Below are 235,334 nucleotides of genomic sequence, written 5' to 3' on the forward strand. Positions count from 1 at the left end.
AATATTAAAAACTTTAAAACCTGAATGGAATTTATTTAGAATTATTGACAATTTACTGAAAGTATTTGGAACACTTCTCCTGATTTCAGTTATCCTAAGGAATATTTAAACTTGTTCAAACAATTTTTAAAGTATTATATTAATGTGCATTCAACATTTGTTTGTAAAAAAATGAATATCAAATCTCCCAGCCTGATTATTTTGAAAGGGGATTTTCAAGTGAATTTTAATTAAAAAATATTTATATCATTTGATCTAGTTGAAAATAATTTTATACATTTTTTGACTAAAAACAGCAAGTTCAAAGTTCGTTGATACCCTGAATTCCACCTCCCATTTCTTGACTTCTAATTAAAATCGCCACAGAAAGTGTCAAGCCCTTGCGGCTGCAAAACGAATAAACATTTGGGTCGCCTGTGACTCGATTCTGTTTCTGTTCCGAGGGACATGGACATGGCAGTGGGAAAGGAAAGAGGGTCTGGAGCAGGGACAGTGTCGTTTTGGGGTCTCTAATCTGGCTTGTCATCGCCTGGCAGCTTTCTGTCTGCGTCTGCGACTTCCACGAAAATGTGCGGCCTGACTAATGAGCCGCCAAACCGCGGGAAAAATGACAAATTTTGTGCAGTTGGCCACAGAAGCTTTGGCTTTTGCCAGCGATTTGTAGGGCCCCGTTTAATATTTAAAACAAAAGACTCAGGCAACGAACGCGAATGGCAAACGAAGTGGGGCGGGGGGCTAACAAAAAACACATAAAGCACAGAGCCATGGGCACGAAACAAACGTAAACGTAAACGGAACATTTTGCCAGCTCGGTTTCATGTAACTGCCATTTTTAACACTTAAATGAGCCACAGTTTCTGAGCTGCTCCATCCTCCTTACTCCTGTCTTCTGTCCTCTGCCTTCTGGCCAAACCAAATGCAAATGAAGCCAACGGATCAGGGCCAGGCAAAATGCAAAATCCAAAGAGCTAACAAACCGCGAAATGGCAAATCGCGAAATGCAGTTTGCAGCTTGCAGCTGAGTCTGCAAATGTTCTGCAAACAACTTTGCCTTTAACTCCGACTAATTTAATTGATGATTTCCACTGGCAGACATCTCGATGTGCCTGTGGTCACAAAGAGGTGTCATCGCTTTCCTCGGGTCGGGTTTTATTTTCCTTTTTTTTCCATTTTATGTCGTGGCAGTGAGAGCATGTCAACGCCGTGTTCATTAATGTCAAGCGAACAAATCGAGTTAAATAAATTGAGGCTACGCGACGTTTAATTAGAAGTAACCAAACGACCGCCACTTCCGCATTGGGTATCCTCCAAAAAGCCAAAAAAAAAGAAGAAAAAAGGTAAATAAACGAGCAGCCATCCGAGTTAAATGTATAAATCTTAAGCTGCAAACGCAATTCGATTGGCCGATAAATGCAATAAATCCTCGAACTCGAACTCAGGCTCCTCGAGAACCCGGCTCCTCCGATTCGAGGAGAGCTGCTGCTGAGCCAGCAATCATGCGTTAATTTAGTTGCATGCGAAGATTAATTAATTCCCAACGTTTTTACTACCTTCACTACCTTGGCTGCCACGGAGAAGCAGCAGAAGCAGCGGGTGTTGTCAGGATTGCCGAGTTGGGAATTGCGGAATTACGGTTCGGCCGTAAACGTTGGTAGCTCTCTTCAGCTACTCCGGCAATTGACGTTTTATGGCCCCAGAAACGAACTTATTTCGGTTTGGAGCCCATAAAAAAAGGCCCCATTGGCGGCTGCCCCATAACCGCAATGTCTGGCCGGTAGACAAAGTTGGTTAGTTTCGATCATAGCTAGGCTATATTTACATAGAATCTGCCGCTGTGGCTGCCACAATTTCGAAATTCCATTCCCAAGCACTGGAATTTGATGCTCGGATATCCTACACACAAAGAAATAGCTTTAAAATGTCTGGAAAAGTTGGTTATTTTAAGTTTTTGGATATTTTCTGGGATGAATTAAACAAGGATTTTCTTTTTAAAGTTAGTTGAGGAATTATTTAGTGGATGATTAATATAAGGCTACATTTGTTTAATCTTTTATTAATGATCCTGACTTAATTTGTAACTTTTTAAATATATTAAAAATAAATTTTCAAAAAATATATACACTAATAAAATTATTTATACCGTAATAAAATTTATATTTTTAAATGTAAAATATTTATATTACAATCATGGATTCCTGGTCAGTGTAGCTTTGTTATTTCTCTCCGAGTGTGTCCTAATCCACACTACGAACCACAAGAGGACGACTTTGGCACGCAGAGTCGAGTCGGTTGCTATCTGGAGTCGCATTTGGCCAATTCGAACCTCTTCAAAATCGCATGTTTGCAACTGCAATCGAGCTAAATGGCGAAACGTTACCCATATGTCTATATGTCTACATGCCTATCTGTCCGTCTGTCCGTCCGCCTTTTGGCCAGTCAGCGTTTCTGGTGTTTCTGTTTTTCTTTTCTTTTTCTGGTGGCTGCTCCTTGCTTTTCCCGCCATTGTATTTATGGCTATTCATTTCGTGATCTACTGATTTCGCATGTGTTGGATGGGAATCCAGAACATAGCCACAGATCCCGGGATGAACTTGTAGCCTCTTTGGCCTCGTGGCCACGTACTGTGTTGCTCCGAGCTGCTCGAGCAGAAGAAGATACAGATATAGATGCAGACAGACAGCACAGACAGCAGAGAACCAAATTCCCTGGCTGCAGGAAAACGAAATAAAATAGAAATCATTAGGGCCCCCAAAACACACATAGTAAATCTCATCAAGAATTTGTAGCAATTTCCTGTTCGATGATTTCGAAGTTCGAACCTTGGGAAGCGGCAAGAAGACCTTGGCCAAAAGTCCAAACTGAGACTGAGTCATGTTGCCGCCCAAAGTCCCCGGATTGGTGGCTTCTTCTTCGTCTTCGGGTCGTGTGCACAGTTCATCATCGGAACATAAAAATTCACTGCGTTCATAAAACCAAACGAAAAAAAAGGAATCCAAAAATCTCCATCTCATGCTGATGAGGAGAGCTCCAGTTTCAAAACTCACACTCTGCAGCCGAAAAATCCAAAAATCGAAAAGCCAAAAATCGAAAAATAAACCAATGCAAACAACACGTGAGAAAATCCTCATCGCGGGGTCCAAGAACTCGAACGATTTTTATTTCTTGTTCAGCGTCGCCCTAGACTTCTCATATATTGTATGAGTGTGTATACATATGGCCAGAATCTCAGACCCTGTCCCTCCGCTGGCTTTTTGTTTAGCTCGCTTTTTTTCTGTTTTTATTTATATTCTCATCACAACTGATTGCGCTTCGCTCGATGCGATTAGCGTTAAAAGGTATTAAAGCGGCAAATGCACAGCACACACTCACATTCGAATCGAGAGTGGGATTCGTGGGGACACAGATCCGCCGGAGGAAATGCGGGGCGAGCCGAGGAGAAAGGGGATATGAAAGGCAACAAAACGTTACAGTTGCCACTGTCCCACTGTGGCCCTGTTGTTTTTTTTTTGTCCATCGCGCATTGTCGCTCAATTTGACACTGCGTTCAGCGTCTCAGCCGCAGTCGCAGCCTCAGTCGGCGTCCGCAGTAAATTTGTTGTCATTTGATATGCGAGTCATGAGGATTATTAGGTTCAGCCGGCGAAGAAGAAAATAAGCGGCCATGCGACAAGGCAATATAACGAGGAGGGTTTCAAAAGTATGATTTTTACAAAAATTATTTCAGTTTTTTAAGGTCCTTAAGTTAAAACCCTTTATTTTTTACTCTATGTCATTTTTAGTTTGACTTTCATTATGCAAAAGATTAAATCATGTTAGGTTTCCCTAGGTCAACTCTACTTAAGCTTGAGTTCATATAGTTTAGACATCAACACAAATATTTTGAAGGCAATAAAAGGGTATAGGTTAAGTAACTAACCTATTATTACTTAAATATTAAAGAAATAATTATACAAATAAATGATGCGACAAAAATACTCATTATAGGCAATATTTCATTAGAAAATGCATAGAATCTAATGCACATTCATTTACTTAATTACATTTTATTCGGGTGTTTATTTTAAAATTCTTTACATTTCTTTGTTTAAAAAATAATGGGTTCTCACGCATTTAAATGCCTTTTTTAACAGTTTTTTTTACTTCCGTTTAATTTATTCGTTTTCAAATATAACCAACTCACAAATCCGCCCTCGCCTTCGTTTAAGCCAGCACAAAGAAGACATTTGCCTGTGTCACTCTGGAGACAGCAATCCCCCGAAGTCGGCGGAGTCTCATTCTCGATCGCAGCCCATTCCCCCGCCCCCGGCCCCTCGGCAAAGGCCTCATCATCATCATCATGGTCGTTGTCACCATCAACGGGCTGTCATTATTGTCGTCTTTATGGTTTTATACTTTTTTAATTTGGAGCAAACTGTCGTTGCGAGGCGAGCTGATCTGAATGCTGTTGGCCAGGCTTGAATCGAGTCGGCCCGTTCGTTTTGAATTGGGTATGGGCAGGGGTTCCTTTCTATTTGGGATTTTAAATTGCTTTTAATTTGAGTTATAGAACGTTGGCTCGTTTAAGCCAGCATAAATCGGGATTTGAGCTCTTTTATGTATTTATTTTACCATACAATTTACACACTCCATTTGCCGGCCAGAGAACTCGGGGCTCTTAGCTCTGTTATTTTCTTCTTTTAGCTTTTCTGTGGCAGGTACGCACTTCATTAAGGCTTTGTTTGCCAAAGGTGTCGATTGGTGTCTGCGTTCTGTTTCTCCCCCACTCCCAAGGAAAAGCCATATTTGTCATCATAAATATGCTGGGGCTAAACAAAAGACTGAGGCAACAAACTTGGTCAGAGTTATGCACGCACACATGCCTAACCGATTTGGAGATTGGAATCGGAATTGAAAGAATCAAAACGGCTGACACCTCATTTTGTACTTGGTAATTTCTCAATAAACGGCCGCGTGGGCAGATCTACCCAACCTGACCAAAGCAAACCTAACCGATCCTAAGGCCCACTCATTAGGGAGGAGACCACCGCGGGAGACAGGCGTACATACGGCGACGTGGTTAGATTAGATCAATACAAGTGCCACCGTCCCGTGTCCGCAAGTGGATCTGCATCATCTGGATGCGGCATCTGGACTCGGGAACTGGACTCCCTGCCCAGGGAGACGCGGTTTGTCGATGTGTCTTCGCGATAGGCATTTAAATCTCAGCCGACGACCATTCGTGTTTCTCCTCTGGCTTTATTTTATTTTTGCCTGCACCTTGAGTAATGTTTGGGTTTGTGTGTTGATTTTGCACTCGAATGTGAAACGCAACGCGGCTCAAGTGGAGCATAGCACAAAGTGCTTAAATGTTTTCGATTGTTGCCGCTGGCTGTTGGCTTTTGTCCGTTCTTCGGGTTTTTCATTCTTGTGGCCAAAAGAGCAAACAGTAGGCTCTGTCAGCCAGTCAGCCGGCCAGTCAGACAGTCCGTCAAGCCGGCTTCTTTATCATTTTGATGAAATCGGTAACCTGGGAATGCGTTGCACTTGTAATCTCCTCCTGCTTTGCATGCATCCTCCGTTGGGTGAGTGAATTATGTGGCCGGGACTCTGACGGCAACTCGACTTCTTCTTCGACTTCGACTGACATGTCTGCGGAAAATGGGCCCATAATGAAGTGTATTTGCCTTGCATTTTTAATCATTTCGAATTCTCCAATTCGAAATACAAAAAAAAAAGAAACAACTTGCCACACTCGTTGCCGCCTGCAATTTGCAATTAAAATTCAAATTAATATAATGCACGAAACGAGGCTTTCAAATGTTTCGCTTTTTTGTGTGGCTCACTCGTTAAATGCGCGCTGCTCCAGTTTGTTTTATTCGTCGCGTACATGCCGCGACTCGAAATGTTTTTTTGAAAATGTTTCGAAAAAATAAAAGACGTTGTAAGTGCTTTAGGCCAGAACAAGTTTCGTGGTTCCAGCAGCAGTGAGTAGTGAGTAGTGGGCTTTATTTATTTATAAGCCTTATGGTAATCTTGAACTCGCCTGCGAGGCGTAGTCACTCTGAATTACCCGGTGCACTAAAAGCTGGCCAAAAGACTTGTCCCAGAATGGCAGCTCAAGGTGAGAAGAAACCGAGAGCCGAGTAATGGAAATTTATTACATTCCGCTGAATGTTTGGTAAGGGATGTCAATAAATTCAGCGCGCAGAAGGTCACTTTTGAGGTGAGTTATGTGGCCAAAGAAGGGAAAAAATCAGTAACTTTACAGAAAAATAAAAAATGTAGTCTACAGTACTATTTTAAATGATAGAAAGAACTATTTACTATTTTATTGAAAATGTATTTATAAATACCTATTTTATCTAATTAATGGGGAACCTATTATTTTTTAAAAATCTCCCAAGAGTGCTTCTTAAAAGGCATTTATTAGAAAGCTGAAAAATTCAGATAAATACTCGTATTTGATCGGCGAATGGGCTTTAATCCCGGAATTAGCATAATCAATCACTTGCCGACCCAAAGATTACTTATTACTCCCTCTAGCTCTTCACTTCTTCATTTTCGCATGGCCTAAGCAAATAAATATAATATCTCACGACACGATTCCAGTGTGGAATGTCGCTGCGATCGCCCCCGTATTAGCCCCTCTTCAATCCGCTCCCGAACCGCCCCAAAACGCCCCCGTTTATGTTAAATTTAGCTGTTTCTTTCTGTATTTTTTTTCTGATTTTTTTCCTGCCTTCATTTACAAAATCTGTGCGTGCGCTTTTTTGTCTCTGGCTTGTTTCAGGCCACGCAAAAGGTAAATACATTTTACATTTTATTTACCCCTTCATTTGAGGCTCATTTTTCTTCCATTTGGTGGATAAACGAAAAGAGAAACGCATTTGACACATTTTGCATTTTAAGCGATGACAATTGCCGGTCGCCAAGTGTTTGTTGTGCAAACACAAGCGGTGGAAACCTAGAGCCAAAGTCAGATGCAAACAAAAGCCATTCCAAGGTGAGATTTTAAATCCCTGGCTTATTAGCTTTTGGATGCTGGGCACGTGATGCGTCAGTTCGAGGAGATTCATCATCGCAGACGATGAGTTACAAAAGATTCAACGTTGACAAGTGGAAAGTTTGAAATTCGAATGCAGATTCTGATTTATGCGGCATGTGCGTGTTGGCCATTTGCCTGTCCCACTGTTTAAAGAATTTGTTAATCAATTAGTCATAATTTACGGCTCAGCCATAATCAGTGGACGGAAGGCAATGAACTGGCACTGGTCGCCTGTTGCACTTGTTGCACCGTCTCCTCAGCCTCAGTCTCTCAGTCTCTCGGTCGAAAGATACAAAACGATCTCGGTCTGTCCTCGCGTCTGTGTGGCAAAAACACATTTGCCACAACGCTAATGATGCATTGTGGCTTGCATGTGTTGTTGCCTGCCCCTTCGCCTGGCCCTGCTCATCCTCCTTTTGGCCCTCTTGGGCTGCAAAAACAACTTAAGCGTTTAACACGATCTTCAATTTGCGCTGAGCAAAATATAAGAAATAAGGCAGCGCAGAAAAAATGAAACACCGAAAGAAAGGAGAGGAAGAAAACACAGCGAATCACCGAGAGACCAAATGCAATGGGGACGAGAAGAGCTGCTGGAAAAAGTCGTGCAGGGCAGCGCCAATTGGCATATAGGCACAGTGGATAAATCAACAGGTGAAAAAATAAATTACGTCTTTGGGAGTTCTAAAATATATAAGACTATTTAAACAAAAAAAAAGGACTTGTGTTTGAATTTTTCAAAACTATAATTTAGAAGTTCTACAATTTTGTTAGATGTACAAAATAAATATTATGTATAATAATTCTTTAAAATTAGCTTACAAATTTAAATAAAATATTCTTATGTTACAAAAATAATAATACCTACGTATTGTTTAAAATCTACCAGTAGCCATTTATACTTACGGTATGTAAGTTAGTTAGTTACTGTATAAACTATTTAAATAAATCAGCCAGTATTCACTGTATGTGTACGACTGGCGATGAACCAGCTATATAAGCAATGCCTCATGCTGTGTCGTAATCGCGAGTTCGTTGCCTAAGTCTTTCGTTTTGCCTGCCACTAAATATATCATCGATGCGCCCGCGCCCTGCCACCTGCCTCCTCCCGCGCTTCTCGCCGAGATTGCGGCTTTAAAAATATGTTGAGTTAAGCTAAACGATGCAGCGGGGCAGGAGCGGAGTGAATCGCATGTATACGCCCATCAATGCTGCCACCGCAGTGGCAGGTTGAAATGTTGCGCCAAGTCCGCAAACTGAGCACGAAAGCGAAAAGGAAACACAAGGATTTGTATGCCAGCTCGGCACCCTTTTTTTCAGTTTTCCGCTTCCATGGTCCCCCAGATACTCCTCCTCTGCCTTTAAATCCAACTTGGACTTGCAACTCCGACTGTGGCAATCGGATCGCGTACTTTGTGCTGTTCTACACGCATACAACAACAGCTACAGGTAAGCCGCTGCCGCTGCCACTGCCGCTGCAGCAATGAAATGCAGGTGCTTATGGCCTCCCGTTTGGGCACTTTGTATGCCTCAGAGAGAGTCTTGTACGAAATTAACTACAAACAGCAGTACAAAATATTTTAATTAAAAATTCCTAATCGTGTGCGAAGCATTTTTTATCTGATTTCAGTTGGGGAGAGGGAGTTGCAGAGGGTGAGGGTCCTCCTCCACCACGGGCAAACGGGCTAAAAATGTATTAATAAGAAAAACGCCAAAGGTTTGCGTGTGTGGAGGATAGCCCCTCATCCTCCTGCTGCTCCTGCTCCTCCTCCTCATCCCAGCACCCATCTCATCTGGTGATCTTCCCTGGCTGCTGGCCCAGGTCCCCAGACGTATAATAAATTGCATTTGCCTACCAGCGGAGATGCAGATATGAGCTTGGCATGGAGTCTCAGCTCTTCGCCAGAGTTTCGGTTTCAGTTTCGGTTGCATGCAACAACTGCAGCCGACGACGACGACGACGACTCGGCAGATATTTTTGCATCTAGATACTTTTGGCAGTAATGTGCGAAAATTTCATTGGGTGTCGAAAAGTTAAGTAGTGCTGTCTTGGCCATATGGTTGTGTGGTGTGGTGTCTTTGGGTCTTCTTACTCGTCTTACCTTTTCCTCTGCAAATCTCTGGGCTGCCGTGGCAGATTGTCTCGCCCCAATCTTCGAGCGCTGCCGTTTACATTTAATGTGAGAACTAAACATTTGGCTTTTGAGCCTTCAATTTGTATTAAGTTGTTTGCATCCTTGCCATCCGTTCGAAACGACTCGTCAACTTGGTCTCTCTGGGATGGAGGAAAAACTATTCAGCAAATCGCTGGGTCGAACCGGGGGAAAATTGCTGCGTTTGAGCCGCAACGACTGTTATCAATTTCGCCTGGCTAATTGGTTTCAAATTTATGGACCCGTAATTGATATTTATGTTTGTCCTCGCTACGCGATGCGTTGTCAAACGGTTGGTGGATGGAGAGTTGTAGGAACCAGAGGCATGCCTGCGTAATTGGTCAAGGTACTTTGCTATAAATCCTCCGCTGGCATTTACTGCATCGGCTTAGCGGCGATAGACCTCCATAGATTGCGACCAGAGACCGGAGACCAGGAGGCTGGGCATCCGGGGCCCCAGATACAATTTAACCGTCTCTTCACGTATCTGTGAAGGAACGGTTATTAAAGTGCCGGCAATGAAAGAGATTAGCAAAAGTTCTAAAATATTATTTTTAGTACTTTTTCTTGCATGACTTCTAGAGAAGATTTCAGAAAATGGTGAAATATATATTTGGAGCGAAAGACCGGCTAATTACTCGCGGTTAGCCTCGCTCAAGGTCAATTTTTGCATCACCATCTCGTCACCGATAAACGTACTAAACAGGGGCGTAGCCAGAAATTTTAAGTGAAAGAGGGGGATCTTATTTACAACAATTAATAAATAAGTATCGCAATTCTCGTTTTACCAAATTTATAGAATTTTTCATCACGTTTTAAAAATTTTGCAAAATTAAAATTTCTAGGTTTTGAACGACAATCTCTTGGAAATTTTAACGCGAACTTTGGAAAAAATAATGAGTTTTTTGGTGTAAAATAAAGATTTAGGGTTAATGGAAAAACGACTGTTTTGTCTAGCTTCAACTGTAAATTAACATTCCACTTCACTTTCGGTTACGTTTAAAAACCATCTAATTTATTGCCAAAATATCTTAAAATGAGGTCAGATCTATTACAAGCTCTTGCTTCCCTACTTTTCGATGGTACGTCAGCAGTTTTATAGTTGCATCGTTAATGTTATGAGCCAATGCTGATTTATTTTACAGCTCCCTGTGGAGGTAACGCCTCTGGTCGTCCTAGGAGCCAACCACTTTGGTTAGCACGCCTCCTTGGGGGAGAATTAGCATGCAGGCCCCGAAAATAAAATTCGTTTTGTTCGGGGATCTGTTCTCATTTTGTTCGACGGCCAGCACGAACGAGCTGAAAACTGAAAACGAAACGAATTGAAACGAAACGATACGAAAACAAAGAACGCGCTAATTAAAAATGCTAAAAGTTTTAAGCTCTCTGCGAGCCGGGCCGAAATTCCAGCCTCCTTTTCAGCTGTCCATTTCGACTGAGCTGGAACTGGGACTTGGACTTGGACTGAGTGGATTGGAGCTCCGGCTGATGGCCAGCTTCCATTCCCAATGCGATCAGAAGTGAATTTCGGTTTTTTTCCTGCCCGGTTTTTGTTTTTATTTTGTGTGTTTTCTCTGTTTTATTTTTTTTTGTTTTTTGGGATCTTGTTGGAGTAGTAAACACCGCACGGCTGTCGATTTCTGTTCGCTGTCAGTTGGTTGTGGGATATGTAGGGATCAGGGGGGTTCCCTGCCCAGGTCCAAACCATTCATCTTTGGCCGGTTCGAAGGGCCTCGTTTTAGGTTTTTCGTTTTTCGATTTTCAGTTTCAGTTTTCGGTTTCGGCTGGTCATTTGTTGGGTTGGCGTGTTGTTTATCCCGACGATTCTGTTTGAAAATTTCCAACGAAATGCTGGAAATGCTGCCGCCGAACAGGACTCAACATGCAGAGTTTATAGGTATTTTAATTAGTTGAAATTTCTCGGTGGCTCGTTGGGGCAACATCTTCGGTCTGGGAACGAGGTGAAAGGGGAGACCACAACTACAAAAGGGACCACCTAGGTAACGAATGTCTTTCCTATGTAAACATAACTCTGGGCCCCAAATGAGCAGCTCGTACAATATATCTCTCTCTCGATCGTTCTAACCAAATTGATTAAAACCTAATGAAGCTTAATAAGCCCAAAAATCCCCCGTAAATGAAGCGATTACTCTAAAGCAATCTCATTTGAGGATTACGATCTTCGAATGAATAGGGTATTCAATTTTCCAGAAACTCACCCGGGCAGTGCACTAAAATTAAAACATCGACTTAAGCCGCGAACGAGAAGGGCGACATTTATCCGGACAGTGACAAGTGTCGTTCCACCCCTCGGATGAGCAGATCCTCTTCGGTCGTTTTTTTTTTTGGTTGGTTTTGATTTTGATTTCGGTTTCGGAGAGGTTATTGTTTGTTTAATTGCGGGCAAGTTGGGCTGTAGGGCGGTGTACACTTGAAAATTGTAACAGCAAAAATGATAAATGATTCGCGCAGTTAACCCTCCACTTGCACAGCTGTTGGTTTCCTTTCCACTTCCTCAATGCGAGGCGATGCGATGTTGGTGCGTAACATTTGCCGCAAATCAAAGGCAAACCGCTGATGACACGGCGGTGGTGGTTGGGCCTGGGTTCGGCTGCTTAGGAGGTGGTGGTTTAGGTGGCCGAACGGGCTGCCTTGGGTGCACTTACAGCCACGAAAATGTAATAAAAACGTGCGTCTTCACTTCATGTAAATCATGTCAGGCGGCGGCGAGTAGCGCGAAATATTTACCCTGCACGCAGAAAAAATTTACATAATTTTTAAGATAACCCTAATAAATTAATATGTTGTAAGCTGCTCAACAACATGGGCTTTTAAATGAATTTCAATATTTAATTTATTAAATTAAAAGTTATTACATTAATAATACAAATCTAAAATAGTTGCTAAAAATTTCGTAAGTTAGTGATCGTGTAAAACATTTCCAAGAAATAGTCTAAAATAAATTTACAGTGGTGGTACATTTTGTAGACCCACCAGTTTATTTTCAAATATTAAATTGCTGCATGAAATAATATTTCTCAGTGAAAGACATGGGATATTGCCTCAAAATAATTTCCCTATAAATACATATAAATATTCGCCAGTGTGATGATGCTGCAGTGCAAGTAACATAGCAGCCGCGGCACAAATGAGGAGCACGGCATGGAGATCATCCTGGCCGCAGTGCGATCGCAATCGCCAAATGGAAGGCAAGGTGTCCCATTCGGAGCTTAAGATGGAGATGGAGTTGCAGTCGGTCCAGGGCGTCTCTGCTCTGCTCGGCAGGCTGCATCGCTTGGGATACTTGGGTACTCGGTTTGGGACTGGTCTACTGTCTACTGGCGGTGGCGTGAACGTGCAAACATGTTGCACATGAGAGAGGCTGCCGCTAAAGTACTTGTACTTGTCATATTGTTATGGATTTATGGCAAACACGTATAGCGCTATAAAAATGACATATGCACGTGTATGGGTTAAAGTATGGGCTCGATATGAGGACTCCTTAACTTACCTTACCTTAACCCTTTCCCCATCTCCCCGTGTCATCGCAATCGCAATGGAAATCGCAATATCAGTGGGTAACAGTTGCACATGTTGGCGAAAGACATGAGCACGCGCAGCCATCTCGATTACTCGCTCGCGTCGGCGCAATCGAAATTCAACCCTCCCCGATTTACGATCTCTATATATATCTTTTCGTATCTTTTCATCCCCCTACCCCTACCCCTCCCCCTCCCATCGACGCTAATTAATCGCCTTTGTTCGTGTCATAATGCGATGCGTCCGAAACATGTTTGCCTTACTGATTTTGCAATTGGATTGTGTTTTGCCAGCGCCTAGGGGTGGATTTTTTCGGGTTAAATGGGGCGTACCTCTATTATTTTCCTCCTCGTCGGGTGAACATGTGTGAGGTTCACAAGTGCCTTGATTTTTATTCGAGTAAGGTGGTACAAATTGCCGGGTCGGGTCAGGTGGTCACATTGATGGATGGTGCGCAGTGAGTAATCTGTTTATTACACAACCGAAAAGTGGTAAGTTTTTAAAGCCCGGGGATGACATAAGGTCGTGTTCTCAGCTCCTATCAATCGATCAACAGGGATATCATTTTTTAAAAATTATTATTATATGAAATCTTTTCAATAAATCAAACAATTAAATAATGTAGATTTTTAACCTTACTTTATTAACAACATTTAATTTGATCAAATATTATGAACAAAAACCTAGAGTTTAATCCTCAATTAAAAATGTCTGTACAATTTTTAAAAATTTTACATTTTTATTATACCCGTTACTCGTAGAGTAAAAGGGTATATTAGATTCGTGCAAAAGTATGTAACAGCTAGAAGGAAGCGTTTCCGACCCCATAAAGTATATATATTCTTGATCAGGGTCACTAGCCGAGTCGATCTAGCCATGTCCGTCTGTCCGTCTGTCTGTCTGTCTGTCTGTCTGTCTGTCTGTCTGTCCGTCTGTATGAACGCTGAGATCTCAGAAACTACAAAAGCTAGAAGGTTGAGATTTCCCACACATATTCTTTGGCTTCCTACGCAGCGCAAGTTTATTTTAGCCGAGCGCCACGTTCTCTAACGCCCACAATCGCCCACTAATGATTTTAAAATGGGTCCTGCGCCCACATCTTTAAAGATTTCAAAAAAGTATAAATGCAATTTTGTTGTTTATATTTATACCTATCGAAATGTAGAAGACATTTTTCAAATCGGACCATTCATTAAAAAGTTATACGCAATCAAAAATTATATATCTATCTCCCTCGCACTCCCTTTAGCTGAGTTACGATTATTAGTCGGGACACCAACCCGACACAGCGTTCGCACTCCCTTTAGCTGAGTGACGGGTATTAAATAGTCGGGACAACAACCCGACTATAGCGTTCTCTCTTGTTTTTTGTCTAAGGAATAACAAACGAAACTTAAATTATTTTATTTATTTTTATTCAGCTGTATTCAGTTAGGATAATATAATCTGAAGAAAGTAATTGGTTACCCCAACCCAAAGTACTATTATCCACAACCGTTAAATTTGCTAAAATCCGATTATTTCAGTTCAGCAACCCCTATTTAGTATAGAACTTGTAATATCCTCAGTATTTAGCTTTAATAGTGTGAAGTGCCCTTTGAGCTAACATTCGCAGATCTTTAAAGTAAATACTGCAATCGCTTTTGGGAAAACGGCTGCCACCGCTGAACTCAGTCCTAATTCCCAGTCTTTTGCTTTGAGTGTTCTCTCAAGTATCCGTAACTTCTCGCCAAATATACGGCCCATAAATCTCCTGACCCAGCACAGTGCCAATAAAAGCGTTCATAAACAACTAACCTAAGGCAATGATTCTGCCGGCTAAGGGCGGCCACTATGCAGTAACCACTAACCGAAAAAACCACTAACCGCAAACCGCCACCGCTGCACCACAGTAAAAAATTAAAAAACGAGGAGGCGGAAAAAACACTTGAAAAATCTGTCATAAAATGTTGAGTGGTGTAAAACCAACTGGTTGAAATTGCCAACATATTTGCCTGTTTGTTTAATGAACTCGCCCAACAACTGGTCGACCGCAGCGCGGAGGGTTCGAGGGGGTGAACCTTCTTCAAGGGGGTGGGTTTAGCATTTTGATTACTCAATATGTTTGATTTTATGGATTTGTGCCACCGCTCTGATCCACTTCTGCAGCTGTTCCATGTGGCGGAAAAAACCTAAAAACTAAAAACCCAAAACTGAAAGAAAACGAAAGCTAATCCCGACAAAGAAATGCCATTAAAAGCGAACAAGTGTCCGAGCAAACCGCCAACACAAAATCTCCAGTTGCCCAAAAATTATGAGAGACGCGCACAAAGACACCTGTAAGATGTTGTCTGCTATTAGTTGAAATCAAAACGAAAACAATGTAAGCTACAGTGAGCAGAAAAAAACAAAATAATATCTCTGGGGAGCCCGAAACTCTCTGGAGGTTGAAACCCGGCCACCAACGCAAAGTCGTCGCCGTGGTCGTCGCCTTTTAGCCAATTTTGATATAACTGAAAGCGTCAATTATACGTGAAATTTATGATGCCGTGTGAAGAATAACACCAACTTGCAACATATTTGGACAACGTTGCCGTTGCTGGTTTCCTTTGGCTTGGTTTCTCGGTGGCCCCCGTACAATTGCCGCTCTGGGGGCCTCTTGTCGCAGATATGTAAGCTGATAATGGGCATTGTAGTGCAGTTTTTCTTCTGCTTTTCGCCTTTTTGCTTTTCTTGCGCCGCCAGAAAAGCCAGAAAAGATGACAAAGGAGCTGCTGCTGGGGCAGACCGCTGCCCAGTGTGCCACAGTACGCCCACCAAATGGAGGATGGAGCACGGTGGAGACCCAAATGGCTAGAAGACTAGAGAAGACATTTTGGGCACACACCAAGTCAATTTGTTTTATCTATTGTCGAACAAGAGTCATGTCACAACGGCACAATGAGATTTACTATGTGTTGTTGCAGTGGTTGTTGCTGTTGCTGCTGTTGTTGTTGTTGTTGTTGCTGTGGTGGGCAGACCAGACAATGGAAAATCAGCAACATGATTCGATATTTAGATATGCGCCTCAAGAAATATGAGCCGCTAACAACAACAGCAACAACAAAGATGCTGCCGCTTGTCTTGTTGGCCGCATGTAATTGCCAAGTTTGTTGCTTAAGTCTTTTGTTTTGGCTGCGCTGATAGGCCGAGTTGCATTTAAATTTGATTTATACACTTTCGGCCAGCAGATAATTGGATGGAAGTCGCCGCTCTGTCTGTCTTTTCTGGGCTTTAATAATTGGCTAGGTTTTTTTGGTTTGGTTCCCAGCCAAAAATCAAAAGAAAAACTAGATTGTGGGAGAGTTCCTTACGATTAGGTGTTAATTGCCGTAGTCCCTTGGAGCTAATGCTAGTAAAACTGGAGCATGCTGTCTTATGGCCACATAATTAAGTTGGCATCGTAAAGAAAAGTGAAGGAAAAACGGCAGCTCGAAGCCTCGGGCGCGCATGCGTGCAGCAGCCGAAGCGGCAGCAACTCCATTAACTGCCGACTTCGATTCCGATTCAGATCCAGAGATTCCGGACCCAGAGGCTATATACCCAGGCGTGCGACCAATCAGCGGCTGGCTAAAGAGCACTGTTTAAAGAGCAAACTGGTTTCTGTTCAAAGAGAAATATATATGCAGAGTAGAGAGCGAAGCTCTGGGATCTCGGATCGGGGGCAACTTGTGCCCAGAGGCAATCAGTCGTTAGTCGAAGCCTGAAGCGCACGCAGCACTCAGCGGAAGTTGTCGTCGCCAGTACTTTTTCGAAGCGGTTTCGGTGGTTCAGATCGGCCACAGTAGTCCTCTCTTAAGACCCGAGACCGTTGCTACCACCAATATCTCACCACTCTCGCGTGACTTGCTCCGCCCCGTGGTTCACATGGATGCTGCTCGAGGGCTGGAAATGCCGCAGGATTCGGTTAACGCGTTTAGTCGAGCGCCGTGCTTCGAGCGGTGATGAGCCCCTTTTCTGCCAACGGTAAACCTAAATACATTGGATTATTGTGAACCAAAAAAACCGAACCCAAAACCAAACAATTGTGAAAGTGTTAAATGTGCCGCAATCGAATTAAATTGCTTGCTGATTACAACAAATGATGAGGAGCAATCAGCTGAAATGCTCTCGGTGTAAGAAGAAAAGCAAATCGAAAGATCGACAATCAGCCGACATTTTCCGTGTGTGTGTTTGTGTGTTATTAATTCCTGAGCCCCACATATATGCGATAGATATATAGATGGTGTGAGAGCAAAGAAAACGGAAATACCTTTCAATTAAATACAATACAATACATTAATATATCAAAATACAATGCCGTAAAAAATTGTGTTTAATCAGAGGCGAAAGAAGAAAAAGTAAAAGTGCAAACAATGTGAATATGCGAATATACGGAGTGCCCCATTCCGGGAAATCGGCGGTGGCGGTGGTAGCCACAGTGTGCTCCATTGATAACGCACACAGGGACACAAGCATAACACAAACACACTATGGCTACGAAGTGGAATTGAAACATGCAAAGTGAAAGAGAGAAAGAATGAAAACAGCCAACTAGTTCATAATGCACAGAGATAGTACAAATAATAATAATAATGGGCACACGGAAAGAAATTAAGTTTAATATAGCTGAGTTATTGGAAACAACTGTAAAAGAGTCTTACAAATTATTAAATATTTTAAAAGGGGATTTATTAAATATTATCTTAAAAAAATTATAAACTTTAATGGGAATTTCAAAACATTTTTAATAGAGATAAATACATATTTTTTCTGTGCAGAGATAGTGAAATCAGTAAGGTTCTGAATGGGTGGTACGATCATGGGAAAGCCCGCGATCAAGAGAGAAAAGAAAATGCTCCATGCACTGCCTCACATTAAATGATTTCCCATTTGCTTATGGAATTATGGATTTAGCATGTTCCACAGCCCTTTCAGATCTGCTTACTCAATTAGTTGATAAATCAGAGTATATCAAGAAATGACTTAAACTAGAAAGTACAGAAAATAGATATAGCGTGTGTTATAGTTTTGAGGCCTCCACCAGTTTATTCATCGTTTTGCAAATTGCTCAGTGAAAGTATGGGGAGTTGGGGGAAAGGGGAAGGTAGCTGCATCATCCACTTGCAAAAGCCACTTCCGGTCATGCCCTGCAGCAGCAACATCAGAAGCAGCAGCAGCAGCAACATGAGCAAAAGCGGCAGCATCTGGGTTTCGATTCAAAGTCAACGACTTCCGTTTCATGCCAACGCCGGGAGGAGGCCCCCAAGCAAATTACTTAATTAAATGGACAATTAACACCCGAGCAGGAGGAACCAAAGGCCATGGGTATCGCAAGGGGGGCAGGGGAAAGGGGTTGAGGATGAGGAATGAGTAATGTGGGCAAGAGTGAAAATATCTGTAAATTAATATGCGCACAAGATGCAAATTGTTTGTGGCCAAAGACACGGAGAAGCAGCAGCAGCAGCAGCAGCTGAAACTGCAGCAGTAACAGCGTTAAATTAACATAAATTGAATTGCATTTGCATTTGCTGCACGTTGCCGCTTTTTGCTCTTTGCGGTCGAGGCAAAAGTAAATGTTGCTGCGGTTGCTGGTGGCACTTGTTGCTGCGGTTGCGGTTGCAATGTTGCTACTGCAACTGCAACTGCGTGTCAATTAGCTTAGTTGAAATAGATTTTCCGCAGTCCCCGTTTCAATTCCATTTCGTTCGACAATTGTTACAGCAACATCTACGAAACATCTACATCGCCCATTATAATTATCAACTGGAAGTGTTTTAAGTGTGAACAAAACAAACGAGAGAAAAGTACATACTAGAATTCCATATAAAAAATAAATAATTGTGTGTGATAACAACATTAACAAAACGACAACAAAAAACGAGTGGAGAAAAATGATACAGCAGGCAGAAAACAAATTCCAGTGCCACCCAGAACAAGTGTAGTGTAGAAAACTTAGACAAAGGCACTACAAAAAAAATCTGCATACATGGGCTAATTAAGCCAGTGCCCCAGCGACGAATTTACATTTTTGTGCGGTGCCAATCCAAAGTGAATCCAAAACAAACTCCATCCGAGATCCAGAGATCCCTCGGCATCACGCTCTCAAACGCCCCCAGAATGTACAAAATGTTTAGGAAACATTTTCGGCGAAAACCAACAACGTCGGCAACGGAATCAACAACAATAGAATCAACAACAACAACATTCGAAAGCCTGAGAATGTCCAAAAAGACGGCGACAAAAAGGCAGCGTCCGAGGCACCGGGAACCCAAAATCGCTGCCCTGCCATCGACGATCCGCGATTGTCGATCATTAAAGTCTGCCTGCAACTTAATTGCTTTAATTTTAATACTGTTAGTCCATAAGGTAAGCAAACCAACAGACCATCAAACCAACATGCAAAAAAGATCGAACCCCTAAGCAATAATCGAAAAAAGCCCCAGATCCAAATACATGCGGGTGTAGTGTCTCGCAAAAAACAGAAAAAGCTAAAAATCAAAAACAAAAAAACTAAAGTTGATTCAACCCGTGTGAATTGGCCATAGCTGAGGGCAAAGTTTTGATGGGGGACGTAAATAATGATGATTTGGGTTTATTTTTGAGTGATTTATCAACTCAGCATCCAAAAGATTTGCGTTTAATGAGAGCTTTTTACGCTGAAATTTTCGCAAAGCAGTAAATCAAAATTAAGTCAATATGTGAAGGATTCTTAGAACCTATAAAAAAAATAGTATTCCCAAATACAATACATTTTGTGTAATATTAAATCAGTTTGAAAAGGAATTTTTGTTTTTCTACCATTAAAGTTAGAAACAATTTTCTGCCTTCTCAAAAAAATTAAGTTGTTACCGTGAGTTTACAAAATAAAATATAAATAAATTTGATTGCCATGCACAAGAGCCATCAATTTTCCAGCCATTTGATACCGGCACTTAGTCAAAATATGCCCCAAGTTTCAAACATTAAACTGGTATTTAAAATTTAAATTCAGTCATTCCCTGGGTTTCTATAAAAAGCCACTGACTAAGAATTCCGGGCAAAGGTTTAATAGGATCGCGACGTATCGAGGACCCCGGTCGAAAAGTGATCCCCCAGATTAGTGGGCCGTTCTATCTACGAAAACCATCTCTCCGAAATGGTTCCCACATGGCAACGGTAGTCGAGAGTCGCCTTGGCTTCTCGACTCTCCGACTTTTCGGGGTGTAGCCGTCATAAAGTGTTACACAAAGTGCCTAAACATGTATTGAGATGCCAGCGGAGATGCCCCGAGCGGCAATTAAATAGGCAAAGAGCCAAAGAGTTGGAGAGCCAACGGCAGCCAACGGTTCAGAAATACATAAAAATTAATCGTTGGCTGGGAAGTTATAGGGAGTTTTAGATAGGAGAGGGGGACTCGAGATCTCGAGGGGCCTTAACAACAATTTGATTAATACGCCTGTGATCTCGAGAGCCAGACATTAGAATCCGAGGAGCTTGCGAGTCCCCAGAACAAGAAGACTCTACCGAGATGCCGACCGTGGGGCAATCAAATTGATTACACACATTTATCTACTTGGAAGAGGGGATCGGGATTGGGACTTGGATTCGGAAGGGGATTGCATTGATTTAGGGTAAGCGAGGCGATAAAAGTCGCCGGCAGCAGTGGTCCAGTCCCACTGCAACTATTTAGTTGTTAATGAAGTAAATAAAAGTTAAATATTTTGTAGCGGCGATTTATGGCCGACTTCCAGGGAAAACCAGGCAGGCAACCAGTCAGTTGCGATAATATCGCTGCTCGGTTCACATGGGCTTATAAGCCCATGTCAGATGAAATTAACCCAGTTACTCTGCCAAGTCGGGATCTTCCAAAAAAAAAAAGCCAGAGAAGATCTCTCTCATTTGAGCTGACATTTATTGATCATAAGCTGCGTATTAAACGGACTGCGAAATATGCATAAAAGCCCAAAATCAGAAATGAGTTGGCAAAACGAGCTCCCACGTCGATCTGCAGTTTCGTTTTGTTTCCCCGCCAACTGCAGGCTTAATTAAAATTTAATTTCACATTAAAACTCTGAATGTCGGCTTCATTAAGCGGTTTCATTTTTCTTTCAACCCCCACCATCAATTTTACATGTGGCGCCGCAGCACTAATTCCTTAAGCATTTCTGGTGGTTTATCTAATCGAATTGATTACGTCAAAGTTTGTCCGGAATATTAGCGGATGCACCTGCCCGAAGAAATGTGATAAATAAATAGTAAGCAGATGGAACCGGTTCTCGATCGACGGTTAAGAATCCAATCAGTTTGAGGTCCCAGTAGAAGTCCAAGTCGAAGATCCAAACAAAAGGAAATCACGAGAAAACGCCAAGAGAAACCAAACACAAACTGGTTGAAAAAATCAGGGGGCTTCGGAGGGACTTGCATTTGATTGATCTATGGCATGATCAACAATGCATGTGGCTTCAAGCTGAAGTTTGGTTTTTTGTCGGTCTTTTATATTTCTTTTTTTTTTTGAGGCTCTATCCACAGCTGCAGGTGACTCGAAACTGGCCGAATGCCGTTAGCCAAGATCCAAGTTGGCCCGGGCTAAATTGCAATTTATTTCTAATAAACTTATCAACACTGCCAGCTACCAAAGACCATGACAATAAATTCTCTGAAATATGAAACTATAAAACCATAGAAGCAGGAGTACCCGCGAGATGGCCAGGAGTTTTCATTAGCATATTTTCCGCGCAGCAGAACCCATCCGGCTGCCTGGTAATGAACCCTAAAATACAAAGTTGATGGTCAAGATGCGGCTTCCAGATGCAACTCAGAGCTCCCCGAGCTCCTCTTTGGCTAAATTATGATAAGCGATTTGCCGGTGAATAGTTAAACTTTATGCGCCATTTGTCAGAGTAAAGGAGTAAAAAGTGGTAGAGAAAGATCGCCGATCTAATGTGTTATTAATTTTATGGCAAATGCTCCTATCGATGGACCCCTGATTTGTGGCCACTTTGCGGGGCAACGGCTACGGCACAAAAGGCATTCTAAATTATACAAACTGCTGGATACCTCGTTTTGATTAAGTGAGCCAAACCAAACGAACGAAGGAACGACGAACCGAACAGTTAAGCCGCTTTGTGCGGTGAAAATATTTCTCATTATTTTCGTGTTTCATTTGCTGCCAGATTTATCAGGCTCCTTTCATTTGCCTACCACTCGACGTCTTCTGATTTTCCTCTCTTGTATCGATCTATCTATTTTTGTTTTTAATTAAAACCTCTACCGCAGCCCAATCAGAGCGCCCTAGGTGGCTTATTAGCTTTTACAACCAGCGAACGAGCTGGGATCAGATCCATAAAGTGTTGAGCATATTATTCGATTTGGAATGTGAGCTGTGGGGTTTACAGGGGGGGAGGTTTATAGAAGGAGGGACCAACTATTGGGATTCACTTCGTTATGGGTCATGATTGATTTGAACGATTTGAGATCTGGGCGCTTGTTTCGATCGATGCGATGGAATACAATGAAGCAAGCCGATGTACTGGCATCTTTCGTTAATTTTGTTCATGTTCTCCACTTCCACTACAGATATCCGCAGCTGGTAACTTCGAGCTGGAAATATTAGAAATCTCAAATACCAACAGCCATCTACTCAACGGCTATTGCTGCGGCATGCCGGCGGAACTAAGGGCCACCAAGACGATAGGTAAGTTTATTAAGGCCCCAACTGTGAGATGTATGATTTTTTATAGGATTTTGCATGTCGAAAAAAATGTCGAAGAAAGTTAAGCCTTCGTAAAAAATGCAGTCTTCCTCGAGATGTTGTGACTTAAACATTTATAGTATCTTGTTTTTCTTAATAAGTTTTAAAATTTTAATAGTATTCCAAATTTTGAATCTATAAAAAATATGTTATTACTTTTAATTGAAAGTATTTTATAAATATTTTAATTATACTTCCATAAACTTTAAAGCATAGTGCAAAATTCCTAAGCCAACAGATATTCTCTCTAGAATCCATCCGGATTCTTTGGCGTTCCGATATTTCTTATCTTGCTCACCCGAAATAGACGGTCAAGGCTTCTTGCCTATCAGCAGAATTTGCACTCTGCATATTTTATTCGCTTCCACTAATGAATTCCCTCTTATTTTCAACGTTGGCCGACAATTATGCAATCTTTCTGCATGTCTATAGTATAAAGTGTGATAACCCGTGCTCGAATTCTAATTTCAGGCTGCTCGCCATGCACGACGGCATTCCGGCTGTGTTTGAAGGAGTACCAGACCACGGAGCAGGGTGCCAGCATATCCACGGGCTGTTCATTTGGCAATGCCACCACCAAGATACTCGGTGGCTCCAGCTTTGTGCTCAGCGATCCGGGTGTGGGAGCCATTGTGCTGCCCTTTACGTTTCGCTGGACGGTAAGTGCATGAGATCCCATTAACCATATACCATACACCATTCTATTATACCATGTTCCCATCGTAAGACGCACGCTTTTGGCACGAGCTCTCTTCTTTTCTCCTCGACGTTGTTTCTTAGAGGGAGCTTTCATTATTGTTTTTCGACTTTAGATAGCTCGGTTCCGCCTGGAGAGCAGTCGAGCTGAACTGAACGCTCATGGGCGATAAGGTCGAGCCGGCAACAGAAATGTGAATGAGCTGGGAGCTCGTGCCGGATTGATAAGGGAATGTATTTATTAAAGAAAGAAACAAAATCGAAAGGGGCATAGTCTATGTGGGGTTTCCAAACAGCAGAAAAATGAAGAGATACTCTTCACTTCCTGTGGCCAAAATTTCAGCGTGGGCTGCTGCCCTCAAGATTCCCCAAAATCATGGGGCGTGAAAATTCCAAGGCGAGTTGGCTAGCACCAAAAGCGGCTTACTCATTTCGACCAGCCTTAAACCCTTTTAAAAATCAACCCATCATCATCTCTTCTCCTCCGCGGAGATTCTACCATCGGTAGCCGAAAAAAGCAATTAAAAATTGTGTTTCATGTTTTATACTTCTTTAGCGGGCACCTCCTAAGCGGCTTTCTGTTAATTAAGTGAGCATAATGCGGGCTTATGACTGCCAAACGGGGAAGGAATAAAAAGAATCGTACATATACTGGGGAAACACATGGTCCAAGAAACGTATAAAATAAACGTGGCCTGGTCTCAGCTCTTTTAACTCGGTTAAGGTAAAAATGTAACCTGACTGGGTGTAGTCGCAGAATTGAATTTAAGTTTTGCTTTTGCTCTTTTTTTTGTGATTCGTTGTTATGTACGGGTGTTGTTCTGGCCGTTGTTTGCTTCTGTTTTGGCGGTGTTCAAAGCTAACTTGGTTAACAATTACACGCCTTGGCCAGGTCGGTGTCCAAACTAATACGACTGCGATTGGGGCGATAGACCACTTGGATAAAAATGTTTTATGCATTATAAATTAAATTGAGTAATCAGAAAAGTAAGCTTAAACGTAAGTTTTCTATTTATTTAATAATTTATTTTAGGGATATTTTAATATATTTTACATATTTTTGTTTATTTCAACGTTAGTTTTTGAACACTTGAGTTTTTAAAGCAAATTTTTCTTTGATTTTAAAGTGTCATAAAATTTTACAATTAAATGCAATCCAATTTAAAATTAAATATTTCTACAATAAACCATACTTTTAATTACAGTTGTATACCTACTTTAAAATGCCATTAAATTATTTCATGTAATTATGGGCTAAAAACGTAAGAATGTTTGTAATTGAACCTTAAATTAATTTAATTATTTTTCGAGTGCAGTAGAATTTTGCAGTCGCATTTGCAGTCGCCGTTGACGCCGACGTCGGCATGCGCATGCGCCGCCGTTTACATTAGGCAGGGGCAACTGTTGATGGGATGTGGAGAGTATGCGATGTGGCGGGGGAGCAGGCATGCGTCAGAGCCAGGTCTTGGTCTTGGGTCTTGGTCTTAAGTCTTGGGTTTTGGGCTTGGGTCTTGGGGCTTTCGTCTGGCGGTTGCCTGTTCTGTGTCTCCACCATATCCCTCCCTCTACTCGCCCCCCGAAAGCTGCCAAAGTCGTGGCCTGAAGTGCGGACAACCTGTTTCGTGGGAACATTACCTTGTCGCGCTTGTCGCTCGGCCGATGGCGATGGCGATACGTTACGCTTCGCTTTGGTTTCGCTTTAATCTTGTGCCTTTGCCAGTGCTTTTTTTCCCCAGTTCCTCAGTTCTTCAGCTCCTCACATGTGACTGACTCGAAAAGCCAACAACGAAACCCGGCAAATTCTGCATACTACCAGCGTAATATTCGCCTGCAGAGACAGTCAGTCAGTTTGTCAGTCAGTGAGGCACCCTCTCAAGAAGCCTTTCACAAAACCCATGAAAAATCTTCAAAAAACCGAAAGACAAAAATCAACTAAAAAGAGCTGCCGATATGGTCGCAATTGTCCCACTTTTTATTGAATGACTTCTTATGCGGCTGCGGCTGCTGCTGCTGATTGAGTGAATGGCATGTTAAGACTCATAAACATGACTTAGGAAATACTTGAGACCGGCTTGAAGAGCACACATCATCATAACATTTGTGGGCCTTCGATGTAACTGTCAAACACCGACTTCACCTAGGGGCCCGGGCCCTCTCCTTCCTTTCCACCTGAAACATTCGAACTACTTGGGGACTTCGGAGCTTCGAAGCCCCAAACGAATTTCACTTGACAATATTTTCCAAGTTCCAAAACGGCCTGAAGATCTGGAGTGCGCGTGCGCAGCCATTGAGCGATCTCGAGTGGTATTTGGTATTTGTGGTGCCTGTTCCACTTTTCGCTCAAGATCTATGAATGACTGCCCAAATATAATATGTGTGTGTTTTTTGCTCCGTGGGCTTTTCTGATTCATTTTGCTACCCCCACAAAAAGGCATTTTGTTCGTTTGATGAAACACTTTTTGAAACTTATGGGGCTGCCATTAATGAAAGTGCTTGGTTCTTCAAAACTGTGTAAACATTTCGGTGGCCAATTCATTGACTCGAGAATTGTCTCGCTAAATGCTACTTGATTTGATTGATTTTCGAAAAAGAGAAAATTGTTCTTCTTACATTTTATTAATACAGTTTTTAGCGCCGCTCCCATTGGTTCGTTTATGTCTGGTGTCTCGTATTATTATGTGAAATCCAAAACCAAATGCAACGCCATTTTCAATTGATACACTTCCGCTGACACTGCCACATGCCATATATATCCGCATCAGTCAGACGGATCATGATTTTAGCTCGAGCCCGGAACAGAACATAAAATGATAGCCATATTTCATCAATGGAGATGGAAATTTGAGACATTGTGTGGTCAATTTATAGATGGATGGATTTGCTAAGTGTGTCAAGTTGTTGTCGCTGATGTTGATCCGACTGCAATTAGCCAATGTCTGCTTTGGACTGATTTAGTGTCGCGTCGCCAGGGCAATTACATGGGAATCCCCCTTTCCCCTTCCCCCTCCGTCGGCCCATCGACTTGGCGACCGCCTCCCACTGCTAAATGAGCATTTCCTGGCATCCAGCGGCGGCATCCAGACATCGTCGACGTTTAATTGCTTTCTGCCCAACGAGAAATCTTCTACTGCCGCTCAGTTCGGAAATAACAAAAAGAAACCAGCGAATCTTCAATTTTTTTATAGGCCCTTGCAAAGGCGGAGTTGTAAAAAATCAAAGGAATCTCCAGCTTTTGGAGGTCGAAATGGGGAATGCTCTAGAAAAATTAATAAATTTCCTGAAAGTCATTAAATATGGGATATATTTACCTTCTAGAACCCTTATCATAAATTTAATAACGTCAATAGGAAATAACTAAAGTTCTTTGAGAGCTGAAAATTATATTAGCTTTGAAATACTATTTCTCTTATTATTTTTCTCCAAATCTAAAATTGGTAATCTATTTTACACCAACTAACATATTTTAAGAGGGTGTAAACCTTAATTTTATAATATTGAAAACCATTATTCTAATAGAATATTTGCTTCTAAAATACCTTACTAAATTTGCAATATTTTTGAGCGTGAAATATATTTCAGATTTTTTGTTAAATTAAAAAACCCCTCTTCAAAAAGAGTATGAAAACAAAACAAATCTAAAAATCAAAGAGAATTGTGTCTGTGTTTCTTTTTTCGCATTTTGTTTTGGCCAATTGCAATGCCATGGACAAATGGACAAGCGACATGGACATGGCCAAACTGAAGTCTGTTTAGAAAGTCCGCTTCTCCTGCGTGAAATTAAAGTGTTTAGCTTTGCTTTGCCTCGCTTTGTTTTGTTTTCGTTTGTTTGTTGTCTGATCGCTTTGTTCGTCTGTTAGTTGGTTGGTTGTCTTGGTTTGCAGTTGTTTGTTTGTCGGCCGTTGCGTTGTCTTCATTTGCATGGCGGTCAGCCTGAGATTAAACTGTCCATTAGCGTCAGAGCGCAGAGTCAAACTTGAAAACTCCAAACTAAATGCCACCTCTTCCTCCTCTCTTTTTCCACGTTCAATTACAGAAGTCGTTTACGCTGATACTGCAGGCGTTGGATATGTACAACACATCCTATCCAGGTAAGTGCGGTGGCAATTGCAGACTTGTGCTCGTTACCACAGCCCCTTGTTGCAAGTTGCTAGTTGCTAGTTGCATGCTGCTTGTTGCACGCTGCTCGTTATTGTTTGCAAGCCAAGCATTTGGCTTAATTAGCAAGCAGAGACGCAAAAGGATACAGTCAGAGAAAATCAAAGATCAAATCATTTTACTGTCCAGTATTAAAAACTTTAATCAACTTTGACTTCTGTATTACAAAAAATTCAAATCATTGGATAAAAGTTTTTTAAGTAAATAGATATTCCCTTCCAATTAATTAAAATCTTAAAAGCCACAATTTTAAATTTAATTTTACTATTTCAACTTTTTGAGAATTATAAAAAAACATATATCTGAAAATTATAAAAGTTTGGTTTAGTAAAAAAATAATTTTTTATGCTATCAAAGACAGCAGAAAAATATGGAAGAAATTGATTTAAATCTATTTTCAATCTATTTTCATGCCTAAGCCCTTGATTTTCTCTCAGTGTGCCCTTAAGCGCCCGAAATGGTGCCAACAACTAACTAAATTCTCCTGCCCACATTCAATCTCTCCTCCATGCCCCTGCCCCATTGGAACGCCAACGTTGATGCCACCAACAACGAAACCGAATTCGAATCCGAAAAACCGACGACAACCACAACAATTGTCATGCCTCCCATCGGAATCCCAAATCCCGAATCCCAACTATAACCCAACCCACCGAATGAAATGCAGATGCGGAGAGGTTAATTGAGGAAACATCATACTCGGGCGTGATTCTGCCGTCGCCGGAGTGGAAGACGCTGGACCACATCGGGCGGAACGCGCGGATCACCTACCGTGTCCGGGTGCAATGCGCCGTTACCTACTACAACACGACCTGCACGACCTTCTGCCGTCCGCGGGACGATCAGTTCGGTCACTATGCCTGCGGCTCCGAGGGTCAGAAGCTCTGCCTGAATGGCTGGCAGGGCGTCAACTGCGAGGAGGCCATCTGCAAAACGGGTTGCGACCCCGTCCACGGCAAGTGCGATCGCCCGGGGGAATGCGAGTAAGTAGCTCCTCCATCTAGCTATCTAAACTACCTACCTGTTTTTCCATATATATTTTCATTTTCCCTCTATTTTATTCATACACCTTTTTTGTGTAATTACGACCCCCTGCCACCCCATTTAACGATGTGATTATGACACTTTTTGCATGCGGCCACTAAACTTTGGGGCCGGCTTAATGGCCTCGGCCTCCGAGTCGCCACTCGGCACTCACCATTGACAGCCGGGCCACTCGCACAGTTATAATAATGGCCAAGAGCCGGAGTGGCCAAGAGTGGTTCGCTTTTTGCGCGAGATCGGTGGCAGAGAAATGGGTTCTATACTATAGCTCACATGGGGCGCTTTTTACTGTCCTCGGCTTTTTTCTTTATCGCCTCTTTTTTCGAGGCTAAATGTGTGAAATTGTTGGCAGCGTTTCTCTCAGGAAAATGCCAATCAGTCGATGGCGAATGCAGAGATGGGAAATATCTAGGGGTTTAATTATACATATTGGTAGATTGAGCAAAAGCTTATTTGGTATTTAAGATAATATCAAAAGTCTCTTAATTTCTGGGATTTCTTAACTCAAATTACCACAGATTAAATGGCTGATTTGCATTGCATTTTTTTTTTTATTTATCCGAATAAATTAGTTAGTTTTGTAGCATTTCATTTAAATATAACTTAAATCCAGCATAAAATTGATCCTTTTCTAATAGAATATAGAATTAATCTAATAGAATTGATTAAACAAAATTGATTTTTCCCATCACTGCTAAACTCAAATCGAATGTGAAAGAGCTCAGCTTTCATTGCACTGATCCAATCGCCTCGCTTCCCAATCAATCCGCATTCCTTATTAAATTGTTCGCACTCGGTAACTGCCCATTTGGGAGATAACCCGAGTGCTATAAAGTTGTAACCAGCCATATAATCTGCAATCAAGTGCCAGTACCAATGCGATTCCCGGCCAGAGAGCAGGCTAATCAAACGCCCGCACGATGGCCAAATGCTGATCGGGCCAGGAACTCCTCCTCGTCCTCCCTCTTTACCTCTCCTCCATCGTCTGCTCCGCTTTCTTGGCTGGTACTTTCAGTCCGCCCCTTTGGAGCAGCGGTCATGCCCAGACGATGGCAACATGGAGCGACTGGCACAGCAAGAGATTCAGACTCAAATGTACTGGGAAAAATTTAGATTATTTAGTATCTTGTATTGTATCCATTTATATCCATATAGAATCCATTTTGAAGAGATATTACCAACAAATTTTGTTGTCAAGAAAATAGACATTTTTAAAGATACATTTTTTTATAAAATATTTTTTTTGTAAAGCAACAATACTTTATTACAACATTTTTGAATTTTTTTCAAATTGTAATATCAATTTTATTTGTAACTTATTTCCCAACAAACTCTATATTTTTTTCTGTGCACTTCCAAGAGCCAAGACCGCAGCACGAAAAAACGTTTGTGCTTCGGTTGTTCCTGTTGCAGTTGCAGTTGCTCTTGCGGCAGCCGCAATAGTTGTTGCAGTTGCAGCGGCAACAGTGGTTGTTGCCCGTTGTTAATGTTGCAGCGTAACACAGAATACGTGAGCCGGCGGAGCCATGATTGCATTTCTCGACTGGCATCATGATGCTCTGTCAGGCCAGCAATCCTCCAGCACAGTCCATCCACCGACCATCCTCCTCTCGTCCTGATTCTAAATAGCAATAATTAGTGTGGCCTAGAAAACATCAAAAGTCAGCAGATTTCCGCTCGGCGGCAACAATTATAAGCCAAGAAGAAAAATTACTTTTGCTGTTTGCACGTTGCTGGCCCATTTGTTGGTTGTTGGCCAGCAGAACCAGAGCCGCTGATTCGCAGTCGAGATAACAACAGGCTGCCGTTTTAATGAAATCATAAATTACCAACATCGAACGGCGATGTCGACTATCGCCAAAGCATGACGTGATGCCCGGAGCTTGTAGAGTTAGCACCTCGCCGGGCGATAACTCGATACTCCTCGATACTCGGTTACTCGGATACTTGGATACTCGATGCCCCGGCAGGCTAACTTTGATCCCGCTGCACTTTGGCGTGTTGCGGCGATAAAATCGCAGTTTATTTTTTGTTTTTCGCCCCAAGCTGGAGCAGGAACCTCTGGCAATTGCAGAAGTGGCCAACTGCACTGCCACTTTAGCATTTGAAGCATCAAGGCCAAAGTTCAGAGTGACCCAATTCGGTGGTTGGCTACAGGCAAATGCGTTCCCAGGCCAAATTGAAATGTAAGGAAACACAGAGTTCGACTTTGGGCAAATGAATAATGGGGCAATGTTTTCCCAAGATGCAGATAACCTTCGATGTTCTCTTAGATTTTATAGCCCAAAGAAACTAGACTTGTAATTGCAAAACATTTATTTACAATGTTAAAGTAAAACAGGTGTTCATTTAAATTATTTTATTAAATTTGTATTTAAAGTATTTTCAAATTAATTTGAATTTTTCCTGCTTACATATATAAGTTTCTCATGTAGTCCCCCTTGAAAATGTTTGCCAGCTGCAGATAATATCTGCTATGATATCATATATTTTCTTGCCAATAAGCTCACCTTTCAGCTGGGGTCTTCTACGCCCCATTTTGAATTTGAGCTTACTCTTACTCATCTTCTTTCCCAAGTTGCCAATCTGAATACTCTAATTTATACCCCAACGAATGAAGATCAAGGTCTTCGTTGCTCCATTTTGTAATCAGAGCTAAACTTCTGCATGGTGTTGCGCTTTTCCCAAGCTCCCAGGAATCCTTCAGCTTTGAGCTAACCTTTGAGCTAGGGTCTGCAATGCTTCATTTACTCATCACCATCTCTTCGATTCAATCCACAGATGCAGACCTGGCTGGCGGGGTCCGTTGTGCAACGAGTGCATGGTCTATCCCGGTTGCAAACATGGTTCCTGCAACGGCAGCGCCTGGAAATGCGTCTGCGACACCAACTGGGGTGGCATATTGTGCGACCAAGGTGAGTTACCTTCTACCAGTTACCAATTACCAGTGGAAATGGTATAAAGAATGGGGATTTACATGCGTATCATCGAAAATATCGATGTGCCTGTGCTGTCTTTCGTACATATTTCATAGTTTCGCTTTTTCCCCATAACAGATTTAAATTTCTGCGGCACCCATGAACCCTGCAAGCATGGCGGCACCTGCGAGAATACCGCTCCGGATAAGTACCGCTGCACATGCGCCGAGGGCCTCTCGGGCGAGCAGTGCGAGATCGTGGAGCACCCCTGTGCCACTAGGCCCTGCCGCAACGGCGGCACATGCACCCTCATGGTGAGTCCCACATCCCAGTTCCCAGATTTATGCACTCGTTCGCAGTGCCATAAAATAATTTAATACGCTCCGGTTGGGAGACCCCCCATCCTGAACTCATCTACGCGGCACTGAAAGAAAGTAGTGCAAAAGTATAAGAAAATTATTATTATTTCAAGGAATATTTTTTTAAGACGTTTTACAAATATTATGAAGAGAAACTAAACAAGAGAGATTTTTTTGGCGGTCCAAAAACAAAATATTAAATTCGTAAAAGAGTTACGACGAAAAAACAACCCAAAAATAAATCCTAATCTTGCCATAAATCCTTAATCCTAATTTTCATGCAAAAAAAAATTGTTTTTTGGGCAAAACCAATAAAATTATGATGTAAAATAAAATGTTAAATGTTAAATGTAAAACGTTTTTAATCTACTCAAAACTTATGTGGATAGTTAGCTTAGGTTATTAGCTGTGTAAAACAATCTGCTTCTTAGCTGTGTCATCTATTTTAAGAGAACAACCACTGAAAACGGATAAAAAATCTAAAATTAAAGTGCATAAATAAATTTAAATAAATTATTGAACATATTTTGACGAGTGTACCTGTTATCTTTGCAGCCAACGAGCCGACGATCGGCGACGCTCGGCAGGAGCAGCATGGGCAGGCCGGTGAGTCGGCGCAACTCGATGCGCAGTCTGGATCACCTGCGTCCGGAGGGGCAGCCGCAGAATGGCAGCAGCTCCTCGGGATTGGGACTGGCCATGGGATCCCTGCAGCTGCAGCAGCAACTTGCCCCCGACTTCACTTGCGGCTGTGCAGCCGGATGGACGGGACCGACATGCGAAATAAGTGAGTTTTGATTTAATTTTATTCCACAGCACGCGATTAGCCACAGCTCGGCTGAATGTGGCTCTTTGTTGGCCAAGTGGCTGGTTGGTAGTTGCTAGTTGGTAGTTGCTGCTGATGTTGCTGTTGTGCGGCGATATTGCCGCTCGATCATGCAATTGAGCACACACGCATTTGACTGTAGCGAAATGAAATGAAATGGTATAAAATGAAATGAAATGAAACGTAGCACGCACAGGCTGTTATTGTTGCCGGCTTTGGATTTGGCTTTATTATGATTGTTGTTGTGTTGCCACGGTGGTCCGAATTGGTGAATTTGTTTTGCCTTGCTTCGGTTTTGCATTCCAATTGGAGCACGACCGACACATTCACCAGAAACTATTTGCTGGCCAATGCAATAAGCCGTAAGCTAATTGAGTTGCCATTCCCAAAGCGAATGAGTCGAATGAGCGTTGAAGGATATACATTTGTATGGGGGCAGTTTTTGACTTTATTTATGGAATTTTTAATGGTTTGTTTTGTAGTATTATTGTCACATGAATTGTATTTGTATCTTTGATTTTAAAGTAACTTTTCATAACAAACCTTTTTAACCTTTAACCCAAGATTTCGTGGGAAAATATTTCAACTTCAAAAAAATGTAATTTCATTAAAGCTTAATTAAGTTAAAAGTTTCCCAAACTGCCGCTGATCGGCAATCTGACCCTATTTACAGCTAATGGCCAGCCAAGGGTCAGAATTTTATTTTATTTTCGGGGTGCCCTTCTTATCAGACCCTCCGTTAAAACAAACAAATGAGTTGCGTGCTGCTGTAGGAAGGAAAAAAAATGGGAAGGGGAAGGAAGCTTCGTCTCCTGTAGATTTCAGGCAACCGATAAGAAAGGCACGCAGGCTCAAGCAGTCTTTTTTTTAGCTTAGCAATACTCCAATGCCCATCAGCCAGTCAGTTCAATGACTTGAGCCCGGGCTAAAAGCCACCTGCTCAAGCTTCTGCTGCTCGAGAACTCAACAGCAAAATCAACACATTCACGGAGAGAAAATGAGTTGCTAAGTTAACATTAAATAATAATTAACCAAGTGGATATAAACCTCGAGAAACGGGTCAAAAAATCAACCAGAGTTTTCGAATTTTTTTTATAAATTAAATTCTTATTTATACAAAATGATATTTGAAAAATTCGTTGCTAAAAAACCTTTTTTTACATTTTATAGTTAAAAACCATTTGCTACATGTCGATAATTAATAATTAAAAATAATGATAATTAAAAAATTATAACCTTTCCGTTTCCTAAAATTATTCTTGGTCCTTAAAAATTTGAATATTTTTATTAGGGGTGTAGAGGTCCAATATTTTGATTTCGCTAGCCTTTCTATAATTTTCCCTCAGTGTTCGCACTTTATCTGTGAATGGCACTCAAACAATCTGCTTGGATTTCCCCTCCTTCCCTTCCAGATATCGACGAGTGCGCCGGAGGTCCCTGCGAGCATGGTGGCACATGCGTCGATCTAATCGGCGGCTTTCGCTGCGAGTGTCCGCCGGAGTGGCATGGTGATGTCTGTCAGGTGGACGTGAATGAGTGCGAGGCGCCGCATTCCGCCGGAGTGGCGGCCAATGCCCTGCTGACCACCACGGCCACGGCGATCATTGGCAGCAATCTGAGTAGTAGTGCCCTTTTGGCTGCCTTAACCAGTGCAGTAGCCTCCACTTCGATGGCTATTGGACCCTGCATAAATGCCAGGGAGTGCCGTAATCAGCCGGGATCCTTTGCCTGCGTTTGCAAGGAGGGCTGGGGCGGAGTCACCTGCGCCGAGAACCTGGACGACTGTGTGGGTCAGTGCCGGAATGGAGCCAAGTGTATTGACCTGGTCAACGACTACAAGTGCGCCTGTGCCGCCGGCTACACGGGTCGGGATTGCGAGACAGATATCGATGAGTGTGCCACTTCTCCCTGCCGAAATGGAGGTGAATGCGTGGACATGGTGGGCAAATTCAACTGCATCTGTCCGCTGGGCTACTCGGGTTCCCTTTGCGAGGAGGCCAAGGAGAACTGCACTCCCTCACCGTGCCTGCAGGGCCACTGCCTCAATACGCCCGAAGGATACTACTGCCACTGTCCCCCGGATCGTGCCGGCAAACACTGCGAGCAACTGCGTCCGCTTTGCTCCCAGCCGCCCTGCAACGGTGAGTAAAAATAGCCCAGACCTCCGTGAGGCCATGGGAACCGCCGATCTCTTGCCCCGATGAAGACATCATTAAGCTCATCAATCGCAGATTGCCAGCTTTTTGTCGGCTTTCGAGGGACGAGAGATTACTCGGGCATGCACTTGAAAAATTAAATATAATTAGAAATGCAGCAGTTTGAAATAAATTATTTGCTTTACAAAAATGTTATAATTAAATAAATTTTAAAATTTTGTTAAATTAAATAAATTTTAAGATCAAGGTTTAAAAATGATTTTAAATATATTTTTTTTTATTTTAGAAAGTTATTCTACATTTACAGATCATTATTTTTGTATATTTATAATGCTTTAAATAAAAATCGTGTTCATAATTTTGAAATTCTTGTTATCACAAGAACACTTTCCGGTAATATAAAAGTGACCCTCAATAAAAGAAAAGTTTTTTTCCGATAAAATCGAATTTTTCAAGAACAACTTAATTTGCGTTTTTAAATAAAATATCTACTTTGTCCTTCAATTAATTTTAAAATATTAATATTCAACAATAAAAATTTGCCAGCCTTGAAATATAATTTTGTAGAACCCCAAAATAAATTTCTTTGAGTGTAACCTTGCGTTAATAAGCCTAATCATGTCCCCCCAATCCAACAGAGGGCTGCTTCGCCAATGTCAGCCTGGCGACAACGGCGACAAAGACGACGACAACAACAACAACGACGACGGCGACAACGACGAGGAAGATGACCAACAAGCCAAGCGGATTGCCCTGCAGCGGACACGGCAGCTGCGAGATGAGCGACGTGGGCACCTTCTGCAAATGCCATGTGGGCCACACCGGCACCTTTTGCGAGCACAGTGAGTAATCCACATCCACATCCACCACTGCCAAAGACGGCAAACTCATTAACTTTTGCGCAGATCTCAACGAATGCTCGCCGAATCCTTGTCGAAATGGGGGAATTTGCCTTGACGGCGACGGCGACTTTACATGCGAGTGCATGTCGGGCTGGACAGGTGAGTTGAGTCTCGGGATCGGTATGGGTTGGTATAAAATGGGATATGATGAGATGAGTCGAGTTGAGATGAGCTCAGCTGAACTGAGGCGAACTGAGCCGGGTTGAGTCGGGTGCGCTTTAAGCGGCCAAAGCCGCCAAAGTGAACGTCAAAGCGTTGCAACAAGTGCAGACGGCAAAAGAAGTGGCAAAGCCGCAGGCTAAATACCCTTGAGACCAGCTAGTTAGTTAGTGGGGATAAGCGAAAGTGGTCCTAGAAACATAGCAAGTTGTAAAAGAAAATATGCCCTAAATGTTTGGTTTAAATTAAACTTAATTTGCTCTTTAAGCAATAAATTATTATCTTAGTAGAACTAGATTTTTATTAAATCAAATTTAAACCTTCAAAATCAGACACTTTTTTAACTTTCTGTTTAACCTATTTAAAACTAGTACAATGTTTATATGTCTAAAAGAAAACCCATAAAATTATTTTTTTCTCTGATTATAAAATAATTTCAAGATTAAAATTCCGAATTCGTTACACTTAGTCAAGTATTGTTTTTTTTAACAATTTATCTACTTTCTTTTAAAGCAAGCTTAGTAAACAAGAACTTCGGTGAGCCATCCTAATAAATATTTACCACCTCACTGAGTAGCTTTTACGACTCCTTCCGTGAGGGCATAAAAACCTGCTGTAAGCCGACTGGCTGACTGGCGCATTATCAACGCTTGGGGGCTTTAAATGGGCGCGAGACGAGTAGTGTTGGCCACGTTAAGAGCTACGAGTTAAGAGTGCTACGCTCTCACACAGACGATCGAGTCGGTCGCATTTATTTGAACATTGAAAGTCGGCAGTCATTACGGCCTCAAATTGAAGCGAATGCGGCTGAGCCGCGAAGCTTTTAAGTAAAAATGAAAAAAAATATGTGCGCGTTAGTCGCAGTCTTCGTAGCCGGCGAATGTATTTGCCACATGTGGCAGCCAAAACTCCCAGGGGGGCCGGCCAGCCAACCTCACAGCTAGGCCGAACCTTTGCCATGATTTATGTTTGTTTTTAATTTGCGATTTGCATATTTCACGCGTTTCGCTTTTTTGTCACAGATACAGATACAGCTACAGGCGGAGATACAGAAAATGAAAATAGATTCGGCCACAGTTTAGATACAGACAGAGCCACATCGATCTATGTCGGCACACTTTTACTTTTCAATTAGTTCAAGCCAAGCCAAACGGTCATGGCAATCCTCTTTCTATAGATTGCGACTCCCACACTCCCAATAAGTTTGTTGCCTAAGTCTTTCGTTTCTGGGAAGTCTAGGTTTGCTAAAAATAGGGATTTTGTAAGAGACAAGATTACGATTTTATCTCTTATTTATATTACAATTTAAATTTCCGCACTTTCCTTAAGTTCGTTGCCTAAGTCTTTCGTTTCTAAGATTTTTTCTTGAAAGGAAAATTAGTGTTATAAAAGTTGTATATTGTAAAAGGCAAATTGAATGTTTTGTTATAAATGTTTCTAAATGTAATATTAAAACAAAAATATTTCTTATTTTTTTCTCTGCAGGTAAACGCTGCTCGGAGCGGGCCACCGGTTGTTATGCCGGTCAGTGCCAGAATGGCGGAACCTGCATGCCCGGAGCGGCGGACAAAGGTCTGCAGCCGCACTGCCGCTGTGCGCCCGGTTGGACGGGTCTCTTCTGCGCCGAGGCCATTGACCAGTGCCGCGGACAGCCGTGCCACAATGGCGGCACCTGCGAGTCGGGAGCGGGCTGGTTCCGCTGCGTCTGCGCCCAGGGATTCTCCGGTCCCGACTGCCGCATTAATGTGAATGAGTGCTCGCCGCAACCCTGCCAGGGAGGAGCCACCTGCATCGATGGCATTGGCGGCTACAGCTGCATCTGCCCACCGGGACGCCATGGAGTGCGTTGTGAAATTCGTAAGTCCAATTTTTATAATTCTAAAGATAATTCAATAAAAAGTCACATATATTTTTTAAACATTTTTTCTTTATAATAGCTCTAAAAATATTTATTTTAATCTCTACTTCTAGTACTTTCCGATCCCAAATCCGCCTGTTTGAACGTCAACAACACCATCTCCCCTTATTCTGCCCTGAATCAAAGCCAAAACTGGCTGGATATCGCCTTGACTGGCAGAACTGACGACGATGAGAACTGCAATGCCTGTGTCTGTGAAAATGGCACCTCCCGCTGCACGAATCTTTGGTGTGGATTGCCCAACTGCTACAAGGTGGATCCGCTGTCGAAGTCCTCGAATCTTTCAGGCGTTTGCAAACAGCACGAGGTTTGTGTTCCGGCACTCAGTGAAACCTGCCTCTCGACGCCCTGTAATGTGAGGGGAGATTGTCGGGCATTGGAACCTTCTCGCCGAGTTGCTCCACCTAGTTTGCCAGCCAAATCCAGCTGCTGGCCCAATCAAGCCGTGGTCAACGAGAACTGCGCCCGGCTCACCATCCTTTTGGCTCTGGAACGAGTGGGCAAGGGTGCCTCCGTGGAGGGTCTGTGCTCCCTGGTGAGAGTCCTTTTGGCAGCCCAGTTGGTCAAGAAGCCACCAAGTTCTTCTGCTCAAGATCAGGGCTTGCTTATGGTGCTGTGCGATCTCAAGACATCCACTAATGACACCGTGGAACTGACTGTGGTAAGTTTATTTCAAGGGGTTTTCTTTACTTACTTTCAAAAAAATAATGCAGAAAATATGAACTCAAACGAAAATTTATTGATATTTGTCTTGAAAAAGTCTTTATTTGAAATATAATTTTAAAAATATAATCCCAAAAGAAAATGTATAAATAGTGGCATAGAAATTATTATATATATTCCTAAACCTGTACCTAACCCATACTTCATTATCCCTCTTTCTATTTATAGTCCTCGAGCAAGTTGAATGATCCCCAGTTGCCGGTGGCGGTGGGCCTGCTGGGTGAACTCCTAAGCTCCAGGCAACTGAATGGCATCCAGCGTCGCAAGGAACTGGAGCTGCAGCACGCCAAACTGGCTGCTCTGACCTCCATTGTGGAGGTCAAGTTGGAAACGGCCCGAGTGGCCGATGGATCGGGACACAGTCTGCTGATTGGAGTGCTGTGCGGCGTCTTTATAGTCCTGGTGGGTTTCTCGGTGTTTATCAGTCTGTATTGGAAGCAGCGTCTGGCCTATCGCACCAGTTCGGGCATGAACCTGACGCCCTCGCTGGATGCACTGCGTCACGAGGAGGAGAAATCGAATAATCTGCAGAACGAAGAGAATCTGCGTAGGTATACGAATCCGCTGAAGGGCAGTACTAGTTCCTTGAGGGCGGCCACCGGAATGGAACTTAGTTTGAATCCTGCCCCTGAACTAGCAGCCTCGGCGGCGAGTAGTTCGGCTTTGCATCGATCCCAACCGCTCTTTCCGCCCTGCGATTTCGAGCGGGAACTGGACTCCAGCACGGGTTTAAAGCAGGCCCACAAGCGTGGCTCCCAAATCCTGTTGCACAAAACCCAGAACTCGGATATGCGGAAGAACACGGTGGGCTCGCTGGACAGTCCGCGGAAGGACTTTGGCAAGCGGTCGATCAACTGCAAGTCCCTGCCTCCCTCCTCGGGCGACGAAGGCTCCGATGTCCTCGCCACCACTGTGATGGTTTAGCCGTGATCTCACCAAACCAACCAACGAAGCAACCAATCAAGAAACCAACCAGCCGCCCACAGCCAGCTCAAAGTTCCAATTGCCACCAGCACGGGCGCGATTTCCAAGTGCATTAGTAGCGTAATTTAAACATAGATTAGGTTTATACTTAGGGGCCAAGCCACAACGAAGTGGCTCTGCTTAAGACCTATTGCCAATCGAACTATTCTAACTTTGAGGTAAAATGGGGTACAATAATAAATTAGCCTGCTAATCAACTTTTGGTTAATTTATTTGTATGCCTGGTCCTTATCTCAATTCTAAACCAGTTTAGAGCTTAGAAATAAAAGTATACACTTAATTCTTTAACTTCAAGTTCTCTATAAGCATAACACTTTTTTTGTGGTTCGAGTTAAGAAAGTTTTTGCAGAGCCAAATCGTTGTGGACACCCAAATTAAATTAAAAGTTAGTTAGTTTAATTCCGAACTCTTCTCTTCGCTAAGCAACATCCTACACAGTGTGATATTTAGTGTAACCCAGGCGCGCATTTACATTCAATAAAAAAAAGTATATTAAAAAAAGCAAAAAAGAAATCAACTCCTTGGCTAGCACAAGCTGTACATAGTTCTCATTTAGGATCAGCGCGCTATATATGATGTATAAGCTGTAAATACTGTAAATTAGCAGTTACCGTTATTGTATTTTGTCTATAGATAGAATCCTAGTATTAAATCTAAGCCCCCAGCCGCAACGCGTTAGACTTTAAAAGTTGTTTGCAATTGTACGCAATAATATAGATTTAAGATCTGTAGTTAGGTAGCTGTGTAACCCGGGTAAGATTCAAGCGATTTTGTATTGTATTATACCTATTGTGTGTAGTAATATTTATTTATTATATTAATTTTGATCTAGAAGCAATAAAGCAATATCAATAAAGATAGTAAAAGACACAATAATCAAATGGTTTTTGTTAATAATGGAAGGGGGATAACATAAATAAATATTAAAAAGGCTTAAGAATTCCGTAAGATTTCCAAGTAAATTGGATTCTTACAGGTTCATTATTTATCTTAAACATAAAAAGGTTTTTATGAACCCTGAAAAATTCTTTTGGTATAAGGCAGTTATGCTGGACTCTTTTTGCCATCGACATCATTTCCTGTCATTTGGAATCGTCTGGATCGAAGAGAAATATGTTCGGCTGGGATTGCGGCGATCGCATTTGAAATATGCGCTAATTGAATGTGAAAACCAAATGCAAGTTGGGCACTACAACGGATCCGAATCAGAGGATCGGGACACAAATGGTGGAAAGAGATCAGAAGGCCAGGAGGAAAGAAAGCGAAATCGACCAGCGAGCAATGCATTTTGCGTTGTTCGGTTTCTAATTAAAATACCAAAAAGAGCCGGTCGAAATATACACACAGAAAACTAAGCTCAGCGGATGATCAAGGCCCCGAAAGGAGTGGATACAGATACAGAAACTGGGGATACTAAAGGGGGTGTGAAGGGGTGGCGGGTTTTACCACAACGTGCGTAAATTTCGTCAGCGGTAAACTCGGCTCGAACAAAACGAAATGGCCGGGTTCTGTGGCGTAAGAGTGTGTTGTTAATGAAGCAGAAAATGCCAGGAATTTTCGCTTGATTGTGGCTGCCTCTCGTTCTTTTATATTCGTTAATGCACAGACAAAAAAAGAAAAAATGTTGCTTTAGATTTCGACAGATTGAGGTCGAATTGGATTAGTCAAGGGAAAAAAGTCGGTTTTTAAGATGAACTTTTTAAATCGAGAATATAGGCAATCCATTTTGCACCATAAAGAACATATTTTAAAGGAAAACTAAATTATAGTTTTATTTTTTTCAAAGGTTTTAATTGATAGGTTAGTTTTTTAAAAATCGGTTGCTTTTTGGTGTAAGGAAAAATGGGAAGCTTATGTAATTTTTTGCCTTTTTAAATATAACGAAATATATTTCTATTTTTGCTGGCATATTAAATTTATTCTCTGTGTACGGCGGCTCAAGTGTTTTATTTAGTTATTGAACAGTGCTATCCAAAAGGCCTGGGACTTTGGTAGCCGCCCTTTTCGAACCGCTGCAGCCGAGCGAAAATTTTAGCGGCATTTTTGGCGCTTTTTTCTGTATTATTTTTCCTGCCCCGAGAGCTGCACTGATGTTTCGGTGGTTGTTGCTGTTTTTTAATTAACGCGCGATACGTTTTCAACTTTGAAGGGCCAAGGAGCGCACATGATGGGCATATAACTCATTGGAATTATGGAGGAATGAAGCAGGAGGAGTAGGAGCAGGAACAGCAGCAAAAGAGGCCGGCTAAAGTTGCCTCGGCCAGCAGAACAGAACGTACATAAACTTTATCCGTCTATAATCTAAATATGTTTCTCGGTTGCCTCTTTGCGCCGTTGTCGTGGCTGTTGCAACAATTTGCAGCAAATTGAAAGCCAATTACGTTGTTTGCAGCATGCCAAGGCAGCGACGGTCGCTTCGCCTCGCATCGGATTGGATTGGGTCGAAACATGGCCATATAGCCATATATCCGGGGCCACTTGGCCGGTCGGCAGACAGGCGAAATTGCGAGGCACACACAGCCTCTCGTCGTAGACGACATAAATATCAAATACAGGTCCATAAATTTGAAACCAATTAGCCAACTTAAATTGATAATAGCCAAGGGGTTTCAGGAGCTGGGTACCTAGCATTTGCCTACTGGAAGGCCGAAAGGAAGCTGCTGCGAGGATCTCTTTGGCGATCGCTAATGGCAGTGCCATTTGATGACATACGTCGCTCGTGTTGAGTCGCCAATTTTCGACCGCAAGCAGCAATTGCTGGCCTTATAAGTAAGGCCTTAGCAGCAGCTGAGGCAGCAGCAACTGCCAATGCAGCAAATGCAGCGGGGTCTCATATGTCGCATGTCGTGCCTGTCGTGTCGTTCTAATCACAATTGCTGCCTCGGCCGCTGCGGCTGCGCCTTTTTATGGCGCTTTTATGCAAAACAACTTAATTTCGAGGCCCCCGATCCGTTTGCAACAATGCAGCGCGTAAAATATGCACTCGCAAAGGCAGCAGCAGAAAGAGCAGGAGAAACACAGCAAAACGAAAGACTTAGACAACGAACTCGTACAAATGTTTCGTCCATTTGCCTGTGTGTCGAGCTGTTATAGAAAATTATCTGAAACTGATTTGATATATATTCAAATAGGCGCTGTGCGACACATGTTGCTGCTGTTACATGCAACATTTGCCGTATTTGTTGCACGCAGCAGCAGCAGCAGCAACACTGAGCTCCTGGCGACTCCAACTGGTAGCCAGGTTAGACTTGTCGTTGTTATTTGTATGAATGCGGCGGATAACATCGCCAGCAGTAAACGTTTAGTTTGTGTTTTAATTAAAATATTTTCATTTCCCCCAGCAGCGGCGACAGGCGAAGATTGCCGCTGCTGAGAAACACGCTGCGACTGGATCAAGATTCCACATCCAGGCACATCCGCGTCTTGCCGGACAAGTGGCATTTATAAGCAACATTATAAACTAATTTAGGTGGGGGATTGATTGGCTAATAGACCTGGTAAACGTCCAAGAGAAAGTCCAAGGGAAGGGATCTATTTATGTACAAATAAATATTTCTAGTATTGTGGGAAAAGATATTAATCTTTAAATCACTAAAATATCAATGAAAAGGTATTCAAGCTGTCAAGCAAGTTTAATTCACAATTTAAAATAATTTTGTAGGAACTTTACTTAATCATAAAACAAAACGTCTTTTACCCACCAGTTTATAATCTTTCCTCAACCAAAAAAAAAACCGAAATAGAAAATGAATAATTTGATTTTTAATGTCAAAACATTAGGAGTTAATCCCACTGGCAATTTAACCCCTCTTAGGGGGTCATTAATTGATTTACCAAAACCCCCGAAAAACCACCTTAAAAAAGAAAGAGGAACCAAAATAAAGCGAGTGAAAAATCACCCATCTGCGGCAGAACCACGCTTTATAAATGTCAGAGGCGACATTAATGTAGCGCATTTGTCTAATTAGACAAGCGTTTTGAGCATGATGCTCCGCTCTCGCTCCACGCCAAATAAATTAATCAGCTAATTGATGGGCATAAATTACGGGCATGCAAATGAGATGGCAGCTCTCGGTGGCTTATTGATGGCCAGGCCAAATTAAATTGGGCAAATGAGCGGACCAGGCCAATTTAGTATGTCAATGGCCGACGCTAAAGGGCCACCCACTGGGATAAAAAATAAAAAAAAGCAAGTAAATCGAAGCTTAAAGCCATGTGCAACGTACAACTCAATTAATAACAATTTCTCAGAACAATAAGCCACGTCGGCGTCGTCGGCAACCGAAGTGAGTGCAATCCTTTTTGGCCAACATTTGATTATCTCACGGCCAGAGTGGCTCCTCCTGGAGTTTTTAGTGTTTGGAGGTTGCAGTTTGGAGCTTGTGGCTCTTGCTATCGGGTGCCTGCCATCGGAGCGGCGCGGTGTTGCGGAATTAGCCATCGCCATCGCCTTCCCCATAGCCATATAGCCACTCTGGGCCTGAACTTTGCCGGTGCACGAGGTCGTGGCCAAATTGCCAGGCCATGCTCGGCAACGGAATGTTTGTTGGCTTTTTGCTTTTTGTTTTAATTGAAACCCGTACGAAATGGAAAATGGTAAATGGACTTTCAACTTGCCAGCTTAGTAAATTACCCACACAAGGAGAAATTTTATGTACTCCCTTGATTCTAATAATTAAACTTTTTAACTTGGTTTTGGCAAGCTCAGATTTGGTGTTAAATATATAATATTTTCGAATTTAATTTTACAATTTATTGTGAGAATCAAAACAACTTATTTTTAAAATAATATAAATGCTCAAAATATAACTTTTAATAATAAATATTTTGTATTTTCGAAGATTTTAAGGATCAACTTAATAAATATTAATATTTATAAAACTTACCAAGATTCGATTTCATTGTTCTAGTCTTCCAATATTCTAGGATCTTTAATTTTAAAACGTTTCAGTATTTCAATATACAAGAACCTTTGCCAAAATCTAAAAGATATAAAGGGATACAAGTTATCTAATATTAAAATTTATTTTTGATCGAATCTTAAACTTTTTTCTGTGCACCCATTTCAGCCAGACTATTTCTAATTTTGCGACCTGAGTGCATTGCAGGGCAGTCGGAAATTTATGGCGGGCCAGGCAGTGTCGAAAATAGCGCCAGCAACTCCGCGACAGGCGAGCGATGACAACGAAGACGATGCGAGCCCGATGTTGATAGCTATAGCTTTTCGCCCCGGCTGGAGTTACTTTCTAATGCTGCAGTCACAGTAAGAGCGCAGATGTGGATGTGGATGAGGATGAGGATGAGGATGCATTGCACACGAAAGTCATAAGCGCAGCCGAGGCAATTAAGTTCGAGCGACAAGTTGCGCCGCTGGAAGCCAGGAAACTCGGTTAGGATCGGGTGGGATCGGTGGTAAGTGTGGCGGAGGAGAAGGTGAAGGAGAAGGGGTGTGCAGCTGTTACATGTTTATGGCTCGAAACGGATCGCACGTAATGGGATTTGCGCTGAGCGACAGCGATAGCCTGTGACTGCACCAGCACCAGAAAACTGCAACAGGCACCATCCACCATCCACCAGTCACATCCACCGATTCAGATCCGTGGGGCTGAGCTGTATGGGTAGAGCCAAGGCTTCGACTCCAGCGCCTCAATAAAGCCGATCGCATTACCAATTAGGCGTGCACACTCGGCTAAACAGCCGCCTCCTTCTGGCAAGTGGAAATTGAATTAGTTGTCGCTGCATATGCGTGACTAGCTGCTGCCCGGGGCTCCGTGTTCGCCTCAGGGATGCACTGGAAAAAACTATTTTTCTTACAAAACTGACGTGATATGCAAGTAAAAACAATTCTGTATGTTAAGTAATAACCTTGAAATGAATTCTACAAAATATTTTGAATATACATAATATAACCATGATTTAATAAAAGAATTATTTAAAATTTTAGTTTCGATTACCATTTTTCCACAATAAATAAATTGTATTTAATAAAGATCTTAATTTAATTTAAATCACTAAATAGTTAATCTTAAAATAATTATAAATATACTTGGTTATAAATATAAGATTAAGATGTCCGCTTTTTCCACAAAGTCCTTTACAAACGCAGACAAATTAATATACAAATTTATCTCAAAAATACTAAAATTAAATTTTTAGTATAATAAATTTCTTTGCCTCTTAGATGACTATAATTTCTATCCGTGTATAATCAAAAGCCGGGCTAGAGAGCAGCAGTCTGGTTTGGGTGTCGCCGTTCGTATGTGTAAACACTTTTTACACTTTGCCACATTCCTGCGCCGCGCGCATAAATCAGGCGGTGCTCGCCTGTCAATCTGGAACTGCGCCATCGATAGCATCGGGGTCCTCGTGGAGCGGAGGTGACCGGAGGAGGAGCTTTTAGCAAGTGCCAACAGCCAACAGCTGGCTAGGTGTGCGCTAGTTGTGGGTCCGTTTTGTGTGCCAATGGGAATTATGGCAAGCGCCTGAGGATCCTGTTTTCCAATGCTAATGCGGCTGCTCCTCTTCTTATCAGATTAACATAAAAAAAATTATATTTTATATTATATAAATTGTATATATATTTTATTATATTTTACTAGTGGTGATGTGAATCGTTTGCTCATGTTATTACCTTGTTTTATTTTACCAGCGTTGACAACAAGGTATATATTTTCATATTATTATTTTTCTTAAGCTTTAACATATTTACAAGCCATTTAATTCTAAGCTCTAATAAGAAGTAATTTTAAAGCTAAAACTAAACAGCCTTCAAAGTAATGCTTAAGATCGACCAAAAGTAAAAGTGAATCTGAGTCTTAAGCCAATCGAATGCAGTTTCAATCGCATTCCTTAATTAATCTACTGGTTCTCCACGACTTTCCCAGGTGAAGCTCAGAGCTGCCCGAAAACCAGATGCGCTCGTTGATCAGGTGCGAATGCATCTCCCCCAGGGCGGGCACCACACGGAACTGACTCCTGAAGCAGCGATGCGTGAGCACATTGGTGACGACCCACTGTCGGTGGACGGGATTATGAAAGCAAAAGGAAATGGATCGGATTTTAAAGACTCACGGCCAATTCGTGTTGACGTTGCAGCCTCCTCATGCTTTCGTGCAGTTCCAGGAGCAGTTCGTACCGCTGGGCGCCATCCTCAAGCATTCGCAGGGAAAATGCCAGGGAGTCGATCACAATCAGTTTAATCTGAAAAGACAGTTGTGATTTTAAGTAATAAATTTGAGTAAGATATATTTAACGTTTCGGTTTTTGACGAAGAGGTTTCTTTCAAGGTATTTACAAACCTAGAATTGTAGAATTCTAGTAAAGTCATAATAGGTAGGTAAATATTAAATACAATCAATATTACATCTGGGTGATCGGCGATATGTCTGTGACAACTGAGAACCGTGGCCATCAACTGAACTAAATTGGGGCACCTCACATGGTGGATTTTTTTCAACATTTCGAGGGCCTTGAATTCTGGTACTTTGTGCTTATATTGCTTCGCAAGGTCCAGAGCTAAACCTATAAGTAGAATTCGTTAAAACATGTTAGTAAACTAGTGTATTTTTTCACCTTACCTAGCAATCTGTCCGGATGAAAATCCTGCCGAGAATCTATGAACAAAGCACTTCCTTCCAATCCACCAGCAGTCTTGGGTATTTGTACATTCAGGCACAGTTGTAAACTATTATTAAATATATTATTTAATCATTAATTATTACTTATTAACAAAAGAACTCACCACATTTGAGTTTTCCCAGTGCCCGAATTGCCAATGAGTTCTATGATTTGACCCAAGGCAATTCCGCCTCCGAAATGCTTGTCCAAGGCTCTATTTCCCGTTAGGATTTTATTCGGGGCACGTTGTGAGATGTCCCAGCAGGATTTATTGAACAAATTAGGAGTTTTGCTGAACACAGATGCACCTTTTTCCATGTTTTTGGTTCCTAAAAATTAATAATCAAAACAAACGCGCCATATGACTTAACAGCAATGTTATGAGCTAACAGGCAATGTTATGTCAGTCAGCTGTCAAAGGCTAGCTGCTGTTAAAGTGGAAAAATCAATTGATCTGGTAGCACTGCCCAACATATGTTTTTTGTTTACTATTTGATTTCCTGCGACGCGAATCTTTTTGGACTTTAGTCATCCGTAACTCCAAAATGTTGAACTTAAAGCACTTGGCCAGCCACGCCTACCGCCAGTACGAGCTGGTGACCTGCATCAACATGCTGGAGCCCTGGGAAAGGAAGCTGATCAGTGAGTACCGAAGATTCCAGGCAAAACCAATATCTAATCCGGATTATCTCACCTGACCAGATGGATTCTTTCTGTTTATGCTCGCCCTGGTGATCTTCTCCAGCTTCATGTATCTGCCGGACTATCTGCACACCCTGCTGCAGTTTGTGACGCCAGCCACTTGGCACAGCTCCCCGGAAAATGCAGCCTATGTGGCACAGAAAATGGCACGGAGCTAAGCTCCCCCATATCATTTATGTACATCCGGTACAAAAAACCCTTGCCTTGCCCACTTATACTCCCCATAGAAAGACAACTATAGTTTAACGTTTATGATATTATTGTGATTCACCGCGATTGGTCCAAGATCTGTAAATATTTAACCGTGCCAAGAAAGAAGCGTCTAACCCAATTCACCATGGTTTTTCTATATCGCAGGCAGATAACAACGGCCTCTACGATTCGCAAGGCGGATGTGTTGAAGAACAGGCCAACCAGACCGCCAAGGGAAACTAATAGAGAAGTCTTTTGTTTAGAAATTATATAGTTATTCCCTTATGACTTTGTAGCGTACTCAAGAAATCCAGGATAGTTTTGGTCACGCGACGCACATATCTTTGAGTGGGCAACTCAACCAGAGCCACTCGGATTTGGGAGACATCATCTGAGGCTTCGTCATCCCTGGCAATTGGAAAGGGAACTTAAAATCCATTTTGTATATATACAATTTAAGTTATAAATGTACTTACTCATCCGCCGAGTTGTAGATAATGTTGTACTCCGGCTCCTCGCAGGAGCTCATGCATTCGCAGGATTTTCGCTCCGTCATGATCTTATCCCTGATCCTGGTGAGGCAAATCAGCCCGCGGTAGTCGCAGACGGGCAGGTAGTTCTGGCCGGGAGTGGCCATAAAATGGCTGGTGCAGTTACAGTTATCCAGCTGGAGAAGCACAGTGCTTGGAAATATTAATATAATCAATAAAATTAATATATATGAAATAAGTTTTCCAATGGTTGACTATTACCATTCCACCACACAACCAGAATAGCTGTAGAATTCGTAGATTCCCTGCCTTTCCGGCACATGCTCATTGCCATAGCGACATCGCCGCTGCTCCATACTCAAATCCTGGACACTCTCGTCGTTGTGCACCTCTATCACATTCAGAATCAGCTCCTTGTAGTGACCCAGTAACACAGTTTCCCTGATCATGCCCTCGGAAAACTGGTAAGGCACATCGATGGGAGCATGAACATAAAGCTGGATATCGGCGGCAGCTTGGAAATTTAGATGTCCCGGACCCGTCATCCGGTTATTGGTGAACTGGACATGGGACACTTTGCGAGCCTGATGCGAGTTGAAGGAGTAACACAACCCATATTCCGTTGGCAGCGGCAGAAATTGATCGCAACAGTCAAAAAGTTCGTTTAGATAAGTGCAATTCAGCAGTAACTGATGGCACTTGGAACGGAACTGCAAGGTATTGGGATTATATTTGTTGTAAGATAAAACTAGGTATATATTCCAGCCCACCACATCCACGAGCACCGTAAAGTTGGCAGGACATCGCATCTTGGAGCAATCCTCGCAACTGCTGCAGACCCCTCGATAGAATACAATTTCCGAAATAAAGTCATCCATGTGCATATCGTGCTCTACCCCAAAATTTGAATCACTCAGATCCCAGATCCTTTCGGCATTGTATATTTCACACACAGTAATTGCAGGAAAAGTAGAGTTCCAGTTCAAACTAAACCAAATTAAATTATTAAATCTATTTTTACCGATTTCAAACTTACTATATCGTATCCAAATTGAAGGAGACCGACGAGGAGAGATAGCTGTTGAGCAAAGACATGGAGACACTTGCAAAGAAGGGCAGCGTATGATAAAAGGTCACCAAGTAGAGAATCCTAAATTAAAGTAAGCTTTATAGCGGAAACTACCAAATATATAATAACTCACATCTTTAGTAAAAAACCGTTGAAGCGGCTAAAATGCATTGTGAACTATCCTGCGGAAAAAACCAAACTGTTTGACCAAGTTTTTCTTTCGTGTCCTTTTCGCCGGTGAGCTTTCAATAACAATAGGCGATATGTGATATCCATCTTTCCATTGTTTTCTTCTTGGCCCACATTAAAATAACTACCCTGTTTTATGGGCTTGGATTTAGTTCAATGTTAAAACCGACATGAAACAGACGCGTCTGGTGATTATTTAAATGGACATCCTGGAAATCATTTATCATATCGGTCTTATCAAGGGCGTAGGTCAGTTATTGCAAACAGCTACATACATATTTGTTTTAAAAGTGCTAACACTAAAATTAAGTTAGTAAATAATTTGATTCTTAGTCCAGATCTTATGAAACTCACAAGAATAATAAATGGTATGGTATCTGATTGAAGCTTCTGAAAAGTCTCCTTTTTATTGAGAGATTTTTGATTAAGAAACAATTTCAATTGGCTTGGAAATTAATCGAAATACCCTTTCTGAAGCTTAGCTTTAACAATATGAATTCTAAGAAATTTGTATAATTGTCTTAAAATTTTTAAATTTATTACAACTTTAATTTTAAACCCCTAAATAAATTTAGAACGGTACAATTTACTATGACTTTAGTCCAACATATAGGCCTATTGCAGGTTCTGTGTGATCCAAGGAAGCATGTCGATGACGCTGGCGAAGATTCCCGGTTGATTCTGCTCCTGGCCACAGTAACTTCCTCCAAATGAGATAACGCCGTACTGTATCTCTCGGTACATGTTCTTGAATCGGTGCTCGAAGAACAGTGGTCCGCCGGAATCTCCACGACAAGTCTGCTTGATGCCGGTTCCCGTGGCGCAGATGTGGCTGTCATTCACCTCGTCCTTGTTGTAGTATTGCCGACACTCATCCAGATCAGTCCGCGAGACCAGGACCTCTTGGAGTTGGGGGGCAAAAGTCGCATTCTCAGTTGCACCCCATCCGACGATGAAGAAGCCTTGGTCATAGGCCAGTTCCTGGGATTGCTTATCGATGGGTAGGCAAACGGGATTAATATTCCATATTTGGTCAATCACGCGATCTAACTGGATGATGGCTAAGTCGAAACCGATCTGGCCATGAACGTAGCTGGGATGCACTCGTATCTTCTCCACGCCGTACTCCTCGATCATTGGAAGGCAAATTTGCTTCTTGCCGTTGAAGAAGTAACAGTCCTTCTCCGTCTCCAGATCGTGCTCGCCCAGGCGGACCGCAACTCTATATATTCAAGAAATTTAGTCATCAGATATATTCTATTTAGTAACCTTTTAATACAAATACTAAATCTTATTAAAGTCACTTTAATTATTCTCATCATTATTATTTTATTTTTTTGACATTCATCTAATATATCTCCTTTTTTCATAATCTTAAAAAATTAAAACTTACACTTCAGGCTGCGAGATGATGCAGTGGGCTGCGGTGGGAATGTGTCTCTCGGTAATAAGGCTGCCACCACAGAGGAAGGGACGTAGATCGTTGATCTTGTACTTGAGCAGTGCCACCCAAGGATATTCACCGGGTCTGGCTGTCCTCCCGCCCGCACCTACGGTCAGGGGAGGAGGACGTCTTATCCCACAATTTGTCACCGAGTTCAGCAACCTCAGACCCCGTCGATCGTAACGATTCAGATTTTTGCTCTCCGATCGCACGACCTTACTCTTAGAATCGTCTTCGACAGACTCGTTAGGGCAACAAATATGGATTTCCTATAAATGAAGTAGGTTTTGTAAACAAAAGTGTTTTTTAAAGCATTAGCATAATGTTTGCCATCATTATACCTTCGTATTTACATTAGTTTTGCACTGCATCTGACTGAATTGGTTTTGAATATAAAGTGGTATATTATCGCCGAAGATCCCGATAATCTTCTGCACAAAAGGACACTCCTCGTGTTTTACGCAATGACCCGCTGCTCCGTTTGGAATGACGCAACTGCTCTCTGTATGGTAATTAAATTGTAAACACCTTTCCAAAGTTACAAAATCTAATGATGACTTACGGCTGAGAACAAGCTGCGGACAGACGCACAACATCATTCCGAAGCTTAAAATCATCATAATTACCATCCTGACTAATTGTTGTGATCAGTGATCGGTTATCAATGTGGGAGGTTAACCTGCTATTGTTGCAAACCAGTTTTACCTCCGGATGCTACTGTTTATACTACTGGAGATCCCGAAGATCTCTGACGAGCGCGTTGAACTGATCAACTTGTTATGAACCCCAGATCGTCGTGTGCCAAGCTTTTTAGCTCGGACTCACGTGCTCGGAAAAGCGCCAAGTCAATCCAGACAACTTTAGAAATCTATACAGGTTCTAATACAGGAGTCAGATTATGATTCGAGCTACCTTAAGAGTTAAGCTATCAAATTAGATAAATTATGTATCTACTGCATAATAATTTTTGAGCATTGCACCCTTCTTCAATAAATTTATATACCCGATAAGGACATTAAGATTAGTGAGGTTAAATTCTTAGTAATCCTCTTTAGTCAATTTCTGAAAGGGACTGAACCACGGACCTGTTCTTTCATTATTATTATTGCTGAAGCTTATATTATTCCCTAGATCCGCGATTGTGGTTGTTTAAGGTCCAATTTAGGCCGTTCGATAATATTATTATTGCTTAATCGAATATTATTCCCTAGATCCGCGATTGTGGTTGCTTAGGGTCCATTTTAGCCGGTTAGTTTGAGCCCCACGTATATGGTGTTGCCTCTAATCGATTGGGATTAGTTTGGAATCACTTGTTTATAAACAAAACAAGGTTCATATAATCTTGATGGGTTGCCACAATTAATGCAGCATCTAACCGCAAATTATAGCATACCAAAGAAATTACATCTGGGGCTGACTCACAGCTTTGGTTAATTAATTCGATCAAAAGTTGCAGTTTAAATCGATATTGAAAAGAGTTTAACGTAATAATGACTATGATGGTTGCAATTCCGTAGCTTCTGAGAAATCACGACTCTACGGAGTGATCTTTGTATTCGAAAGATTGGGGCCTACAACTTAAGTGGTAACTAGACGTCATCTATTAACTGATTGCAACAAGGGAAGTGCATTTTTTTAATTTATTCCGGATTTGAATACCTATGAGTCAGTAGTTCATGCACCAGTGCGTCTTTTCGAAAGAGGCATTGTACGATTGAGAAAAAATTTATATCACTTGATTTTTTTTTAGTAGAATGACTAATATCTATGTAATTTTCGAGTAAGAAAAAATATTACATTTTAATTTTTTTTTTTTTCATAAAAAAGTATGAATCATATCTTTGGCATTTGAAAACAATTTTCAAGCATTATCGCTGCTATGGAATTTTTTTAATACATCAATAACAGTAAAAACTATTTAAAAATTTGGTGTACCATCTTATATTTTCAAAATAAATATCAAAATGCGGATTGAAAATGTACCTAAATGTAAAAAATGTTCTTAGTGTTTCTTTGCTGTAACTTGGCCATAAATTGTCAAAAACTAAAAACATGTACAGGTTTTGAACAGCTAACAAACTTTCAAATGATCCACGTGACTTTCCGCCTGATTAGACAAAATTTATTTCCGTGCCAAATCTTTAATTTTTCTAATATTTTGCGAAAAAATTCTAAAATTTCAATTTTTAGGCTTGAGTGGTGGTACTGGTTGATTATATTACGAGCTCAACGAGCTATGACATTCCATATTTGGAGTATAATTTCTAATTCGAGCTCAGCGAGGTATGACATTCCAAATTTAGAACACAGGAAAGTGTGTTGTGCCCGAAATATTTTTCTCTGTTCAAAAGTGATCCAAATCGGTTCAGAATGAAAAAGAAGAAAGGCGACACTAAAGCGATTTAAATTGATTTATCTCGAACACGATACTCTGGAAATAAAGTTTTTTAAACCACTTCTTCTAAGTTATAAAGTATCCCCTTATCATTACCCCTTTTTTTAACCAAACCGAGAAAAGCAAATTCCATTTGATTATTGCTGCTTACATCGTGTATTAAATAAATTTACAAAGCTAGGGAATCCATTAGAGTAACTATGGCAAGGGGTCTTAGGACTAAGGATATAAATAAGGTGGTCTCTTTGAAATCAAGTGTGTATCAGGTGGCGTCTACTGCAGGTTCTGGGTGATCCAGGGAAGCATGTCGATAACGCTGGCGAAGACTCCCGGCTGATTGTTGTTCTGGCCGCAGTGACTGTTGCCGAAGGAGACCACGCCGTACTGAACCACTCGGTATTTGTTCTTGAATCGATGCGTAAAGAACACCGGGCCACCGGAATCTCCGCGGCAGGTGTGCTTGATTCCGGATCCCGTGGCGCAAATGTGGTTCTGACTAACCTCACCCTTGTTGTAGTACTGCCGGCACTCGTCCAGATTCTTCCGGGTGACCAGGGCCTGTTGCAGCTTGGCGGATGCACTGCCATGCTCGGTTCCGCCCCATCCGGCGATGAAGAAGCTCTGGTCATAGGCCAGTTCCTGGGACTTCGGATCGATGGGCAGGCACACGGGCTTAATATGAGTCTTCTCCTTAACCACTCCATTCAGCTGGATGATGGCTATGTCGTATCCGATCTGGCCATGGACGTAGTTGGGATGCACACGAATCTTCTCCACGCCGTACTCCTCGTAGGGAGGCAGACAGACGCGGGTAGTGCCGCCCAAATAGTGGCAATCCTCCTCCGAATCCAGGTCATGCTCACCCAGGCGAACTGCAGTTCTGTAATACAGACAAGTTTTGCATAAATTAGTCATCAGTTATTAGTCATACACACAAAAAAAATCATGTTCCCGTAAAATCGATATGGTCATGTAAATTTCCCATATCGTTTTTACATGAAATACCCTTTTCGACCAGGTCAAGTACGTTTCATATCGCTTTTATTTTGGGTTTACCTACATATACTACCAATATTTAAAAATTAATATATACTAAAGATACAAACATATTGACAATATTAATGCCAGTATCAGAGTGAAATTATTTTATCACCTTAGGAAATGTTTAATCAATATCAATGACTAGTTAAATCAGATCCAAACAAAAATCTTTACTATGATTTTAAATATTATCAAAAAATTTAGACGCTGTAGCCCTATGCATTAATAAAGACAGTTTTATATTAAGAGTATTTTGTACTTACACTTCGGGCTGCGAGATGATGCAGTGGGCGGCGGTGAGGACGTGGCGCTCACTGATAAGGCTTCCACCGCAGAGAAAGGGACGATCGGCGTTGATCTTGTACTTGAGCAGGGCCACCCAGGGAAAATCTCCTGGCTTGGCTGTCCTTCCACCGCTGACCTTGGGATTGCCTTTGTTGCCGCAGTTGGTCACCGAGTTCAGCAGCTGCAGACCCTGTCGATCGTACCGGTTCAGATTACCACTCTCCGATCGCACAACCTTTCGCTGGGACTCCTGGTTGGATGACGACTGCGGGGTGGCTTCATTGGGGCAACAAAGATGGAAGTCCTGTAAATCAAATTGGATTTGTTATTAAATTCTGATTTTTTTAAGTAGTAATAATATAAATATTTTGTTCAATCTAAATAAACATTTTTAAATAGATCTGTTACCAACTTACTTGAGTATTTGTAGTGCTTCTGCACTGCATCTGAGCGATTTGGCTATGAATATTCCGTGGTATATTACGTCCGTATAGATTGATAATATTCTGCACAAACGGACACTCCTGATACCTTATGCAGGTGCCAACTGCTTTGTTCGGAGTGATGCAACTATTCTCTGTAAGTCGGTTATAATATAGTTTTTAACACCTCCCAGAAGATAAATCTCTATAAAAACTTACGACTGAGAACCAGCTGCGGCAAGAGGCACACGACCACTGCGAAGCTTAGAATCGCCGTAAATATCATCCTGCCTGATTGCTGTAATCAGTGATAAATGTGGTGGGTGTTCCTGGTATTGCTTAGAACCTGTCTTAAGTCCGGATGGAGATGCTGTTCCCGATCACGATTAAGTTCTCCAACGTGTGCGCTGAACAGATCAACTTGCAATGAACCGCAGTTCGTCGTGTGCCGAGCTTTTGTAGCTCGGATTCGCGTGCTCGGGGAAGCGCCAAGCCAAGTCAATTCAATCCGAACGGCATTAATGATCAATAGCTGAGCGCAATCCCAGATCGCCGATACAGGTTTTTGCGGCACTTCCACAAGAGATATAGTAGATATAGTAGTTTCAGAAATTAGCTACCATACCAAGTTATAGTGTCGTGGGTCTGAAATACTATACTATATAGTGATAGTCGGAGGGGGCACAGTTTTGTTTACTTTACTACCTGGTGCCAGGTACAATAAACTATTATGAACTACAACTTTTTAAGATGTTTATTTTCATTAATATTCTTACTCATTTTCTCTGAAAAATAAAAAAGTTCCCAAATTAAGAAAATTATATCTTATGATTTTCGGTGAACTCGATTTTTTTAAATATGATTTAAAACCACATTGGATTGGTTCTCTTAGTGTATGTATGTTCTTTTATATTATTCTTGCTTTCTCTTATTTAAATAATTAATTTTTTTAAGAAATCATTATTTTATTCTATAATTAATGATATTAATATTATAATGAAATATTTAAAAATTAAAGCATAATGGTACTGAGCATTGATGAAAAATGAGTTTCATCACTAGTGATATTGAACTGAAAGCGATCGACTAAAAAGCGATCGTAGAGCTTGGAGCGTGGGAAAAGCGTTTAAATTCCAGGAAACCCCCTGGCCAATTGATCTCTCTCCCATTCTCGGCTAGTTTCCATGTCTCTACCCCTCCAAATCCCCATGAATGTCCAACAAGTCGATCTTTGGCCGTGTCTCGGGGACTGGCACGCGTCAATAAAGTTCAACAGGTGGGGCTGAGGCTAAACAACCATTAAAAGCGGTACTTTTTTACTCAATTAGTATGCTCTCCAATTCCCCCATTCACCTGGCTACGCCCATGGTACGGATCGTCGCCGGGCTACCTGGTCGCCGGATCGAAACCCGTTCTTTGGATATGAATATGATGTGTAACATGGAATTTCCAGAACAGAAATTCCCAGCACTGCGCCATGCGTGCTAAAATAAAAACCCCCCGAAATTTGTGGTTTGCAATCAAGATCCTGCTAAATTTAAAGCCCACGTCACTTAGGATAGGTCGGAAAATCAGGGCCCTATAAAGTTCCGATTGTTAATAGCCATAGTACTTGAGTATTTAATAAGTAATCTCATGGGGTAACATAAACAATAATCAAGTCGAAGCTTATCTCGGTTCATTGAATCGATTGAACTCGTATATTAACCACATTATCGCGATTGATTAATGGCACAATGCCTACTTATTTCCCTTAAAGCTATTTAGCCCCCTAGGCAACATACAATGTTACTTCAAGAGTTTGTTAAAGAGCGATATTACTCATACGTCACATTGCACAATAATTCTGATTGTTAATATTCATAGAAAATTTGAAATTATTAGCCGGTCTTAGTTAAGCTTAGTTTATAATCAAACGAAAGCCATTGAATAATAATAAGATTTGTTTATGATTCATAGTTGAGATTTGAAAATAGAGACATTACTACATTACATTGAAATGTAAAAATTTTAAGAAATCCCGACTTGTTCTCAAGACTTCTAATATGTAAAACACACCTATATATTTTAATAAATTTCAGTATCTTTAACATATGTACCTCAACATTCAGGTATTATTTTATTCAAACCGCATTTCCCAATAAAACCGCAGGTGACAAATGAGTTTACAAATATGTGTATATTATATTTTTGGGTTGGACTAATTACTAAGGTACACTCTAAAAAACTGACGACTCTCCTCACAGGCCATTGCTGGCCATGGTGTCCGTGATCCACTGGACGTACTCTCCGACATTGGTATACAGACCGGGAAGGCTAATTTGTCCACAGCTCACGACACCCTGGCTCACAATTCCGAATTCGACCATTTTGGGGGCAAACTCGCCTAAGTACTGGGCGGGCGCCTGGAGTGGACCACCGGAGTCACCTTTGCAGGAATCCTGCAGATCACCACCGCCCACACAAAGCTGCGTGGAGGGCACATCTCTTTTGTAGGCCTGCGAACAGGCGGAGCGCGGCTGGAGAGGCACATTCGCCTGGAGCAGCACATCTGAGGCGGAACCCTTTTCCGTGGTCCCCCAGCCGGTGACGAAGAAGCTGCTGATCTGCTCCGCCTTCTGCTTCAGTTCATCCGTGATGGGCAGGCAAATGGGTTTGATGTGTTCTATAGGGAATATTTAATTAGCAATATCCATGAAGAGGTTTTCAATTAATAATCTTACTTTGAAAAGGAACACTTGTGTTCAGTCGCAGCAAGGCAATGTCGTTCATAATGCGACGGTTATCGTACTTTTCATGGACCAGGTGCTTCTCAATGCCCACATCCACAACCGGCGGAGCACACTTCTTTTTGCGTCCCTGCTGCCGGCAGTCCTCATCCGTGGAGATGCGGTGCTCACCCAGGCGAATCTCGTAGCTAAGGGTTAAGAAAGTGAAGAGATTAATAATATTTAATATTTTAAGAATGGATTCATCTACTTACAGGTCATTCTGAAGTCCATGGACACAGTGAGCAGCAGTTAGGATGTAGCCTATATTGAAGTATACATATTATTATTAATAATTTATCATATTCTGCATATGGAAAACCTACGTTCGGAGATCATGGCGCCGCCGCAGAGGAACTTGGACTCCCCAAACTGATTGTAACGGAGCAGGGCCATCCAGGGTCTGGAGGAGAGCTTCACCTCGTAGCCATTGGCCACTCGTTGACTGAGGAAATTGCCGCAGTCGAAGTTCTCATCCTTGAACAGGGTCATCACCTTGGAATTGTGCTGGATCTGGGCGGAAGCACAGCAGAAATGACGCTGGAAGGGAAAGCATCATCAATACGAGTTTAAACAATACAATAAACATTTTAATTATTAACAGAAATCTTGAACTAAACGTTTCCTGAGAATTTGTTTGTTTATAGTTAGTTACTAGAATGTATTTAATTTGATATACGGACCAATAAAAATTCTGTCTTGTTTTATTCGCTTTAAAAACGAAACTGACACTTTATTTAAATGGCTTTCTATATGTAAATAAGCTAAGTTTTATTAAACCAGCTAGTGGTGTGAACTATAGCTATAGCTATAAAATTCTAATTTATTAAATGTGCACTTAATATAATCAGTATTTAAACTGTGTGAATTTACATACATATATGTATAATGTTCCAAAGGGGGTTTTTCGTTTGATTCAATTGATTTGAACACAAAGTACATATACATAGATTAAAGATAATGTTGACATTGATTTGTTGATTGATCTTTAGACATTTGCTTTCAGAATTAAGTAAAAATTTTTTCAACTCACCACACCATCGAACTCCCCGCAGGAGGCCCTCTGCAGATAGCTGGCATAGTCCGCCGGCACTTTCTGTCCGGATTTCTGGGCCTGTTGGAGCCGCTCCTCGATGTTCCGGCAGGAGGAGAAGGGCATGCACTGGCCCTGGTCGCCGTCAGGTGTTTGGCATCCGTCGGCGTAATCTGACCCATGTAATGTACATCAATATTAGCATTGCACTAGGGGGGATTCGAACTCGGATTCTGATTCTGATTCGGAGAATTCCTCTAACCTGCTCGGGCAGATTGCACGCCCATCGACGACACGAGGGCAATGCCATATATGACGACGAGGCTGCTGCCAATCATCTCGCTGGAATCGCTGATCTGGACTGATCGGAACCGGTAGTGTGATGCGGAATTCTGGGCAAACAGACGTCTCAAGCTCGACTGGGAGATAGCTAGCTGAGAAGTTGCGTTTTATACCTCCAGGCGATGAGAGAACGAAATCGAGTTTAAATCAGAGCTTAAATCTCTCAGTATTTTTGGGCTATCACAATATCTCTCACTGTGATCCGGAATTAACAATCAATCGTTTATGGGAATATCCAAATATTATCAAACATTTGTTTATACTTCCCGAGACGAGACAATGACAAAACGAGTTAATTAAATCTCAGACTCTCTTTCTCAGAAAAAAATACCTGAATCTCTCTGCTCAAAAAGCTCCGAAAACAAAGAGGCTTGAAGTTCTCGAGCAAATACTTGTTCTAAAGGATCCCATTAAGCAGAAGTGTGAGTGATTTAACTTGTGTTTTTATTTTATTGTTTATCGCACATCATCATCATCTAGTCAGTGGTACAATGGCTGAGTCGGTCCGATCGATCATTATAGGGATAGGTTTTCTAGTTATTGATACTTTAGCTCGACCTTGGTAACAATAAATTATAACAAAGCTGCTTAATTGCGTTAATAAATATCAGACATGGCTCAACAACAAAACATAATCGTCACTCGAATATATCTACGATATATTATATATATATGGAAACTAAACGATAGAAATCATAATGCTTTAACTTAGATAGTTGGAGGTTAACGGCAGCGAATTGAGTTGTTTTACATGTGGAATCGGTTGGATGGTTGGTTGGTTTGGTTGTGTTGCTCTCACCAGTTCTCGAAGCAGTTAGCTCTGCTGTCTAGCCAATTTTTCTAGGCGGTCGAAGGTTTGTTGGGGGGGTTCGATAATTTACATAAGTTCCTCGCTCTCTGTTTGTCAAACGAAAGGAACATATAGCAATAGATAAATCAATCAATTGTCGAATTTCGGGTGGGTGATTAAGCGTGAATTTGGTATAATAAAAATATAGCTTTTAGAGCTCGCTTTATGCCGCCGTCAGTAGTTAGTAGTAGGTAGACAGAGCAGATCAGTTTGGGAAGCTGGGGAAAATGCACAGAGAATGCAGGGAGAGAGTTATGGCAAGCGGCGAGGGTATGGAACTGCAAAGCCAATCGGGGTGGTTAAGTTACAGCAAACCATAAACATAGCACAGATTAAATACAGATAGGATAGTGATAGGATAGAATACTGCGTAATTGCTTTTCTTTTTAGAGGCGTAGTCATCGTCACAGTCATTGTCGTCACTTGGTATCGGTATATCGGTACTTTGGTATCACAAAATTAATAACATGATAATTTATACAAATATAAAAACACGGCATACATATATAATACTATGAACAATTTGAAAATACACTTAAGAATTAATCCGACAGCTCCGTCGCTTATGTCACAGTTCGTAAACCTCCCCACATCGCCGACTAATGGTCTAGTGGTATTGTTAACAAATTTTGCAATCATCTTTTTTAGTCAACAATGTGTGGGAGATATTCGAAACGGAGACTGAACGACGGGCGCCAACGGATCGATCAACAAACATTTAAAGTGAGCACTTGAAATTTATCTAGTCTAGAGAGTAGGCTTGTTAGTAGTCGGTTGGTTGGTTTGGTTGGTTGGTTGCTTGGTGCTGATGGTGTACGCTTGGAAGTAGTAGAGTGTGTTAGATGCAAAACAGAACGGTGCCATCAATCAGTTGAACGCGTTTAATGCTTTTTATTTGATGGCGGCAATGAGCGGGCTTTCTTCGCCTAGAATAAATAGAGAGAAATTAATTATCACTTTGTTTTCCATAGAGTTTTGTGGGCACTAATTCACGAGTCTTAATGTAGGGCATCCTCGGCCAGACCCAAGAAGCCGGCATGGAGCTCTCGTAGTTGAAGTTGTACAGCTGGTTCTCCAGCCACTTGCGCTTGTCCTGCGGCTCAGGATAGGTGGATGCCAGGCCTTAAGAAAAATATAAAATTAGTCAAATATTTCTTTATATAAAAGGGGTTTTATTTCACCTCTATCGTAGGCACACTTGGTCACGCCAACGGCAATGTTCATCGACACCTCGCGGATGCTGGAAAGCGGAGGATACAGCGATCCGCGCTCAATGTCGCTGGGCTCCACGAAGTTGGCCAGCTCCTGGGCGGCGATGAGGAACATTTCGTCGGGTATGTGATGGGTGCCCGTGCAGATCACGCCCAAACCGACGCCGGGGAAGATGTAGGCGTTGTTGCCCTGTCCCGGATAGAAGGTCTTGTCGCCGACCTGCACCGGTGGGAAGGGAGAGCCCGACGAGAAGATGACGCGAGCCTGTCGTTAAAAAAGAAATCTCATTAAAGGGAGCTTCTATAATGGGTAGATTTAACAAACTCACATCTGTGTGCTTGTAGGCATCCTCGGCGGTGCACTCAGCCTTGCTGGTGGGATTGGACAGGGCGAACACCACGGGCCTCTCGTTGTTATCCGCCATGGTGCGCAGGATCTCAGGTGTGAAAATGCCGGCAGCAGCAGAAGCACCAATAAGCACCTGTTGATTAGATGGAGATTAGCAAAATTTGTAAAAGAAAAGGCATACAAACTAGAGCCCTGCGTGAATCATTAAATTTTTGTTTTATTATAGTATGCCATGAAATTTCTCATTTGTTTAATTCAATTCTATGTGAAATAAATTTAATTTCGAATTGAATGAATAAATGAATAATTTTTATGAATTTTTTGAATTTGCCAGATTTTTTTGTGCTTTCTTTTGAGAACAAAAAATTTATTTATAACAAAATAATGGACTGTTCTTCTTCGAAAGAAATTGTCGTTTGAATTATTTCGCAATTCATTCCATTCATTCATTTAAGTCTATTAAACTCAAAATTCAAATTCATTCAATTCTATTAAACTCAAAATTCTAATTAATTCATTCATATAAAACATAAAATTCAACATAATTCATTGAATCCATTCACGCAGGGCTCTATATACAAACTTACACTGGGCTTGATGGTCGAGACAATCTCGGCGAGATCGGCCATGGGATTGATGTCCTTGGCGTAGTGAATCTTGTGGCCATCCAGGTTGCCCACCTTGCGGCTCTTGGTTAGCAGACCGTCGATATCCACCATGTAAATTCGGTTGTAGGCCTCCTCGATGGGCACGCCATCCTCCACCATGGCCTTGACCGTGAGATCGGCGATGCCGATGGCCGCCTCACCGGCACCGGCGAACAGGAAGGTGTAGTCCTTGAAGGACTTGCCGGTGATACGCTTGGAGGCATACAATCCAGCGACGGCCACGGAGGCTGTGCCCTGGATGTCGTCGTTGAAGGTGCAGTAGGTGTTGCGGTACTTGTCCAAGAACCTAAATGCATTGTGGTTGCCAAAGTCCTCGAACTGGATGAGGGTGTTCTGGCCATAACGCTGCACCACCGCCTCCATGAACTCGTCGATGAAGTCGTCGTACTCCCGTCCAACCACTCGCTTCTGACGCAGACCCACGTACAGGGGATCCTCCAGCAGATCGATGTTGTTGGTGCCCACGTCCACCAAGATGGGGAGGCACTGGTGGGGTTTGATTCCGGCCAGAGCCGTGTACAAGGCCAGCTTGCCCACGGGAATGCCCATGCCGCAGGCACCCAAATCTCCCAGTCCCAGGATGCGCTCGCCATCCGTCACGCAGATGGCACGGACATTCGGCTCCGGCCAGTTCTTCATCACATCGAAGATGTGTCCGCGATCGTTGTAGGTGATGAACAGACCATGGGGACGCCTGTAGATCAGGCCAAAGCGCTGGCAAGCCAAACCCACTGTGGGCGTGTAGACGATGGGCATCAGATCCTCGATGTTCTCCGAGAGGAAGCGGAAGAAGAGCCGCTCGTTACGATCGTACAGATCGCTCAGATAGAGGTACTTGTTCAAAGGTTCCGTGTACCTGTTCACCGCGATCTTGCAGAGCTGCAGCTGCTCCTCCTGGGTCTTGAACCTCGCCGGCTGCAGTCCATGGATGCCGAGAGTCTGGCGCTCCTCCAGGGTGAAGGCCAAGCCCTAGAAAAATAAAACAGGATGAGTATGATTAAGTTAAAGATTAAAAGTAAAAATAAACCATGGAAAAATCTAAAAATTTTTGTTTCTAACAGCTTAATATTTTTAATTTTAATATGAACGATAAGTATTTGAAATTAGTCATGATATAATATTAAATTCTACTTTTAAGTATATGCCAAACAGAAATAGAATGGTAATTCATCGCAAAATTAGTGTTATCTTTAAGTGATAAACAAACATTTTGCTTATTAAAGCTAAACACGTTTAATATCGCGATAAATAATCAAGTTCTTGTGATAAACAAATTTATTATTGATAAATTACCACAGTATCAAGGCTAGTGAACTCCCCTATGATTCATTTTTACAGAGAAACGTATCAGAAAAAACCATTTAAATTATTTCAGAATTCATAAAGAAAATTGTATAAAATATTATAAAATCTATCTAGTACTTTCTTACCTTGTTGAGTCGTGGATCACGGATGTGGTCTATTCCCCGCACCTGGGAGGGGCAGATGATATCGCCGACCACCTCATGATAATGCCGGGCGGCGGGAACTGTTGCGGCTGCCACTGTAGTTTTTCCTGTTGCTGAAGTGCCGCATCGGCACAATTTGCCCACAGTTCCGCACAAGCTGCAAATTGCAAAAGTGCATTACGTGTGTTATTTATCAGCACAGCAATTGTGGAGCACCCCCTGTGGGAACTCTTGACTTTGAGAGGGGATCGTGGAGCAGCCCCTCTGACATTCTTGACATTGCCCCTGGGGGAGGTGTTTCCCACCCCCCGCCCACACACGGAATAAAAAAAAGCCATGTTCAAGGTCGACGTCAGCTGCTTTTTGTTTATCACCGCGCCCTGGGCACGCCAAAATATAAAATGAAAAGCAAAAAAGAAGGAAACTAAGCCGCATTGTTTACAGCTGTCCCCCGGAATTCAAAGCGCCGGCGATAAGGGGGACTGATGGCCTGGCAACATCACGATAAAATCTACCCACAGCAACGATTATAAAGCTAGCATCAAATGTAAAAATATTTTTAATATATGTAATTATTTTGGGTTTTCTTTTTTCTAAGTATTCTTTCATAAGTAACTACCACAATATATTACGAAAACACAAGAACATTATCTTTTATTCTCAGTACGGACAACTATTCTGATTACGGACAACTGAAGGAACTAATTTTTGCCTTGCTAAGTGTAGAGTGTACCATTGATTGAGTTACAAAACAAATCATTGAACTTGAAAATGTTATTCTGTTCTTGAAATAGAACTCAGCCAGATTAGATTACAGAGTACATTGGCCAACTACTTGTAATGAAGGGCTTACAAAAATAAATTATGGGTCTGATAATATACCATCAATTAATTAAAAACAAGTTCTGATGATACCGTTTGTGTTTGCAGTGCCTTTAAATTATTTTCTACAGGTTTACCCCTATAGTTTTGACCCCTGCTGTTACACGATGTGTATATTTTTGCTAGCTTCCAGTTCCATTAGATGGTGCTAATTACGAGAGAGGCAAATGCGGAGACAGAGGCGTGTGACTAATTTGAGTTAGTGGTTCATTGATGAAATCATGCTCGGGGGGAGTGGGCTGGTATCGGATTTTGGTCAAGTTGGAACCGGTTAATGACGTGCGCCGAACTGGAAACCCCATGACGAGGCCCCAGAGATCCCTTCCGAGCACTCCGGACTGATAATTATCGTTTAGGTAACGCCATCGTTCGTCAATTTCCATTCGGACTGTTTGAACGGCACTCACATGAGCTCGTCAAGTGCTAAACAATTTCGCATATCTGTATCTGAGCCAAATACACGGAATAAGTGCGTGTCGTAAATGCCTTCGAGTGTTATTATTCTATATCTATGAGTGCGAGCGCGCGGCTACCATTAATTATTTTTTAGGGTCCGAAAAATAAGCCCTAAGAATATATTCCCCCCCTAAAACTGGAGTTTCGAAGGCAAAAGCGGGCCGAGTTCATTAAACTCTTACACTTTTTTTATTGGCCGAAATTCTTGCTAACGGTTTGCGTGGGAAAGAGAGGCAGAATATAGCGGGCCAGCTGAAAAACATTTCTTGATGAACTTGGCAACGAAAAACGCTTACAATGGCGAAACAAAACACACATTTTTTCGGTATACACACTAAATTTAGAATTTTGCCAGACCATCTTTCGAATATATGATATGTCCATGTCCATGGACGTGAAGGTGTTGCTTATTCGCTACACAGGGAATTTAATACTTAAGTTGAAATATTAAAATAAATTCTTATTATCAAAAATGTTGGAGAATTTTCAAAGAACAGCTTTTTTGTAGTTCAAAGATATGCTAATTTAAAACAGAATATTATAATATTTTCCAAAACATATTTCTCCCTGTGTATCCCATTGATTTTTTCAGCTGTTTGTTGTTTTGGCAGCCAAAAAACAGAGGTAAATTCAAAAACTCTTATGCAACTGCAAGGGAAAAGTGAAAATTTTGAAAACAGCTGTTTGGCGAATAAGAGGAAGTGCGCGCGAGAGCGGGAGGGAAGATGAAGGGTCAATGCCAGGCCATGTGCCAATCTCAGTCTGTCCCTTTCTCACTTAGGAAATCCCTGTGTGAAATTTTGTTTGTGTTGCCCCCAGTGAAACTGAAAGCTGCGCAAAAGAAAACGAAAAAAAAGCAAAAGAGGGGATGATATATATACCGACGCCTTGGCGGCGATTCGTCTGATCCGAATGACTAGGTCACTGGGCTACCAGCTGGGGCAGTTCCTCGTCCCGAATCGCGAAATGTTGCATAATTCCCGCCCTCAAAACGTAGGAAACCCACACACTCACACATCCTGCTCGCCGAAAGTCCTTGCGAAAAAAGCTTACCTGGGTCGTGAGAACATTTTTAATTCCTTGAATTCCTTTCCGTTGGCTTAATATTTTGTTTAACTCTTATTTTCAGACCCTGCGTTGACAGTTGTCCGGGTTGCTGGGGGTAATACTTTCGGTTGCGTTTGTTAACTCTGCGATGTGCCACGGTCAGCGCCGACGACGATTTTCCAGGAATAAAATTACAGCTTCTACGCGCGGTTTTTAACCCTCCCACAATTTTACAAAAACAAAAATTGTGGGGCCAGGCGGGGAAATACCAGAAAAATAGGGGAAAAATAAGGGGCTAAAAAAGGCAGCAGTTATCGAATTAGGTAACACTGTCAAAACGTAAGTGTAATTTAACGTAAGTGTCAGTTATACGTAAGTGTCAGTTATACGTAACGAATTTACAAAAACAAAAACTGTGGCGGGGAAATACCGCGGAAAATAAGGGGCTAAAAAAAAGCAGCATTTACAGAGTTGGCAGCACTCTCATAACGTAAGATGTCATTTAACGTGTGAATTATACGTATACGAATTTGAAAAACAAATCTGGCGGAAATTCCACCGAAAAATAAGGGACTCAAAATGGCAATTAGCAACGTACTCAAAACGTAAAAGTCATTTAGCTCACCTAGCTCGAATTAATGGGTGCATGGTTCAAAACATTGCTAGGATTTTTGCCATTACTAACACGCCATCTATAATAGTGCTGTACAATGTACTATTTAAGACTTGATATTTAGCAGGGACTGAACTCTGTCATTTTAGATTTTAGTACTCTTTCAAATTTAAATGTCCGTTACAATGACTACTTTATAAAACCTGAAGCAAAGTAGTCGTAAAGATCTGACTATTTGCAAAGTTCAATACATTTTATTGGTAATAACTTGTAATTAAAAATGCATCTTATGATACTTAACTTCTTCCATTATGATCGCCAAAAAAGCTGAATCTGCAATCTCTCATATTTGACAGGAAAATATACACATTTGTAAACATCATACGGCACAAAGCACACTGGGCCAGCCGATCAGATTTTTGGCCAAAAATACGTTTTTCTTTTTTAAGAAAATGACCAAATTGAGTTTGGAATCCTTTTTATAATACATTAAACTAATTTATGCCAAAGTTTCAAAGAATTCGGGCAAGTAGTTTTCTTTTACCATATTTTCAAAGTGAAAAATTCATAAAATATTGATGGAAATGAAAAAAAATTTAGAAGTCAAAGATGCTGATGTTGCTGTTCGACTTCTTTCCGAAACTTGCAGAAGGGATTATTTTCAACAAGTAAAAAATATAATATAGCTCGTATGTCTTACTTGTTTGCTAAAATAAATGTAATTGTTAATTTTTACGCTTTTTTTCAGCAAATGAGTACTTTGCTTTTCGAGTGCCTTCGAGTGCCATCCCCAAATTAGTTCATTCCTTCAAAAAAAAATTCGTTGATCAATTTACTAAAAGCGTAGCCCACCGACTCGATGCGGTTTTGCCTTAGTTTTCGGTAATTTAAGTTTTAATTGAAGGCTTAACTCGAAGTCGAGCTATTTTGAAGAGCTTAGCTAAGAGAGCCCAAGAGTATGCCATACTTTATTTCTTCAGGTTTTGGTGAACATTTTGCGCCTAAAAATTTGATTTTAGTGTGACTAACATCTAAAATCTACTTTTTACGTACACTAATCGATTATGGTATTTTCCAAACCTATATCTATCTATTTAATCATGACTATGCAAATAAAAATTTAGCATACTTTTGTGATGACTTCAGAATATGTCAAATTAACATTAAACAAATCAAAAAACAATATTTTTAAACAATTTTTTTTACATAATTTGATTATATAAAACTTAAAAGGTAACAAGAACAAAAAAATAGAAATTTTTTTAAAATCGATTGTTTGATAAACGTTGATGTGGGAGCCTCCGAAAGTTGCACTTTTTAACGGTTCATAAATCTTAAATGACATAATATTTTTTAGTGATGTTAATTTTTTTTAGTTTGTTTTATCTCATACTTTATTGTTTTCGAAAATGGAAGAAGTGCGTCTTCTAGTTATTTTTTTAAAAATAAAAAACCGAAAAGTACGTCAAATTTTGCGACTTTGGTCTGGATTATCTATATCATATAAAATTCCAAGAAATTTTACTTTTAGTTCGTTGGAAAGTTCAATCTTTTAAGAAAAAAACGCAAAAAACTGCATCCTTCTAACTGTCCTAGGAAAGAAATTACAGATTTTTGGCCAAAAAATTAACTTTCTGGCCCAGTGTGCAAAGTAATTCAGGGGATTTCCCTGAATTCAAGTTTTCATGAATTTGATAATGTACATTTTTAAGATTTCAATATCCATCGAGGAACATATTTTTTGGGAATTTCGGGTGCTGAAGTATTACCGAAACAACATACCTGCTTCATCTTAAAAAAACACTTTTCATTAAAACTTGCAATTTTTATATCACGGGGCTCGTAAAAGTAAATGATATTGAACTACACCGGGACAAATCAATAGAGTGACGCAAGACAGACAACAAGTCTCCCCTTTCATCCCTTTAAGTCTCAGCTCTTGGAGTGGATCTTTCGCAAGCCAGGCTTTTTCGAGGGCTTGAGAACGTAGAACGAGCACATCAGCGTCTCATCCACCGACATCATGGCGCCTGCATTGTCGAATTCGCCGCAGTAGTTCGGCGCGGAGAATATGGTGATTAGTTGGCGCTTAGCAAAGAACTCGTAGCCATCTTCCACAACCTGATGGGCGCGACAGATGAGGTCGAATTTATGCCGGTGCACAAACTTGCCCACTATATCCGCCCCAAAGGTCACGCTGACTCCTCGATCATTATCGCTCCAGCCCATTATCTTGGGATCCGGATCGGACCAAAGTAAATCGCACAGTAAACCTTTATCCGGGACGTCACATGGCCGCGCCAACTGGCCAATCTGATTCATATTTAGCAGATCAGGACTGAGACCTCCGTGACAGCAGAAGATTTTCTCATCAACGATCGCAGATACCGGCATGCAACTGTAGCAGTCCACGAAAGTACGCCAAAGCTTTATCGTGTATCGCCGCTTGCACTCATCGTAGAATCCATATATCCTGTTAATTCCTGCCGACTCGTGATTTCCGCGAAGCAGAAAAAAGTTCTCCGGGTATTTTATTTTATAGGCCAGCAGCAGGCACAAGGTTTCAATCGATTGCTTTCCGCGATCCACATAGTCTCCGAGAAATAGGTAATTCGAGGCCGGCGGGTATCCCCCATAATCGAACAAACGCAAAAGGTCCGTAAACTGACCATGAATATCCCCGCAGATCTTCACAGGAGCAGAGAGTTCGAGCAGCATGGGCTGCGTCATAAAGACTTCGCGTGACCTGGTGCACAACAGCCGGATGTCCGTTTCGGTCAAGTTTAGCTGCTTGAGACGACGAGTGTCGATAATGCGCAGGATGAGCTGGTCTATGTTGTTCAGGTCAGTCATGGTCGTCATTTGCTGTGACATTTCCAACCCCCTAGCGGCTATAGAGCGACACAAACGGAAATTTAGTCTTTTGATCGGCTGTAACAAATAAAAATACACAAGCCTAAAATACAAAAGTGACAATTAACCAAAATAAGCGATGTCGCTGCGCTGCCAATGGAAGAAAAGGTAATGCTCCAGAAGAGGGGACCTAACCCCGACAAATTATCTCCAATGAACCGCGAATTCTTAAGAATTTGCGTGCAAAAAGTACTTGTCGGTCGGCTATGGGTCTCTTGTAATTAAATTTTTAAGCTTCCGGCTTAGCTATAATATCATAAACACTTTTTCTTCTTCTGCCAAAGTTATACAAAATCTGAGATTACAGAAATCGAAGTAATGAAGGAACCAGTCACTAAAACGCCATAAAATGCTTAAGAACTTTTTATTATGATAATCAGAAGACATTGACAGAGCAATTAAAATTGACAGATTTTTATTGACAGATTTTAATATTGATAATATCAAGCTTATATTTCCGAAGGCTCTTTCTTTAAAATAAATGTTCAAATATCATAACAGTAAAAGACCGTTACACTTAAACATTTTATCGATCTTATCATTTTTGATTGAATCATCAGTATTTCCAAAGATTTTATCTCCAAGTTTTTGTATAATTTTTATAAAATTCATTAATTAATTCACTTTAATTTAAAATTAATTGAATTAACAATCTCTCAATGTTTAATGGACATTTTATATTTTAACATTTCTGTTAAAAACGTTGCACTTTAACATCTTAGGGATGGGCAATCCGAAAATGGCGAATCTAAAATATCGCTGGTATTTTGCCGATATATTAGAGCGCCACACCAAAAGCACCCAAAACCCAACATCCACGAAATACCCCACTAATTCGAAAAAAAAAACTTTGAACGCAACGCACGGACGCTGCGCTGCCGACGGAAATCGCGAAGGGCGGATGAGTGCTGCGCGAGTTTAATGGAATAGTTTGCAATTCAGTGTTCGCCCGTTTCCGCCTCCGCTGCCTCCCGAAAGGCCCAAAGGACATTCGACGCAGTTTCCGCGAGGGAAATGCAGCTCCAGTGATGAGACCGCAGAGTCACGCGTGTGGAGAGCACGAAAAGTGAGAAGAAAGAGAAGGCGAGAAGCGTAGCGACAAAAACAACAAAGGCAACGAGAGGCATTTAAACGAAATCCGCAAAAAGTGTTAAAATCAGTAATGTGCATTTAGCAGTTTGCCAAAAACAAATTGCACTGCTTTCGCTTCTTTGTTTTGTTTGGTTTGCCTCGCACGCGCTAGTGTGTGAGCCAGTGTGAGTGTGTTTGTTTGTGTGCGAGCGAGAGCAAGGACAACAAGAAAGAGGAGAAGCAGAGGGAGAGGAGAGGGATCAGGAGGAGAGGAAGCAACAACTGTGGAGCTGCAGCTGGAAAAAAACACTCTCCTGCGATGGACACGTTTCGCAAATGGCTGAACAAACCCAAGGTACAGTTGTTGTTCTCTGTTTTTTTACTTTCGCATAAATTATAAACGATAACCCGATTAGTAGTGCCCCTTATCAGTGAAAAAAAAATAAAAAACATAAGAGTGGGGCGAGCGTAATTAATTAAAGGCGAGAGAGAGGAGAGGGAGAGCAACAAATGGTGTCAAAGCAACGGTGCACGTGTGTGTGTGTGTGTTAACTGTGCCGTTGTGACGTCAGCGTTTGGCCCTGGCTCATTATAAAGCCACATAGCCCCCTCTCTCTCGCACTCTCGCAGCCAGCTGGGTTTTAACCGCATTTCATTTCCGATGATTAATTCGAATTCGCTGACGTTGCAACAACTGCATCTCAACATACTGTGTGTGTGTGTGTGAACTGCACTCTCAATTCAAATTGCAAGCACTCACAACTACACGTACTCGAAAAGTAACAACAAAAACAAATATGGCGCCAGTCCGTTCGTGTTGCAAATTACAAGCAAAAGCAGCTAAAAAGCTAAAGCCAACTAATTTATGTATCTGCGCCTGGTAATTTGGGATCTGTTCTGTTCCGCTCTTGGGGGGAATTCCCCCGTAGAAGTGGAAAATCACTCGAGAACACTGAGAGAACAATGTCAAAGCTCCAGCGATTGGAGGAGCGCCTATTTATAGAACACCACAGTAGAGCAATTCCAATTTACAGTCAAAGTTCTTGAAGATGGATTTGAAAATTCTATTTTTCACACTTGAAAACTTTGTAGATATTTTAGAATGCTTAGTACTAAACATTACCCTAAGAAAAGTGAAAAATTTTTTATTATTTTAAACAAATATTAAATTATTATATTATGAAAGCAAGTTCTTAGATAGATAGATATTTTAGGATGATTACTCCAAGAAAAGTAAGAAATTTGTATAATTTTAAACAATTATTATTATTATTACAAGTTCTTAGGGGTAATAAATATCCCTGCTACCGAAGCTCGCCTGTTTCTATTTCGGGAGCCCCCTTACTTTCGGATGTCTGGAATATACACACGGTAAATGTGAACCGCTAGACCCTAGCCTCCAAAAATAAAACGCCGATGGAGCGACTTTCGTGTCCCCTCTACCAATTTTCCTCCCGATCGGTCGTCAATCAGTCAATCCGTTTGACATTTTGATTGCCGTCGCCAGATTTCTATTTATACCATCGGGGTGTTTGGTTCAAGAGTAGGAAAAATGGAATTAGAAGCAATTTACACGCAAATCCATTAAATCAAAGGCAAACACCCTATATGGCTGTATGGATATATATTGTGTGTTTGTGCGACCTCGGTTACCTGGTGTGTTGGAGGTCAGTGTCGAGACTTTTGTGGGGTATTACGGGGAAATCGAATCAAATGGCAAACAGATGTCTGGTCTGTGGGCAGAAGGGCCTCGGATGTTTATGTTTTCGAGTGCTCAATAGCTCGATAGCTCAATAGCCGGGAAGAGCCCGCCGTATTGTATTGTCTGTATCTGTATCTGGCACTTCGATTAGATAAGATTGCGCCGAGTGGAGTGAGTGGGGATTTGCCTGCGCATCACGTTCAATAGCAGGTGATCGAAGGGGATTGGTATGTATCGATTAACGGGTGGAAAGTATCGTTTAAATCGCAGTTTGAAGTACCTTTTGGATTTACGACTATGGGCAGTATAATTACGCTTACAATTTATATTTAGTGTCTTTGTTTTCAAATGGCAAAGTGTAACTGCTGGAAAATCAAGTTTATTTACTACTTTGTTGCAGATTTCCATTCACTTGCGATTCAACATTAAAAATTAAAGAAAATATATGGTTATATTCGCATTTTCACTCGCTTCACTTGCAGATATAAATATATCCTATAATGAGGTTTTTGTATTTCCTCAGTCAAATAACTCTTTGGCCATAAATAATTGAAAACATCGTTAAGACTTCACTGCTTGATTTATTACGCTCTAAATGCATTCGGAAATTCCAATTGGCTCTGCAAAAGCGATCAAAGCAAAATGGAAATACGGTTTTCTTCGGCTTACTTTCCGGATGCCTAGTAGTTGGTTGCTCTCTACTTTGCTTTGTTAATTAACACACTTCTCTATGAGCCACCCACCCCTCGTACGCCCCCCACCAACGGTGCATGCAACTCATAAATAACGGTGAGTTTTCCTTATTTTCTTGGTGGTGGAAAATGCCTCCCAAACGAAACGGAAAATCCACACAGACGCTCTAAAGTTGCTGCTTTTCTTTCGTACTTTTCATTTGGCGTGGTGTGTGTGCAACAACTCTTTCGTCTGGCATCGGCATCACTGCTCTTCTTTTTCATTCATTGACTGCACACAATTTTTCCGCAGTTGCTTCCTGGTCTTCTCTTTTTCTTTTCTTTATTTTCCCGTCTCGTCTTTGTGATTGTGTCAACTTTCTTTCTCCTGCAAAGTGAGATTCTTTTGCCGAGGTCGCTTTTGTTGCGATTCGAAAATAAACAGAAGCAGAAACAGCCGGGGCGATAGCGTTGCCAGATGTGTCTGTGTCACAAGGCATTGCCATATCGAATTGCATAATCCGAGATTGCTTTGCATTGTGGTGTGTCAACCCTGTCCGGTGCATTCTATTGCAGAAAAAACGAGCAAACGAGCAGAGCATAGAATGAGTAATTGAAGGTGATTTTATCACGGAAAACTTTGCTGTAATACTTAAATTTACATAAGAAAAATAAATATTTTTATATTTATCTTTTCGTTGATTTAAATACTTTAGTTACTTCATTATATATTTTAAAGACAAAATTAATTTCTTATGTTGCAAGGCATTGCCATATCGGTTTACACAATTCGAGACTGCTTTGTTTTGCGGTGTGTCAACCCTGTATTCTGCATTCTATTGCATGAGTAATTGATTCGCACCCTAAAAGCGCGTCAAGTCAAGTATCCACCTACCTTTAGTAAGGGTATTGCAGTGAATGCAATTGTTTTTGCTCCGTCTGTGCATATAAATTTTCATAAAAACGAAACCGACGCCGCGGTGAAGGCAGACAAAAGGCGCGGAGAAGCCGAGACAATGGAGGCTGGGAAAGAGGCGACTGCCCCGAAACCCAGATCCCAAAAAACGCGATCGGATCCGCAGTCAATGGAACTGCCAACTGGCTGACTGGGGGCCACTCTGGAAACTCTGAAAGAAGGCGGCACGCGCCACAGGCGTCTGTAATTGATTATCTCCGATATAGCGGACTCTCGATCTTGTGGGCCCAAAACCAATAGCATTACATCACTCTCCCATATTTAATTTGCTTGCATATATACAATATATATATTCCCATCTAAACTCGTACACCCCACATATAGGAAGTATTGTACAGACGATAAAGCAAACACTTTTATAATGTTTTTTTCGCTTGCCTTTAGATACTTGATTATAAATGTTTGGCGATGAATGAATAATATATACGTAACCATGTACAATAATATAAAGCAAAAATAGTGGGTGCGGGCTGAAATTGTGTCTGCCTCTGCCTCAGTTGATCAGCATTATTGAGCACATGGCTTGGATTCAGATTTGTACTGGTTGTTGGGTCTTCCCAGCACTGAAACAAAGGCATTTATAAGGTTCTTTTTCCTCTAGCAGAATCTGAGTAATTCTTGAGCTCTTGGTATTTTTATTCGTTGATTTCTTGTTTGCCAAACGATATCTCTCGCATGTGTCTTTGCTTTGTGTGCTTGCCATAAACTCATTTGAAGTTGGCATTGAATTGTTTTATGTTTTACGGGCCGAATCGCCAAGAAACAAAAGTAAACCATAAAAAAGTGAAATCTATGGGTGGCTGGCAATGTCTGTTTTTTTGCTTTAATCGTTGATGGTTTGCCTTTTTGTTTTGTTTCTACAATTATTTTCGGTTGTTTCCCAAAAAATACTTCTCTCTCTATATCTTTGGAAGTCTCGAACTCCCCCGGTTTTTGGAGCATGTTGCAAAGGTGTGCAATTAAAGTCTGTTGCGTCGTCAGCACGAAATCGGCCATTAACACAATAAACTCTGACAGTCTGACTTGTGGCTTACAAAAATTAAAAAAAAAATTATCCACAAAACAATTAAGCATGAGCTGGCAAAATGGAAATTACAACAATAAAAGCCGTTTAACAATTGAGCCTAAGAAAGTCATGACTGGACGAGAGTAACTAGCTGAATGAACCGAGGAAAACGACGGGGAATCATGTATATATATCTCCTCAACCAGCTTTATAAAATTCACTTATTTACGCTTTCTTAACTCAAACTTGTAAAAAATAAATGAAAAGAAACAAGAGCGAAGAGTAAAAACTTTTCTGACAAAAGTGAAGGAAGCCCTGTTGTTAATGGCAACCGATTATAATGCCCATTTCTGTTTCAATGATGCGGATACAGTGCGTTTCGCAATCCTAACCACATTATGAAACGACCTTACAAGTAAATAATTACGATAAATAGAAAGATAAACACCAAAGAAACCTGTTCAGGGAGACCTATTATTACCCAAAATGTTGGGTTACTTGGTTTGTTAGCTTTTAACGCTTCTTTGGAGTATTTCGTAGTTCTAACGTGGTTTATTTTTATGAATTAAACAAGTTACATGTTACAATCATTAATCATTCAAATAAATATCAGATAAGGTGGAATAAATTAACTCAAAGAGCAGCCTTACCCCAGTTTATTCTTTCAATTTGCCCCATTTAGTGCAATCTTTACCGTATTTGTTAACACCGTGAACCGCTTTACTGTTCTGAAACCCACTGCACAATATATTACAACTCTTGTACAAATAAAGTAACTGCCTTAAGCTCATTTTCACCATCTGCGCCATGAATGGACTCGATGCGTATACGACCCGTTGGACAAGACTACTACCACTACGATGACGGGCATTAAATGCAATGCTACAATGTATCTGTAACTCGGTACTTGTGTTTGTATCTGTATCTGTGTTTTTGTTTATTTGTGGCTGTGCCTGTTGCTCGTGCCAACAACAATAACAACAACAACAATCAGTACAACAACAACGAGAGCAACCTGTTTCTTTCGGTGCATTTAATTTGGGCCATATTGACATGTGCCGCCACTGCCGGCGTCACCGTTAACGACTTTTGCTTCTGCCCGCCGCTGGCCTCAATTTCTTGAGTTCTATTCTAGTAAAGTAAAGTATAAAATAAAGCATAGCAAAGGCCACCGACTGTTAACTGCCAGCCAACATTACGAAAGTCTTGATAAACAGCATTCTGATGGAAGTCACCTGAAAGCGACTCCAATCTACTGACTGAAAGACAGACATTTGTCATTTCTAATCACTATTCAAATTATGAATTAACATGTTGATGACTGGAGGCTTACGCCTGAAATCACTAGAGTATTTTGACATACATTCGAAATGGATATTTATTGTATTTTTTCATCAGCTTTAGATATTTAATTGCAATGGAATATAAAACCCATAAGCAGCGTTCTTATGAAGGAATTTAAGATATTGCTTCAGGGTAGACATTTGTCATTTCGAATAACTATTCATATTACCAATTAACATGTCGATGAGTTTACGTATAAATCAGTATAAGAATTGTCATAGATTAGACATTGATATTATCATAATCAGAAAGCTATCATCAGATTAAAAGATAATTATGACTTGAAATTTAATTGGAATGCTTTCAACAACAATCTTTTCACAAGAAAATGACTCATAGTTAGCAAGACTAAATTCAAAAAACCATTTCTTATGACATTTTCTATCACAATTCTTGAGGTTGGGTTTTAATTCTTCCGTAATATTTGTACACTTTTTTGCGACACCTCTAATATATTACAGCATCAAATTCCACACGTTTCCACTTGAGGTCATCGCTTTGTCAATCTCTTGAGCGTAATCCACTAAAACGATAGCACGTGACCAGACTTAAGGCTTCCTCTCATTCAGCTTAACCATTTTATTTGCTTTGGATGATTTAATCAACTTGTTTTGAGAATCTTATTCCCTGACCCTGCTTCTAATTTCCCGGGGGAAATACTTATATTATAACAAAACATTAGTCGTTTCTTTTGTAACTTTTCCACTGGGGAGAGCTATAACAAATTAACACGAAATTAGTTGATAATACCGAGCACATATGTCCAGGTCCCTGGCGTCTAAGTGTTCGTGCTCCATGCGCTATTTAGTGGGTTTTAGTGACGCATTAGGTTGAGACAGGGAATATATAAGTTAAACTGATAATAAAACACAATCCACAGGCAAAGAGTGAGCATCATCAAGTATTGAAGAATTGAGCACACGAAGCTTAGTCAAAACGTGCCGATATTAGAGATCTTACAAAAATAATGACTAAGTAGGGAATATAACGTCAGACTTTGCTGACAAAACAAAGAAAAGGGAAAATTGAATTTCACAAGAACCTTTTTTTGGGTGATAATACGAAAAGAATATTCAACGGGTTTAATAGGATTATTATAACTCCTCATCAGTGCTTTATTATCATAATCGTTTAAAAATACACCCTATTTAAATGTTGAGAATTCTTTTCGATAGCCCACAAACTTATATATCAATTAATTTAAATAGAAGTAATGTCAGAATAAGTAAAATTCCACTGTTCAAACAATTTAAACCAAGCATAATCAGTATAATCTATTTAAGTTCGATTTATTTTCATTAGTTAAATAATACCGCTGATAAAGATGTACAATACAAAGCAAAACAAAATTGGGTGCTTGTTTCAGTCATGACCCAATAAGTAATATTGTTATTATTACGGCAAACAGGAAATAATTATATGCGCATGATTATGGCGATTATCATGATTTCCAGCTAAGATGTAAGGGTAATGTAAAACGTAGATTCTCGGAGAGAACTCGTATATATTAAGTCGTTATCTTAATAGCTGGGCTGCAAGCTTTCCCATGACATTAATTTCCCACTGAAACTTCGATAGATACTTCGCTGAGTAATTTTCCACTGATGCGATGCTGACAGTATAAACATACACTTCTTATTCTAAATTCTAGTGCCACCTCATCGATCGATATTCAGTTGGTGGAAAGCAAGATTGTCCGACCTTTATCGGACTATGAAACATATGTAGCCCATTTATGTCGTCTATATCTTTACATTTGCGATAAGATTGTGTTGTAACATTTCCAAAACGAAAATCAAATATTTTGCTGCACGCTCATCGCTTTGCTTGGTTGAGTTCCCTTTTTTTATGTTTGCTAGTAGCTCTCTCGGTTCGATTATTTTCTTTATTTACTCACCGTTTTGCGGAAGGCAGGGCTTGTAAATGTTGGTTAAATATTGGTTAGCAACTTAATCCGCATATTTATTCAGTAATTTCCTGTTACTGCTGCTGCTGCTGTGGGGGCAAGAAAAGTACAACAAATAAATTGAAATTACTTTACAATGTTTTTATATTGATTGTGGTCGTCGTCTGTGTGTTATCACAATCACCGACTGACGGCTGTCCATTGAGCCGAGTGATTGGTGGGGCTTAAGGCGACTTATTGATCACCTTACCCCTTCCACCGAACTGATAATTTCGTTTTTACAGGTCAAACGTGGCTTAGAAACCATCTTTCTGGGCACTCCACGATCGCGAGTCTCCTACTCATTGCTCAATTCACGACAACCAAGGTGGACCAGACCACTTGGTTCATTGGCCATCTTGGCGGGGAGATTGTGCCAAGGCAGACTACGTGTTCGCCGCCACTCCGACCAATATGTCAATTATTCGTTACGCTTTTTGCCAGACGCTCAACGCCGCAGACAGTTTCCCAAAATAAAAACGCTTTTCAAACGGCCAAATCGCCGAATGACCAAATGGCCAGCCAAACAAACAGTTCAGTCGGGGGAAAAAAGTAAAAGCGGTGAAATTTTCACATTCACATCGAGTCGATCTCCTCGAGGAGGAGTGAGTGCAATGGCCAATGGTCTGCAGCTGTGGACTTGGAAGCCACTCTCCTACTTTCGAATGGCAGCGGCTTCAATTGCGGATTGCATTACGCTTACGCCCGCCAGACACCGCCGGCCATTGCGTCCCACTTATTACCTAATCCCGATCCCCATTCCGTACTCCCCGTATTCCCCGTATTGCCCACTAAAAGACCGCCCTACGGATTGGAGCGTCTAGAGCGTCTTATCAGTTAAACAGCGTTACTTTGTTACCCTGCCGCACGGTCAAAAAAAATTACTGATATTGTTATTTTGTTCTATATATATTTAAATTAAATCCTTGACCAAAATAATAAAAGAAAAATTAATAAGAGGCGGAAAGAATTGATAATTTTAAGTTAGAGCTCAGTACTTATTTAAAAAATTAATTTATGTTTTGACTAAGGTTACAAATTTTTGTTTATTGTTTAGGATTATTTTTAGGTAGTATTATGGGTTTTTGAAATATTTTTTGTTAATTTAAAATTAAAATTTTATTTATTTTTTAATCTTTAAATTCTTTATCTCAAATCTACACACTGTGGGGTATGGAATATCTCAGTAAGTAATCTTTCAATCAACCTAAAACTTAAAGCATAATAAGGCTATTAAATATTTTCTTCGCGCATTCGAAACAAGTTGAACAAAATACTCTTAGTGAATCCATAAAACTTGCTTCCATGGAGATTAATCAATCCTAAATTTTTCGATACCGAAAAAGTGTTAAAAGTTTTTATAATTACAAAATGTATATACAAAGGTGACATGTTGTGAATAGCTAAATATTTTTTGTTGTATAATTTTCTTCAAGTGCATCGCTCTGTTGCATAAGGCGGCGAAGCGAGTCTGGGTCTTAGTTTTTTCTCGCCGTGTCTGTGGCCGGCATATCAATGAGAGGAGCGGGAGATCGGATGCGCGTGTGGACGCCAACGCCCACGTACTGCACGTACAGCTGGTCCGACCGGCACCCCAGCTCCCCGATCCCCTATCCCCTCCTGAAATCCGCCGCTTGGTTACTCAATTATCGACACTTCCGAGTGCCGGACGAACGCACTTTAACCCCCGCTGGAAAGTGAAAGCGATTTGCGGTTTATCTTCTCAGTTGTCATTGTCGGATTGGAATGGAAAAAAAAGTTGGGGGGATTATCGGGAGCAGTGTCAAGATTAATAAATACCAGTAGCAAAGGTTTGCAGCCAATAAGCTCCAAGGGGAGCAAAAGATGAAGCCGTAGAAAAATCGGTTGGGGATTCAATTCCACATTTCGATACGCACACGGCTCCAAAAAGGTGGAAAGTCATCCCTCAAGTTTAAGGTTAATCTGATTATAGTGCTACTGAAATTACAGTATCTTCACTGAAGGCGAGAAAGTTGGGTGACTTTTTTAAATCTTTACTATTTAATAAAATGTATTGTAAATAAATATCTACTTTTATGCATTTTTGGATTTATTTTAAATTAAATAATAAACCGTATAATTTCGCAAATAGTTTGATTTTAAAGATCTTAATCATTTAATGCAAATAATATAACTGGAATCAACCTGTTGATCCGATAATATAAAGACAAAGGAAAAATAAAATAAAAACAGAAACGCAAAAAGCAAAAGAGCTGTGACAAAGTGATTTAAAAATGTGAGCTCCGATTGGCCTCTGTTTATCATCGATTGCGACACATTTTCGGGGCCTCATGAATATGCAATGGGGTTGATGATGAGGCGACCTCTTTCTCCGCCCGATTTCCCCCCTCCCTCGCCCACAATCGCTCCTCTTTCTCCGCTCTTTAGGGTCCCCCCCGCCCATCCATTATTATCCAATTTATTTAATGGCTTTTATTGGCATTCGTCTCTTGGGCGCATTTTGTCATCTCTTCCGCATTGATTTGCCTTCGCCAGCTGTTTTCCACACTCTTATTTTGCTTTTGCCCTTCTGCTTCTGCATTTACATTGGGTAATTTCGATATGCAAATTTTCCGTTCGATTTGTTAAGAAATTGAATTCATTATGACATAATAAATAAAAACAAAAAAAGTCCACTGGTTTGGCTGGATACGATCAGAGTATCGAATTGGAAATAAAGTGTTAATTTTGTGGACAACCGAATGGTTCGTTCAACTCTTTGCAGTTTACCGAAAATAAAAATCCTTTAAGCGACTTCCGGTTTATCCGTTTAGCAAGGGTTATACACTCGTAATTTGTATAATTTACTTGGGCACTTTGTTTGCTCAGAGTTGAATGCACCCGCGGATAATAATTCGGTTTATTTCGGTACGGTTTATGGTGTTTTTGTGAGGGATTCGCGCGCAGTTGCAGATTTGAATTTTGTATTTCTTGGTTTCCAATCATTATCTTTTCCGTTAAGTCCTTCATAAAGAGTTTCCGTTGTTCCCTTTTTGTTGTCGTCTGCATATATATATTTGTACAAATGGAAACATTTATATATATAGGCTGGCTATATCGGCTGTGTTGATATTGAATCTTTATATTTACGCGAGTAGCTTTCATTTGTTTATCAAGCTCATTTATTTATATACGATTTGACCGTGACTCAGTTTTCACTTGGTCTATCTCTTTCTGTCTGCTGGCTTGTTTGCTTTATAGGGGGATACAGCGAATTTCCCATTAATCCATCCGTTAAATATGTTGTAATACAATTTTAAGGCTTTTCGAGGGTCCCCAAAAGAGAAATTCCCCATATGCATCGCCTTACTCATACGAATAGCTGCTTAACCGATTCCTGGAATTCAATCTTTCGAGTGGTTTTCCCCTTTATCACAGGCCCAGTAAAAAGGTGATACCTATATGTGTACTATTGATATGTATTACAGGTTCTATATATTTTTCACACACTTTTGAACAATTGTTTTCATTGTTTTAACTGCGACGCATTTTCTGATACTTTTTATTGCCGGTTAATAATAGTAAGAAAACAATAATTTATCTTATCTTAGCGTGTTCTGATTCTCAAATTCCATTGAAATGCAAATGGTACCTTAGTATTTATTTCAAAGTGTTAGCCCTTTTAATAAATATTTTATTTTGTTTAAAAAATGGGATTTTATTTTGGAATTTCATTTATTTCGCATGGCAAATTCACGTGAATTTGTTTTCATTTATTGACTGTGAAATGTTAGATGGGAATTATGAAGAATTTGCCACTTTTAGCACTTGCAATTGATGTTTGAAATTTCCTCCAATTAAATTAGGCGCTTAATTTGCAGTTTGAGATGCGGGAATTGTGCAGAAATTGAATTCAATTGATGATCGGTAGTTCCCAGCTCTCAGGAGGTATTTTTTCCAGACGTATCTCAATTAACCGATGACAGCAGGTGCCGGGTGGTGCCAAATTGAATCGTTACGGGGGTCGTGACACTTGGCCTGCGACTCACCTCATTGGCCATTTTTAGACACTGTTGTTCTCAATTGGCGAATGTCTAATTGAAATTAAAACGAAGCCAACAGCTGTCAAAAAGTGAAAAATATTCAATGTCAAGTGCGTGTGTTTCAGCCGAGTCCTTTGCGTCAGCAAACTCGTCCTGCCTTTGGTCCTTCGAGTGCAAAAAGCCTTGGGGGCAATAAGGCCAGATATTCAGATATTCGCATAGATACACTGTCAGCCTGTCTCGCCTGCGTGTCCTTGCCGTTGGCTGCCCTCAAGGATAACTGGGGTGGCGAAGGGGTGGAAAAACCAGCCGCCTGTTGCGCGTGTCGAGGTCACCACTACGGACATCTGTGACGTCAGGCAGATGTCCTTATGGTCAGTTGTTGAAAATCACAGAAAATTACCGTTTTGAGCTGAATAATAATTTAATTTTCATTTTGTATAAATTATTAGATTCTCAGTAAAATGTATTACTTTTTAACTTAAAATTAGTCAACTCGTGTCTGTTAAATTTCTTTACATGACCTCTTTATTTAACAAAGTGGGCTCACTTATTGTTAAAAATAATAAAGAAAACTTAAATGGGTTTTAATGTTATCTCAAGTCATAAAATACTTAGTTTGCCGTTTGGGCCTCTTAAAAACTTCTCATATTTATGGACCAGCTTTTTGTCTCCTACAATTTTCGCCTGTATTTCCATATTTAATATTCATTTATTCGTTTTGCAATTAGAAAGTTAAACTCATAATATCTCATTGCTCTTAATGGACGGCTTTAACCGTAAATACTTCCCCTTATGATTTGCGTTTTGTGTTCACTTAGACGCAATTTGTTTTCTTTCTCAGCTGGAATTGAAAGTGGTTCTCACCCACATCATCGAGTTGAGCAGCAAATTTGGTTTCACCTCCATATGTGTGATACGACTCTATATCTCTAGATGTCTATATGGTGTTTCTGTTATCGTCCGTAAACAGCAACTTGCTCACAGATGAGGGGAGGGGTTACTCACCCTTAATTAGCTGATTGAACACAAACCAGTTGAAACAACAATTAAAATACTTGACAAAGGCAGTTTCCAGCCGGGCGTTATGCAAATATGTATAGCTTGGTGGATAAACACAAATGTGCTCAGATATATTAACAAAGTCACAGATATTAATCCAAAGGTGTGGTCTGTTTTACGGGGTAAACAGTGTCAAAGAACTTTTGCTGCTAACAACAAATGCTGTTTTGCTACACTTCGCACTGCCAATCAATTTCTCAAATGTTTGTCTTCTTTCTACCTGAATTTAAACTTACCTGAATATAAAGTGCAAATAAAGGTACCTAATATTTTATCACGACTGTTGCAAACATTTTCCATATTCAAGTGGCTCGTTGTGATTGCGATTCGCAATGAATAAATCACGAAGCTTCATTTCCTCTCTTGTTGGCCAAAATTTATATATACGTTTTAGCTTCGCAAGAAGTGCCATCGCAATCCTTGGAGTCTCGTCTCCTCCCCCAAACTTCTGCTCCTCGTTTAGCTTGGCTCGAAACAAGCTTAAAATTTTTAATTACCATTTAACTTTTGCCTTTTTGTCAGCCGCTGTTGCCGGGGTTTTTAACTCTTTAATTACATTTGGGATTTAGCTAAATATTTTATGTATTTATGAGGCATGTAAATGGCTTTTGATAATAATTCATTATTAACTTCAAGGCTAAGTAAATGCCGCTTAACGGTGCGGAATATTGTGACACGGCTTTAAGGAGTCTTTGCTATTAAAGGTTAAATATATTTCGAAAATATAATAATAATATTTCTTATCATAAATACTTTAAATAAATTAGAATTTCTTAAACATGGTATTATAGTTAGTTCCCCCCAGATATTAAAGGAATTATTTCTTTTTCTTATCAACTAAAGGCGTTCTTTCCTTATCCACTTTATATGGAGCCATTTCATATATGGAACTTCCAGAACCTCCGATCCTAACCCCTCTCACAACCAGTTGGTTTCCAAATTGCGACGCTAATTAATGGCTACGACGACTGGCACTTACAAAAAGTGGCTGGCGTCGACAACGTTTTGGCCAGCGTCGTCATGACGGCCAACAGAATATCAGAATATGGGAACGAGAACGGGAATTCCACGGGGGGGCAGGCAGAGGTGGTTTCTTGGGCAGTCATTGAACTATTTACGCATGGCCTTGCTCAATTTATATAATTTATAATTCTCAATTAGATTTCTTATTCGTTTCTGCTTCTGCTACGGCTATGGCTTTGCCATTCCCCATAAAGTCTAAAAAAACAGAGAGTCAAAACACACGCCAAAATAAACCTCAAACATTTTTAGAGCTTTGCCCATTTAATTGTTGTGTAAACAAATGGCAAAACAACAAAAGGAAAACAAACTTTACCCTTGGGCCTATGACGAAATGTAAAAGAAACAAAACGAATACGATATTCTGCATCGATTCGTCGAATCGCGTGGGGTGATTCATTCATGACCACTCACTTGCATTGGCTCATATGGAATCATTATTACTTTTTCATATTTCATGGCGTAACTGCACGGAGAAAAAATTCGAAAATACTGATAAATTCAAAATAAATTTCTTACTGTGTAATAAATGCATTTATTAACTTTTTTAAATGTAAATAAAATGTTGAAAATATTATTAGCCATCTCAAAATGTGTAATACAAAATATTGTCAATTTTGGTCTATAAAGTGTATGTTATCTATGAGTAATTAATTGATAAATCTGAAATCATTTAAAAATAAATTATTATTTCTAAGATTTTTAATATTCCATGACTTTTTCTCCGTGTGGAAATCCAACTAGTATTGTAATTAGCCTTTGTTGTGGCACAAATTTCCCTTGAACAATTCGCCAGCTATACAAGCTATATAGTATACTCGTATTCGAATGTGAGTTAAAGTTTCCTCAAACACCTCGAACCTCCGGCTCACTGAATTGACTACTCACTAACTCACAGCCCAGCGATAAACCTGCCAAACTGCGCAGTTTTCAGTTTTGAGTTTTGAGGCGGGGAGTCAACGCTTTTGAGACTCTCGGACCCGACGTGTTTACCTTTATAATAAACACATTTCGTTTCGTGCATTTGTTTCCTTTCCACCACGGCCAGCTGCTAGCTGCTCTTGCCGCTTTCAATATTTAAGCAGAGCACATATGCGAAACACTGAAACAACTGAACTCAACTCAACTGAACAACTCACACAAAAGCCCGGTGAAAACAAGTTCAGCCGCCGATAACTTGCTTTATCGCCTGGGTCTCCTCCGTACTCTTCCCTCTTCTTTATTTTTATTTTGTCCGTTGAATCTCGTGCGATTTGTTGGGGTTGGCAGCCCCGCTTAAGTAGAGCCACGTGATTTAATGGATCATTGAGATTTCAGGCACACTTGCAGCCCAGCAAACCCACTTGTTGCATGTTGGATGGGAAAAAGCTCATCTAAGATTGCATCATCTCGATAGGTAGGCTTCCTCTTTGCTGTTTCTTATATGAGGCATAAAATTGTTATTCGTAGTATCAGCTTACAGCATAGATTGCGACATCAATGGTAGTGATCTTATAGCGGCGATCAAACGAGTAGTAATAGAACTAAATTTAAAATATTTTGTATAAAATATAAAGTAATTGCCAAAAAAGTTAAAAGTTTATTATCATCATTAAATTATATCAGTGAAATAAAAAATAGGCCAGGACAACTCTGCGTATGGGTAATGTTTTTATTCATTTAAATAAATCCTATTTTATTTGTAGAATACATTTTTTACCTATAACATTCTATTAATTCCCTATGCACCCAGAAAAATGATGGACAACATTTTAGGTCATGCATAGCCTAAAACATTTTAAATGGACTAAAAGTTCATTTTTAGGTCATGTACTGCCTAAAAATTTTAATTTTTGGTATATTTGCCCTACTATTTAGGTCCCGTATAGCCTAATATTTTAGGTCATCGTAGGCCTTAAAATTAATGCATTTTACCTAAAAAAATTTGCACGGAACTGTGATACCGTTCTAGCGACGCTATAATTCCCAACCAGTTATAGCGCGGCTTGCATGGTAACCCACTTCGATCGTTGAATAAAACAGCGATTTCACTGCTGAACAGTGAAGCCTCTTCGCTCGTTTTTGTGTGTTGGAATAATGACGACTTCTTGAAGACTAAGCCGACACTGACCTCGAGTTAGCTATAAATTTCTCTGTATTTACTTTATAATATGAAACATTTTTCAGTACAAATTTTTAGGCCAAAGAAAGCCTAAAATTTTGGATAGGGGTTTTCTCATATTTTAAGGCAGCGTATTACCTAAAATCTAGGCCAAAAATTACCCCATTTTAGGCCATTAATGGCCTAACATTTTAGGTTATACAATCCTAAATTTTAGGCCATTCAAGGACTTAGCTCCAGTTTTAGGCCAATTTTACCTAAGTTCTAGGCCATTTTTTGACATTTTAGGTCATTTTTTTTTCTGGGTGTGGAATTTATAAAAACCCATTTTGCTAAAATAAATATTGCAAAATAATCTATTTCGGTACTCTCGTTCTTATCGCAAAGTGTGATTTATTATTGCGAACAACAGTGTAAGTCCCCAATATTTACATACGTGATTTGTGGATCTGTTGTGAAATCAACGAAAATTAGTGGTGCTAATTCAGCCGGTCGTCTGTGTGACTGGATGATAGCTTCTACGTGTTTAGTGGCTCGTTGAGTCATTCTTATCGCCTTTCGGCCATCGGCCATGTACAACCCAATCCCATAACCCCCACAACCCACTACCCACTGCATTTCTCACACGATCCCTCAAGTTCAGCGAGATTGCCCATAATAATTTGTTGCACTTGGCAAAGCGATAAGCCGTTGGGGGAAACCGGGAAGGGGTCACCGCTTATCTACGACCAGTTACTCATCCAAATTGCATCTCCATTTTATTTTTACAGGCTGATGACAAATCACTGCTGGCCCGCTTCTTTCATGCGGATCGATCCCTCACAGCGGTGGCCAGCGAATTGGACAGCTTCGATGGACGAGCGGAACCGGATAGATGCACCAGACTGGTCAGCAGATTGCGACAGAATCAGGTGGGTTTTCAAGAATAATATAATGAAATATAATAATAATACGTATGTTTATTTCCTTAGGACAAAGTGCTGGCCATCACGAACTTGATAATGGAGGAGCTGCTCGGCGAAGATCGCGATCCTCGCGCCTTTCGCGCCAAGTTTCCCGAGGAGGTGCTGCAGGAGAATCTGGCCGGGCAGCTGTGGTTCGGCGCCGAGTGCCTGGCGGCTGGGTCCTCGATCATGAACCGGGAGTCGGAGAGCAAGGAGATGCGCCCCTTGGCCCAGGCGGTGACCAAGAGCCTGGGCAATGTGCGTGTGCTGCTCAGGGATCAGTGTCTGAAGAACAATGTACCGAATAGCAAGACACTGCATCTGGATCTGAATGATTCCACCACTGAGCAGCTGTACGAGAGTCTAAAGATCTTCGACCGACTCTTTGCCGAGTTCGAATTGAGCTATGTGAGCGCCATGGTGCAGGTGAAGTCGCGTCATGAGTACGAGATGCAGCAGTGGATAGGTGTGCTCTTCTCGGAGACACTGCAGCGAGCTCTGAAGATCGGACTGCTCGACCAGGACATGGTGGATGCCTTCGATCCGGGCCTGATGTTCTCCATTCCGCGGCTGGCCATTGTTGCCGGTTTGGTGGTCTATGCCAAGGGACCACTTAACATGGATATGCCCGGTGATCAGCTCTCCGAGATGTTCCGTCCCTTCCGCACCATTCTCATCAAGATTCGCGATCTCCTGCGCAACCTCAACAACCAGGAACTGTATCAGCTGGAGAAGCTGCTGTGCACCAATGAGGATATCAACACTAAGGTGGGTTTGGATTAGAGCTTTGCATGAATGGATTCAATGAATTACTTTGAATTTTTTGTTTTATATGAATGAATAAATTAGAATGATTTTAATATATTCCGAAATATTTTAAACGACAATTTCTTTAGAAGAAGAAAAGCCCATAATTTTGTGATTAAATCTGCCTGAATTATATTTTTTATGCAGCTAACATTGATTTTTTAAAAATTTTCCATTTCTTGTTCTTGCACAAAAAAAATATGACAAATTAAAAAATTCATTCAATTCGAAATGAATTAGAAAATCATTCAATTTATTTTACATAGAATTGAATTAAACAAATTAGAAATTTTATGGCATACTATTATAAAACAAAAATTGAATGATTCACGCAGGGCTCTAGTTTGGACTTTTATCAACTGGAAATTGTATATTAAATTTGTTTTTTATTTTTATAACAGGTGCCCCTTGGTTCCAGCAGCATTGAGGCGCCCAGTCCGGAGCACAGCTCCAATCCTACGACGAGCAGCAGTCAAAACCACACCAACAACAACATCAGTAGCACAGCCACCACCACAGCAACCACGGGGACAACGAATACGCACAGGACTGTGGAGCGGCTGGTGGATCAGCGAAACAACAATAATAGCAACATTAGTACCACTCCCGTCGTGGAGGAAGCTACATTGCGCTCTCCGTCCATGTTGTCGCTGTCGCCCACCAGCACGCCCACCGCCTCGCCCGCCCCCTCGCCCACGCCCTCGCACTCGATAGCCTCCACTTCATCGGCGGCCACCAGCTCCACAAATCCCCCGGCGGACTGGAGCGATGGCGATGATGAGGAGGACGAGGATGACGAGGATATCGATGAGGATGAGGAGGATCTAGAAAGCAGCGACGATGACACGGACGAGGAGCAGCTGCTCAAGGACATTGTGGCCGCTGACTGTGCCTCCGGTTACCTCATACCCAACACCAATTTAGGGAATTTGCTGCAGCCCCAGGAGGTTCCTCTCACGGACAACTTCGTGGCCAGCGAAGATGACGAGTACGGAACGGGGGAGCAGCACCAGGGTCGCGCCGCCGAGGAGGAGGAGGAGGAGCCCAGCACCAGTGCTGCCATGCTGGCGGCCACCCGCACTTTGCAGCGGCTGCGCCTGCCCAGCAGCGACAGCACCGATCCTCTGGCCGAGCCCACGACAATCAAGGCGTCCGAGGAGCAGATGCAGCAGCCAGCCCTGTCCAGCGGACGTCACAGTCAGCGGTATCATCAACGGCACCACCATCACCACCAGCACCACCATCATCATCACCAGCATCACTCACATCAGCAGCACCACCACCGGCAGACGCATCCCCATCCGCATCGCACAACGCGCAGTGGTCGCAAGCGTTGCAGCCTGGAGGCGCCGGAGGCGGAGGCCAGTCAGCCGGAGAGGGAGCAGAACCTGGCCAGCGGCGATACCAGTGCCGCCTCCTCGCTTTCGGACGACGTGTCGCTGGCCATGCGCAACACCACGGCGCGGCTCAAGTTCAAGTGAGTGGGGGTTATTAAATACATTAAAAACTAGGATTCTAATTAAGTAACTGTAGTTTCTTTGCCTTCAACTCGGCATTATTATTTCTTGAAGGTGAAATAGATTTTGTTTGCCTATACTTATAGCATTTAATGAGTCATTAATTAAACTGTTCTAAGAATACGATTATTATATGTGGTATTTGATTGCTCATAAAGTAACCATTTATGTATATATAAAAGCTGATAATTTTACTCAAGAAACATAATTAAAGCATTATCGCTATGTTATTCAAAGAACCTTCACACAGCTAAAAGTTAGAAGCCAAGATTATATTTAGTTTTGAAAATACCTTGAAGCTTAGTTAAGTTATGCTTTTAAATTGAAACACTATAACTAATTCATTTTCCATTTACCAGGAGCACCGAGAACCTGCTGCACCGCCTGTTTGTCTGCATCGCCGGCGTTGCTGACCAGCTGCAAACGAACTTCGCCTCCGATCTGCGCCAGATTCTGCGCAGCGTGTTCCTCATGAACATGTCGTCCGCCCAGGAGGAGATCGACATACCGGAAAAGACAAAGGAGTCGGAGCTGTTCGAGTTCCGGGCCTCCGAGAACGATGTGATACAGGAGAGCGCCGGCTCCAACCAAAGCATTTACTCAGCGGAGGAGGTGAATCCCGAGCTGGACAATGTGTTCAGCGCCGGTGGTGGTCAGGCCACTGGCCAGCGCCATTCCGCCGGCGCCAGTATGCAGCGAAATAATACCATCGATCTGGCGAGTCAGCCTGCTAGCGAAGGAGGAAGTCCCAGTGGAGCAGCGATGGTTACGAGCCGATCACATGTGACGCGCAGCCGGAGTCTCGGGGATCAGGAGGCGGCCAGTTCGGTAGCCAGTTTGCGTCAGCAGGAGCAGCAAGAGCAGCAGCAGCAGTTGCAGATTCAGCTGCAGCGGCAGCGCAACAATTCCGTGGGCAGCAACACGCCCTCCAGCGCCTCCTCCACGAGCTCCAGCTCCGAGCAGAATTCCCCGGTGAGCGCCCCAAGGAGCGGCAGTCGCCGGCGCCTGCAGAGCAACAACGAAACCCAGATGCCCTCGTCGGCCACACTGTCGCCGCCCGCTTGGATTCCCGACGGCAAGGCACCGCGTTGCATGGCCTGCCAGACGCCCTTCACTGCCTTCCGGCGGCGTCACCATTGTCGCAACTGCGGCGGCGTCTTTTGCGGCGTCTGCTCGAATGCCTCAGCTCCGCTACCTAAATACGGACTGACCAAGGCGGTGCGCGTCTGCCGCGATTGCTATGTGCGCGAGGTGCGCTCGGGAATCCAGGGCGTCGGCGTCCAGGGAGTCCAGAGTGTCCAGAGCGTCCAGGCCTCCGCCTCTTAGGATTGGCCAATGGCGCTAGCCGGCGCAGCTGACGACCAAAATGGAGGAAAAGCAAACTGTGAATCGCAATTGTTCCGCAAACATTGTTTTCTTTATTTTATACGTAATCCTAATCCTAATGATAATCCCAATCCCATGCAAGGGGGCCACATGACCACAGCCAGGGCTCGCGCATATAGATCGTATATATATTAAATATATATATAACCAATAGCTATATATATTTTTTATTTCCAAAACAATGACCAACTCTAAGCGTCTGTACTAAAACGACATTTGTTCATATCAAAGGATAGCTTGCATTTTTAAGAATATCACATTTTGTTTTCTGTTCTTCGTTTTCGTTTTTTTCGGGGCTTAGGGAGGCACCTTTTAATTTCTACGCGTAAGCTTTAACTTTGCAAAATCGTTTGTCACTAGCCAAGGCCTTAACTATATATTGCAGTTAGAGATATTGATAAATGTATATTTTTCTAGCGTTGAGTATCATGCTGATTAGTAGCCGTTAATTGTAGCAGAAATTTTTGCGAAACATTTTTTGTGATTTATCGTAATTTAATATGTATTAATTCGCCTATGTTAAATCGTTTCTATCTGACCCTAGCTGGAATAAATAAATAAGTACGTAGATATGTATGTGGCAAGATGAAATCCTTAAATTGAATTTCAACAATAATAACAACAACTTCATTACCACTAAAGATAAACATATATATATATATATTTTCTGATTCAAACTTGTATAAAGAGTGTAACAAACGAGAAATCTGTATATTGAGTTTAAGATATATACGCAATTTTATGCTTAAATAAAAATCAATCAAATCAACTTGTTTTTTCTATTTCTCATGATCACTATGTATTACACTTAGACGTCACACTGAAACACTTTGTTTTTTTCTGTTTACTTTTAATTCTTTTTTTGTTTGGTTTTCTCGAGGATTTCTTTGTTATCCCTGTTAACCGTTGATTGATACCCCCAAGATGAAGTCCTCCAAGATCCATAAGATCGCCTCCGTTCACTCCAAGTCCGTTTCCGTGCTGAACTTCGAGGAACGCTTTAGGGATAGCATAGACCCTGCTCAGATAAATCTGGTGACCGATCTTGACGATATGTTCTTCGCCAACTCCAACCAGCTGGTCCAGAGTCTCAGCAGCCGCAATCCTTTCCTGGCAGCCAAGTTTAAGTTGTACGCGGACATCCTCTCCAGACTTCATGGCCACTATCTCAACGAGGTGGAGCAAAATAAGGCGCTACAACTGAAAATGAAAACGGCCGATGAGAAGCTTAATTTGGCGCTGAGGACGACAGCCACCTCGGAGGCGATGATGGAGCACCTGCGCGAGTCCTTGGAGGAGTCGTGGCGCAACCAGGATGCAACCAAGAGTCGTGAGGAGACCATGCAGATGCAATTGATGGCACTGGTGCAAGCCGATCCATCGACGACAAGCAGGGTGATGCACGATCAGATGCCAACCACTATGTGAGTTTATCTACCTTTTTAATTAAATATATGTAATTAATTTATTCTTTTTTTAATTATTTATTTATTTTTTTATTTATTTATTTATTTTTGTATTTATTCATTTATTTTTGTATTTATTTATTTATTTATTTACTTATTTATTAATTAATTAATTTATTTATTTATTTATTTAATTATTTATTTGTGTAATTATTTTAATTAAGGTTAAAAAACCCTTTATTTTTGCAGCAAGGAAACCCATCTGCAGCGCTTGGTCTTCAAGGAGCGCGATCGTTTGGCCCTCGAGCTGAAGGACTACCAGAAGCGCCTGCAAACCAATCGCCTGTACTCCGAATCGCTGGAGGGGATGATAGAATCATCTAGGGAAATGGTCAGCAAACTAAGTTCGCGGGTGAAGCAAATCGAAAGTGAGAACTATCGGCTGGAGCACAAAATAACTGTGGAGACGGACAAGTACGAGGAACGACTGATGCAGGTCAACAAGGAGCTGGCATGCGTAGTGCAGCAAAACATGGAATTCCAGGTGGCCGAGAAGACGCTGCAAGAGCTAATGACCGCCAACGAGGCACTGAAGCAGCGCAACGAACGTCTCCAGCGGGAGAACTTTAACTTCGCCAAGTCCTTTCGCCTGCAGGAGGAGGAGAAGCTCAAGCTGCAGCAGAATCTCAAGATGGTCGAGGGATTCAATGATGCCCAGCGAAGGGATTATGCTGATCTGGATCTCTCACGCCGCGCAGCCGAGCGGGAGGTGAAGAAGAAGGCGGACGACTCGATGATCCTGGAGCGACGATTCCACCAGCTGTCCAAGAAGAACGCGGAGCTCAACGATCAAGCCGTGGTTCATCGGTAAGTGTTGATAATATTTCTGGAATTTCTAAGAAAAACTCTTTTTATATACACACAAAAAAAACATGTTCCCGTAAAATCGATTTCATACATATCGTTTTTACATGAAATACTCTTTTTGACCAAGTCAAATTTACCTGGCCGCATATCAAATTAAAATTGATCTTAAATAATGTAAAATCGATCTACGTATTATATCAAATTTTCTTTGGGTGTAGAAATGAGATCAAGGTTCTGGAAAAGAAGATCTTAATGACCTCGGCCAAGCTGGACGAGGTCATCCGGCAGAAGGAGGAAATGGGTCGCTACCGGGACAAGCTGAGGATCGAGATAACGCGTCTTAATGATACAGTGGCCGGAGTGCGACACGAAATCGCCATTGTGCGCCACCAGATGCAGGATTTGCAGAACGACCTTCATCGGGCCAACAAGCAGCTGGACGAGAAGGACTTGCAGGTGCAGAAAATAGCCCGTGAAAAGAGGGAGCAGAGCCTGGAGCTGAATGATGCCTACAAGAAGATCGATGGCATCGAGGGTGGGTACTCCTAAAAAGAACAAGAGAGAACGCTATAGTCGGGTGGGTGTCCCGACTATCTAATACCGTTACTCAGCTAGAGGGAGTGCGACTGAAATGGAGATATAACATTTTGATCGGGCATAACTTTTTAACGAATTGTCCGATTCAAAAAATTTCTTTTACATTTTGATAGGTATAAATATACACAACAAAATTGCATTTGTACTTCTCCGAAATCTTTAAAGGTGTGGGCGCCAGACACATTGTAAAATCGTTTGTGGGCGTTAGAGGGGGCGTCCCGCTCAGCTGAAATAAACTTGCGCTGCGTAGGAAGCCCCAGAATAATTGTGGGTAATCCCAACTTTCTCGCTTTTGTAGTTTCCAAGATCTCTCTTTTACTCTACGAGTAACGGGTAGAAAAAGAAAAACCATTCCTCATTTTAAATGCATCTTTCCAGAATCCCTTGCCCAGAAAACAGAGCGATTAGAGTCCCTCCAAGTAGAACTGCAGCAAAAGCAGCTGGATTTCATCAACGTCAAGAAGCAAATGGAGAACATCCACTCGGAGAAGGTGATGCTGATGAAGACGATGGACATGTGCTCGCGGGATCGCTCCACGCTGCAGAACAATGCGACCAAGCTGACGCACCAGATCAACCAGATGACCAGCGCACTGGCGCTCAACGAGAAGGAGATCTCCTCGCTGGGCAACCAGATTGAGCAGCTGCACCGCACCGTGAAGCAGAAGCAGAACGAGATCCACGCCAAGGGTCGCTTGTTGGCCGGCACACGGAGCGATCTGCGGGAAATGAAGATCAGGGTGGAGCAGGCTCAGCACACGATTGACACCGATGAGAAGCGCTTCAAGCAGATGGCCTGTGCTTTGGACGAGGTGACCAAGGAGAAGAGTCTGGTGGGCCTGCAAATGGTCAGGAGGAATGATGAGGTGCATCTGCTGAGGGAGAAATTGGATATGATGCAGAAGGTCATCGATCGCGGGACGATGCAGTACAACCAGAGGCTGGAGGACATTCGATTGCTCAAGGTGGAGGTGGTGAATCTGCGTTCATCGCACGAGTGCATGCAACGTGAGGTGGGCAACAAGGCGGCCATGCGGCATGATGTGATCCGACTGGAGCGCCAGCTCAACCGGGAGAGGCTCAAAGTATCCGCCTACTCGGAGGAGCTGTCGCGCCCCTGTCGCATCCATCGCTGGCGAGTCCTGCTGGGCAAGGATCCGCGACATTTCGAGCTGATACGCAAGAATCAGCATCTGCTGAAGCGTAACATTCGATTGTCTGTAGAGAGGGAAAATAAGGCCAAGGAGTTGAAGGAGTTACTTCGCGTCCATGAGGAGTTCAAGCGGCAGATCAGGAACCTGCCCGATCCCAGTGTCCGCCAGAAGCTCTGCGTCCAGCAGCGCATCAATCGCCGCCAGATCCGCCAGCTGAAGGCCATGAAAGCCGAGCTTCGGATCAACGACATCGATCTCAAGGCCCGGGAAAACCTGATAGAGGGTTTCCAGAAACAGTTGCGCCTACAGCATCAAAAGAATCAAGAGTCCTTCATTGGTAGGAGGGATTTTAAGATTTACATCCCCAAGACCATCGATGATAAGTGCATGGATAACGTTTTCGACTTTACGTCCACCTGCGAGGATAAAGCTAATCCAAATGAGTGTTTGCCTTGACAAAGATTGGTTGTCACAGATCCACTATCTTTAAGGTATCTTTTACATCTTTGAAACAATTAAAAATAGGTTATTTTGTAAAATATTTATGCAGTTTTTTTATTACATCTTACAGATATCATTAGTAGGAACTTATTGATGGTATTACCTAGAGTAAACTACTGACCATCTTGAAGCCAGCACCCAGAGTCCTTGGCAGTTGGGCGGGTGCCGAATAGCAATGCATTTGCTCCAGCAACTGACGCTCCTCCAGGAGCTTCTGCTTGTGCTTCTTCTCCTCCAGCAGTTGGGTTTTGGTCATCGCCAGATTAAGCCGCATCTCCTCCAGCTTCTCCTTTTCGGACTTTTCTTCTGCCTCCCTGGCACTTAGCTCGGCTTTTAGGACTTTCAGTTTGCGGTCCTTGGCGGATAAGTTGGCCTATGAAGAGGTAAGCAAGAGAGAACGGTATAGTCGGTATCTAGGCAGATGGATACATAAAATTTTGATTGCGCATAACTTTTTAATTAATGGTCCGATTTAAAAAATTTCTTCTACATTTCGATAGGTATAAATATACACAACAAAATTGCATTTATACTTCTCGTAAATCTTTAAAGATGTGGGCGCCAGACACAGTTTAAAATCGTTAGTGGGCGACTGTGGGCGTGGCGCTCGGCTGAAATAAACTTGCGCTGCGTAGGAAGCCCAAGAATATGTGTGGGAAATCTCAGCCTTCTAGCTTTTGTAGTTTCCGAGATCTCAGCGTTCATACGGACAGACAGTCGGACATGGCTATATCGAGTCGGCTGGTGACCCTGATCAAGAATAGCTGTTACATACATTTGCACGAATACAATATACCCTTTTACTCTACGAGTAACGGGTATAAAAATATAAGTTAGCAGTATTTTATAATCCCCTCCTGACTCACCTTAACACTATTGAGCTCCGCTCGAACTTTATGGCTGGGTAGCTTAAGCATGAACTCCCTCAAAGCAGCGTAAAGCTGCTGGGCTTCGTTCAAGGCCCTTTCCTGCTCCAAGGCAGCCACGTTCTGCTGGAACAGCTGCCTGCGCAGGATACTAATGCGCCCCAGGAGATCCATCTTCTCTGGATCCTTGCCACTTAGAAGCCGCCAGCGATGGACATTCATCGGGGTGACCATCTCATCCTGCAGGGCACGCGCCTTGATCCGCTCCTGGTTGAGCATGCGGTGCATCTGGAGCAATTCCTGGCGCAAATCTGCGGCACTCTCCCTATCCGCCCGCAGGACATCCCGCTCCGTTCGCAGGTTCTTTATCTCCACGCCCATCAAGCGCATATCATCCTGACACTGGCTGCACTGCCTCTGCGTCTGATCGTAAACCGTTTGGAGGTTCTCCTGGCTGTGCTTCAGCCGCTCGTACTCCTCGTTGCGCTTGGTCAGCGCCGCACTGATGGCATTCTTCTCGTTCATCAGGTTGTCCACATCCTTGCGCAGCCGGGCCAGCTTTTGTTCGTCCTCCTGGAGAGACTTGGCATGCCGATCGTTCTCCTTGCGCTTGTCCAACAGCTCCGCCTTGGTGTGCTGCTGACCCAGCTGCGCGTGGCGGATATCGTTGCGCAGAAGGCGGCGCTCCTTCTCCATGCGATCGATCTGCAACTGCAGCTTGGACAGCTCGGCATCCCGGTAGCCGATTTTGGCCTTGAGCTTCTCGACAAGCGCCTGTAGGTTGACCAACTGGTCACGCAGCTTCTGTCGCTCCTCGTCGGCCAACTGGACACTGCGTTGAAGGGTCTGGCGTTCGGCAGCCAGGACATCATGTTGCTGCTGGAACTTGGAGCACTTGGCCTCCAAATCGCTGATCGTCCGTTTCAGCTCGATCTCGTAGTTCTCCTTCAAGTGCATTTCGTCTGGGAAAGATTTAAATATTAAAAACAAGAGAGAAAGCTATAGTCGGGTTGGTGTCCCGACTATCAGATACTCAGCTAGAGGGAGTGCGAGGGAGATAGAGATATAAAACTTTAATCGGGCATAACTTTTTAACGAATGGTCCGATTTGAAACATTTCTTTTACATTTCGATAGGTGTAAATATACACAACAAAATTGCATTTATACTTCTCCGAAATCTTTAAAAATGTGGGCGGCAGGCACATTTTAAAACCGTTTGTGGGCGTTAGAGGGGGCGTGGCGCTCGGCTGAAATAAACTTGAGCTGCGTAGGAAGCCCACGAATATGAGTGGGTAATCCCAACTTTCTAGCTTTTCTAGTTTCCGTGATCTTAGCGTTCATACAGACTGACAGACAAACTCTTTTACTCTACGACTAACGGGTATATATAAAATAGAGCATTCATTTTCGAAACCCTACTCTGCAGCGCATCCAACTTGTCTATCCAGTGCTGAATCTCGTCCAGCTTCTTGGTCTTCTCCTTCTTCAGCTTGTTGGCATCCTCGTTGAGTTTCTTCAGCTTGGTGTCCATGGTGCTGATGGTGTCCTTAAGGGCACGCACTTCGTGCTGCGCCTCCTGGTGGAGTGCGCTGCTCTGCTCGAGCTGTTGGTGCTCCGCCTGCAGTTCCCGCCGCAGGGAGTCCCGCTCCTTGGTCAGATTCTCGTTGTTCTTCTCGAAATGGTGGACCACACGGCGCATGGACTCCAGTTCCTTGTCCTGAGTGCCCAGCTGGGTTCTGTAAATGTTTAGTTTATAGTACAATAAATCTTATTAAATACAATCCCTTACTTTAGCCTTATGTTCTGGGTTTCCACCTCTCTTTTAGACTCATCTAGACCCGCATATTTCCGAGCAATCGTCTCCTGGGACTTGGCCAACTTTCCATTATCCTGGCGCACCTTAATCAGCTCATCCTCGCGCACCTTTAGCAGATTGATCCTTTGGTTCAGTGCCCTCTTATTCTTGTCCCTCTCCTGCACTGTGTACTCCAGATCCACAGTGATCTTGGCCAGCTTATTGTTGGTGGCATTGTGCTGGGTATTTAGATGCTCTAGGTTTGTTTTCAGGGACAGAATCTGCAGGTTCTGGCGCACTTTCACCTTGGTCAAGTGCTCGTTGGCGGACTTCATCTGGGATATTTGCTCCTGGTATCGCGACTCGTCGCTCTTCATGGTTGATAGTTCCTTGGAAAGGGCATCGCTTTTACGTTTCAGGTTGCAGGCATCGCTGGAGGTTTCCTTAAAATATTTATAAATCAATTAGATTCGAAGAGGGGCTAAAATAATATAACTAACATCTAGAAGCTTTAGCAACTCCTTGTTCTTGGCCTCCAATCCTTCAATGGTGCTGTCCAATTCCGTGGCATAGGTGCGTTGCAATTGCAATCTTTTGTTGAGATCGGCAATCTCGGCATTGAGACGTTCCCGCTCCTTTCCATCATCACGCTTGCTCATGGCCAGCCGTTTCTCATTGAGATGGGCCACCATCTGCTCCGATTCGTCCAGTTTTTCTCGGAGGCTTAGGACCTCATCCTGGGCGGATTGCTCGCGGATTTGGGCAGCATCCTTTTGCTTCCAAGCTCCCTCTGGAAAGGTAATTTACCATTTAAACCAGTTTATATAATTAATTGTTTTGTTTTTAGTCACCTATGACTCCTCGGAGCTCCTCAATGGTGGCCATGTCCATTTTGGTCACTCGAGCCGCATTCTCCAAACGCGCTTCGAGGCTTTCAATCTCCTTTCGCAGTTCCTGCGATCGTTCCTTCTCTATACGCAAATCGCTTTTGTAGCGACTGCCACAAATGAGCAGCCTCTGGACATTATCCGCATTATTGGGAGTATCCTTTTGCCGCAGAGCTTTGGTGGCCTGTAAATAAAAATATTAATTAATATTGTAAGGATGAAAGATTTGTTAACACAATACCTCGGGTATTTTCTCGCATAGCTCCTTGTAGAAATCATCATCAAAATCATCTGGCACCAGTGGCTCATCTTCTGATCCCGAAGCCTTCGACATCCTTGAGTTTTACTTTCTCCTAAAACTTATTGAACAAACTCAAAGCCTTAACCTTGTCCTGGCAACAAGTTGCCATACCGGCACAAGCTGCCAGGGGCAACACAAAAAAGGTTTTGTTTACTGGATTTTATTAAGGTATAGTATGTATAAAAAGCGTCCTTGTGCTCTTAGTCGCTATGGAAACAAAGTACATGCCATTGCATTTTCACGTGAAGTCATTTATAGCTAGTGGATTTAAATATTCCCTATGGCTTTTGAGTTAACTTTGGAATCTTGGAGTAATTACTACACTACATTTTACTAAAAACAAGCAGCTGACGCAGACATTCTAGTTACTTTGAGCTTAAAATTAAACTATTAATCTTTAGAGAGACTTTTAAACATCACAATAGCTTCCACTATGGCCACTCATCCTCGAAGGGCGAATCGTTTACGGTGTGAAAACTGAGACCAGTGCCCTCGGGTTTGTGCCAGGAGGGCAGTAGAACGGTTCGCCAGAAGGATCTACCTCGCACCAGACCCAAAAACAGTTTCCAGTTCTTTTTGGTGCCAAAGTTATAGGGATTGATGTAGATGCGTTGCTGCTGCAGTAGCCGTTTTCTCTCCGCTTCGTTGATGTGGGCCTCCACACTCGTCTCTCCGCGAGTGATAAGCTTGGCGTGCCAGATGGAGAGGCTACCAAGAGCCAAGACCACGGACACATTTGTGAAGGCCATGAACCACAGGGCTCGTCGTCGACCAGGCGACGGTGCATCCGTATCCACGAGGGGCGTGGGAAGATTGTGTATTGCAGGCGGCACCATGAACTCATCGTACTCATGGGGATGGGTCTGAAAAATTATCTTTATTAATATATGTGCTGGATAATCATGGAATAACTGAGTTACCACAGGAATGATGTGCCCGCTGAGGTTAAACTTGACTGGCTGCCCCTCCAGCGGCTCAATCTCCGTCCAGGTTTCGCCATTATCGAGCCACAGGTATTTGTGGCCAATCTCCAGACCAAACAGAATGAGAAACAGGCAGCCCAGAGTGGTGTACATCATGTAGAGGAAGAAGTAACGATGATTGCCATAACCCACGCAGTTGTTGAGCCAAGCTATAGATAAATTTACATATGTTTATTAGAAAAAAACTTTATAGAGTTCTAATACTCACGGCAGTGGTGATCCATCTTGAGGATGCAGCGATTGCAGACGGAACAGTGATGAGTCCTTGGTGGTTTGGGGGCTATGCACTTGCCGCACATACTGACCGCTTCCACCAGAGAAACGCCTTCCGGCGGATGACCTGCCGGCGTGATCACAGCCATAATGTAGTGGAAAACCACATTGAGCAGCAGCCAATTGCCCACGACGAGCAGAATATAGGTGGCCAACTGACTTTTGGCCCACCAAAAGGGCAAACCAATCCAGTAGGCAATACTAACGACTGAAGTGGTCAAGGCAGCCACTCCAACCACAAAGAACTGAAAGGGAGAATATATGTATGTATTAATTAATGAGTAAATAAATATTAAAAGTAAATTTCAAAAATAAAATGATAAAAAAATTAAATTTAAAAATAAGAAAAATTAAATAAATTAAAAATTTTACAATATATCATAATAAATAAAAAAAATTGTACAATATTGGATAACAATAATTTGAAAAAAAATAGGTTTCTCTACGTCTAAAAAACTTGTTTTATGTAGCATAGTGTTACCGGTCTAAAACAATATAAAATCAAAATAATTTAAAAAAAAATTGTACGATATTGGATCATAATAACTTGAGAAAAAGTAGGTTTCCCTACGACTAAAAAACAAGTTTTATGTAGCATAGTGTTACCGGTCCCAGGCAGTGAGTGTAGTTGTCCACGAACCAAAAGATGGGGGTCAAACAGACATCGGAGGCGTAGGAGGAGTTCATATGGGCATTAAAGGTCAATGAGTGCCAGCAGTGTTTCATATAAGACCAACGTAGCCGGCAAAAAGCGCTGTTAAATTGAGTAAATAATAAACAAAACCATTGCAAATTAGTGTTCCAATTGGAAAGTGGGTGTTTACAAGCTTACAGCGACTCCTGAGTGGAGTGACCTCTCCAAGTGATGCGCGCCATTCTTGACCCTTTTTTATATATTCTCTATTTTTATTACAGCATTTTTGCCGTTAAATAAACTTTATTTTTATTTTGGCGAGCAAAAAAATTGGCAAATTTTTAATGTGACCGTTGAGAAAATCCCTCGATCAGCTGTTGCCTATCGATGCGAGGCCACTATCGATTACCCGACTATCGATTGACCCGTGAACCAACGTTTGTTTTCATTTTCCGGTGAAATTGCTGAAAAATTGTATTTTCGCCATGCGTTCACGCAGCAGGAGCCGCAGCCGGCAGAGGGAGCGCCGCAGATCCGTCTCCGGACACCGTTCCCGCTCGGAGAGGCGGAATAACCACAAGGCGCAGCCCAGAAGATCCGACTCCCGGGAGAGGGAAAGAGACCGGGAGAGGGAGCTGCACAGGGAAAGGACTTCAAATCGCAATTCGCGTCGCTCCAGGGAAAAGGAACGCCGCCGCCGGAGCCGCTCCTCATCCTCCAGCAGCTCCGCCAGCAGCAGCGGAAGCTCCAGCTCCTCCAGGAGCCCCGTCAGAAGCCACAAATCCCGCCCAAAATCCGTGGAACGCTGGCCCAACGATCGATTCCACGAAAACAACGACAGGCGACAGAATCCCTTCCGTGGAAGGGCGCCCGAGGGCAGCTTCATCAATGACCCAGCGGAGCCCTCGTCAAGATCACAGCACAGAGGCAGAGGAGGAGCCTCCCAAGGCGATTCCAAGGCGGTAAATGCCCGCCGGAACCAGAGAGTTCGCATTGGCGAAGAGGGCGTCCCTGATGTCTGGGGCAAGAGCCCATCCCGGCCAGAAAGCGACGACGTGGAGCTGGTGAAGGGCTCCTACGTGGGACCCAAGAAGAAAAAGAAAAAGGGCAAGAGCAAACACAAGAAAGCCGACAAGAAATCCAAGAAAAAGTCCAAGAAATCGAAGAAGAAAAAGAGCAAAAAGGATTCGAGCTCCTCGGAGGACTCCTCCTCCAGCTCCTCCAGCAGCGAGGACAGCTCCGATGACTCCAGCAGCTCCAGTTCCAGCTCCGAAAGCGAAGACGAGTCCGAGGACGAAGATGTTTGGCTGGAAAAGACTGCCGAGGGTGTCAAGAAACCCAAAAAGAAGAAGTCATCGGTCAGCAAAAAGGACAAAAAGTCCAAGAAGAAGAAAAAGAAGCGGAAATCAGAGGCTGAAAAGTCCAAGAACAGCTCCTCCTCCAGTGGCAGCAGGTCAAAAGCCAAGGATAGCGCCTCCCACAACGACGAGGATGTGGGTCCTTCGCTGCGTTCGGGTGGCAGCCTGAATCAAAAGGATTTCGGCAAGGCCCTGCTGCCGGGAGAAGGTGCCGCCATGGCGGCCTACATCGCCGAGGGCAAGCGCATTCCTCGCCGCGGTGAGATCGGCCTAACCTCCGACGAAATCGCCAACTTTGAGTCCGTTGGCTACGTGATGAGCGGCAGCCGGCATCGTCGCATGGAGGCGGTGCGTATCCGCAAGGAGAACCAGCTGTACTCCGCCGACGAGAAGCGGGCGCTGGCCATGTTCAGCAAGGAGGAGCGGCAGAAGCGCGAGAACAAGATCCTGTCGCAGTTCAAGGACATGATCCACTCCAAGCTGCAGGCCAAGGACAAGAAGTAGGCGAGCCATCATTTTATATTTAGAACTGTATTTGTTGGATATGGAAGGGAAGGCCCATATGCATCTTCAGACCCAACGAATTACTTAAATTTTATAAATATAGAACATTAAAGGCATGATACACAAAAGAAAATTGTAAATTACGGACAAGACTTTATAAATCTTAATAAAAATGTTTATGTAGACTAAAACATAAGATTGGTTAAAGTTAAAGTACACTTTAAACCATAAATTCCCATACGTTCTCAAGGTTTTATCGCTACTTTAAATTTAACATGCGGAAGAGAAAACGACCCTTAAAATAAGAGCATCGAAAATAGACACCCTGTTTCCAACAAAAAAGTGCCCCCGTTAGATGTGGCATTTTACAGCAAGCCTGGAATGGTCATACTTTTAAGATGCTCGAAAAGAAAACGTGGGGTTGAAAACCTTTGACAAGCTGTGCCAATTCCACAATTAAACCGCAAAGTTTGCATAATTCGGCGGTTACCTCGATGTCTGCACTTATCTACCAGACCCATTAACCGAATTCCGCGCGACAGAGTGTGAATTTTCGTTCAAATCGCTAGTTTTATGTGCGAAAAGGCTCATCTTCAGGGGGGTGGTGAAGGTGCGAGCGAGACGGCAGCAGGCGAAGGCCGGAGCAAAACAAAAGTGACGATAACCGGCGGCCAAGAAGAAGAGGAAGAGCAGGAGCAGATAAGCCGAATACAATTGTAGGGAAAAAACACATTAATAAACATACACACACGAAGGCACACCCACCAACACACACTCGCGCCTCGTTTAATCAATTAACGGGACAACGGCCAAAGAAACCGTTACAGTTCGTTTTCGACCATCGCGTGCGAAGATTGTGTCACATAGCCAGCGGGAGAATAATAATAATAGTAATAGCTCCTGGATATATAGCCACCATGCCCGCCGTCGATGAGCTGCAGTCGCCGTCCAGCGAAATGGTCCTACTGACCCCCAGTTCCGGAAATCCCCCCTCCAGCATAGGCCAAACGGCGGCAAGTCCCACCGAGAAACCCGCTCAAAATCGCGAGGGATCCGCCGAATCGGACAGCAGCAGGGTTGTGATCAAGAAACAGCTGGGCCTCCTGGAAGGTGTGGCCATTATCCTGGGCATTATCTTTGGATCCGGTATTTTTGTATCCCCGAAAGGCGTCATTCGGGAAGTGGAATCGGTGGGCGCTTCGTTGGTCATCTGGGTTCTCTGCGGATTGCTGTCCATGATAGGCGCCCTGTGCTATGCGGAACTGGGCACCGCCATACCCAAATCTGGCGGGGATTACGCCTATATCTTCGAGGCCTACGGATCGCTGCCGGCGTTTCTGTATCTCTGGGATGCCATGATGATATTCGTGTGAGTCTTACTGGTCATTTTTGTTTAAAAAACTTTGTATATGTTATCGCTAAAGTTTCCTTATCTATAGTTCCTTCGAAAGCATAAACATGGCATCAAATTAGTTGCTTTAATCGATTTCGAATTACAAATAAACCTCACAAAAAAACTGATAGCAATAGAACATCATTTAGAGGTCATTCCGATTTTCAATTTACATTTTCAGCGAATTAAAAAGTGTTATTCTATATTTCATTAACAATTACTTTAAAATTTTGTGTTTTTTTTAAAGAACTAACTAAAATACTACTAACCATAATTTTAGACTCAGACAGGGTCAAGTTCAAAAACTTTCCTAGATTAAAAAACATAAAATATTGGTTTGGCTGCAGCCGGTTTTTCAAGGTTAAGCCTTAGGTTGTATATTATATAGAAAGTGAAACGAGCCTTATCGAATAATCTAGACTCCATAAATGTATTTATTGGGGCAGTTCTGCATTGAGCGTTTTATTGACACCTATTTTTGCCATTTTTGGATCGGCGATAAGCGTGAATATCTGCTTTTCCACTTTTGCATGCGGAGATAATCAGCAGGGAATATGTCTGAATGCAGTCTGCGTAAATTTTCCACTGATTACTTCCACTCTTATCTCTTGCAGACCCACGACCAATGCCATTATGGGCCTGACCTTTGCCTCCTATGTGCTGGAACCCTTTTTCGGCGGAGCCTGCCACATTCCCAAGATTGCCCTCCAACTGCTGGCGGGGATTACCATCTGCTTCCTCACCTACCTGAATTCGTACTACATGAAGGTGACCACCAAGATGCAGAACATCATCATGTTCACCAAGATCGCCGCCCTGGTCATGATCATCATTGTGGGCCTGGTCTGGATGCTAATGGGCAATGTGGAGAACTTCACCAGGCCATTCGATGACACAGAGACTGATCCCGGCAAGATGTCGGTGGCCTTCTATTCCGGCATCTTTTCGTATGCCGGCTGGAATTACTTGAACTTCATGACGGAGGAACTACGGGATCCATATCGCAATCTGCCGCGCGCCATTTACATCTCACTGCCTCTGGTCACCGGCATTTATGTGCTGGCCAATGTGGCTTATCTGGCCGTGCTGTCGCCCTCCGAGATGATCGCCTCGAATGCCATTGCAGTGGTGAGAATCCAGGGACCCTGTTCCTATTTGCATTCCGATCAGATAAGGCGGTTCTTGACATTTTAGTTTGAGTTGATTTATTTAAAACCTACTCTCATAAAATTTAATTTCTAAATTTTAGAGGTCTCGCCATTAAATCGGCCTACCTTTAAAAATAGAAAAATAATTTCTTGTTTTTAGAAAATGTGCCTTTGAATATAGAAAACCTTTCTAGATGAAGAAAATTCAAAAAAGAATTTTCTAGATTTTAAGGAAATTCTTCGATTTTGTTTTTTTGAGTCTAGTTAATTTTGTATAAAATATCCTTTAAACTTTTTTTATACCAAAAGAGGAGGGTAAAGGTGTAGTCTAAAAATGTTCCCCTACCTAATTTAAAATTGCAAAAAATGTGATAGATTGTAGAAAAGTTAAATTATTTGATCGGAATCGCAAATGGGCTTAATTAAACCAGAGCGGCTTGTCGATGAATTCTAATTGTTCTCCTCTCTCCACAGACATTCGGCGATAAGATTCTCGGCGCCTTTTCATTGGTCATACCCGTCATGGTGGCCATCTCTGCCTTTGGCGGCCTGTCCGTCCACATCATGACCTCCTCCCGCATTTGCTTCGTGGGCGCCCGCAATGGACACATGCCGGCGATTTTGTCGCACATCAGCGTAAAGAGCTACACGCCACTGCCGTCGCTCGTTTTTCTGGTGAGCTGCGCCCCTCAATTAGCGCACAAATGATATTATGTAATTAATCCCTAATTGATTTGGCTCTGTGTTCCTCTCCCGGCAGTGCTTTCTCTCCATTGTGATGCTGGTGGTTAGCGACGTGTATGTGCTGATCACCTACGCCAGCATTGTGGAATCGTTCTTTATAATGCTGTCGGTGTCGGCGGTTCTGTATTTCCGCTACACACGTCCCTGCATGGAGCGGCCAATTAAAGTGAGTTTAGCTTAGTCAGTGCTGCCAACTAAGATATTCTGTAGCCAAGTTAAGGTGCTTTTATGAACTTATGACTACACAGAAAAAAAAACCGATATGAAATAGGGTTAGTTTTACCTTATTTCATATCAATAAAAAGCCGATATGATTTATGTCAAATTTAAGATTCAAACATATTAAGTTGATATTTTATCATATCATAAAAAACACCAATTTTAGTATTTTTTGAGCAAATAATATAAAAAAAAGATTGACATAATCTTTATTCATATCAAAATGATATGAATAGCTTGATCTTTAAAAAATATCAAATTGACCATTACCATTTTTCTTTCTGTGTATAATGTAAGTCTTATTTTCGAAAAATAATTTGGTAAATTTTAAATCTATAAAATTCCAGTAGGTAATCTTACTATTTAAATTCCATCTTATCAAATATTTAATTTTCTTGCTTTTTAAATAAATTAAAATGAGAATTTATTGACATAGTTAAGTGAACATAATTTTTATAGAAACAATGTAATTTATAACTTAAAATAGGATTTAATCTAAAGACTAGCTTTTTTGGCACCACTGATCCGTATGCATATTATTTAGTATAATCTATTGTTATTGCTGTGACAGGTCGCTTTGTGGATACCCGCCCTATTTGTCATCGTTTGCGCCTTTCTAGTCGTCGTGCCCATCTATGTGGCGCCCTATGAGGTCGGCATGGGGGTATTAATCACAATAATTGGCATACCCTTCTACTACGTGGGCGTCGTGTGGAAGAATAAGCCGAACTGGGTGCAGCGCACGATTGGTGAGTATTCCTTCGCATTAACCCCAATGTGTGGCATTGTCCGACATTTATATGGTTTTCCCTTTGTAGACTCGCTGACCTTCACTTGCCAGAAGCTCTTCATGTCCGCCAAAGAGGAGAAGCAGGACTAACTGCCTCCTAAGTTAACCAAAAACGGAAATAATCGAAAAGTCACATCGACAATCTACCGAAGTCATCAGAAATTTGGGCTTACGAATGGCCATCTATTAAATCTCTATATTTATGTGAACGCTTGAAGAGGAGAACTTCTACTCGTTGAACCTGAATACCAAAAAAAGAAGAAAGAAAACACCTAAAAAGCGAAAAACATGACCTGTACATCACAAGGACTGGAACACGAAGTCAATACTATTTCATATTTCTATATTTATAAAACCATGACAAACAACGTTTACCTACAGTGCAAACTCTTCGAATAGTAGTTTAGTTTTGATTTAGAGCTTAGCATTTAATTTGCACTGATTAAATTCTAAACCAAAGTCAGCCAAAAAACTGTTTGCCAAAGGTGCGATATTCAGCTCGAAATTTGCCATATTAAGCAGTTTCTTACCATATTTTGTTGCATATTGTTTAAAAATTTCGGTTAATATATATTTTGTTTTTGTCCCTTATTTTACATTTTACTACCTAAGTGCATTGCAAATTGTAATAAAGATTTTTGTACGTTTCAAAGAGCTTTTTCACTAAATCTTTTAGGCGCTGCTCGCGAAAGTATGCCACAAGATGTGTGCAAAAGATATGGCAAAACAATTGATAACGTTGAATTGATTGAGCATTGCGTGGGATACAAAGCCTATGCCTTCCGCTAATCAATTAGGGCTGATAACTAATGGGTCTATTTTAAGCCATTCATGACGGAGAAGTCGCCAATTTGGCCAAAAATAAATCGCCGCCTGTCGTAGCCTGTGACATTTCGGACAATCTTGTATCGGATGACGCCAACGCTATATTCGATCACTGATAGAGTATTCCGTGCGGATCCGGACCCGCGTCTAGGTGTTTTTAATTGATAAAACTGTAGCGCATATCGGGGATTCTCCGCACGGTTCGCAAGGTGCGCCCGTCTATGCAAAAACTGGGCGAGAGTAGTGGATTGATTTGTATTCCGCCGTATTCGGCGTCTCGTTTAATGTCTTTTTAAGTATTTATATGCAGGGAGTATGTCTAGTTACCAGATCGCTCGTAAAATCGCCTCAATTGGATTTGATGTTTTTTTATTATGGCCAAATAATTGAGTTATTGCGACTGGTCGAGCATCTCAATAGGCGAATGGGGAGGCTCCCTGATCTTGCGATGTAACTGCTTTATTAGCGATCTTAGATGATTGCTATTTCACAAGTTGGTGCTTGGGATAAACAACACATCTCGCCTAAAGGCTGCTAATTGCTGGCACGTGAGTTTCGCCACAAAAGAAACGAACTATTCCACATTTATTGATCGATGCGGACAGTTGACTTAGTGATAGATACGGAGTACGGAATACGGAGGCGTAATCTAGCAAATATTGATGTTTTCTGTTTATTCTGCAGCTGGAAAAATGCTTCACATTTGCATAATCAATTGATTAAATGACTTGGTTCCAAATGTTAGGAAGGGAGTTCCTTTTGAGCCAACCTGCTCATGTGATAATCATGCGATTATCTCTTGCCAATATTGACACCTTTTGGGCAATAATTTGAGGTCTGCACAATCGTGTTCAAACAATTAAATTAGCAATGGGAAAGCCCGCCAATCACTAAGCCGAACGGACCGAATAGAACCGGTAACTGAGTTATTTGCCAAACTAGATTAACTGATTTAAATTGGATTGATAAATAAATTGATTTTTCTTAATCAATCTTCAATAACATATTTTTCCTGTTACGTTATCCTCACTTAAAATAATGGTTAAAAATATTATAATTTACTTTAAAATTAAAAAAAAATAATTAAAACTTTAAGAATTGGTTTATCATGATTAAGGAGTGGGAAAAAATAAAAACCTTTGATTGATTTATTATTTTTTGTCACATATAAAATTAGGCACCCTATTCATCACTACTTTTCAGCTGCTTTTATGACAATACCCTGACAACTGAAACCCATTCTAAGCCTTGGAATTTAAATGTCTGGGTCTATGATATCGGGACAATTCAATTGCAAATATCCGAGTTCGTGTGACTGCTCAATACCCACCATAAAGATATAAATAGATATCAGAATGCCCTCTATATACATTTATTTACAATTCTGACATTCCCACATGTGGATCACGAACTGCCCATACAAGTGTAAATGACATGACGACGTTTCTGTAACGCACAAAAATCACAGATCTCGGAGAAAAAAAACTGAAAATGATCCGAATCCCCGAACCGAAACTGTAAAACGTGCGAAAATCGCTCAATGAATATTCCGCTTCGCCTCGGTAGCGATCGATCGCTCCGCTTTTTTTTCGAATTTTATTTGAGGACTCCGCTTTTAATTAGCGACTTTCGGCATGACGTTGTCGCGACTCGTTGGCTTAGTAACGCCAACGGACTTGGCTGGAAAACAAACAAATAAATCGGGCAAATTGTATGCAAAACAAAATATTATCATAAATGATCGAAGGCGGCATTAGGTGCGAATTATGACGAGTTTTACCCTTTGATTTTGGCTCACGTTGATCGACATAATGACGCCCTTTTTGCGGCTGCTTGGGCTTGGCGGTGCGATTGAGCTTTCCGTGACGTTAAGTATACGCCGGGTGTTGTGCGTTAAGTATACGCAGGGTGGTGCAGCCTTTGGCCATTCGGAAATGGGTTTTCGCTAAGTCGGCCGATTTAGTTAGGCGGTTTGCACTATGTACCGATCCTCTGGCTCCCCCTCCCACCACCACCCCTCCGATTTCCCATCGATCGATCGATCGTCGGCTGTTCGCGCGACCATTTTTGTTAAAGTATGAGTGAGTCCGTGTCTGTGTGAGCGGTGCACGCGCTTCGGGCGGGGATTTCAGCTTTCGAATTTTCAAGTAGTTCGTTGACTGCCCGCTGAGGAAGTTGTGAAGGTGCTCCGCCAGCGAAACGTCCGCGCAGTCTAGAATCCGTCACCCGATCGGAAGGTGCTATAGCCGCTCGTCAGGAGTCAAGAACTTTGGAACTTAGAAACGAACGCTTTGAAAAAACCACCATGAAGTTGGCCGTTATCTTCGAGGCTTCGTTTTTGGTAATCTGCTGGACGCAAGGTAAATTGCACAGCCATTTCTGCGAAGTCCTGTGACTCATTTGTGTTTGTCAGGGTCTAAATTGTGCCGAAAGATATTGTGAATCAAAACAAAAATAGCCATAAATCGATATCTATTCGGGGTAAATGCTTTTGACTAAGAATGGATAGCTAGTCATACCTCCTGGTATTCTTGAAATCCGTGCACTGAGAAAAATGTTAGTCTTAATAAAAACTGCAACATTTGAATTTTTTTATCTAATATTTTTTGTTCCTTTTTTTATTACATAATATTTAGTAGTTTAAAATTTTAAAATCAACTTTTTAACTTATATCTTAATTTTTTATATCAAAGAATAAAATTCCTAATAACTTAAAACTAAGAAAAAGATGATTGATACAGTGGAATAAAAAAGTCATTAGAACGTGTCCAATATATTTATATTCTTTTTCTTTGTGCCCTCACTTCCTTTGGGCGCGTGTGACTGACTGTTCGTATCTCTTACGAAATGTCAATACCTGATATTGCTGGGATCTTGGCATTAGCAGTCATAAGTACACACTTCACGAAACTAATTTTGACCAGTTTAATGGTGTTTATTCCACTTGAAACTGTCAATTAATACATTTTATTGGCCACCGATTGATTTAGATGTATTGCTGGACTTGACGGCAAGTTGTTAGGGTTTCCTATTTTAGGTATTAGCACTTGCTACCGTACACGAAATGTAATCTGTTATCTTTCGGGAAGCTCTATAAATACTATTTACATGCTAAATGAACATCTGTAATCTTTACTTTAAGACTTGTGACATATTTATTTACTTTCTTAATTACCCCGGGCTCAAGTGAATTTAAATGACAGGCTCGATTACAACAAAGCAATGCAAATAATATGGCAAAGTAATATGATTATAATATACAAAGTGGATGACATAATACTAAATGGCCATACCTGACACAATACTAATTTTAAATAAATTATTATCTAAGACTTTGATAGCCCGTACTCGAAATAAATAATATAATAATATATATATTACCACAAATAAACACTTAATTAGACTAATTCATCAATCGACTTTATCGATAGACGTGCAGACTATTTGTATATATATCGCCAGAAACACAATGGAAAACCATGTCATATGATATGTTAATTCGCAGCGAGCTCTTCAAACTGAAATTATCACCAATCACATGCAAATTAGCCTTTAAATAAGTATTTCCTTTCGCCTTGCGAAAAGATTCCATGGAATTTGCTGCCAGCTTTCAATCGCTGTGGAAATTAATGAAAACTGTTTGCTCGCGCCATTATCTCGGGATCTCTATCAATATCAATCGCGACGATATCTAATTATTGGCCCGAACGTGCCCTTGACGTTCGCACTCCACGACGAGCTTTCCCTGGAAGCCTGTTTACCCATTAAGTTATTTATTTGCCCAGCCCACAGCCATTGACTAAAAAAAGAAAGACACCTTAAATATTTGTGCTCGCAGTACCCCATTTATTATGCCGTAATTCACAAGTGCTCGTATATGTCAGAGATAGCCCCGGGAAAATCGGGAGAGAAGGTCAGCCAAAGGGGGTGAATAGCACGGGCACGTGATCACTCATCAATCGTGGATTCAAGATCGCCAGATTGCGGGTGACGGGTTGTCTGCAAATGGGGAAACACTTTAATCATTTTGTCTGATTCAGGACTAAGCGCGCATTCCAGCGGCTAATTGATTGCGGGTTTATTGTGAAAAGGCAGCAGACATAAAGCCAGATGGTTTTTTTTTTTAATGGGATAAACTAATTTGGCAAACACAAATGCTTTTAGGTCTGGCAAAATAATAAAATGGAGTTGAAGAAATATTTTTGGAATATTATTTTTAATTATTTAAATTTATTTTTAAGTATTATTATTTATTATCCACTTAGTTTTTGAACTTAACTTTATTTAAATAAGATTTTCCCCATAATATAACTAAACATTATTTTAAATAAAAATCTTAAAATTGAATATTCCATCCTCTTCCAGCTGTCAGCAGTCATGTCTTCGGCTACTCTGAGCCCAACCAGCGTCGCTGGGCCCGTCACCATGGTCATTGTGCGGGGAAGACCCAATCGCCCATTGCCATCACCACCAGCCGGGTAAGTTCCCGAACTTGAAGCCCAGTTAAGCGGGCTCACTAACTTGGACAATTTGCTCCCTTTCAGACAATGGCCGTTCACATGCCGGCGGTGGACATGATTGGCTATCACAATCTACTACCCTATCCCCTAAAAATGCTCAACAATGGACATACGGGTAAGAGTTTAAGGAGATACTTATTACACCGAAAAATTTGTTCCTTTTACTAAGTAATTTTTATATGAAAAACATGTTTTTATACAAGTTAGGCTTAGTACTCAACCCAACAAAAAGTCGTCCAGAACAAAAAACGTATGAAAAACAACGTCAAAAAATTTTGTTTCATATGAAGTTTAGTTTTGGACGACTTTTTGTTGGGTTGAGTACTAGCCCTAAAATTTGAATTAATCTTGGTATCGTTAATTGAATAAAAAAGGCATTAAATAGTCTTCAAATGTATATTAACATAATGCTTTGAAGTTATGTTTCCAAATTAATTACACTGTGCAGCATTTTTAGTGCTTTTTAAATTTACCTCGATGGATGCTATATTTTTGGATTCGTTACGAATTCCCAAGTTAAACTGCGTTTTCCAAAAAGTTCCCCGACGCAAGAATTCTTAGCAAAAGGACCTCAAAGTTCGAAAAATTCAGAAATTGGCCAACTTTCTAAAGCTCTCAGAGGCAAACGGATTCATGGTTTGGTTAGATGCTAAAGTTTTTTAAAAGATACACCCTTTATCTTTTAAACCCCATACTTACAAAATTTTTAAGATTTTTTTTAAGGCAGAAACAAGTTTTAGAAAACATAGTCAAAAAACATAAAAGTATACAGCTGCGGTCAAAATGGTAGTAGTGTTGCCGCCCTGTGTATTTAAAAGTTTGTTGTTGTAATTGATCTTTTCCTGGTAATATTGTATTGATTATAATTTTCCTATTAGACTAATTGGATAAGAAAAAATTACAACATCAAACTTTTAAAATACACAAGGCGGCAACACTACTACTATTTTGACCGCAGCTGTATGTTTTTCAGTTTTTTGACTATGTTTTTTGAAATTTATTTCTGCCTTAAAAAAAATCCTAAAATTATTTTATGTATGGGGTTTGAAAGATAAAGGGTGTATCTTTTTAAAAACTTTAACTTCAAACCAAGCCATGCATCCATTTGCCTCTGAGAGCTCCGCAAAGTTGGCCAATTTCAGCATTTTTCGAACTTTGAGGTCCTTTTGCTAAGAATCCTTGCGTCGGGGAACTCTTTGGAAAACGCAGTTTAACTTGGGAATTCGTAACGAATCCAAAAATATAGCATTTATCGAGGTTAATTTTTGATGCTGCATAGTGTTATAGATAGTAAAATTATAACAATATTTCTAAAAATTAAATTAAGTTCTAAAATCTGGAAAATAAATAAAATTATTTTTCTCAGTGTAGTATTAGTGCTAATTGATCATCTGCCTTGCAGTTTCCATCAGCATACCCAAGGTTAATGTGACTGAGGTGGGTGAGGATTTTCTGCCCTACATCCGTGGCGCCAAGTTGCCAGGTGAATTCGAGTTGGAGGGCCTGCACTTCCACTGGGGCGACAAGAACAACCGGGGATCCGAGCACGTCATTAACGACATCCGCTACACCATGGAGATGCACATTGTGCACCGCAACAAGAAGTATGCCACCATCGGGGAGGCCCTAAATCATCCGGATGGTGCCGCCGTCCTGGGATTCTTCTTCAATGTGAGTGGTTTGGGGAATTGTGCTCATTCCGAATGATTTGTAAACCCATTTGTGTCGTACCCACAGCTCGACGAGGATGAGGGTCCTGGTCTGGTCACGATTAACCGCCATTTGCATCTGATTGCCGATGCCAACCAGGAGGCCTCGTTGAATGTCACCTTCTCGCTTTCCTCGCTGATTGCTGGCGTGGATGTGGACAAGTTTTACACCTACAAGGGTGGGTAATCTTTTAGTAATCCTTTTTAGGATTTAAAAAATATTTATCTAAAATTTTGATTCATTAGCTTTTATTTCATTATTATTTATCATATTATTTTACCTTTAATTGAGTGATACAGCCAAGGGACACTCCCTCTTTCAATTATTATTCAGTGAGCGTTTCGCGAGTAAAGTCAATAAATACCCGTTGATTAGGTGACATCGAATCGATGTCTACAAGCAATGTTTATCTGTGATGTCACTCAAATTAATGATATATGTTTACCTTGCAGGTTCCCTGACCACGCCGCCCTGTTCGGAGGCTGTTACCTGGATCCTGTTCCCCGATCCCATCCCGATTTCGCCCAAGCAGATCTCCCGTTTCCGCCAGCTGTCGGACACCCAGGATGGCGCCTTGGTGGACAATTTTAGGACCCTGCAGCCTGTGGGCAACCGCAGGATCTTCGCTCGCACAGGACATGTGCGTCATACCTCGATTGCGGCATTGAAGCACGAGGGCGACTATCTCAAGTACGACTGGTTCTACTGATATATGTATATCTATCGACTCGAACTGGCAGCCGGATGTGGAGCACTGTGCCATCCCATATTAGGATACCTCTAAACTAAGCATTTAATAAGTTACACTAACATTTAGTCTAACCATTAAACAGATTATGAAATCAGGAAAATTTAATTCTTTACAAAATTACTAAATTAAAATTAAAATAAAATATTTAATAAAAGTAGATAAAAAATTGATTTTGTTTAAATAAGAAACTCGTATATTTCTTATTAACTTTATAAGATTCTAAAGGAAACAAATCATGGCTTTCAATTTTTTTACGAAACAATATTTTTTTAGTTACTGAATTCGCTTCGCTGAAACGCTTCCTACGTTATCATGTGTGATTTGCGACCATACAAGGCCAAGGAGGTGGGAATATCCTCTACAAAAAAGCTCGCTGGAAATAGAGCAAATGTCTTGTGGAGAAGAGCCAGTAGAGTCCGCTCCACCGTTTCATCCACCAGGGGACGCAGAGCCTCAAAAACATCCTTCCAATTGTCGTTAAAGAACTGATTGGTGCTCTGTTCCACCTCTTTTTGCCCATTAAAAAGGTTATCCATTCTGGTTCGCACTTTGCCAACCTCCAACTTTACCTTCACGGAAGTCACATTGTAAAATGTGTAGCCGCCCTTTTCGTAGAGGCGTGTCTTGGTGCTCATCAGTATGTCCAGGTCATCTTTCAAGCGAAATAGATCCGAGTATTATTTAAAGACGTATAGCAACAGTAATCATTGGTAATTACCTATTTCCATGACGATTTTTCCAGCTCCCTTCAGGGGCACCAGTAAAATGCGACCTAACATTTTATAGTGACCATCCATTCGCATTTTGGGCAGATAGATCTTTGTTAGCCAACTGAAGTCCTTTTTGCTGACTCTGGAAAAGTATTAATAAATTATTAATAATAGTAATTTTAATTTATTAAATGGTTGTTATTACTGAATTAAATATTGTTTACCAGTTATAATTTAATTGAAATGATTAATGGAATTATAAATTGCAAAACCCTAGAGCTGCGAAGTACAATATATTATTTTAGATCGCCACTACAACTTAAGTGTAACTAATTGATTAATTAATGAGAACTAATTTTAAGTACCAACATTTAATCACTTTATAAAGTTTTTAATTGCTACAAGTATAGTAGCTTTAGTGCATTATTAAATGGGAATTTCCCAGAAAAGATGTTCGCCTATAGGAGCTCAACGACCTCAATCAAGCAACTTTTGATCGCTCTTGACAGCTGTGCTCTATCGTTAGTAAACTATACTTACTTGCTTTCCTTGATCACCATTTTGCCAAAGCCACTGATCAGCATATCCGTGAGATTGGCCGAAATGGTGGCCACATCGCTGTTGTCCTGCTTGAAAACCAGCTGATCCTGTCGCATGGGGTCAATGGGTCCAAAGGTGTCCTCAATCTCGGGAATGCCTAAATAAAATTTTCGTTTTAAATATTTAAGTTTATGTTTTATTTATTATATCACCTTTGACCAGCTGGTTCATGAAAGCCTGTATGGAGCGCGTTGAGCATTTGGTGAATTCCGGTTCATAAATCTTGCATGATTCAATATAGGAGGCTGCAAAGAAATTATTATTGCATTAACTTTGAGTCATAACGATATAGGATAGGAAACTTCCCCGGATGTTTAGATTAATTGCGAGCTTTAACCCTTTTCCTGTTTTTGATTTATTTATTCTTTAAATCGTTTGCATTTATTTGTTTCTTGGATAAATTGTATTGAATTTATATCTAAAGCATATTTATTTTGATGTTTTTATGCACTACATAAATGTCCCCGGTTGGACTCACGCTTTTCCGTGTAGAATACTGCGCACTGGACTTCTTGGAGGCCGGCATGGAGCATCAGCATCAGTAAGCTAATTATAAACATGGTGGAAAGCAGTCGTCACTGTCACCTACAAGTCACTGTCACACAGCCGGAATCACAGTCGCAATCAGGAGAGCCTCCTAATTGAGTTTGATACGCGCGAGTTACGAATGAGATAGAACTCGAAGCGGTGCTAGCTTTTATCTGGACAATATATATAGCCGATGCCGATGACTCGGGTGCAATTGATGAATTGAATCTGGAGTGTCTGGGTAATACCAGAATCGAGCCATTTTCATTTACTCGCAATGCGAAATTTAATTTATTCCATATTTATTGCACGAGAGTACGAGAAAAACACGGAACGAAAAATGATATTGAGGCAGTTGGAATCCAGTCAACTATATTTTAATTTAAAAATATATATTTTCCTTAATCAACATTAAAAAAACTAGGTTTAAAAAAAAGAATACCTATAAAGCATATTTGATTTGTTTTAAATTTTATTGCATTTTATTTTCGAAACTTTTCTCGCAGTGTTATTGCTGTTGTTATGCGACTCTGAAACTGTAGCGACTTTACCTTGCCACCGAACCGGTAAGTTAATTTAATATCTAGCTGGAAAATACGCTGACAACTACAGCAGCAACAATCAATGTTTGTACAAATACTTGTACAAATCTGGGCAAACTTAATTGCTTGAAATGAGGTGTAATAAAAACCTTTTGCTGCCGTAATAAAAACATTTGATGGAGCTACGTTAGCATCTTTCAAAATCATCGCATTGTTTTGTTTACCAAATAATTAATATAATATAGAATATAGAACTTTGGACTGGTTTACATTAATAAGAGAGTAATAATAGAATTATCTCATAATTTTTACAATGATGATACATCCCTTAATCGCTTGAGTGTTTATCGCTTGAACAAACCAATTTTTAAGGGAATTTTTTTTTAAATATTCTTTAAGCTTGAGATAACCAGACGTAGAAATTGGACGGCAGGCATGGAATCTTCCAATCGCCAGACCGCTGTGTCTTTCTAAAATACCAATTATTACTGCAATAAAAGATACATATATAATGGATTGGTCTAGTTTTTTTTTGCCAATTATATATAATTACCAATAATTAATAAATAAGCAGTGGATGTACAATAAATATAATTTTTAACATATTATTAAGCATACAAAAATATAAGACTCTAAGTTTAAAATAAGGTACTTATCTTTTTACGACGTTTCTTGTTGTCTAGCTGTTGTTATTGTTCTTGCTACAGATATTACCTTGCCACCGAACCGGTAAGCAACAATAAATGTTTGTAAAACTACTATAGTAGCATTCTACTCTGATCTAGACAAACTTAATGGCTCAAAGTGATAATAAACTTTGCTGCCATAATAAAAATATTACATGAGGCGCCGGCAATATTTTTCAAAATGTTTACAATGTTTTATTTATCGAATAACTACAAAAATTATTTGAACTTTAGACTGGTTTAGTGAATATGTGTATGTGTGGACTTCAGTAATCGCCTCAACAATGTCATAACCTTGAATTGTTTTATGGTGCAACTTTTATCACCAAAGGGAATATTTTTGGGAGTCAATATCACTTTGCGGCTGACTTGGGACTTCAATTTAGTCCGATAAGTTTTAAAGCGGGAGCTTAGGATTCAAGATGTCCCAAAATCTGTATCTAGAATTCTATCTACAAAAGTATAACTGACATCCGGTGCATGTGCACCTAAAACACATTAACCTCATCGAGAATGTGTGAAAGGATAAAAATAATAATAAAATAGGGGCATACAATAAATATATCAACCTATTATAATAGCTCTCCACAATTACTTAACGATGTCATGGCCGTATAAGTATGAAAAGATATGCAATGCATTTTATAGTTGGCTCATATTTTTCTAAGCATGTGTTAAATAGTTGATATGGAAACTTTTTCCACTGCTTTACGTTTCAATTATTTAGATTTTTTATAAACTACTTATAAATGCACTAAAATTTGTTTATTTTGCTTTAAATCATGAGGCAATTTTTTAATTAAATTGCAAAAAACAACGATGTATTCCCCTGCTCATGGTATTTCAGTTTTGTTCATATGTTCGTAACGCACAGAACTAGGCATTTTCTGTTATAACTTAACAAAGGGCATATAAACATCAGCTGGTGTAAGCTAGCTTCCTTTCATGATATACATTTTTTACGCTCTAATTTTTGTTTATTTTGCTCAAATACATAGCCTAACATATTAAAATAGAGAGAATGTACTGAACAAAAATGTTAAGCTCAGAAAAAATGTTGTTTAAATGTATTTTGTAGTTTTAGTTTTATTATACTGGTATGTATTTAAAAAAAGTACTTTAATTATCCATTCTTAATTTTATTAATTTAAATTAAAAAAAATGTAAAATCATGAATTTGTTTTTCAGTGGAGAGCCTCTCTTTCTTTCTTCTTTTAAGTCTTGACTTGTGATAAGCAAGTAAGTGTATTGCACGGCTCAGTAGCATTCTTGGTTCAAATCTTTGTTTTACTTATTTAAGTTCGTCGGAATTATCAAACTAAACTGGTTTACCCCTATATCGTGAACTTTTCTATAAAACATTTTATGCTTTAATATTAAAACCATTTTATATTTTAAATAAATGTTCAATCAAAGAGTTTAATTATAATAAATAAATAATGTTTATGTAAAAGTAGAAATGATTTGGTGGCAGATGGTGGTTCTAGCTGTTGAAGTTCTACTGTACTACGTAAATATGTACTTGTGAATGTAAAGGAGCATGGGAGCATTTGCGCAAATAATTTTGCAGAAGCCGCTTTAGTTTTAATTTGAAATGGATCGGAATAAGTTGAATACTTGAAGCAACCATGTGGATATTTAAAATAGTAATTTTTTATTTGCTCTGCGGACTCGTAGTGGCCCAGATCTGTAATGTCGTCCGTAATAGAAATGGCAAGGTATGCGGATTATCGGATTATCCGAATTATAAATAAATTGTGAAATTTGTGTTTTTGTGTCATTAGCAAGTAACAGTGAAGGATTGCTGCACTGGCTACAAAAGAGCACCGGGCAAACAACTGAAGTGCACTCCAATATGCAGGGGAAACTGCAGAAGTGGAACATGCACGCAACCAAATGTGTGTACCTGCCGGAAAGGATATGTCAACCTCAACAAAGAACGATCTAACTTGTAAGTCCAGTGATCTAACACAAAAAATACTTTATGTGACAAAAAACTGCAAAGTGAAAAAGAAATATATTTAAATTTAATAATGTAGATAGCAAGACCTTATAAATTTGTAATATTATTTGATTCTACTTAAAGCGATTTGAAGCGGATGTGAGAAATAACAAAGCAAAAATACAAACGAAAAAATAAGATTAAAATGTGTTATTATAAGCTTAATGAATTACTGCAATTTATTGAATTCATTTGTAAGTTGATAAGAAATTAGTGATGACGATTGGGACGAAACGGAAAAGAAATCTCATTCATAAACTGTGGTGCGATTATTTTATTTCACAATTCAAAACGGTTCCCAAAATTAAACAATTAAAAACTGAAAATTAAAAGGTTTCCATAAAAATAATTTTTTTTGCATTAAATAATATTTGTTACTTTTCTTTTATAAAACTCTTTTTAATTCTTATAGTTGTGTACCTTTCTGCAAAGGATGCGAAAAAGGAGTCTGCCAATCGCCTGGACATTGTCTTTGCACAACCGGACACAAACTAGACAGTAAGACCGGCAACTGTGTGCCTCAATGTTCCAGTGGCTGTCGCAATGGCAGCTGCATTTCGCCCAACAAGTGCAGGTGCAACCAGGGATACACGCTGAATGCAACCACCCAGGAGTGCCTGCCCACCTGTAATGATAACTGCAAAGTAAACAATGGCTTCTGCGCGGCTCCCAATCGTTGCCAGTGCAACCCGGGCTACATTCCCAAGCCGAACTCAAAGTCGTTCGCGTGTCAACCAGTCTGCAAAAATGAATGCAAAAACGGAGTTTGCCGAGCTCCCGACGTCTGTGAGTGCAATAGGTTCTATCGCAAGGACGCCGATAAGAACTGTGCTCCCATCTGCGAGCAAGAATGTGTGCACGGAGATTGCACGGCACCGGATGTCTGTGAATGTTGGAAGGACTATACGAAAATCGGGGAGAATGTCTGCGTGGCCAATTGTAAGGCTTGCCAAAACGGAGTCTGCGTGGCGCCCAATGTGTGCACCTGCAACGCAGGATACAGCAAAGTTGACGGTGTCTGCAGTCCAGTTTGCGAGGATAGTTGTGAGAACGGATCCTGTGTGGCACCCGGCGAGTGTTCCTGCCACGAGGGATACGTTAAGTTAGGGAACAAGTGTGTCCCAGATTGCAAGGGTGGATGTTTAAACGGATTTTGTGCTTCCCCGGGAAAGTGTTCCTGCAATGAAGGATACAGCAAGGAAACAAATAGCAGTTGTGCACCAGTTTGCTCAAAGGAATGTGAGAACGGATTTTGTTCTTCACCTGAAAAGTGTTCCTGCAATGAAGGATACATAATGGATAGTGAGAACAGATGTGTTCCAGTTTGTACAGGTGAATGTAAGAACGGATTTTGTGCTTCGCCGGAAAAGTGTTCCTGCAATGAAGGATACAGCAAGGAAACGGAGAACAGTTGTGCACCATTTTGCACAAAGGAATGTGAGAACGGATTTTGTTCTTCACCTGAAAAGTGTTCCTGCAATGAAGGATACATAATGGATAGTGAGAACAGATGTGTTCCAGTTTGTACAGGTGAATGTAAGAACGGATTTTGTGCTTCGCCGGGAAAGTGTTCCTGCAATGAAGGATACAGCAAGGAAACGGAGAACAGTTGTTCGCCAGTTTGCTCGAAGGAATGTGAGAACGGATTTTGTTCTTCACCTGAAAAGTGTTCCTGCAATGAAGGATACATAATGGATAGTGAGAATAGATGTGTTCCAGTTTGTACAGGTGAATGTAAAAACGGATTTTGTGCTTCGCCGGGAAAGTGTTCCTGCAATGAAGGATACAGCAAGGAAACGGAGAACAGTTGTTCGCCAGTTTGCTCGAAGGAATGTGAGAACGGATTTTGTTCTTCACCTGAAAAGTGTTCCTGCAATGAAGGATACATAATGGATAGTGAGAACAGATGTGTTCCAGTTTGTACAGGTGAATGTAAGAACGGATTTTGTGCTTCGCCGGGAAAGTGTTCCTGCAATAAAGGATACAGCAAGGAAACGGAGAACAGTTGTGCACCAGTTTGCTCAAAGGAATGTGAGAACGGATTTTGTTCTTCACCTGAAAAGTGTTCCTGCAATGAAGGATACATAATGGATAGTGAGAACAGATGTGTTCCAGTTTGTACAGGTGAATGTAAGAACGGATTTTGTGCTTCGCCAGGAAAGTGTTCCTGCAATGAAGGATACAGCAAGGAAACGGAGAACAGTTGTGCACCAGTTTGCTCGAAGGAATGTGAGAACGGATTTTGTTCTTCACCTGAAAAGTGTTCCTGCAATGAAGGATACATAATGGACAGTGAGAACAGATGTGTTCCAGTTTGTACAGGTGAATGTAAGAACGGATTTTGTGCTTCGCCGGAAAAGTGTTCCTGCAATGAAGGATACAGCAAGGAAACGGAGAACAGTTGTGCACCAGTTTGCTCGAAGGAATGTGAGAACGGATTTTGTTCTTCACCTGAAAAGTGTTCCTGCAATGAAGGATACATAATGGACAGTAAGAACAGATGTGTTCCAGTTTGTACAGGTGAATGTAAGAACGGATTTTGTGCTGCGCCGGAAAAGTGTTCCTGCAATGAAGGATACAGCAAGGAAACGGAGAACAGTTGTGCACCAGTTTGCTCGAAGGAATGTGAGAACGGATTTTGTTCTTCACCTGAAAAGTGTTCCTGCAATGAAGGATACATAATGGACAGTAAGAACAGATGTGTTCCAGTTTGTGCAGGTGAATGTAAGAACGGATTTTGTGCTGCGCCGGAAAAGTGTTCCTGCAATGAAGGATACAGCAAGGAAACAGATAAGAGTTGTGCACCAGTTTGCTCGAAGGAATGTGAGAACGGAATCTGTGCTGCGCCTGAAAAGTGTTCCTGCAATGATGGATACGAAATGAATAGTGAGAACAGGTGTGACCCAGTTTGCATAGATGAATGTGCGAATGGATTTTGCATTTCTCCAGGAGTTTGCAAGTGCAACGAGGGCTTTATCCTTTCTGAAATATCAAACACTTGTCTGCCTGAACAGGAATTGCTTTTAGACGAAGATTGCTATCAGACCTGCCGGAATGGAACCTGTCGTGAAGGAGTTTGCTCGTGTGAGGATAAATACAAGCTACACCGCGATAAGGACGACAATATAAGTCTTTTCTGCATCCCCATTTGCGACCCCGAGTGTATTAACGGACACTGTGAAGCACCAGGGACATGTGCCTGTTTCGATGACGCGAGTCCAGAAGATGGCTATCGTTGTCAGTCTGTGAATTCTTTTGAGGAATGGGGTTCATCCAGCCCCAAAGGTGACAAAGTTAAGCACTTTAAGTGGGTATTTATTACCATTGCTTTGGTAGCTCTCATTTTGGCCGTGACGATTGCCATGCTTATGATGTATATCTTCAAGAAACGATCCTATTACGTGGGCAAGAATGGTAAACTATAATTTATAAAATAAGTTGTTTCACAATATTTAAATTTTTTGTATTTACAGAACAACAACTTGGCGTCTACTTCTTGCCCCAAAGAGCGGATATAATTCGAGCGTGATTTTCAACTGCAATATACCTACTCATTATTTCATTAAATTCACTCATTCAGAAATAAAATAAATGTATGTATAAATCGTAACATTTTCTGAAATTTATTTCACAGTCGCAATGGAATTTTAATGGCTTCTGTGGCTCAACTTCAATTTCTATCACTATTCAACTATTCAACTATTCTCTTTACGAACGGCTTCTTTGGGACCATATAGTTGTTGAGGTGTTGGTATATCTTCAACAAAAAAGTTGGCAGGGATAAGGTGGAAAACTGTTGACATAACGTCATAGAGAATATTCTCGACCGTCTCAACGATCAGTGGTTTTAGGGCTTCGTAGAAATCGCGCCAATTCTCGTTGAAAAATTCATTGGTACTGCGCTCGACCTCCTTGCTGCGGCCGTTGAATAAATTATCCAGGTAAGTTCGCACCTTAGTCAAATTGAGTTGCACACGCACAGCGGTCACATTGTCGAAGGTGAAGCCGCCCTTTTCATACAGACGGGTTTTGGTTAGCAGCAAAATGTCAAGATCATCTGTGGAAATGAGTACGTGTAGGCAATTCATTAGTAATCAGCAGAAAGAACATTATTTTAATTTTAAACTTTAATTACCGATTTCAATGAATATTTTGCCAGATCCACTAAGCGGTATAAGTAGTATTCTTCCAGACATTTCATATTTGCCATCCAGTCTCATTTTCGGCAGAAATATTTTGGTCTGCCAGCCAAAGTCTTTCTTGCTGACTCTGCGGGAAAAGTGCACGGAAATTATTAGGATATTAAAAAATTATATAAAGAATTTGTTTTGTGATCGTTAAAAAATAACACACCAGAGATTATAGTTCAAAATAATTAAAAGTCTAATGAACATTTAAATTATAAAATATTTTTCAACAGTAGCTTACTGGGTAATAACACATAAACAAACACTTTATTACTATTGAACCTAAATTGTAACATAACAGCTTTTCCCTATATGATTTTAATAAATATTTTTTACTAACCGGCTCTCCTTGACCTTTGTATTGGCGAAGCCCTTGACCACCAGCTCAGTCAGATTGGCTCTGATGGTGGCCACTTCATTGTTATCCTGCTTGAAGACTATATCCCTCACTCTCATGGGATCAAAGGGTCCAAAGCGCTCCTGCACCTCGGGTATTCCAATGTTCAGCTGATCGAGAAGCTTCTGGATGCTGTTCGTCGAGCACTTGGTGAACCCGGGTTCGTAAATCCGACAAGATGGCAAAAAGGCAGCTGGGGATTTATTTTGGGTTCACTTAGAAAGGATCTTGGATATTAAGAAATATAAAAACTTACGTTTCTCGGTGTAGTAGGCAACGGATGAGACCAAGGCAATCTGGTTTAGGTACAAGATTGCCATTAGTCCACCCCAAGTGACAAACGATCTGCGGCCATGGCGCGTGCTGTTCATGCTGCCGTACTAGCAAGTGCCTAATAATTAAGTGGTTAAGTGTCTAAGTAAACTAGTAAATGAATCTGCGACTGTGACAGGCGCTGCTCAGCCACATCAAACGGTGTCACGCTGTGGAACCGACTAGCCGGCGGCTGGCTGTGGGCCGGCGTTTTATTCTCAACTGCCAAGATCCGAGATTCAAGATTCAAAATCCGAGATCCGAGCTCTCAAATATGGTAACGACTTACAGCAGCTTAACGATGCCGGGGCCAAGTGCGACTTATTTTGCTTAATTTAATTATATTTTATTTCACTTATTTCCTGACAAATACAAATGATTCTTTTTTAAAAATGTAGATACAGATGGACAAATTAAATAAGAGTTAAACATCAAATAGGTTTTACTGGGGAGAAGATTTTAATAAAATAATTTCAATACCGAATCGGTGAGCTGAAAATAATATCATCATTTATAGATAATCTAACTTTTTTACTTGGAGGTAGATTTAATAATTTATTTCAAAATACCACTAACAATAACAAAACCATTAAAATAACCATGATATCTAAGTAATTGATTGGGATATAAGTAATGATACACAATGATGATAAAATGATACACACCAAAATATCCTAAAATCATAAACAAATAATGTTTAGATCTTAAAATTTAAGAATATGTCCTTTATAATAATTATGATTGGTGTTTACCTAATGTTTTTATTAGTTTGTTCACATCTTATTTAATATCGACATGAAAATTGATCACAAGAACATATTTAAAATACAATTGTAAGTACAGGTAAGTTTCCGCCTGTGTATGTTTTAATGGAAGTCTTTAATCAAGTAGGTGGCTGGCACATAGGCAAACGTCTTCTTGAATCGATCCAGGAGTACTCCACTCACAGTTTGCTCCACGGCGGGACGCAGGACATCGTAGAAATCGCGCCAGTTCTCGTTGAAAAGAGTGTTGGCGGTGTCCTCCAGATCCTTGTTACCGCCGAAGAGATTCTCTAGCTTGATGCGGAATTGCTTTATCTCGCGGAAATTGACCTTAACATTTTGCACATCAGCGAAAACGCCATCCGCGGTGGTCACCGGTTTGACGGCCATTTCCAGATATATCAGAGCATTTTCTGAATTTAATTGCTTTTTAGACCATTTTTATAAATTTTTAAAATAATTTCTTACCCGCTTCAAAATAGCCGTTGCCATGACCATTAAGATTAAGGGCCACCACATGTCCTTTGACTTTGTACTCGAAATTAAAACGCAACTTGGGAACGCTTATCAAAGCCTTGGCCACATAGTGATTGGGGTCCCAGCTGAGGAGTTTATATGGATAAATAACTACGGGTGTTATAAAATATTTGATTTAACCCTTACCTGGCTTCCTTAACCACCGCTTGTCCAGCACCTGCCACATAGACCTCCTTCAGATCGGCATTAATGGCAATAGCCCTGTTGGCATCCTGCGCAAATTTAACTCTCTTTATGTAGAGGGGATCGAAGGATCCCACGGCATTGTTGCCAGGAATCCCATCCTTCCACTGACGGAAGAAAGTTTGGAAATTGCTGGTTAGACAGCCATTGAAGCCGGCATCGCTTACAGTGCAAGGATGCAGGAAGTCGGCTACAAGGAAAAAATGTAAAGAATAATATTTTAGGATTTTTACATTCCACACTATTTAAAATTTATCTTATAATAATTCTTCTTCAAATTAATTAGCACATAATGGTATTCTAAAACCAATTTAGCTTCTATTTAGGCCGTTCCTTTTAAAATCTTAATTTTTCTTACGTTTCTCAGACAAATATTTAGCTTTGGCTGCTGCCAGAAACACCGAAAAAAGGCTCAGGAACTTGGCTACTTTTATGAGCATCGTGTTGATTTTATTCCGAAATATATATTTGATGACTAGAACTGTTTGCTTTGAGTGCACTGATTTAAATGACGATTCTGCCCGGTCTCCGGTAATTTTATTCGAAACGAACTGCTTAAATGTACAACTTTTCTAAATCATTTCTTTGTTTTGCTGTTTTATATATTTAGTTTATTTATTCCTGCTCTGTTTTTTCGGTACAATTAGTAAGTAAACGAGTTTGTCCGCCTTAGACTTGTTGTGGTCGTACAGGGTGCCTGAATCATTCGAGTCATCTGATACGATACCCTAACCCGAAAATGCATTAAACTTGACATATATTACTTAGCCTTTGCCTCGGCGCCGACTCCATTTCCAGTTGTAAGAAGCAGAGGTTCCATATAACAGCCTTTATATATACGTATATCTAGATACTTATCTATATATTCTAGCCAGCGATTATCTCACTTTCGCTGGACTTGAACTGGTTCTACAAGACCATTAAAAATTGTCAGCTCACTGTGACGACTGCAAACCTAATGCTGACGGATTTATGAGGCTTTATAGATCAGCTTTCAGAAAACGTATTTAAATAAATCATAGAAAAAACTTCTGCAAAAGTACCTTCTGCATAGATTCATAAACTTAAGTGAAGAAAAGAAGCCAAACAAAGGTCCATATATTTATCTGCATGCAACCATGACCAAGGTCTGCGGTTCTTGGGTTAACGAACTCGTGGTTTTGTGTTTACTTGATATACAGAAATACACAGAAAATAAATGAATTATGTATGAAAGCAAATTTGGAAACATTGAATTTACATATTATCTTCATTTTCCGTTTTCAGAAATACTAGTTATTATTTGTTATTACAAGCGAAGAATTATAAACTATTTTTGAAAATGTAAATTAAATATAGTATTGACCAATATTTTTGGCTGTGTACAAATATGTGATTATAGCTGTATATGCGCCATAAAATATAAAATCCCCCAAAGTGTTCGAATAAATAAAGTAATCTAATGTAGGTGGACAATTGAAGCTGTTTTGATTTTGTTTCGGGGACTGTGTTAATTATATTGAACTTAACTTACCCTACTGGTTGTATTAAAATAAAAAATAACATATTAAAAGCAGATTTATATATTTTGTATATCTGTATAAGAAATTTAAATATCTAGTTTCTTCAGACTTACTAAATTAACTCATAAAAGAATCATAAAAAACTAGCAAATCATCGCCTATTTTTGGCAAGTCTTTGACGTAATAGCAGCAACCAGTTTTCTTAGCCAAAGCATTGACTAGGTCAGTAAACCAGCATTTAAGTTTGTTGTATTTCTTTCTTTTCCTCAACCCCAAGTGTGAATTTTGACAGGCCAGGAGAAATGGCCAAGTCCGCTGTCAAATTGCTTGTTGTGGTTGCAGATTGCTATTGGTTATTGCATTTTAGTTGGGAAAACAAGGTGTCTGGCCAGGTAAATGCAATCGATTAGCAGCTGAGGGGGAATTGTCTTGCATAATTGGAATGCCTAACAAGTGCAACACACTTCCGCACCTTTCAATATTGGCATTTTGTTCTTTTCTGGATTGTGGTTTTCAGTGTTGGCAAAGGTACATTTTATTGCACCAAGTATATGAAAAAGTTTTAACATTTTTTTACAGTTTTAAAATAAAGATATACCCTTTTTCTTCAGAAAAATATTTTCTAGAGTATCAGAAAAGTATTAATAGATTTTTGACTTCAAGTTAAGTTATCGTGAAGTTTTTTAGAAAACTCAGACTAATTTAGTTAAAATTATTAAATATTTGTATTATTTATTATTTAATTATTTTAGATATTCTAAAATTTATATTTTAAAATTATATTTTATATCCCCAACTTAATAGTACCTATATAAATTACCTGGTTCTCATCACTGGTGATTCTCTGATCTCATTGCGTATGCGTGAGTGGTGCGGTCTGGAAGCATAAATTGCTGGCCAAGAATTCGAGTAGACGACGTTAACAACCTGATTGGAAATTACCCGTAGAGGTGAGTGAGTGAGTGAGTGGGTATATCGTTCATGTACTGTACTCACGCCCCAGCTGGTCGGTCGCTTTCGATTTCTATGCTGCATTCCAAGCAGAAAACCGAATCGGTTCTCGGATCGTAAATGTGGTATCGAATCGGAATGGGAGTTCAGGTGTTCGGCTTCTGATCCCGAGACTTCGGCTCGACTTCAGCTCAAAGCTTTAGTTTCTGCCTTGGTTGTTGTTTTTTCGCTTTATTTTTATATCCCCCTCTTGGCCCGCTTTTGCAAAATGTAGCTTGTGGTATAAAAAGCGTTGCACGCCCTGATTTTCTTTTGAGTTTGTCGTTTCGATTCGCAGAGTCTCGAGTGCAAGTGCAGAGCGTATTTTCCATTTTGGCAGTGCATTTACTTATTGAGAGATTGGTGAAATCGTTTCGACATTGATTTTGTTTGGTTCTAAGCTTGGCGGAATCATGAAAATGGTAAGATGCAGCAAGGTCGTTGAAAAGTGTTTGTGACTTCCCAAAAAATACTCGATATTCACAAATCGATATGCAAAAGGTGTTTTCAGAATATGCGCAGTGAGCATTTTTAGAATGCAATTTAGCCAACCGGTTTGATCAGATCAGCAGTGTCTATGATAAAAAGTAACTTAATTGCTGGTTTATTACTCAGCCATGTCCTTGAGTGAATGTTTGCGCAGTGATAATCAGAGCAACTAATTAAGGTACTTAACGCAAACCGAAGTAAAGTTCACTTGTAATTGCTGGGTGCGACTGGAAATAGTGATTAAGAGATATGATATGCAAATGATTTTGGTCTTTGTTTTAAATCTTTGTTTCTCGCTTTTGCAGATATTGAGCGTGGCTCTTCTGCTGCTGGCGGCCCACTGTGCGTATGCGCAACATCAGGACTACACCACTCCGGTGCCGATTCTCAAGCAGATCGACAAGCACAACGACGATGGATCCTACACCTATGGCTACGAGGCGGCGGACAAGAGCTTCAAGATCGAGACCAAGTATGCCAATGGAGAGGTCTATGGAAAGTACGGCTATGTGGATGATCAGGGCAAGGTGAGGGAGATTGAGTATGGAGCCAGTAAGCGCGGATTTGAACCCGCTGGCAGCCACATCAATGTGCCACCTCCCACGCTGACCAATAGTAATCCCTATCCGCTGGGACCCAATGAACTGGACGATGGTCAGTATCGCGAGGATCCAGCGGTTTACTACAAGGATCAGAAGTTCAATCGCCCATTGTCGCCGGCCAGTAAGTTCAGTTTGAGCGATTTCGGACGTGGCCAGCAGCAGCAGCAGGCGTATGCCCCACTCCCTCAGCAACCTGCACCCCAAAGGCCCTACTATAGTCCCGCACCCCAGTACTACAGCCCCCCGGCACCGCAGCCCCGTTACTATCAGCCTCCTCAGCCGCAGAACAACTACTACAATCCCCAGCAGCAACAACCTTATCGGGGATTGCCCGAGCAACATCATCCCTCTCTGAGGAACCTGAACCTCTACACGGGATCCTATAGCATCGATTATACGGGCCGGAAGTAGGAAGGATCACTTTGGATCGGGGATCGGGGGGAATCACCTTAGAGTTGGGCCAGAGAGTCAGCGACTGAAGTGTCCGAGGACAATGTCAACTTGTTACTGCCAAAAAAATCAGTCACTCCGCACAACCCACATATATCTATTAATATGTACACTGTTTATATATATGTTCTTGTATGTGTGTAATAAATCGAGTTTCGAGACCTGAAGCGTTTACAGAGAAAAGAAAAAGTGTTTGGAAATCAAAGGGTTTTAAAATTAAAAAAATAAACCAAGTAAAAAAATTTAAAAATTTAGAACCAATTCAAAAATAAATTTTAAATGAATCCACAACATTTAAGAAATATTTCCGAATTTCGGTTTAAGTGTTATGTTTTTTGAGCTTAACTAAGTTGATAAAGCAATTAAGCAATTATACCTCTTTTGCTTATACCTCTTTTTGCTTAACGTTCTTGCTGCCTAATTATTCTCAGTGCTCAGAATTATTTCAAATATCTGTTTTGGCATTCAATTTGGCCAACTACCAGGTTCCGCTTCGATTAAGCCGCCCCACAATTGAAATTGTAGCAAAATCAAGCCAAAGAAATAAAGGCAAAGAGCCCAGAAAGTGGCCAATAATCGTTAGGCCATTACGTCAACACAGAATGATCGAGCAAAAACAAAAAAAACCGAGTACTGTGGCCGATTCAGATATAAAACCAAAGTGGATTTGCCGTTGAGTGGAATTTGGTGCACTTATGCAATGTGCTGGCCCCAAACCACTTTCAAATGCACTGCCACCAACGGCCGACCGACCAGTTGGCCATAAGCTATTGGTTATAAGTCTATGGTCTACGGTCTATGTGCTGGGTGCTGGAACCACTGCCTTTGTCTTTTGGGTGTGTGGACTACGGAGTACTTGAAGGCAGTGGTTTAAGGCTTGTTGGATAATTGGAAGTCACCCTCCGCCCAAAAGGCAAGCAGAGAGGTTAAATCACCGAGGTACTTATCTGTTCGTTAGGTTTAATGAGCTTTTAATTATGTAATTTTATTGAATATAGATTAAACTTATTAAAGACTTTTTGATTTAATTAAAAAATGTGATCTGCAGTTTCTTAAAAATGGGAAACCTATTTTTGAATAGGCATCAAATCTTGATGATTATGCTTAAATATATTTGGATATGGATATCATTTATTAAAGGTTTACAGGTTACATTAAAAAAATGCGATCAGTAGTTATCTAAAAATGACAACAAGTTTTTTAATAGAAATTAATCTTTAAATAAAATAAAAAATTTTATTTATTTTTTTTGTTATTTTTTTTTTTACGAGTAGGGTTTTAAAACTATAAAAAAGGTATATTTCATTTTTTAAGTCGCATTTTCAGCTTTAAAAATATTTTCTTACCACTATGCCAGTTAGCCAAGTCAAAAATGTAAAACGTTTTGCTGGCAGCAGCCAACGAAGAATCAAGTCCAGACTGCACCTCTTAAAAAGCAATGCACAAACACACATTACAAGTTTGGAATTATTTGTATATTTTCAGCATTTATATAATTTTGCAGAGCAAAACTGCGAAACTGGTCTGCTGCTGTTGCTGCTGCTTGGGCGTTGGCACGACTCAAGAATTTCCTGAAAAATTGTCTGCTTTGTTATGGCTGAATTGTAAACAGCTGCTGCATTTACTACATTTTCAGGAGGCAAAACATTCGTAAGCATGAGATTGTTATGGTTGCCATTCAGAAATGCGTTGGCGTGCCATAAGTCGAGTCCTTTCCAATTCTCCGATTCCCTTGGCACTTTCTAGGTATTGAATTGAATACTTTTGTCACAATGTCAAAAGGAGCGTTTGAAAGCGGAAAAAATAAAAAATAGGTGGCAAAATTACAGCAGAAACTTTAAAATTATGAATTTCAATAATGACGACTGAAAAAAATATTTAAGTTATGTTAGATTTTACATTATAAACTATTTTAAATTATTTGTTAATTTTAGTGAGTAAAGTAAAGTAAATTAAATAGCTGGTTTAATGTTTGAGTTATAAGTAAAGCATATTCTCTCCATTCCATATTTTTTTAAGAGTATTCCTTATTCGATTGTAATTTTCCGATATATTTTTTGCGAACTCTTTCGACCTTGATCATGCCAGTGCGTCTACGCATGCTCGCAAGTTCAGGTGCACGCCCATTTGCCCCCCAGTCCGCTTCCCACGGACAAAAGCCGGACAGAAACTAGTCTTTAATGTGATGTATTCAGGGGAAAGAAGGCAGACAAGCTAAATAACAAACGCACGCACTTGAAGACTGGAAATCGCCCTGCGTCATGGGCGTCACTTGAAGGAGGCATACAAAAACAACGAAGGGGGGTAGACAATCGTTGACGGTTTCCTGGTTTAATATGTGGTCCAGTGGCTAACCAGTTTTTGAACTGAACTAAGCTGAACTATCACCACATCCCGCTGCGGGTTGCATTGCTGCCTTGTCTTGTCCATGCGGTCTTTTTCAGCAGTAACGGTGTGCTACTCGTGGTGTGTCATTAATTCCAACGGAATGACTACTGCAAGGCCATTTCGAGTGGCTGCAGAACTGCACATGCGAAGGCGTGGAGTGCGGCTAACACTCTCAAAAGTGACACGTTGCCTGGTTCTGATTCCGTCATAAGGTAACATTCTTTGACGTCAAGCATACGCACTGTTGAACCAGAGACAAAAAACATGGCAATAAATTCTTTGAATATTTCTCCGCCGGTCTTTTGGGTCTTAATAGGTTTTTGAATGATTTATTAATAGTGCTGCAGGCTTTGTTTTGGCTTTGTTTTCTACATTACTTTAAAAGTAGTTTACCTGGCTTACTTAAAGAGTTTAACTAATAGACTAATCTTTCGTTTAAATTTAGGGTGTGTTAAAAATCACAGAAAAGCGCCCTGAAGGTCATGTCCCAGGGGACCTCCCAACTGGTCATTTTGGGAGGATTGGCGATTACCGGCCAAATTCGCAACACTTCACTTCACTTTGTTGGCTCGTTCATTCATTAGCCACACGGCCTGACGACTTTGCTTCATTTTTTACAATTTATGGGCTTCACAGTTTTGATTAATTGTCCGTTGATGTGGATGGCCACATCCCAATGGGTCTGGGGGTCTGTAATAGTTGCCATGGTGTATGGAAGGTCGGGGTTAGAGTAAGAGTACCGAACCGAATTCGAAAGTAATTTGTTAAATTTATTATTAAATTGTTGCCTGGCTTTTAATGATAACAAGTGGGTGATTTAATTCGTATTGCTGTTGGGTCAGAGAAATACTCGAAATTGCTGAGGCAACCGAAACGGAATTTTTTCGGAAGCAGTTGAGTGGAGTTTAAGCTTTTGAAAGGAACATTTAAATTGTTTGGTATATATTTTATGGAAAACTTTAAACAGAGATTTCTTTTAGTGGTTGTAATAAAATTTTCTCTATGCATTTAATAGATTTTGGGGACCTTCCCATACCGAAATAAATAAATAAATAAATCATTAAAAATATAGAATATATATAAATATATTACTTTTTAACCCTTTATTTATAACTTGTAGATTATATTTGGGTTTCAGAGACATTTATTGATTAATAGCTTACAATTATATTAATTTTCTTTTTATATAGCCATTCTTTGATATTCCTGTGGTTATGGCAAAGAAAAGCTCCCCAAAGCACAGAGAGAACTCCCGTGAAGTCTGTGTCTCAAGCTCGGTCAAGCTCTGCAGCCTCTCTCTCTATATCTCAATATCTCTCGATATATTTTTCTCCAGAGAAACGCTTGCTCTCCGTCCTTTCGTTGGTGAAGTTTTGTGGTGCTGCGGCTCGTTGGTGTTGTTCAGTGGCTCGGTGGTTCAGTGGTGCTGCGGGATGGGGGAATGTGGGGTCTTTGGTCCGTTATATGGGAGAGGTAAAAAGGTTTTCCGCGATCGGTATATAAAGCGAAATACAACAACCTGGGCGGCTCAGTTGCCGTCGGTCCCAAGTTAATAATACTCCACGCGATCTCCTCAACGAACTCGAAGTCCGAAGATTTGGCCGATTTGCCCGAGATAGTCAACCCGGTTCATTAGGGGATTTCGATTTGGAATTGGAATTGAAATTGAAAGTGCTCAGTTGTCTTTGTTGTCGACACTCTCGATATTCAGCTGGGTGTTGCCAGCGAAGGCCTTTTGCGATTGCATTCAGGGTTTAATCGATTCGAAATAGCTGGCCCCACAAAAGCCAATCAGCGGATACAATTCAAATTCAACAACATGAAAGCGGTATGTGAGTGGGCGTTCGGTGGGTGGTTGGTTGATTTGGTTGGGTTGCTTGGTAAATACCAAAGGTCGTTCGACAATCTAAATGCGTGGCTGCCAAATGGGGGTGTACTATATTACTTCAGGATCCCATGATCTATGGAGGGGAGGTACCAGTGATCTGTAAAGCTTACGTCATCGCCCATTGCGGCGAATGTTGTGCAAATATCGCATAATTTGCTATGCAAATTGAGCGAACCGTTAATTTGCTCCCAGCCCCGATGGCAATTGTTCAGCTTTGTTGGCTACAAGCGACATTTTCCCCCGATCCAGCGATCCAGTCCACCAATACCATTATCCACTCCACTTGGCACCCAATTTGGTAACTGGATTTTGACATAATTTATGAACGACGCAGCTTCTTGAGAAAAATATAAAGAAAAAAGTGTAGTTGCAGGAACTTCAATCAGCACTCGTTGCACTAACAAGCTCGCTTCAAATATCAAAGGCAAACTTTTGGGTCAGTTCACACGCGGCAGTCAGCTTTTTGGTCAGTTTTCTGGCTGGTTTTCGGTGCCACTGGGTCCCCCGAGCATGTCGTGGCCTGGATGTATCGCTTTGGCTATAGGTATAGAGATATAGATACGTACCTGTATCTGTATCTGTACCTGTATCTAACTACCTGTCCGTCCACCTGTCCACCGCCAAGGCTGCGGCACATTGGAGCCTAGATAGTGAAAGGTTTCGGCATGCGGAATGGTCGAAACGGAATGGCCAGAAAAAGCCATAGTTCGAAATGCCAAAAAGGAGTAAGAGCCAAATAAATCAGATTCCGATTCTGGCCATCGAAATCGCAGCTTGTTTGCTTTGTTGTCAGGCTGGCTGATACCTCCCTCCACAAAACAATGAAACTAGTCAGCTTTTTTTTTTACAGAGGAACGATACTTAAAATTCTTATTCGAAAGGGATTTTCGAGGGAAAACATTTTTTGGTAGAAAGGCTGAACTTCCACACCTCCTCAATATGATGCAAATTGAGTAATCTTACCGAAAAAATATTTCTTAAAATACTGAAATAACTCGTCCCTAAATTATATATTTATTTAAACATTATACTTTAAATATACTATTTATTTCAAAAAGTATTTTAAAGCATATATATTGTTATGCAATATTTAAATTCATCAAAATATTGAGCTTCTAGTTGTCACGACTTTTTAAACCTTAGCCAGGTTTAGGTTTAATGGACATTTTAGAAACTGGTATAATGGGTTTATTATAAATAATTAATATTATAATTAATAAAAATTTATGCAAATATTAAGGGAAATAACGAAATTTGTATTCCTACACAAACATGGATAGTCCCATGCCTAAGTTATAAAAGTCACCTCTGCTTCCCCCTTTGATTCAGTAATTTCCCGCAAATTTCTTTGGCATTTGCATGCCGCGAATGCATCTGATCGCTGCCGCAGTTGCAGTTGCAGTCGCATACTTGCAACACATTTCGGCAAGTGTGGGAACTTTTTCCCAGCTTCCCATACATAATTTGTTTGTGTGCCTGCCTCTTTTGGGTTTTTTTTCTCCCCCGAATTTGCTGCCGGATTACCCAATTGCAGCTGCGATGTGTGCGCTGTGTGGGAGTCCAACGGGGCTGGCCAACGATAATTGGCATTACCCCTGCTGCATCTTTTTGTTCCCGGCAGCATTTCTCCACGCCATCACCACGGGTCTGCTGGGCATTCAATTAATCGCATCCAGGCCCATCCAGCTGAGCTGCCATATCGCGTGTCACTGGGATTGGGTTTACAGCTGGGCTCGGCCTTTATGCAACTGCACTGCGGATGCTGCACTTGGGAAAAAAACACATACCCTTTAATTTTGAATGGTTTATATAAATTAATTAGAAAATTTGTAACGTATTCCATATGTTAGATCTGAATGATTTTTTTTATTGAGTGAAAGTTAACTTTGTTTAATGTAGATTTGAACCAGTATAATTTTCACTGAAATATAGGGCCATTTACTCCTTTCCTTTCACTTCTTTCCAAAAGCGACAATGACTTAAATTAATTTCTCTTAACTGTTAAATAACATTTAGTTCTTAAGAAGTTCTTAGCTTAGTGATAAATTCGATTTGCTTTTATTTATTATTTCTTTAAAATATTTGCAAAACTATTTTAGTCTTTAAAGATTATATTGTTCCATATATTTATTAGTATAATGTTTTTTTTTGAGTGTGTGTAACTGAATCCGGGCTATCGGTTCCTGCTTGGCATTGAGGGTGTCATTGGCCGGCGGAAAAGTGAAAGGCAGCCTGACTTAAGACTTTTGTAGACATCGTCGCCGTCTGGCATTCTTGGCAGCACTCAGCCACCGATGCACTGTCAAGGTGTTCCGTTGGCCAGAGAGGCGGCAGAGGTGGAAATCGCAACCTTTTTGGTAGACAGGCTGCAATTAGCTAACCGGTTGCCATTTCACTAGGCAGATTTATTCACATTTACCTACTGTTTCTACAAATATAATTAATTTTAAAACGGTTTCGGTTTACATTACAGATGCAACGCGTGTTAATTGTCGGCTGCCTCATAGTGGGTGTGAGTATGGTGAGGTCACAGGACTATCAGGATTACCAGGAGAACACACCAAGGACTGCTCCCATTCGTCTGCGAGCAAATGCCGCTCCTGCCCGCGCCGAAGCTCCTCGGGCCGATCCAGTGGCCATCCTCAAGCAGATCAATAAGTGGGTACCAGTGTTTATTTATTAAGTTGAATATTTTCTTAAATTTATTTTTTAAGAAACTAAATAATATGATTTTTTATACCTCATAATCTGCAAAAATACTTATATATCATATTACCACTTTTCTATCTTTTTCTCAGGCACAATGAAGATGGCTCCTACACTTATGGCTATGAGGGTGCCGACGGCTCCTTCAAAATCGAGACCAAGTTGGCCACCGGCGAAGTGAAGGGCAAGTACGGCTATGTGGACGAAACCGGAAAGGTGAGAGTGGTGGAGTACGGAGCCAACAAGTACGGTTTCCAACCTTCCGGCGAGGGCATCACAGTGGCACCACCCACACTGGTCGATGAGACGGCCAAGGAGGAACCGGACTACGCAGATGAGCCAGTGCCGCAGCGTCCTCAGAAACCCTATGTAAGTTGGGAGTGAAACTTTAGTCAATTAGAGGTTTAGATATAACTAACATTTTCTTAGCGCATTCAGCGTCCCCAGCCACGCCCACAGCCACGCCCGCAGCCCCAGCCGCAGCCACAGCCGCAATATGTGCAGTACGAGGAGGAGGAGGAGCCACAACGTCGGGTGCAGTATGCACCACCTCCCCAGCCGCAGCCACAGCATCAGCCGCTGCCGCAGCCGCAGCAGCACCACCAGCAGGCTTCGGTGGGTCCGGCACCGCCAAGACTTCAGATTCCCGGCGCCCAGCGCACCACCGATGTGCTCTATTCACCACTGCAGCGTCCCGCTCGTCCTGAACCGGATTACTCGCAGTCCCAGAGCTTCGGCGAAGGACCCTCGAATGTGCGGATTTCCCGGCCCGTTTACGCCCTGCCCCCCGCCTCACCAGCTCCCAGCAGCGCCCGGGCTCAGGGATTCCTGGCTCCCGCCTCCGGAGGACGTCCGCTGCTGGAACCCGTGGGCTTCGGTCAGTCCCACGCCCAGCAGCCCCTCGCTCGTCCTGTCCAACAGCAGCAGCCGAGCTACCAGCCACAGCCGCAGCCACAGTCCCGCAGCGGTGGTGGTGGCGGCTCCGGATTGCTGGATCAGTTGGCACGGGACTACGCCTTGCCCCAGGGAAATGCCCAGCCACTGCACGACATCACCTTCGGCTACTACTAAGATGGTGGTGAAGAGGTGGTTCGCCCAGCAGTCCCCATCCTCCTGATTAACCCTGAGATTCCTTGCTTTAGGTCCTAAACGCACAGGTGTGCCCTGTCCCTGAGATTTTCTAAGCGATAATAAAAATTCCCTATTAATAAATTAAAAGAGTTTGTAAAGAGATTTTATTACCATATATATTTTAGATATTTAACCAAGGGGCTTGAGTAAACTTGGCGATTCGATAGAGATATTTTATGGTCTACTTTCCGGCTTAAACAAATTTAAAGAGTTCGTTAAAAGAGTTTAAAAATTAACTAATACTTAATTTTACTTTTGAAAGTTGCTTAGTATTTTGGAAAATTAAAACAAAAATGTTCGTAATGCTGCAATATTTTACTACTTGTTTTACATTAACTTTTAAAGGTTGTTTGGTATTCTGGAACTGTTTAAACTGTAATATTTTTTTAATTATTACTTAAATTATTTAAATTATTATTATTTTGTTATTGTAAGGCTGCAATATTTTACTACTTGTTTTACATTAACTTTACATGAGTTTTACGACTTTGTAAAGCATACTTATAGGCTTAAGTTTTGTTTAATCCCATCCCACCTATTCAGTAAAAACAGGCAGTTTGTATTCAACGATTTATTTAATTTAAATACTTAAACTTAAGATGGGGAAGTTCAATCAATGCAAACTGCAGTTCATCGGATCGGAAATGTAAGTAAAGAATGAGAGGGAGTGACAGCAGATAGATTCGGAATAGGCAGGAACGGTTTGACTAACTCTAGGATACGTGGAGATGGACAGTGCTGTAAACGAACAGTGGGCGTGGTCCACAGCTTCTTCATCGTCCTCTACTGATGGTAGACTGCAAAGAGATCGGTGAGAGGTGAGAAAAGGGTTCCCGATTCTATTTAGAGTGGTGCAAACATCGCAGGAAAGTGGGTTGTGCGAGAAGATATAGTGGTTGATAAGGATGGTGGTGCTGGGAAACTTTCTTTTAGCATGCTGTGCTTTAATATTTGGATGCAATTTCAGGGGCTCGCTTTATTGCCAACCTTTTTGTCTGGGAAGCTCAATAAATAATAATTAATTACGATTAACGATTGCGATAACGAGATAACATAAATAAGTTATAGTTAAAAATGCTGGACATGACTTAGAGGACTATAAGCTAAGGACCACAGGCGATCTCTCCCGTTTTACACCTCCAGCAGGCGGTTGAACATCAGTGGATCCTGTATCTCGTAGTCCTGCGGCCGGAATATGCGTTTCTTGCCGCCCGGCGCCACCTGGCGGCGCACCTTGTAACCACCGCTGTGACCTTGGTGGTGCGATGTCGGTGGTGCAGAGTAAATATACTTGGACTTTTGCACCACTGGTGGTAGATATTGGAAGTGCGGCGACTGCTTGTGCACCTGCTTCTCGATGGAGTACACAGGTCCACTGCCATGACTGTTACCCTTCCGTTTGGCCACCTCCAAGGCGGCTATAATGGGCGTCAGATCCTTGAGAGCGTTACTCTTGCTGGCATGGTAGTTCTCCACCCGGTAATCCCCAGCAGCCGGCGGCGGTGGTGCAGCTGCACTCGGTGGTGGATAGTCGTAGCCCTCATTGGGATGCTTTTGAATGTAGAGTTCCTCGGCGGATGGTCGCTTGGCCATTTGGTGGTAGACATCCGCTGGATTCTTTGAAGCCGGATTGTAAGCAGCAGTTATGGATTCCGTGTGCGAAAGGGACTCCAAGGTGCCCAGATTATTGGGTAGTGGTATCCCATAGCTATTATAAACCTCCGCCTGCTCCAAACCCGTTCCCGTGGGTAAATTCGTATCCAAAGCCACCGTTTTCGAGGCAGTATACTCGGTTTTTCCATTGGGCAGCAAGCTGAGGATCTCCTGAAGCTGCAGAGCCGCCTTTCGAGCTTCCTCATCCGACAGTTTGGTGTGGCGTCCGTAGATGTTAAAGTCATTGCTATTTGCACTGGTCGCTGCCGTTTGTTGTGGTTGTTGTTTTTTGAGTGGGTGGTTGGGTGTATGTGGTTGTTTGTTGTGATGTAGTGGTTGCAGTTGTTGTTGTCGAGGTGTGTATGCAATGAGTGAGCTTTCATTAGATTTACCAAATTAAATATTTGCGTTTTTATGTTTGGGTATTTACACTTGGTTTTGTCTGTTTATGTAAGAGTGTTGTGGTTGCACAGAGAAAAATGTATTGCTTAGTTTTTAATATTATATAATAAGAATATATAATTGTGTCAGGAATATATTTTTCTCTGCTTAGTGTGCTTTTTGTGTTAGATAAGTTTAGCTTATATTTTATACAAAATGATTTGGTTTACTTTACACATTTTGTACATTTTTTGGCTGCCTTCAGGATGATTTTCATGATGATCACAGATGAATTCCGGTTTTAGTTTTGGTTAGCTGAATGAAGAGAGTCGTTTCATTGAAGGCCTTTCGCTAGACTCTTTAATGGGCCACTGACTAAATACGTATGCGCACTTTTATCAAGTATGCGACATGTGGCCACTGCAAATGGCTCCATTAATATCTCTGTACAATTCACTTAAGCACTATTCGTTGTTAACGGATATACAATATGTATGACGTGATAATTTATTAAAACATGTTCAGATGCCTTTATGTACAATGAATCGATTAATGGTCGCTTGCGCAATGTGTTAAAAAATCGAATAAACTTAGTCTAGGAAATGTGTCAATGGAACAAGTTCCAATGGAGCCCCAACCCATACGATATAATATTCAGACATGGAGAGATTTCGACTGGTAGTGTTGATATTGACAGTATTTACAATGTCTCTCTGGGATTTGTGCCTCGTCTTCATGGAATTATGAGCAACTGATGATGGAGGCTTTCACTTTCTTCTCGTTGTTTTCTACGTGCGGAAATAAGATGAGGGCCGCAAAAAAAAGGGCGGTGGATGGTAAGGGGGAGGGTTGGGACAGTTGGGTATGCAAATAAAGCTGAGTGATTAGCGACTGCAAGCTGATGAGACAAGCCAACGCCTGTCATTGTCATCTTGAGGATGCTCTTGTGGAGGTTTTTAAATAACATATTTACATTTGAAATATTCACTGACGTAGATTGATTTTATGTGTGAAAAAAGGGAGAGTAATTATTTTTTAAACAAAAATATATGTGAAATCAAAAACAGATACATTTTTGTTTGCTTATATCCTGATTTTTAGATTTTTATGTGGGTAATTTAATTATTATAGAAATAAGAAAATAATAGGCCAGAAAATATGTTCCTAATATTTAAAATTGAGTTAAAAATTATAATTAAATTAAATATTTATAATTGAAATACTTATTTAAATAGAAGGTGGAGACTCCAATAATTTTAAGGATTATCGTATAATATTTACACATTTATCTGTACAATATATTACACATTTACTAATATTTTTGAATAAACCTTTGTTAGTAAAGTAAAGCAGAGTATGTACAGTGGAGATTATTTACATAAAACCAGAGCCCAAAAGTTCTATACCAGACCCGGTAACCATCTACGCACCATCTTGTCCATAGGCCGATGGCAGGTAATTGCTGGGCGGCGACTCGAAGGCCGCCGGGTGGCTGACGCTGAAGGGCGCTCCGCCGCTGTAGCTGGCCCCGCCCACCGGCGGAAGGTACTGGTGGGTGGCGCTGCTGTACGAGGGCGGCTTCGAGGGGGGACCGTAGCTGGCGTGGCCCGTGGGTATCTCGTACGTGGTGATGGCTGCAACGAGACAAATGCGGAGACATTGTAGCCAAAATGGAACGCAGACGCAGAGAAGCCGACGGAAACGGGTTGCTGGCGAAAACGAAAGTTGCCGGCCAGGTTCATTGCACGCTCCATGCTCCGATTTGGCCATTGGATCTGCAGCCAAATCGGAGCTGGTAGCCGGGAGTTGCCTCTTCCGTTTTGGCCAGGTGCGGCTGTGTTGGTTATTAGGCGGCTTAATTGTCATGCATCTAGTTCAGCAACTGAATTACGTAAGCGAAAGACAATATGTTTTGATTTCACGGCCCACTGGACAATGGTCAATATATGAATTGTGATAAAAATAATTGTTTCGCGACCTAGTCCAATTTCATTGGAAATGAATGGCCGTTGCACTAGGAGGAGTTTGTAAATATGCGTCCAAAATCTGTACAAAATTAAACGGCTTGATTTATTTAAAATCGCAAACATTTCTTTTGGAAGAGAAATTAGATATGTATCGCTAAATTTTGACTCAGAGCAACTGCATTAGTTAAACTTGATCTAGATTTTTTAATGGGTTTTTTTAAATTTGCATAATATTAGTATTTTATGGATTAAGAGATGCTTATCATCGCATCAACTTTTGTAACTTCTCCCTAATTTTAATATTTTGTAATTGCCCAATTATCTTCGATTTAATTACTGAGTACTGTATATTTTCTCTGCGTGTACTTACTCTCGTGATGCAGGACGGGTCCTGGTGCGGAGACGGTCTTGTGACCGCTGCTGCCGCCCGAGGAGGCGCCCGACAAGGAGGTCAGCTTGGCGAAGAGACCGCCGCCGCCGCCGGAGGAGTGACTAGTGGCGTAGGTGTGCGAGTTAATGTGCGCCGAGTTGATGATCGACTTGCCCACATCGGTGACCTTGTCTCCGCCGGCGGCCACAAGATTGCCGCCCGCACTCAACGCGTAGCCGCTGCCCTTGATCAGCTGACCCTTGAGTGCGGTCACCCCGCCGGTGATGGCCTTGACCGCCTGGAAGATGGTGTTCAGCACGGACTTCTTGAACGACCACGGGTCGTAGTCCACCGAGTTGCCCTGGAAATTGAGGAAAGATTAGCGGGTTTCACGGGAAGAAGATTTGATAAAACATTTTCATGACCAGATTTCTAAAACTTGTTCCTCTCTATATAACACAATTTCTTTAATCTTTAATAAACAGAAGAATTTTTCCTAAATTTTAAAAATGGACCATTGATTTGGAGTTAATGGTGAATGTTTATTAACTTTTAAAACCATTTTTTTTAACTTTGGAGGTACATTAACTATATTATATAATTGCTAAATTTAGGTTAAAGTTGCTGCGGCTTGAAAGGTTTGATATATAAATTAAATAATAAACTCAATAATTTGAAATTTATTACAAAGAAAATGGCTCAAAGCCTGCATCTGCAAAATCAGGTCGTGAAAATGTGGCTCTCAACTTACATGGACAACGATCTCGTGGGACTTGTAGCTGTCCCCGCCCCCGCTGCTTCCGCCGGAACTGCCGGAGGCGATTGAGGCGGAGGCCTGGCCAATTCCGGACAGCAGGCCGGATTTCAAATGGGCCACATAGTCGAAGCTGCCGGAGCGCTTTTGGACCTGGGATTCCTTCACACTCTCACCTGGTTCATTGTCCAGGTCTGTGTCCTCCAGCGAGAGTGATTTGTCGGTGGCGGGAAGGGCGTGGCACATGAGAGGCAGGGCGGCCACCAGCAGCAGACTCAGTCTGAAGACCTAGGTTTGAAAATATTCATTAAATATCTATTCAAAAATATGCAAAAATGGATCACCCAATTTAAAAGACCGAACAAAACTGACAAAACTAAATTGCGCAATACTTTTATGAATCTATACGAATTTTACGTGACAGCCGCAACAATGGCCATAGACAGCAAGGAAAATTCAATTGCCGAAACGTGTGGCTGCGGTGGTTGCACCACCATTGCTTTTTTGTTACTTTTTTACCTGGTTGCCACATCTGTGCACTCATTTGTCAACTGTCGCACACACACGCACACCATGTGCAATCATAATCTGCCACTTACCGCCGATACAAATGTAACTCGTAATCCTCGCTCGGCAGATATGCAAACCCACTGAAGCCCCAACCCCCCATCCTTACCCCCTTATTACTCGGTTTTGCAGTTGAGCGAACTTGGCTAATTGAAAGGGGTCGAGTGGGGGGATAATGGTCATACTCAATTTGGTCAAAAGGGGGCTAAGTCTCTGTTTTGACTTGCGGCGTCCGAGGCGGTTTCATGCTCCATCAAACTGTCAATATGCTAATTGATATCCAGGCTAATGTTTCAAGGAAACGGTTTAATTTTGGGGCTTAATTGGGACCTAATTGAAATTTATGTGGAAATATATTACAGGTGATAGTGCACATTTAATAGTTGGTTCTTCTCTTTAAATATTATTGTAAGCTAATTTCCTTTTAAATACTGAATTACTTTCTAACTACAGAAAGATATCAACAAAATTACATAAGTAAAAAGAGTTTTTCAGCAAGCACATAAAAAAAGTGGTAGCAAAAAGTACAAATTAAATAATTATAAAATTTTTCTTATGAAGCTTTAATTCAATTTTCTTAACAAAAGTGGTTTCCATGAGCCTACCATTGAAAAATCCCATTAAATATATAATATCTTTCTTCCACGATTTTGATTAACGCCATAAATGTTCGTGATAGACAACCATTTCCTTCTATTAAACAATCATAAACTGTTTAAATTGAGTTACGTTTATCTGAAATGATAGGAAACATTTGTTGGCCTTATTTTTCTTCACCGATTACTGCAATCCACTTACTCCGAAATAATGCGAAATATTAGCTTGAAGTTGAATCGAATTTGGTTGGGGAATGTTCAATAAGCGTTATTGATATTTTTGACAAATGCGTTTTAAATTAGTTTTTTATTTTTATTTGGGTTAAAGTGGAACCGCCTCGAAAAATATTAATTAAATTGGTAGCCTTTCTCCCCGCGATGGCGCAACCTCAATTATGACTGGCCAAATATATTTTATGATTTCTTATACAATGCATAAATTGCCTTGGCCCTGGGCCCAAAAAATTGCCCAATTGCAATCTGCATACAAATGCACTAATTAATCAACACAAATATTGTTCTTCGTTTTGCGGATTGCATAAGCAAAAACAAACAGTGGCAGAAAATAATAAAAATAATTGAAAGTTAATTGCCGCCGAAAACTATTATTATTTATGGTTCAACTGGGTAATTAACGGAATGCAATTTGTGCGCGAAATTCGCTTGAATTCGTTTGGCATATTGAACTATTGGCCAATATTTGCCAAAGCCATTTTCTCATCCCCGTCGCTCTTCTCTTTGATTGGTTTTTTTTTATTGTTAGGTGGTCGACACTGTTTGTTGTTTCCTTTTTTTGTTGGCTCATTGTGATGGCCAATATTTTGTCTGGTCTGAGAGTGAAAGTGTTGTATTTGCCGGCTTTGTGGCTCTCGCACACTCTCGCTCTCTTTTTCCGTGTTCACAAGCAATTATCATACTAAATATTATTGCCTAAAGATCAGTGAGCAGAATGCCTACATTGTTATAATATATTTTTTTGTCGAGGTATATATATTACTAACTACCTCAACTTCGACTGCTAAATTGCGGTAGGTTCAGTTTACGGACTAGTTTAATGTCTCTACGTGTGCCCCAGCTGCCTCGTCTTCTGCGTTTTCCGTTTGCCATAGCTTCACCTGGGCCCTATTCAAATTTCTTAGCGATTTTCGAAAGCAACCTGGTGATGAGTAGAAGCCAGCAGGTCTGACATAATAATTATGCACGACATTTACCTTCACACTCGGTCAAATGGTCATCGCTTCTTGCGACTCATGACATAATAGGGTTCCGAGCGAATGAAGGTCTTCATGATGAGCCCAGGTTTTCGAGTGCACTGAAGCATCGATTGGGATTTTTGGGTTATCCATTGGGGTTGCGTAACTTGAAAAGCATCTCTATAAGTCACCTATGCGATAGACATCACGCAGCTTAGCTAATAGAGTCAGCGATGTGTGGCCAACATAAAACGGGTTTTGCTGCAGAATGCCTTGCACTTGAACTTGTTTGCCAAAAGAAATTGCATAAACGAGATATATGTCGAGCTATGTCGAGCGGGGTGGTAAGGAGTTTTTCCATGATAAGTACGCTCAAATTAGTCCAGTATTCGAATCAACTTTCACTGCGGTATCCTTTGACTTACCTTCATTTCGAGCAGCTGTGCTTTTCGTGGGATTAGCTTAAATTGGGCCTTGGATTAGCTGGGCGGCTAATCAAGATCAAAATTCACTTTTACCGATGACGTCCTCGGGTTTTATTTGATTTTTGTTTGTCTCCTCTTCACACCAACTTTCTTCACTTGGCCACTTGCAATTGGCACTTGGTGGCCGCCGCACTTTTTCGACTTTTTCGTTTTCAGTTTCGATTTCGAACCGTTTCGCTTCACGTTTGTTTTGTCATCGGCATTCGTCTCAGCGGTTTGGAGCGAACACACACAAATTTCACTCTCCACTTTCTTTCACCGATTCGATGACGATTCGCCCGATCTCTGTGGGGATTTTCAGCTGCGGCTTGTATCTCGGCAACGTCTGCGCTCGAACTGTGCTCGAAAATCACTTGGCTCGGCTTATTTAAAGAAATCACCGGAGAGCCGAGGCAGCGGTGCATTTTGAGCGCTTTTTGGGGTCTTTTTGGCCCCGCTCTTAGTCGCGGGGTTAAGAGTGTTGCCCTCTCTTTCCTGCTCTTTTTGTGCTACAATTTATTTTATATTTTTTTCGGCAGCAAATGTCGGCATTTTCATGACAGCCTCTTGGCCATAAACGAGTGTCTGGGGTTCAATGCGTTTCGAGTGGCATCGGCATCATCGACAGCGGGCCACATGTGGCAATCCGAAAACTGCAATGCGGCTCATTAAGTTCGGTGGCATAAACGTGTTCGACTGCTCAGAAAAAAAACAGCACCGTTGACTTCGTTTTCTGACATGGCCCAATCAAAAGACTGAGGCAACGAACTTGAAATGGAGTGATCGCTAATGGAAAAGTCGGCGTCGAAAGAAGTGAAGCAAGGACAAGATTTGGGTTGGGTATTATTCTAAGCTTTTAAATGCCAAATTGTAAAATAATATATATTTATTCTAACGAACGAATAAGCCATCCAAAACACCTATTTAATTCTTGGTTAAGAAATTAAAAAAAAAACTTTTTATCAGAAATAAATTATAAAAGATTTTGCAATTAAAATTACACAATTTTGAAGGTTGGTTTTTCATTTAATTATCATCACATTATATTTCAAAAACTTTTTTAGGTAAAAAAAATATTTTCCAAATTCAAGACCGACAGGAAAATAAGGGAAGCAATATTAACAAGGATTTTAATAGATGTAATGCCAAAATAATTAAATAATAATAAAAACCCTTGATGAGCGTTTCATATTCTTGACCTGAAGTAAACATGATCCCTAACTTCTGGCTAAATTGAGAGCAACAACCTTGAACCCAAGCACGTTGCCCACCGATCAAAGCCTTCAACTGCAGACTCCAAAACCGAGTCCCAAAATAACAACACAATGCGAACTCGAGGGCAGGCCATTATCTAATGTTGCGACAAATGGGTGCAAGTCAACTTTTAGGCCCTCCTCTCGGCTACAGTTCACTGTCACTATGTCAGAAGCGGTTCATTTGTAAGCGCGCCAAACAATTAAGGCTAACAATGCCGGGGCGAACAATGGTTGGTGAGACAGTTAATTCTCCGATGACAAAGTTGGGCCAAATGGGCAAGTCCTATGTAGGCAAATCCCCCGATTCGCCATTTGTACCACCTCTCGCTGGCCAGCGGTTATCTAACCGAAAGTGAAATGGGCCCAAACCGACCAACTGCAACTGCCAACTGAAGTTGCAACTGCAAATCGCAACTGCAACTGCATAAATGCAAAACGCGAAATGAACATGAAGAAAACTTGGCCCAAACATAATACTTAAGCACTCGTAGTTAACAAACTGTAAATTTGTTAAACAGCAAAAGGAAAACAAGACGAGACAAGACGAGGCAATGCAATGCAAACAGCGGCAAAATAATGAAAATGAAAATAAGAAGAAAATCCCCGACTCATGTAATAGCCAGCGAATATATACTAATGGGACAAGATAATTGCGATTGGGGGCGGTAGCTGCAGTAAAGGGTTTCGAGTGGTAATACCCTACGATAGAGGAAAAGGTTTGCATAAATTATAATAATTATTGACAGAATAATTTGTTATGTAAAGTTTTAATTTGAAAACGTATAAGACAATAATGGTAATCGAGATTTAGATTTAGATTTAATGAATTCCAAAAAGAAATAAATTAGTATATCTTTAACATGGAATTTATATACTATTTAATATTATTAGTCTCTAATTAACAAATACTCATTAATTAATCTTCAAATATTTTTTAACGCTTAAGCAAGAAGTACTTTGTTTGGTCTTGAGCACTGCAAAAGCTCTGAAGGCCATTCGCAATTCGTGGAAATTCCGCCATTCACATTATCCCTCACGCAATTGTTTTTCTTAATATTGTTTATATATTTTGCCCACTGTTTATTGGGTTGTCAACTTAAACAGGGGAGCCGGGAGCTATAAATGTTTCTTTGCTGGGGAAATAATTTGCGGTTAAGTTAAATTTCCGCTGAACCGACAATGTGGCCATTCAGTTCAAGTTGAATGCACAGAAAGTGAATCCAATTCAGCTTAAATCATGGCCCGCACCCAATATATTGCGTATACGCCACCGCAGCGATAAAAAAGAAAATCTATCGAACGAACGAACGACAACCGGTCAAATTTGAACAGGAAGGAAGTAACTCATTGGGTTTAACATACAATTTATATCGTCAACTGGCAAATGGCAGATGAAAGAAGTGATGAGATAACACGGGAATGCAATAAGTCAACAATTAAAATAAATTCATTACTGTCACAGGAATTCGTGTCCTGTGGACCCGCATAAATAAATTTATTAAGCGCCTGGCTCCCGAGTGCCACTTCCTGCCATTATGGCGTTCGGGTTTTTTTCTATCTTTTTATATCATCATCCAGCCAAAGTCCGAGGCCAAAAACACACATGTGCTTTTAATTTTTCACTCACTTTTCATGGGTTTTTCTCGGCTCTTTTTTTTGTTAATTGACGTGGGGCAATTGCCAGAGCGGGCAGGCAAAAATAAATAAGTGTACTGTGAAAATGTGTTGGGAAAAGTTTTCAGAGTGTAACGTAAAGTGCGATAACAGGCCGCTGCGCATTGGGAAATGCTAGAAAATACCCGAAACCGAACCCGAACATCGAACTGCAAACAGCCACCAAAGAGTCCACTCCACTTCCTCGACTTCCTGCTGCCGTTGCTCGTTAGTTGCGCAATGAACTTCAACTTCAAAAAATTCAAACTGCAAAAGTTTCGCTGTGCCGGCGACAAAAATACATATCTGCAATCCATATCGGAAATGAACTCGTTTTTGGCCGATTTCTATTATATTTTATTTTTATTTTTGTGTGTGTGTCTAGTTCGAGAGGAAAGTGCATGGCATAATTCAATTTGGTGCATTGTATGGGCAGAAATGGATATGGAACGCAAAGCCAAGCCAGCTGGCCAGGAAAAAGTGAAAGCCTGCCTGGCTTTGGGACCGATATTTGCCTAGCACTTCAGCAAGGGGCATCTCCATTTTTCACACTACCTCCCAAACTAACCAAAAAATATACAGCTGAGATTATGGCTATGATGCAATCGATTCGGCCGACAAATTGAGCAACAGCTGCTGCCGCGATCTCGTCCTGGTTGCCTGTTTCGAATGTTTATTTTCGAGGCGAGACGCATTTCGTGTGCTTTTTGCTGTCATGGCTGAAATTGCATTTTGCAAAGTGGTACGTCCACATTTTTCTCAGGTGCCGTGCCGCTTTAATTGTGCCCCGTTTGAAAATATTTTATTGAATGTGCAATGCAATTTCATTATTTATTCAGTCGGACATTCGGACACACACCGCGATTCCAGCTCGGACACACATGCATGAGCAAGCTGTCATTAAGCGTATTTCACCATTTTCACATTAACTTGACCCGGGAGTTTAGTTCAGTTTTGCCCGCTTGACTTGCCCTGACTTTTGGGCCATCCTCGCTCGATTGGCCAATCCTCCATGAGGCTGGATCACCAAGGTGCCACATCTATCGGAATGAAGCTATTTCCCGGGCGATTAATAACTATTAGGTTAATTAGTTCAAGTCGTTAGGAAAATGGCAGCTCATTTACTTTGCGCACACGCATTTTTCTTTTGGCACCTCGAAGTAATTAATGGCATTTTAGTTTGCGCTGATTTTTGGATCTCTTAGGTAGCTAATGTTAGAAAAGTTAAGACAGACACGCAACATAGGACAATTACCTTAAATCGGGGCTTAGGGTATATTTAAAAGAGGAAGTACTTTAGGACTAGACGCAATTAACAGCTTGTTTTTACAAGTTTTACAAAGTTGCCCACATAATAACTATTGCAGCACATTGTGAAAAGTCTTGACCTTTTCCAATAAATCACTTACTTTAACTCGACAGGTTTCATTGGTGAACGCCTGACTCAATGTTTACTAATAAGATGGAATTTAAGCGGTTAAGTTAAAATTAGCTACTTACGTAATTCAAGCTATGCTAAATAGAGTTTTAATTGTTTTTGCAGTAAAATAGTGCAGAGTACAAATTAAGACATAAAAAAGTTGTAAAAAATATTTATGAGCCGAAATTTACGAGTACCTAAGATATTTTTTCGTATACATTTTATAAAGAGGCCTACAAATATGCACGTAAATTTTTTTAAGCCCCAAAGTATGCCATAAGTTTCTTATAAACATTGCGCAATAATATGATATTACAAAGTAATGCATTGCCATGCAATTAATTGATTTCTTAGAAGCAAATAGTAATCATGATTTTATAGAATTGATATTTCTTAAGCACAAAAAAGTTTAATAAATGCTTGATGAAATAGTTAAGATTGCAAACACGTATGCCTACTTACATGCTACTTTTCCCCTTTATTGCATTTTTATTACGTTCTCGTATTTATTTTTTAATAAAAAGAATTTCTTATGAATCAATGATAAAACTGTAAATTCTGCGAAATCGCTATATATCAGTCATCTGCTAATAAAAGCCTAGGGGGCAATATGTGTAGATATGGCCAAGTCCGAACATATTGTTAAGATAAGTTCAAGGTTTTCTGGGGCAAACGACATCCAGTTTTGTCCATAAGTGCTTAACAAAAAATATTCATTCATTGCATGGGAGAACGACTGCGTCAGATGCCGGTTACATGGCAAATATTTGCAGTGTGCGATTTCAAGCTGCGGTTTTTTGTCCGGGGTTCTCGGAAATACCCATTGAGTCACCGTCTTTCCCAATCGTCTCTTTAGCACGCTTCAAGGCGGAGACTTGTTGGCTAATTTAAGCGATTTCGATCTCGATCTGTGTCTCCCATGACGCGTGCGCCGACGGAACTGACGTGTGCGGCACCCGTTCGGCATATCAAATGTATTAGATGGATTACTAGTAGTAGTGGTGCCGAGAGCAGGAGGGCTCATAAAGCTTTGACGCGGAGCTTTGAAGCCCGGCTTCACTTTTACTTTCAGCCGCACAGGTGTTAGCCGGCAAAAGCCCGACTTGGCCGACTGAAAGAAGCTCTACAAGTGGTGGGTTTAACCCTAAAAAAGTAGGTAGTGATGATGAATTTGATTTAAAACCTTTTTCAAAGATTTTGTGGTTCGGAAAAGTTATTCAAAAATTTTTTTAAATCCACTTCACCACTTAAAACACAACGGATCTTAGCTAAAAAAATTGTGTGTATGTCTTTAAATTGCATTGCTATGTATTTAAATGGGAAATATTTGTTTAAGCACAATTCTTAAAATGAAGCAAAGAAAAAATTAAATCGTACAGTTCTATATAAATAATTTAATTATCAAACAACAAAAAACTATTATTCCCTAATCTCATTTTGAATAAACAAATGCACAGATAAGAACAATTCATAAAGAAAATTTCAATTGAGAGGAAGCTTGAATATATTTTTTATTTATAGTAATAATTCATTCAAACAAATCGAGCACTAAGTGCACTATCATACATATGTATGACCTATGTATTTGCAGCGGAACCACTGATAAGGTTGGTTTGAAAAGCTGGCAGCTGGCAGCTAAGCATCTAAAACATTGTTGTGTGGTTGCTCAAACTTTTTAAAGACCTAAAATAACTCTAAAATTAAAACTGAGAGCGATTTGGCGTCTGCTTCCGTTTTAAAATTCCTAACGCAATATTTTTAATTTATATGTACATTAAAAGATTATTTTAAATTTATTGATAACAAAATCTCATTTTGTGCTTGTCAAAAGTCAAAAAATGTCGTAAAAAATAGGATTTTCTTTTTGATGTGTTTAAACAGAAATTGCACACAACTTAGTCAATTTTGTTGATTCCGATGGAAGGCGACTTTTAGGGTACATAACTTTTTTTTTGAAGTTCGATAAAAAATTAAATTTGAAACATTAAAAATTGTGTTTGGTTTTATCAATATTACTTTTTTATATTATTTCTTTGGTGTATAAAGATTATACAATTTTTATGTATTGTGAACAAATTTTTTATATTTAGTTTTCTCGTGCGAATATTAAATTTAAAATGGGCCGTGAAGTGTTTTGGTATTCAGAGCTTAAAGTCTACTTTAAATTTTATGGATGGACAAGAAAATTTCTCTTAACAATGCAATAATTTGTGTATTTTTTATTAATTGTATACTTTATTTCAGCTTTTTTATTTCAAATAATTAAAATATTATCTGCATTACCAAGTAGTTCACTCAATTTCAATATTTCAACTTTTTCTTCCAGTGTGAGATGATTCAGGCTGCTAAAGTTTGTGGACAAGCAGGCGCAATTAGTGGCGCAGCGGACCAGGCAAGTCAGCTGTGATAAAATCCGCTACCGCTTCTTCGTTCGTCCCGTTCCCTCGACCGACGGCAGTCTCTCTCCATCTCGAGCCGAACCCCCCTCCCTGCCCCCTTATCGCCCACTCTCTCAGCGCCCTCTCCCGCTCGCACACTCGCGAGCTTCGGTTAAAGCTGCACTTGTCAATTGTTTGGGGAGCTCGAAGAGTCGGGCTCTTGGGGCCCCTGGGTTCCACTTTTCAGTTGCCTCCCAGACGTGCGCTCTCGCTGTCGTGTGTTCTCGATCGCGAGAAATCGAAACAGAAATTGGATTTTAGTTAATTCCTCTGGATCTCCCCCGGGAGATATGGTGAAACTCTGCGATCCGACCGGAAAATCCCAGCGCGCGTCTCTGTAAAACTTAAGATCACTCCGGTGGCAGATGGTTTTAGGTTCCATAAAAGCGCAAGCGGCTCGCGATTTTCGTGTCACTCAAAGCCGGTCCACAGAACCGAAAAGTTCCAAAGACCAAGAGATCTCGGGATTACCAACTTGGATAAGCCACAAACCTCCTCCATTGTACTATTATAAACGGAATCAAAATCAAGGGCTTTCATCAAAAACGGTTCCCCACCAAAGCGGCGAGAGCGAAACTAAAGTGAAAAGCAAACCGACTAATTGAAGTGTCTGTCTGTGTCTCGCAAACGTGCAAAGGAAACAAACAAAACGGAATAGCCAACATATCACAAAAAGAGCCACCGCACAAAATATTTATAAATAAATAAATACATACCCACCGACGACAACTACGGCAACAGTAACAAACGGCTAACCAATATAAAAGCCCGGCATTAACATTTAGTCGTGCCAGTTTGTTTATTTTTTATATACGCAAAGCGCCATAAAAAAACACAGATCAACAATAACAACAGTAAAAACACGGCGAAATAGAAACAAAGTTGTAGCAATAAGAAAATCGGTATAAGCCGCCACCGATACGCCGATCTCCTGCTGTATTATAATCCCCGACGCAGACGGTCGCCGTCAATAGAATATTTCTAATTATATACCCACCACCTGATTAACATCAAGATGATGATGATGACACCTATGTGGATAGCGCTGCTCAAAGTCCTGGTGCTACTCATCTCCTTATTTACAGCGGTAAGCAATCTTTTCAAAATTTCACAACAGTCGAACTTTCATATCTCTAATTTTTTCCTTAAATTTGCTAAAAGTGAATGATGAAATTAGTATTTTTTCTTAGTCCCAAAAAATAAGAAAAACCTGATATAAAGTCAAAGTGTCCTTAAGTAAAAAAAAATCATATTTCGCTTCAACCGTTACCTTAAACTTGATTTTTTATGAGACAGGTGCTTGTTCCAGTTATGAAAGTTCGACTTAATTTCTGTTGTTTTCGTGTTATCTTAACTTCTGCTTAACATAACTCTCATCTCATTGCAATATGTTTCGGGCTATGGGCTTTACTCTAATAAATTTCATCTCCGCTCTGAGTTAAGATTTTTCCGTAGATGTTAGTTAGCATTTCCATAAGCCGAAGGGCATTTTCAAGTTCATATTTAGTGAGATTCTAGAAAACCTGTTCGCATTGCCAACTGCAAGTTATGTGCAATTTTCATTCTGTATATTATAAATGCACATTATAGGCATTGCAATAATATTAATTGACATCAATAATGCCAGACATTCTGCACACGACTTTCGAGGTAATTAACTGCCGACAAAAGGGATGATCATCTCTGTGAGAAAATCAATTAAATCGCAATAATGACATAGAATATTAGAAAATCCGTTTGAAAAGCGCCTGCCACTTTGTCTTCCAGGTTTTCCGCGAATTCCAAACACTCCGAACCGGTTTCAAAGATCGTTTTTGAGATCTGGCTAAGTTCCAATGGGTTCATGGAAAACCTTAAACTGTGATGGAAAAATTATCCAATGTTTGCCAACAGTTGCCTCAAACCAAAAGCGCTGATGAACGCGTTTAAAAAAAGGTTGATTGCTAACTGTCTGTCAAGCTTGGGAAAAAACATTTCCGAGAAATCGCAAAAGTTCTCAGGCAATCAAGTTTATGTGGGGTGGCTCCTAAGATCGGGTTTTTTATCGGCCAGACCCATTTTTGATTTGGGTAAGTTCGTTCTAAGACTTAAGAAACCCGGGCTTTAAAGAACGAAATATAATAAAAACATTTCTGAGTGGCAGTTTGCTGAGATTAGAGACATTATCAGAGATGTGTTATACAACTGCAGATTTATTTTTAAATTTTTTGTTTTTGTGTGCGTTGATAAAGTTGAAGACTTTTCAAGCATTCTTGTTTTTATTAGCTTCATATTTCGTAACTTTAAGAAATACTTGGTTATTATTCATTGTATTTTATAATTCGTTCTTTTCTTTCATTCTTCTGCTGATAAGTAAATCAAATCCAATCCGCCCCAAATTAACTTGAAAAGTCTTGAAATTATTTGGGCAACTGTCGCCTCAAATCAGCGGCCATTATTCATTCAGATATGGTGTTATCTTGAGGTTTGGGCTTAGAACTGATGGCAAGAGAAAATCTGCGCCTGCACAGATCAACGGGTATTATCCATTAAAATTCGTAGAGCTTAGCTGTTATTATCTTGAGGTTTGGGTCCTAACTCAACGCCACTTTAGAATCGATGGCGAGAGAAAAACTGCGCCTGCCCGGAAAACAGCTGTTCAAACTTTTCAAATACGCAAATGTAGTGCCGACTATGAAGCGAGAGGGAAATACAAACGAAACAAACACCGACCCACGAATATATACTCCGTTGTCTTGGCAATGTTGATGAACCGCAAACAATCCACTCTCACCTGTATCTTTCAGATAGTTTATATCAATATCGAAATATTGAAGCGACAAGAGGCCGAGTTGAAGGCAGCGAAAGCAGAGAGAGACTATAATGCCCTATTGGCATCCACGCAGGGAGCCGGATGTAAACATTCCCAGGTGTGAGAACAGAGTTCCAGGCAGAGTCCCAAAAAACAAAACAGACCCCCTAGTCTCCGTATCCCAAAAACCAAAATATCCCAAAACCAATTTCTGTGTCTGTGTGGTCATAATTTCTGAATCGAGACTAAAGTCTTGTCTTTTTTATTTCGCCATTTTTGCTACAGTACGAGGCCAAGGATTATGATGGTGTCATCAGAGAGCTTTTTACAGTAACCAATGAAACAGGAGTTGTCCTTTTTAATGTAAGTGTATCATGCACGTGGCAAGTGCATAGATCTTTTTAAAATTCGCCTTTGATGTGAATGTTTTTTGTGAACCGGGATTTTTAAAATTTATAATCAAGCAAAATGTTATAATTAATATTTATGGCAATATCAATCTGGTTGTAGCTCTAGATTAAAATGATTCACAGCTTCAAAGGCGAATTTGCGCTGCTTTCTTTTATATCCATACCCCTATATCATCCTATATTGCATCCCCATTTCATTGCTCATTCGATCTATGTTGTTGGTTTGTGTTGTCTTTGTGCTTTTTTTGATGCCAATTTTGGGTTAAAGACTAACACGAGCTAATTTCACCCGTACAGACAACGACCGCGGACAGTGCACCCTTCATGCCCATACCCACCAAGCGGGGCGATCCGCATTTGCCCCAGAATCAGAATCAGAATCAGAGACCGAATCAAAATCAATCCCCGAACCGCCATTACAATCAGTATCACAGCCTGAGCCAGCCAGATCAATACTTCAAAGTGCAGCGCTCCCCGGACGGCAAGCTGAATCTGGTCTTTAACGATACGTTCGTCTCTTTGCAGGAGTCGAACACCGAGGTGCAATCGGATCAGGCTAATCATCCCCCTCGCCGCCCAATGGACTGTAAGTAGTACCCTCTATATATATATAAGATAAGCTCGATTTTCAGTCACATTCGATACTCTTAAGGCGTTATGACATTTATTTTATCAAAGAATCCAGCATTTGTCATAACACCTTAACACACAGCTTTACAACTAACAACTAAATCGATCCCATACTCACTGGCCAACTGCCTTCGGCGCTTGCCTAATTTTAGCCTTTGTCTTTCCCGATTCCCCCCTAGTCGCTAATCGGTCGCAACAATCCCTGGTAAATGGGACAAATGAGCCCTGCAGCAATAGCAAGGATTCGTCCAAGACCTTCTGCACGGAAGTGGACGACTATCCGGACCTATCCAAGTTGAAGGCCAAGCTGGACAAGTTCGCCAAGTTCTTTGTGAGCGACTTTCTGCCCACGGACGTGAGCTCCCGCGTGGGGGATTATGACAAGGAAGAGAAGTTCCTCTGCAAGAGCACCAGGCGGCTAATGTATCCGAAAAAGGGACAAAAGACGGACAAAACCTGGCAGTTGATCGTGAATAACGATGAGTTCAAGCAGGGCATACAGATCGAGGAGTGCGAGTAAGTTGATGGCATCATCTATATAGAAAACAGAAATTTTAAAATTAAAAAACAAATATTAATTCGCTAATCCTTTATTTTTTCCTCAGCGGAGATGGAGTACCCTGTGAATATGCCAAAAACTTTCCGAATAATTATCAACCGATCTGCAAGCAGCACTATATGCAGCAGACCCTGGCCAGCATTGAGAATGAAGGCGAACTGGACGTGGTGCAGCAGACCTTCCTGATCCCTTCATGCTGCAAATGTGCAATAAGAGTGATAAACTGAATTTGCAGAATGGGGGTTCTCCAGTCGATGGCTGCGTAAATGTGATTTTGAGGTAAGACCACAATTTATTTGTACATGAAATTTGATAGGGGAAAACAACAAAGCAACAGATGACCAACTAGCGGGGGAAATGGAACAGATTCACTTGACCAACTTGCGAAGGGTCCAGCCGACGGCGTAGAATCCCACCAGCTTCAGGGCCATTCCTTTGCCTTCCGCCTTTACCAAACACTTAAACTTGTTCTCAAAATTGCCCACAGCGCGGTCCATTGGAATGCGTTAAAATCAACAGGCAATTGGTTATTTCACAAAATATATGCAAGATGCGAATTTTAGAAGAATACTTCTTAACCAATTCAAATAATATTCAAGAACGTGTATCCTGTGCTCGGAAGAGACCGATTTTTGTGACTATGACTGAAAGACAAACGTTTCACAACTTCTACTGACACTTTTACTATGACAACTAGATCATAAATATTTATAATTCTTATTTTTTGTATCTCTTCTCTTTGCAGCATCAGCATCATTCACCCACCACAGGATGGCAGGCCAAACTGTCCAGGGGTCGTTGATTTATTTTATAATCTGCACACAAAATACATTTGTAATCTGCTCTCGAATGCAGAATCCACTTAGACTAATGTGCATATTAATTTAGAATTTTAAATCGAGTCACTCTGTAACCATATTCGTGTCATATATTCGTTTTTGGCTTCCTCGTCTAAATGTCTAAGCTAGAAATGCATGCAACTAGTTTTAGTAAACACAAAAAAAAAACCACAACTATCTAAAAAATGTATGTTAAAGTGAAGATAATTATAATAAATGTATGCAAGTACATGCCAGCAAAGTAAAGTTCTTTGAACCCATCAGCGAGTACCTGGTGGACAATTTATTTGCTTATTAACAATAATTCGGTTCGCCCCGCTGAGCAAACCAATTACACCCTAGTGAGTGTAAACACATTCCCGCAGGAGGGTGGCTTTCAAAGGCATAAGGATAACATGCACCGCCTGCTTTTTGGTTTTGGAATATCCCTCTGACAGCGGGGCGTATGCGCGATGTGTCTTGAGGTCCTGCCCGTTGGCACATGTAGAAATCAATACTATTTATCGATTCCCCGAGACAATAAACTATGTCAAAGTTAGGGGCGAACAATGCGAATGCTTGTGGATTCCGATTCCGATTCCTTGTGGGCGGGCAAAGTGCCACCATTTAATTACTATTATTAGGCATCCAGTATCCGTCCCGTTTGGCCAAAAACCAGTGTCGTGTGCTGCCCTATTGGGCTTTCGGCCCAGGGTCATCAATCATGCACTTCCCCAATAGCCGCACACTCCCGAGTCCATATCAATTAGCAACTATCCCATATATCTTTCCCCGCGGATCGTATATATATATATTAATAGAGTTTGGGTTGCCCTTTGTAATGTACTTTTTCCTTTTTTTTCCTTACGCCCCTGGCTCCGGGGTCCGCGGATTGTGGTCACTTGGCGTCCCTTCGTGTTCGGTTCTGATTCACTATGAAAACAGATAGAACTTTTTAATCGAAGACTGCTTACCTTGGAATTGACGGGCATTTGTCATAAAGTAAGTGAAGAACTTGTGTTTAATAAAGAATTTCACATTTAATGTGACTCAACTGGTACTTAGATAGATTCCACGTTCTGCTACATCATTTAATGAAAGGTTTGTAAGAATACTAGTCAGATTCCACACGACAAAGGTGCACAAAATAAATACTTTTAGTACATAAACACAGTCGTAATTTCCCACATCTGTATAAAAGTTATGCCTGCATTTTTTATTTCATTAACTTTTTTTTGCTAGTTTAAGAGAAATGCTATTTAAAATTTTTAAATTCAAATTTTTAAAATGGTTTTTTTTTAAACTCTGTATTTTTAACTGCCATTTAAGTCAACTAAGAAAATAAATCTAGAAAAATTATTACTATAGTAAAATCGTGTCATGACTTTTTATTACAAACTTCGCTAGCACACTTTTTGATTGCTATACGATTTTGTAGAACCAATCGACCCGAACCCCAAGAGATACGATGAAACATACAACAATATGGACAACATGCAGGACAGTCAGACAGTGTCGGCGTTTTTCGGAGGGAATGGAATTGGGCGAGTGGGTCGCAGTCGCTGCTATGGTGGCTCGTAATTGCCGCAGCACATTTGCATGGCCGAAGGAGTTAATGGGGGTTGCCTGATTTGTTTTGTTGGTAGTATTATTGCTATTGCCAGCTATTCTGGCTGGCATATTGTTGTTATTCGGTTGCTGGCGCAGGTATATCGGGGTGCCATATAAATACGTTCTGTTGACGACGCCCGGGCTCCAATACGCCGGTAGTCGCTGCTTCAGACCAGTCGCAACTCACCCGCTGCACTGGCTCCACTTCGAGTCGATTTTTCCAGAGTTCTCCAGCTTTCGTTTTTGGCCCCTCACATAATGCCAAATTATGCAACTGCCGCCTGCTGTTGGCAGTAGGAGAAAAACAAAAAATAATAAAGTATTCCGTGTAATGAGCAAGCGATAAACTGTTTAACCGTTCCCCCTTTGGACCCAAAACTGTTCCCTGCGTCAGTCAGCAACATGTGGGCGCTGTGACGTGCATTCGGATGAGGCCTATACCCCAGTGACAGAACCAGCTCATTGTTATGCCCTGGAGTGCCTAGGAAAATCACCAGTACTTTGCGTAAAACTAGCAGAAAAATCACACGGAATATGCATTAATCTTCGGGGACTTTACTCAAATCGACTCATGCGATGGCAATGGAGGATCGCAATCGTATATGGACCACCGGCAACATTAATCATGGCTTCTTTGGGGATAATCTGCAGCAGCAGCCACTGCCACTTCAGAGATTGCAGACACCGGGTGAGTGGAAATTATAAATCAGAAGAAATTTTGATGTCATATACAAAAATAACAAACGGAAAATTCCATAGTTTATTGAGAAATTATTTTGACTGATTACTTAAATACAAAATTTTCAATTCATAGAATTGATATGTATATATTTTTTATATTGTCAGGTCTAACATAATTAAAATGCATTTCCGTCTTTTTAATTGCGAAAGAAAATTTCTCTGGGAATTCAAGCATAAGGCATGAGTTACCTTGAATATTTTTTTAATTATACCAAAGGTAGTAGTAATTGCAAAACCTTCAGTATTTTCCGACATTAAATTCCCAATGACAACAAGTTATATATATATAAATATAAAATCAAGACTTGTTTAAGACAAAACTGCTTTCAAATATGAATTCTAACTGCAGTTTTCAAAGAACGCAAATTAGCAAAATGTGCATTGAAGTTTTGGTTTTAATATATACATTTACCTGAAAATCTGTTTTAGGCTACATAAGTAAGCTTACAATTTCAACGTTTTAGTTCTTTATTGCATTGTAAGATGCATTCGTAATTGAATGAGTCATGTTCACGTACTTATTGGGTGTTCATATTAATATCTGGTATAATAAGGCAATTTGTGGTACCTGAATCCGGCCAATACACCATTTAAGTCGCTAACCGCAAAACCTCGAAGATCCGTATGGAATCGAACCGAGAAAGTTACTGGGCAGTTTTACAATGTGTGACGTGTTCTTTTTAATCTACCGGAACAAGCCATCGTAAAACGATCCGAAACTTTTATTTCTTAATGTGGTTAGCCATTTCAAGGCCCATTTCGGAGTTCCAATCATGGCGATTTCCTTATTTTCTCCCTCGTCTTTGGGTCGAAGGGTGATATTGTCCTCGTCATTGTCGTCATTCCCGGAAAAACCAATGCTGTTATCGTCCTTTTCTTCTGGCTCCACAGCATTTTCATTATCATTTTCGGGGAGCAAAGTCCCAGAAGCTCTTTTTGGTTTCCGGATCCTATTTTGCCTCACTGCAACCTTTTGGTTTTTCCGTTTAGCCATTTTTCTGAACGCCACAATACGATCATGCATAATGAAACCCACCACCATTAGAGCCACCACCATGAAAACCAAACAGTCAAGAACGCCCGACAGCATTTTGTAAGGTCTAGCGATCCTTTCCTCGAATGTGGCTGCCTCCTTGAAGATCTCGATGGTATTGTACACATCGTCAGCCATGCCAAAGATATTGGCCTCGATTTCGGAGGTATTGAATATCATTACGAATAAAGAACGAAACATTTTATGGTTTAAGGTTTTTGTAAAGTTTTTGAATTTAGTACATTTGACAAAAAAGTGCAAGCTAAATATACAATTTCTTTAAAGATATATTAACTATAAATATAAATATACAATTAATGTAAAATATTATAAAAATTCCCTTAATGATTTGAAAGAAGTAAATAACTGAAATTAGATGTTTGCCCAAAAAAGTTCTTACTGTCCGTATTTCGCATGCAAATTTGAGATCACGTCGTGCGGTTTAATGGGCTTTGATTTTTTAAAATGGGTTAAACTGCTGCCGGACACGCGAAATGTTTTGGGGCCATTGAACCGGACGTTGTCACCAGTTTCTAACGCTCGTTGTCTGTGGCTATTTAAATATATGGCCAATGGCCATGCAGTTCCGCATTCGCAGGACGTTTCCAGTCCAGTGACAGGTGTATGCATTAGCCAGGCGATTAGGGACACCCAGTGGAATGGGGTCTCACTTGTCCAATGACGACAGAGACAGGGACAGCGAATTGCGCCAGATCAAGATAAGATGGTATGCACGAACAACGATGAATTGCGGTGGGTGGGTGGTGGTGGTGTTGTTGGCGAGACAAACAAAATTGACAACATTTGACTAATTAGTGTTAATAAAACGTGTTCCTCTGTCTCTATTTCGATTGAAATCCATTTCTCAAATGCCCGGCCAGAGGCCAATTAGTACCCAGTCTTTTGGCGTTGTAGTCAAAGATGGTTAAAAACCAATTACAGGTAACCTCAGCCTTCTTTCGGCACCGATTCGAGCCAATGGCAGTGGCCATGGAAATGGTAACGCCACTGCCAATGGAAATGGACATGGAAATGGTCAGAGTTCGGCGACGGAGAGTGCAAATGGAAAACAGCTGCCCTACGAGCCCATCTCCCCCAATCTAATTGGCATTCAATCCAAGTGAGCACCATTAATGTTCCTATTGTCTTACGTTCTAAGGATCGGTTATTTCAGGTTTCGTCGGAGTTACTACCACAAAGTGGTTCTAGGTGGACTCTTGGCTCTGGTAATCATTCTGCTGATAGCAATCATAGTCGTAAGCGTAGGCCGTGAGTACCCAAATATAAAATCATATTTTCTTCTAGGTATTTAAATTATTATAATTTAATTTATAATTTAATTATATTATTCTTCATCCCAAAAATTATTGCTTTATAGATATAGAATGTTAAACTTACTTTTTCTCTATATTCCAGTTAAGAAAACCAGCTCGATTTGCCGGAGCAAGGAGTGCATCCGCACAGCGGCCAGCCTCATATATGCGATGGACGAGCAGACTGATCCCTGCGAGGACTTCTACCAATTCACCTGCGGCAGGTGGGCCAACGAGCATCCGCGACCGGATTCGGTGACCTCGAACGATTGGTTCCGGGAGCGACAGGCGCACATAATGCGGGTGGTGCGTGAGTTTCTCCGCTCGAATATCACCAAAACGGAACCGGAAGCGGTCGGCAAGGCGAAGACAATGTATAGAGCCTGTATGGATACGAAGTTACTAGACACGCGGGATCTGGAGCCCCTAGTTGGTTACCTACTCCGCTTCGGGTTGCCCATCCTGCCCTCCGCCTTAAATCTCACCCTGGGGAGTGGTTCCAAATATTCCGCGGAGGCATCTAACATCAGCTACAATTGGCTGCAGTCCATTGTGGCCATCAAACAACATCTGAGTATGGACCTAATCATAGGATTCGATGTATTTCCGGATCCCTTTAATCGCACCATCAATCGCATTGCTTTGGGAACTCCAGAGACTGACTCGGCATTTCCTTTGTGAGTGGACTGTGAATTAAATATCTTTTAAGCTAAGTTATATCTGATTTTTTTTTAGCAACAACGATGACTCGCACAAGTTGCTGCGTAAGATTCATAGGAAAACCATTTTCATGCAAAACAGCGACGATGAGGACGACAGTGAGGAGGATCGGGAAAGCGAGGAGGAGGAGGCAGCCAAGCAAACGAGCACGGGAATGTCGGCCTATCTCCACTACGTTCGAAAAGTCATCGAAAAGTATCTGCTATATGTGGATCCGAATGTAAACCAGGATGAGGCCACTCTGGGCATCACCGAGTTGGTGAAACAGGGCGTTAAGGTAGCCAGAAAGGTGCATCAGGTGGGTATAAAAATATCTAATATTGTCTTTAAAAATTGTAATTTAATGTAATTTAAATATTCCCAGTTGAAAGAGGATGCTGAAAACATGACCAAGCCATCGAAAAACCCGGCAGATGACATTATCTACATTTCCCTGACGGATCTGCAGAATCAAACTGATAAAAATATTGCCCCCAAGACGCTGCCCATTTGGGTTCGCTATATGGAACTGATCCTAAAGGGAACCCGTCATGCGGCTAACACCCAAATGACTCGGAATTTGACCATAATAACCAGTCAGGCGGATATAATGTATCTCCAAAATGTGGTGGAGTATCTGGAGGAGACGCCAGCCTCCCATATCGAATCCTATCTTTTTCTGAGTACCATCGAGGAGCTGGTGCTGCACACGTCGAGTTCGATGCGGTTGCTCCATTCGGAATACATGAGGGTGGCCATTGGAACGGAGGGCAGCACACCGAGATCCTTGTACTGCGCCAATGGAGTGAATAGTCTGTTTGGAATGGCAGTGAGTTATGTCCTGGCGGATGAGGAATTCACCAGGGATAAGTTGCCCAAAGTTGAGCGGATGCTAAGCGATATACGACGATCCTTTGATCGCCTGGTGAAGTCCACTTCATGGATGGATGCTGCCACCAAGAGAAAGACCATCCAAAAATCTGCCGAGATGAAGAGCTTCATTGGTTATCCCTCTTGGCTGCGAAATGCCACCGTCTTGAATAAGTATTACGAGGGTGCGGAGGTGAATGTGAGCACCCACCTGGAGAACCTCATGGACTTTGTCCATTGGCAGATGCTGGACAAACTGAACGAAATGGATAAGCCAGAGCCCATTGGCTGGGCGACTTCGCCTTCGAATGTGAATGCCTTTCACACATTTCAATCGAATGCAATCAGTAAGTGCACTTTGAGAAAAATCAGAATAATGTTTAAAAAATTTGTAAATGTAAAATACTTTTATTCAATATTTTTTTTTTATTTAAACGATTAGTTAACATTTTGTGAAGATTTATGTTTAAAATTGTTTCAAAACCATAGTTGTTTTTCTTAATTTTCCAAAGAACATTTTAAAGTCCATCCATTTCTTTCATAGTTTTTAAATTGTGTTTGAAATTCAATACTCTGATTGGGAATTTAACGTCCTACTAAACTTAATTGTGATTTTTATGAGAATAGACAACATTTACGTGTGGAGTCCCTAATCCCGACACTATCTTCTTTTGCAGCTGTGCCCATTGCCATATTGCAATACCCTTTTTACGACCTTGGTCTAGAGTAAGTCCGTCCAGGAACACCGCACTGAATACTGAGTACCGAGTACCGAGCACTGAACACTGAGCACACAGATAGCCGGGCAAACAGAGTCCCAGTCACGTTTCCCGCACCCGCAACCATGCACCTTGCACTAATCCCTTCCCGGAATGGCCCTAACCCCACTATGTTGGTCTGTGTTCCCTGGCAGGGCGCTCAATTATGGCTCAATTGGCACCATCCTGGGCCACGAACTCACCCACGGATTCGACGACAGCGGCAGGCGATTCGATCGGGCAGGGAACATGGTCGAGTGGTGGTCCAACAAGACCATCGACGAGTATGTCAATCGCACCGAATGCTTTGTGGAGCAGTACAGTCGCTACCACCTGGCGGACATTGATGAATATGTGAGTACTGCGAAAAAGTGGAGCATATATAAGTACATTAGAATCTGCGTACAAAATTTAAGGACTTACACACTTTAGTTTTACCTCTGCAACTCGAAATTCATTACATTATATAAATATATTCCTCCAAAACATTTTTATAAATTGAAATTTTTACTGTTGACACTTGTTGAAACTTAAATCGAATAAAAAAGTATTTTTTTAGCTTTAAACATTTTTTGACCGTAAAATATTTGTTTTTTAGCTTAGTTCTCTTAGAAATGTTATAAATTTAAAATACTTTATATTATTTATTTTCAATAATTTGTATTAATTTTTCTGTATTGTATTTTGTATTTTTATTGAGTTTACAATTTTTTAAATATTTACCATTATTTCCTTTAAGATTGATGGCGAATTGACGCTGGGCGAGAATATCGCTGATAATGGGGGAATGCGAGAGGCCTTTTACGCATACCGCCTCTATGTGAAGGAAGTGGGTCGCGAGAAGTCCAAATTGCCGGGATTGGAGCACTATTCCCACGAGCAGCTCTTCTTCATATCATTTGGAAATCTGTGGTGCGAGACCTACACGCCGGCAGCATCGCGATACGCCCTCAGTGATTCCCATTGTCCAGGACAAATGCGTTTGAGAGGAGTTCTTTCGAACTCTGAAGAATTCGCCAGGACCTTTAAGTGCGCCCGAGGATCCCCAATGAATCCCAACCAGCCCAAGTGCCGCATTTGGTAATGGATATTTGTATGTGCTCAACAAACAAGCAATTGAAAACAGGAACAGTCAAGTGATTTTTCTACCCATTTGTACTTAAGTTAGCCATAGATTTAGATCAATTATACAGGTGTCTTTTGCACGTTTTCGGATGGTGGTGCAATAAATATAAATGGTAAACGCTTCTCGATCGAAACCCCTCCGAGCTCACAGCTCAATTGTAGGCTACTTTTTAAGTGTAAAAGTAAAAAAATTCAAATTACCATGGCATAATTCTGGGCTTTATTTAAACTTACTTTGTACGATCAAAACATTTGCATGTGAATATATTTGTATATACTTTCAATTGATTACCTTTAATATACATTCAGTAAAATTACATTGAGTTGACACTTACAATACAGGTAAAACACGCCGACTTTCACACACTCACACATATACACTCAGCAGACTTGGGTGTCTGTGGGAGATTCGATCTTTGGTTGATTCTGTTTTTGTTGTTATTGCACTCAGAACTCAGTGCACTTTCCGTTCGCATTAATTTCACCTGAGCTTCCCGCTCGCCGGACAGGTGATTCACTTTTTGCCGAGGCAGCTACCGCAACGCTGACGTCTCGGCACATGAAAATTGGTTCTAATTTAAAGTGAAAAATAATGGAAATAAAAAGGAAGATCAGAGGTAAGTATATATATTAAGAGACAATTACAAGATACAAGAATGCTTAAAATTCCGTTGCAATGGACTGGTTTTATAATTTGGGTTATACGTTTTAAATTATCAAAATTAAAAGGCAAATTTAAAAATATATTTGTAAAGCAGATGTAATGAGAATTACTTTAAAGTGAAATCCTGTTTCATATCTTAAATATCCATTCCCTCTTCAGTCATACGAATCTGACCTATATAGGTTTCTCCACTTACCACTTGCATAGAATTCGCTCGTGGCTTTCGACGGGTGCTTATGTACGTGGTGGACGTGTTCATACGATTGAGGTGGAATGCTGTGGCCGTTCCTTCAGTTCCACCGGTGGTGCGTGAAAACAAGAACAAGAAAATGTTAGAAAAGTTTTCAAGAACTAATGCGAATTAACAGGAAAATGCTGTCGGTGCAATTCATGCGGTAAAGTGTCTGCGTGCTTACTGAACTGGCATGCAATGCTATGAAAGAGAAACGAAACTACAATTACTAAGGAGTACGAATACTAGACTCCAGATCCAGGAGCAACAGGCCTCCTTCTACACACTCAGAGATCGAAAATCGAAACATTACGGATAACGGATATACTAAATGGAGAGGGGTAGCACCTAATGCGTATCTTAGGTTTCCTGACTAGGGCATCGCCGACTTGGCGATGGTACTTGATGTTAGGCATCTCACCGGTAGCTTCGTAGCTGCGTTCGCCGCCGCTGCGCAAATAGCGGTTCAGGCAGCAGCAGCGACGCAGGCCCGGCACACGGTGCATTATCTGCAGGAATCCGCCCCTGAAGCGGGCGTTCATGTAGCAGTAGATGATCGGGTTGTAGCAGCTGTGCGACATGGCCAGCCAGTGGAACGCGAACCACACGTACGGCAGTGGCACCCAATGGGCGAATTCCTCGTCGTTCAGCAAAAGCTAAGGGAAATAAATAGAGGTCAGTTTAGAAAAACACAAAGAAAAACATAAATATACAACGATTTAGGTACAAAGCCAAATTAAAATATTTTTTAAAGACTTTCATAAAGACCATTAAACATTTTTTTCTTTTGTATAAAATTCTATATTTTTATTAACGATTTCGGATTTTTAAAGTTTTATTTAGAATTAGTCTCCCTGTTGGAATTGCTTTCTACCTTTTTTTTATATATTTGTTTTATTTTATACTTAATAATTTATTTGTATTATATTTAGACCAAACTTAAACATTTTAAGCTGTAATTTAAATAAAAAAATTCTAATTATACAGAAAACGTATCATTACAGACTCATAAAATCTTTTTAACCCACCTGCAAAATATTGAAGGGCAGCCAGCAGCTGGTAAACACAATCACAACCGTAAGCATCATCTTAATCATCTGCAAAGGAAAGAGAAGAGAATGGATGCTTGATTAAGGACACTAAAACTCAGATTCTATTTATAGGACTGCGGTCGTGCACCTAGGGAAAAATTCCTTAGCCTTAAGTTTCACTTTACGACCTTGACCGCCCACGCATGTGGCGAAATTTCTTCGTATCGCAGACCGTCGGGCCGTAAAAGTACCAAACATTAAACTGGGCCAACGAGTTCAAGTTTATTTATATCAGGAGGCAATGACTTGCTTTTATGGCCTCTTCTAACTAATTTTTATCTTCATCTTTAAGTCTGAGTACTGTGGTTCTCTTGGATGCTGGGCAAGTAATTATGAACTGGGACCAAAATAAGTCTATGATATTGGCCTACTTTTAGGCTGCGCAGTAAATGTTTAACATTTCCCCTTTCTCAACAGAAAAATGGAAAAGTTTACTTTTCTTTACTTACACGCGAGGTGCCTATAAAATTTTCTCACCTCACCGTTTGGAAATATTTTTTTTATTTCCGTTGGCATTTGACACGTAAAGGTTAAGCGGAAAATCCATAAGTTAAGTTTTCCTATTTTTCCTGCTTAGTTACTTATATAATTTCACTAAGTGATTCGCAGGGCTTTAATATCGCAAGGGCTATAAAAAGTTGCCCAATTCCGGTGAGTTTGGATTGCTTTTTTTTGGCCAGAAGATACAATCGACCTGGGTCAGAATGGCGAATATGACGGCATAGTTTACTTTAACGATGAACTCGGTGGCCACGTCTCTTCAACGTGACCACCTGAAAAAATAATAGACATAAAGGTTTACGGCCTAAAACAAAGCCACGATAAAGATGTTAAGCTCAGTTTACACATCTCAAGTCCTACACTCAAGAAATATAAATAAATATCTTGCAAAAAAAATAATTTAAATACACATATTTAGTAAGTTAATAAAAATATTTTCAAAAGGTCAAAAGAAAAACTTAATTTATTTTTAAAAATGTTAAAAATTAACACAATTATCTTTAAGGAAAATTTGAAAATATTTTTTAGTGTGTAGAAGAATTGATATCATCTTCAAAGTCCATTTACCAGCCAGACAGATGAAATCCAGCAGTCGATGATGCAAAGGGGCAATAAGCTGCCAATAAACGAAGCATATGAGAAATCAGAATTGAATTCTATAGACAAACGGACGATCAGGTTTATAAATTGAATCATATTTGCATGCAAATATAATGGCATAATCGCGGGGAATCTTGCTCAATGGCGGGAGTTTATGAATAGATTCGATGGCCGTTGGGATGCGAAAATCTGTTTGTCGACTATTTTCCGAAGTCAGCTGGGTGCATCTGGCGACAGTTCTCCGTTTGGCAAGCTGGCAATTGCTTTTTATGAACTCGCCAAGTCGTTTTATTGGCCGCCTTGGTTGCTCGTCGGTGGTTCTTCCATTTCAGCTGCAGTTTCCAGTTCCCGTTCCAGTTGCCAGTTACTGGGCAAAGTTAACGAGTGCTCGACGGGGCCATTTGATTCGTTTTAATGCCTCGTTAGTTGGCCGTCCAGCCGGGGAGTGTTAACAATGTCAACATTAAGTATACGCCGCGTTGTGCGTTGTGTCAAAGCATCAACACGAGGAGCAAACAGAGTGAAGGCAAGCAAGCTCGTAATGAATGTTTATACAAATATGTGCATGGTGTCTGTTTTTTTTTTGCTGTTCCCCTGACTTCTGGACACGAGTCTCCGCCATCGGTGACCTTTGGCCCGAGCATGTGTCCGCCGACTGATGAACTTTGCCCCAACTTTCCCCACGCCCACACACGAAAAAAATATATAACCAAATTAAAAATTTAATTTGGCAAATATTTTAATAAGAAGTTAAAACTTTACGGTCTACACCTTTAAATTTAATTAAATGTTGTGTGAGGTGCAAAATGTTATGGGTTATTTCAAAAGTTAGTAGTAGTAGTAGTTAGATGAAACAAAATATTGAAAAACTTTAAGGACAAAGCAAATAATTTTGTATATAATTGGAACACAAAATGTGCATAAGTTTGAAAAAAATAATAATATTAAAATAATAATTTAAATTAAGTTTTGTTCTTTTTTTAATGTTTGTAAATTTGCTATTTATTTTTGGAACATAAAATATTTAAAATTTACGTATTTAAATATATATTTATACGTTACCAAAAATATTAAAAATACCAAAAATGGTATTTCTTATTGTGTAGGGGACTTATCCTTATATTTTCACAGTGCATTTGGCGATTGTGGGTGAAAAATGCAACATCATCTGTCGTTAAGAGGAGTCGTGGTGCCTCGGTGCCAAATGAAGTGTCGACTCTCTTACCATATGTCATATATACATGTGTGCCGGATAGAGTTTCTTTGCCCGCGGCTCTAGTTTCATCTTTATTTTGGCAGTTTGTTTTGGCCACCTCCGTTGTGACAGTTCCACGACTTAATTGCCGGCTGCGGAGGCTGCCGGTATTAGCTGCAATCACATGGCACTTGGTTTTTTTTTCGGTGATTTGTTTTGGTTTTGAACCGGTTGGCGGTTATGGCTGAGTTCGCCCATTAAAAAGCTAAAGCCGCGTCTGGGCTTACATAAAAAATGAGCTCATGTTCGAGGCTCAGTACATGGGTTTTGTAATTCATCAAAATAATTTCTGACTCACACCCACAAAATCCAAAGGAGGGGCGGCATTAGGAACTGGGCCATCAAAGTCTTAGACTGACAAATGAGCTTGGATCCGCTCAGTCCGCTTCAATGAGGCCGAAAGTGAGGGCTCCGATTCGATTGAAATAGAAAGGCTGCTCCGTAATGAGGTGCAAAGCGTTCTCCATCCCAGTGCCTTTCCCCCAAGAAATAAACTAATTAAATTTCCCAACACGTCCGTTCAAGGCAAATGGCTCGTAGTTAAAGGACCAGCTCCTTGGCCTTTAGTTTGTTTAATTAATGGGGGAGGCGTCTGGCCAGTTGATTGCTTTTTAAGTGCAGGGAATTTGTTTTAATGGCGGAATTATCGACACCAGGAAGCTGATAAAGAATTTTGTACTAATGTTATGTTTTGTAGCTTACAAAATAATTATTAAAAAACTTTTACTATTATCTCATGCGTGTTTATTTTGCGTTTCCCCGGATTTATTTTATTTCCGTTACTTACTAAAGTTTTTCCCCAGTAATAAAAAGAGCACTTAAATAATCACACAAAAAAGGCGCGGTAATCGCATTAACAGGTTTGATTGCAGTTCGTTTGGGCGAGATCCGTAATTTTTATCATTTAGCTTAATGCCATTGAAAGCGAATGGTGAGTAAACAAACACACAGTTCGCAGAAAATTGAAAGCAAAATGTCATTCACAATTCGGCACACTGAAAGTCTTTCCTTTTTTTGCGTGGGAGTTGCAAACTGGTTATCTAAAAAAAGGCAAAAATAAATGGCTAATAACAGCGACTGGGAAACTGGATCAATCAGAGGGCCAAGCTCTGCAATTCCGAAGCTTACAACCATTTATCAATCCATTTCACTTATCGATTAGCTCGTGCCCCAAGTTATCTTGGCCAATTCCCGGTAATAACAACTGACCCCTGGGCACCCGCATGTCTTGGGGTCTCTGGTAATTGAACCCGCTTTTAATTGCCAAACAATTGCGAAAGTGCCAGGGAAAAAATAAGAGAAGCAAAACTGGTAATATTTTTGGTAATTTAAAAGCCACAGCCCGAAACTCACTTAAATTGTTATCCATGAAATGCCAAAAATCAAACGGTCATTAAACAATTCGCTCGGCGGTCAGCCAAACTAATCAGCAACTAATTTACACAGCAATTTATGGCAAAAGTTTGCGGTAAAATAAGTGTACTGTTGCTTTATAAAGTTTCGATTTACTTTTGAATTGAATTTGATTGAATTTTCTTAAGGCAAATTTAAAGTAAATTTTTATTAATCAAATAACAAGACTTTGAAATCCGTTTTAAGGATCTCCTTAGAATTAATCAGGGATAAATTTACTCTTCCCATAATTTAATAATTTAAAAATATTTTTAAATCGACCATGTCAAAGTGCTCTTCAAAATTAAAGCTCTATTTTTGCGATTTCCTAGGCTTGCAAACAGAAATGAAGTGAGTGAAATAACTAAATGACTACCACAAAGCATCGTAAAAATCCAAAAGTCATAAAAAATAATCAAATAAACTGAGAAAAGCGAAACACGAAAAGGGAGGAGTGCAAATGGACTTTTTGTTCGCTGCAATTAAGGGCTATGAATTTTATAGTCCTGAGAACAAAGCGTCGACGGACACTGACCGCCAAAAAGCTGAAGCAACCAGTTTCAAGGGAATTTTTCCTTTCAGAATTTGAGTGTTACATTTCCCCGAGCTTTTGAGTAAGCCATATTGGGCGATAAAAGCGAGTAAAGTTAAGGCCAAGAATGTTTTGACGGGTTTCTGACGGATACTCCACTTGGTGCTCTTCAAGTTTCTGCCTACGTGAGCCGACTTTTACTTTAACGACCTACATACATACATTATAATTAACTCAAACGCCCTCGTTGAGTAGAGGGGCGTGCCAGGAAGTGAGTGGCTAAGGAATACGCACAATTAATTAAAGCACCCAAAGTGTCATAAACCTTTCGCGGCTGTCAATTAAACGCGGAAAGCGCGGAAACCGAAAGTGCGACCCTTAAAACCGCCCAATTGCTGTCTCTTTTTTTTCGCCGTTGACCTCTCGGAAATGTGGCGGCTGCGATTTATTGTGGGCGTGACACTGGCGGGAAAAACACTCACGAAAAAAAGGAAAACAAGACGCCCACCGAGCAAAAAATAAAGGTCATAAAATTGTTCCGCTTATGCCACAGCATACATATATATTTGTCGTGGACAAGAGTAGTAAACAGGGGTCTTCGGTTATGATAAAAGAATTTACTCCTCGGTGTCCGCGACACGAATCCCTCCTTGTTTGCCTTGCGTTCCCCAACAAATTGAATTTTAAACATTTTTTTTTCCCCCATAAATTTCGTTTACTTCCTCTCCCCAAACATATATTTTTTGCTGACATTTATTTTGGTTATGTCGCCAGCTCATTCATTTTTATTAATATGATTTTTATTTTTTAGGGACTTAAATGTATAAGTGCTGTGAAAAGCTTTAAGATTATCTTTAAAATAAAGGTGCTTCACATTCAACATAATTTTTCCCATGGTAATATATAGATTATTCCGAATTCATTTGAGTTATATGCAAATGGTTTTACCAGATCCAAAAGCAGAAGTTTTAAAGTGCAGTGGGCAATAGCAGGTGAATAGCTGTGAAAAGAGATTTTCAAAAGGGTACACTCAAAATAAATTTAACCCTAAATTTTAGAAAATCGCCCTAAAAATTTCTTTTTTCTAAATACAAGAAAGTTATTTCTAAATCTAAGGAAATTTTTCTTAAGTCAAGAAAGTTTTCCTTAAATCCAGGAAGTTTTTCTAAAATGTAGAAAATGGTTACCATGAACTAAGATCACCCTAAAATCTAGGAAAAATACCCTTAAAATTAGAAATTATTTTCTGAAAAATAGAAAGGCAAACAAAAGAATGAAAAAATTTTGACAACACCTTTTCTAAAATTGAATACCCTAACCCTAAAATGATTCCTTCCCTAAAATATAGAAAAATTTCTTTCAAGAATAGAAAATGTTTCTAAAAAATATAACCGATTTCTAAAAAATAGAAATACTTTCTAATTTATAGGAGCACGTGTTAATTTTTAATATTAACGTGACGTGTTGCGTGAGTTAATTAGATTTTACCACAATTATATTGAAATTGTACAATATTACATTGAACATTGAAATGGTACAATATTACAATATTATAAAATTGTTGTGTGTAAACAAGTCATCGGGTCTTTTGCAGACACTGGCGCAATATTGCGCTGTATGTATTTGTGTCATTGCATGTATTTATGTGTGAGTGTGCACAAAACTTCGAAACGCTAGGGGCGGGGGTATCTTATCGTATCGTATCGATAGGACCCACGATACTTTGCCCAATTCGACAATATTTTAATTTAGGTATAAGAATATAACGTTTAATGATTACAGATGAATGGGACTATCAGGTATTTATAAATTTTGCTTACGATATGCTTAATGTTTCATTTATTTCATTGTTATTATTCGCACGCGATTTATGTGGAAGGCCAAACGTGAGGAAGAAAAATATCGATATTGCTACCCCTAACCTACGATAGCAAGTATCGTTGCGAACGCCGCGTCGACCATCTCTAATACTCATGAAACTTGGCGGCCGCATGTGTTACTTAAAAGTGTTCTATTAAAGTGTTACTAATCAGTAAATCTCAAGTGAATTTTGGCAAAAATAATAAATGGATACTTTGCTGAAAAGTTTAAAAGGAGAAGCGTTTGCTTCTATATTCTCGTGTAAGTATTTAAATTTAACCTAAAATACACACTTAGTGTTAATTAAAAACGCATGCTAGATCTGAAATTTGGCGAAGAAAGCTTAAAATCGTTAAGCTGGGAGCAATTCAGGATGGAAATTTCGAAGGAATTAGTAGGGCAAGCGGTAGTTTTTTTTAATGAGCTGCAAAATTGGAAACGCCATGTGAGTAAATATGTATGCATATGTATGAACCTACATACAGGTACATGTGTATGTACATGTGTGTGAAATGCGGCGAAGTGCAACATGGCGTGATTTACTATAAAAAGTCTCAGTTTTTCTATTTGGCTTATAATAAATTATTACATTTTGTTTAAAACAGAATAATTACCTCTCCGATCAGGGCAAAGCACCCGGCATTAATGGCAGTGAGGTAAGTTTGACTTGTTGATTACTTGACTATTTTGCCATTTGAGTAATTATAATATTATATGTATATATAACAGATTGATTTAGCAACTATTTTGGCAAACAGTAATCAAGCTGCAGCAGTAATAAATTACTTTAAAGAAACTGGTCGACTAACCAACGAATTTAGGAAGGTATTAAGTGGAATTATTGCTGAACATTTTGTTTACAACAATATTCAGACCAATCAAATTGTGTTAAATCAAATCGCTGATGAAATTCAAGAGCTTTTCGAATCTGAAATTAAGGTATTTCAAGTATTTATTTAAATACATAAATTCATTTTTAACCACTATACTATTATAACAATTATAATAATAATAATACCTTTATAATACTCTAACATTTTTAACAAAATCGCCATAAATCAAGTTTGAGTTTTATTTTTGATCACAAGAAATATAAAACTCAAAGAATAACAGTTACTTTAAAATAAACTAATTTTAACTAACTTTTAAAATAATAGTCATAACAGTTACTGTCTCTTTACTTAAAACCATAATTAATTTTAAATTTTTTGATAGGAAACATATTTTATTAAAAATTTCGGCAAGAAACCAGGAGGCCTTTTATACAGTAAGATCTACAACCTTAAAGCGAAGGCAAAGAAACAGTCTGCTGTTCAATTAAGCGGAACTTCAAACGACGAAAACACTTGCCCGAATCCAACTGATCTTAACGACGATAAGGTGATTACCTGTAAACAGTGGCTTATGTTCAATATAGAACCACGAAGAGAAGTTGATGAAAAGTGGGATCTTACATTTGAGTGGCGTCAAAGTTTTCTGTCTACGACTGCTACACTTAGCGCAATTCTTGAAGAATTTCCTATTCTTAAGCAGGCATTCGGACACGAGTTGGTAATTTTAAAATATATATTTTAAATGATTTAACTGTAATGACCTTATTTTAAACTAAAATTTTATTATTTTCAGATTGTCGCTGACTACCAAAAAATACATTCTAAGGACAGTGACACATTTGTTGCAAAATGGCAAGAATTTAAAAGTGTGGCTCTTTCACTATTTTTGTCGAAAATTAAAGAAGTCCAGAGTATAAATTTACTCAAAACATTCTCGAATCAGAGCGAAGGTAAGAAAACCAAAAACTAATTTCACTGTATTATAAAAATAACTACTTCTTTACCTCGACTTACCTTAACACTGTATTTTGAATATTATTGTAAATTTTCTATGTATAGAAAAAATACACAAACAAAATTTAGCTTAATATTTAAAAAAATCATATATATGTGTGTTTTATATTATCACTAAATTATATTTTGTTCACAGATACCAAGGACGCCGTACTCCTTCACGTCATTCACTCCGTCCTCATCCCAACTAAGAGGGGAAAACGCGGATCTTCAGGGAATTTGAAGTTAAAGTATACCATTCAGGACTCACGGGACCACTTTATCATCTTTAAAAGCAGCGTTGGAGAACTTCAATCACACCTTAAAGTTTTGACAGATGAGAATTATAAAATTAAGCAACCCTTGCAGCCCATAATTTGCTGCATTGGTTCAAGTCTATACAATTTTGAAAAATATTTCGTATACATATCCGGAATATTTTACGAATTGCCTAATATATTAAAAAGTGTAGAGATTTGCTTCAAAATATTTATTGTGCTCAATCTAAAATACCCAGATCCGTGCTGTCTCGTTTGGACATTTATTCAACAGCATTTCTTTGATTTGAATTTAAAATCTGACTTAAAAAACAGAATTCTTTCTGAGCTATTGAATGACTTAAAAAACACCTCCATCAGTAATTTAAGTTAAGATCTTCTTTTGTGAAAATGATTTCATGTAAAATTTGTTACTTACGCTTTGACACAGTTGATCTGTTTTTGTCGCATACAAAGGAAAATCACACTTTAGTTCCTATTCTAAGTTTAGGATATGTGTTATATTCCTATATACCAGATGAAATGTTCAAGGCTTATGAAATTCAAGAAATATTTAAAAGCAGTGCAGACAATATAATACATTTTTTAAGTCTCGAAGTCGAGTGCGAGTACTCTTCTCATCTTGGCAGCTTTAAAAAGGTTAAATATAAAGAGTTTAAAGTGATTCCCTTAAGTATGTGCAAATTTCCTCCAATTGAGTACCATTTTATTAATAATATATTTTACTTAAAACCAAAATGTTACTTTTGAAATGTATATCAACTAAGTAAAACATTTGATTAATAATATTCTTTACTTAAAACCAAAATGTATACAAACTATGTAAAAGATTTTATTAATAATATTTTTTACTTAAAACCCAAATGTTACTTATAAAATGTATACCAACAGAGTAAAACAAAAACATTTATAAATGAGTTATGAAGCTGTAAATATGTGTATATAGTTATTATATTTTTCAATAAAATATAAATGTGAAAAAAAAATATTTTAGAAATAAATTTCTAAAATTTAGAAAAATGTGTAATTAATTTTAGAAATATTTTTCTATATTTTGAAATGAATTTTATTTATTTTAGGGATGGTTGCCCTAGATTTTAGAAAACTATTTCTAAAATCGTGGAAGAAGCCATTTTATATAGAAATATTTTTCTATATTTAAGAAATACTTTCCTATGTTTTAGAAATGTTTTCCTATATTTTAGAAATATTTTCCTATATTTTAGAAAGTGGTTTCTAGTTTTTATGGCTTCTAGCCCTAGATTTTAGAAATATTTCGACAATATTTTTAGAAAATCCTTACCCTAAAATTTAGGGCGAGCTTGTCTTGAAGACAAAAATAGGGCGATTTCCTTGACTTTAGGGTTAATTTTATTTTGAGTGTATATGTACACCAATTTGCGACAATGTTGTGGCCTTGGGAACTTTTCAAATCAACTGCAGTGGGCGTTTTTGGCTTGTCTGTCTATGTTGGACTCATTGGCATTTTCACCACCTTCTACAGTCAACAGGCCTCTTTGTTCGGCCAATTTCCCACATGGAAAACCCTGTTTACGTCCTTTTTGGGCTACGGTTTGCCACTGTTTTGGCCAATTGGCCAGGAGGAAAACACGTTCGAATTTTTACGAGCCAGCTAGGAATTCTAGGGGCCAAAAGAAAGCTACACGTGCACCGACTGGTGCATCAATGAAATTGTTTCCCTCAATTTACGACCCCCAGAACTGACAAGGTCAAACAGAAGTAATTAGACATATTGAAGTACTATTTGTAATGCTTAAAATTAAATTTTTGTACACAGAATTTTTTTGAATTCGAATGGTCCTTTTATAAATTTAAAGATATTAGTCCACCATTCATAGAATTTATACACATCTATGTTCAAATGAAAACCTTTACTAGGAATGGTTTTAGGATGGCTTCGCAAATATATAAATAAATGCTGTGAGGGGCTCGACTGAATTTCCAGCGAAGTGACCCGCAGGGCAAAGCTTTGTATGACGGATTGCCACTGATTGCGCGAACAAAAACTATGAGTAAACCTATAGCCATGGCAAAAACAACAGCAGCGGTTCAGTTTTTGGCCCAGACAGGCGGAACCGAAGCATATGGCAGTAAAATATGAGGCTGGGGACAAAGGCAGCGGCACACTTCGAATTGAATTGGATCCGTTGCCATGTAAAAAAAATAGGCAACAGCAGCTGGTTAACCCATTTTGGGCCATTTGTCAGGTTTCGTTTTCTTCGAATTTAATGTGAGTATGTGATGAAGGGGCTATAACATTGATAAATATTGATAAAATATTTATGGGAGGCATTTCTTCTTAAAAAAACAAGTAATGTATTTACTATTTAAAAAATCGTTGTATAAGGCTGAAGTTCATTTGTAAAAGTCTTCCAAATAATTATTAATATTTACTTTAATGAACTAAATTATGAAATAAAAGCTGAGCCTATTAGGTATATTTGAAATGCAACTTTATTTGTAATTATTATTTTAATTAAACATGCGGCTGTTTTGGGTTAAAGGTAACAGCAGCCGAAAGAGCAACAATTGCGCCGAAGTGAAAGTGCCAAAGTTGGGCGAAAATGAGAAAAAGAAGCTCGGGCGGCAATGACAATGCCAATACTGTCTGTATACTTAAGGCATTAAAACATTGTAGCAAAATAAAACGGAAAAAAAGTAAACAAAAATACACAGAGTAAATTAAACCAAAGGCAGATTGTAGTGTTTCAAAAGTTTCAGTTGGTAATGACAGAGGAAAAAAACCGGAGCAACAGTTTGTCATTAACGAACCGAAGGGGAGAAAGATCATATATCTCCTCCTCCAAATAGAAGTTGCTATTGAGATAAAAGACCAACTTTCGGTAATTGTGCAACTGGAGCCACTAAAACCGTTTTAAAGTTTTTCCTGCTCGATTTGGCTAAAAGTTTAGATGAAAACTTGGCCATGGAAACGATTCAAATTAATTATAAGGATCCAAATTGCTGGTCAACTGTTGTCCTTTTCCACAGTAAGACCACAAGAATGCTGGAAATTTTTAACTATCGGCTAAAGAAGTTATTCGAATAATGGTAAGAAATGAATTTTTAATTAGTTCAGAACTCTCAAAGTGAAAGCATTCGCTTTAAGGCACTAATTGCTTCAGCTTTCTATTTGATAAGCTTAATTAGCTTCGAGAAAAGGAGCGGAAAAGCGAGGATAAAGGGTAATCCTTTGCTCTACCAATTACCATTTATAAATAAAAATACCATTTAGTGTTTTTTTTCGTAATTTTGTCACCGTTGTTTTTTTAATTTGTGCATAAAGTACTTAAGCCTAGTATAATTAAAGTATATATTTATATGTATGAAGCATTTGAAGCCCCGCTAAATCATCTTCTGCTACAAATCATCATCATCATCCTCATTCGCTCTTCCGGGCGCCAAGCGAGGTTCCCATCCAAGGAACCCGCACTTGTCGCCTATTAGCTAATAGAATTTTCCAGGCAGGGCTGAAGGTTAGACTCTAATTGAAAATTCAGGTGAAAATGTACAGATGGTAAAAAGTCAGGCGGGTGAGTGGAAATGGAAATGGAAAGATGGAAACGTATTATGTACAAAAGTCGTGGGCGAAAGCGCCGCCCCCTTTTTTTTCAAAGAAAGGAGTTATGTTTGAGATAATTCAGGTTCGAAGATCGTGAGTGTTGTTTTTTGATGTGGTTAATGTGAATGATTCTCGAGTGAGAGTTATGTTTTTTTTGGGGGCGTGTGTCAACGACAGGACTAGTCAGCAGCTTGAGCCGAGTTCGAAGTTCGCAATTTTGAGTTCTCGATGGGTGTTGAGGATCTCTCCTGCTCCTTAGTAGGGGCCGGACTTGCCGGGCGGTCCGTAGTTGCTGGACGGGGCCGAGATGGAGCCGCTGTCGCCGCCACCGAAGCCAGCATCGCCACCACCAGTGGTGTAGCCACCGCCGTTGTTGGTCTGGGTGAAGCTGCCGCCACCGGCGGAGCCGGAGATGCCGCCCGAGATGCCGCTGGAGTCCTTCTGGGTCTTGTACTTGATGAAGTAAACCTCCGGCTTCGAGGGCTGCGTGGGTGCGGGCGTGGGGATGACGATGTCCTGCTGATCCTCGGGCTTCTTCACCAGCACATAGACCAGGGTCTTCTCCTCGTTCTGGGGCTGCAGCGGGATGACCGGAGCCTGGTACGAGGGTGGCGACGGCGCCTTGATGAAGATGATCTTGTAGTGCTTCTGCGACTGGCCGACGGGCAGATTGGGGCGCTGACGCACCTCTTCCTGCTCTGGTGGCGGCACATGCACATAGATGTGCTTCTGCACCAGGGTGGTGCCACCGCCGCCGCCGCCTCCGAAGCCGCCAATGCTGCCACCTGTGGGTGAGATTAAAGGTTAGTTTTCGAAGAGGTTGGTCCCTGTATTGCAGACGCACCTCCTCCAAATCCACCGCCGCCGCCGGAGCTGCCTCCGAATCCACCGCCGAAACCGCTGCCTCCTCCGCTTCCACCACCGAAGCCGCCGCCTCCGCCGCTTCCGCCGCCGAAGCCACCGCCGAATCCTCCACTGGAACCACCGCCAAATCCTCCGCTGGAGCCACCGCCAAATCCACCGCTAGATCCACCGCCGAATCCTCCGCCCAGACCACCTCCAATGCCGCCGCCACCGCCGTGGGAGCCACCGCCGGAACCACCGCCGCCACCAGGACGGTTGTAGGCGTAGCCCGCTTCAGGACGAGCGGCGGCCAGCGCCAGGCAGGACATTAGGATGAAGGCTTTCATGGCTGCGCAATCACGGGTCAACGGTGCGTATGGGTAATGTGGTTTTATATTCTTTCACAACTTTAGCACTTTAGCACTGGGCACTATCTCACAGTAATCCTCGGTCTGTGGTTGTTTAATTGGTATTTTTTTTTTGGTTTTTGGGGAAAACAGAAACAGAAACAAAACGGGAATGGGAGTTAGACGGATTAATTCGAGCTCTTTGAGCCTTCAGGATGCCTCACGTTGCTATATCCTCGGATTGCACTCGGCTGCTGTTTATTAGACCAAATCAAATGCTTCACTGACGAACCACTGCAGCCGCATCAGCAATTTATACAAAAAATCCCAGCCAGATGCACGGCACCAATACCAAGTTACCCCTACTATGCCATATGCCATATACCATATACCAAGTTGTAACTGCGAGAGGGTCTTCGCTTTGGTTTTTCGGTTTTTGGTTTTCGGCTTTGGTGATGATGATGATGCGACTTTGCTTTCTGGGCACTGCGCATGCGTGGCGAGCAGGCCAATAATGAGTCTGTGTCTCTGTATCTTTAGTTGTATCTGTATCTTCAGCTGTAAATGTATCTGTATCCGTGGGGTTAACGCTAGCCGTCTGTTTGTGTGGGATGGATGGCAAGTGAAACCGAAATTACCGCACAATCAACTTATTACAGCACCGCCGATTTCCCGCTGTCGGATGTGCTGGAGAGCTCTCTCCCGCTCTCAGGCCTTTTGGCCAACTCAAGACCCAGTGTCGTGCACTTTCGCTCTCGTCGGATATTTCTGAAGCCTCCGCTGCTGCTGGGCCAAAACCGATCCCGCACTTGAGCGTCAGCTGGCCTGGCGAGCGGAGGCTTTCCTTGGGTTCAAATTAGACTTGGTAAATTTTCTGCTCTCAACGAAAGTGAAAATCGAAAGAAAACCCCTGATAGTCGCAGACTCTCCACGCCAAACAATGGCAATTTCGAATAATTTGAGGTCTGTCTTTCGGATCTCTGGGCTCTGGGCTCTGGCATTGTGTTTTTTTGTTTGTCGAGCGGGGGCAATTTCCCTACCCCTCCTATATGACAAATGCGAATACGTGCCATGATGGATGACGATGAGTGAGTGCGATTGTGATTGCAAGTTTGCTATTTGCCAGTTGTTGGTTGGCTAGTTGGCTAGTTGCTGGGTAAGTAAGTGTGCCACTGTGCGAGGGGCCCACGAATCGGGAGATTCTCCGTACCGATAAAGATAAAAACTGGGTTGGCCGTGTCTGGTGTGCGAAAGTAATTGCCAGGCGGGATCGTATTTACCGCCAGACATCCTTGGTGCTCGAAACGTGGCCCGTAAATCACAAATAATGTTGTTTTTGAAACGATCATGGAAATGGTGGATAATGTGGGGTTGCCAAATTTTCGCTTGAGAATTGCATTTTTCACACATCATAAATATCAAAAATATTTATGCTGGGTAATAAATAAGAATTACCGAATAGCTAAACGGGTAAAAGAATACAAATATTTTAATAAATATTTTAAATTTCAGATGTCATTCAATCAATCATCGGTTTTTTTCAGCTGCCGTTTTTCGTTTACCTTGATTACTTTATTACCACTATTACCCCGTAAAACAGGCTTAAAGAATTCATGTGTTGCGTAATTCAATTTGATTGGTAAACAGTGTAAACCAAATAAAAATCGTGTTAAATGGCCAGACTTTTTATTATACTATTACTGTACGTAATATTATCAATTTGGTCTTATTTCCGCCACTTCCACTTTTTGTATTCAGACGGCTAATTGTGTTAAGCTTAATGAAGTTTTCGGCCAGATCGAACTTAACGTTTAATGAACCGAATACAAAAGCAGAGAAAGGTGACAGAGAGCGAAAATCGAGCCAACACTTATTCAATTAGATGCCAATTTTCGGGTCAGCAATTTCATTGTATTCCGCACACTGCGATTCGATGCGATATTAACTTTTTTATTATGTCGGCTTTTTCAGAAGAAAAGTTCAATAGAGTAAAATAGGGAAACAGAAAAAATAGACAAATTTGCAATCATAAAAAAGATCATAAAAGCTTGAAACGTATTACAATCCGTGGGGGGTAGAGCTATAAGCCCCTCAAATAAATCCAAAAATATTTAGAAACAAACAGTAGTTGACGTGAACATTTCATTAACCGTTTAATGGCCCAAAACTCCTACCACCTAAAAAAACCAATAAGCGTATTTTACTTTTTGACACATCACATCTTTGTTTGACACCCATTTCGAGCCCACTCGATTACTCATATATTTTTCAGCTAATGGAATGGGCATTTCTCCAATCCGGGCAATCAAATACGAGTGCTCGTGAATAATGGCAATTCATAAAACGACACTTGACAAACGACTTTGGGGCTTGGGTGTAGGTAATTACCACCTGGTGGGGGGGAAATCGGTACTCCGCCTATTTTGATGCATGTGCAGATGCTAAAAGTTGCAAACTTGCTGATGATCGAGCTCTTAGGAATAATAATAATAAAAATTAAAACGCAACTGCAGTCAGCTGTCAGCCGAGCACAGTGTTTCCTATTGCGATTTCACCTTGAATCGCTCTCGGTGGTTGCGTAACCGAAAAAGCCAGGCTCTTTGGCCAGCTTCGGGCCAAGTTGAGTTGGCCAAGTCAGGAGCAAGAGCGGTATGCCAATATGCAAACACTATGTCTCGGCTAACGAGCGTCGAGCGATTTTTCGTGTATTGACGGCTGCAGTAAATTGCTCGGTCTGGGAAACGAAATCGAATTGAAAGACCCCGAAAAGAGCCGAAAGATCCGAATTAAAACGAAATAAAAGCCTGGCCAATAGCACCCTCCGCCAAGGAGCAATCAGTGGCTGCTCAATCTGCTGCTCCGCTGCCTCCGAATGTCACCAGATGGATGGGAATGCAAATCGGAGCTGCAATCCAAGTTCGAGTTCACATTCGAGACCACAAAAAGCGGTCGCCTTGAAAAGCTCACGAGTTGTAAAAAAACCTCATTGGAAAAACACTTGGAAAAATCTAACATTTTGGCTAAAAGTAGGATGAAGAATATTTTTAATGTTTATACTTATTCCTAAAGCTGGTAAGCTGATTTTATAATTAATAAAAATTAATAGTTTCGAACTGTATACCTAATAATAAAAAGAATATAATTTTTATTTCCAATTTTCATTTATCATTTTGTAGAAAATCATTTAAAAGTGGTATGCAATTTTTTAAAGTTTGGTCATACGCTTTTCTTTACCCACTTAAACGGTTTTCATTCAACTTCCGAATGCCGTTGGGAAAAAAGCGCCAAAAGCGCGCCGATCGCCGAAAAGAAACCGCAGCTGGCGATAAATCTCACGCTCAACAATGCGGCTAAAAAAAAGGGGCAACAGAGTTCGGCGGTTGGTCGACAGAGGCTGCCAAGCAGTCAATGGGGGGCACAATGCCTCGGGGACGATAAAAAGCATTTAACTTTAAATTGGAGTAAAGTGAACTGGGTGAAATTTACTGTATTGAAGTGCTTAACTCAGTAAGTTGTATTGTCGGTGGAAGGGACTTTGAAAATGTTGGTTAAAGTTATAGTTATAGTAAGAAACCTAGTATTTTTAACCCAAAAACAGGATCTTATTGTGGACTAAAATTTGTCTGAATTTTCCACGAAACAAAGTTCAATTTTTCTAAATCAGTCGGAAAGTATCGAAGATTAATTTATTTTAATTAAGATTTGTAACAATTTTTTCTCAAAAAAAATTAAGATAATCTCATATATTTTGTAAAAGTAGACTTTCTTATTTTCCATCAAAAAAATCAATATTTTGTCTGAACTCAAATAATAAACACCATTAATTTGTAAAAAAAACTACAAAAACAAAAAAGTCTTCCAAAAAGTTTTTCAATAACCTTTACTTATTTAATCAATAATATTCGTCTGTGGGCTGTACTAATATTGTTGGCAGATATAACAGATATAAACGCTCGTGTATCACTAATTGAAAATTTGTAGCCTGTGTAAATATAATTTACAGTCGCTATGCAAGCAGGGTATCACCGCATGAATGCCACTTCAATGACTTGAACTTAATTCCCAAAGCTGATGCCTCAGCGGGTGGTATGTAAATAAAAGGAGCGTTGCATAAAGGCAGCCAAGATGCAATATTTTCAGCTTGACACTGAAAGATAAAGCTCACGCAATGGGTGAAAATATGGGAGCATCCCTGGGAAGTGGGAGGTTTTTATGTTTTGGTGGCCGGGTGGCAACGGATGATGGGTAGGAAGTCGCTTGGTTTGGCTTGGAGAGACGACGACAGTTGTTGCTTCCTGCATCCATTGTCGCTGGTTTTCACCGGCGGCATCCTCAACTCTGGCTCCCCCTGGTCACCACCTCCCCCTTCTCTGTTTTCCATCTCCAGTCTGCCCAGCAACACTTCCTGCTTGTTAGGCAAACGGCAGCGTGCAAATTTTTTTTTTTATTGTTGAATGCGATTTCTGTGTTTAAGCTTTTTGCGTTTTTCTCGTTTTTGCAGTCCGCACATTGGAGTAAAAGACTGAACGGTTTCGCCGTTTTTACATTTGACATTTTTGGTGTTGCTTCAGTTGGCGCACATTGCATATTGCATGTTGCTTGTTGCTGCTGCTGTGTATGTTGCCGCCGGCGCGTCAATTGCATCTTCCATCTGTCCGCGATGGTATCGTCGCATCGATTCGGTTCGAGATCTGCAGACTTATTATTTATTGTATGTTCGTCTGTCCAACCGGCTGGAGATGTTCAATTCAATTGTAAATGTTGCTGCTCGCGAACTCTTCTGCCGCCGCAAAAGTCGCAGCTCGCTCACTTTTAAATGCTAATTAGTGTCAACGACTTTTTGCTGCAGACTTGGTTTTTATTTTTTTGGTTTTTAGTTTTTCGGCTTTAACGGTTTGACCATTTGGCAATTCAAGCAGCGCGGCAAATTGTCTAAGGTCGCCGGCAAATGAAAATGTTAATGTCCGATAGCGAATGGGCCATTCCGAGTGGTTAGCAGTCTTCAGGCTTAATTCAAATGTTTGTCATTAACCTTCATTTGCAGGCGACAATTAAAAGTTGTTTTGTGTTTAGTGCTCGGATGAACTTTTCCCATTGCACCTAAATTGGATTTGGATTTTCTCATGTCGATGGCAGATTTCCTTACGAAATTGGGTATCAATAAAACTTTTTTATTGCTATTGTGTACTTCAAAAAATGTTTATTTCATTTTAAATATAAACTTTTATTCCGATTATAAACCTGCGAAATAAGCTTTTATGAATGTTGTATAATAATATAATATTCCCATGAACTCAAGCGCTTGCATGTATTTTAAAAAAACCAGTAAAAAACATAAACTATTTTAAGCACACATTTATTTCTTAAATATTTTATTGGCTTCTAGAAATTTTCCAATCTTAAAGATAAGGTAAGAGCATTTATCTACCACCAGACCTTGTTCAAATTTAAAGCTCCTTGTTCAGTGAATAAATATTTCAAAACTGAATCCAATTGGTTTTCGTTTTCTTTTCTGCACTCGACGAAACCGCATTTCCGTCGTTGGAGGAAAAATGTTTGCAAAGTTTTTCCTTTAATTCTTTTGCACAATTCTCTTTGAAAAGTACCCCAACCCCCACAACTGCTGACTGGCAGTTTTTCGCTTTCATTTTAGAACCCACAAGGAGCTGTTAATTTAATTGCAGCACATGTGCGAACCGCAGTTCCTTGTGGCTTTCTGGTTAAAATTTGCATGACTTTCAGCCATGGAGGAATGCGCAACATTTAAACATACTTTTTTTAATAAGCAGTTGCCTTTTAATGGACGTAATTTTAGTTGAATACCACTCTGTTCCAATTTCCTCGGTAGTGTCATTCTACCGCATTTCGGTGCCTTTTCATCTATGCAGCTGACAAATGGAAAAGTCGTGTCGGGAGCAGGGCATTAATCATCCGCCACCTTTCACACTTGCCACATTTCACGCCCCACATTTTTTGGCGCCCAACGCATTTTCACCTATTTCACCCAGTTGACGTCTTTGAAGTCGGAAGTTACACATCTGCAAACGCAAAAAACTTTGGCTGCATTCTTGGCACCGCGGAAGAGTAAGTGCCGAGTTCAAAGTTGAGCAGGAGCTGCTTACTTGCAACAACGGAAACTAGTTTCTACCCAAGTTACTACCTTCCAACTTAATTCCCGAATAAAAATCAAATTCACACCTAAAACTCCGGAGAAATGTGGGTCGCTGTGTGCTCAAATTAAGCGAATTACGCTTGCAGGTGCACATTCACATTCAGATTCAGATTCAAATGCAGATGCACATGCATAAATGCGAATGAGTCCATAAAAACGGATCGCACAACGTGGCGTATGCGTAATTTTACAAATGAAGTGCGATTCGAACGCCTCGAAACTGGAAGCTGAAACTGAAGACTGAAGCTGAAAAGCTCGCAAAAGCGAAAACGTGTGAAAAAGAAACTCCCGTCTTTGATTGTGCACCCGTCGTCTGCTCTTTATGCATATCGTAAAAGTTTACCTAATGAAATAATTAAAGTCAACCGAAATGCACAGGGAAAAAGAAAGCCTTTTTCGATAGCTATCTTACTCATAAGAAAAAAATGTAATTCAGAAAATATATTTCAAAGCGTAATTTTTAAGCATCATTCAAATTTAAAAAATTAATAAATAATAAATAAATACAAATACTCCCTTTTTTTATTTTCTGTGTAGCGCACAACATTGAATCCGAATATAGTGATTTTTAGCGCCATGAAGGATGTGTTCTCTTTGCCATAAAAATCGCTGAGAAATAATACATTGTATGCCAATAAGGGCACGCCGCTCACTTTGATTTGCATGGGCCAAACTTTTATTGCATTCGGCGTGCAATTGATTCCCTTGCAGAGCCAAGTGCAATTTCAAACATCTAAGGCTCCCACCCACCCGAAATAGCGGTGAAATCTGGGGGATTGGATTGGAACTGTGTTTATAATGCCAATTGCGGTGTAATTTATGTTTGCGGTGGGAAACCGCGGGGGTTAAGTTGTGTGGGATCGCGGTCACCGAGGTTTGTTTGTTTGTTTTGCTTTCGGTTTTTGGGGGTGGCGACAGGGGGAGTCGGGCAAATGCATATTTAATGAAAATATCTCTATGTCTGTCATATTAAAAGGTTTTCCCCCAAATCGCAACGGAAATCGCTTTGTGTTTTCCCTTCGTTTTCATTTTTTGCATTTCCTGGGAGCAATTTTTCATCATTACGAGTATCTATCTGTGGGCAGCAGCTGCACGTGCCCCAAAGACCCGCAAACCCGAAAAGCGAAGAAAAGAAGAAAAGCCGAACGGGAAAGGGAAAAACGTGCGAGTTTCGCTTGGCATCGTCCATTGATCCAACAATGGCGTACAAAAGAGGCATTCGCATTTGCATATCTGTCGAAATATTCGTAATTCATCAAAGACATCTATCCACATCCATCCACATCCATCCTCGATACGTGTCCAGTTCCTCTGGCCGAACTTTGTGTAATTTGGCGAGAAGATAATGCAAATGGTCATTAAGCACACAGTCTCGGATTCGCAACTTTATTGGCCAGCTTATGCAATTCGCCAAGACTTAAGACTCAAGACTCGAGTCTTGTGGCCAAGAAGAAACCACAATTATTTAAATTGCACTGTCGAAGACGTAAAGATGCGTGAAGTGTCTGGGATTCCTTTTACTTTTCTGGCGGCAGATACTTTTGTATCTCCCCATATCTCTTTGTATCTTTGTATCTTTCCATTGTTGCGTGCGGCACCAGAGTTTCCTTGACTCTCTGTTGCAATCCTCTCCAAACTTTGAAGCTCCTAAGAAGTCTCTGAATCTCTGGGAGCAAACCTTGAAATTATTTCAAGGATCTTGTCCTGTTAAATTTCGACTGGAAGCCACAACTTTTGGCCAAAAGTAATTGAAGTTGACAGCAGCAGGACAAACCACCACAAACAAAAGTCAAAACAAGAAATCATATTTTGCGTAAATGGGTTTCGGATTTCACACTTTAACCAAGAGCAACCAGAAACCTGGGGTCACAAGATTGATTGAGCGCAACTGAAGGCCCCAAGGGAACTGAAAGGGGGAAAAAACACTTTATGCCAAGGGAAACACGAAATTGCCAAAATAAACACGGCCGAGAGGCAGAAGACTTGTTAAAATCAATTAAGGGCATGAAACGAAAAGTGAAAGAACGGCCGACAAATGACAGTCAAAGCGAAGAGAGTGGATCGGTAGTTCCATCAGTTTCAGATTGGTTACGCAACACAGCTCCAGGATGCAATGGCAATCGAGTTATGAAAGATGAGAGGCGAGGAGAGGAGACCTCTGATTGGAATGGCGCGATAATCAAGGCGATTTATGGCGACTGACAAAACGCGTGGCAAACGCGCCTAAAAGGATGACCACCGATGGACCGGCTCCACCAGCACCCCCACTCCCAGCTCTGAAAACCCCATGACCATACGTATCTGCATGGGAATCCTCATCGATCCACCACCCCCAACTCCTATTCCAATCCCAATCCTCATCCTCTGTAACCGATTGGGTAAGCGCAAATTGAACCCAAAGATAAATGACCAGTCCACAAAGAGATTGAGATTCCCATCGGAACTGGCCGGCTAACTTTCGCTTTTGGACATTGCCAACCGAAGATGAAGACGCTGCCGATTGAAGTATTTTTTAACATCACTTGCAGTCTCGCTCGTAATTAATCTAAGACTGGCGCTTAAATGGTAGTTGGCTTGTTTAAGTACTGTATAAGAAAATTATGAACATTGAATTGTACTTCAAAACAGATTAAAGAATTATGTGAATTTTATTACTCATTATGTCTTCAATTAAAGAGCCTTATTTGTAACCACTCATTCAATTTTTCTTTCATTAAATACTGTAATCAGCGGCCTCTTTTGTGCTACTTTTTGGGAATAAGCAGAGCAGTACACTACTTTATTAAGAGAAACACCTAATATTTAATGAAAAATATTATCGAAAAATATATTACATTTGAAATGGTTTTATACAGCAAGGAGTAACATTAAATATTTAAATTATATATTTCTAATATTATCGTTTTGTTTTAAATATACTTTTTTAAATGAGCTAACGTAAATTAATTTAGTCAATAAAAATTTTTAGTATTTAATACTTTATATTTTAAGAGTATCCAGGATACGCTGTAATAAATCAACTCAATTTGCGGTTTGTATTCATGCAAAGTAGCCGGCGTTGCTTGTTTTGCAGTTGCTCGACACTCGAGTGGTTGTTGCCGCTGGTGTTGTCATCATTTCCATTTCAGTTGTTAAGACAAACCGAAACCGCTTCAATTGGCAGCGCAAATATTAATGAGCGAACGTGTCCGAGATGTTGACGATGCCAATACCGATGCCATTACCGATGCCCCGCGGTATCGGGGCGTTCACGAATTCGTATGCAATGTGGTGATAATTGTCCCTTTGCCAAAATGACTTCATCGTAAATGCGGAAAAGATAATGGATGGCCCAAAACAGAGAGAGATGGTCGGGTGAAAGGGATTATTTATTGCGTAACCAAAGGAAAGACGCCCAAAAAGCGACCGATTATTCTGCGGCAAGGCCAAAACGCAAAAATCCAAATTGAAGGCAATTTAGACACCTCTTAAGCGATAAGTCCCAGGGCATTTTGCCACCTGACGACTCACGCACATGCGTGATTTGTGCACTTTTAAGAAAAGCTTTGGTAAATATTAATAATACACAGAGAAATAAATTATAACACAGAAGAAATAAAAAATCTTTGAGTCAAAACTATAAAAAATATCTTTTTAAATGTCTGAAAATGCAATAAATTAAATGTGTAATTATTTGCAAAGAGATCGTTTAATACTGAATTTGATAAATACACTTGTAAAATATTTAGATATTTTTTTTAGTGCCGGTATTAGTTTCCCAATCAAAACTTATAACAACGGATGCGGGCATTACTTTGTGTGCCCAATTTGTGAAAAATACATAAACATTTGGCAAGTTTCTTGCGAGCGGTGAGATATGTATCTCCCAGCTGCTGCCCCGCCCCTAAATCATCGCCCAGATGCAGCGCCTCACGCACTTGACACGCGGCTCGATTAGGGGCTTATGAAAATTGCGCGAGACACGAAAAGGTCACTGGTGGAACTGGTTTCCATTCGGATGAGAAGAAGGAGGCTGGCGATCCGCAATTCGCGGATTTTCCAGCAGTTGCAAATGGAACCGCAAGTGGTCGCATTCACGAGCTGGCCGCTTTTAACCTTGCAGACCTTGCCACAGTTGCAGCTTGCAAGTTGTAAGTCTGCCAGTTGGCAGTCGGCAGTCACCGTCACAGTCCAAAAAAAGCCGCAAAAGTGTCTGGCCAAGGCGAAGGAGGCGAACCCACCGGAGTCTCAACATTTAACCTTTCGAATGCGGGAAAACGTGTCAGGAAATGCTCTGGCATAACCACAAAGACCCAAGGCTCCGTTTCGAAGCACATTCGACGATACAAGATACTTGCACTTTTTCTTCTCTCTTTTATTTTTGTTTTTTTGGATAAATTTGGCCACGACTTCGCCCTCCAGGAAGAGACAGCTAGAAACGTGGGCAGAAATCGACCAGGAAAGATGGCTAATACATTTAATACTTGTAATTTTTTGTCTTAATACCCATAAAATAAATGCTTAGTCGGTTTGGTTTCATTAAATTGCTAATCTTCGTTAGATGTTTAGACGTTTCGGATTTTATCTGGTATTTATAAGAGATTAAGATCTGGTGGGTAATGCATTTTATTTTAATCTTTACCGGAATTTGAAAAATTTTATTTTAAGTTCTTTAAAAAAATTTAAATATTTTGCATCCCAATTATTTTAATTATATTTATTTGATGTTATATCTTTTTGTACAAACTGGATGGACGTTTGTCTGGCATTCATTTATTTCTGAGAAATAAAAAACGAATACTGGGTTAAGGAATTTTTGATTTTTATTTTTTTGTTGCATCTATATGGAAATATTATTTTCCTTCCAATTAATTTATTTGAATTTTATGTCCAAATCCATTATAAGTATGCAATGGCATTGGTTACTGAAACTTTACATCCCAGTGGGAGGCTGTCGCTGAAATTTTTAGTTTAATTTCAACAAAATGCTCACATTATGAAGTCAGTTGGGCGTTGCCCACTAATTGGCATTCGCACGAGTGCCTCAGATGCATAAATGCATCCTACATCTACATCTGCATGGGAATCTGCAATGCGTGCCCCTGGGTGCTTTTGGGGTGGCTCCTGCTCGCCTTTAATCATCGCCCCCATACACTCATTACTCCAATGGCTCACGTTTTAATTAAGCGACTGGAGGCTACGCGATGTTGGCCAAAAGCATAGCTAAATGTATCTCACGGATATACATGGTCGTGTCGTCGTCCGATGGAGGCTGTCTGCTATCTGATACTCAGCATCTGTATCTCTATGGCTTATATGCAGAACCGTTGTTTGTTTTTCGGGGAAAAACGAATTCGAAGAGAAAGTGCTCCGCTTTCGCAAGCTTCTTTCGCACATTTTCACATTTCATTGGCGGGTGGCCGAAAAAAATGAAATAGGGAAAACATTTTCCCAGACAATTTTACCCTCTTTCTTTCCTTTTAATAGTTTCTGTTAACATCTTCCATTACAACGAAATTCAATTCCGTTTCGGAGCCCGAGTTGCGGTTTTAATTTCAAATCTGGCAAATTGGTTTAGTTGCTGAATTGTTGAGGATTATAAGGCTTTGAAGTGGCTTAGTTAAAACCGAACTTTTTTTTTGCGGTACTTCATTTATTTAACTAGGATTTTCTGACCTTTGTTGAGCCAAAAATAATATTTAACATTTTTAATTATTACATAATTATACGGAAAACTTGATACTCCAACTGAATGTTAATGAAAAAGCACTTACATTTTTTAATAAATCATAGGACTATTAAATTACAGTTTCCAGTACCCTACTGATCCATTAACTAAACAGATCTCAAAATTTGTATTGACTCCATCGTTTAACCCAACATTGTACCGAACGGGGGAAGCCCTTAGCACGCGACATTTCCGTACCTGGCAGACAATGGGACAATTGTGGCAACAGTCGCACAGACGACACCTTAATAGCTCCATAAAACGGGGGGCGACAATACCCATAAAGGCATAAAGGCAGCCACGCACTTGCTCCGGACTCCAAAACTCAATTGCTGTGGGGAGCGGGAAAAGGTCGCAGATGCTGCTCCATAAGCCAGGACCAAAGCATGATAGGCCATATTATATCCGTCATGAGAACCACTAGCAAAACGCTGCCAAATGCTCCTACGCCGAGATGGGACCCGGGGAACTGGGACCCAAGCTCATGGTTTTATTTGCAGGCGGGCTAGAAACTATATTTGCAGTGGCGCTGTTTATTTGAAAATGGCGTGACAACAGACCGACTCAAACGGTTTGCAAAAAGGCACACAGTCAACAGTTTTTGCACGTGAAAAATCTTTAAAAATAACCTTAAGATGAAAACCAATTAACCTTTATTTTCTTAATTTGTTTTTACAATTACTAAAAATGTATACAAAATAGTTCGACCATTTTTTATCTTCTAGAATATAATTTTATCTTTAACCCCCCTGATTCCCCTATTTTTCTAAGTGTACCTGCACTGCTGCTGGTCTGTAATTCAGTGCGGTTTTTGGACTCCACAAGCCAGAGATGCGCTGGTAACTTTTCTGCAGAGCACGACGCTCTGACTTCCACTTAAGGCCACAAATCATTTTGCGCCAGTTGGCTTGAATGGGATGTGATATGTTGCGAGTGGAGCTGCAAAGAGGTGGGTATATCGGCAAGGGACCCAGATATAAAGTTGTTGGCAACGGAACCCACAATCGTGCGCCTCCAGGGATCCAGATAGGGATTGGGAGGCCGCCGCATTTGTGTGAGTCTGCCTTGGATATTACGACACTCTTGGCAAGTTGAAGATTTATGCCGCAATTACCGCAAGTGTAAACTAATTACGGGTCCAAAGTGCCAACTCAAAGATAATGGCAGTCGACAACAACAAAAGTAACAATGAAACAAGTAACAAAACGAAGGCGAGTTAAAGTTAACCCGCTGTTGCAGTCACTTCGCTCTTGTAGTGGCTACTGGTCATTAAGAGCCGACCATTAACACTGGCTTATCAATTTGAATTATTTCTGTGCTGTGCGGGATTTCCTCAAGTGGTTCGATGGGTGAAATAGGGAAGCGTTGGGTCTCAAATACAGCCAGCATCCCCTTCCCTTTTCCACCGAGATCCGCTTTAATCTAAATTGTTCGTGTCTGCCATTTCTCAAGTCCGACACTAGCTACCTGTTGGTGGTGGACTCGATTGCTGCACCGAGGAAAATGCCTTTTATTAATTTTTTTATGATGAAAAAATCCAGATATTAATTTTAGACCTAAAAAAAAACAGTTTCTTTGGCCCAAACTAACAAAATAAATGTCAGAATATTGAGTTCCCTGATCTCATAATCAAATTTTCAATCGATTGCAAAATAAGCTACTTTTATAATATTTTAATAGACATATAATACTTAAAGCTACTTTAGTTTAAATTAAGAGAAATCTTTTATTATATAAATTTAAAACTAGTCTGGCCTTTTTCATTGTGCACCTGATGCTATCGCCCTTGCGAGCGAATGAAAAGTCGAACAGAAATTAAAGCGGGGAAAATCTCCCGTCGAGGGTGTGGTGGGCCTGCGGATAAATAAAAGCCCGGCAGCCTTTGTCGATTCGCCGGCGATGTTCACGTTTTAATTACAAGCAACCCAGCTGGATGGCAGACACACGGATACACCCAAAACGGGGTTAATGTGCCGCGAATTGCTCTTTTGGACTCCCTGGGCTGGTCCATCGTGATGATCTTTGTGTTTTTGACACGGCAACAGGTAAGAAGTGATGGACTTTTCACTTTAACAATAATATATTTAATATGCCACTTGTTGAGCGAGATTATGAAAATTTATTTCCATTTACTTTCATTGCAAGAGCAGTGAGTTATTAACAGATGGATTAAACAAGATGGTTTCTAAGGCACATCAAATTATTATGTAATTACGCAGCCTTCGCTGAACTTTGACTTGAATTGTTAACCATGCTTGGTCAGCTACAAATTTGCATTAGCCAAATGCAGTCGACTGGTTGGCTTGTTAGCTGTCCGACTCTCCCATTCATTTGTGGCCACGCCATACAAGGCGTATACGCAATGTGACAAAGTAGCAGCTGCCATTTGATGCGGTCATATAGTTCTAGCATTAATGAGCAGCGCCATTGATTTGCTCAATGGCTCCGAGATGAGAACATCACTGGGCTGTGCGTATGTGCACTGAGGGAAATCGTTAACCAAAAATATAACTTTTTATATTATATACAGATTTTTGTATTTTAGTCTTGAATTTCCTTCCAGTTTAAATCAGTTTTATTATTATTATTTTATTTTATTCCTAAAATGTTTCTTTATTTATACTTCAATATTTTGAATATATTTTTTAACTGCACGCAAATGACCAACAGCCCCCTGCTGAGTTCAATCGAGGCATCTTCATTAGGGGCAATCGCCTTCGCCTCTGATCACTTTTTAGTGCGTCACTGACACAGATTGCAGCCAAAAGGCAGTCGACATTCATAAAGAGTTGCATGCAAGTCCGAACCTTTCACTTTTGTAGAATAAACTTGTTCGGTCGTCAAACAAACAAACAAACAAACCCAGCCGACAAACAAGCACAAACAGACAGGCAGACAGACAGATGAGGGAAAAAACAGGGGAGGACAATATGTTTTCTCAACAGCAGATGCAACCACAAATACTGGACAGCTGTCTTCCCACTGCAACTAGTAGTTCGCCTCTCTTGGTCACAACTCCTCCTTTTTAACCAGAAAGTCCAAGAGCTACTATAGTCAGAGGATTCCCCTTTTGTATCGGTGTAAAATTGGTCTAATAATGTTCGATTTAACCCCTCAAACAATTACGAGAATCGAATTGATATTTATTTACATACACGAACTGTCGCATCACCTTGTCCATTAGGGGCTCCGTTTAATTTACGGACATTAATTGGCTAATTTATGGCCGCCAGCACCGCAAAACTCCTGGCCGTTGCGCCACAATAAACACCACATTTAGTTTTATTGATTTAAGCAAAAATTACCCAAAAACGAACGGGCCGAAATGGCAGGCTGATAAATTTTATAGTCGAGGGCAAACAGTCCAGATGAGTTGGCCATAAAGTCGAATGTTAATGTTAATGTCTTTCTACGTGTTTGTTCCACAATTAATGGACTGCTCGCTCATTATGCAAGAGCCTTAACGATCTGTCCACAAGACTCGACTCGGAACAAATAGTTGGCTCTTGCATAAATAATGAAGAATTAAGAATGTCAATATTTGACCAGGGTTCATTAAATACATGAATCAGCCTTGGAAAGTTATGAGGAGGAATCTAATCCTTTTGGTCAAACTATTTGTGGTTGTATGGAGATAATTATGTATTCAGGAAAATGCAATTAAAAGTACATTCAGTGAATGAAGAAGAATTTGAATACCTTTATAGTTTCTTGTTTGAACAAGGAAACAATTTTACAACTTCTAAAATTAACAATTCTGTTGTATTTAATTTCATTATTGCTTACAATAAAATGAAAATAAAACTACGAATAATACTTGTTAGGTAAAATGGAATTTTAATACCTTTATTACTTGTTGTTTAGACAAGAAAACACGGATTCATAAAATGGCAATTAAAAACTCTATTTCTTATTAAAGCTTAGTTTTTAATTTTATATTTTACATTTTATAACACCGATTTTTTTCATTTATTTCTTTTGACTATTTGAAAATAAGGTTTACATTTCAAACAAACTGCAATATTCGCAATGCAAAATAAAACTTAAAACTGCATGAAAATTTCCATGTATACTGCCATTTGCAGACGCACAGATAGACCGAAATAAATGGGGCGTAAATAAATCAATGACATGGAAGGGCTGAAGAGTTTGCAAAGCCAGAGGTCACAAAGGGAACCGGAATTGCAGCTGGCGGAGATGGAGCTGGAGATCCGAGAGGCGAGATAAACAAATTGCAGCCTGTTGCCGAAGTTGTTGCTTCTGCAGCTGCTGCCTCTGTGGGTTTTATCTTTTAATTTGCCACAAAACGCACAAAGTGCACTCAACACCCCACCAATCTGCTGTACAGCGTGGGTGTGCATCTCGGTGTGTTTGTTAGCCGGGCCAGCAGATAAAGACCAAGCCGAAACTTACTGGCCAGGCCTGGGAATCCTCTCACTTTTTTCACATGCACTCCCCATTGTATCCATGCAGCCAAGTATCGCAGTATCCATGGGATGAGGCTCGTACCGGGCCAACTCATGATGATGAAGATCCCAGCTGCCTGGCCGACTGCCTGCCTGCTGCTTGCTGGATATGACACAGATTACGTAACACGAAATTAACATTTTAACACAATTCAGCAGAAAGAGAAGACGATGACGCGGCTGCAACGTCTGCCGGTGGCTCAGTCAGAGAAATAAAACAAGAAAATTAAGTTTTAATTATAAAAGACCGCTGTTTGGAATACCCTAGCAGAACAAAGATTTTCATTAGAGATACGATTTATAAAAACCTAAGAAAATCCTTTGATAGATCTTAGAAATTCAAAAATCCTCAAAATATAATACTTTTTAAAAATTTCCTTAAATTACTTACGCTCTAATTGAAATTGTTTTGATATTTTTAAGATCTAAAGGTATGTTTTGTTTATAAGTTGATTGATATTAAAATGCATAGGAATATTTTATCAAGTAAATAATATATTATTACCTATGGGTGCTTAAAATTTGGGGACCCTTTTGTTAAATATTTAAACTTTTCCTAAAGTATACATGGTACATATCTCAAAGCTTTGTTAAAACCACATATACCTCCTTTACGAGGCGTAAAAATGCAAAAGAGTAAAAGTGGAAATGGGAACCCGTTGCGGATTGGAAATGCTGCCCACCCCTCCTGGTATTTTGGGGACCTGCCCATTTGGCCGGCGATGGCTCATCAGTTTTGGCTCTTTCTCCACGAGGCGGCGGCGGAGGCCAACAGAAGGGGCTCGAATATCGGGAGGACGACGGCGATGATGATCACGATGACGACGACGGCGACAACTATGGCCAATGCATGGGCACTTTCGGCACCGAGAGTTACGCCTCTTGCAGTCAATTATGCAATTAACGTCTTGCCAGCAAACAAGAAGCAAACGCGCCAAATGAGCCGCATTTCCTACACATTACACATTAGTCGTCGTCGAGGCTTTGACAAAACAGACTCAAAATGCAGATGGCAGACGGCAGTTGGCAGATGCAAATGTAAATGCCGGTCACCAGCTGCCTTCAGATCGATAGTTGGTTGTGCAAAATAAAAAACGAAAAACTAACTAAGAAATAGCTGACAAAATAGTGATACTCGTACTCAATCCAAAGTTGCAATCGCCAGGGGGCCCAGCACCACTGACAACTGTGAAGTGTCATCGCCCCAAGTCAGCAATAATATTATTCCCCCTCCGATTTCGACTGATTGTTTGGCCTGCGGTGCGGTGTGTTTCCCAGCAATTAGATGATGGACTGTGATTTGCAACTCGTGCAAACGAATTTAGGAAACACTTGACAAATATTGACAAAGTGCAATGGCAAAAGGGAGTGCAATGAAAAGCGTTTGAGGGGAAAAATGATACAGAAGGTTTTTTATATTTATTTTTAAGACCTTCACTTAACCCCTCATCAATCCTTTCGTTTTGCCCACTCAATCAATTAAGCCTGAGCAGGATTACCCAATAAATTTGTAATTTTCAATCGACTTTTCGACAACGGGCGACAATAACGATTTTGAGGAAGCTGCGCGACACAGTCGTTGGTCCCATGGGGAGATCGAGTAATTTGCTAATCATTTCAACTGCCAATTGGCAGAAATGTTCAAAGAAAGATGCCAAGACACAAGGAAGAAATTGTCAACGATGGACAACGACGATGGCAAAACGATGAAAACGAAGCATGAGCGAAGGGAGCAGTCATGAGAAAATGAGAAATCCAAGTCAGCAAAATTGTTGCCGGGTTAAGTAACCAAATAACTATTGGTAGCCACTTTTTGGGCAAACTATGTGCAGTCCATCGAAGGATGGTCAGAGAGCTTGGACATTGCAAGGGAGGGGTAGTTGGAGGGGGAGGCCACTGGGAGCCACTGCATCACAAAAAGTGAATGGCAGATGAAGCTGCATCGCCTTGGGCTCGAATTGGGTAACATTGCACAGCGGTGGGCGAAACTGTCAGCAATTGTTTTTGTTTTCATTTTTAGCCTGGGCTCTTTCTGCTTTTTTCTTCATCTGAAGGAGTCCCTGTCGGAGGTCTGTCTGATCTCTTCGGGATTGGACAGTCATTGGGTTAACTCTGCATTCTCCAGCAAATATGGCAATTATAATTACCGACCAATCTGTGGCCACAAATATGGGACTCGTAATCAGCGCTGCGTAAGAGAAAAAGGCGGTTGGATTTAAGTAGTACAGAAAAATGTCATTATATAATTAATGTTATCATGAGAAATTCTCCAAAAAGTTAAACCATATATCACTAGGAACTACTTTCTTCAAACTAGTACAAGATGTGGGTTTTTTCAAGTGCATGGTTCAATCTAAAATTTAAGGGTGCAGGAAACCATTTGGCCAGCTGTGGTTTGTGGCTCGGAAAGGTCGTTGCCAGCATCCCATGTTCACACTCTTGGCTAACTGGCTTTTGCCTAGCTGTTCAGCTGCACAATTGGCCATCGACTTAGGGGGCTCGTTTGACAACTAACGTGGTTACGTCGGCAGACCTCAACCCACCCCCACCCTCATAGCAATTGATTTCCTGGAAGACCACAAAACGCTGGCTGGGATTGGGATGGCATCTTCAGACGGCGACTTGTACGCAGACGCAATGGCAATCGCATCGCAGAGGCATCCACATCCACATCCAGCTGGCAAGTGGATAGGTTCGGGGACCCCTGTACCAAGTACGGACCACATGCACCGCATAAATCTTTTCTCATTTACTTTTGCCGAAACTCGGCTCGTGCAAGTTTATTGTAAATAGTTAAATAGTGGCTGTGCCTTGCGCCGCGTGATTATGTGAGCATTACATGCCATTTGCCACGCTGCCACAGCCCAAAAAATCCCAGTCTTTAAAAACAGCAAAAAATAAAGAAATATTTGCTTCAGAAGATAATATTTTAAATACCCTAACTTAAATAATTTCAAGAGGTTCTTTAGCACAAAATATATATAATTTAATTGAATAATATACAAATAAATCATAATATTTTGCTTTATTATTTCTCATCTAGTGTAATACCATTTTGTATAGCCTTGGGCTCGCAATAGGTAATTATACCCCTTGTAAGGGTATAAAATCAACAGTGAGGAGCAGGAAGCCAGCCTTGCCACGCTTGCTCCCCATTGACCCCAGATTTTTCTCCGCCTGTCCGAAGCAACAAAAAAAAAGAGGGAAAAAATGCAAAATCAATTTGAAGATTGCTGCTTCGACAGCTGTCGTCATCGTGGTTGTCGTTTCACCAGACTTCGAACTGCTGATAGCTCAGTTGAGGTTTGGATTGGCTTTGGCTTTGGGTCTGGGTTTGATTTTCAGTTTGAGTTCACTTGGAGCAGGGAAGCCAACAAGTGGGGGCTTGTCATTGACTGCAGATCGAGGCAGTGGCAAGGTGCTGCGATTGGGGTTAAACTTTAGAGTCAACAAAACGCAAACAGGAGATGGCTAAGCTTATGCAAGCGGAATTTTGCCAATGAAGATTACAGTTATTTGCCTAAATATAAATTCAAAATTTACACAAACACACTGATTGGGGAATATTTACTAATAATAATATTCAAGTGGACAGGAGGTCTTTTCGTTTTGTCATTAAAGCTTAATCAATCATTTCGACGTGTCATTAAAACCGAATAATATTATTTTCTATAAATATAAAAGCTTCAAAGCTGAGTATGTTGTGAATAAAAATCAATCACTATTAAAAACTATACTTATTCTTTCCTAATTAGGTGAGCTTGTATATAAAACTACCCGTTACACAGTTTCATTATTATTTTTAAACCTTTATTAAATTTATAGAATTCCATAGATTTACATTTCCAAATATGTATCGTAGGTAATAATCATGGTACACATTAAAAATGGTTTTTTATTTGTTCTAACTTTACTTTCAATTGCCTTGCTCTTAACCATATGTTTTACCCACTTTATATATTCATGCCTAGCCCTTTTGCCGCAGCTTCGCTACCTAGGATTTGGCTAATGGAAGGGTCTACTGAAAACCCAAATTAGTTTTTGCGGTGGCCCAGAAACTGATACCAGGAATTTAAATGGACTCACCTTGCGTTTGGAGCGTGCCATCCGCTGGTCGCGGGCGTTCTCCGCCTCGCCGGGCGGCCGCTTCCCCCAGACGCGGATGGCGATCCTGGTGTAGGTGAAAACGAGCACTGCCAGCGGCACGACGAACTGCAGGGCAAACAGGGACAGTGTGTAGTAGTACTCCTGCGTCCGCGATGGCCACATCTCGCGGCAAATGTATCTGATGGATGCACGCGCACAAAGGACGTCACATGGAAGTAGAGGGAGGAGGAGGGAGGCAGGGGGCAGTGCATTAGTTTCAAGTGGACAGTTGTGGCGGGCTCCTGAAATCAACTGTCACAAAAGGACACCCGCACATACGCTCGTGTAATCTCGGCTGAGTGCACAATTTCATTTTTATGCTAAGCCCCACAAATTCCTGCGAAAACTGGTCAGAAATGACGCTCTTCCAAAAACTGGTTTTATTTTCCTCGTTCTGACAGAATTCAGTAGCAGTTTGTTAAATTTTTTGAACTTTCAGATTTTCTTTTGAATGAAATTGTTATGTAATTTACGTTACCGACTTTTAAAAAAAAAACCATTTATGTTATCCAATATTTTAAAAATCAAACTAACCCTAATACATATTGCGTTCTTTCCTAAAAACCCACAAAACTCCATTCTTTACTTTAAGGCCAGTTCATTATTCTATCCTCACTTATCCTCTTTTAATTGCTAGCCTGCTCTGCCTTTGCAATTAGACATGACTCTCAGCATTTCACAACGTGCCCTGCATAGTTAAGCTGAGGAAAGGAAGCCTGCAGATGAGTTTGCTTTTTGCATTTACATTATTCTCGCCCACTTGCTGATTGTCCTTTGGGACGCAAATTAAAACTGTCATCGGCCGCTTGGCACCCTGATTTGTGTGGGAAGGCATAAAAATGTGTGTAATAGACTTATTTTTTCCACCAATTGAAAACGTGCCTGGGGCTCCAGGATTGACTGCACCTTTTACCACTCCGCTTAAAATTCCGCGAAGGGAAAGAATTTAGGCCTAATACCAGACACATCAGCCTTCACACGGAGACATTTTCATAAAGTCGTTTAATACGAAATAGCTGCACTTAAAGCCGCCCACAAATGACAGCAGCGAAAAAAGAAAAATTTGAACTTTTAAATTGCAAATACCTATTTTATTAATTTTATTTTTTAAGTTTTATAAAATTTCTTATTAAGCTTACGGATTTATTTTTAAACTTGTAATTCCTAATTTACATTTAAAAAATATATATTTTTAATCCATTAAACATTTTCAATTATTAAATTTCCTTTTGAGAATTTGAAATTTTGAATAACAAAAGGTTTTGTTTTTTCCCCCGCCTGTATAAATATGTCTCGATAACAATCCGTCACTTGCTGTTACTGTGGTTTGCTGTTTGAGGAGGTCTGTACTTACTTCTCACATTTCTCGTGCCAGGGCGACCTGGGGAGATCGAGGCCGGAAACGAGGGGTATGGGAAAGGCAGTGGCAAGTGCAACAAACCAAACGCCGCTGATGATGAGGGTGGCATAGCTGCAAAAAAAGAGGAAGGGGACTTGTTTGAGTGGGTCGTAAGTACATTTGATTGGCTGCTTAATATTTAAAATCTGTGTTATTTTTAGTCTTTTGTTATCCGCCTCCTTTCGACTTTTAAAGAATACTCTCATAAATTGTTTCATTTATTTCTGGCGTGTGAGTGATGCTGGAAGTTTGACGGAGCATGATAAGAGGGCATTAAGGCCTAAAGAGCGCTCTGCGGTAGCTGCGTGCGGGTAAATTACAGTCATGTTGAATAATTATCAGCCATATTTACGTTATGTCCCCGCAAATATTTGCAGAAGCCACGAAGGATGACTTTCGCCGCCCAGAAACACACTCAAACGCAGTCACGCACACGCGAGGCCTGACGTCAATATGACTTCCATTTGGTCAGCAGTGAGAAAAATGTAAGTATGAATTTGTAAAGTGAATACATGAAAATGAAAAAATGTGGAAACAAGTAACTTAAATAAGTTTAACATTACACTGCAGTTTCTTTAATAAGTCTAGTGAATTCTAATGAATTATTTTATTTTTTGGTTTTTTATTTGGTACTAGTTTTAATTAATAATTATTTTCATTGCTTTCTAAGATATTACATATTTTAATCTTTATTAAAAATCTTACATGTAGGTACTACTCTAATTTTAGGTATATTTTGAATTCGTTATAGAACCTTATTTGTTCCTTATAATATTATTTCAACAAGAGATGTAGGTAGTACTTTTAAAACCTAATAATATTGTATGCTTTAATTTTTCTTATCTTTGTATTTCTTCCTTCTCCTTCCCGAAACCGACATTGAAAGTCGCCCAAGCGTGACATACTCACACCAAACACTCTTCAACTCGATAGGAGATGGAGATGAGATGGATGTCAGTAGAGTGTCAGCGAATAGTGGGGGGCTTTCAAGGGGGAACAGCTGTATCCAGTTACCAAACAAATTGACGTTTGCAATGCGTCCGGCCATTTGTTGTTTGCCAGCCGGCCGCTTTGGATTTTCAGCAAGCGCTGCGTCAGGCTCTCGGATTACTATTTAAACCAATTAACATGAGGCGACGTGCTCAGCCGCCGTCTAACTAAAGGCCTGCCGAAACAGCATTCCCTTGGGAAAGTCGCTTAGGTCAAGTGGTCAAAGTGGGCACCAGTGTAAATACCCCAGTGGCCACTTGACGGTGTCCAGGCACGCCAATGAGTGTGCCAACTCAGCACTTGGTTAACGCACTTGAACTATCGTACTTAACTAGTACGAAAAAGGGCTAATTTAATACACATTTCGTGAGTGCATTTACTCTTTCAGAAAAATGTTAGGAACATTTTCCAAGGTCCTAATCCATAAAAAACTTTATTTTATACCCTTTAACGCATTCAAATTTGCTTTGTGCTTTTAAGCCATTATTGAGGTAATTAAATAGCTTTCAGCTTTCAGGATTTAATGCTTTAAAATGATCCTATTAAACAAAGTGAATATTTTATTCGAATTAATTATCACATCTAAAGCTTTAAATACTGTAAATAAAAAAACCATTAACAAGGGTGCATATTTTAGTAAAACTAATTATCGTATTTAAAGCTAACAATACCATAGCTTCCTCTTGCTGAAAAAAATAACTTACGTAATAACCCAAAGAAAAAACATAAATCTGTTAAGCCAAATGAAAAAATAAAATAGACAATTAAAAAATATGTATTTCTGACGAGATCATGTCCATTGCTAGCAAAAATGTGCAATTATTCAGAATATAATAAAATTTACCCGCTGACTTACCGTTTTGTGATGCGGGGCCTCAGGGGCCACATGATGGCTATATACCGGTCTATGCTAATGGCCACCAAAGTGTAGGCGGTGACCAGGACAGAGACCGCCTGCGAGTAGTTCACAAAATGGCAGAGAACGACGCCAAAGGGCCAGTAGTTGAGGATAAACAGCGAGATGAAGGACGAGGGCACACAAAACAAGGACATCAGGATGTCGCCCAAGGCCAAGCTGGCTATAAAGTAATTGGTGACCGTGCGCATGCGTGGCGTGGATTGAACTATGTAGCAGACAGTTCCATTGCCGATCAGGGCGAAGAAAAAGATGGGAATGTACAGCATGTAGACGAGGCTCTTAAAGTAGACACTGGACCACAGGTCCTCCGACTGAATGTCATCGCCATCGCAGCTAAAGTTCATCATCAAGGTGATATTGAATGTCTCGTACTGCAAATCACTGGGGGTCGTAGACGATCCATATCCATAGACTGCAGAATCCTCTTCTCCCGTCTGCAATGCCTTGGTGACATTGTAAAGTAGTGAAGCGGAGTCCGGCAGGAGGAGGGATCCCTCCTGGTAGTCATCCTCCTCCTCGTTCCTCAGCAACGGCTGCTGCGGAGCTATGTAGTACATCCTGTCGATGCCACCGGGCATTCGACTTCTGCTTCCAAACATTATGCTATTGTCAAATTCCATTCAGGCGCGTCAACCGGAAACAACCGCAAACTCTTAAGCCAACTTCCAGTCGTTGAGAACTTTTCTCAGCATTCTGCGCCAAAATCCAGGCTCTTCAAACTCGACTGCTGGCTGTCATCATCTGCAAGTAAAAGTTTGTGGCTATAATTAGCTTGGTTCCTCAAATATATGTGCTGCACTACATTGCGGCTACTTAATAATTCGGTTTTTATATGTGAACAATAAGCGTTGCATAGTTTCGGGCGGCTGTCAGTATAAGAGTTTTGAGTGGGCTAAATCAGCATAATAAATAGCTACAAGCTGGAAATATGCAAGCATTATATTAAATGAAAATGCCTGCGGTCAAAAGAAAGTTAATATAATTGTATATCCTAATAATGAGTGCTAAAAGCATATAATAATTATCTAAAATGAAACTTTAGATGCAACTTGTGATGAACAACTGAAGGCTAATTAGCTAAATATTCTGTAAATTCCCAGTACTTAGAATTCCCATACAACACTTTTCTTTAAGTACTATTATTAAAATATTCATGAGATTAATTTAATACAGCTATCATTTGCAATTGAGTTGCCTTCGTCAGCAATTAAAAGCCATCAAACAGATATTTCGTTGACATATGTGGGCTGTAAAAGTAATTTAAACCAGCATTTATCGATATGTTGACATGACTCATTTAAGTCGGCCTTACTTCGTTTTAATATCTACCTGAATGAACTTCTGACATCAACTGACATCCCTCACCACCCAATTCACCACCCACCCATCGGCAGAGGACAGGATAAGGTTATCAAGTGGGTAAATTACTTATCTCAGCACAATAATGAGGTTGGGAATTTCGCAAGTGTCTGAGCGTCGTTTTTGTCATTTATCCTGCCTTCCATCCTTCTGTGTTTTTCTTCTTTTTTATCAATTATCCTGGCAAATTCCTCGACGCAGGAGCCTTCGTCAGAAAATCCCATTCGGGACGGATTTAAAATGTTTGACATTGCTTATTGGCATTTTAGGCCGCTTCCGCTTATGTTTCCCAGAAAAACTTGAGGAATTTCTTTCATTAATGTTATTTAAATGAATTTATATACTCAGATTTTCGATAAGCAGGCCATGAAAGTTATTTACGCATTACTTGAAGTGTCTTTTGATAACGTGGAGTGCAAAATGAGTTAGCTATTAATGCAAAAATATCAAATTATTCGATTATACAAATTATTCTAGAATAGCCCGCCTGAAGTTCAAGTTCATTGAGATCGATTTTATGGTTTTTTTAAGATAAATACATAGCTATGAAAGAAATATAAACTTTCCTTTCACAAAAATCAGAGCTTGTAATCAACAATGTTTCCATCGATATGCAGCTCTTGATTAATGAACACCTCATCAATTTTGTATTAACAAGAAATGGGAAAATGTGCGGCGAATGCCAAAGCACGCAAAATAATTACACACTGGTAGGCCACTCGTCGTTCATTATTCCGAAGGTACCACACAACAAAATGAAATAAAAATGGCAACAAATCCAAATTAAAATAGGACGCAAGGACCGCAGGCGACTAGAAGGCAACGGAAAGCCAGAAACATGAAAATAATGTCGGTAATAAAATAAAATGCAAAATGTATTGACAAGAAATCACGTACAAGACTGAAAAACACACTGTGTATGTAAGCGCCGTTGGGGATGTAATAACATCTTAGATTTTCCTGCGAAAAGGCAGCAAATCAGGTTTTTCGGGCTTAGTTGGCGCCTAAATTTGTTTAGCGGGCTTTTAGGCTAGGCGCAAAAAGTAGAAGCCAACAACAAAGACTTTTCCCAGACACAAAAAAAAAACAGGTAGTCGACCGCCAAAATGTATTTCATAAATTTAATTTTCAGCCAAGAACAAACATCGTAAAAGGCAAGCGAAAAGATTTTAAATAAAGCCTAGGATTATGACAAATTTACTGGCCTACAAAAGCAACGCATTTTTTTGTGGAAATTCCTCACAGTTGGTAGCCTTTTCTCCCAAAAATAGATTTAGATTCTGCCCCAAGGTAAGGTAAATGCAATTACTCCAATTCAATGACATACCTCCCTTCATCAAATGTAAGTATGTAAATATACCAAATTATTGACACTAAATAAAAATTTACTCGAGGCCATGATCTATCTTAACAGTTCAACAACAAATCACTTACATATATATTATCTTCATTTTATTTTTTAAAATACAAATTCTAGAAATTATACTGCAAACAGCCAATCAGTTGATAAAAAGCCATCAGATTTGGTATTCCAAAAAAAAAGCAATCAGATTATTTTCAATTTACGTGAACTACGTAGTCAGCCAAAGTAATGGCGCTCGATCTAATCTGCCGTAGATAAGGCGACCACCAGGGGACCTATAAAAGAGGCCGCCGGCAAACTGAAAAACCATCAGTTGTGGACTACACTTGAAGACACAATATGAAGACTTTCCTGATTTTGGCAATCTTTGCTCTAGCCGGTAAGAAAATAAAACAATCCTTAAAGAACTATAAACCTTAAGTAAAATATAATATTTTTCAACAGCTTCGGCTTATGCTGTGGAGGAATCCGAGCGCGTCAATGGCGAGAACGGCTGGTACGTTCCCCAGGCTGACGGCTCCCTCGAGTGGGTGGATATGGATGTGGCTGAGGAGTGGATGGATGCCCAGGAGAAGCTTGAGGGCCGCGGTTTGACTACCGTCCCCGTAAACTTCTACCTGTTCACTGCCTCCAACCCCTCCAGCAGCAAGCACATCTATGCCACCAAGAAGTCCATTGATAAGTCCAACTTCAATGCCAACAACCCCACCCGTATTGTGATTCACGGCTGGACCCAGAGCTACCTGAACAGCATGAACTCGGACATCCGCAAGGCCTTCCTCTCCCACGGAGACTACAACGTGATCATCGTCGACTGGGCCCGTGCCCGTTCTGTGGACTACGCCACCTCAGTGATGGCTGTCGGCCCCACCGGAAAGAAGGTTGCCGCCATGATCAACTTCCTGAAGGACAACTACGGCCTGAACCTGAACGATCTCTATGTGATTGGTCACAGTCTGGGCGCCCATGTGGCTGGATACGCTGGCAAGAACACCGACGGTCAGGTGCACACCATTGTGGGTCTGGACCCCGCCCTGCCCCTCTTCAACTGGAACAAGCCCAACAAGCGTCTGAACTCCGGCGATGCCTGGTATGTGGAGTCCATCCAGACCAACGGCGGCACCCTGGGATTCCTGAAGCCCATCGGCAAGGGAGCCTTCTACCCCAACGGCGGAAAGACCCAGCCCGGCTGCCCCCTGGATGTGACTGGAGCCTGCTCCCACGGACGCTCCACCACCTACTACGCTGAGGCAGTCGCCCAGGACAACTTCGGAAGCATCAAGTGCGGCGACTACGAGGCTGCTGTCTCCAAGGAGTGCGGAAGCACCTACAGCAGCGTTCGCATGGGAGCCGACACCAATGCCTACATGGTCGAGGGTGACTTCTATGTGCCCGTGAACAGCAAGGCCCCCTTCGGCATGATTAACTAATCGCTATACAATAAATACCAATGCTAAAACCATATCTGAATACTCTTTTAAATCACTAATTCTTAAAAAAAATCCTAACTTGGTTAGATCGCTTTATAAACCATCCCTTCTTTCCTGTCAACCATCTTGTTGACCTTCTGAAACCAGCTTATTAATTTAAATCAAAACTCGGTTGCTTTTTCAATTTAATTGTATAATTTCTTTGGCCTGGGTAACACTTAAACAGGTTAAGAACATTTCATACAATCTCTTCGCTCCTAGAAGAAAAAGGAAAATTGCTACAACTAAATATTTATATTCGGAAACCAGAAAAACATACTTGGGGAAATGGCAGACAAGGAGCCTCCTTGTGCTTTTGGCAATGTTTACTTTTATTGGTCTTTCACATTCTAGCTCAGTAGCTGTGCACACTGAAACAAATATGTTAGGAAATGCTTTTCCGTTTAGGGTAATTATTGGTATTATTCGAAATGATCTGTTAAATAATCATGACATTTTGGAAAAAATTAACCAATAGGCTGAAGACATTGTATATCTATGAATCATTTATACTCAATGACTAGTTTATTTTTCCTACAAAATGTATAAGGTAATGTCATCATTTAATTGCAATAAATTGTGGAATAATTTTGCTCTTTGGGTTTATTGATATATTTTCTCTGTGCATCTTCATCTTTAGCAACGTCGTCAGAAGCGTTTTGCCACTTTGTGTGGCATGTTTGTAATTATAATTAATGAGCAACCTGCAAGCGCAATTTCGCCCTCGACAAAGTCAACTACCCAACTATGTGTACTATATTTTATTTGAGGGAGCCACCCACCAAGTATTTAAATACGAACTGCCTGCTCGACGGGTGGTCTTTTGCTCCCAATTAGCTCTTGAGTATGCCAACTATTTGACTACGAGTATGTGCAGCTGGTGGGTCGGAGATTGAATTTGCCCGCCTCTACTTGAGATTCACACAGATAATAATCCGATAGGATATTTTTGGAGCAAGCTCTTGAGGCACAGCAGACTGATAAGGGAATTTCCTGACCTTCACCCCACCGCCCCCTCTGAAAAAATTTTATTTGCCTCCCGTTCCTTTTTATGGACTGACAATTTTATTGTTTCTTGCGGCTCCTGCGTAAAATTGAATTTTATTGTGTCCTTTGCCTCATGGTATTTACGCATATAAGGCCAGAGATTTGTGGCCTAAAGTCCACTTAATGAGGGTCGAGAAATGCGATATATACTTGGCAAATGCTGTTTGGTTCTCACGCAACTCATGATGACATAAGCCCCTGAAAAGTTATAAGGGGATAGGTATATTTGCTTTACATGCAAATTGGCCTGCTGTTTTCATTTAATTTGGTTAATCAAACGCTCAAAACTATTTATCAGAATGGGAAGGACACCATGCGAAATGCGACACTTTTCGAAATGCTATTAATTCAGCATGTTCACTGAATCTGTCATCGAGTTCGGGGGGTCCGGGTCCTACGCCCACCGATATTTTGGTCCTGTGTCCACAAAGGCAGACCCACGGATAAATATAATAAACTTAAAAGTCGTGGGTGGTCTGCGGTTTTTGTTCGTGTTCATATTTGCGTTATTAATTGAATTAATTTCTCAATAAGCGATGATTAACATCGAAAGAGGCTCATTAAACAAAAGTGCCTGAAAGTATGCTGTCATTTTAAAAAGCTGTAACTTCCGTTTAAGTAGCTCCATTATGATTAACCATTTTCATTTCCTCTTTATCGACACTGGAAAATATAATTATTTCTTAAAGATAGTTTTCGTTGTTATTTTTTTTTCTTTACCCCAACTCAACACCTTGTGTGAGTACTTATACCCCAGATTACAAACCACCAACTGACCAAGATAACACAAGTCGAGCAAAACAAGAATGCACTGGAGTGTTAAATTAAATGCCCATTTAATGATACCTACAATTAAGTCCACTCATCGCGACTTACAGGAGATTAAGGTGGTTGAGGGCACCTCCCCGTTTGTAATCGATACCTGATAGTGGATGGACTCGTTGCCATTCAAGACTCGTGCTTCTGTAGATTGGAATTCACTGACCATAAACACGAATTTTTATAGTCATTAACGCAAAACACTCGAAGAATCGGTTTGCAAATCGACCACGAATGGCTCAATTGAAAAGCCAATCAGTAGATAAAAGTGCCATCAGATTCGAAATTTCTAAAAAAGAAACACTTGCAATATTTGGCCAGCAATCAGATTAATTTAAATGTACCCAAACCACCCAGTCAGCCAAAGTAATGCCAAGCGATTTAATCTTTCGCCGATAAGTTGGCCCATTGAGGGAGGTATAAAAGCAACGGTTTTGGGGCGGAATAACCATCAGTTCTGGGTTTTACTACATAATGCAGACATTCCTGATTTTGGCACTCTTTGCTGCAGCCGGTAGGTTCTAAATGAATATGAAATTCCTGAAGAATTCTCTTTTAACCATAAACTCGCTTTCAGTTTCGGCTCTTCCCCTGGAGGAATCTGAGCGCGTCCATGGCGAGAACGGCTGGTACGTTCCCCAGGAGGATGGCTCCTCCCAGTGGGTGGACATGGACGTGGCCGAGCAGTGGATGGAGGCCCAGGAGCAGCTGGAGAGCCGTGGCCTGACCACCGTTCCCGTCAAGTTCTACCTGTACACCTCTTCCAACCCCACCAAGGGCACCAAGATCACCGCCACCACGAACTCCATTGACAACTCCAACTACAACTCCTGGAACCCCACTCGCTTCGTGATCCATGGCTGGACGCAGAGCTACAGCGCCAGCATGAACAAGGAAATCACCAGTGCTTGGTTGTCCAAGGGAGACTACAACGTGATCGTCGTCGACTGGGCTCGTGCTCGTTCCGTGGACTACGCCACCTCGGTGATGGCTGTCAGTTCCACCGGAAAGAAGGTTGCCAACATGATCAACTTCCTGAAGGACAACTACGGCCTGAACCTGAACGACCTATATGTGATTGGTCACAGCTTGGGCGCCCATGTGGCTGGATACGCTGGTAAGAACACCAACGGTCAGGTGCACACCATTGTGGGTCTGGACCCCGCCCTGCCCCTCTTCAGCTGGAACAAGCCCAACAAGCGTCTGAATTCCGGCGATGCCTGGTATGTGGAGTCCATCCAGACCAACGGAGGAACCCTGGGATTCCTGAAGCCCATCGGCAAGGGAGCCTTCTACCCCAACGGCGGACAAAGCCAGCCCGGCTGCGGATGGGACTTGACCGGTGCCTGCTCCCACGGACGCTCCACCACCTACTACGCGGAGGCCGTCTCCGAGGATAACTTCGGAACCGTGAAGTGCGGCGACTACGAGGCTGCCGTCAACAATCAGTGCGGAAGCACCTACAGCAGCGTTCGCATGGGAGCCGACACCAATGCCTACATGGTCGAGGGTGACTACTATGTGCCCGTGAACAGCAATGCGCCTTTCGGCATGATTAACTAAAAGCAATGGAATAAAGTTAAGGTCAATGGAAGTACACATTGGTTTTTCTTGGGAATATTTAAGGGAGAGTAAAGCAATCATTTTTACCATGACTTATATTTGCCCATGAGTATATCCGTTTGATTAACCAAAAAAACGTAATTATATCTCGGAGCTCGCCTTGGTGTTTCCTCAATGAACTTCCTCCGATAAGGAGTAGCCGATCATAAACCATAGCATTGTTCAACCAATCACTTAGGTTTATTGACATTTATGGCTGCACTTGACCATTTCGGATTTCCTTGGCCGTTCCTTAGTCATAGCTCAACAATGATTTCTTTACTTCATTGAAAAAAGAAACAATAATAAAGGCAGGCAATAAATATACTTAAATTTTTGTAGTACTTTGTAAATTGATAGAATCTTTTTTATAACTCCGAACTAATAAACTTAACCTGTAAGCTGAAAACCTGTAAACTTCCACTTATCTAATATGCACTGCTACTTCCGATCAAGTTCAGGATCGTGACCCTGAACCTTATCTATAGGTTGATGCAAGTTCTGAGGCTCAATAGTTATAATGCCCACTCTTATCAGCTGGAGAAAACCGGGCGCTATCAATGTACCCACTATACGTTCTAATCGTTTGTATCGGCCCTATCTTACTGTTCAGAAGCTGTCAAAGCTCTCAAGTGTTTACTGATATTAAACAGCGATTACGGTGATTATTTCAGCCCTATAAAAGGCGCGCAACAAGTGCTCTCTTCACCACACTTATTTTGAGACCCCCCAAGATGAAGGTGTTTTTTGTTCTAGCCGCTTTACTGGCAACAGGTAAGATGTCCTTACGAATAGTTTTTATATTATTATTATAATCCTTTCCTATATAGTAAGCGCCCTGCCCATTGAGGAGCGCGTCAATGGCGAGAATGGCTGGTTCATTCCCAAGATCGATGGCAGCTTCGAGTGGATGGAGATGCAGGATGCCGAGGACCTGATGGGCAACGGAGCCCAGATGGAGGGACGCATCAGCACCAATGCCGTCAACTTCTACCTGTACACCAAGTCGAACCCCACCTCGGGCAAGGAGATCAAGGCCAAGGCTGGCTCCGTCGACGATTCGCACTTCAACCGGGATCATGGCACCCGTTTCGTGATCCACGGCTGGACCCAGAAGTACACCGACGACATGAACACCCGCATCACCAAGGCCTGGCTGTCCAAGGGCGACTACAACGTGATTGTCGTGGACTGGGCTCGTGCCCGTTCCGTGGACTACGCCTCCTCCGTCCTGGCTGTTCCCGGCGCCGGTGGCAAGGTTGGTGAGATGATCAAGTACCTGCACGAACACCATGGTCTGGACTACGATAGCCTGGAGGTGATTGGCCACAGCCTGGGAGCCCATGTTGCTGGTTATGCTGGCAAGACCGTCGGAGATCAGCGCGTCCACACCATTGTGGGTCTGGATCCTGCCCTGCCCCTCTTCAGCTACGACAAGCCCAGCAAGCGTCTGTCCACCGACGATGCCCACTACGTGGAGTCCATCCAGACCAACGGCGGCAAGCTGGGATTCCTGAAGCCCATCGGCAAGGGAGCCTTCTACCCGAACGGAGGCAAGAGCCAGCCCGGCTGCGGACTGGATGCCACCGGATCCTGCTCCCACGGACGCTCCGTGCTCTACTACGCCGAGGCCGTCACCGAGGACAACTTCGGCTCCATCAAGTGCAGTGACTACGAGCGGGCCGTGGCCAAGGAGTGCGGCAGCACCTACAGCAGCGTTCGCATGGGAGCCATCACCAATGCCTACATGGTCGATGGTGACTACTACGTCCCCGTGAACAGCAAGGCTCCCTTCGGCAAGATCGAATAGAGTCCTGTCTTCATATTCGTTGCTGAATAAAATACCCAATTGAATACTCCTAAAAATACAGTCTTGCTTATTTAGTTAAAGTCTATGAAAGTTTAAAGTTCTCCTTGGTATTTCTATAAAAGAGATTATAGTAAATGTTTAAATCACCATGATGATTTAAGTTTCTTACAAAAATCAACTATCAAGCATATTAAATTAAATTTAAATTATTTTCCAATTTCATTTTGAGGGTATCGAGGATTTGATTTAATAGTTTTTCATTTTGAGGGTATTGAGTATTCGATTTTATAGTCAAATTATTTTACCCCCTAAATTCTACTCAGCAACATTCATCTATATAGAGGTCGTACCACCGCTGAACAATGTACTTATAACTGAAGTACACTGGGATTTTCGAAGCACTTAAAGTATCGCAAGCAAAATCAAATACGTTCTTGTTCTTACCACCCAATGATTAAATATATGAAATAGATTAAAGATATTTTTAGCTTTATTTGTGTGCGTACTGATTGGATTAAAAGTTACTCAGTATCTCTGACTTGGCGGATTTGGGTTTTACAAAATATTATCACTTAAAAGCCATCTAAAACTGACCAATATAATCATAATAATAATCATTATTACTTCTATCCTGATATCACGTGTTATAGGTACTATCAGTACCTACAGCCTATAAAATCGCTGGTAAAAATGGTTTAGCTTGGTAGATTCTGCGCAGATATCAATATGCGAGTGTTCATAGCTCTAGCGGTCTTAATTGCAGCAGGTGAGTTAAAAAATTTATTTAAAGGAAAGTAAGTGCTAATAAGATTTTTCTTTGCTTTCAGTAAGTGCTCTCCCTATCGAGGAGAAGGTCAATGGCGAGAATGGCTGGTTTGTTCCCCAGGAAGATGGTAGCTTTGAGTGGATGGACAAAAAGGAAGCAGAGGAGCTCTTAGAGATCAGTACTCCCTTTGACAGTCGTGCCAATGACGTGTCCTTCTACCTGTACACCAGAAATAACCCGACCGAAGGCAAGGAAATCAGAGCCGATGCTTCCTCAATCGAAGACTTTCATTTCGATAGGAGTCATGGCACTCGTTTCGTGATCCACGGATGGGGTGGACGCTATACCGACAGCATGAATGTCAAAATCACAAAGGCCTGGCTTTCGAGGGGAAACTATAACGTGATCGTTGTCAACTGGGATCGTTCCCAGTCGGTGGACTATGTGTCTTCTGTGCGAGCTGTTCCCGGAGCTGGAACCAAAGTGGGCGAGATGATTGAGTATCTGCACGATCATCACGGCATGTCCCTGGAGAGTCTGGAGGTTATTGGACACAGTCTGGGTTCCCATGTGGCTGGCTATGCTGGCAAGCAAGTTGGAAACCAAAGAATCCACACAATAGTGGGTCTGGACCCCGCCATGCCTCTATTCAGCTACGATAAGCCCGACAAGCGACTATCCACCGAGGATGCCTTTTATGTGGAGTCCATACAGACCAATGGCGGAGAAAAGGGATTCCTGAAACCCATTGGAAAAGGCACGTTCTACCCGAATGGAGGAAGGAAGCAACCAGGATGCGGCACTGACATTGGAGGAACCTGTGCCCATGGACGATCTGTAACCTACTACGTGGAGGCTGTCACTAAGGATAACTTTGGGACTATCAAGTGCAAGGACTATCAGGATGCGTTGGCCAACGAGTGCGGAAGCACCTACAGTGGCGTTCGCATGGGAGCCGTTACCAATGCCTACATGGTCGATGGTGATTACTACGTCCCTGTGAACAGTGAGGCTCCCTTCGGAAAAATTGAATAGTCTCCTTCTACTATTGTTGATTTATTATTAAAATACTAAAGTGAATACTTCAGAAAAACTTATTTCTTTTAATTATTTATTTTCGATCAAGGCTATGGAAATAGCAATTATGTTATCTTTGCTTGCAAATCAAATCAATAAAAGGTTATCTTTTAATTATTTACAGACCCTTTCTTCCTTTTAAGGGTGCCGACTCTTTTAGTCGACTTTAATTTCAGAAGGTACTTAAAACGTAAGTGCGTTGGGATTTTCAAACCACTTAAACTACTCAGTTTCTCTTACCTAGCTCTTTCTGTTTATAAGTGGGTTGGATTAATTACGTTTCTATCCCTATTCAAACTGTTTTATATTTGTCAATGGTTCACATTTCTCCACTTATGAATATAATTACACCCAAAAAAAAATCGATATGAATCGTAGGTCAATTTGACCTTTTTTAAGATCATTTTTAACTTGATATGGGGCCAGGTAAATGTGATATGGTCGAAAATGTAAGAACAAAAATTTGCATTATTCCTGACCAAAACTTATTCTAGTGCGAGCGAGAAAACATGCTTGAAGTACGTCAGTTCGAATTTCGAATACGTCTTTCTCGCTTCCACTCATGTCATTTTGCTCGCCATATTGACTCCTGCGCTCTTTTTCGAAGTTAGAGAATCTCCGAGAGAGAGAATTCCTGAAAATGATATTATTTAATGTAAATTTTATGAATATTTCAGGTAAAAACGATATGAGTATGAATAACCAGAAAATTACCTGGACTTATCGATTTTACGGCGACGTGCTTTTTTTTGTGTGTAGGATAATTACATCATTTTGTAGTTAACATATACTTGAACTTCTTGATTATCACATATTGATTAGTTATCAACTACAAGCATGTAACCAATGAACATTATCATTTCCATATATAACACCTATAAAATGATATCATTACCATATATAAGAACTATCAAGTGACTATATTTCCGGCTTGATCTTGAGTGCGTTTTCTATTGATAAGTTACAGCCTATAAAAGCGGTTGTAATGAAGCTTTAGCACCCTAGATTTTTACTGAGATACCAATATGAAAGTCCTCGTCGCCCTCTCAGTTTTAGCTGCAGCAGGTAAATTTTAAAACTATTTTAAAATGAATACAATAATAACAAAGAATAATTTCCTTTTTTTAGTTATTGCACTTCCCATTGAGGAGCGAGTAAATGGCGAGAATGGTTGGTTTGTGCCTCGAGAAGATGGCAGTTTTGAGTGGATGGACAAAAAGGATGCCGAGGAACTTTTAGCGAGCAGTGCTCCTATCGAAGGTCGTTCCAATGAGGTGTCCTTCTACCTGTATACCCAACAGAATCCCACAGAGGGCCAGGAAATCAAGGCGGATGCTTCCTCAATTGAAGATTCTCATTTCGATAAGAATCACGGCACTCGGTTTGTGATCCATGGATGGAAGGGACGTTACACCGACAGCATGAACGTGGATATTACGAATGCCTGGCTATCGAGGGGAGATTTTAATGTGATCGTTGTTAACTGGGATCGCTCCCAATCCGTGGACTATGCCATGTCCGTACGAGGTGTTCCTGGAGCTGGAACCAAGGTGGGCGAGATGATCGAGTACCTGCACGAACATCACGGAATGTCACTGGAAACTCTTAAGGTTATTGGTCACAGTTTGGGTGCCCATGTGGCTGGATACGCTGGCAAGCAAGTTGGCAACCAGAGAGTTCACACAATTGTGGGTCTGGATCCTGCCTTGCCCCTTTTTAGCTACGATACTCCGGAGAAGCGTCTGTCCAGCGAAGATGCCTTCTATGTGGAGTCCATCCAGACGAATGGCGGTGTGAAGGGTTTTGTAAAGCCCATTGGAAAGGCCACTTTCTATGTGAGTGGAGGAAGGAAGCAGCCAGGATGTGGAGTGGACATTGCTGGAACCTGTTCCCACGCCCGTTCAGTGCTCTACTACGCCGAGGCCGTCACCGAGAATAACTTTGGAACCATCCAGTGCCAGGACTACCTGGCTGCTCTGGCCAACGAGTGTGGCAGCACCTTTAGCAACGTTCGCCTGGCAGAAGAGAGGAATGCCGACAATGTGGAGGGCCACTTCTACGTGCCCGTAAACAGCGAGGCTCCATTCGGTAAAACCGAATAAAGAAATATCAATAAAATATCAATTAAATGAGCTACCAAAAATCGGGAGGTCTATTTGTGTCGGTTTATCTGCATCACGATAGAAGTCTCAGGGGGTTCTAATCACTGTCACACCGCCAAGTGCTTTTGTCGTACGTCAGTGGATAAGGATCCATCCTATTCTCTTTGGAATGCGAATCGCCATTCATGAAGAGTCTTTTCGAGCAAGTCATGGTCACGTTGTCTTCAGGTAATCTGAATTTTAAATCAATTTTATTAATAGAAGGTTGCAATTGGTTGATATCTTCACTGACAAATATATTTTTCATCGATAGCTATCAATAAATATAGGTATTCTTCGTTGATCATGCTTATACATCTTGAAAAATAGCAGAAAAATAATATTAAAATTCGTTATCTGATTAAATTAGGTCCAAAAGTAAAGTTCCTATTTAAACACTTCATATATCAATAATATATTTAAATACCTGTCCAAGAGTGACATGAAAAATGTACTTGATAAACTATTTAAAAGGTAATTGCCAGGTTATCTCGAATAATATCAAAGCCTATGCGAATAATGTTGTATTTAAATTCTCGAGCAGCTGTGTGGTTATGACAGCGAACGTTTATTGATAAGAATTGACGAATTGATTAATAAATTGGCCCCAAGCAAATGACAGAAAATCTGATGGTTACAGGTATTTGAAGCACTCTTTTAATAGAAAACAATTTGAGATTAAAGGATTTATACAAAAATTTAAAAGATTTAAATCTTATTTAAATACTCAAAGAAATGTTGTGACAAAGAGACTCCGTTAGTTTTAAAAACTTGATAGTCTATCTCTGGCACATGCAGATGATAAAAGCGCTGATTGAATAATACGTCAGCTACTGCTGAAATTGTTGCCTATCTGAAACGTGAAACACTCAAAAGGGCCACGCGGCCCGAAAGAAATCAATTCAATTCAATCAAATTAAATTCAAGATGGACATTCTACTTAGACTAGATTGCCCAAAACACATGTACCGCTCTTCGAACCCGCACAGCCCACCACCTTATCGAGGGTGTCCGAATAGTCCGAGTGGCCAATCCAGTGGCCTATCTCGAGTGGTAAGCTTCAATGTGTCTGCGATTCGATCAGACGATCGGTGGATCGGACGATCGGCCCCACCATCCATATAAATTAGCCCCCATGCCACCCACAGCTGTTAGTTGAAGTTGACTTTGCCGCAATGATGAAACTGTTTTTGGCTCTTGCCTTCTGTGTCCTGGCGGGTAAGGTCTAGAATTTTCTAACCTTGGATACAACAAAATGTAATTTATATTTCTTTATTTTCAGCCAACGCCGTGGAGGTTCGTGAGAATGGTGAGAACGGATGGTATGTTCCCCAGGCCGATGGATCCATGGAGTGGATGGACCGCGAGTTCGCCGAGGCCTACTTGGAGACCAAGAACCGCATGGAGGGACGCAATGTCCTCAACCCGGTGACCTTCTACCTGTACACCAACAACAACCGCGATTCTCCCCAGGAGATCAAGGCTAACTCGGCTTCCATCTCTGGCTCGCACTTCAATGCCAACCATCCCACCCGTTTCACCATCCACGGTTGGTCCTCCAGCAAGGATGAGTTCATCAACTACGGCGTCCGCGATGCCTGGTTCACCCACGGTGACATGAACATGATTGCCGTCGACTGGGGACGTGCTCGTTCCGTGGACTACGCCTCCTCCGTCCTGGCTGTTCCCGGCGTGGGTGAGCAGGTGGCCACCCTGATCAACTTCATGCGCAACAACCACGGTCTGAATTTGGACAACACCATGATCATTGGTCACAGCCTGGGCGCCCATGTCTCCGGTTATGCCGGCAAGAACGTGAAGAACGGCCAGGTGCACACCATCATCGGTCTGGACCCCGCCCTGCCCCTCTTCAGCTACGATTCGCCCAACAAGCGTTTGAGCTCCACCGATGCCTACTATGTGGAGTCCATCCAGACGAACGGCGGCACCCTGGGATTCCTGAAGCCCATCGGCAAGGGAGCCTTCTACCCCAACGGAGGAAAGAGCCAGCCCGGCTGCGGTGTCGATCTGACCGGATCCTGCGCCCACAGCCGATCGGTGATCTACTACGCCGAGTCCGTCAAGGAAAACAACTTCCCCACCATGCGTTGCGGCGACTACGAGGAGGCTGTGGCCAAGGAGTGCGGCAGCTCCTACAGCTCCGTCCGCATGGGAGCCACCACCAATGCCTACATGGTCTCCGGAGACTACTATGTTCCCGTCCGTAGCGATGCTCCCTACGGCATGGGCAACTAAGTCCAGTCTTAAAGCAAATAAATCGAGTGAAAGCTCTGTGAGCGAAAGCAGTCCCAGTGTGAGCTTTATTTTACTGATATTACGGGTTACTTTGGTGGAACGCAAGTTTGGGCTATGGCTATATGACACCTACATGTTAAATCTAAAAAACTGAAGAGTACTAATACCTTTCAAAAAAAAATAAAAAAAAACAATTAAATAAATACAAGAAAAATAAGTAAAAAAAATGTTTTCAAATTATTTGTATCATTACTTCACCTTGATCACATTTTTAAGTCTTCTTGAACTACTATTATCTTTTGTTATATTTATGACGCAGTTGTTCTTATTTAAAACACTGCCTTATTAGTTAATCTAACATTATTGTATCTCAAATCTACTAAAATTGTGAAACCCAAATATTCGTATAGTTTCCCAGAATTCTGTTAAGTGCTTATAGCGTCATTTTTTCCGGGGGATTTGAATCGCACTGATTAGAAGGGATCTAATCACAGTGCTGTTGTTGCGCAGATTTTGACTTCCATTCAACATATGCAGACGAAAGGTATAAATAGCAGTACCAGGTGCGGCTAGTAGACCATTCTAAAAAATTTCTTCAACGATGAGATTGTGCCTCCTTGTGCTCGGTTGCGTGATAGCAGGTAAAGACTTTGCACTGGGAAAAACCCAAAACTTTCCGTAACTAACCATGAATCTCATTTAGCCAGCGCCTGGCCCGTTGACCAACTTTCGGTTCGTGATCATGGCGTCAATGGATGGTTCGTCCCCCAAAGGGAGGGTGGCCTGAGATGGATTAGCAAAGCGCAGGGCGAACTCCAATTGGAATACTACGAAGCTCAGGATGCGTTGGGAGGCCGTTGGTCCACCAACACGGTGAATTTCTATCTCTACACCCTGCAGAATCCCAGCACTGGACAGCAGATCAAGGGCACCAAGGCTTCGATTGATGCCTCCTACTTTAATCCCGAAAATCCAACAAGGTTAGATTCTTTTTAAAGAATTATTTATACAAGTTCTAATGAATGGCTCTGCAGAATTACGATTCACGGCTGGAACTCCAACTACAAGGATGGTGTGAACACCAGGATAGCTGATGCCTGGTTCCAGTACGGTGACTACAACATGATTGCTGTGGACTGGCAACGTGGTCGTTCCCTGGAGTACGCCACCTCGGTGGCCGGAGCTCCCGGAGCTGGAAAGAAAGTTGCCGCCCTTGTGGATTTCCTGGTGGAGACTTACGGCATGCGACTGGACACTCTGGAAGTGGTTGGCTTCAGTTTGGGTGCCCATGTGGCTGGACACACTGCCAAACAGGTGACCACCGGAAAGGTGGGCAAGGTAGTGGGTTTGGATCCCGCCTCTCCCCTTCTTAGCTACTCGAAAACCGAAAAGCGTCTGTCCAGCGATGATGCCGTTTATGTGGAGTCCATCCAGACCAATGGTGCCATCTTGGGTTTCTCCCAACCAATTGGCAAGGCAGCCTTCTACATGAACGGTGGAAGGTCCCAGCCCGGTTGCGGAATCGATTTAACCGGCAGTTGCTCGCACACCAAAGCTGTTATGTACTACGTGGAGGCGCTGCTGTATAACAACTTCCCTTCGAAGAGGTGCGAATCCTACAAGGACGCCAACAAGAACACCTGTGGCGATCAATACTGTTCTATCTCAATGGGTGCTATTATAAACACCTTTGTGGCCGAGGGTATCTTCTATGTTCCAGTAAACAAAGAATCCCCGTACGGTTTTGGACAGCAGAACAGTGGTGGCGAAGGAACAACAGCTCTACCCGTACCTACAACTACCCCTGCTGATGAATCGACGACTGAAGAACCGGAGGCCAGTACTCCACCCAAGAAACCAGAGGAGACCTCCACTACTACCGAGAAACCCGAAGAACCCACTCGTACAACCGGGGAACCAGAGGAAACCACTGTAGCCCCTGAGGAGTCTACAACCGATGAACCCGAGGAGGACTCTACAACTACCCAAAAACCTGAAGAGCCGTCGTCTACAACTGAGGAACCAGAGGACACGACTGCTGATCCAGTGAAGCCGACAACCGACGAACCCGTGGAGGACTCTACGACAACCAACAAACCCGAAGAGCCCTCTTCTACAACCCAGGAACCAGAAGAGACGACTGTTGCTCCAGAGGAGTCGACAACCGAAGAACCCGAGCAGATCTCTACAACTACCAATAAACCTGAAGAGCCCTCTTCCACAACCCAAGAACCAGAAGAGACGACCGTCGCTCCAGAGGAATCGACAACCGAGGAACCAGAAGAGACTACAGTTGCTCCAGAGGAAACGACAACTGAAGAACCCGAGGAGATCACTACAACTACCCAAAAACCTGAAGAGCCGTCGTCTACAACTGAGGAACCAGAGGAGACGACTGTCGCTCCAGAGTATTCGACAACCGAAGAACCAGAAGAGACAACTGTTGCCCCAGAGGAGTCGACAACCGAAGAACCCGAGGAGATCTCTACAACTACCAATAAACCTGAAGAGCCTTCTTCTACCACCCAGGAACCAGAAGAGACTACTGTTGCTCCTGAGGAAACTACAAACGAAGAACCAGAGGAGGTCTCTACGACAACCAACAAACCCGCAGAGCCGTCTTCTACCACCCAGGAACCAGAAGAGACGACTGTCGCTCCAGAGGATTCGACCACCGAGGAACCAGAAGAGACTTCTGTTGCTCCCGAGTTGTCGACAACCGAAGAACCAGAAGAGACGACTGTTGCACCAGAGGAAACTACAACCGACGAACCCGAGGAGATCTCTACAACTACCAATAAACCTGAAGAGCCTTCTTCTACCACCCAGGAACCAGCAGAGACGACTGTCGCTCCAGAAGATTCAACAACCGAGGAACCAGAAGAGACGACTGTAGCCCCAGTGGATTCGACGACCGAAGAACCAGAAGAGACTACTGTTGCTCCTGAGGAAACGACAACCGAAGAACCAGAGGAGGTCACTACGACAACCAATAAACCCGAAGAGCCATCTACTACTACCCAGGAACCAGAAGAGACTTCTGTTGCTCCCGAGGAGTCGACAACCGAAGAACCAGAAGAGACGACTGTTGCACCAGAGGAAACTACAACCGAAGAACCCGAGGAGATCTCTACAACTACCAATAAACCTGAAGAGCCTTCTTCTACCACCCAGGAACCAGAAGAGACGACTGTAGCCCCAGTGGATTCGACGACCGAAGAACCAGAAGAGACTACTGTTGCTCCTGAGGAAACTACAACCGAAGAACCAGAGGAGGTCTCTACGACAACCAACAAACCCGCAGAGCCGTCTTCTACCACCCAGGAACCAGAAGAGACTTCAGTTGCTCCAGAAGAGTCGACAACCGAAGAACCCGAAGAAACGACTGTTGCTCCAGAAGAGTCGACAACCGAAGCGCCCGTGGAAGTCCCTACAACAACCAAAAAACCCGAGGAGGCGTCTACGACAACCGTAGCACCAGAAGAATCGACTACCGTTGATCCAGAAGATATTGTATCAACTACAGAAGAACCTGAGGAGGTAACCACAACTGTCGCTCCACTGGTTCCTACAACAACCGCTAGACCTACGGAGTCCACAACCCCGGTTCCGGAAATTCCACCAACAAGCCCGCCCAATGATGATAATGTGGCTCCTCCAGGCACCAAGAACATCTTCATCTTCAACGTCTTTTTGGTGAATGTTAAAATCGAGAAATAGGTCAATAACCTAACTACTGTAGTAGATTTCCCGCTCACTGGCGGAAGAAAATAATAGCAATAAAATCATAACCAGCTTAATAGCAAACAAAAAAAATTATTTGTATTATTAATTATGAAGAAGAATTGACCAACTTCCGGAGTGATTCACATTTAATAACCAGAGCGATCAAAAAATCCATGTTATTTTTCTAGTTAATCAGTTCGGCCAGTTGATAATTATTGAGACAGAGAACGTGCTGGCTAGTACACAAGTTCGCTTATCGCATTAACGCTAGTCACTGCTGCTTGCAAAGTAGGCAATAAAAAACTTTCCGAAAAGTCCCAGCTACCAAATGTCTACTTCCCAATTAATTCGATTTATTAGCTTGGAACTTATCGTATGAGCTTATTTATTATTCATGCGAAATCAATCGTCTATATATAGGTTATAATCAAGGCGTTAAAGTGTCTGCCTTGGTTTGAATTATCCGAGTCATTACTTTATACATTTTTTTTTTTGGAGGGGTTTTGTTTTCAGCTTTACTGAAATTCATCTTATCGGCTAGAGAACTACTATTATTGCTAGATTGTAAATCGACGTCAGTAATACCAATATGTCTGCTCACAGACTTTATCAACGTCCATAAGACAATCTCTTTGGGGCACATTGAAGTATTCGCCAGGAGCACATTTCCGATTTGCGACCACACCTTGAATGCATTGTCTGTATCCTGCGCAGTCCCTTGGATCTTCTTCGAGTGCTCCTTCCTCACAAACTTCGATATTTGTGACACAATAACCCCTCCTATCCACCAAACAGGAGTGCGTTTCGAGATCGAAGTAGGAGCCACTGGGACAGGATTCCTGCACTAGTTCTCCATATCTGCACTTCATGTATCCTGCACAGTTATTAGGATCTAATTTCATCTGGCCTTCGATGCACTTCTGAAGTGGATCGGCACACACTCCATTCTCGTAGTGAATGCAGGTTGGATCAGGCAAAAACATCGGCGGAGGAGAATCTTCAAGGGGAACTTCTTGAGCAGTCGAATCCACTACGGTCTTCTCACACACCTTGTGCTCATCTATAAGGCATTCTCTTTCGGCCACATTATAATATTTGCCAAAAGGACATTTGAGATTTCCGACCACACCTTGAATGCATTGCCTGTAGCCAGCGCAATTATTGGGATCTTCTTCGCGAACTCCTTCGGTACAAAATTTAATGTTAGTGATACAAGTAGCCCTAATATCCACCGTACAATTTTTAAAATTGGGATCAAAGTAGAAGCCACTGGGACAATATTCGGCCTTAAGTTCTCCATTCGAGCAGTTAAGGAATCCGGCACAGTTATTGGGATCCACTTTAAGCCGTCCCTCTGTGCACTTTGCAAAAGGGTCATAGGGAGTGGTGGTCTCCGGAATGAATTCAGTGGTAATAGTAAGGTTACTTGTACTATTTTGATTATTGCACACTTGATTCACATCAAATAGGCAATAATTTCGGGTAACATTAAAGTATCTGCCTGGGTCGCACTTGAGTTTATTAATCTCTCCTCGAAAGCATTGTATATATCCGGCGCAATCCTCGGGATCTTCCTCGATAGATTCTTCGATACAAAGTGTAACATTCGAGAAATAACTGGAATTGGGTAACTGTACCAGTAAAGCAGGGGTAGTTGTTTCCACATCTGCAACTGTACTCTCTGTATATAATTCGGTTGTAGTACTTTCCGTAGTTTGAAGCAAATCGTCATTAGTAGTAGTACTTTCCGTAGTAGAATCAGAATATAGATATTCCTGCAAGTCAGCGATAGTACTCTCCGTGCTCTCTGTATATAGATCGGTTGTAGTACTTTCCCCATTTTGATCGGAATCGGAAGGAGTACTATCCGTATATATTCCGAACTCGTCAGGTTGCCCCAAACAAAAACCATTCAAGTCATAGATACAAGACTTTTCTGAAGTGGACACTTGTAAAACAGAATCAGTAGTTTGTAAATCGGCAACAGTACTGTCCGTAGATTGCTGCAAGTCGGCATCAGTAGTTTCTGTATAACGATATTCCAGCAAGTCAGCGATAGAACTCTCCGTAGAATCAGAGGTTTGCAAATCGGAAACAGTAGTCTTAATATTTAAATCGGATGTAGTACTTTCCGTTTGTCGTTCCAGGTCAGCAATAGTAGTTTCCGTATATTGAGATTCGTCACCTGAATTTAGTTTTATGTCTCTTTTTGTGAATTTGATAGGTTGGGCCACACAAAGTCCGTTCAAGTCGAAGATACAGGACTTGTGTGAAGTGACTTTAGGCTGAGCAGAATCTGTAGTGGACAAACCGTCAGCAGTGGTTTCCGAAGATTGCAGCAAATCAGACACAGTGGATTCTTCATCCTTGTAATTATCCATCCTGGGCTTTACACACACTCTTCCAAAATCAATGAGGCATTCTCCTTGTGTCTCATTGAAATATCTTCCTAATGCGCACTTGAGATTTTGAAATTTACCCCGAATGCATTGAGTGTATCCAGCACAGTCCTGGGGATCTTCCTTACGAACTCCGTCAGTACAAAGTTGGAGCTTAGTGACACAAATACCCTCAGTGTCCACCAAACAAGCGTCCAATTTTCGATCGTAGTAGGTTCCACTGGGGCACTTTTCCTCCACCATTTCTCCATTAATACATTTAAGGTATCCTGCACAATTATTGGGATCCAGCTGAGTTTGACCATCTGTACATTTAACAGGCTCAACACACACTCCATTCAAATCGACAATGCAGGTTTTATAAGTGGGTGCAAAGTAAGTGCCACTGGGACAGCTCTTAGTTTCCAGGGTTCCATTTTGACAATTGAGATAATTAGCGCAGTTATTGGGATCGACCTGGACTTCTCCTTCAGTGCACCCACTTGATGAACAGACACCATTTTCGTCCACCTGGCAGAGTTTGAAAATGTTTTCGAAGTAGCTGCCATTCGGACACTTTTCCTTCACCAGAACTCCACCGATGCAATTCAGATATCCTGTACAATCATCGGCATCCGCTTGCAGTTCTCCCTCCACACATATCTCTTTTTTAGCTGTGCAGGATCCACTGCGATCCAAACGGCAGCTTTTCGATATCGCATTAAAGTAGCTTCCCTCTAGGCACCTCTCCCTTTTTATATTTCCATGAAGGCATCTTAGGTAGGCAGCGCAATCCTTGGAGTCCTCAAAGATATCTCCATCCAAACATTTCCGTGACGTTGGGCAGACATTAAATTCATCCACCACGCATATCTCATTATTCGTCTCGAAATAACTTCCATTTGGACAATTAAAGTGCACCGTTTCATCATCGAGACACTGAAAATAACTGGCACAATCATCGGCATCGATTGCCACTGCACCTTCGGTACACTTTACAGAATCCTTAATGGCAGATGGTAAGGACGGCCTTATCAGACATAATAAGGACAGTATACAACACCCTAAACCAGGATAAAATTCATTAGTTGCCTTCAGTTTTTTTTTGGGAGTGCTATTACCTTTGTATATCATCCGTTGTAACTTCATTTCGTTGTATTTTTTCAATGAGAGCAATTCAATGCAATTTCTGCTTTTATATTGCAGCTCCATTAGCACTATTGTTACTCCAGATAAGATAAAGTGAAGTTACACATGTCCCCTCATAAGTGGCAAATAGAAAAGGTGTGAGAAAAACTTCCCATATGACTCAACTGAAACAATAGTTAGCAAATAACAAAGTATCCACAAAATCTTGAAGCAACCATGGGGCAACTGAAAAGGGTTTATCCTAAGACAACCCAAATTAAAAGAGTTTTTGGCACAAACTGAAAACGGAAATATTCACATCAATGAATGTAATCCACGGCTGAGTTCACACTTTGTGTCAACTGATTTGCATATTTTCATCAGTTAGTTTTACCCACTTGTTCGAGCTGAGGTTTCCGCCTGAATTTGAGGTTGATGTTACTAAGAAACGAATTAACATATGAAAAGAGCCCAGGAGCATTTGTTGCTTTTTGGACAAAGGTCAAAGGGTTTCAGACGAGCCGACAAAGACGTCTAACACATGTCAGTCGCCCAGGAGGGCCATTATTCACTTTAAAGCTTTCAGCCCTTAAGCCCAATAATCTACCTTTCGTTAATTTATCAAAATACAAGCGGCTAGACAAATTTATCCGTAAGCTCGTTGGGATTTTCCACCATTTTCACTCTATTTTTCCTGACAACTCGACAGAAAACATTTGGAAAATTCGTGTGTTGCGGTTGAGCTTTTCGGTATGCCAAACTACAAACATTCAACCAATTGAATGCCAATAAATATTCCTTTTGTTGTTGAAAAGCAAACCATTTCTTGTGGAAAGTAGTTTTTAAACACCCATTTCCAAATGTTTTACTGGACTTTTTCCCAAATGATTTGAAGGTACACAAAAAAAATGCCCCTGACCATCTAATGACACAAGTCATCGGTGGTCAAGTGTGTCTACAAAAAAGTGTATGGGAATTGAATTTCATTCTTGACTGCTTTTACCTTTTGTCAAACTTAAAAAAAAGGGCATTCGAGTCAAGGTAAATTGGAATGCCATTAGTCCTTCCCATAGCACTTAAAGCTACTTTTGATAAACATTTGTGTGTAGAGCCCTATTAAATATATGATTTAAATCGTTTTACAGTAAGGAAGACATTTTTGTGTGTGCATCTACTCATTTAATAAAAACAAAGGCACACTGTGAAACCATTTCTTCGGCTCAGTTGTCTTACATAATGAGGTCTACATTTCTATTGAATGCCTGGCCCCTTCAAAACATCTGGAATAATTCACAAGGCCAATTCAGTCTTCATATGGGCACTTTTTCGCAGGCTTTGAAATAAGAACATATTAAGCTGACTCCGCTTTCCATTTCACTACTCTTTGCAATGCAAAACACACATAAAATGCGTAAATTTGTTGAATTAATTTTTGATTTCATTTTATTATCGTTTGGTCTGACACGATATGCGTGGACAAAGGTTATTTCTGGATGAAAAGGCGATTGCCCTTAGAGCAAATTGGCCTTTCCACATGCATGAATTCTTCCCCCCACACTTTTTATCCTTCTACTCCAGGAACAATGAAAAACACAAATCACAAAAACGCCGAATCACTTTGTGCCCCTTAAAATTCTTGCAGAAAAATTTGAAGCATATTTGTATTATTTAACAGGTCCTGAAAAATGGAACCCTATTTGATTCTTTGTCCACTTGTTGAATGTTCCTAAAATGTAAAAAACTAACAGAGCAAATCGATTGAGAATTTCATTACAAACATTTTGCAAAAGGACATTTGCATATAATTTGGGCCCGCATCCTAAATCTGAACTTGCCATGGCTGAATTGCCGTGGGATTCCTGAAACAATTCCAGTAAAACAATGTGAGTCAGTCTGTGCACAAATCTCTGAATGACTTAAAACTTTTTTGGCAGGCAAACAAAACTCTCGGCTTAACAAAGAGCAAACTTTTAGGAAAGGAATTTTTAATATTGGAAGCTGGGCTTTTGCATCAATCTCTGTGCATCTTGCAGTTTGTTTATGGGATTATTCAGAAAGTCGTTTGAGATGAGCACACAAACTTACTATATCGCCCAGCGACGCCTCTTCAAAATACAATTTTATAAACACCCACTTGTTTTTTTTTTTGTACCTGCAGTCAGTCAACTGTTTGAAAGTTTCGGCCCGGCGCTTTTGTGTGTATTTTGAGTGTAAACAAATTCAATTTGTTGCTGTCATATCGTTTCTCTGGCTATCTTACTACATGTTCGCAGAATTCTTGGCAGCATTTTAAGTGCTTGGAAGAGCAACACAAGTCCTAGTATAAAACACGGAAACAGCAAAAACGTCACCGAGAAGGTAAACAAATGTGGCGAATAATTTGCTTGAGAAGATTTATTCCAGTTGCTCATTTAATTTTGTTTACTATGCATTTTTTAAAGTCTGCTCAAATATTCTACTACTCAACCCCTGCTGAATCAGAAATAATTTGACTCTTTTGTTATCGATAAAATTATAATTTATATCAAATGAAACAAATTTCCCAATACTGACTTCAACAGAAATGAATGGAAATATATGCTAATTGATGGAAAGCAATCCGTAGAGAAACATGTATTTGACCAGAAAGAAAATTTATGAAAATCCAATCAAAAATAAACCAAGGCCTCTTCCTTTCGTCATTTCCGGAGTTCAATTTTATTTATTTTCTGTTCGCGCCATGTTTAACATGAACATCAGGAACCAAATCAATATGGCATATGTCGTATGTCGTTTGATAACGAAATATCTAAAAACGAACAAATATATAACCATGAACTGTTTAATTTTGATCTTTTTGCAATATGTGCAGTTTTTCTACAAGCTGGTTTATTTACAAAATAAAATTCCATTGGCTGGTATCAATTCATTGACACTGTATTTCATAACGAAAAATTAAAAAATACTGAAATAATATAGCTTGATTTGAAACGTTGAAACTACGTTTAAACTGATAATATTTTTAAAATTATTTAGTAAAAATATATATATATATATGTTCTTTAAAATATGTTCTTAGACCTTAAAATATTCAAAGATTTTTTTGCACTTAAAATTTGTTTTCCCCTTTAATCTCTTTAACTTCCTTCATACAAAGTTTCACGTAAAAATCTCGTTGATTGGCATTCATAAATTCATTTTTCAGGCGTGAAAGTGGGAAATGTAAAAAAGTGATATAAAGGGGCGTGAAAAGTGGGGGAGGTCAATGGTAAATTCGTGTCCGGAACACGATGTCACAAAAACAAGGAGTACTAGCAAAAAATGATGAGAAACCAAAGCCAACGAATGTCTGGCACTGAATTTATTATTATTTATGATGCTAACGGAATTGATGGCCAAATCCCGCCTCCGTTAGTTGAGTATATTAGTATTGCCACTGAGTTAATATTGATTTTGCGGCTCCCTTCGATCAACCAGGACATATTCAAATCCCACAAATCGGGAAGTGTTCGCCGAATCAATAAACCAGAATTCGCATTATGTAGACAAGGCAAACAGATAGCAGGAAGTCAAAGGCGGTAATAAATCGGCAAGCATCACTCGACACGCGTCGACATTAAAACGACACATAAAGCGACACCGTAAACAGTCTAAAAAAAATCTGGCTCAAAGCAATCTCCCAGCTTAAATCGAGCGCAATTAAAGCTTAAAGGCCCAAAGGAAGCCCCAAAAATATGCTTTTACCTACCCAAAAAAAACCAGCACACATGAACAAAGCTGCTAAAAAGGACTAAGTCTTTAAAGCTGCTCAATTTCAGCAACATTCTGCATAATTTACAATTAACCCAGCCACACATTGTTGTCGACGCAAGTAGAATGGATGAGAAACTTAGGGGATAAGACCGGCTAAAGTCCGTTTCATGCAATATTTACAACGACAGCAGCGACAATGTAGCAAATGCTTTATATTTTTTATGTCCAAACTAAACTACAGCTCCTGCAACACAAGCAAACTGCTGATTGATGATATTTCCGGCGAGGACCCAGCATAATGCAATACAAATACGAATTTATCAAGAAATTGTATTGCCGTCAATTTGGAAGGAACTAACAAGCGATGAGTTTTCTTAAGCTCAGACAGATTAAATGCAGCAAAGCTTAAAAATAATAACCACAAAGTGGATTTTGTCTCCAGGAAACGGTATTATTTCTTAATGAGATGAGGTATAAATAAACATTTGTAGCTGCCAAAGAAATGTGACTATTCAGAAAAAAAAAAATCTTAAGAGGTGCACTGTATAGGTGTGCATATTCTAGTGAGCTGAATTTTAAAAAAAAATTTTAAGAGGTGCACTGTATAGGTGTGCATATTCTAGTGAGCTGAATTTTAAAATATACAGATTTTTAAAGTGAACTTTTGACGCAAATTGACACACTGACATGGGTCGCAAAATGGGTTGAATTGACAGGCTTTTGTCTCGAGCGGCTGATAAATCTAATTTGACACATCAGTCAGGCGCCAAAACTCCACTAAAAACATCTGTAGATAGTCAGGAAGGTTGTCCTGATTTCTGGTCATGTGTCCGCAGTTAATCCCACCCAGAACCAAACGAACGACCGAGCAGATGTGTGAAACTCAGCCAAATGCTAACGAGCGGAAACAACAAGACAACAGATGCCGGCGGAGAGGACAAGCTGATTAGCAGGTAAATAAAGCTCATTACAACTCACCTGGTGCACTAAAAGCAATGTCAATGTCAATGCCAGATGAAATGACCCAAAACAATGGCCAGCAATTTCACTTGCACTCACTCACTTAATTTTTTTGCGTATTGCGTACACGCACCGTTGGACGCTTGGTAATGGTCGCAGTTTATTAATTGTTTATTGTTTACCGATTGTTTTTTCGCTGTTTATTGCCACTCACCGCAATGAAATGAATGGCTATTTTTTAAGGGATTTATAAGTCCGATTTCGGAATCGGCGAACGAGAGGTGAAAACGCTGCGGAAAATGTGAGGAAGCCTGGTCACTGAAAACGATGCGACTCGCGCGAGCACAAAATGCGAACTGAATGTGCCGCCGGATTTTCTATCCGACTTTTCCAACGGACTGACTGACTGATCAGCCGGCCACGAAACTCGGGCATTCGGGCCACGAAACTCCTGCTCCTTTCACCTTTCACCCACATGTTGCCGCATCGTTTTGCGCAGGCGGGAAATTTGGCGGGAAATCTGGGCAACATGTTGCTGTATTCCTTCTACTTACTTACCATTTTAGCCATTACTATTACGATTATTGACCAAGCAGAGCAATAAGGAAAGTCATCAACAGTGGGCCTACCGCAGAAATTAACAAAACGTAACGCTATTAAGCGGGCTGTAAATTCGCCAAGGTCACGTCTTCAAACACAGGGTCAATTATCATTTTGGCCGGCATTAGATGAGCCATCATTAAATCACTGAAACGAGAAATTCATTGTTGTTTATTGTGCTTCACATATTGATGGAGGTTCTTTTAGGCGTTCAGGGAAGAAATTAAGTATGGGCATAGAAATTAAAATAAATAATATATGTATTCAAAAATTCTTAATAAGACTTAGAGACATTAAGTTATTATAGTTAAGAGAAAAAAGTTTAATGAATTAGAAGATATCTTTTAAAATTTAACAATATTAATAATTTAATATTTATAATGTTTTATTATATTATTTTTTAAGAATCTTAAGCTAGAAAAAATATATTTATTTCTCCCAATAAAAACTCACTTTAGTTTTTTTTATAAATTCGATTTTTATTATCTACACAACTTTAATAAAACAAATGTAACAGGTTTTACAAACGAACAAACAACGAGATGTGTGCATGCGTGGGGGGTGTGGGGTGCGGTGGCACGTGTGGCCGTGTGAATTGGGAACAGGGGATTGGGTGGAGGTGCATCCAATGGACATTCGACTATGACAAACGTGTGAAATTGGCTAGGTATCATCACCATCGGAGCTTTCACTTCAGCTTCTTGAGGAAGAAGCGGTTGGGAGGACCGTAGCTGGTGGCGGGCACATGGGATGGAATGGGGGCCAGTCGTTGCTCCGGTTGCTGTTGCTCCTCCACGACGATGGGTGCCATGGAGGGCTCCTCAATGGCCAAGGCAGCGGGAGCGGTGGCGGGGGGCAGGTACTGATTGGCGGGAGCAGACAGGGTGGTCTGAATCTCCTCACCGGTATAGGCAGCTGCGGTGGGTGGTCCATAGACGGCGGCGGGAACAGCGGGCTGCTCGATTTCCGGCTCGGGAGCCAAAGTGGTGGGTGGCAGGACATCGGCGACCTCGGCCAAGGGAGCAAAGTCCTCGGCGGTGGCCTGGCGGGGCTCCATCTCCACCGGGGGCACTCCGTAGACGGGGGCCTCCTCCTTCTTGGTCTTGTACTTGATGAAGTAGACCTCCGGCTTCGAGGGC

The 235,334-nt window shown here is 41.0% G+C and overlaps 38 protein-coding genes across 62 annotated transcripts in view; 20 read left to right on the plus strand and 18 right to left on the minus strand.

The window, feature by feature from the left end:
• The first annotated feature begins 16,435 nt into the window (after nt 1-16,435).
• Nucleotides 16,436-40,150, plus strand: Ser (protein serrate). Of its 5 annotated transcripts, none has more exons than XM_044395603.2 (15): nt 16,436-16,698; nt 18,436-19,080; nt 22,270-22,387; nt 22,916-23,103; nt 27,174-27,228; nt 27,963-28,278; nt 31,121-31,254; nt 31,396-31,571; nt 32,172-32,403; nt 33,855-34,583; nt 35,237-35,440; nt 35,504-35,599; nt 37,145-37,516; nt 37,631-38,238; nt 38,469-40,150. In XM_044395603.2, exons 2-15 carry the CDS (start codon nt 18,832-18,834, stop codon nt 39,222-39,224), a joined length of 4,233 nt encoding a protein of 1,410 aa, XP_044251538.1. In that variant the 5' UTR covers nt 16,436-16,698; nt 18,436-18,831; the 3' UTR covers nt 39,225-40,150. The 5 variants fall into 5 exon arrangements, with proteins under 5 accessions (XP_044251538.1, XP_070073097.1, XP_070073100.1 ...); XM_070216996.1 differs by lacking the exon at nt 16,436-16,698 and adding an exon at nt 16,723-16,847; XM_070216999.1 differs by lacking the exons at nt 16,436-16,698; nt 18,436-19,080 and adding an exon at nt 21,281-21,453.
• Nucleotides 40,151-45,949: 5,799 nt separating this feature from the next.
• Nucleotides 45,950-47,380, minus strand: spn-D (spindle D). Of its 2 annotated transcripts, XM_017149594.3 has the most exons (5): nt 47,026-47,287; nt 46,862-46,968; nt 46,648-46,805; nt 46,356-46,484; nt 45,950-46,297 (listed from the first exon to the last, which is right to left on the minus strand). In XM_017149594.3, exons 1-5 carry the CDS (start codon nt 47,217-47,219, stop codon nt 46,121-46,123), a joined length of 765 nt encoding a protein of 254 aa, XP_017005083.2. In that variant the 5' UTR covers nt 47,220-47,287; the 3' UTR covers nt 45,950-46,120. The 2 variants fall into 2 exon arrangements, with proteins under 2 accessions (XP_017005083.2, XP_070073759.1); XM_070217658.1 differs by lacking the exon at nt 45,950-46,297 and having other exon boundaries at nt 46,583-46,805; nt 47,026-47,380.
• Nucleotides 47,353-48,452, plus strand: LOC108062444 (serine palmitoyltransferase small subunit A). Of its 2 annotated transcripts, XR_011419397.1 has the most exons (3): nt 47,353-47,543; nt 47,604-47,893; nt 47,961-48,452. XR_011419397.1 is itself a non-coding variant. In XM_017149165.3 (2 exons), the coding sequence occupies exons 1-2, from the start codon at nt 47,447-47,449 to the stop codon at nt 47,759-47,761; spliced, it is 255 nt and encodes an 84-aa protein (XP_017004654.2). In that variant the 5' UTR covers nt 47,353-47,446; the 3' UTR covers nt 47,762-47,934. The 2 variants fall into 2 exon arrangements, 1 of the variants encoding a protein (XP_017004654.2); XM_017149165.3 differs by lacking the exon at nt 47,961-48,452 and having other exon boundaries at nt 47,604-47,934.
• Nucleotides 47,860-49,526, minus strand: ppk31 (pickpocket 31). Its single transcript, XM_017147275.3, has 7 exons — nt 49,489-49,526; nt 49,323-49,436; nt 49,057-49,273; nt 48,548-48,996; nt 48,272-48,478; nt 48,097-48,203; nt 47,860-48,034 (listed from the first exon to the last, which is right to left on the minus strand). Exons 1-7 carry the CDS (start codon nt 49,524-49,526, stop codon nt 47,871-47,873), a joined length of 1,296 nt encoding a protein of 431 aa, XP_017002764.2. The 3' UTR covers nt 47,860-47,870.
• A 633-nt stretch (nt 49,527-50,159) lies between these two features.
• Nucleotides 50,160-51,484, minus strand: LOC138913322 (phenoloxidase-activating factor 3-like). Its single transcript, XM_070216598.1, has 3 exons — nt 51,330-51,484; nt 50,938-51,257; nt 50,160-50,766 (listed from the first exon to the last, which is right to left on the minus strand). The coding sequence occupies exons 1-3, from the start codon at nt 51,357-51,359 to the stop codon at nt 50,160-50,162; spliced, it is 957 nt and encodes a 318-aa protein (XP_070072699.1). The 5' UTR covers nt 51,360-51,484.
• Nucleotides 51,485-53,521: 2,037 nt separating this feature from the next.
• LOC108061803 (serine protease grass) lies at nt 53,522-55,571 on the minus strand. Its single transcript, XM_017148236.3, has 4 exons — nt 55,351-55,571; nt 55,126-55,286; nt 54,688-55,013; nt 53,522-54,263 (listed from the first exon to the last, which is right to left on the minus strand). The coding sequence occupies exons 1-4, from the start codon at nt 55,415-55,417 to the stop codon at nt 53,657-53,659; spliced, it is 1,161 nt and encodes a 386-aa protein (XP_017003725.3). The 5' UTR covers nt 55,418-55,571; the 3' UTR covers nt 53,522-53,656.
• Nucleotides 55,572-57,291: 1,720 nt separating this feature from the next.
• Nucleotides 57,292-59,358, minus strand: grass (Gram-positive Specific Serine protease). Its single transcript, XM_017147984.3, has 6 exons — nt 59,195-59,358; nt 58,933-59,105; nt 58,226-58,439; nt 58,115-58,163; nt 57,855-58,048; nt 57,292-57,796 (listed from the first exon to the last, which is right to left on the minus strand). The coding sequence occupies exons 1-6, from the start codon at nt 59,268-59,270 to the stop codon at nt 57,372-57,374; spliced, it is 1,131 nt and encodes a 376-aa protein (XP_017003473.2). The 5' UTR covers nt 59,271-59,358; the 3' UTR covers nt 57,292-57,371.
• Nucleotides 59,359-59,704: 346 nt separating this feature from the next.
• On the minus strand, nt 59,705-66,429 carry Men-b (Malic enzyme b). 2 transcript variants are annotated; one of them, XM_017156402.3, is made up of 7 exons: nt 66,192-66,429; nt 63,783-63,957; nt 62,272-63,321; nt 61,665-61,817; nt 61,306-61,600; nt 61,082-61,246; nt 59,705-60,171 (listed from the first exon to the last, which is right to left on the minus strand). In XM_017156402.3, exons 1-7 carry the CDS (start codon nt 66,206-66,208, stop codon nt 60,152-60,154), a joined length of 1,875 nt encoding a protein of 624 aa, XP_017011891.1. In that variant the 5' UTR covers nt 66,209-66,429; the 3' UTR covers nt 59,705-60,151. The 2 variants fall into 2 exon arrangements, with proteins under 2 accessions (XP_017011891.1, XP_017011964.1); XM_017156475.3 differs by having other exon boundaries at nt 59,705-61,050; nt 61,118-61,246; nt 66,192-66,428.
• A 2,188-nt stretch (nt 66,430-68,617) lies between these two features.
• On the minus strand, nt 68,618-69,763 carry Pp1-Y2 (Protein phosphatase 1, Y-linked 2). The gene has a single exon (XM_017148800.3). The coding sequence runs from the start codon at nt 69,670-69,672 to the stop codon at nt 68,731-68,733; it is 942 nt and encodes a 313-aa protein (XP_017004289.1). The 5' UTR covers nt 69,673-69,763; the 3' UTR covers nt 68,618-68,730.
• A 770-nt stretch (nt 69,764-70,533) lies between these two features.
• Nucleotides 70,534-92,036, plus strand: LOC108064243 (lateral signaling target protein 2 homolog). Its single transcript, XM_017151702.3, has 5 exons — nt 70,534-71,137; nt 87,384-87,524; nt 87,585-88,325; nt 88,766-89,841; nt 90,241-92,036. The coding sequence occupies exons 1-5, from the start codon at nt 71,102-71,104 to the stop codon at nt 91,205-91,207; spliced, it is 2,961 nt and encodes a 986-aa protein (XP_017007191.2). The 5' UTR covers nt 70,534-71,101; the 3' UTR covers nt 91,208-92,036.
• Nucleotides 92,037-92,062: 26 nt separating this feature from the next.
• On the plus strand, nt 92,063-95,832 carry LOC108064305 (cilia- and flagella-associated protein 58). Its single transcript, XM_017151831.3, has 4 exons — nt 92,063-92,691; nt 92,923-93,540; nt 93,759-94,075; nt 94,516-95,832. Exons 1-4 carry the CDS (start codon nt 92,192-92,194, stop codon nt 95,745-95,747), a joined length of 2,667 nt encoding a protein of 888 aa, XP_017007320.3. The 5' UTR covers nt 92,063-92,191; the 3' UTR covers nt 95,748-95,832.
• A 20-nt stretch (nt 95,833-95,852) lies between these two features.
• On the minus strand, nt 95,853-99,756 carry LOC108064398 (cilia- and flagella-associated protein 58). Its single transcript, XM_017151940.3, has 7 exons — nt 99,584-99,756; nt 99,307-99,526; nt 98,956-99,245; nt 98,450-98,898; nt 98,080-98,396; nt 96,659-97,620; nt 95,853-96,165 (listed from the first exon to the last, which is right to left on the minus strand). Exons 1-7 carry the CDS (start codon nt 99,674-99,676, stop codon nt 95,896-95,898), a joined length of 2,601 nt encoding a protein of 866 aa, XP_017007429.2. The 5' UTR covers nt 99,677-99,756; the 3' UTR covers nt 95,853-95,895.
• A 66-nt stretch (nt 99,757-99,822) lies between these two features.
• Nucleotides 99,823-101,890, minus strand: LOC108064563 (palmitoyltransferase ZDHHC16). The gene is made up of 5 exons (XM_017152183.3): nt 101,732-101,890; nt 101,506-101,653; nt 100,835-101,144; nt 100,564-100,775; nt 99,823-100,506 (listed from the first exon to the last, which is right to left on the minus strand). The coding sequence occupies exons 1-5, from the start codon at nt 101,773-101,775 to the stop codon at nt 100,075-100,077; spliced, it is 1,146 nt and encodes a 381-aa protein (XP_017007672.2). The 5' UTR covers nt 101,776-101,890; the 3' UTR covers nt 99,823-100,074.
• A 34-nt stretch (nt 101,891-101,924) lies between these two features.
• Nucleotides 101,925-103,551, plus strand: LOC108064476 (NKAP family protein CG6066). The gene has a single exon (XM_017152069.3). It carries the CDS (start codon nt 102,019-102,021, stop codon nt 103,393-103,395), a length of 1,377 nt encoding a protein of 458 aa, XP_017007558.2. The 5' UTR covers nt 101,925-102,018; the 3' UTR covers nt 103,396-103,551.
• A 230-nt stretch (nt 103,552-103,781) lies between these two features.
• gb (solute carrier family 7 member genderblind) lies at nt 103,782-108,341 on the plus strand. The gene is made up of 6 exons (XM_017158865.2): nt 103,782-104,764; nt 105,403-105,916; nt 106,411-106,611; nt 106,697-106,846; nt 107,471-107,648; nt 107,718-108,341. Exons 1-6 carry the CDS (start codon nt 104,313-104,315, stop codon nt 107,777-107,779), a joined length of 1,557 nt encoding a protein of 518 aa, XP_017014354.2. The 5' UTR covers nt 103,782-104,312; the 3' UTR covers nt 107,780-108,341.
• A 2,335-nt stretch (nt 108,342-110,676) lies between these two features.
• Nucleotides 110,677-115,603, plus strand: CAH9 (Carbonic anhydrase 9). The gene is made up of 6 exons (XM_017159225.3): nt 110,677-110,874; nt 112,880-112,992; nt 113,059-113,149; nt 114,437-114,705; nt 114,772-114,922; nt 115,197-115,603. The coding sequence occupies exons 1-6, from the start codon at nt 110,820-110,822 to the stop codon at nt 115,451-115,453; spliced, it is 936 nt and encodes a 311-aa protein (XP_017014714.1). The 5' UTR covers nt 110,677-110,819; the 3' UTR covers nt 115,454-115,603.
• A 58-nt stretch (nt 115,604-115,661) lies between these two features.
• On the minus strand, nt 115,662-125,651 carry LOC108069294 (Juvenile hormone binding protein 11). The gene is made up of 10 exons (XM_017159343.3): nt 125,404-125,651; nt 125,091-125,340; nt 124,699-124,832; nt 124,264-124,620; nt 123,213-123,324; nt 117,284-117,351; nt 116,958-117,050; nt 116,746-116,902; nt 116,214-116,347; nt 115,662-116,147 (listed from the first exon to the last, which is right to left on the minus strand). Exons 1-10 carry the CDS (start codon nt 125,516-125,518, stop codon nt 115,798-115,800), a joined length of 1,770 nt encoding a protein of 589 aa, XP_017014832.3. The 5' UTR covers nt 125,519-125,651; the 3' UTR covers nt 115,662-115,797.
• eater lies at nt 120,159-124,191 on the plus strand. Its single transcript, XM_070216990.1, has 4 exons — nt 120,159-120,279; nt 120,346-120,512; nt 120,976-123,977; nt 124,037-124,191. Exons 1-4 carry the CDS (start codon nt 120,190-120,192, stop codon nt 124,090-124,092), a joined length of 3,315 nt encoding a protein of 1,104 aa, XP_070073091.1. The 5' UTR covers nt 120,159-120,189; the 3' UTR covers nt 124,093-124,191.
• A 571-nt stretch (nt 125,652-126,222) lies between the features above and the next one.
• LOC108062927 (protein takeout) lies at nt 126,223-127,432 on the minus strand. The gene is made up of 4 exons (XM_017149832.2): nt 127,302-127,432; nt 126,887-127,133; nt 126,692-126,825; nt 126,223-126,636 (listed from the first exon to the last, which is right to left on the minus strand). Exons 1-4 carry the CDS (start codon nt 127,381-127,383, stop codon nt 126,326-126,328), a joined length of 774 nt encoding a protein of 257 aa, XP_017005321.2. The 5' UTR covers nt 127,384-127,432; the 3' UTR covers nt 126,223-126,325.
• Nucleotides 127,433-129,733: 2,301 nt separating this feature from the next.
• On the plus strand, nt 129,734-131,147 carry Cpr97Eb (Cuticular protein 97Eb). The gene is made up of 2 exons (XM_017149041.3): nt 129,734-129,857; nt 130,230-131,147. The coding sequence occupies exons 1-2, from the start codon at nt 129,849-129,851 to the stop codon at nt 130,935-130,937; spliced, it is 717 nt and encodes a 238-aa protein (XP_017004530.2). The 5' UTR covers nt 129,734-129,848; the 3' UTR covers nt 130,938-131,147.
• Nucleotides 131,148-134,897: 3,750 nt separating this feature from the next.
• Cpr97Ea (cuticular protein 97Ea) lies at nt 134,898-139,157 on the plus strand. The gene is made up of 4 exons (XM_017148598.3): nt 134,898-135,192; nt 137,726-137,910; nt 138,051-138,327; nt 138,388-139,157. Exons 1-4 carry the CDS (start codon nt 135,184-135,186, stop codon nt 139,027-139,029), a joined length of 1,113 nt encoding a protein of 370 aa, XP_017004087.2. The 5' UTR covers nt 134,898-135,183; the 3' UTR covers nt 139,030-139,157.
• A 488-nt stretch (nt 139,158-139,645) lies between these two features.
• On the minus strand, nt 139,646-147,380 carry LOC108068819 (uncharacterized). 2 transcript variants are annotated; one of them, XM_070217810.1, is made up of 5 exons: nt 146,996-147,380; nt 144,212-144,502; nt 143,461-143,821; nt 142,554-142,757; nt 139,646-139,886 (listed from the first exon to the last, which is right to left on the minus strand). In XM_070217810.1, the coding sequence occupies exons 1-5, from the start codon at nt 146,999-147,001 to the stop codon at nt 139,873-139,875; spliced, it is 876 nt and encodes a 291-aa protein (XP_070073911.1). In that variant the 5' UTR covers nt 147,002-147,380; the 3' UTR covers nt 139,646-139,872. The 2 variants fall into 2 exon arrangements, with proteins under 2 accessions (XP_070073911.1, XP_017014151.2); XM_017158662.3 differs by having other exon boundaries at nt 139,646-141,005.
• A 6,596-nt stretch (nt 147,381-153,976) lies between these two features.
• spz (Spaetzle domain-containing protein) lies at nt 153,977-159,276 on the plus strand. 12 transcript variants are annotated; one of them, XM_017157548.3, is made up of 8 exons: nt 153,977-154,888; nt 156,588-156,710; nt 156,878-156,955; nt 157,300-157,464; nt 157,528-157,588; nt 157,785-158,148; nt 158,238-158,470; nt 158,937-159,276. In XM_017157548.3, exons 1-7 carry the CDS (start codon nt 154,817-154,819, stop codon nt 158,416-158,418), a joined length of 1,044 nt encoding a protein of 347 aa, XP_017013037.2. In that variant the 5' UTR covers nt 153,977-154,816; the 3' UTR covers nt 158,419-158,470; nt 158,937-159,276. The 12 variants fall into 12 exon arrangements, with proteins under 12 accessions (XP_017013037.2, XP_070073284.1, XP_017012873.2 ...); XM_070217183.1 differs by having other exon boundaries at nt 157,812-158,148; XM_017157384.3 differs by having other exon boundaries at nt 157,300-157,588.
• LOC108068664 (uncharacterized) lies at nt 158,459-158,861 on the minus strand. The gene has a single exon (XM_017158412.3). It carries the CDS (start codon nt 158,686-158,688, stop codon nt 158,560-158,562), a length of 129 nt encoding a protein of 42 aa, XP_017013901.2. The 5' UTR covers nt 158,689-158,861; the 3' UTR covers nt 158,459-158,559.
• A 1,480-nt stretch (nt 159,277-160,756) lies between the features above and the next one.
• Nucleotides 160,757-167,493, plus strand: Nep5 (Neprilysin 5). The gene is made up of 9 exons (XM_017150435.3): nt 160,757-161,308; nt 163,337-163,514; nt 163,569-163,663; nt 163,811-164,384; nt 164,443-164,725; nt 164,792-165,623; nt 165,954-166,002; nt 166,190-166,388; nt 166,774-167,493. The coding sequence occupies exons 1-9, from the start codon at nt 161,197-161,199 to the stop codon at nt 167,116-167,118; spliced, it is 2,667 nt and encodes an 888-aa protein (XP_017005924.2). The 5' UTR covers nt 160,757-161,196; the 3' UTR covers nt 167,119-167,493.
• LOC108064155 (uncharacterized) lies at nt 161,812-162,653 on the minus strand. 2 transcript variants are annotated; one of them, XM_070217718.1, is made up of 2 exons: nt 162,398-162,653; nt 161,812-162,331 (listed from the first exon to the last, which is right to left on the minus strand). In XM_070217718.1, exons 1-2 carry the CDS (start codon nt 162,593-162,595, stop codon nt 162,047-162,049), a joined length of 483 nt encoding a protein of 160 aa, XP_070073819.1. In that variant the 5' UTR covers nt 162,596-162,653; the 3' UTR covers nt 161,812-162,046. The 2 variants fall into 2 exon arrangements, with proteins under 2 accessions (XP_070073819.1, XP_017007078.2); XM_017151589.3 differs by having other exon boundaries at nt 161,812-162,652.
• Nucleotides 167,494-167,606: 113 nt separating the features above from the next.
• On the minus strand, nt 167,607-206,682 carry RYa-R (RYamide receptor). 2 transcript variants are annotated; one of them, XM_017150553.3, is made up of 7 exons: nt 205,900-206,682; nt 204,009-204,125; nt 202,595-202,793; nt 169,084-169,152; nt 168,404-168,711; nt 168,020-168,111; nt 167,607-167,731 (listed from the first exon to the last, which is right to left on the minus strand). In XM_017150553.3, exons 1-7 carry the CDS (start codon nt 206,580-206,582, stop codon nt 167,607-167,609), a joined length of 1,593 nt encoding a protein of 530 aa, XP_017006042.2. In that variant the 5' UTR covers nt 206,583-206,682. The 2 variants fall into 2 exon arrangements, with proteins under 2 accessions (XP_017006042.2, XP_017006118.2); XM_017150629.3 differs by having other exon boundaries at nt 167,653-167,731; nt 168,477-168,711.
• On the plus strand, nt 175,384-178,290 carry LOC138913407 (uncharacterized). 4 transcript variants are annotated; one of them, XM_070217090.1, is made up of 7 exons: nt 175,384-175,547; nt 175,607-175,731; nt 175,892-175,942; nt 176,016-176,111; nt 176,502-176,837; nt 176,913-177,069; nt 177,270-178,290. In XM_070217090.1, exons 1-7 carry the CDS (start codon nt 175,493-175,495, stop codon nt 177,761-177,763), a joined length of 1,314 nt encoding a protein of 437 aa, XP_070073191.1. In that variant the 5' UTR covers nt 175,384-175,492; the 3' UTR covers nt 177,764-178,290. The 4 variants fall into 4 exon arrangements, 3 of the variants coding, with proteins under 3 accessions (XP_070073191.1, XP_070073192.1, XP_070073190.1); XM_070217089.1 differs by having other exon boundaries at nt 175,387-175,547; nt 176,016-176,225; nt 177,270-178,288; XM_070217091.1 differs by lacking the exon at nt 176,016-176,111 and having other exon boundaries at nt 175,385-175,547.
• TwdlT (TweedleT) lies at nt 180,655-182,466 on the minus strand. Its single transcript, XM_017151459.3, has 3 exons — nt 182,388-182,466; nt 181,818-182,268; nt 180,655-181,758 (listed from the first exon to the last, which is right to left on the minus strand). The coding sequence occupies exons 2-3, from the start codon at nt 182,161-182,163 to the stop codon at nt 181,229-181,231; spliced, it is 876 nt and encodes a 291-aa protein (XP_017006948.2). The 5' UTR covers nt 182,164-182,268; nt 182,388-182,466; the 3' UTR covers nt 180,655-181,228.
• Nucleotides 206,683-209,112: 2,430 nt separating the features above from the next.
• On the plus strand, nt 209,113-210,148 carry LOC108063664 (pancreatic triacylglycerol lipase). Its single transcript, XM_017150858.3, has one exon. The coding sequence runs from the start codon at nt 209,221-209,223 to the stop codon at nt 210,112-210,114; it is 894 nt and encodes a 297-aa protein (XP_017006347.2). The 5' UTR covers nt 209,113-209,220; the 3' UTR covers nt 210,115-210,148.
• Nucleotides 210,149-212,445: 2,297 nt separating this feature from the next.
• LOC108063573 (phospholipase A1-like) lies at nt 212,446-213,582 on the plus strand. Its single transcript, XM_017150747.3, has 2 exons — nt 212,446-212,533; nt 212,597-213,582. The coding sequence occupies exons 1-2, from the start codon at nt 212,494-212,496 to the stop codon at nt 213,580-213,582; spliced, it is 1,026 nt and encodes a 341-aa protein (XP_017006236.2). The 5' UTR covers nt 212,446-212,493.
• A 735-nt stretch (nt 213,583-214,317) lies between these two features.
• Nucleotides 214,318-215,487, plus strand: LOC108063749 (phospholipase A1 VesT1.02). Its single transcript, XM_017150982.3, has 2 exons — nt 214,318-214,395; nt 214,452-215,487. Exons 1-2 carry the CDS (start codon nt 214,356-214,358, stop codon nt 215,429-215,431), a joined length of 1,020 nt encoding a protein of 339 aa, XP_017006471.2. The 5' UTR covers nt 214,318-214,355; the 3' UTR covers nt 215,432-215,487.
• A 663-nt stretch (nt 215,488-216,150) lies between these two features.
• On the plus strand, nt 216,151-217,236 carry LOC108063997 (phospholipase A1 VesT1.02). The gene is made up of 2 exons (XM_017151345.3): nt 216,151-216,197; nt 216,259-217,236. Exons 1-2 carry the CDS (start codon nt 216,158-216,160, stop codon nt 217,230-217,232), a joined length of 1,014 nt encoding a protein of 337 aa, XP_017006834.2. The 5' UTR covers nt 216,151-216,157; the 3' UTR covers nt 217,233-217,236.
• Nucleotides 217,237-218,222: 986 nt separating this feature from the next.
• Nucleotides 218,223-219,417, plus strand: LOC108063907 (pancreatic triacylglycerol lipase). Its single transcript, XM_017151224.3, has 2 exons — nt 218,223-218,339; nt 218,403-219,417. The coding sequence occupies exons 1-2, from the start codon at nt 218,300-218,302 to the stop codon at nt 219,374-219,376; spliced, it is 1,014 nt and encodes a 337-aa protein (XP_017006713.2). The 5' UTR covers nt 218,223-218,299; the 3' UTR covers nt 219,377-219,417.
• Nucleotides 219,418-220,681: 1,264 nt separating this feature from the next.
• Nucleotides 220,682-221,721, plus strand: LOC108063833 (pancreatic triacylglycerol lipase). The gene has a single exon (XM_017151107.3). The coding sequence runs from the start codon at nt 220,763-220,765 to the stop codon at nt 221,669-221,671; it is 909 nt and encodes a 302-aa protein (XP_017006596.3). The 5' UTR covers nt 220,682-220,762; the 3' UTR covers nt 221,672-221,721.
• Nucleotides 221,722-222,270: 549 nt separating this feature from the next.
• Nucleotides 222,271-225,478, plus strand: LOC108063248 (uncharacterized). The gene is made up of 5 exons (XM_070217403.1): nt 222,271-222,312; nt 222,375-222,651; nt 222,706-223,741; nt 224,258-224,758; nt 225,074-225,478. The coding sequence occupies exons 1-5, from the start codon at nt 222,273-222,275 to the stop codon at nt 225,389-225,391; spliced, it is 2,172 nt and encodes a 723-aa protein (XP_070073504.1). The 5' UTR covers nt 222,271-222,272; the 3' UTR covers nt 225,392-225,478.
• Nucleotides 225,479-225,765: 287 nt separating this feature from the next.
• LOC108063170 (uncharacterized) lies at nt 225,766-228,924 on the minus strand. Its single transcript, XM_017150206.2, has 2 exons — nt 228,897-228,924; nt 225,766-228,839 (listed from the first exon to the last, which is right to left on the minus strand). Exons 1-2 carry the CDS (start codon nt 228,922-228,924, stop codon nt 225,973-225,975), a joined length of 2,895 nt encoding a protein of 964 aa, XP_017005695.2. The 3' UTR covers nt 225,766-225,972.
• A 5,730-nt stretch (nt 228,925-234,654) lies between these two features.
• TwdlC (TweedleC) overlaps nt 234,655-235,334 on the minus strand; it is a 1,770-nt gene continuing 1,090 nt past the window's right edge. Inside the window, exon 2 of the mRNA XM_017148476.3 lies at nt 234,655-235,334. This exon is cut by the window's right edge and continues 505 nt beyond it. Within this exon, the coding sequence (XP_017003965.2) occupies nt 234,884-235,334 (451 nt within the window). The 3' untranslated portion in view covers nt 234,655-234,883.

This window comes from Drosophila takahashii, chromosome 3R (genome assembly GCF_030179915.1).
Source record: "Drosophila takahashii strain IR98-3 E-12201 chromosome 3R, DtakHiC1v2, whole genome shotgun sequence".
Classification (NCBI taxonomy): domain Eukaryota; kingdom Metazoa; phylum Arthropoda; class Insecta; order Diptera; family Drosophilidae; genus Drosophila; species Drosophila takahashii.

Bases quoted from the DNA above. Each gene is read 5' to 3' on its own strand.
- Ser (XM_044395603.2), top strand. From the start codon at position 18,832: ATGTACAAAATGTTTAGGAAACATTTTCGGCGAAAACCAACAACGTCG. The intron at 34,584-35,236 runs GTGAGTAAAAAT...CCAATCCAACAG, and splicing joins CTCCCAGCCGCCCTGCAACG to AGGGCTGCTTCGCCAATGTC. The intron at 35,441-35,503 runs GTGAGTAATCCA...ACTTTTGCGCAG, and splicing joins CGGCACCTTTTGCGAGCACA to ATCTCAACGAATGCTCGCCG.
- spn-D (XM_017149594.3), bottom strand. From the start codon at position 47,219: ATGGAAAAAGGTGCATCTGTGTTCAGCAAAACTCCTAATTTGTTCAAT. The intron at 46,969-47,025 runs GTGAGTTCTTTT...ATTTAATAATAG, and splicing joins ACTGGGAAAACTCAAATGTG to TTTACAACTGTGCCTGAATG. The intron at 46,298-46,355 runs GTGAGTCTTTAA...GTCCACCGACAG, and splicing joins AACGTCAACACGAATTGGCC to TGGGTCGTCACCAATGTGCT.
- LOC108062444 (XM_017149165.3), top strand. From the start codon at position 47,447: ATGTTGAACTTAAAGCACTTGGCCAGCCACGCCTACCGCCAGTACGAG. The intron at 47,544-47,603 runs GTGAGTACCGAA...TCACCTGACCAG, and splicing joins CTGGGAAAGGAAGCTGATCA to ATGGATTCTTTCTGTTTATG.
- ppk31 (XM_017147275.3), bottom strand. From the start codon at position 49,526: ATGCATTTTAGCCGCTTCAACGGTTTTTTACTAAAGAT. The intron at 49,437-49,488 runs GTGAGTTATTAT...ACTTTAATTTAG, and splicing joins AACGGTTTTTTACTAAAGAT to GATTCTCTACTTGGTGACCT. The intron at 49,274-49,322 runs GTAAGTTTGAAA...AATTTGGTTTAG, and splicing joins TTCAATTTGGATACGATATA to TTTGAACTGGAACTCTACTT.
- LOC138913322 (XM_070216598.1), bottom strand. From the start codon at position 51,359: ATGCAGTGCAAAACTAATGTAAATACGAAG. The intron at 51,258-51,329 runs GTATAATGATGG...CTTCATTTATAG, and splicing joins AAACTAATGTAAATACGAAG to GAAATCCATATTTGTTGCCC. The intron at 50,767-50,937 runs GTAAGTTTTAAT...TTGAATATATAG, and splicing joins ATCATCTCGCAGCCTGAAGT to AGTTGCGGTCCGCCTGGGCG.
- LOC108061803 (XM_017148236.3), bottom strand. From the start codon at position 55,417: ATGATATTTACGGCGATTCTAAGCTTCGCAGTGGTCGTGTGCCTCTTG. The intron at 55,287-55,350 runs GTAAGTTTTTAT...ACCGACTTACAG, and splicing joins GCCGCAGCTGGTTCTCAGTC to AGAATAGTTGCATCACTCCG. The intron at 54,264-54,687 runs GTAAGTACAAAA...TCTGTATTACAG, and splicing joins ATCATCTCGCAGCCCGAAGT to AACTGCAGTTCGCCTGGGTG.
- grass (XM_017147984.3), bottom strand. From the start codon at position 59,270: ATGATTGGCAGCAGCCTCGTCGTCATATATGGCATTGCCCTCGTGTCG. The intron at 59,106-59,194 runs GTTAGAGGAATT...TACATGGGTCAG, and splicing joins CGTGCAATCTGCCCGAGCAG to ATTACGCCGACGGATGCCAA. The intron at 58,049-58,114 runs GTAAGTAGATGA...CTTAACCCTTAG, and splicing joins CATGGACTTCAGAATGACCT to CTACGAGATTCGCCTGGGTG.
- Men-b (XM_017156402.3), bottom strand. The intron at 61,818-62,271 runs GTAAGTTTGTAT...TCTAATCAACAG, and splicing joins TCTCGACCATCAAGCCCAGT to GTGCTTATTGGTGCTTCTGC. The intron at 61,601-61,664 runs GTGAGTTTGTTA...TTTTAACGACAG, and splicing joins ATGCCTACAAGCACACAGAT to GCTCGCGTCATCTTCTCGTC.
- Pp1-Y2 (XM_017148800.3), bottom strand. From the start codon at position 69,672: ATGTCACAGCAAATGACGACCATGACTGACCTGAACAACATAGACCAG.
- LOC108064243 (XM_017151702.3), top strand. From the start codon at position 71,102: ATGGACACGTTTCGCAAATGGCTGAACAAACCCAAG. The intron at 71,138-87,383 runs GTACAGTTGTTG...TTATTTTTACAG, and splicing joins AATGGCTGAACAAACCCAAG to GCTGATGACAAATCACTGCT. The intron at 88,326-88,765 runs GTGGGTTTGGAT...TTTTTATAACAG, and splicing joins ATGAGGATATCAACACTAAG to GTGCCCCTTGGTTCCAGCAG.
- LOC108064305 (XM_017151831.3), top strand. From the start codon at position 92,192: ATGAAGTCCTCCAAGATCCATAAGATCGCCTCCGTTCACTCCAAGTCC. The intron at 92,692-92,922 runs GTGAGTTTATCT...TTATTTTTGCAG, and splicing joins GATCAGATGCCAACCACTAT to CAAGGAAACCCATCTGCAGC. The intron at 94,076-94,515 runs GTGGGTACTCCT...GCATCTTTCCAG, and splicing joins GAAGATCGATGGCATCGAGG to AATCCCTTGCCCAGAAAACA.
- LOC108064398 (XM_017151940.3), bottom strand. From the start codon at position 99,676: ATGTCGAAGGCTTCGGGATCAGAAGATGAGCCACTGGTGCCAGATGAT. The intron at 99,527-99,583 runs GTATTGTGTTAA...TTTTATTTACAG, and splicing joins TATGCGAGAAAATACCCGAG to GCCACCAAAGCTCTGCGGCA. The intron at 97,621-98,079 runs GTAGGGTTTCGA...AATCTTTCCCAG, and splicing joins CAAGTTGGATGCGCTGCAGA to ACGAAATGCACTTGAAGGAG.
- LOC108064563 (XM_017152183.3), bottom strand. From the start codon at position 101,775: ATGGCGCGCATCACTTGGAGAGGTCACTCCACTCAGGAGTCGCT. The intron at 101,654-101,731 runs GTAAGCTTGTAA...TCAATTTAACAG, and splicing joins CACTCCACTCAGGAGTCGCT to CGCTTTTTGCCGGCTACGTT. The intron at 100,776-100,834 runs GTGAGTATTAGA...ATTTATCTATAG, and splicing joins CAAGATGGATCACCACTGCC to CTTGGCTCAACAACTGCGTG.
- LOC108064476 (XM_017152069.3), top strand. From the start codon at position 102,019: ATGCGTTCACGCAGCAGGAGCCGCAGCCGGCAGAGGGAGCGCCGCAGA.
- gb (XM_017158865.2), top strand. From the start codon at position 104,313: ATGCCCGCCGTCGATGAGCTGCAGTCGCCGTCCAGCGAAATGGTCCTA. The intron at 106,847-107,470 runs GTGAGTTTAGCT...TTGCTGTGACAG, and splicing joins GCATGGAGCGGCCAATTAAA to GTCGCTTTGTGGATACCCGC. The intron at 107,649-107,717 runs GTGAGTATTCCT...TTCCCTTTGTAG, and splicing joins CTGGGTGCAGCGCACGATTG to ACTCGCTGACCTTCACTTGC.
- CAH9 (XM_017159225.3), top strand. From the start codon at position 110,820: ATGAAGTTGGCCGTTATCTTCGAGGCTTCGTTTTTGGTAATCTGCTGG. The intron at 110,875-112,879 runs GTAAATTGCACA...ATCCTCTTCCAG, and splicing joins GGTAATCTGCTGGACGCAAG to CTGTCAGCAGTCATGTCTTC. The intron at 114,923-115,196 runs GTGGGTAATCTT...TTTACCTTGCAG, and splicing joins CAAGTTTTACACCTACAAGG to GTTCCCTGACCACGCCGCCC.
- eater (XM_070216990.1), top strand. From the start codon at position 120,190: ATGTGGATATTTAAAATAGTAATTTTTTATTTGCTCTGCGGACTCGTA. The intron at 120,280-120,345 runs GTATGCGGATTA...TTGTGTCATTAG, and splicing joins TCCGTAATAGAAATGGCAAG to CAAGTAACAGTGAAGGATTG. The intron at 123,978-124,036 runs GTAAACTATAAT...TTGTATTTACAG, and splicing joins CTATTACGTGGGCAAGAATG to AACAACAACTTGGCGTCTAC.
- LOC108069294 (XM_017159343.3), bottom strand. From the start codon at position 125,518: ATGAACAGCACGCGCCATGGCCGCAGATCGTTTGTCACTTGGGGTGGA. The intron at 124,621-124,698 runs GTAATTAAAGTT...TCATTTCCACAG, and splicing joins CAAAATATTCATTGAAATCG to ATGATCTTGACATTTTGCTG. The intron at 116,148-116,213 runs GTAATTACCAAT...TTCGCTTGAAAG, and splicing joins AAAAATCGTCATGGAAATAG to ATGACCTGGACATACTGATG.
- LOC108062927 (XM_017149832.2), bottom strand. From the start codon at position 127,383: ATGCTCATAAAAGTAGCCAAGTTCCTGAGCCTTTTTTCGGTGTTTCTG. The intron at 127,134-127,301 runs GTAAGAAAAATT...TTTTCCTTGTAG, and splicing joins TAAATATTTGTCTGAGAAAC to CCGACTTCCTGCATCCTTGC. The intron at 126,637-126,691 runs GTAAGAAATTAT...AATTAAATTCAG, and splicing joins CAACGGCTATTTTGAAGCGG to AAAATGCTCTGATATATCTG.
- Cpr97Ea (XM_017148598.3), top strand. The intron at 137,911-138,050 runs GTGGGTACCAGT...TCTTTTTCTCAG, and splicing joins ATCCTCAAGCAGATCAATAA to GCACAATGAAGATGGCTCCT. The intron at 138,328-138,387 runs GTAAGTTGGGAG...ACATTTTCTTAG, and splicing joins AGCGTCCTCAGAAACCCTAT to CGCATTCAGCGTCCCCAGCC.
- LOC108068819 (XM_017158662.3), bottom strand. The intron at 142,758-143,460 runs GTAAGTACACGC...GTCTCGTTGCAG, and splicing joins ACCCGTCCTGCATCACGAGA to CCATCACCACGTACGAGATA. The intron at 141,006-142,553 runs GTGCGTAGATGG...AACAAACGGCAG, and splicing joins ATCGGCCTATGGACAAGATG to CGACCAGTGCAAATAGCAAT.
- spz (XM_017157384.3), top strand. From the start codon at position 154,817: ATGATGATGATGACACCTATGTGGATAGCGCTGCTCAAAGTCCTGGTG. The intron at 154,889-156,587 runs GTAAGCAATCTT...TGTATCTTTCAG, and splicing joins TCATCTCCTTATTTACAGCG to ATAGTTTATATCAATATCGA. The intron at 156,711-156,877 runs GTGTGAGAACAG...TTTTTGCTACAG, and splicing joins CCGGATGTAAACATTCCCAG to TACGAGGCCAAGGATTATGA.
- LOC108068664 (XM_017158412.3), bottom strand. From the start codon at position 158,688: ATGGACCGCGCTGTGGGCAATTTTGAGAACAAGTTTAAGTGTTTGGTA.
- Nep5 (XM_017150435.3), top strand. From the start codon at position 161,197: ATGGCAATGGAGGATCGCAATCGTATATGGACCACCGGCAACATTAAT. The intron at 163,515-163,568 runs GTGAGCACCATT...CGGTTATTTCAG, and splicing joins CTAATTGGCATTCAATCCAA to GTTTCGTCGGAGTTACTACC. The intron at 165,624-165,953 runs GTAAGTGCACTT...CTTCTTTTGCAG, and splicing joins ATTTCAATCGAATGCAATCA to CTGTGCCCATTGCCATATTG.
- LOC108064155 (XM_017151589.3), bottom strand. From the start codon at position 162,595: ATGTTTCGTTCTTTATTCGTAATGATATTCAATACCTCCGAAATCGAG.
- LOC138913407 (XM_070217089.1), top strand. From the start codon at position 175,493: ATGGATACTTTGCTGAAAAGTTTAAAAGGAGAAGCGTTTGCTTCTATA. The intron at 175,548-175,606 runs GTAAGTATTTAA...AACGCATGCTAG, and splicing joins GTTTGCTTCTATATTCTCGT to ATCTGAAATTTGGCGAAGAA. The intron at 175,732-175,891 runs GTGAGTAAATAT...TGTTTAAAACAG, and splicing joins TGCAAAATTGGAAACGCCAT to AATAATTACCTCTCCGATCA.
- TwdlT (XM_017151459.3), bottom strand. From the start codon at position 182,163: ATGAAAGCCTTCATCCTAATGTCCTGCCTGGCGCTGGCCGCCGCTCGT. The intron at 181,759-181,817 runs GTGCGTCTGCAA...TCTCACCCACAG, and splicing joins CGGCGGTGGATTTGGAGGAG to GTGGCAGCATTGGCGGCTTC.
- RYa-R (XM_017150553.3), bottom strand. From the start codon at position 206,582: ATGGAATTTGACAATAGCATAATGTTTGGAAGCAGAAGTCGAATGCCC. The intron at 169,153-202,594 runs GTGAGTCCATTT...TTTCCTTTGCAG, and splicing joins TGGCACGCTCCAAACGCAAG to ATGATTAAGATGATGCTTAC. The intron at 168,112-168,403 runs GTGCTACCCCTC...GTGGAACTGAAG, and splicing joins AAACCTAAGATACGCATTAG to GAACGGCCACAGCATTCCAC.
- LOC108063664 (XM_017150858.3), top strand. From the start codon at position 209,221: ATGGATGTGGCTGAGGAGTGGATGGATGCCCAGGAGAAGCTTGAGGGC.
- LOC108063573 (XM_017150747.3), top strand. From the start codon at position 212,494: ATGCAGACATTCCTGATTTTGGCACTCTTTGCTGCAGCCG. The intron at 212,534-212,596 runs GTAGGTTCTAAA...ACTCGCTTTCAG, and splicing joins GGCACTCTTTGCTGCAGCCG to TTTCGGCTCTTCCCCTGGAG.
- LOC108063749 (XM_017150982.3), top strand. From the start codon at position 214,356: ATGAAGGTGTTTTTTGTTCTAGCCGCTTTACTGGCAACAG. The intron at 214,396-214,451 runs GTAAGATGTCCT...TTTCCTATATAG, and splicing joins AGCCGCTTTACTGGCAACAG to TAAGCGCCCTGCCCATTGAG.
- LOC108063997 (XM_017151345.3), top strand. From the start codon at position 216,158: ATGCGAGTGTTCATAGCTCTAGCGGTCTTAATTGCAGCAG. The intron at 216,198-216,258 runs GTGAGTTAAAAA...CTTTGCTTTCAG, and splicing joins AGCGGTCTTAATTGCAGCAG to TAAGTGCTCTCCCTATCGAG.
- LOC108063907 (XM_017151224.3), top strand. From the start codon at position 218,300: ATGAAAGTCCTCGTCGCCCTCTCAGTTTTAGCTGCAGCAG. The intron at 218,340-218,402 runs GTAAATTTTAAA...TCCTTTTTTTAG, and splicing joins CTCAGTTTTAGCTGCAGCAG to TTATTGCACTTCCCATTGAG.
- LOC108063833 (XM_017151107.3), top strand. From the start codon at position 220,763: ATGGAGTGGATGGACCGCGAGTTCGCCGAGGCCTACTTGGAGACCAAG.
- LOC108063248 (XM_070217403.1), top strand. From the start codon at position 222,273: ATGAGATTGTGCCTCCTTGTGCTCGGTTGCGTGATAGCAG. The intron at 222,652-222,705 runs GTTAGATTCTTT...ATGGCTCTGCAG, and splicing joins AATCCCGAAAATCCAACAAG to AATTACGATTCACGGCTGGA. The intron at 223,742-224,257 runs GTGGAGGACTCT...GAACCAGAGGAG, and splicing joins AGCCGACAACCGACGAACCC to GTCTCTACGACAACCAACAA.
- LOC108063170 (XM_017150206.2), bottom strand. From the start codon at position 228,924: ATGAAGTTACAACGGATGATATACAAAG. The intron at 228,840-228,896 runs GTAATAGCACTC...ATCCTGGTTTAG, and splicing joins ACAACGGATGATATACAAAG to GGTGTTGTATACTGTCCTTA.